This window comes from Podarcis liolepis (genome assembly GCF_965112155.1).
Source record: "Podarcis liolepis genome assembly, chromosome: 6".
Taxonomy (NCBI): domain Eukaryota; kingdom Metazoa; phylum Chordata; class Lepidosauria; order Squamata; family Lacertidae; genus Podarcis; species Podarcis liolepis.
In genome coordinates, this window is record NC_139559.1 from 566,453 (window position 1) to 834,060 (window position 267,608).

At 52.8% G+C, this 267,608-nt stretch overlaps 7 protein-coding genes across 20 annotated transcripts; 3 read left to right on the plus strand and 4 right to left on the minus strand.

The window, feature by feature from the left end:
* Positions 1 to 561: 561 nt before the first annotated feature.
* Positions 562 to 16,029, plus strand: NCOA5 (nuclear receptor coactivator 5). Of its 3 annotated transcripts, none has more exons than XM_083507498.1 (8): positions 562 to 669; positions 7,453 to 7,519; positions 9,696 to 9,929; positions 10,035 to 10,150; positions 10,266 to 10,392; positions 11,171 to 11,370; positions 12,027 to 12,350; positions 14,833 to 16,029. In XM_083507498.1, exons 2-8 carry the CDS (start codon positions 7,482 to 7,484, stop codon positions 15,441 to 15,443), a joined length of 1,650 nt encoding a protein of 549 aa, XP_083363624.1. In that variant the 5' UTR covers positions 562 to 669; positions 7,453 to 7,481; the 3' UTR covers positions 15,444 to 16,029. The 3 variants fall into 3 exon arrangements, with proteins under 3 accessions (XP_083363624.1, XP_083363625.1, XP_083363626.1); XM_083507499.1 differs by lacking the exon at positions 562 to 669 and adding an exon at positions 4,456 to 4,567; XM_083507500.1 differs by lacking the exon at positions 562 to 669 and having other exon boundaries at positions 6,136 to 7,519.
* Positions 16,030 to 18,553: 2,524 nt separating this feature from the next.
* Positions 18,554 to 139,145, minus strand: SLC12A5 (solute carrier family 12 member 5). 2 transcript variants are annotated; one of them, XM_083507358.1, is made up of 26 exons: positions 139,007 to 139,145; positions 63,218 to 63,312; positions 58,916 to 59,047; positions 57,746 to 57,892; positions 55,124 to 55,178; positions 52,027 to 52,157; positions 47,292 to 47,533; positions 45,564 to 45,775; positions 44,113 to 44,280; positions 41,825 to 41,923; positions 40,689 to 40,746; positions 37,393 to 37,567; positions 32,773 to 32,891; positions 32,397 to 32,495; positions 32,087 to 32,206; positions 30,437 to 30,541; positions 29,761 to 29,929; positions 29,464 to 29,659; positions 28,513 to 28,682; positions 26,895 to 27,026; positions 26,678 to 26,785; positions 25,102 to 25,224; positions 23,461 to 23,654; positions 23,204 to 23,218; positions 22,889 to 23,022; positions 18,554 to 21,960 (listed from the first exon to the last, which is right to left on the minus strand). In XM_083507358.1, the coding sequence occupies exons 1-26, from the start codon at positions 139,128 to 139,130 to the stop codon at positions 21,869 to 21,871; spliced, it is 3,414 nt and encodes a 1,137-aa protein (XP_083363484.1). In that variant the 5' UTR covers positions 139,131 to 139,145; the 3' UTR covers positions 18,554 to 21,868. The 2 variants fall into 2 exon arrangements, with proteins under 2 accessions (XP_083363484.1, XP_083363485.1); XM_083507359.1 differs by lacking the exon at positions 139,007 to 139,145 and adding an exon at positions 98,548 to 98,965.
* Positions 139,146 to 148,113: 8,968 nt separating this feature from the next.
* MMP9 (matrix metallopeptidase 9) lies at positions 148,114 to 162,463 on the minus strand. Its single transcript, XM_083507422.1, has 13 exons — positions 162,235 to 162,463; positions 159,810 to 160,048; positions 158,775 to 158,923; positions 158,438 to 158,569; positions 157,516 to 157,689; positions 156,517 to 156,690; positions 155,437 to 155,610; positions 155,044 to 155,199; positions 154,105 to 154,360; positions 153,391 to 153,530; positions 151,574 to 151,724; positions 150,575 to 150,678; positions 148,114 to 148,666 (listed from the first exon to the last, which is right to left on the minus strand). The coding sequence occupies exons 1-13, from the start codon at positions 162,388 to 162,390 to the stop codon at positions 148,557 to 148,559; spliced, it is 2,115 nt and encodes a 704-aa protein (XP_083363548.1). The 5' UTR covers positions 162,391 to 162,463; the 3' UTR covers positions 148,114 to 148,556.
* Positions 162,464 to 189,687: 27,224 nt separating this feature from the next.
* ZNF335 (zinc finger protein 335) lies at positions 189,688 to 212,870 on the plus strand. Of its 6 annotated transcripts, none has more exons than XM_083507338.1 (29): positions 189,688 to 189,801; positions 192,137 to 192,235; positions 192,598 to 192,812; positions 193,191 to 193,464; positions 193,637 to 193,714; positions 194,106 to 194,390; positions 197,033 to 197,173; positions 197,261 to 197,416; positions 198,856 to 199,105; positions 199,222 to 199,399; positions 200,486 to 200,598; positions 201,585 to 201,603; positions 201,921 to 202,037; positions 202,434 to 202,510; positions 203,341 to 203,501; positions 204,111 to 204,343; positions 204,434 to 204,530; positions 206,008 to 206,105; positions 206,208 to 206,431; positions 207,115 to 207,223; positions 207,346 to 207,711; positions 208,500 to 208,642; positions 208,766 to 208,908; positions 209,898 to 210,001; positions 210,150 to 210,230; positions 211,520 to 211,603; positions 211,737 to 211,802; positions 211,953 to 212,034; positions 212,370 to 212,870. In XM_083507338.1, the coding sequence occupies exons 3-29, from the start codon at positions 192,606 to 192,608 to the stop codon at positions 212,486 to 212,488; spliced, it is 4,005 nt and encodes a 1,334-aa protein (XP_083363464.1). In that variant the 5' UTR covers positions 189,688 to 189,801; positions 192,137 to 192,235; positions 192,598 to 192,605; the 3' UTR covers positions 212,489 to 212,870. The 6 variants fall into 6 exon arrangements, with proteins under 6 accessions (XP_083363464.1, XP_083363465.1, XP_083363466.1 ...); XM_083507339.1 differs by having other exon boundaries at positions 204,437 to 204,530; XM_083507340.1 differs by having other exon boundaries at positions 198,856 to 199,090.
* A 7,147-nt stretch (positions 212,871 to 220,017) lies between these two features.
* Positions 220,018 to 234,889, plus strand: LOC310708842 (uncharacterized protein). 4 transcript variants are annotated; one of them, XM_083507721.1, is made up of 7 exons: positions 220,018 to 220,057; positions 220,286 to 220,387; positions 221,177 to 222,977; positions 224,369 to 224,455; positions 225,220 to 225,292; positions 225,414 to 225,503; positions 226,587 to 227,296. In XM_083507721.1, exons 3-7 carry the CDS (start codon positions 222,756 to 222,758, stop codon positions 226,799 to 226,801), a joined length of 687 nt encoding a protein of 228 aa, XP_083363847.1. In that variant the 5' UTR covers positions 220,018 to 220,057; positions 220,286 to 220,387; positions 221,177 to 222,755; the 3' UTR covers positions 226,802 to 227,296. The 4 variants fall into 4 exon arrangements, with proteins under 4 accessions (XP_083363847.1, XP_083363848.1, XP_083363849.1 ...); XM_083507722.1 differs by having other exon boundaries at positions 226,599 to 227,296; XM_083507723.1 differs by having other exon boundaries at positions 221,177 to 222,630.
* Positions 234,890 to 240,227: 5,338 nt separating this feature from the next.
* Positions 240,228 to 245,342, minus strand: LOC310709895 (E3 ubiquitin-protein ligase RNF182-like). Of its 2 annotated transcripts, none has more exons than XM_083509987.1 (2): positions 245,223 to 245,342; positions 240,228 to 242,743 (listed from the first exon to the last, which is right to left on the minus strand). In XM_083509987.1, exon 2 carries the CDS (start codon positions 242,715 to 242,717, stop codon positions 241,950 to 241,952), a length of 768 nt encoding a protein of 255 aa, XP_083366113.1. In that variant the 5' UTR covers positions 242,718 to 242,743; positions 245,223 to 245,342; the 3' UTR covers positions 240,228 to 241,949. The 2 variants fall into 2 exon arrangements, with proteins under 2 accessions (XP_083366113.1, XP_083366112.1); XM_083509986.1 differs by lacking the exon at positions 245,223 to 245,342 and adding an exon at positions 244,424 to 245,162.
* A 6,044-nt stretch (positions 245,343 to 251,386) lies between these two features.
* PCIF1 (phosphorylated CTD interacting factor 1) lies at positions 251,387 to 263,197 on the minus strand. 2 transcript variants are annotated; one of them, XM_083508657.1, is made up of 16 exons: positions 263,068 to 263,197; positions 260,172 to 260,310; positions 258,792 to 258,916; positions 258,444 to 258,638; positions 257,378 to 257,505; positions 257,086 to 257,240; positions 256,831 to 256,978; positions 256,349 to 256,432; positions 255,874 to 255,973; positions 255,608 to 255,770; positions 255,040 to 255,212; positions 254,839 to 254,925; positions 254,412 to 254,596; positions 254,101 to 254,194; positions 253,759 to 253,934; positions 251,387 to 252,428 (listed from the first exon to the last, which is right to left on the minus strand). In XM_083508657.1, the coding sequence occupies exons 2-16, from the start codon at positions 260,293 to 260,295 to the stop codon at positions 252,188 to 252,190; spliced, it is 2,178 nt and encodes a 725-aa protein (XP_083364783.1). In that variant the 5' UTR covers positions 260,296 to 260,310; positions 263,068 to 263,197; the 3' UTR covers positions 251,387 to 252,187. The 2 variants fall into 2 exon arrangements, with proteins under 2 accessions (XP_083364783.1, XP_083364784.1); XM_083508658.1 differs by having other exon boundaries at positions 262,742 to 263,128.
* Between the last annotated feature and the right edge of the window lie 4,411 nt (positions 263,198 to 267,608).

Sequence of the window (267,608 nt, forward strand, 5' to 3'; positions counted from 1 at the left end):
TCTCTGGCCGGTGGCCCTTGGGATGGCCTGGAAACACGCGCTGCGTCAAGAAACGAACTCCCAGTCTTGGAAAAACAAGGAGGGGCAGCATTTTTCAAAAGGAAAAATCAAATTAAACCAGCAAATTACACTACACCCCCTAAAAAATATTTCCCACCCATCCTGGGCGCCTCTGAGGGTCTCAGGCCGAGTGCCGAGGCAGGAGGAGCAGGAGGGCGGCCCGCCAAGGGCTCCCACGCGGCCCCCGCCCAAGGGAGCAGCGCGGCTCGGGCGCCCCCTGGAGGATGAGAGAAGCCGCTGCAGCAGAGCAGGGAAGGGGCAGGAGGCGGGGCGACGCTAGGTCCGTCCATCTGCGGCGCCCGAGAACCTCACTGGCTGGAGGGATGAGGGAAAGGCGGGACTTGCGCTCCCATTGGCTCGCTCGCCGCGAGGCCCGTCCGTCTGCGGCGGCCGAGAACGTCACTGGCTGGAGGGAGGGGGCAAAGGCGGGACCTGCGCTCCCATTGGCAAGCTCGTCGCGAGAGGCCCGCCCCTCCCGCCGTGCTCTGCGTGCTCGATTCTGAAGCGGCCCCGCCCCGCCCGCGCCTGCGCCGTGAGGAGAGCGCCAGAGGCCGTGCGCTGCGCTCGCTTGGCCCGCTCGCCGTCGTCGCGGCCGCCGCGGAATATCCGGTGAGTGGCGGAGGCGGCGACCCCGACACCCCGTCCCCGCTCGGTGCCCCGTCCGCGGCCCACAGAGACCCGCCCTCGTCGCCAGGGAGGGGCCCCGTTGCCTCGGCAACCCCCGCAGGCCCGTCGCTTGTGCGCGTGCGCAGTCCGTCGCGGGGGGGAGGGAGGGAGCCGTGGGGGCGCGCGCCTCTCTCTCCGTCTCTCCCGTGCACGCGCATCTCGCGGGCCCCGCCCTCTTCTCGCGCCGGGGGAGGGGGCCGCTTCTGCGGCTGCGCGGTTTGGCGGGGCCGGGACTTTTATTCTGGGGGGGGGGGCGAGAGGAGGTGGGCGGAGCCAGGAAGGTCACGTGGGAGTGGAGGGGCGAAGGCACCTCGAGGTCATCCAGCCTGACCCGCGGGCGATGCGGGAATGGGCAGCCCGAAAACGGGAAGGGAAGAAGGCGATCAAGGACCGTCAAGTGTTTTCAATAGCCGTAGTCCACGTTTTTCTTTCTTGAAAGGAAATTCCCTTCTTCCGAGTAGGATTCCTTGCAAGAAAAGGGAAACGTTGACAGCTGTGATCGCTGTGAACAAGTGAACAGATTAGCAGGACTTGGATAAATGTAGCAGCATAAGAGGAAGGAGGAGAGAGATAGCAGAGCTTGGGAACTTGGAATAAGCAAAAGAGACCAGAGAAGGAGAGGAATGGAAGCCCCTAGCAGGCACGGCCAAACTCGGCCCGGCATCTGTTTTGGGACTACAATTCCCATCATCCCTGACCACTGGTCCTGCTAGCTAGGGATGATGGGAGTTGTAGTCCCCAAACAGCTGGAGGGCCGAGTTTGGCCATGCCGGCAAGGTGTTCTTGTGTTGAGACCTTGAATTGTTGTGGTTTCATTTTCATTTTTCTCCTTTCCTTCTTCTTCATTTTGAACTGTATGTAAAAATGCAAATGAAAAGTACTTTAAAAAATGGAATTTGGGCTAAAGAATAGTAGATTCCTTGAGTTGGGAGGGCCCCAAGGGTCCTCTAGTCCAGCCCCCTGCAGTGCAGGAATCTCAGTTCAAGCATCCAGGGCAGATGGTATCCAGCCTCTGCTTAAAACCCTCCAAGGAAGGAGAGTCCACCACTTCCCCAGGGAGTCCATTCCACTGTCCAGCAGCTCTTACAGTCAGAATTTTTTCCCATATGTCTATGGTTGGAATGTCCCTTTCTGCAACTTGCCAAGTGTGTTCTCCCAGTGGCCAGCCAGATCCCTGGCAGATACAGGCAGCCACCCCACCTCTCTGCTTAAGAGCCTCCAGCGAAGGAGATTCCACCGCCTTTCGAGGGAGCCCCTTCCACCATAGAAGGCGCTTATCCTCAGGAAGTTCTTCCTGATCTTTAGTTGGCATCTCCTTCCTTGCAGTTGGAGTCTGTTGCATCAGGTCCTCCCCTCTGGAGAAGCAGAAAGCAAGCTGGCTGCATCCTCCATGAGACAACCCATCAGAGATTTCTCCTCTCAGTCTCTCCTCCAGGCTAAACATGCCCAATTCCCTCAACTGTTCCTCACAAGGTTTGGTTTGCAGACCCTTGAGCATCTCACCTTGTCTCTAGGCCTCTTAGACTGGGGTGCCCAGAACTGGACACAGGACTCCAGGTGTCACCAAGGCAAAATAGAATAGTGCTAGATTCAGGTAGGTAGCCATGTTGGTCTGACGCAGTCAAAATAAAAACTATTGTTTTTCCTGCCAGATTCAGAAATACAGGATCTCAAAGCAGCTGTCATTACAAAAGAATTTCAGAAATAGACTTGAAAGAGAAGTTGCTGAATTACAACTTATTACTAAACTGAAAACTATGGAGAGACCTGGTCTGAATAGAGATACGTACTGGATTCTTGTCTCATTACATATGCGAAAGCTATTTTTTGTCGTTGCATACTATCCCATGCTTTTTCCTGTAGGACTAATTGCAGTCATTAACAGTCACTGGTTTACCATATGCATTGAGTCAGTCACTCATCTCCTACTACCCTACTGAGAAAAACCCCACCCCACCCTCCCACTATATATAAGGGTCTGGTGACTTCTGTTTCAGTGTATCTGAAGACGTGACACGAAAGCTTATACCCAGAACAAACTTAGTTGGTCTCTAAGGTGCTACTAGGCAATTTATTATTATTATTATTAGAATAGTGCTGTTAGTTCCTTTGATCGTGACACGAGGCCTCTGAGATTGTAGTTCTTTAGCTGTGATTCCTGCAGTGGGTTTGACTACATGACGCTTGAGGTCCCCCCTAACTCTACAGTGTTAGGATTCCGTGATCTAGCACAGCACATTGCAAATGCTGTGTCTGGCAGAAAAAACAATAGTGGTCTGTCAAGAAGACCCCTAGCAGTTTACAAGGGATCCATAGGAAAAACATTTAGGATCCCCTTTTCTACCTCAGTGAAACACTTTCCATTCTTTGTGATGGAAAGGTCTCTGGTCCCCTGACACGATGCTCCATGTAGCTCTGGAGAATCTTGATGCTTTTTAAAATCCTTCCATCAGGAAGTTTTGCCTGTGATTTTTTGTTAAGATAGCTGAGGAGAGTTCTTCCTGCTTCCTTTGCTGCTGAGGTATAAAAAGGGGCAAATTGCTTCAGGCCTAGCTTGAAAAGTTACATGGTTTTACAGAAATGAAATATTAATCCCACTTTGCAATTAGATGGACTGGTTGGATTTCCCCCCCAAAATCCTTAAATAACAAATCCATGCTGTAGCAATTTTGGAATTAAAAGTCGTAGAAAAAACTAGAGATGTTGGTGTTAGACTTTTTCAAAAGAGAAGGACCGGGACGCAAGGTTGACAAATAGTTCTGCTAATTTCTCAAGCTCTGTGTGTGCGTTTTGCTGGTTGCCGGGCTCCCATGGCAAAGTTCTGCTTCGGATAAGGAATTCCCAGGTTGCGCTTCAGAAGTGTGTTACTTTCTTAGTTCACAATTCTGGACCCAACTAGATGTGACGATGGAGAAGTTTGACTATATCTTGTCTTTCAGCATATGCAAATAGCATCCCGTGAGCCAAGTCAGAACTGCTGGGAGCTTCACATTCCTTGGCACTCCATTTTCCACATCTCTGTCATCATGCCTTGTTGCAGTCTCAGTTGTCGCCTGTATGCAGACATTTTGCAAACTCGATGAAGAGATTTGGCAAAAATGGGCGGCACCGAGAATGGTGTGTCCCAGAGGATGCATATAGTCAGTTGTTACCTGTTGGCAGGAGGCAGCAGAGAAGGCTAGCTAAGAAGCTGTGACTTGGCTAAACTGTTAAACGTTGCAAGTGGAAATGCTGAGCTGCTTCATGGTGGACAGAAGGAAGGGTGCAATATGAAAATTTCAATAAATATTTATTAAAAAAAGAAGAAGGAAGGGTGTGTCACAAATCATAGCTAGACCTCACTATTGTGCAGGGACACCAGATCACCTTTCTGTGGGAAGAAGGTCAAGCTGAGCATCCTAGGAATGTAGGCAGTGGATTGTAAATATTAAGGGCCAGCAGAAAAATGGGGTGTTGGGCTGCCCTCGTGGGGCTTGATTAGGAATAGCATCGTATTTTGTCCTAGTCCTCACTTCACCCACTGAGCTGGGAGCTGTAATTGGTTGTGGAAAGTGTTGTGTCTACAGAATTCAGGAGCTGCTTTGGGCTAATACTGTTGAGTTTCTTGTTTGCCTACCTAAAGAACTACTCTATTGAAATGAGTATTTGGGTTTCATCATTTTAAACATTAACTAGGAACGTATTTAAACATTCTGAAAGAGCCAATATTTCCAGTGTACCCACATTTCCCCTCTGGCCTTTCCCATCTCTTGGACCTGCTGGGGCCCCCACCTCTGGAAGGCTAGTGCCATACTCTGATCCCCTCACAATCTGAAATCACGGCTGGCCTCACTGTAGACAAGTAAGTAGCATGGCTTTTGACACAGAACATTTTGATGCGTCTGCAGACCTTCAGGAGCAGAAGAAACACTCTTCTCATAAGCTGCCTGCCTTTGATTTAAGATGGGAGGCAGCCTATCATCTTGCGTGGGTACCTAAGACCGAATGTGAAAGGGGGGGGGGCTTTGTCTCTCCGGCATGCTACTCAATAAAAGATGCTGTGGACCTTGAGCTCCAAGAGTGTTTTTGGCTCTGCCTTTGTCATCCTTTCAGCTCTCTCTGGGTGTCTTGTCTTCAGTCCCCGTCCCCCCAATACACACCAGCGGTGCTTAAACTTTGTGCCAGTATGTTACACTGAGCTCCCCAGTGTTCAGCCTAAGCTGCTGCCCTATCGTGGACTTTGTTTTTCAAATCCTGCATGTATCCCCCTGCTCATTCCCTGTGGAAAAGGCAGCTTTCAGATCTTCAGTGCCAGTCCTCACAGGTAAGCTGAGGCATGTTGGGGGGGGGTCCTTTGAAGAGCCCTTGAAGAAGTCCCTGGACACCTTGTGCCACTCGAGTTGGGCGAGAGCCAGCCGAGAATGTTGACGGAGCGGAAACCGCTGCCGTGCGATGACTGGCAAACGTGCAGTTTGACCTGGAGGCTGGGTTGCTGCCAGCACCGTCTCAACAGCGCCAGAGGTGGAAGGAAAGGAGGGGAGCAGCGAGCTGGGCCTGGCTGTGGAGCAAAGCAGGTTGCATGGAGGAGCAAGACGTCCGCCAGCGGAAAGGCTGCAGCCCCCTGCATCGGCGCCTTTGCAGTTGCAGATTTGTACAAGCTTCCAGGAAGGCGAGAGGTTCTTCAGCCACACAGTAAAAATGGAAGAGTGAAAGAGAAGATGCCAAGAAGGGTTTCAGATAGTTTTCGCAAGCAAATGTCAGGGTTTCAATTCATGCTGTTTGACAAAACGAGCAGGAAAGAGGTGAGAAGATACAGTTGACTGAGGGTCAGCGTACAAGTGTGGATGCTTGAGATGTTTCAGAGAGATCTCATGATGGGACCGGAGGCAACCTGGTGGCACGTTGAATGCGCAGTAGACATTGTTAGAGCAGAGTGTTAAAGGGCCCACTGAGGACTCGCTCCATAGGGGTGGTTCTTAATCGGATACTGCCATCGTCTTGCCTCGGGGCCCGATCCATCACTTTCTTTTCAGACTCGAGAGTGAACTGGGGCAGTAAACACATTAGGATGACATGGGACCCCAAAGCACAGGATCTCTTCCACCGATTATGTAAAGCAGAAAAGGCAAGGAGGCAAACTTGGAGGCACTTGCAGCCTGAGGGGCATGTAAGAAAAGGGGACTCTTTCCAAAGCAAAGCAGGAGGCTTTTGGTCTGACCCGCAAATGCACGACACATTCAAACTTCACTAAATTTAAGGGCTAGACTTGGCTGTGTGGAAATAGCACCAGCCCTCTGCTATTACTATCCAATGAGAGGTTTGAGAAGGGACAGCCACTTCCATAGCAAAAGATCTACCTGTGAATGAGTGGGAGAAAGAGGCTCAGAAGGACTGGATGCCTGGGCTTCCTTCCCCACAAAAAGGAGGGTTACGTTTTCCTTTTGCTGCAGAAAAGCATCACAGCAGGGCTGGTTCTTCTTAGGCTTTGGGGAAATGGAGCTGGTCAGCTGTTGAAAGGGCTGCACCTCCAAATATTTTATTCTAAATATTTACTACGTTTCCTACGATGGTGCTATGCAAGTGATAGAAAAAATGGTAGGAATTGTTGGCTGTAATATATATCTGATTTTCCCCCAGTTCTTTTTTAGAATTAAGTTTTTTAGAGAATCTCGGTATGCAAGATTATAACACTGATATCTCGCTTTAGCTAATCTAAATAAATCTATAAAACTATCAAGTTCAGATGTGTTTTTTAATTGTACCTTTGAGTGGTTAAAAATACAGAATGCGTTGATAGTCACTCTTTTATACCCAGCTAATCGAAGAAATGGGCTAAAGCATTTCCCTCCCAGTTTTCCAGCTGTGGTGTGTTGTTGTTGTTGTTGTTTTGGGGGGTAAACAAACTGCTCCTTCTCCAGGGCTGTTGTCTTTCTCCCACCCATCTATTTTTTTGGGGGGGTGGTGGAAGAAGGTGGCTTTTGACCCTGTGGACCCGCAGCCTCTCCTGCCCACCTCCTTCCCACGCGCTCTGACTTCTGAGATGCTCCCGCCCCAGGTGAGAGGGAGGCTTGTGCGGTTGGGCCTCTCCTGAGATGCTGCTTGCTGTGACTTCTGGGTGCGTCATCTAAAAGAAAAAGAATGAAAAGGATTTGCTCTTTTCAGAACTATTGCTTCATGCATGTGTAACTTGATTCAGGTCTGGTTGTTTTCAAACTTCTGGTTGACAGCCCTGGGTATTATCACGTTGCAGCCCCGTACTCTGATCTGGAGATGTGGGTGTTCTCTCCCCCCCCTGCCCTCCTTTCCAGCACCTTCATTGGCCTTGTGGCGTAGCTCCAGCACCCTCCTGTCCCTTCGGATCCCTTTCCTCCTCAGCAGTTGCGTGCTGAGCGAACGTGGCTTTGGGAGCCCAGCTTGCTTCACAGCAACCGGGGTGGGGGCTGGTTGGCCGCCTGCCGGGTTTGCCTGGGCTGTGGCCTCTGTTTCCAGCCTGTGCCTTTGGGCCAGTTGGAGCAAAAAGCTGGCTCCTTCCTTCCTGGAGCTTGCAATTGGAGGATGCCGTCGGCCGACAACTTCACTGTACTGTATTCCTGATGTAATAAAGGTTGTTTCAGTGACAGCACCTCGTGGCGTGGTCTTCCTTGCACCCTCTGGCCGCCTTTGAACGTTGATGCTTTCTTTTCAATATGCTGACGATCTTTTCTTTGTTCCATAGCATTGAACAGACGGGTTGATTATTCTTTTCAGATATTAATAAAGCAGCGGGAAGAAGAAATATGAATAAGGCTCCCTCAAGGTCCAGCCCAGCACGAAGGTAAAGTACCGAGAAGCATCAAGTTCCCCTAGGAGTTTGGGCTCAGGGCAGAAATGCACCTTCCTCCGCGGACGGTGGAGCTTCTCCTCCGAAGGGAATCCCACGAGGATTCTGCCATTCTTCCTGGTTGCAGCCTTCCAGGCGGCAAGATCGTTTTGCCGCCAGGCTCCTCCCAGGCTCGGGGCAGGTTGCAGGCAAGGAGAGCTGCAGCCTGTGTGACCCGGGGCGTCCCGGGCGAGCGCCTCGGAGTCAAGAGCGTCCCTCGGGCTGTACCACGAAGGAGAGGGCAGCAAGACTCCTTGCGCCCAGGGGCAGAGGCTGCGTGCCGGGGAGCGCTTCCTCCCCCCTCCCCGTGCTGGCATGCTTTTCCGTTGCAGCGCCATTGCCCCCGAAGAGAGGGGCACAGATAACATCATCTTGGCAAGAGGATCCTCCTGTCCTCTCTTGGCGCTGCGTCACTGTGTGCCCATCGTGCACGGGCACTTCTCTTGGCATCAGTGCAGAGCTGTGCACAAGCCCCAGACCTGGCTGCTGCTTCTGCTAGCTCAGGAGCCGGGACATCGCCAGGGTGCCAGTGGCCAAGGCGCAAGCAGAAGCCGGAGCATCACCCTTGATGTTAGCGGCTAGCGCGCTAGCGTGCACCAGGGCACTGCTTTGCTCTGAGCGCTGTGGGCAGAGCGCACGCGAGGGGCAGGCATGGCATTGCTGTGAGTGTGGGGGGGGGATGAGCGGAGAAGGGGGCACGTGGCCACCACCTGCCTGAGCTCTGGCCCTACCAGGGGTCTGCCTGTACCTCTGGAGCCTAGTGAGGGCGTTCGCAGACCTACGTGGGAGGAGGGTGCTGGCTTTCTCCCCAGGGAGGTGCCCTTTCTGGCTCTGTGGCATTTCTTGGGTTCCCCTGTCAAGAGCGCAGTTCAGCTGAACTTGCTGAAATCCATTTCAAACGCCACTCGTATGAAGCCTGAAGAAAACATGAGAAGTGCTGCCGCCATCCCTGAGCCTGGGGAGAACGAAGCTTGGGAACTGAAATAAAGAACCGTTGCGCAGTGCTTGAGTTCTTGGTAACGTCCAGGGTAAAGGCCCTGAGTAAAGGCCCTGCGTCCAAAGGGTGCTGGTTTATTGCGTACACATCACTGACGGCTCCGCTCGGCTCCAGGCGAGGAGTCCTCTGACTGTCCCACTTCCTTAACTTCTCCAGGCATTCTGCCTGTCCACATTCTCCTACCGTCCACAAGGTTTGTTCCGTAAGATGCGCTGCTCTGCGGTCTGGGACCACCTTCTTTTCCGAAACGTGAGAGCTCCCCTTCTCCTGCTCTACCTCCACAGGCCGTCACTCACTTCTTTTGTTTCCTGGTCTTCTTATACCTCTGTGGTTAGAAAGAAATCCCGAGGGAGCTTTCTCCCCCATTGAGCGCTGAGCCCAGCCCAGGGGCGGATGTGGTGGTGGAGCCCATTGTCACTGCAGGCTCACTTCAGACCAACACAAAGACGTCTTGGGGGGGGGGGAGCCCATCTAGAAGATTAAGCTGAGGGGGTGCTCAATGCTGATAGGCTTGTGCGGGAATTGACCAAGGCCCCGTTGTCCCTGGGGTGATAGAACAATCTGGGCTGCACCACTGCGAACCACCAAGGGGGACTTGGGTGGCTGAAGCCTCCGTCTTAGGAATTCTTCCCTGCACGCAGAAAGCTAGGTGTTGGAAAGGCTCCGGTGCAGGCATCTCCGTGACAGGGTGGTTTTGTATGTGAAGAGAGGGTCTTCTTGTGGAAAGGAGTGTTAGGTCAGGCACCCCCCGCTAGTCTTGGAAGCAGGAGAGCCCAGCTGCAGGTTGGGCACTGGGGTGAGAACTAGGCCAGGATCCCTTTGCCTTCTGAAGCCAGGCTGCGGGTAGTAGTAGTAGTAGTAGTAGTAGTAGTAGTAATAATAAAAAATTTATTACTTATACCCCACCCATCTGGCTGGGCCTTCCCAGCCACTTTGGGCAGCTTCCAACAGAATATTAAAAACACAGTATGACATCAAACATTAAAAGCTTCCCTAAACAGGGCTGTCTGTCCGCTGTTCCTCTCTCAAGTGTTCCTCGACGCTTGTTCCAGGAGGGGCCTTGCCCTGGCAGCTGGGGACGACCCCGCTGACGGCGCCCGCTGTCTAAAGAACTTTCCCCGGTTCTTCTTGCAGAGAGGCCTTGCCCTACGGAGAGAGAGATGGACGACGCGACCGCTCTCCAAACCGCCACAGCCTTCCGAGAGACGCTCAAGAGAGCCGGAATGGCAGAGATTCCCGGGATGCGCGGGTGAGAGATGTGCACAGCAGCGGCAGAGAGCCAAGAGACTTCCGGGACCCCAGAGACCTAAGGGACCCTCGGGACGCCCGAGAGCCCCTCTACGAGCGCTACAGGGAGCCTCCCTACAGGTATGCATATCCTGGGAGCCTCCTGGAGTGGCACAAGGGGGGTGCTGTTGGGAGTGGCGCTTGGCTGCTGCAGTTGGAACATGTCTCCCCGTGTCTGCCTTGCAGGGGAGAGGAGGGCTATGACCGCTATGCGCGCCCGGACGACTATTACCGGAGGAAGGATGACCAGTACTACGACCGCTACCGAGACCAGTTGGACAGACCCACCTTGAGCACTGAAGGTGGCTATCGGATCCGTCCGTCCGAGGCTGGTGGGAGTGGGGTGGGCGGTCCTGCCAGGAAGGGGAGGGGGCCAGGTGAGATTCTCTGCCCTGACCCTGGTGACTCTTCCCTCAGAGCGCATGAAGCGGGAGGAGCGGCGGCGGGAAGATCTGTATCGCCAGTTCTTTGAGGACATCAAGCGGCGCATTGATTCGGAGCGGCCAGTGGACTGCTCAGTGATTGTGGTCAACAAGCAGACCAAGTAAGAGCTTGTCAGGCCACGGCCCTCACTGTCCTCCCAGGTGCTGCTCCTGCATTCTGGCTGTTGTGGGGCTGGTTGTGGGGCTCTTTCTAGGCACGTGTCCCGACCGCTTCGTGGCATGACGCCCTCAGAGCAGGTGCACACAATAAAAGCAGAGCGAAATGCAAAAGCGCAGGCTCTATGAATGGTAAATGAACCCACCAGATTCTGAAAGAATAAAACCATCTCTACAAACGCCGAAAACAAGGGAGCCATTTCATCTTGGCTTTGCTGGCCAGATCCTTGTCAGATTCTAGCCTTGTGAGCCCCATATGATGAGTGCATGGAGCCACCCAATTGTCAATCACCTGACATCACAATGACATTGGGGTGATAAGAGTTCTTTGAAGTCCCAAAATTTGGACTGCAAGGCACCACTCTGAGCTTGCAGAGTACATGAGGTTTCTACTTTCCTGCGCATTGGCTGATGGGCAACTGAGCCGAAAGCTGCTTCTGCAGTTGTTGGCTGTGTGGGTGAGCGAATTCCTCCCCCCCCCAGCCCTCACTTGCCCAGGCACACCTGACGCCACATGGGATGTCAAGTGTGGGGCAGGCAACTGGTTTGGGGGAAAGGATCTTGAAGTCCAAATTTGAACCTCTGGCTGGCATGTTTGCCCCACAAGTGGAAGATTTCTTACTCCTAACTTCTGTGTTCCACCTGGCGTATGATGAGGAAGCAGAGAGCGGTGCCGGCAATTTGAGGCGCAGGCTCAGGTGCAGCGGCTTCTGTTTTGCGCAGGGAGTACGCGGAGTCCGTGGGGCGCAAGGTGCGCGATCTTGGCATGATGGTGGACCTGATCTTCCTCAACTCGGAGATGTCTTTGCAGCAAGCCCTGGACGACGTGAGCAGAGGGGGCTCTGCCTTTGCCATTGTCATCACCCAGCAGCACCAGATTCACCACTCCTGCACCGTCAACATCATGTTTGGCACCCCACAAGGTAGGGGGGCCAGGGAGGGGCTGCAGCTGCGGACAGGGCTTTTCCCAGAGACACTTGTGTAGGTGGCCGAGAGCACAAGGGTGGCGAGCGAGGGGCTGCTGCTTCCCACAAAGGGGGCCTGTGCCCCAGAACCCACAGGATGCCCAAGTCGAGGAGGAGGAGGAGGGTGTCTGCTTTGGGTCTCCTGGCTTGTGAGAGCTGGAACCTGTGTGGGTTTTCAGAAGAATCCTAGAACCGTTGAGTTGGAAGGGACCCCGAGAGGCATCTAGTCTTCCCCTGTCACGCAGGACTCTCAGCTAAAGTATCCTGCATAGATGGCGTTCCAACTTCTGCTTAAAAGCCTCCCAAGGAAGGAAAGCCCACCATTAAGAGGAAAGGGCCCCCCCCCTCAAAGCAGGGTGTCTTTTCACTGTCTGTCTCTCGAACAAATGTGTGCACCCACAGCCCCAGTTAATCAGCAAAATTCAAGCTGAACTGAAACTTCAGAATTCCCTTTGCAAGAGGCAGGCAGACGCCAGAGCCCTCTAGAGTGGCAGGGGAGGCTTCCGGCTGCAGGGAGAGCAGCTCTTGGGAGACCCGGCCGGGAGGAGGGCTGTTCCTGCCGCTGTTTCCCTGGCGCCACGGGGGTTGCTCACGCACGACCTTTCCCGCCGCAGAGCACAGGAACATGCCGCAGGCAGACGCCATGGTGCTGGTGGCGAGGAACTACGAGCGCTACAAGACGGAGATCCGGGAGAAGGAGCGCGAGGTGATCGCCAGGCAGGCCGCCAAGATGGCCGACGAAACCATTCTGCAGGAGCGGGAGCGCCCCCAGCAGGGGGAGGAGGGAATCCGCGGGGGCCACCCCCCGGGCATCCAGACGCTCCTGAACTTGCTGTGCGACAACCGCTACCTGACCTCCGAGGAGACAGACAAGATCATCAACTACCTGAGAGAGCGCAAGGAGCGGCAGCTGAGAGCCACCACGGACTCCCATCCGGGTAAGTTCTCCGCCAGGGAGGTGAGAGGAGCTGGTCAAGGACGCCTACCCTCCCCACCTACTTGAACCAGGCCCACAGCGTTTGGCCCCCCCCAAAAGCACTACGTGGGGCTACCTTTTTTTTTTTAAAAAAAAATCATATTTATTAAAGTTTCCAAAACACAAAAGATAGAAATACAGAAAGAAAAAAAAAAGATACAATACCCTTAAAACCTTACTTTCGTTGCCAACTTTCTGGGACTCCCCCATCCCCCTCCCAATTGTATTCCCCTTTCCTTAATTTGGTTCTACAAGCTCTCACTCCCAATTTAAGACTTAATTTGTTTAACCCATTATTCAATTTAAATTATACAATCATACCATCATCCCTCATCCTTAACAGAAAGAAAAAAATGTTTTTTCCCCAAGGTCCGCCCCAGTTTCCTTCCACGAATTCCCTTTTTTAATAAACACATCCAGTCAGAATAAAATGATATACAAGAAGTTACATAGAAATATAAAAGATAAAAGATATAAAAAGATTCAAAAGATAGTTGCACAGCCTTTGGATTCCAGGTCTCCCCCCCCCCTTCCCCGGTTTGAATTCCCCATATCCATCAATCTATCTATTGTCAGCCTGGAGATCTCAAATCCATGGCCAGATTTTTCCCCAGATCCACTTTGCCGGTTTTTTTAAAATTTATTTATTTTACTAATATTTAACTTCAAACATCCAGTCTAAAAGAGGCCCCAAAGGGCCTTTAATTTCCTTGGTCTTTAACGCTCCCCCCATTGTTCTTTCCATGTCGTAATCAGTCCTTTGTTCTTTTTTCTTACTTTCTCAGGATTCTTGTCCTGTTCCGCTGCTAAAACGTTCTAATTCAGAAATTTGGTACCTCTACAGAGGTTATTGTTGTTCAGGAACAAAAACTTACGTCCAGTCCCTTCCTTTCTTCAATAGAAAAATTCTATTGTCTCCTTTAATGTAAACACCTCTGTAGACGAAATACTGTTTCAGTTTTGCAGCTTTCCCAGGAGATAACAAGTCCTGTACAATTCCAAGAGTATTTTTCCACTTACGACCGTTCTTGTAGTGTCCCGAAACCCCTCTAGGGGGATTGTAGTAACTTTGTTTCCTCTAATCCAAAAGTCAAATTGTTATTCCTTATTTTCAACAGTTTTTATCCAAATTGTAACAAATTGTAACAAAATTAACCAGCAAAGTCCTCATGGCAAAGTCCTCTTTATATTCTCCGAGCTTTGACAGCTACTTTGACAGTTGTCAAAGTCTCCGTCTCTCTTCACCAGGCTCTCACATATCGCCCCGGTTCTCAGGGGGGGGTTACATTTTCCTTCTCACCCTCCACTCTTCTCCTCCAGCACAGTTCTTATAATTTCTCATCGTGGAATTAATAATTTTTATCCAAAATACGATTCTCTCTCGTCCTTGGTTACCCAGTCCTTGTTTTAGAATGTTTACAATAGGGGGGGGGGACTGACTTCCTTTTTTAGATCTCCCCCGCTCGTGCCAAATCCGAAAAAAAATAATTCTTTTTTTCTCCTTTTAAACCCGGTTTCCAAATTGCTCACGGGTTGTTGTTGAAAGTCCGAATTTTCAATAGAAGAAGTCAGCGCTCTCCGTCGAATGGCATGCGGCTTCGCTCGGCAGGGAAAGCAGAGGACTCACAGCACCACGCCACTCCCCGGCACCCGATCCGTAGCCTTTAAAAAGGCTCCTTCACGAGTCGGGAGGGCGCTAATGGTGCCAGCCGAGTCACCCATGTCCATGGGCTCCGTGCCCGTGGTTTTTAAGGGTCCCCGCGTCGCCGGCGCAGTAGGACCCAGCCCCTGCCGAGCAGACTCCCTCCGGAGCTCGGAGGGAGTCCGCCATTCGGCGATGGCGCCAACCCGGAAGTCCACGTGGGGCTACCTTTGAAGGTGACTCGGAAACTGCAGTTAATCCAGAATGCGGCTAGACTGGTGTCTGGGAGTGGCTGCCGGGACCACATAACACCAGTCCTGAAATATCTACATTGGCTCCCAGTACATTTCCGAGCACAATTCAATGTGTTGGTGCTGACCTTTAAAGCCCTAAACGGCCTCAGTCCAGTATACCTGAAGGAGCGTCTCCACCCTCATTGTTCTGCCCGGACACTGAGGTCCAGATCCAAGGGCCTTCTGCGAGAAGTGAAGTTACAGGGAACCAGGCAGAGGGCCTTCTCGGTAGTGGCGCCCGCCCTGTGGAACACCCTCCCATCAGACTATCTGACTTTTAGAAGACAACTGAAGGCAGCCCTGTTTAGGGAAGTTTTTAATGTCTGACGCTGCATTGTTTTTGATATTTGGTTGGAAGCTGCCATGAGTGGCTGGGGAGATCCAGTCAGATGGGTGGGGTATAAATAAATAAATTATTATTATTATTATTATTATTATTATTGCACCAAGCCTGTAGCAGGGGGCAGCTGGGGCTCCAGAGACTTAACCTGGCCTTTCCTTCCCCGCAGCTCCGCACACCCGGCAGCCCCTCGGAGCCTCTTCCGGGTCTTCTCTGGGCACCTCGGCCAGCCTGAGCAGCACCCAGGGCTCACAGGCCCTCTCCTCGGCCCCCTCGGCCCCCGTGGCCTCGACCCCCCAGCAGGAGCTGCAGGCCAAGATCCTCAGCCTCTTCAACAGCGGGGCAGCCATGGCCACGGCCAACAGCAGCTCAGCCACGGGAACCGCCCAGAACCCCGGCTTCTCCACGGGGCCCAGCACACAGAACCGGCCCAGCGCCACCGGCAGCGGATTGGGCCAGTCTCAGCAGCGGGCCCCGGCCCAGGGCCCTCAGTTTTCCAGCCACGGGGGTCCCACCAGGGGGGCAGGCCCTCGGGCCGCAGCTCCCCAGGCCTCGCAGCCGCTGTACCAGAACCGCCCGCCAGCCCCCAGCAACGCTTCCGCCTCCAGGCCGGCGCCGTCTTCCGGGATCAACTTTGACAACCCCAGCGTGCAGAAGGCCCTGGACACGCTGATCCAGAGCGGACCGGCCCTCACACACCTGGTGAACCAGACTGTGGGGCAGGCGCGGGCCGCCCCCTCCTCCCAGCAGCCGCTGGGCTCCTACCATCGGCACTACTGAGGCCAAGGGCAGCTCTCTCCCGCCTCCTCTCCCCAAGGCTCCCCTTTGTGCATGCCCCTTCCTGTGCCCACCCTCCAGGAGGCCCCCCTCCCTCACTGGGGCTCTGCTGCCCCCTCTCCGGCCCAAGGGGGCTGCTGCAGGCGGGGGCAGCCTGCTCCTCCTCTCACGCAGAGCCAGAAGGGCTGAGGCGAGCGGAGTGAGGGTCTTCCTTCTTTGCTCTAGGGCCCCCTTCGTTGAAGGAAGCTGCCTGTGGACTTCATGCCCCCCCCGTTGCTTCTTTTCAGCAACAGCCACAGAAACACAGCTCAGGCCCCTCCCTGCAAGAAAAGGGCCAAGCGATGTTTTCTCTATTGGGTGGTCCTGTTGCCCCCTTGATTTCATGTTGTACAAACTTGAATTTGCGTTGGAAACGGGGGTGTCTGTTCCTTTGCAGCTGGAGAGGCCTATTTGTGGGGGTTATTCCTCACCCCCCCCCTTTCTGAAGCTGTAGATGTTCTGTTCTTGAATGGTTTTGTCATGTAGATTCCTCTGTATTGTTAACTGGAGGATGCCACTTTTTAATTAAAAAAAGGTATATATACACACAGATCTGCATTAAAGGAAATGGTTGTGGGTCTTTGCAGGCTGTTCCTGGTGCCGCAGGAGGCCCTGAGCGCCTCGTGCCTGCCTTGGCCACCCATCCTCCTCATGCCCCCGAGGGAGCACCTGTGCTTTGTGCGAGAAGCACACTTCTTTTTCCAAAACGCTGCAGAGGAGGGTGTGTAGCTCAGGGGGTGTTTGCTCGTAGCTCAGGGGTCCCTCCCCCCCAACCCCCTCTGGGGAAGAATGACAAAAGAGCCATCTGCTGGACCTCAGGCTCCCCACATCCACCTCCAAGACTGAGCTCCTCATCGCTCTGGGGTGGGACACCTGCCTTCCAAGTAAAAGGCCCCAGATTCGGTCCCTGCCAGCGCAGCATCTCCCCAGGAGATCCGTGTGGAACCAAGAGCACCCTCACTGGGCCAAAGGCCAGATTCCATGTCAAGCGCTTCCTAGCTTCCTAACACACACACAAATATTTAACAAGTTTGTCTAAAATTTTCATGAATGCCCTTGGGCGTATTAACGTTCCTCAGTCTTGCTGCCTTTCTCCCAGCGCATGCAAGGCGGATCAGGGGCTCCCAGTTAGTTAATCGCTGAGGAGCCCCTGTTTTCCAAAAGCCAAGCCACGGCCCCCCTGCTTTTGAAAATGTCAATGACTCAATGGTAGAGTTCCCAGTGCAAAGCAATTTTTTGAAGAAAATGTGGGGTGGCCCCTAATAATCAAAGGATTTGGGGTATACTAAAAAACAGACCATAAAATTTGTGATATTGCCACAAATTGCGTATCCCCAAGCAGTAGGAACAACTTGTCTCCATTGCTCCACTACAACTGAATTTTTTAAAAAGGCGATTGTGTCCCTGAGTTGCAAGTGTTCTATATGCCGAGTGTGTTTATGGAAGACAATCTTGGCTACAAGTGATCGAAGAAGAAGATACATGAGAGTATTCAAACAGGGTCTTCCATGCTTGTAATCTGAGTTGGTTCATCTTAGCAAAACTTAGCAGCGTATGGTTTTGTTAACTGAGGGATCTTGCACCTTTAAGACGTAGGCTACGGCTTGATAAAGTATTGGGGAAGACCGAGTAGAAAGCAGCTGGAATTTTGTAATGTTGATGGTTTTGTAATGTTGGCCGTGATAGGAAAGCAGCAAGCAGGATTCCAGCGCCAGAGCACCCTCCTCTGCTTCCAGCAGCCGATATTCAGGAGCACTGCTGCCTCTGATCATAGGCAGAGCATCACCTTGATGGCTAGAAGTCGCCTCCCCCCCCCCATCTCAGGACACCGCCTGGCCCCCTGCCTTGCCGCTATAAGGACAGCTTCCCATATGTAGGCAAGTGGTTGTGCTTTGGGAGGCTGCCCCCCTGCTTGGATATTTTTAAGAAGTATAAAAAACAAATCTCTTGCACAGTGTCTCTCCCTACCCCCCCCCCCGAAATGGGCTCTTCCCCAACAGAGGCTTGTCTTGAGGGGGAAAAGGCGCCTTCAGTTTAGCTCTGCAATCTTGAGATCAAGTCCTTCTGGGAGAACGTGTGCTGAGAGCCTCCCAGCCCAGGATTTCCATTCTCCTTTTCATTTATACGGCTTGCTAAAACGGTTTTCTAAACGTTGGGCAGTAATTGTAAAAGCTCCTTTTTGTGTTGGTTGTAACCCCTGGCATCACCAAGAGGGCCTGGCTGTTTGTCCTTCAGTGCTGGGGCATGTGAGTCCCCCCCCTGCCCCCCCCCCCAGCAGTCTTTAACATCAGCAGTAACATCTAGACCATGGGAGCATTTCAGCCCTGTTCTTGAGTTCATTTAAAATCTAAAACAGCTTAGCTTGTGTTCCTTTCTTTGAATTTGTGCCATTTAGGTTTTCAAACCTTTTTTGTAAACTCAGTTTTAGAAACTGTACCTTTGAGTCCTCAATCCTTTATTACTCCGCTCCTGCTCTCTAGGCTTGTTGCGGCGCCTGAACCCCACTCAAGAGCAGCTCCATGCAGGAGAAACGGAAGCAGGCCCCGGTGGAAGGGAACTGCAGCGTTTGCCCCTCCCTGTGGATGCAATGCAGAAGGGCAAAGACCTCTTCCGCCCTATCCTGCCTCCAGGTCTTCAGCAGCTGTAGGTCAGTCACGGGGTGGCAGAACCCCAAGAGCCTTGTCTCCCCTCCCTGGGCCCTGTGAGCTGGGCAGTGCAAGCTGTCGGGAAGGCAATTCCCGTTTCCTTCCAGCCTGCTCAGCACTGATCGACCGCTTGTAAAAATAAGAACCTAAGGTCCCAGATCAGGCCAGCATCCCGTTCTCTCTGTGGCATGTGGAATACCCCCCAGAAGCGTCCCACCACAAGACTTTCTCCCCTTCCAGCTCTCATGACTGGAAGCCGCAGGGAGTCCCCCTCCTGCAGGAACTCGCCCTCTTCTCAAGTCACCTAGGTAGGGGACCATCAGTGCCTCCAGCAGGGAGTTCCACAGGTTAACTATGTGCCGCTTGAAGGCGGACTCTGCGCACACGCAACATTCTCCTTCAGGACATAAGCAGGCCGCCCGCAGTCAGTGAAGGGTGTAATAAAATCCTTTTTATTGCATTTTGTGCAGACAGGAATCTAAAAAATAAAATACAGTAGAAGCGTCAACACAAGCAGTCAACAGAGGAGGAGCCACGACCCCATGGATATCTATCGGCATAGAGAACTGCGCGGGGGGGGGGGGGGGCGGTAGCCAGGCAGCCCACAGAAACACTCGCACAAAAGTAGAGGCAAGCCTAACGCGCGTTCCTTTGGATCGGCAACCTGGTTTATTTACAGGGAGGAAACTGATCGGCGTTGCTTTGCTCACACAAATCCCTAGAACAACACAAAAGCCTACGATGGAGGAGCTCACGAAAGCTATCGAAATATTGCACTCGAATCAAGAGTCACTTGGATGGACGTAAAACAGGTCAGCTACGGTGATCGGATTATAAAGGTTACTGGATGAGCCGACTGGTGGGAACATTCATTAACAAAGATATTGCACATGGAGCTTTGGGGGGGGGGGAGTGTGTTTTAACCAACACAAATAGGGCCTCCGGGTCCTTCCCTTCTTCTCAGAAGCAGCATCTCTGAAGGACCAGGACTCTCCAAGGAGCGAGCCTTGGCCGGAGACCCCTTCTCAGTGCGCACGTTGGGGATGATTCAAAATTACTTTCTCCTTTTTTGCTGTTTCTGAAGCTGGTCCCGTTTCCGCTGCAACCCCCTCCTCCAGCAGCAGTGCATGTCCTGCCCCTCCCCCCCCCCAATCACAAGAGGACCCTCCCCGGGCGGACGGGGCTGAAGGGGCTCCAGGGGAGAGCGGCACACGGGACACACACACACACGGGGGCCAAACGTGCGGGGTCAGAACGGGGGGTGTAAACTCGCATGCAGTGCCACCTGCTAAGCGTGGCCCTCTCCTGAGGGACTGGGAGATATGGGGGGGAGTGGGGCAGCTGGGAGGGGAAGGAGCCAGCCATGCGGCAGCCAGGAGGCAACCGTGCTCAGGGGAGAAGAAGACACCCCCCAGGCTCTCTGGAGGTGGAGGGGGGTCAGTCACACCCTCTGAACAACCCGCATGGAAAGTGCGCCAGGGGGGCAGATGCAACCCCACCAGGTGGGTGGTGAAGGGGCAGCGAGGGGCAGTCTAGCTGCTAGGGGTGCGGGCGATGGGAAGCTGCAAGCCCTGCCTTGCAGGGGGTGGTCTGGAGGACCTTTGGGAGTCCCTGCCTTGCAGGGGTGTGGACTGGAGGACCCACTGGATCTTCTCCAACGCGGGGGGTGGGGATGGGCTCTCTTTCCTTGGAGGTTTCCCAGCAGTGGCCGGGGGATCATCCAGCAGTGATTCTTGAGCTCTGTTTCCTGCATGGCGGGGTTATCCTAGGTGACCTTGGGGTGTGCCTCCCAGCTCCCCAATTCTATGCTGCTCCAGCCATGGCCTGGCCGTAGGAGAGAAGGTGGGGAGGCCCGGGGGCCAAGCTGCCTGGTGGGGCGCAGGGCGAGGGGGACGCGGAGAGTTTGAAGCTTAGCAGGCCGCACTCGGAAGTGGAAGCTCAGATCTGCTGTGAAATAGGTTCAGGTGGTTCTGGCCCTTTTCCCTGATAAGAACCCTAAGAAGCTAAGAAGAGACAAGTGCACAAAGGAGGAAACAGCCGCCGGCGCCGCCCGGTCTCAGCGGAACTCCCTGCCACTGCACGGCGCCCGTGGAGAAGTGCGCGGCGCCCGTTCACCAAGCTGGTCCAGGCCTGGCTCCTGGCCCCGCCTGGGGGGCGTCTTGGCCAGCCACCCACCCACCCCACCCGCTGGATCTCTCTCTCTTTATGTATAGACTTTCATCTCGTTTCTGTCCCCCCCCCCCCACATAAATACGACCCCTTTAAAAATACATGTCCTGTGCTATTTACAATATATACAGCCCCACATCAGGCAGAGCGACGCCCCTCTGGCTACGGAGGACTATTCACATTGGTTAAAAGCCCCACAGCGGAACTGGGGGGGGAGGGAGGGGCTGCGTCACACATTTCGGGGGGAGGCAAGGGAGGGAGGCTTCGTTGTTGTGATTCCTGCATTGCAGGGGGTTGGACTAGATGACCCGTGGGGTCCCATTTCAAACTGCGATTCTAGGATGGGGGGAACAGAATCCCCCCCAAAGCATCTTAGCCCTTTGTTGAGCCAGATGAGAACCGGGGGATGCAGGAGGGCGGGGGGGGGTCATTAAGTGCATCCGGCTGAGGCAACCTGCCTCCCCCAAGGGAGAGACTGCAGTCCCATACGGGGCATTTGGGGAATGTCAGCGGGCGAGGAAGGGGCCACAGAAGCAGGAGGGTGGCGAGAGGGGCCCCCGCCCCCACTGTGGCCTCTGGGGGGGTGTCACCTGGCAGCCCAGCCCTGCGGGCCGGGAGAGCCAGTCCTAAAGTGCAAAGGGGCTGTGGTCTTGCGGGGGGCCCAGTGGGGTCTGTCCTGTCTCCTCCCATCCCTTTTGGCAGGAAGGAGGGAACGCGGACCCCAAAAGGCGTGGCTTCTCCGTCCGAGACGGGGCAGACAGACCCATCTCTGCGGCCCAGTGCCCCTCTGGGCCGGACGGGAAGAGCAAAGTGCAAAATGGTTGGCGGGTTTGGAGGGGCTTGGCGGGGGGACGGGACACAAGATGACCCCCTTTCCCACTCGACAACTCTGCCATTCTAAGCCCAGGCAGCCTGCAGGGGGTCAGCAGTAGTTGCCAGGCCCTCCTAGGTAAAAAGGGCAAAGCAGGAGGGCAGGGGGTTGGACTGGATGACCCCAGGGGTCCCTTCCAACTACAAGTCTACGATTCTACGAAAGCTGCCCGGCCCCATTGCTTTGGTCCCCAAGAGGGGGCTTGTCTTAGGAGGGCAGGGGGGGAGAGTCCAGCATCGGCAAGGGAAGAAGCATGCTGGTGGCCTTGGCTGGTGCCCTCTCCCCACCGTGGGGGCTGGTTGGGGGGGACGGGGCGGGGGGAGCAAGGAGCACACCTGACAAAATGCAACGATAGAAAAGCAGGCAGGATCAGGGCAAGGGGCTCGGCGCATCCGAGTCTCCGGCCTCCCGGGGAAGTCACTTAGCTGCCGGCGGCCGCCCTCCGTCCCACGGCGAGAGCCGGCCCTAGAGCCGAGGTCGATCTATGGGTCAGCGGTATCAGCCGTGCCGCTGGGTGGGAGCTGGCGGCCGTGGTGCTTGGATGGGTGCGCCTGGCGCTGCAGATCACGTGCGGAGAGACGAGTGGAGCGGCGTTGGGCGGCGGGCCCTCCCTGCTGGCTCTCCGGGAGAGATGGGTGCGGAAAGGGGCAGGCGGGGCTCTCAGGCGGGGCACAAACCTCCGGGCAACGGCCTCGGCCAGCTTCTCAGGAGTAAATGGTGATGACCTCCCGGCCGCCACCGCGCACCAGCAAGACCCGGTCCAGGTGCTCCGTCAAGACTTCCAGGAACTCCATGTCTGGGGGGGCAGTTAAGGAGCGGAGGGGCACCCAGGGCACAGAGGAGAGGCCCCCACCCTGGTCCACCCTCCCCAGAAGAACCAGGGACCTGATTCCTCTCTGGCGTTTTGGGTTCTAAATGCACTTGTCCAGGTAGGACCAACTTGGCCAGTTAGCCCTCCTGATCATCGGGTGTCTACTGACGGGGGTTTGGTTTTTTCTTTTGTTTTCCCCAAAATGACCTCTGAATTTTTGAATTTTATTGATATTGATGCTGCATTTTATGTTGTATTTTATGCTGTTTATGGGACGCGGGTGGCGCTGTGGGTTAAACCACAGAGCCTAGGACTTGCCAATCAGAAGGTTGGCTGTTTGAATCCCCGCGACAGGGTGAGCTCCCGTTGCTCGGTCCCTGCTCCTGCCCACCTAGCAGTTCGAAAGCACGTCAAAGTGCAAGTAGATAAATAGGTACCACTCTGGCAGCAAGGTAAACGGCATTTCCATGCGCTGCTCTGGTTCACCAGAAGCGGCTTAGTCATGCTGGCCACATGACCCAGAAGCTGTACGCCGGCTCCTTCGGCCAGTAAAGCGAGATGAGCGGCACAACCCCAGAGTCGGCCATGACTGGACCTAATGGTCAGGGGTCCCTTTACCTTTTACCTATGCTGTTTTTAAGTCGCATTTCAATTAATGTTTTATATTTGCTGTTAGCCGCCTTAGCCTGGTTTTTAAACTGGGAAGGGCAGAATATAAATAAAATTATTATTATTATTATTATTATTATTATTATTATTATTATTATTATTATTATTAAAAGGCAGAGTATCTGCAGTTTCCCTTCCTGTGTTGCCCTTGCCCCCCCGCAAAAGCCTTGCTCTCGGGACGCCCCACAAATGCCCCCGCTCCCAGGTGCCCCGGGGGGGGGGGGGCTCTGCCCGGGAAGGATACAGTTTTCGTCCCCCTTGCGGTTCCGGGGGGGCCCTGGCATGTTGAGCAGCACCAGCTTGGCGTCCTGGGACTTCTTCACGATGGCCTCGTTGAGGCGGATGGCCGTGTGCATCCGCCGGACGTTGGACTGGTTCCTGCGGAAGACAGCGGGGGCCTGGTCGGTTGGCTCCAGAAGCCTCCTTGGACCCCACCCTGCCCGCCCGAGCCCAGCGTTGCCCTGCCCCACGACAGAGGTGGGGCGGGAGAAAAGCCCAGCCAGAGAGTGTCCCCCCCCCCCCGCAACACAGAGCAGAGCAGCCCCAAGCAAAGACTTACAGGGTCTCCCACTCCCTGGCAGCGTCAGGCAGAGGAAGGAGGAAGAGAGAGAGCTGGTCATTGACTACCTGGTGCCCGCAAGGGATGCCCGGCTGCCTGGCTACCCCCTCCCTTGGCACCAAGCCCCCTCCCCTCTGCCCAGCAGCCCCCCTGGTTCCCTGCACCCTCAGCGCCTCCCCAGCACCTGCCCAAGCGATGCCCCGGCAAGAGTGGGTCCCTCCTGCCTGGGGGGCAGAGGTGCTGGTGCCAGGACTCACGGCTTCATGCTGAAGAAGTCCTTGATGCTCTCGGGGCTGACGGGACTCTTGCCCTTGTTCTTCTCGGCCAGCTTGTCTTTCGTCCAGGTGAGGTGCACCTTCTCCGGGGCGGCCTCTGGCTCCGCCTCTGCCTCCGTTTCGTCGCCCGGAGACGGGGAGCAGCTGGTGGCATTTTTTTCGTGGATGAGCTGCACCTGTGGCAGAGGAGGGGGCGGGAGAGGTTGGGGCCAGGGCACAGACCCTCCGCAGCCCTCAGCCCCGGCCAGGATCGAGGCCATGCCCCACAAGTGTCTGCCTGGGTGGTCAGGGATGCTTCAGTTGAGATTCAGGGGGCTGGACTAGATGCCCCAAGGGGTCCCTTCCCATGATTCCACCAGGTCCCTGCCTACTCTGATCGCTCTCTTTTTCAGGGCTGCAACCATTTGGCGCTTAATCAGGTTAACTGGAAATGGATTCATTGGGCAGATTCTTTATTTGTGGGATGTAACATCACTGAAGCAGAGTGGACACACAGGGAGATGTTGCTCCAGCCAGGAGGACTTCCTGTCACACCTGGTCTGGACTTCCTCCCCTTGCGTCTGACCAGGTAGATGGGCGTGGCCCTGGCAGACCCTATAAAGAATCTTTCTCTTGACTCTCTGGATTCCATTTCTTCTTTTTTAAATTTTCAATTAATAAAATTCCAATTGATATCAAATCAAATCTTGCCACATCATAATACAAACAATAAAGCCAATTGTGCAAAATTTGCAGAGGACGTCCCCTGCTCTGGCTGTTGAGAGAAAGTTCCTTCACTTGTTCCTGCTTTCTTCTCTCTTATTTTCCAGTTTTATCATTCCGACATTAACCCATTGTCTTGATTCCATCTCTTCTTGATGCCTTTTTGCTGTCTGCCGGCTCTCAGCCAGCAGCACCTGGGCTCAACCCTCACAAGAGGATGAATCCCACGCCTTTCTCTGTACCTGGAACTAAAAGCTCAAGCCTGCCTTCAGGATCACACTGTGAACTGTAAATCTCATCATTCGTTTTAAAGAAGACTGTTGTGTCATTATTGTTTTTAAGAGGGAACTAAGGGGGATTTAGCGGGAAGCGGGTGGAGCTTTGGGTTAAACCACAGAGCTTAGGACTTGCTGATCAGAAGCTCGGTGGTTCAAATCCCCATGACGGGGTGAGCACCTGTTGCTCGGTCCCTGCTCCTGCCAACCTAGCAGTTCAAAAACACGTCAAAGTGCAAGTAGATAAATAGGTACCAATCCGGTAGGAAGGTAAACAGCGTTTCCATGCGCTGCTCTGGTTCGCCAGAAGCGGCTTAGTCATGCTGGCCACATGACCCGGAAACTGTACGCTGGCTCCCTCAGCCAATAAAGCGAGATGAGCGCCGCAACCCCAGAGTCGGCCACGACTGGACCTCATGGTCAGGGGTCCCTTTACCTTTACCTTAAGGGGGATTTACCAGGAACAATCCCATCTGGACAAGCCAGACTGGATTGCTTGACGCTAATGATTCTCACGAATCCATCAACTAGCTTCCTGCTATGTATGAGGGAATGTGCTCTGCTTCCAGCTTACTAACCTGAGTGAGGAAGGACAATATTTAATCAATATATCCCGGACCCCCAGCGCCCCCCTGGGCAGCCTCACCTCTTCTTCCGGCTTCTCCTCATTGTCGCCCACCTGCTCGTCGGGGACATTGAGGCGCAAGCGCGTGTTGGTGGGGTTCTTGCGCCGGATGGAGCCGCGCGACTCGTCTGTGATGCTCTGGATCTGGGGGGCAGAAGGGAGAGGAGAGGCCACTGGCAAGGGAGCTGCCCCCAATGGGTGGTGCCAGGCTCTGGCTGTGCGCCAGGTGTTTTATCTGCTAGACATCCAACTCATCCTCTTGCTCCTTGTGGGCAAATGCTGAGGTGCCACTTATAAAGCTCATATAACATGCACAGGTTTTCTTTATATCACCCCCCCCCCGTCTGAACACACCCTTAAAACACCCTGTGTGGCCCCCCCTTGTGAGAGATGCTTTAGGGTGGCACCCATTGCTGGCCAAGAGACGCTGAGATCTCTGTAGTGAGAATTATAGTATATAATTGACGGCCTACAGGGGGAGAGATGTGAAAAAGATTAAAGAGAGGGCAGGGAAAAGTCCTTCTTTACACAGTGCTTCGTTCAACTATGGAACTCCCTCCCACAGGAATCAAGGATGGCCACTAGCTTGGATGCTTTTAAGAGTGGATGAGAGGCATCCATGGAGGATGAGAGGCCAAGGGGGGCGACTAGCCAGGAGGGCTCTGCTTGGCCTCCCCAGCCGGAAGCAGTGATGATTCTAGAAGCCACAGGAGGGGAAGGTGTGTGGGCGATCTGTCTGGAATATAGTTGTATTTCAAGGAGTTAGTGATCTCATCCTCTCTTGAACCCACGCAGCTGAATCCGCTCTCTTCTCTCCCTCTCCCTATATGGGCAATCGATCCAGAAGATCTAGTGATCTGACACGATTACCCTCCCTGCCTCTGTTTGCTCCCCCCCCCCTCTAGCTCTTGTTCAGCTCTTTGATGCCTGAGAACAGCCTTTGGTGCCCTAATCTGTGATAGCGCTGGGTACCTTCACCTTCTTTGACGTCGGACATTGTTTGGAGAAAGTGAGGCCTTGGGAGAGGTGGCTAATGAATAATCTGCATGTAGCCAGTCAAGAAAGGCACGCAGGCTAACAGGCTAGCTATCTATAAATCCGATAGTTTTGGGCATAGCTGCTGATGCACGGACTGATGGCTGTGGGGCTGTGCAAACTGAAGCTACCTGGGGGAGCCACTTTGCCACTTCTTGAGGGCTTCCAAGTGGCAGACTGAGGCGCTTCCTTGGCATGTATATATTGCTTGCTGTTTAGAATACAAACCTTCAATCTTCTCACTCACTCGTGTTTTGTGTTCCTTCTGAATCTCATTTTAAAAGAACCACCTTGCATTTGGCAAGGCAGACGGCGCCCCTGTGATCAAATCCTGCTTGTGGGTTTCCCAGAATGAGCCCCCGGTTGGCCCCTGTGAGACGAGGGCAGGTGCAAGTCTGACCCAGTTCTAAGGTGCACGGAGGAATCGCTGCGAGAGAGCAAGACTCTCTCCTTCTTCAGGCAGGGCAGATTTCTCCCTTTGCCCTTGCACGAGACCTCGCAGCGCTTCCCAGCCCATAAGTGGGAGGGCGTATTGTGGCCCACCAGCCCCACGGCCACTTACCTCGCGCTCCCTCTCCGTCTTGGTGAGGTGCATCTGCTTGAGGATCTGGGAGCGCTGCTCCATCACCAAGGTCTTCTCGTAGGTGTAGGCGGAGATGTCGCTCTCGTGCTGCGGGAGAGGGAGAGGGTGGGACATGGGGACTCCCCAGTGAGAACGCGACGCTGGGCCAGACAGGCTCCTGGCCGGATCCAGTAGCCGGCTGCTCTGACGGTCTTACCATCTCCACGACTTCCACCTCGGCTGTGATGCGCAGGTGGTACAGGAAAGTCGTCAGGTCCTTCTTCATCTGAATGCTGTTGTCGTCCATCTGGGCCACGGTGAAGATCCGCATCTTGCACTTGCGCCAAACCTACGTGGGAGGAAAAGGGGCAATGGAACCACTGAGCCAGCGCACAGCCGGCCCTGCCCAGCTCAGGGGACTCATTCCTGGGACAAGGCCTGGCAGAGGATGGAAGCAACAAGAAATACCAGCGATAAAGACTAGGACTAGCTGCCTGAGAAACAGTTTCTATCTAAATGCAATTTTGGATTTAAACGCAGTGTAAGGTAGTCTCTATGGGAGTATATTGTATTTAATTATGGGGTATCAGAGTTTTTAGGGGGTTAACCAGGCTGGGATAGCTGGGATAGCAGGCTGGTTGGGTTTTGAATGTCTGATGTAGATTTTTTCAGTTTTGTTGTTCTGTATGGGACAATGACAATAAAGATTATCATATCCATAGAAGAGTTGCAGATGAAGATGATGGACTATGCGGAGCTGGAGAAGCTGACTGGGAAAATTTGAAACCAGCATGATCAAGCTTTCCAAAAAGACTGGAGTGAATTTGTACAATATTTGAAGGATCACTGTAAGCAATTGAAAACACGAGCAGGGTTGTAAGAAGTAATGACAATGATTATTACCTTTTTTACATTTACTTAAAAACTGAGATGAGTTGAATGAGAAAAACATAAAATGGAAGATGTATAACTGCTATGATATAAAGATGAGCTTTGAAAGCCATGGGGGGGGGGAGTCAATAGGCTCATATGAGCAAAAAGTAGAGTGGATAATAAGAATGCGTCTATCCTCCCCAGCAGCCGCCAGAAGAGACTGGAGCTCCAATGCAGCCATTTGAGTGGCCCTAAGAGAGTGGGTTGGCTGCTGGGTGTCCCTGCTGAGGAATCTGCCCTTCCTCGTAGAAGCATGGAATGGCAGAATTGGGGGCTCCCAAGGGACCCTCTAGTCCAGCTGTCCTGGACTGGTTGGGCGCAGAGGAACGGTGGGAGGAACCCCCAAGGGGAACCCCAACAGAGCCCGGGGGTGGGGTGGGGGACAACGGCGAGGGGTCAGAGGGAGAAGAAGGAGCAGACCGGGAGGAGGAGGAGGTGTCTGAAGTGGAAGAAGTAACAGGCCTTCGTGAGCAGGAAGAATCAGAGGCAGAGAGGAGTGCAGAATCAGAGGCAGAAGCTGAAGCAGGAGAGGAGGGCCAGACATGAGTCCGGCTGGTGAAGGGTCACAGGTCTCTCCCCCTCCTGCTGCCATGAGCTCCCCTCCCCACTGGTCTCCCAGAAGCAGAAGAGGAATGAAGAGGGCGGAGGAGAGGTTGGCTGCATGCAGGCACAGCCTCAGACTGCACGGGGAAACCCTGGAGAGGAGGGGGAAGGTGGGGGTCTTTGACCTCAACAGCTGATTTCCATGGAGTAAGACCACCGAGAAAAGGCTGTTCTTCTCATTAGGCCTGACACTCAACCAAGTCAAGATCATGTTTTTGCCAATAAGGAGTTTGCAGTGCAGAGTTCCCCCTGCAGTGCAGGGATCTCAGCGCGACACCCCCTGGCGTCTCCCCGAATACCTTGTGTTGACGCAGCAGGAAGGGCAGCAGCATCAGCATCCCTCCGTCGTGCACGATCCACCAGACGTCGATGTGGCCCTCTGAGAAGCGTTCCGAGTTGGCTGGGAACATGGCCAGGTTCTTGGCCACCAGGAGCGCCATGTGCCCAGCGGTGGTCTCTCGCACGAGCTCTGTGGGGCGCAGGAAGGGGAGAGAAGCGTCACCCACAGGAGGAGAGGGTGGACAGGGAACCAGCGCTCGAAATCCACACATTTTGCACCCAGCTAATGGCCACTTGTGACCAAGTGAAGATGCCCGGGTGCCAGGACGGCATCTGATGTCTCCATCATCTGGAGGTGCATGGCTGGGGATCCTTAGACCATTTTCACACGCTAATACCCCATTCTGCAGAATTCTATCTGGACAATCGGAATGAATTTCCGGAACCAAAAAGGTGTGTTGAAAAATACAACTTTAGAACCGCCTGACCACAAAATGGCAACTAGACGTTCCATTTTGGAAGCCGTAACTCTGGTTTAAGGAGCCACTTGGTGCCTCGCTTATATATCTGTGTTTCTAACATGGCAGAGAACCCGAAGGTGAGCAGAGAGCAGATGAAAGGCAATCATTCTGCCTGCAGCACATTGTTAATCTTTGGAACTCCCTCCCACAGGAGACAGCAATGGCCACTGACCTGGGTGGCACTGGAAGAAGATTGGGCCAATTCATGGGGGGGGGGAGGAGAGGGCCATGGCTGGCTTCTAGCCACAAGGGCCACACTCCCCACCCCCAGCAAGAGGCAGCAGTTGCTGGAAAGGAGAGCGCTGCTCTTGTGCGCAGATCCTTCCCTGCGGGTTTCGCACAAGAGGCCCCTGCTTGGCCCCTGTGAGAGCAGGGTGCTGGAGTGGGTGGGCCCCCGTTGGCCTGGCCCTTAGGGCCCCTCTGCCCCCCAGCCCCCCGCCCAGCGTGTACCAATGAAGTTCCTCCAGGTCTGGTGGTCCTCCTTGCTGCGCCAGTTGCGAGGCCAGCCGACCAGGACGCTGTTGTGCTGCAGCCCCCCCAGGCCGCTGGACTGGATCAGATGGGACATCCCGTCGCGCACCGAGGTCGACGTCACCACCTGGCAGAAGCCCTTCACCTTCTCTGCCTCCATCAGCCGCCGGATGGACTGCGAGGGAGCAGGGAGAAGTTGCAGCCCCTTCCCGGCCGAGAGCAGGGATCGGGACCCTGCAACCCCCAGCCCCGGGAGCCCCGCTCTGCCCTGCTCACCTCCTCTGCCCGCTGGACCTGGGCATGGTTGTCCAGGAAGGTGCCCTCCAGCACGGAGCCCACGATGGTCAGCCCCTTGCCGGCCTTCAGCTGGTTGATGAAGGAGAGCAGCTGCGGGTGGGCCACGTTCTGGTCCTGATCCACGCGGACAAGCACCAGCAGCTGGGGCCTGGGAAGGGGGAGGAGGGAGTTGGCGCTGGCCGGGCCCTCCTCAGAGTAGAACCATTGGGATGAAGGGAACCAAGCTCACAACGGCCATCAGTGTCAGGGGGTCTCCTCTTGAGTAGGACTAGCATTGGAGGACTTCTGCCAGCTCTCGCTGCCTCTCCTTCCCAGTCCCAAGTCCCCTTCCTCTCTCCTGCCTTGCCATCTCCCTCTGCTGCCCCATCCCTTAGGGACCATAGAACAGTCGGGTCCCCCAAGAGTCATCTAGTCCAGCCCCCTGCCATGCAGGAATCACGCCCCCTCACATTCACGCCCCCTCTTTGCTCCAGGCCTCGTGCCAGGCACATCTCTGCCCCTCCTGCACTTGTTATGCCTGTTGTGGTGGGCAGCTGATCCAGGGCCCCTGGCACCCCACTGCCCAGCAGCCTTCCCACAGGTGCCCCCCCGGTCTCCCTCCCTCTCCCTCTTGCCACACCCACCTGGTCAGTCTGGCAGAGTCCTGCTCCCTTACCTCCAGTTCTTCGTATGGGGCGGCCCTTCCTCCAGCCGCAAGAGGGCATAACGGGCCGCGCTGAGGGACAGGCCCCGGATCCCATCGCCCCACTCCTTCTCCGCTCTGCAAAGTCAAAGGTCATCCTCTGAGGCCCTTCTGTGCGTTCGTCCTCCACGAAAGGCCCGGAGGGGGGCAACATGAGAACAGGGCCTCTTCTGTGGTGGCTCCCTCTTGGGGAAACGCCCTCCCCAGGGAGGAGAGAGCGCTTTGTCTTTAGGGGCCAGGCAAAAACGTTCCTCTTCCACCAGGCCTTTCGCTGATTCAACTGTTTGTGGCCTCTTAGAGTGTTTTCGTTGGTTACTATGTTGTGTATTTTTGTGCTTTAATATTATTATGTGTTAGGATTTAGCCAGAAGTCTGATTGAACTTTGCCAAAGATGGGGAACCCCCTGGACTTACTTGTGCTAAGGAGCCAAGGCAGCTTGGCAGAACTAGGGGGGAAAGACCAGCGATGACCATCAAGGACAGGACTGCCAGGCAAGGGGGAGAGGGACCCCTTCTTTTGGGGGGTGCTGGTGCACAGATGCCAAGGCCAGGGGTGTGGTTTTTTTTTTGGGGGGGAGCTCCTTGCAGTCGGTTTGCAGCGAAAAGGAGAAGGAGGGCAGAACTGCAAGTGAAGTGGGAGTGACTGGCTGGAGGCCAGAGACGCAAGGATGGCTTTTTGCTGCCCTTAAGGGGGAAGCCAGACCCTCGTAGGAGGCAAATACTCTGCAATCCCTTTAAAGGTTTTGACCTTTAAAGCCCTCTGTGGCCTAGGACCCATGTACCTATGGGGACCGCCTCTCCTGGTCTGCCCCGCGAAGGACCTTAAGGTCCACAAATGACAACACCTTGGAGGTCCCAGGTCGCAAGGTGGTTAGACTGGTCTCAACTAGAGCCAGGGCCTTTTCAGTACTGGCCCCGACTTGGTGGAATGCTCTGTCACAAGAGACCAGGGCCCTGCGGGACTTGACATCTTTCCGCAGGGCCTGCAAGACAGAGCTGTTCCGCCTGGCCTTTGGCTTGGACTCAGTCTGACCCTTATGTTTCCCTCCCCTTATGGTCTTGATCTAAGGGCTACTTTTAAAATGAGGCTGCATTTTAAATTGCATTTTAACCTGTATTTTAAATTGGTTCCCTCCCCCCATTGTGTTTTTGCTGTGATTTTATTGGTGTTAGCCACCCTGAGCACGGCTCTGGCCGGGGAGGGCGGGGTATAGATAAAATAATAATAATAATAATAATAATAATAATAATAATTATCATCATCATCATCTAGGAGCAGTAGGTTGTAGATATGCGTCAATAGAGTGATATATCATAAAGACGCCACAGTCTCTGCTGTGTCTTACTGTCCCGGAAGACAACACAAACTCTGGGGTATATAAATTTAATAATAGGGAGGGGTCAGGAAAGGTGGAGGAGAAACCACCCCCACTACCTCTGCCCTGGAACTCGCAAAGCAGTGGAGTGAAGGAGGCTCCTAAATGTTATTTAGTATTGCAGAGTTGGAAGGGACCCTAAGAGATGTCCAGCCCAGACCTAGCATTGCAGGAGTCACTTGGCCTGGGTTCTCCCCCCCAGAAAAACACCCGGGAGGACCCGCTAGCCCCCGACCCGCCAACTTACCCTCGATATTCAATGTATTTGTAGATGAGTCCTGCAATCAGCATGGCCACCAGGGCATAGTACCAGGAGCAGATGAACATCAGGGCCAGGCAGAGGCTCATGCCCAGGAAGGAGAGGGTCCTGTGGGCACCAGGGGGGAGGAGAGCTGAGCCCAGCCCAGAGGAGCCCTGGCAGCCGCCCAGGCCTCCCCTGCAACAGGAGGCTCCCCTCCATGGAGAACAGGAAGGGGCCACCCAGGGCCATCTAGACCAACCCCCTCGCTGCCCCGCAGGAACAGCGGCTTGAGAGTCCCCGGCCCTTCGCCACTCACCAGTGGTAATACCGAAACCGCGGCCGCCAGTTGGGGGTCCTCAGCAGCGTCTGCACCGCGCAGGCCAGGTTGACGAACATGTAGCACATCAGGAAGAACCTGGGGGGGGGGGGAAGCGAGGGCCTGAATGTGGGGGGAGAAAGAGGGAGGCTCAAAGCCACCCCTTCCCAGCGCCTGGAAGGAACTGCCCCACGTGGGGTGGGAGGGTGGGGCTGGGGAGGGCAGCACTGGCAGACAGGAGGGGCTGCCCTAGCTTGAGGGATGCTCAAGAGCGGGGGGGGGGGGGCTGGGCAGCCTGGCCTCTCCCTGGGTGCTGAAGAGAGACCCCCTGCCCCATGCTCAGAAGGGGCCCCAGAGGTCCCAGGAGGGGGCGTACATGGAGAGGATTGGGGCCACCTCGTCCAGGGAGGCAATGAGGATGCCTATTTCGCAGATGCAGGCGGTGAGCAGGAGGGCCCAGGTGGGTTCCCCGTTGGCCTTGCCGTGCCCAAAGACCTGCGGGAGAGGAAGAGAGAAGGCAGAGAGACCGTCAGCAGGAGGAGAGTCAGGAAAGGGCCCCACACCTGGTCCTGGGAAGAAATGGCCGCAGCGCCTGGGACTTTTTCGGGTTGGAGGAAAGGCGAGAACAAGGCGGCGCGAGAGAAGTTTGCCAAATGATGGCTGGCCTGGAGAAAGTGGAGAGAGAAGGGAAGGCTCTTTGCCCTCCAATGAAGCTGAAGGGAAAGCCTTTCTTGACACAGTGCAGAGTTAAACTGTGGAACTCCTTCCCACAAGAGGCAGCAATGGCCAAAAATGGGTTGGACTTAAAAGAGGGTGAGGCAAATTGATGGAGGAGGAGAGGGCTATGGGTGGCTCTACTCTGCACCTGAATGGCACTTTCTGGAAACCACAGGGCTCTTGGGCTGGGATCCTGCTTGTGGGTTTCCCACTGCGGTTTCCCCACTGCTTGGCCACTGTGAGAACAGGAGGTTGGGCTGGATCCCGCAGGCTCCCCTGATCTTCTCATGAAGGGGACAGCCAGACATGATTATGCACTGACAGCAGCCCAGCGGATGAGGTCCAGATCTGTCCCTGTTTGGCCTCTGCTGCCAGAGCAAAAGATGGTTCCTGCTTCCAGGGTGCAGCCAAGTCTTCCGGGAGTTGATCTGAAGTGCCCTTTCGGGTTATTGTCCAATCCCTCCTGCTCCATAATTTGAGCCTTTTATTTTTTGCAAAATCACACGAGGTTTTTTTTTAATTGCAAATTTTGCCAGGCTCTTCATGGCGACACTTTGCTGATTTTGCCTCCTCGTTCCTTTTAGCAGAAAGGCAGTGCCAAGTTGTTCAGGGTGCTGAAAACAAAAATAGAGCAGAAAGAACTCCAAAAAAGATTTCTCTGAACTGAGAGAACCAGCAGTAAAAATGGCAAATGCAATCCAGTGTGATCAAAAGACATTTATTTCACAAATACACTCATGGAGTTTGAACTTGCAGTGAGTGACCAGGGAGGAGCCTGTGAGGTTGTAGTGAAGAGCACCACGAAAATGTCACCCCAGTGTGTGGCAGCCACGAAAAGGGCAAATTCCATGCTAGGGATTGCCTGTCATGGCTGATTTAGTTGAGAGTCCTGCATCACAGGGGGCTGGACTAGATAGCCCTTGGGGTCCCTTCTAATTCTACGATTCCATGGAAATAAAACTGACACTATCCTAAGGCTGTTACACAAATCTATGGTGCAGCTACACTTGTGTATAATTCTGATTTATGGTTGGGAAATTGAATGAATGGGGAAGTCACGGCTCTACAATGTCCTTGCCGGGTGGGCGCCAGCCGCCCCCTGCACCAGCCCCATTGCCTCCTTGCTCTCCTTTTGCTGTGGGGCCCAGGCAGGAGTCCAGACAGCCCCAGCCCCCCGGCAGCCGAGGAAACAGCTTTGGACGAGAAGCTGCCAGGGGCGAAGGAAGGACCTTGCAGCTTCTGGCTCCAGAGCACCTTGCGGAAAGTGTGGAGCGGCAGACAAGGTGGATGTGGCAGGTGCAGCCGAAGCAGCTGACAACTCTGGCTACTTGAAGGGGACACCTCAAGGGCAGGAGGAGGCGCAGGAGCAAAGGGGGGGCTGCGTCCCTCAAGGCTCAGCGAGGAGGGGGCTGCGGGAACCGTGCACGGGGGCACTGCAAGGGCGGAAGGAGAAGCAAAAGATGAAGGCATGTGGCCAGCCCCCTCCCTCCCTCCCGTCTCAAGGTGGGATCAGATGTTCACTAGGACGAAAAGGCAGCTGAACGGCTCCAGACTTCCTTTGATGCAGAATTGGCAAATCAGCTTACGAACATAAGCAGAGTCTGCTGCTTCAGGCCAAAGGGAGCCCATCTAGTCCAGCCTCCTGTTCTCAGGGTTAGGATTATGATGCTCCGTTCCACCTAAACGGATGTGTGGGGCTGCTGCATGGCACATGTCTGTTTACATTCCAGCACAGCTTGCCGGGAACTTCCGTTTGTGTATTGCTTTTGCTTCGTGCTTTGTGCTTCTGCTTGGACATGAAGGGGAGCAGACATGTTTTTCCTTTGTCCTGATGCTGAATAAAATGCTTGTAAATACGCTTACATGTGCCTCTGTCCGCTCTTCCATTGCAAAGAGTTCTTATCTCTGCTGGCTTGCGTGCTCAGTCTCTAAAGGTTTCTGAGGCTTGAGTCACAGTTTTGATGCTGTTCTGAGAACCGGAGTTCACCCAGCTGCCGGCTGGTGGGCTGGAGCCAGCTGGGGGCTGCCAATTGCCCTCGTCTCCCAGGACGCACCCCAATACTCACAGGGGCCGACCAGATACTTCTTCCGGAGAAGCGCAGGCAGGACCTGAGTGCAAGGGCAACTCTCCCCTCCTGGGCTTTCCAGCAACTGGTACCTCCGACCACGGAGCCTGAGCCCTCTTCTCCTCCATCCATTTGTCCACCCAGCTTGTCACTGTCTTCTCGAGGAAGGAGCTCCATAGCTTGACTATGCCTGGGCTTCTGGCGCACAGCTGGAGACAGGGCACTCGGCTAGACCCAGCCTGGCTCAAACTCAGCGCGATGCTCCCCCTGTTTTTCCTGCACCCGCTCTGACCTTAGCTGGCTTGATGCTTCCGCTCAAGAGGGGCTTCACCATCCAACCAATTTGATTTGAGAGGAGACAAGGGGACAGGTGACCTTGGAGACGCGGGCGCTGAGATTGGCAGGGGAAAGCTGCCTCTTGTCAGGGGCCCTGGGCTTCTTTTGTTTCTGACACCTGGAGATGTTTCTGTCGGAGGAAACCGCTCCCTGCCTGGCCTGGGGGGCAGCCGACCTCTCACAGGGCCCAGGGGGGGACGCAGCCCTGCCCCCGGCCCAGGTGGCTTTTAAAGGGATGAGATACAGGGATGGAGAATTAATTGCTCTTGTTATAATTTGGGAGTATATTGGGAAACTAATAAGAAAGATGACAAAAGAAGAGATACATGGAAGGAGGAGGAGCGAGAACTCTTTCAGGCGCCATCAGCAAAAGGAAAATTCCAGGCTACCTGCCGGGAATTACGGAAATAATCTTTGGGCTCTCCTGGACACCTCTGACTGGCCACAGAGGAAGCAGGAGGACACAAGAAGCGCCTGTTGGATCGGGGCCAAGCTGCTCCACCACCCTGTTCTCCCAGTGGTCAACCTGTGGTAAGCCAGCAAGCGGGATCCGAGCATGAGAGCAACTCGCCCCTCCTGCAGTTTCCAGCCACTGGGATTCAGGAGCCTGTCTGCCCCCGACCGCGCAGGCAGAGAAGAGCCTCTCTGTGGTTTTGGCTAATCCTGGTGAGGAAAACTCCTGGCCGGATCCTGCTGAGGGTGCAAGGAGGGTTGGGACGCACCCTGTCCGACCAGCCTCTTGCTGTGTGCGCACACAGGCGCCTGCATGTGTCTGTGCCCGTTTGTGTGCGAGAGAGGGGGGGCAGGGAGGAGGCACAGGAGTGGGGGTAGGAAAGCCGACGTCTCCTCCTGTTACCCAGCATGGCTCGTCCCTCAAGTGAAGACTGCAAAAGAGGCAGCGGAGGAGGGAGTTTAAAATTAGCCGCAAGTCCCTGTCGGCTGTCGGCTTGGATTTGCGCAGATGTGGCTCACTAAGTGTGCCGAGTGCACTGAGAAACTGGGAGGCCCACAGCCCACACCCAGGCCGGCTTCACCAGCACAGACACACGCACAGCGCATCAGGCCAAGTCAGACAGGGGAGCTGGGCCAGGATCAAAACCAGTTGCATCTCTGTCCCACCTGTTTCTCCAAGGAGCTCAAGGGGGCCTGCAGGATTCTGCCCCACAACAACCCTGAGAGGGGGGCTAGGCTGCGAGGCAGGGACTGGCCCCCAAGGACTGACCCTCCTGGTGAGCTTCATGCCCGGGGGGGGGGGGGGATTTGAGCCTTGGTCTCTCTCCCAGGTGCTGGTCCGACCCTCTAAGCGCTGTGCCCTTCCCCCCTTTTCCTGCTACTAGGAAACAAGACCCCTCTCTGTCGGTTGCAATAAACAATCTGAAGCAGTTATTTAAAAGGCCAATTAGAAATAAACATTAAAGTTACATTATATAGATACACATATATAATAAAGAGTAGAAAACATGCATACTTATTAAAACCACTTCTCAAGATTATGGGTTAAAGTTATGAGCCCGGAAAGTGCGCTGGGACAAAAACATTTCTAGCCCATAATAGGGCAGTGAAAGGGAGTTCCCAAGAGTGTGGAATCAGCATCATGGGACAGTTGCAGAAGTTCCAGCTCTGCAGATCCCAGCCCCTGGGGGGGGGGCACAGAGTGACCTGAGGCCACAAGTGTAGGAAGGAAGAAGACCCCCGATCCTTTCCTCCCATGGGCCCCTTCTATATTCTGCAGGAGGGGGCAGGGTCCTCACCAACGCCCCCGCCAAAGAAACCCTTCACCACAACGCATCCTTGACTGCACCAGGAAGGGTCTTTCAGACTGCCCCCCACCCCGCGCTGTGGCCACGCTCCTCCCTTCCCCCCAGGCAGGCACTTACCCGCAGGAAGGGGACGATGCCGTCGCGAGAGATGGCCTGCAGCAGGCGAGGGGCCCCCGTCAGGCTCTGCAGCCCAGCTCCGCAGGTGGAGAAGAAGGACCCAAAGACAATGACCCAGGGGGAGGGCCAGGCCAGGGTGCCCACCACCAGGTTCCCGCTCACGGCCTCGCCAAACCTGGAGGGGCAAAGGGGCAGGGCTGAATGGACTGGCAAGCTCTGCCTTCTGTAGAGTGGCATCTTCAGTGCTTTGGGTTTCGGTGTTTTGATTCTACGGTTCTGTGCTTCTACGGTTTGCTGAGAGCTGCTTTTGGGCACAGCACCTCGTGGGCAAAGCGGCACGTAAGTCAACGCAATGGATCAGCTGCTCACCTGGCCTGCCCTCTGCTGCTCTGAGCCCCATCCCATCTCACAGAGCAGAACTGCCTCCTCTGGCTTTGTTTTATAAAATTTGCACAGCGCTTGATTGTAAAACAATAACCCTCAAAGCAGTTTACAAAAAAGATAAAGCAATAAAATCATCTGTAAGAAGAATGAATAACAATTTAAGGCTTCTAAAAAGTGAAAATAACAATGGACTAAAAACAGAATGAAGCTGGCACCAACTTTCTAAGCAACTGGACAGGCTTGTCCAAACCAACCTGCTCTGAGCAGGCATCAAAAAGAGAGCAGTGAAGGCACCTGCCTAATATCAAGAGGCAGGGAGTTCCAAGGGTTAGGTGCTGCCACCCTAAAGGATCAATTCCTTAAAAATGCAGAATGGATATTATGTGGCACCTGTAGGAGAGCCACCTCCGCAGATCAAAGAGGTCAAGGGGGCATTTATCGGGGTGACCTCGCAGGTAAACTGGGCCCAAGTTGCAAAGGGCTTTATATACTAACAGTTTCGACTTGGCCTGATAGCAAACGGGCCTGATAGTGCAGATTTCCGGGCAGAGGTCTTGCATGCTGACAAGGCCTCCTTCCTGTCAGCAATTGTGCTGCAGCATTCTGCACTAACTGTAGCTTCTGGATCGGGAGCAAAGAGATCTAGTCTTGATCCCTGCTGGGGACCTTCTGGGCCCAAAGAAGCCAGAGGTTGCCATAACTGATGCCCCCAAAGTACAGCCCTCCCAACTTTTCCATCCCCAAAATCGAGACGTCAGGAGGGGTTCGCCCGCACTTTCTGCTCACTTGCTCCAGAGTGAGCCTCTTTTGGGCCAGGATTCCAGCTCTCGACTTGCGCCAGACCAGAAACAGGACATTATGGGATCCAGACAGAAGCTGGGATTGGCTCCCGTGATCCGGGATGTCCCACTTAAAAGGGGACACTTGTGAGGGTGTGAAGAAAGGCCCCACCTGCTCCGCCCTTTCCCCAGGGGACTGAGGAACGAGCAGGACTGGACCAACTCACTCGGACTCTTCCTGGTCAGACAGAGCCAGGGGTCACCCTCCCAGGGGAAGGGAGGGAGACTTCCACAATCCAAGTGGCCTTGGCATCGGGTTCCCTCCAACTCCAGGGATTGTTGTGGCATGGGCAGGATCAGTCCAGATTTAGAGCACAGTGCTCAGGTGTATTTCCTAGTCTACATGGACCTTCTACTGGTTCCCCACCCACTTTTATTCTGAAAAATATTCTTTAATTTGACTGCTGGCTTGTGTGTGTTTCAGAATGCCCCCTCCCTGTGCCCAGGTGCTTGGCATTTGGGCTACTGGAAGTTTAGGGCTGGAAGTGACTGGCACACTCTCCTGAGGTCTGGGGAGACTCAGCGACAGCCTGGGCTGCCTTTACTCTCTGAGTAACTCACAAGGGATGTCAGTGGGAGGGGGCTGGCAGCAGCTAGCAGAGAGTAAGACCCACTGGCAGCCTTGCAGGGCTGTTGCGTTGCAGTTGGCAAGGAAGTGGGCAGGAGAGCCTTCTCTTTGCTCCCTCTTCGTCTCAGAGGGAAGCAGCCTTGGGAAAGGGCGGGGCTGCTTCTCCCCTTGTGTAAGAGGCCAGCGGGGACCCCCGGACGAGTTCGGCTCAGAGCAAGAAGTCCCTTCTTTCCTGGCAGCCACCTAGCTGTGCCAACCTTGCAAGGCTTATTAGTCCTAATTTTATTTCCATTTTTATTTTATTTTATTGATTTGCTAACAAACCTAAAGTGCAAGCGTGACGAAACAGAAGGAATCAAAGACTTAACCCACAAAGCGTCTCAGCCTGGAAGGACGAAAGCGAAAAGGAAAAGGACACAGCACAGCCGCCAAGCAGGAGAGGAAAGCACAAAGATTCCCTTTGCAAATCATCAAGATTTTTGAAATAAATAAAGAAAAGCATTCTCCAGCTGCGTCTCCCATCCTTGCAAAGCTTCCGTATGGCCCTAAATGAGCTGGTGGCCCTCCGTGACCAGGTGCCTCGGTATTTGTATAGGGAATAAAGCCATTAGTATTATGACCCAAAAATGTCAGTGGCGGCTGCAGCAGCACCTTGGGTGGCCTAGATAGGGGAAGGGCAGCTGAATCCCGGCTGCCAGGAGGGAGCTCAGCGCCACAGGCAGCAGCCGAGGCCGGCATCCTGCCGGGCAAAGAGAGCAGGGAAGCGGGAGGGGTCCCCTGGCAGGGTGGGGGGTTGTCGGGGGGGGCTGCACGGGGCGCAGAGTTTTCTGTCTTCCAAGGGCTTAGCAGGGGGTCCCTCTCACGGCCACTGCCCTGCTTTGCTTATGCTCTTCATGTGGCACATTTTGTGTTTTACACTGCAAACCTTCTCTTCATAGAGGGCGGCATATGCATTTATTCAAGTTATATGCCAAAGACCACAGGGCAGTTTGTAACAAGAGGACGCAAGTTTGAAAATATAACAGTGTTATCTTAAGATCCTTGTGTCTTCCACAACAATAGCAAAAAAACCCATACCCAGCCACAGACATGTTTAAGGAGGCTGCAGAATGTTTAATCAACCCGAGGCCTGGTATTATCATTTTATAAATTATTATTACAGTCATACCTCGGGTTACAGACACTTCAGGTTGCGATTTTTGGGTTACGGGCCTCCGAAACCCGGAAGTACCGGAACAGGTTACTTCCAGGTTTTGGCGGTCACACATGCGCAGAAGCACTAAATTGCACTTTGCACATGCGCAGAAGCACCGAATCGCAACCTGCATGTGTGCAGACGCGCCGCTGTGGGTTGCGAACACTGTGGGTTGCGAACGTGCATCCTGCACGGATCACGTTCGCAACCCGAGCATCCACTGTATTATTATTATTATTATCATCATCATCATTATTATATATGCCAGGAGGCCAGGGGTCCCCCAGCCCAGAGAGAGAAGAATACTCACTTGTCCCGGAGCACAACGCCCTCGATGCAAGCGCCAAAGAGGATGACGGAGCTGATGTCTGCGGGAGTGTTAAGGAAGGAGGCAGCTGGGACGGCTGGAAGCTCTGCCTGGTCCTAAAGGATTACCCCCCCGCCCCCCCCCCCGGGACCAGGCCAGGGGGAATCAGGGCAAGTGCTGGCAGGGGGCAGGGGGGAGACAGAAGGGTGGTTTTTGGTGAGAGGGGTCGCCTGTCCGAGATTATTTAGCTGCGGTTACTGCATTGTGGGGGGTTGGGTTAGATGACCTTTGGGGGTCCCTTCCCACTAGACGACCCCATGATTCTGTGCTGCCATTGGGGCCGCTTGCTGTCTTCCTTCTTGACGTGGGAGCTCTTCCTCCCTTGTCTTTGGGTCGGTGTCCCAAAGAGGCAAAAGAGGAGGGCATCACTGAAGCTGAAGGCAAGGAGGGACTCAAAGGGAACACCTGGAAGGCACCTATTTATTATTTGCTTATTTCATAAAATTTATACGCCGCTTCACTGGAAAAACAGGCACCACCTCAAAGCGGTTTACAAAGAGAAAACAGTAGCGAGAAAAATTAACAGCAACATTTAAAGATTTTTTTTGGAAAGCGAAAATGACAACAGACCAAAAACAGATTAAAACATGCATTAACTTTCTAACTGAGCTTGTCTAAAGAAAAATGCTTTTAGCTGGGCCCCCAATAAAGTGCCTGCCTAGAATCAATAGGCAGGGAGTTCCAAAGGTCGTGTTCTTACACATGCAGAAGGGATATTTACGTGGCAGCTGCAGCAGCGCTGCTTGTGCAGATCAAAAGGGCTCAGGTGGGCTCAGGTGGGGCAAGGCAAACGTCCCGTCCCCATAGATGGAGGCGACCCCCGCAATATGGGCTTAGTGGCTCCTGGCCCAACATGTGCCCAGGTGGAAATATGTGTGTGTGACACAGAGACAGGGTTTTTTTTTGGGGGGGTGTCTTGCTCTGGGGCATCAATCCAGCAGCCCCTGAACTGGCCACACAGGTATGACCTCTGTCACCTGCCTGAGCCCCACCTGGGGCTCAGGACCAGTCAGCCCGGTTCTCCAGGGCCCCCACCTCCCTCTGGGCAGAGGGGCAGGCCGCCCGGAGGCAAAGGATACAGACTGCGGAGGTGGTGGCGATGGCGAGGATGGTGCCCGTGGGGATGGACTTCTGAGCGTCACGCAGGTCTCCAGACCTGTTGGAACCAGCCATGATCCCTGGGGAAGAGGGAGGAAAAGGTCAGTTGGAAGGGACCCCCAGGGTCATCTAGCCCAACCCCCTGAAATGCAGGAAGCACAGCGAAAGACAGATGGCCCCTGAGCCTCTGTTTTGAAACCTCCAAGGAAGGAGAGCCCCCCCCCCACCTTCCCAGGGAGTCTTTCCCCCAGTCAAACAGCTCTGACCACCAGAAAGCTTTCCCTAAGGTTCGGCTGGAATCTCCTTTCTTGTAACTGGAAGCCATGGGTTCGAGTCCTGCCCTCCAGAGCAGGAGAAAACAAGCTTGCTCTCTCTTCCATATGACAGCCCTTCAGGTATGTAAAGATGGGTATCATCTCTCCTCTCAGGCTCCTCTTTGTCAAGCTAAACATTTTTCCAAACTCACCACTGGACACTGTATTCCAGGTGAGAGGAGAAGGTCTCCTCATTGGGGAACTTCTCCTGCATCCTCAAAAAGGATGCTTGAAGAGGAAGAGGCTGATTGGTAGGTCTGATGGGGCAGGGGGGGGGCTTCCGATTCTGGTGCCCAGCTGAGCCCCCCACCAGCGTCCCTCTCGGGTGCAGATGTGAGATCCCTTCCTCTCGTTATTGTGGCCCAATTAGTGCCAGCTGTGGTGGTTAATGAGCTGCACATGAGGGTGCTTGTTTGTAACAAGGTCAGGCCAGGACCGGGGCTGCCGTGGGGGCTCCCTCTGTGGAAGCTTTGCAGGACAGAGCACTGCCCCCAACCCAAATAAAAAGAGGGTTTCGTGAGGGGCACGAGAGGAAGAGGCTGCGAAACTATATGACTCTAGCAGAAATGATATCAGGAGTTATGTATATCTGAAAACTAAGATTTAAGCTTTAAGGTATTTTAGGGTAAGATAAGGTTAAATAAATTAAGGTAATTTGAATAACAGAATATGGGGAAAGATGGTAAGGATTTGCTGAGCTAATTATAAAGTTAAACTGTCAAGATAATTTTTTTAACAAAAATTGAGAAAGATGGAAAGAATTTGCTGAAATAATTAATTAAACTAGAATACAAAAAGGGAGGTGTGAGGAGGTCAATGAAACAAGCAAATGGAAGTTATAGATATGTAATTTGGGATCTATGTTGTTTTCTTTTTTCTTGTGTTTTCCATTTTTCTTTTTCTTTTTGTTGTCGTATTGTTGTTTCCACTTTTTTCTTTCTTTCTATGTATTACAGTGTTGTTTTTAATTTTTCTTTTTTCTTTAAAACTTTGAAACTACTAATAAATATTTTTTTAAAAAAAAAAAAGAGAGAGAGGAAGAGGCTGCAGTGTCTGGGATCTCGGCCCCTTGAGAATGTGGGGGGAGAGGAATTCGGCTCAGTTCAAGTGCTAAAGGGAAGCGGCCTCATCTGCACATTCCAAAACAATCTGCTGACCGAAACTCAGCTCTCCTTTGAGAGCCACCTTTCCCTGAATTTTGCAATGCCCTTCTGCAACCAAATAAGCTGCACAAAATTGTGTCTATTCTGGGAAAGCATATGCACTGCACAGGCTGGCAAATATTTTAGAAATGCATTGTGTCAGAGGAAAAGGCACGCAAAAAAAAATGTGTGTTAGCGAAAGTGTGTACTGAAATGCTAATCAGTTTTCATGGTGGGTTTGTTTTTTTTTTTTTTTTGCTTTTAATAGACCCCCACCCCACAAACTCCTGCAGAAATGTGGAGGATTGGGCCTCATATGGGACAAAAGAGAAGCTGAAATCGACAGGGAGGCCGACCCCTGACCTTTGCCCCAAAGGTCTTGCACTGCTCCTCCCCAGGACTTGAGGAGTGGGCTGTGGGATGAGCCTTTCCCTGCCCCCCCCGGTGTCTGGGGGCTCGTGAAGTGGACCCCCTTCCAGCCTCTGAACTGGGGTTGGGGCTGCTGTGCTTCTCAATCCTCACCTGTCCCTGGGGCAAAGGGGGGCATCATCAAAATGGCCCGAGGTCCAGGGCTTCATTTATTGCATTGGGGGCAGAAAGTAGGGAGGTGGGATCGATGACGCCCAGCCCCAAACTTCCCCAGCCCCCATATGGCCTCCTAAAAGTCATGCCTGGCAGGTGGGGCAACTGAGAGCTGGAGGAAGCGCTCAGCACCCGAGACCCGCTCCGTCCCCAGGCACCCTCCTCACCTGTGCCCCAGAGACTCTGCCCCACCTGCACCCGGGTGCATCCCCCCCCACCAGAGTCCATTACCTGTGACTGAAGGGAAGTAGATGCCCACCAGGAGGGTGAAGTAGGAGGTCATGTCGCTGAAGACGTAGGGCTGGTCCATGTCCAGGAGAGCGTCTGCAGGGGCCGCCGAGGTCAACCCAGACTTCTCAATGATCACCCCTTTGGGCAAGTAGGTGCTCCAGAGGTTTTCTGCGGGGGGAGACGCCATGACGCGGGGCGGGTGAGTGGCTGCCATCCCCAGGGGGTGGCCCCACCCTCTACACCTGTGGAGGAAGGCCCCCCAACCCACCGCACAACTGGCACGGTCCCTCTCCGCCTTCTTGCCAGAAATGCCACTAGTCCTGCCCCCAGACTAGAGCCAGTCTGAGGCCTCTGCCCCCCTCCGTGCCCCCTTGCCCCTCCCCCTCTGGGCAACTCACCTGCCAGCAGGTCAGGGAAGGGCCTCTGTCCCATGGCACTCTAGGGTTTTAGGGGGCACCGCCTTGATAGGTTTTTTTTGTGGGTTTACAGATATTCTTAGAGAGAAGGAAATGAACTGCGCCACCCTCCCCATCCTGGAGACACAGCCGCAGGAAAGCGGAGAGCTGGTGTTGGTGTAGCGGTTAGAGTGATGGATTAGGACTTGGGAGATCAAGGTTCGAATCCTGATCGATGCATGCTGACAGCTCATTTATTTGTCTTGGGTTGGGGCGTTGCTGAGGGGGTTTTGGTTGGAGGGGGTATTGTTGCAGATGATACAATATTTTTGTATCTTTATTTTGGACTTATGTGGAAATTGTTCAATTTGGTTGTGTGCTTTTTGAAGTTTTCTTTATTATTTATAACTGCTTTTGAACAACAATGGTGATAGTGTACATCCTTGTCTAGTTCCTTTTTGTATCTTACATTCGTCCGTTATCACCTGGTTTATGATTAATTTTGCTTTTTTGCTCTGAATAAATTGCTGATATTCCTTTCAGAAATTTAGGCCCGCATTTAATTTCTTCAACTAACTTTGTCATGAATTTCCAAGAGACGTCGTCAAAGGCTTTTTCAGCATCTATAAACATCATTGCTGCTTTCTTTTCATTTTTGACCTCCAGGTATTCTATTATATTCAAAATATCCCTTATATTCTCCTTCTTTTGTCTATGTTATGTGGGGTTTTTAAATACGTTGTAAGCCGCTTTGAGCATAGTTTTCACTTTGGAAAGGCGACATACAAATAAAATGATGGATTGATCGATTGATCCCCGCTTGGCCAGGAAATTCCCTGGGGGTGCCCTTGGGGGCAAGTTGCCACTGCTCAGCTTAGCCTACCCCACAGGGCTGTTGTGAGGATTAAACGAAGAGGGGGAGACAACGCCCCCTTGAGCTTCTGGGAGGAAAAGGGGGGGATATTCAGGCCATAAATGAATAGAGCTGCCCAGGTCCCCCGCGGCTTTTGGGGCTCCCTGTTTGCCCCCCAGTGATGCCCCCGAGAGCCCTCCTACCTTGGATGAGGCCGGAAGCGGCTCCCGGGATGCCCTGGATCTCGGTGACGTTGTTGAGGGCGAAGTACTCGTCGCAGGAGGCGTTGAGGAAGCGGGAGGAGCAGAAGAGACCCCAGAGCTGGGAGCCGATGGTCTCGTTGCCCTCCTGGACCACCTTGGTGCAGGTGTCAAAGCCGTCGCGGGACAGAGTCCGGTTGCCCAGCAGGCAGATCCTGGGAGGGGGGAGAGTAGGGGAGGGGTCACCTCTTTGCCGCCTCCTGGCCAGAGGGGCCGCCCGGCAGGTTCTGCCCCTTCCCCACCCGAAGGGGAGGAGGGACTATTGATGGACTTAGTTATAGAATTGTAGAGAGCCCAGTGGGAAGGAGAGTACAGGGGTACCTCTGGTTGAGAACGGGATCTGTTCCGGAGGCCCGTTCGCAACCTGAAAAGAACGCAACCCACGTCTGCGCATGTGCGAGATGCGATTCACCAGTATACCTGAAGGAGCGTCTCCACCCCCATCGTTCTGCCCGGACACTGAGGTCCAGCTCCGAGGGCCTTCTGGCGGTTCCCTCATTACGAGAAGCCAAGATATAGGGAACCAGACAGAGGGCCTCCTCGGTAGTGGCGCCCGCCCTGTGGAACGCCCTCCCACGAGATGTCAAAGAGATAACGACTACCTGACATTCAGAGGACATCTTAAGGCAGCCCTGTTCAGGGAAGTTTTTAATGTATGACAACTTAGTGTATTTTTGGTCTTTGTGGAAGCCGCCCAGAGTGGCTGGGGAGGCCCAGCCAGATGGGCGGGGTACAAATAATAAATTATTATTATTATTATTATTATTATTATTATTATTACTATTATTATTCTGCGCATGCATGTGACATCATTTTGCACGTCTGCGCATGCGCAAGGGGTGAAACCCGGAAGTAACCCTTTCCGGTACTTCTGGGTCGCCGTGGGACGCAACCTGAAGCAAACGTAACATGAGGTACGACTGTATTGAAATGGAGACACACACCCCTCCCACTTTAAACATCATCATCATCATCATCATCATTATTATTATTATTATTATTATTATTACCCCACCCATCTGGCTGGGTTTCCCCAGTCACTCTGGGCGGCTTCCAACGAAATATTAAAATACAATAGTCCTTCAAGTATTAAAATACTTTTAGGTATTTATACTTTAAAGTGAGGGTTCCCAAGAAACCCGAGGCCTTTCTGCCAGGTATTGTCGGACCAGAGCTTCTAAAGGAATAGTTTCATTTGTTTCTGTATGCTATGACAGCAGCAGAAATAGTTTATGACTGCACAAAAATGAAACGAAGAAGTTCCCACGAAAGAAGGCTGGCTTAGGAAGATGATGGGATATATGCTGGGACTAACTGAGAATCAGGGAACAAAACAGGGGGAAAGAAATTCTTGAAGGATGGAAATATTTTGAAAAAAATAGCATGGTTGTGTTAAAATGCATGCAGGATTTGAAGTATGAGAATTTGCGGTTTAATAATTTAGAATTAACGCATGTAATGGATAAAAGAGAAGTGACACCGCAGCTTTATAAGGGAATGAACACCATGGAAGGTGAATGGGGAGTTAAGGGATAGGAGAGAGAGGTTTGGATGGTGCTTCCGAAGAATTTGTAAAATTTGTAAAAATAATAATAAATTATATTAAAAAAAGAAATGGAAGCCCCCGTTTGGCGTGGGCCGGGCTGGGGGTTCTTCCTCGTTGGCACTTACGGGAAGCTGGGCGGGTCAAAGGCCGACTTGATGACTCCGGCGTAGATGGCCAGGATGGAGAGGATGACGCAGCCCAGGAAAACCAGGGCAAACTTGTTGACGTACTTGACGCCCACAAAGACCACGGTGGCCATGCAGGTGAGCACACACGTCCCGTAGACACGCATGTTGTTGAGCATGGCAGCCGCTTCTCCACTGGCGTCCTCGCCCTTGAAGATGGCCATTGGGGGGAAGATGTAGGCCTGGAGGAGAGGAAGGAAGGGTTAGGACATAGTTCCGTTCTACCTTTAGAACAGATGTGTGGAGCTGTTGTGTGTCACGTGTCTGTTTACATTCCAGCACAGCTTGCCGGGAACTTCCGTTTGTGTATTGCTTTTGCTTCGTGCTTCTGCTTGGACACGAAGGGGAGCAGACATGTTTTTCCTTTGTCCTGATGCTGAATAAAATGCTTGTAAATACGCTTACATGTTCCTCTGTCCGCTACTTCTGTTGCAAAGAGTTCTTATCTCTGCTGGACTGAGTGCTCAGTCTGTAAAGGTCTCTGAGGCTTGAGTCACAGTTTTGATGCTGTTCTGAGAACCGGAGTTCGCCCGGCTGGTGGGCTGGAGCCAGCTGGGGGCTGCCAATTGCCCCCGTCTCCCAGGACGCATCCCAACAGGAAGGAGACCCAACTCAGAGGAAGGCAGGGCCACCCCCCCTCAGAACCACAACCTTGTGGGCTTGGAAATGGCCCCAGGGACATGGAGAGCTGCTGGATCAGGCCAAGGGGGCCCCACCGAGTCCAGCATGCGGTTCTCACAGCAGCCAAACAGACGCCCATCATGGGAAACCAAGGAGCAGGATCCGAGCACCTGAGCAACTCTCCCCTCCTGTGGCTTCCAGCTGCCTCCGACTGTAGAGGCAGAGCAGAGACATCCTGGCTAGGAGCCCTCGGCAACTTTTCCTCCATGAACTTGTTTTGCTGGCCATGACTGCCTCCTGTGGCAGGGAGTTCCACAGTTTATCCACTGCATGACGGACTCCAACATTCAGTTTCATTGGATTCCCATGAGTTGTAGTGTTGGGGGGGGGAGCTTTTCTGTACCGTGCATAATTTTATAAACTTCTATCATGTCACCTCTTACTTGCCTTTTCTCTAAACTATTATTCGTATTATTAACATTAGTGCTTCACCTGTAGATCTTAGCAGGGTTCACAACATTAAAATACAGTGGACGCTCGGGTTGCGAACGTGATCTGTGCGGGATGCACATTCGCAACCTGCCGCGTCCGCAACCTGCAGTGGTGTGTCTGCACATGCGCAGGTTGCAATCCGGCACATCTGTGCATGTGCAAAGTGCGATTTAGTGCTTCTGTGCATGCACGACCGCTGAAACCCGGAAGTAACCCGTTCCGGTACTTCCGGGTTTTGGCGGCCCGCAACCCAAAAAAGTGCAACCTGAAGTGTCTGTAACCCGAGGTATGACTGTACAATATAAAAACAAAAAACACATCATAAAACAAGAACAAACCCATAGCCCCCTGCCCCCCACCAACTACACAGCCCCCAATGCTGCCCCTTTCCTCCTAGGGGAGTTGCTCTAAAGAATAAGAATAAGAATAAGAATTTATCATCGATTTGGTCCAGTCCAACCTCTTACAATGCAGGGATCACAGCTAATGAATCCCTGGCAGACGACCCCCCCCCCAACCTCGGCTTAGAAACCTCCAAGGAAGGAGAGTCGGCCACCTTCCAAGGGAGTCCGTTCCTCTTGCCCCCCAAAGTTCTTCCTGATGTTCAGTTGGAAACATTTTTCTTGCACTTTGAATCTGGAGCAGCAGAAAAACCAAGCTGGGTCCGCCTTCAGTGGGGCAGCCCTCCGGGTGCCTCTCATGCCAGGTCTCAGAAGTGGGCCAAGCAGCTCCCCAGAGGGGCGAGGGGTGGGCCCAGCTGGAGGTGGGGGGGGCAGGAGGGTCTCCTTCACTGAACTGGCACAGGTGCCGTGGGGAAGGCTTCGGAGAGGCTCCCTGGGGCTGGTGGGGGGGTTTCTGTTCTCGCTTGGGTCAAATGAGGGCAGTGCATCTTGCGAAACAGCGGGGAGGGGGGGGACACCCCTATCACAAGCTGCAAAAAGTGTTCTGGGAGCCCAGAGACGCAGATGAGCTTATTGCACCAAAAGGAGATTAAATTACCCCAGCTCATTTTAATGCTTTTAACGTGGATGACAGCTCCCCAATCTCAGGGTGATAATTAATCTGTGAAAGGATATATGCTACGGATTGTCAGTTCACATATCTTCATGGCAGAGGCATAATTCCACACTCGAGCATCTTGGAAACGCAAGTTATTTAATATATGTGATAAGTGCTGAAATGGCCTCTTTAGCAAGAGCTTGGGTGAGAGGGTGACATAAACGATCCCATTTGCGCCTAGAAATTGGGAACAATGAACTCTGGCGCTGAGCAGTGGGACGAGGAAATATGCGAGGGGCTCCTCTTGGAAAAGGATGGGGCAAGGCTGCGGCTTTCTAAAAGGCAGAGGCTGCTGCTCCTTTTGCTGCTAGGATTTTCCATGGTGGTTTAATTTTGATTGCAAGTGTTTCCTGAGAAGAGTGTCATGAAGCCCCGAGATGTGACTGGGGAGTGGGCTTCTCCATCCTCCTCCTCCTCACACAGTCCTCTGCCGGCTGACCCTCCCTCCTTGCCCAGAAAGGGAGGAGGGGGTCTTCCGGGGGGGGGCTGCATCTGCAAAAGTCCTTTGAGCCGACAGGGACAAGCTTTGCATCCAAAACACCCCCAGCTTCATTATATTCTCCCTTTTGCAGGGAGACAAAAGCACAAGCGGAAAAAACAAGCAGGATATTATGCCGGAGAGAGCAAATGAAGGCTACGGAGATGAGATATCAGGTCACTTAAGCTTTTTGCTTACATCTTCTAAAAGAAAAAAAGGGAGACAGGACAGCTATTCTTCCGCCTCAGGATCCAGTGTCATTATTTATGTTTGCTTTTAAAAATATATCTATTTCTAGTTCCTCCAAAGGGAGTCTTTCACGAACTCCTTTTCTCTTCCAAGGCAGGGGTTGCATTGAATTTTCTTAAAGAATCTCTTTTCATGGAATCGCAGAGTCGGAAGGGACCCCAAGAGTCACCGAGTTCCATCCTGACTCTCTGCTTTCTGTGGACCAAAATGAAACCCAGAATCCGCTCTTTGCAAATCCAGCCACCAAGCCACTCAGGTATTCCGAGGTTGTTCTGCTTTGAGAACAAGGCTGCATTGCACAAGAGCTCCTTCGGGCAGCGGCAAAGAGAGTTTATTTTTGGAAAGAATTTGATATTTGAAAAATGGGGAGGGGGGGAGCACTGAAGTCATCATGGGGAAAATCAGAACTTTGTTAGACTTTCTTACCCTCCAAATTCACTCTTCCTGGGCTGGCATGTTGTTGCCGAAGTTGGCTTTTGGTATCTTTATTTTAGATCGTGTGGAAATTGTTCGGTTTGGTTGTGCACTTTCAAATGTTGCATTTATCGTTTATGACTACTTTTGTTGTGTTGCGGTTGTGCATTTTTTCCACGCTGCAAGCCGCCTTGAGAATGATCTGAACTGCAACACAAGGATCTGCCTGTCTGAGAAGCGTTATGGTTTGGCAGCGGGGAAGCCATGCAAATCCCACAGAGGGATAAGAAGGAAGGAAGGCAGGTCAGAAGGACTTGAAAATTGGCCTGGCGGGGGTTAAACAAGACACTTTTAAAATGGATTTCCCCCCACCCAGTGAAGGCCAAAGGGCTTGGGGTCCTGTGCCCACCCTCGCTGATGTCAGTCTGCCTGCCACCACTCACCAGCAGAATCTCTCTCTCTCTCTTTTAAAATTGCTTTATTGAACTTTTAAAAACATAACACAAAATCAAAGTTATCAAAAAATAATAATAATTATCAAAATCTGTTACATTTTTTCACAGTCTTCTTTGGGTTCTAACAACTTCCCAGCAATTCCATATAGATTTAAGTGTGTATTTAACTAGTGCACTACAGTGGTACCTCGGGTTAAGAACTTAATTCGTTCCAAAGGTCCGTTCTTAACCTGAAACTGCTCTTAACCTGAAGTGCCACTTTAGCTAATGGGGCCTCCTGCTGCTGCCTCGCCGCCAGAGTACGATTTCTGTTCTCATCCTGAAGCAAAGTTCTTAACCAGAGGTACTATTTCTGGGTTAGCGGAGTCTGTAACCTGAAGCGTCTGTAACCTGAAGCGTATGTAACCCGAGGTACCACTGTATTCATCTCTGCTTTTAATAATTACTTATTAAAGATAAGATACTTTCTTAAACTTATTCAGCAGACTACAGAAGCTATTCAAAGGCTGCCACAGACTTCATGCTATTACAGTCTTTAATGTAACTTTTAAATAAACCCCATTTATTTAAAAAAAATACTTGGTCTGCATGGTCTCTTATTTTTCCTGAAAGCTTAGCCAGCTCTGCGTATTCCATTCATTTTTGCTGCCACTCCGACTTTTTTCCTCCTTTCCAATTTGTGGCTATTTGTGGCTATTAAAATTCTTGTGGCCACTGTCACGTATAAAAATAGCTCCCTTATATTCTTTGGTATGTCAGGACCTAATATTTGAAGAAGGGAAGAATCTGGGGTTTTTTATATATAAACAAACCCTTAAACATTTTTTAAAGTTCCATATATATTTCATCCCAGAATTCCTTATTTTTTTGGCATGTCCACCACATATGCAGCAGAGGTCCCACTCACCAGCAGAATCTCGATGGTGCCCAGGATGTACATGGCACCTGCAAAAGTGGTGCCCAGGTAGAAGCAGAGCCCCACAGCGCCCCCAAACTCAGGGCCAAGTGAGCGGGAGATCATGTAGTACGACCCGCCAGCTGGAGACAGACGGGGGGGGGGGGGAGAGAGAGAGAGAGAGAGAGAGAGAGAGAGAGTGTTAAGCTTTCATATACGCATAAGACAGCATCTTCAAAAGCAGAGACATCACCTTGCCGACAAAGGTCCGTTAAAGCTCTGGTTTTCCCAGTAGTGATGTATGGAAGTGAGAGCTGGACCATCAAGAAGGCTGATCGCCGAAGAATGGATGCTTTTGAATTCTGGTGCTGGAGGAGACTCTTGAGAGTCCCATGGACTGCAGGAAGATCAAACCTCTCCATTCTGAAGGAAATCAGCCCTGAGTGCTCACTGGAAGGACAGATTGTGAAACTGAGGCTCCAGTACTTGAGAAGAGAAGACTCCCTGGAAAAGACCCTGATGTTGGGAAAGATGGAGGGCACAAGGAGAAGGGGACGACAGAGGACGAGATGGTGGGACAGTGTTCTCAAAGCTACCAGCATGAGTTTGACCAAACTGCGGGAGGCAGTGGAAGACAGGAGTGCCTGGCATGCTCTGGTCCAGGGGGTCACGAAGAGGCGGACACGACTAAACGACTAAACAACAACATACGCATAAGCATAAAGTAGCCCCAAAACTTGTGCAGGAGCAACCTGCTGAGAGTCTGAGTGCCAAGGCAAAATTGCACAAAGTCAGGAAGACCCAATAGAACTGGTTTCTCCTATGTGACCATCCCTCCCTTACTGGGCTTTTTGACGGTCCTGTGAGATCTTGTGGGGCCATCGCAAGATCTCAGATGGTCCCTTTCAATGGTTTTCCCTCCCTCCCTTTATTTATTTTCCTGACAACCACACAGAGCTGCAATCGTGCAAGTAAATCACACATAAATTGCGGTTCTGCTGTGCTTCATCTCTGTGCTGGCGCAAGTCTGGGGCGTGAGTGAGGCTGGTTAGGCACCTGTGGTTGACATGCCCCCCGGGGCTGCCAATTCGGAGGAGCAAGCGTCTAATGAGAGAAATAAAATCACACATGTCAGGGAGTCTCCAGAGCTGGCATTCCCAAATCTGCATTGAAATGAGAACAAGGGCTTGGCAGACGAGCCCTCAGCTGGGTTTTGCTTAGTGGCAGCATATGTGAAGGACTTGAATGGTGCAAACTTGGGCGCTTGGGACAAGAGAGGGTGGCGTGTCGCCCTTATGGGGTGAACTGACCAGCAAATTAGGTCTGGCACAAAGACACCTTTGCGGGAGAACGCGGGAGATTTATTTCATTCACAAATTTGAAACTTCATTTCACTTTGGAACTCCCTGCCTCTTGATATCAGGCAGGAGCCTTCACTGTATCCTTTCTGCCACCAGCTAAAAACATCCTTGCTGCGACAAGCCAGCCCAGCTGCTTAGAAATGCTGGAGTGAATTCTGATCCATTTAATTCTTCATACGTTTTAAAGTATTGTAAATCTTCTTGTTTTTATCTTTTTGTAAACTGCTCTGAAGGCTTTTCTTTTCAGCATCCGAGTGGTGTATAAATTTTATGAAACAGACAAATAAAATAAATAAATGAATCTCCAGAACACCAAAGTCCAAGTCCGAAGGGTTTGTGGATCTCGTCACTTGTGAGTCACGTCATAAGAATATGTCTTACAGATGTTATATGTTATGGTGTGTGTGTGTGGGGGGGGGGGAATACAGGTTTGCATAAAAGAGACTCCCATCCTGCCATCATAAAATCCTTGTAGCCAATGCCAGCATTTGGGCACTGGGGTGAGGGGAAATTGGAGAGCAACTGCAGACCCCCCCCCCAAGTGTCCCTATTTTCCAGGGATGTCCCTGATTTAGAGAAGCTGTCCTGGTTTCTGATCTGACCCCAGAATGTCCTGCTTTTCCTTAGGATGGCCCTATATGTTGGAAGACATGGAATTACCAACCCCTGAGCCGTCTGAAGGCAATCCTGTAGAGGGAAGGCTTCTTTTAAAATGCTTGATGTTTTGTTATGCTTTTATATATGTTGGAAGCCGCCCCAAGTGGCTGGGGCAATCCAGTCAGACGAGTGGGGTATAAAGAGGAAGATTATCATTATGGCATGGGACGTCCCTATTCTCATCGGAGAAATGTTGGAGGGTATGCAACTGAGTGCCCACGCCCTTGGAAAATGTCAGCGGGCATTGCCTGGCCTCCCAGCTGTACCTCCAGCTATGCGCCAACCCTGCGAAGCAGCCCTAGTGTGATGGCCTGGGACTCGGGCTCGAACTCAGAACCAGAAGTCTCAGAACCTCTGCCTCAGGCATTGTCTGGGGCCTGATCCTGAAGAGTCCCAGTCTGCACAGGTTCCCCTGCAACAAGCACCAGCTGGGCTGAGTCAGGGGCCTGAGCCTGCCCTGGCTCCAGATGCAGGGATGACCCCGTTGCCTCCAGCTGGGCCATCACTTACAGCTGCTCCACTACCGGTTGGGTCAGGGGAGGCTGAGGCGGCTTCTGGGTCTAGTAACCCACCGACGTCTCCCGAGCTGCAGAGACTGAGGTCTGAGAGAAGGAGAGACCTGAGTACTCGCAGGAGGAGTGCTCGCCTTCGGGTGAGACAGGGAGGTGAGTCACCGGGGGATCAGAACCGACCATTACCCTGACAGAGATAAAAGGCTGTCAGACCCCGCCCCAGTTTGTGGGAGCAATGTTTGCCAGAACCTGCCTGTCATCCTGTGCCTGCCCTTGCCTGGTTTCCTGCCTTGGCCCTGTCAGGCTGACTCCTAGCAGAACCCTTTGATTCAGGACCGGACCTGGACTGCGTTGCTCAGGTTTACCCCTGGGCCAGCACACCTGGCAGAACAAAGTGGCTGCAGAAGAGGGAGACAGAGGCAAGGTGGCTTGGCAGGGGGAGAGGTGGCACCAAGGCGCTGGCAAGCCGCCAGGGGGAGTGCTGAGGAAGACCCCCCTCCCCTTGGCCTGGGACTCTGCGTTTGCAGGCGGACAGACACACAGACACACAAACACACAGACACACAGGACTCTACCCACCTGGCACGACTCCATTGGTGGCAATGGCACTCATTGAAATGGCTGTCAGCATCGTCTGTGAGGAGGGAGAGGCAGAGAGGTAGGAGACTTGCAATGAAAGAGGGTTTGGTGGGGGGGGATTAGAACTGCAGAATTGGGAGGGACCCCAGAGGCCATCTAGCCCAAACCCTGCGATGCAGGAATCCCAATGAGCACCAGGTCGCCTTCCTGGGTTTACCTCTTCCCAAGGCATGACAAGGCAAGACCCTCCGTTTCCTCCCTAGATTGTTCTGTCCGGCTCCCAGATGATGGAGAGTGGAGACGGCACTTGGGGGAGGGCAGGGGGTCACCAGGAAGCCAAGGGCCAGAGGGAACCCCAAGTAGGACAAGGCACAAGAAGCAAAGTCAGGAAAGTGGCCCCCGGCAGGTGATGGAGGGGGCTGAGAAGCAGGTGAGGGTGAGAACATAAGGACATTTGCATCTGTCAGAAATCAGTCTTTTGGTACGGCAGCACTAGCACTGCGGAACTCCCTGCCTCTTGACATCAAGCAGGCGCATTTGTTGTGTTGAAACAACATTTGCTTGGCAAGCCTACCCAGACATTTAGGATGCTGTTGTATTTTTAGTTTATTGTTGGTTTTAATTTTTTGAAGGTTTGTATTGCTTTTACTAATAATCTTACTGTTCTGTTCTCTTTTTGGTAAACTGTTTTGAGCTTTCTTTACAATCAAGCAGTATATAATTGTTATGAAATAATAAAGTAAAATAAAATAAGAATAAAATAAGAAACGCTTTCTGGATCAGACAAGATTCCCCCAGGGCAAACACACAAGCAGGATCCCAGATCCACTTTCCCCTCCTGAGGATTCCAGCATCTGGGATTCAGAGACATTGCTGTCTCCAGCTGTGGAGGCAGAGCAGAGCCCTCCCGGCTTGTCAGTCATACAGGGAAGTCACTCTGATTTTGAGAAGCTCAGAGGCTCTCAGGGTCTGGGAAGCGGCTTCCCCTTGCCTGTGCTGCTGAGACCCCTCCTCTTGCAGGGTCCCCCTGGAATGAGGGCCACATCTCATCCACCCAGAAACCAGCTCAAAGGGGCCGGGGGGGCCACAGGGCCAGATCCACACTCCCCCCGCCATCAGTCACTGTGTGCAACACAGCACAGCGCTGTTAAAATTTCCCTTTCGTTTATCCTCAAAGGGCATTCGAAAGAAAGCAAAGGCGATGACGCCCATTTTCCAGAACAGGCTTCCATTTGAAAAGTGTTGCAGCTTAGCTGCAGGGCTTGCTACACCGATTTCTATATTCTTCAGCCAAATGTACAGGCTGCTTGATTTGAAAAGCAAAAATCTGTAAGTGGTTTCATAAAACAATACTTATTAAAAAAAAGAAGACCCGCAAAACCAACAGACTCCAAACAAAGAGGCTGCCTTAATGAAGTGGTGCAAAATATAAACGGAAGCAACAGAATTTAAAAACAAGTAAAATTCCATGTCTGGTTAGGCTTGTGAAAACAACTTTTGGGATTCCTGCATTTAAGAGGGTTGGACTAGATGACGAACGGAGCCCCTCAAAATCGACCGCTCTGAGATTCTGTGATTTGTTTCGCTGAATCAGACTTTGCAAAGCCAGCGCCCTGCCCTCCTCCTTCCTGTTGGGGGGCAGGGACTTGAACCCAGGGCTTTAGGGCTGCCCCAACCAGCCAGAAGGGAGGTCCCTTTGGGGGGTTGAGGGCAGGTAATGGGGTGGGGAGAGGTGGGGGCTGAATCAACTTGGCAAGGCTGCTTCCTGGGGACGGCCGGGAGATGGATGGGCTGAGCGGTGCCTTTGGGGCAGGATGCAGCTGGATGAGTCCCTGGGAGGCAGGCGGGGATTAATCAGCTTCGCCGCACCATTGCCCATCCAGGCAGGTGTATCCATCCCCAGCGCCGGCAGCTGCCTTCCTATGCCTGGCCTGGCTGCGTCCACCACTGGCACATAGAATCCTGGAACTGTAGAGGGGGAGGGACCCCCAAGGGCTCTCTAGTCCAGCCCCCGTAATGCAGGAATCGCAGGTGAGGAATCCCTGACAGGTGCTCCTCCAGCCTGCAATCTACCTGCCTGCTGTGCCAACTGGGACAATTTATTGGAGGAAGAAGTAACCTTCTGCTGTATTTATTTCCTGGACTGCAGTTCTGAATTACCTGTGTGTTTGTTAATAGATCTATTTAGTAGCTTTGATTACACACACACACCCCAAATTTAAAAATCATAAAACCGAAGAGCTGGGTGGGAGCTGCAATTCAGACATTGCAGCTCAAGAAGCCCTGACAGGGGCCACCCAACCTCTCGTTAAAAACTTCCAAGCAGGGGGAGCCTGCCACCTTCCCAGATCGCCTGTCCCACTGCCAACCATCCCAAAGGGCAGCCGTGAGCTTCCCACGTGACCCCCCCACCCCCGCCCTGGGGTGAGACCTTAAAGATTGGGGCAGAATGTGGGCATTTCAGGGGCTCCTCATTTTCACCTTCCTTCCCTAAGTTTCTGGCCAGAGCGATGGCCTGAGCTGCTGGCCCTGAGGAATCCTGCCTGCCTGGTGAAAACAGGGGGGGGGGCTTCTCCCCCTCCCCCCTCTGCCCACGGGGTCCCCAAGGAGGGGGCAACTCACGCAGGAGCAGCAGAGGATGACCATGCAGAAGGACTCCATGATGCCCGCAATGCCAACGACCCACGTCAGGCGGAGGAAGAGGATGACGCCGAAGATGTTCTGCAGGCATGGCAGGTAGACGCCCATGAAGGTGCCCATCTGGGGAGCCTGCAAGGGGAGGGAGCAGAGAGGGTGGTGAGGCACCTGGGGGGTGCGGAGCAGGATGGATCCCCCCCACCCTCCTCCCAGGGGAGCAGGCCGGATGAGCGGGTGAGGGGCTTGCTCTCAGAACTACCCTCCGTCGTCCTGGCAGAGAAGCCTCTTCCCCTGGCACCGGGCAGAGGAAAACATCTGCCGACAGTGAAGGATGGAGGTGCCTTGCCAGGCTGTGCCAGGGGAGGGAGAGGGCAAGGAGGGCTCAAAGGTTCCTCAAGACAGTTCAAACAAATCCTTTCTTCCTCGCTCGCGTTTCAACACTTATGCAGAAAGCGGTGCAATAATGCCAGGAAACAAGTGGTGGGGTCACACGGGAGGCTCCAAGTCCCGTCAAGAAGGATTTCTTTGTTTATCCATAGCCCACTTTCTTCTCCACAGGGCAGAAGGTGGGGGACATGGCTGCCTCCCCATCTCGTTTAATCCCCACAAGCAGAATCTCAAGGACAGCCTCTCCCCATATAACCGTCCTGGGCCCTGAGATCATCACCCGAAGCCCCTTCTTTACATGCAGACAACTGAGGCACGTGGTGACTCTGTGCCACCGGGATTTGCAAATGTAAGACTCTGTGGAACCTTTATTCTCAAGAACGGTGGATACTTTGATTTGTATAAATCTGTATTATTTGCAAAGGGAATACTTTACTATCCCTTTGGAGCTGCTCTGTATTTTTACACTCTTGTCCTTTCTGGCTGTGACACTTAATGGTTTGCATGTTTTAATTCCTTGTCCCGTCCCCCGTCCCCCCCCCCCCGCCTATATTTGCACTTCATTTTTTGTTAAAAACCCATTTTGTTTTATTTTTTTAAAAAGAACAACACAGCCGCAGCAGAGCCACAGAGAGTCCACAGGCAGCAGCTCAGCCCCTGACCCTCTGGAAAGGAGGCGCAAACTTGGGGTCCAGAGCCAAGCCCCCCTCCGCCCACAACCCCACAAGGAACCCGCAGAGGCAAAGACCAGTCCCCTGAATGGCTCACCTTGACGGGCTTCTTCTTGGCTCCCTCGTTGTTCTCCGCCTCCTCGTGCTCCCGGCTGCCCTGAGGCAGGTTGGTGTAGTTGGCCAGGCCGCTGAGCATGGACGACACCATGGGGATGGTGTCCATTTCCTCCTGTGGGGCAGAAGGAGGAGCGGGGCTGAAGAGGGGTTCTCCACATCCCCCTTGACCCACAACTGCCTCTCCGCTCCCCCAACCCCCCGCTCTGCACACCCCATTTCTCCCTTGAAACGCAGGAGGTGCTGCTACCTTAAGCTGTTGATCCAACTAGGCCAGTGCTGCCTACTTTGGCTGGCAGCAGCTCCCCAGGGTCTCAGGCAGAGAGGGCAGAGCTCTTTCTTTCTTTCTTTTCTTTCTTTTCTTTCTTTTCTTTCTTTTCTTTCTTTTCTTTCTTTTCTTTCTTTTCTTTCTTTTCTTTCTTTTCTTTCTTTCTTTTTTTGGGGGGGCTGCATTCTGAACTTTATTGGGAAATGACACGGTGTTTAAAAACAGGGTCTTTGCCAGAGGTGGAGGGGCAGCCCCCACCATAAAAGGGGTCTCCTCTCCCTTGGACAAGGCGGATGGAGGGTGCCGCGTTGGACAGCCATGTGCCCCCATCCTGCCCCCCCTGCAGAATCTGGCCCCTCAGGCCTCCTTGGGGCCCCGGCTGGCTGGATTCTCCTCCTTCCTCCCACCTTTGGCTCTGGGGGGCTTGGACCCTTGTCAGCCTTGGCTTTCTCTCCCTTGGCCTCTTTGGTTTTCTTGGCCGCTGCAGGCGCCTTGGCCTCTGCCTGGGGGGGCCCTCGTCCTTGGCCCCCCGTCTTGCTTTCCTTAGACACAGCTTTCCGGGGGGGGGGCACCGGGTGTGTTTGCTGGGAAGGCCCTGGAAGAGCTCCGTTTCTTGAGGATTGGGGCCTCTTTCTCCCCCCCCCGGGGGGGACTTCTTTGCCTTGGGCTTCGCTGGAGGTTTGCCTGGCTGTTTGCTCGCTTTCGCCTTGGTCCTCTGGCTGGAAGCCGCCTCCTCCTCCTTCCCTTCTGCGATTACTCCCTGCCTCGGTTTCTCCACAGGAACCTTTGCCGTGGGATTCTTGGCCGCTTTCTTCGGTCTGGGCACTGTTTTTCCATCCGAATCCGAATGCTTTTCCTGGCTTTCTTTCCCTTGGCTTCTTTGTGCCCAGCTTGAATCTCCCTGTGGCCCCCAGGGTGGAAGACTTTTGTGGCCGGATGAGGCAGCCCCTTTCCAGGCCTTTGGCCAGGGCCACCTTCAGGGCGTACTTCAGGCGGATGGGGTCCACCCCGGGGTAGGTGCCCAGGATGTAGCGCTTTATGGCCACGACAGAAGCCCCCTTGCGCTCATCCAGGGTCTTCACTGCCTCCATCACCATGGACAGCGTGGGCGGGTCCTGCGCCTCGGGGCGGTTCAGGGGGCCGGGGGGCCGGCCAGAGAGGCAGCGGACTTGGCTGCTGACAGTGCCTCCATTGCAAGCAGCTGCCCAACTCTTCCTCCCCTTCCCACCTCAGGGTAGAGGTCTTTCTCATCACCTGAGCCTATTTGGAGAAGCTGGGCCTTGAACTGTACCTCATAGCTGTCAACCGTTCCCTTTTTCTTTTTTTAAATAATTTTTATTAACAGGCCAATCACATCACATTAATTCCAAATCACATTAGTTCCAAATTACACAGCCAAATTTTTAAATTTTTGTTGGGGGTACCCATACTTTGTGCTCCGAAAGGGATCCAAACATCACTCTTGCTGCTGCTTTAATGTACCTTCTCTTTGTTGTTTTCCTCATCTTCTTCTTGTTATCATATATTCCTTTCTTTGTGATCTCTGATAGTCTCCACAAGCGGGTTGAAAACAAACGTTGTTGTATCCTGTGTGGATTTTACACTCCTCCAAGAGCCATATCAAAAAGAAGAAAAACAGGCGCCATTTCCGCACCTCCGTACAAAACATTTCCACAGTCTGTCCGTTGATTTCCACAGGCCTGCCAGTCTCTCATCAATTTTCTCAGGGGGCCCTGCCAGGTCCAGCTCACTTTCCGATATAGTAACAAGCCATGGTCCTCCTCGCCCTCATCCTCCTGTAGGCAGGCCTGCCGTAACAAATCTCTTTTTATTGCTGCGTCACAAAGAACTTTCATTCCTTCCTGATCTTCCCACCAGCCATGTCTTTGATTAATAATTTATTTCCACACATTTCTTAAGCCTCCTGCTTGTGATCAGTAATTGCAACGATTCTTTCTTTCTTTGGGGGGGGGGCGGTTAGTAGGTACTCACATAAGACAAAAAAAGAAAAGTTTCCCCCCTCCCCTTTTCAGTTCCGCTACATACCAATCCTTTGATGACTCTTCTTTTTGATTTATTGTTCCAGCCCATCGCTTCCACTTCACAGAGATCCCTTTAATTAGCAGTCTTTACTCCCGATCTTCACTTGAAGTATGTGCATTTGCTTCTTTCTAATTGTTTATTTCGAGCTGCTGCAGCCAGCGCGCGATCAGAGACAGCGTCCGGGAGAGCCGGACCCACACAAGGGCTTTGTGCCTAGTGCTCTCACCCCCTTCTTTTGAATCCGGGGGTGATTTATGGCCACAGCAGGCAAGGCAGTGTTCCCCATTCCCTTGGGGCAACAAGGGAGGCTGCATACTCCCATATCAGCCTCTTAATTAACTCATGTGGGTCGGAGAGATGGTATTGTCAGCCATCTTCCAATGTGCCCCTAGCGGCCCCCCAACCGTTTCCCCCCCCCCTTGTTTTAAGGGGAATTCCCTTATTCCGAATAGGATTCCTTGCCAGAAAAGGGAAAAGTTGACAGCTATGCTGCACATAAGGACATAATAGCCTGCTGGATCCGGCCAGGGCCCCTCTAGTCCAGCAGCCTCTTCTCACAGTGGCTGAACCCATGGGAAGCCCACAATCTGAGCACAATGGCATTCACAGGTAGGCTGTGCCTGAGCATGGAGGTTCTGCTACCACAATAGACCTCCCTAAGAAGGGCCTGCGGATCAGGCCAGGGGTCCAGCTAGTCCAGCATCCTGCTCTCACAGTGGCCGGCCAGATGCCCAGATGGGAAACCCAGAGGCAGGATCCGAGCCAAGAGCAACTCTCCCCTCCTGCAGCTTCTAGCAACTGGGATTCAGGAGCAGGGCTGCCTCCCACTGTGGAAACCCAGCTTGCGTGTCTGCTCTCTAACTCTCTGTGTTTCCTTCTCTCTTTTTTAATGGTTTTCATTAAGAATTTCAACATAAATTATCAAAAACTTATCTTCATCCCCCCCATTTCCCCCCTCCCCCCACCAAGAAAAACCCTCCCTCCCCCCCACCCCCCAGACTTCCCTCAGCTCCTCTCTCTGATTTTTCAACACAAATTATTCTCTGCATATTATAAAATTGTAAAGATCTTTAAATGATCTATTTATTATGTTAACAATAATAAATCTGTGTGAGTTTATTCAAAACCTGCCAGGGAGTCCAATTCATTTTGGGGGTGTTTTTTTTAATTAATTTGTAAAAAGTTCCCATTCTTCTTTAAAGCCACAGTCGTCCTTGTCTCACAGTTTGTATGTCAAAATAAAAAAATTCCTTCCTGTAGCACCTTAAAGATCAACTAAGTTAGTTCTTGGTATGAGCTTTCATGTGCATGCACACTTCTTCAGATACACTGAAACAGAAGTTGCCAGATCCTTCTATATAGTGAGAAGGTGGGGAGGGGTATTACTCAGAAGGGTGGTGGGAATGGGTGATTGGCAGATAGCTGAGATGAGCCTGTTGACGACTCTTAACGACTGTAATAGGTCTGTAATAGGTCTTACAGGAAAAGGCAAGGGGTGAGAAGGTGAGAAATGGCTTAGTCATGTATAATGAGATAAGAATCCAATGTCTCTGTTCAGACCAGGTCTCTCCGTTGTTTTAAGTTTGGTAATGAGTTGCAATTCAGCAGCTTCTCTTTCCAGTCTATATGTCTGTATTCTCTTTCCAGTCTATATGTCTATATTCCAGTTTGTATGTCAATTTCGCCAGTTCCGCATAGTCCCTCGGTTTTTCTTGCCACTGTTCTTTTGTCGGGATTTCCTCATTCTTCCATCCTTGTGCTATCAAGACTCTTGCCCCCATTGTCCCGTACATAAATAAGTTCTTTCATTTCCTTGGCAGGCCTTTCCCTACAATCCCGAACAAGAATGCTTCTGATTTAACTCTGCGTTTCCCATCTTGAGTCTGCCTACATGCAAGACTCCTGCTCCCCCCGCCAGCTGTGGCTCCTCCATCCCAAATCTTCCCTTCCCGATTCAGGACGCGCCCAGCTCACCTCAAACAAGGCCATGTTTTTCCCGTCATATTCCTTCCCCTTCTCCAGGTCTGTGCTGTTGATGAAAGGGCTGCTCTCCTTGGGGTTCCCATCGCCTGAAGGGGGAGAGAGAGAGATGCATCAGCGCCAGAGGCACGTAGCCATTTCCCTGCCCTTCCCAGCCACCCACGTTGCACAGGATTTGCCCCCTGCCCTTGGCACCCAAATTGCCCCCTGCCCTTGCCTGCTGGAAGCCCATCTTCACGGTCCACCTGCTGTAAAGCTCAAGGTTCTCCGTCCGCAGAGCTCGGACACGAACGGAGCAGGGAGCACTGCCAGCTCTCTGTGGCCTCCCACCAGCAGCACACACAGGCTGGGTTTCCCCTGAGTCGGAAGGGACCCCAAAGGTCCTCTAGTCCAGCCCCTGCAATGCAGGAATCTCAGCTAGAGAATCCTTGGCAGGGGGCCACTTAGGAGAGGCCATGTATCCAGTGAGCTTCATGGCCAAACAGGGATGTGAACCCAGGTCCTCCAGGTCCTAGTCCAACACTCTCACCACTAGGCCACACTGCCTCTTAATTTCACTTACAGGCCCTGTTTTCCAGGGACAGCCCCGGATTTACAGAAGCCATCCCAGTTTCTGATCTGATCCTGGAACGTCCTGCTTTTCCTTAGGCATAGCTGTCAACGTTTCCCTTTTTTAAGGGAAATTCCCTTATTCCGAATAGGATTCCTCGCAAGAAAAGGGAAAAGTTGACAGCTATGTCCTTAGGACATCTCTATTTTCATTGGAGACGGGTGTGGAGTTATGTGACCCCCAAGCCAAGTAGATAAGTGACTATACAACCTTCAAAAGACATCTGAAGGCAGCCCTGTATAGGGAATTTTTTTTTAAAAAAAGTTCAATGTTTTATTATGTTTTTATATATGTTGGAAGCCCCCCAGATGGACAACATACTAATGATAATTTTTTAATCAAAATGTAAACAACAATAAACCATAAAATTATATTTTATTTTTCAAAATAAATCCTCCAGTAAGATGGAAAACAATGATTATTTGGGTATGCTTCCACTTTATTTATCCCCGCCTCCCTTGAGGCCCTCAGCACATGTTTGTTTTGCTTAAGGTTCATCCAGCCCTGATTCAGCCATAAAAAGTGGGTTTCCCCAGGGTGACACTGGGGGTGTGAATGAGCCCTCATCGTGGCAGAGCATGAGCGGAAAAGGAAGAGGAAAAGCCTTTGCACTCAGAGGAGACCTTCCTTTCTGAAGGCCAGGAGTTTGGCTCCTCTAGCTTTCCAGGCCAGAAGGTGGACGTGTATTTTTGGGCTGCTGGGAGCTGCTTGGCAGAAGCAGAAGAGGGAGGGAGAATCCAGAAGGTTTGGCCTTCTCAGCCAAGTTCTGGGTCAAGATTTTTGAGCAGAGCAAGTGCCGCAGAATGAGAAGGAAGATCTCTCCTTCAAGGGCTGGGACACGGAGACCCTCCCTTCTCATTGAAGAGTCTTGCAGATTTATTCATCTCATTGTGCAACAGAACTTGTTTCATTATCCTGTTTAACCTGAATTAACTTTTTGTGTGATCAATAATAATATAATTTTTATAATAATTTCTTATTTATACCCCACCCATCAGAAACAATGGGTTCGACCTTCGCTTTCCTTCCTGGAGCAAACCCAAGGCTCAGATCCGACACTCCCGTTCCACTCATGTAGTCAACTTCCACTTGAGTAATGGAAGCTCCCTTTCCTGCCCCCTGCAGACCCCCCGACGTGTGGGGAGAGGGAGAAAACCCCACTGCACAGCTGGGGTGCTGCCTGAGCACCACTGAAGACAATCCTAAGTGCAGCTCTTCCTCTTTCCCCTGAAGCTAAACGGGCCAGCATCTGGGTCTGGTCAACGTCTGGACGGGAGACGACTGCCTGGGAACCCCACTGTACTTCCACGCTGTGAACTGCCCTGTGGTCTTTGGGTGAAGGGCAGTATACAAGTTTGATAAATAAAATCAAAATAATAAAGTAATAGGCAAATCAATAAATTGAGGCAAAATTGAGGGTAGGGCTCCTCCACGTTCCCACTTGCCCTGTGCTTAGAGATCATGGGCGTTGGGGGGGGGTCTTCTGCTTGATAATGAAATGATGGTGATGGTGATGATGATTTATACCCCGCCCACCTGGCTGGGTTTCCCCAACCAAGCATGGCTCCAAGCAGTCGTGTCCCCCCCATCCACTCCTTTCACAGGGAAAACTTGCTCTCTAGCTCTCAATTGGAGCAAACATCAGTCCAGAGAAAACCCAAATTGCTGTTTGCTCCAACTGAGTGTTAAAGAGCGGTTTTCCCTGGGGGACAGCAGTGGGGCAAGAGGAAGGGTGGGGGAACTCTTAGTTCCATGATGGGGGAAATGGGACGTAAATGGAAAACGACTCATCCTGAGGTTGGGAGACTCTGGGGAACTGGAGAAGAGAAGAACAGAAGACAAGAACAGAGTCCTGCTGGATCAGCCCCAGAGGCCCTTCTAGTCTGGCACCCTCACAGCAGCCGCCCAGAGACGCATTATAGGAAAGCCGCAAGCAGAACCTCCGTGCAAGAACTCTCCCTCTCCCATCTTGCAGCGACTGGGATTCAGAAGCATTGCTGCTTGGAGCTGAGCCACGGAGAGTCCTCTCTGCCATGAATCTTTAGCTCCTTTTTAAAAGCTATTTAGGTTGGGGGCCAACACTGTCTGCTGTGGGAGAGAGTTCCACAGTTCAACCACATCCTAATCTTCCAATGTTCAGCTTTTCTGGATGCCCACAAGTCCTGGTGTTCAGAGAGGGAGAAAATGTTCCCCTCTCCTCTCCCTCCATGCAATGGAAAATTCTTTAAACTTTTATCATGAGGGGGGGAGAGAAGAGCTTTCTCTGTATAATTGGGAGGTGGTGCTTTGCAAGTGTGGTGTGTGAGACAAAACCAGTCCCTTTGCATGAATGGAGGAGCTCAGAACTTCACTATTTGCCTCAGTTTCTCAACCTTCCTTTCTTCCTGAAGAAAATGGGTTTAAATAAAGAGGAGGAGAGAAGCTCAAAAGGGGTGTCAGTCAGAGGACCTCGGGCCTGGCAGAAAATACCAGCATATACCCCACTAGGATACAAACCACTCAATGAACCTGCAGAAATTGGAATGAGGCATCAGGCATAAGCCTGCATTTTATTAATGTTTGATCAGGACTTGTATATTAAAGAGGGCTTAGATTTTCAAAAGTAGATTTTCAAATGTTTCAATGCCAGGCAGAGAAAACCTTGGCCATTCTCCTAAGACAAGGGGCCCCTTTTGATTGATAGCAGAAAGCAATTCTCAAAGTCGTAAAAGCTGAAATTACAGACTAAAAGCAGGACATTGACCCTACATGTTACAGAAGATAAAAAAAACAGAGATAAACATAATTAGGAATGGGCAAATAGTAAAATGATACCATGGGCCTCTCTTAAACCTTGAGCTGTATTTTCTAAGGCCAGAGGCAAATGGGAGAAAAAAAGCATCTAGCTGGGAAGTCTTTTTAAAGCATCTAGCTGGGAAGTCTTTTTAAAGCTGTTTCTTCCTTAAACAGATAATGGGAAAAGCAGCTTGCTGAAGGGGAGGAGGCTTCTTCTGAAACTGTTTTAAACTGAGTCCTTTTCTTTCTTTCTCTCTCTACTTTAAAAAGGCCTTATTCCTTTTAAAAGGTTACCTATGATAATGTATGAAATATATTAGCTTAAATATATTGGCTTAAATGTAATTATGCAAAGGATTTAACAAATGCTAGAAAAGTTGTATTTATCTTGAAATTAAGTCAGCCACCAGTCCAGCCTCTTGCCAGACAAGAAGACGCCATCAAATGCTGTCCTGATATATTAGCTGCCAGACATTTGTTTAGAAACCTTCAAATGAAGGATATCTTTCAATGTTGATGTGAAACTCAAGATCCTTGACATATGTTTAAGATAAAAATTTAAGATTAACCATTTGTTTTAGAAGGCAATAGGGCAGGGAGGGCAAGAGGTGAGCTGGTAATTAAGATTCCTTGTTGAGACACATGTAAGATATATTACTACTTATTTGTCATTTATAGATGTAACAATATATAGCTGTTTGTGTTCCTTATAAGGACAGAAGGATATGGGTGTATCTTTTTGTGATTGGTTATAGCAATCAGCCAATAGGAAATCCAACTAGGCTGATTGGACAGAGGCAGCCACAGGAGGAGCAAAGGGGGCTGGATTAAGGGAATATAAGGGCTGGCCATAATGGCAGGAGCCAGGCCAGAGCTTGGTAACCATATACCACTGTGCCTCTCATTTATTTGTCTGACAAATAAATAATTATTTTAAATTCTCTATTGCTGCGTTGAATATTTCATTCCAGCTAAGCGTTAACCACAAGCAGGGTGCTACATTTTATGGTGCCCTGTGACTCGGATAAGTGGTCTGCTGGAACGCAGCCCCTTCGCTCTACTGAGCAGGGTACAAGAGAGAGGATCTCTAAACTGCTTACCCAAGCGCGCACTGGTAAATTTTTCCAGGGGGAACGCAGAAGTCTCGTCTGTCTGATACCCTGCTCACTGGCGGCGACGGACCGGGGGGAAACGGAACCAACCAGGGGTAAGTGCACTAAGGGGTTTTGGCCCTCCAATTAACTGGGAGGAAGAGAAGTCTTGATCAAACTTCTGCGTCTCAGTAAGTGGGAACTGAGTACGCTAGGTGGTTGGGTACATCAGATGGTGGTCTGGTGGGGGAAAAGGGGAAGTTGGGAGGTAGTGTGTGGTGAAGTATCCAGCGCATTGTATGTGTGAGAAAGTACAGAGCAATCTGTAGCTGACCTGAGTGTGGAGTGGGTAGTACTTCGGTTCCCAGTGAGGCGACTCCATCTGGGCAAGAAACCCCACGAAGCGTGTGTGTGAGTGACTGAGTGGATACTTCACAGGGCCATACAATGGGAGTTGGGGGTTCAAAAGGGGAAAATACACCTCTTGAATGTATGTTAAATAATTTTAAGAAAGCCTTCTCAGGGGCATATGGAGTCAAAATGACGCCAGAGCGCCTGAGAACGTTATGTGAATTAGAGTGGCCGAAGCAAAATACTGAATGGCCATCTCAAGGAACCTTTGATATAAATTTAGTAAGCAAACTTTGGTCCAACATCGCCAAAGAAATTGGAGGGTGCCCAGAACAATTTTCATATATAGATTCCTGGCTGAGCACATTAAATAAAAATCCTCCATGGATAAGGGAATGCAAAGTCCAACGATGCAAATTATTGGCTGTAAAAGCCGAAGCTAGGAAAGGAATTTTGCCAAATAAACTCAAACCCATTTTTGAGGGACCAGAGGAAGAGCTGCTTCCACCTCCACCCTATGCTCCACATCGAAGGGAGCCTAATCCAAACCCTCCACCAGTTGTAACCCCAAGGCAAGAAAGTGGAATGAATAATGGGGCTGGAGTCACAGAACTTGATTCCTTGATAGATTATGATAAATATCTTCAGGAGGCATTGGAGGCCTATAATAAAGCCCAAGCAGAAGTGGTTATTCCATCTGTGAGTCCCAGTAGAACTCCATCTACAGTCTCTTTTAGTGAAACAACTGATTGCCTACCCCAAACTCCTGTACATCCAAGTCCTAGAGAATTATTACAGAAGTTACAGGGAGACCTTAATCGGTCAGCAAGCAATACAGCCAGGCGTATACAGCTGCTAAAAGAACGCCTTGGGACAAATACCATCCCCTATGATTTAAGGCCCCTAGAGCAAAGCGAAGAGAAAGATCACGTAGTAGCCCCTCTCAGAAGAGTATTTGATGCACTTGAGGAGCCTGTGCTGGTTAACGGGCTACCTGGACCAAGGCCACCTCGAACTTCGACCCTGCAATATATTCCATTCACGACTACAGATCTGATGAATTGGAAAACACACACCCCATCTTTCGCAGAAAAACCTCAGGCTATGATGGACTTGGTGACTTCAATAATAAATACTCATAGTCCTACTTGGACAGATTGCCGCCAGCTCCTGAATACTCTGTTCACCACTGAGGAAAGGAGAGACATAATTGAAAAGGCACAGATATATTTGCGTGAGCAGGCCAGAGTGGGAAATATTTTTAATATTGACCGTCATCTCCAAGACAACTTTCCCTTGGAAGATCCTAATTGGGATCCAAACAATGTAATTCACCTGGCCAGACTTACCACCTACCGCCAGACGCTTGTGCAAGGTATCCGCAGGGCATGCCAGAAGCCCACTAATATGTCTAAAGTCTCAGAAGTAGAACAGAAACCAAATGAGAGTCCAGGAGACTTTTTAGAGAGGCTGCAAGAAGCCTATCGTATATGGACTCCTTTTGACCCTGAAGCCCCTGAAAACAGCAGAATGATTACTGCTACATTTGTGGCCCAGTGCGCTTCTGACATTCGTAAGAAAATTCAGAAATCAGAAGGATGGGAAGGGATGCTGATGAGCCAAATTATGGCCATTGCACGCCGAGTTTATCGGAATAGGGATGAGGCTGAGAAACAAGAGAAGAAGAAGTGGCAGAAGGAAAAGATGGTAATGCTAGCCACAGCAGTGAAGCAAGACTACCGCCCCTTAAATGGAGGAAGAGGGCGGGGAAGGAATCCACCACTGGGAAGGAATCAATGCAAATTGCAAGAAGGAGGGTCATTGGAAGCGGGAATGTCCTGAACCCCTGAGGTTGGAAGAAGTACGCCCAGGCCCAGGCCCAGGCCCAGGCCCAGGCTCCGGCCCAAGAAACCAGGGACGGGGACGGGGAATGATCCGAGATGGAAGATATCAGAGACCTGGACAAGGACGGAGTAGGGACAATGTCATTGGACTGGCAGAGGAGGATTTTACCCAAGACTAGGAAAGACCGGACTCCATAAAGTTAGGCTTCCAGGAGCCCACGGTCACGATTCAATTAGGAAGCCATTTAATAGACTTTATGATTGATACTGGGGCTGAATACTCAGTACTCCCAGAACTATTGCAGAAAAAGGCATCCAAAAGTGTAGTCATTAAAAGTGCCACTGGTCAGTCAGCTAAGAGGTCTTTCCTCCAACCTTTGGAATGCCAGATTGGGGGACATCGTTTAACCCATCAGTTTTTGTATATACCTGAGTGTCCAATACCTCTCTTAGGTAGAGATATGCTGTCCAAATTGCAGGCCCAAATCACCTTCACTCCTCGAGGTCCAGAAATGAAATTGCCATCAAAGGCAGCAGGAATAATTTCCCTCTCAGTACCTAAGGAACAATCATGGCGCCTAATGTCAGCCCTGCAAGTCCAACCCACATTGGATACAGAGTTAAACAAGCTCCTCCGAACTCTACAGGTGCCACCAGGAGTATGGGCCGAAAATAGCCCACCAGGAATGGCCAAGAATATAGCTCCAATTGTAGTAACCTTAAAACCTATGGCTACCCCTGTATCTGTAAAGCAATATCCTTTACCCCGGCGAGCAGCAGAGGGCATCCAGAAACATTTGGACCGCCTATTAAAATATGGTCTGCTTAAGCCCTGCCAATCAGAGTGGAACACACCCCTTTTGCCTGTTCGAAAACCTGGGACAGATGAATACAGGCCAGTGCAGGACTTGAGGCTCGTAAACCAGGCTATCGAGACCTTGCACCCAAATGTACCAAACCCATACACCCTGCTGAGTTTGATCCCACCAGAAGCAACATTTTTTACTGTATTGGACTTGAAAGATGCATTCTTCTGTTGCCGGCTGGCACCACAGAGCCAACCTATATTTGCCTTCCAGTGGGAAGACCCTTTAACAGGAACAAAAGGCCAGCTAACTTGGACGAGATTGCCCCAGGGATTCAAAAATTCCCCAACTTTATTTGGCACTGCCTTGGCGAAGGATCTAACAAGTTACCCCTCAATACCTGGAGAAAAGGTGGTTCTGCAATATGTAGATGACCTTATACTAGCAGCAAAGGATTTTGATACCTGTAAAGAAGGTACAGAGGAACTGCTCCACTTGCTCTGGCAAGCTGGCTACCGAGTTTCCCAGAAAAAGGCACAGTTATGTTTAGAAAAGGTCAAATATTTGGGCTTTGACATCTCACACCAACAACGAGCATTGAGGCCAGAGAGGAAAGAAGCTATTTGCCTTATCAAGGAACCTACCACAAGGAAACAACTCAGAGGATTCCTGGGAACAGCAGGGTTTTGTAGACTATGGATACCTGATTTCAGCAGTCTGGCCAAGCCCTTACATGAAAGCACTCGAGGTGCAGAAAAGGACCCATTCGTATGGGGACCTGAGCAGCAACAAGCCTTTTTAGTTATCAAACAACGACTTATGGAGGCCCCAGCCCTTGGACTGCCTAATTCGGAAAAACCCTTTCAGCTGTATGTACATGAACAGAATGGGATTGCAGCGGCAGTCCTGACCCAGAGATTAGGAAGTTGGAACCGTCCAGTAGCTTATTTGTCAAAACAATTGGACTCAGTAGCAAAAGGATGGCCTCCATGCCTAAGGGCAGTAGCGGCCACTGCAAGCCTTGTCAAAGAAGCTGATAAATTTACCTTCGGCCAGACAATGTATGTGAATGTACCTCATGCTGTTCTGACACTCATGGAATATAAGGGTAGTTATTGGCTAACGAACCCAAGGATGGCTAGGTACCAAGGCCTATTGTGTGAAAATCCCAGGATTCATCTACGAGTAGTGAATATGCTCAATCCAGCGACTTTGCTGCCCCTACCAGAGGTAGATGATGAAGAATCACATGATTGTCTCCAAATAATGGATGAAGTTTATTCCAGTAGACCCGATCTGAAAGATGTACCATTGAAAAATCCAGATGTTGTATATTATACTGATGGTAGCAGTTACCTGCATGAAGGTGCCAGACGAGCAGGATATGCTGTGGTCACCAATGAGGAAGTTGTGGAAGCTGAAGCTTTGCCTGCTGGCACCTCGGCACAAAAAGCTGAACTTATAGGTTTAACTAGAGCTCTGCAATTGGCAGCCGGATGTAAGGCAAACATCTATACTGATTCTAAATATGCCTTCTTAACCCTGCATGCACATGGTGCTCTATGGAAAGAAAGAGGTCTAATAGGAGCCCACGGGAAGGCCTTGAAATATGGACCTGAAGTAGAAATCCTGTTAGAAGCAGTATGGGCTCCAGAACAGATTGCTGTAATGCACTGCAAAGGTCATGGACGAGGAAGGGATCCAATAACCAGAGGAAATCATGCTGCTGACAAAGCAGCTCGAGAGGCAGCCCAAAAGCCTGTGGGAGGATTTATAGCAGCCCTCATACCAGAGGTAGCTCCAGAAGAAGTTAAACCTCACTATACCCCAGAAGAGAGGAAGTGGGCTGAACAGGAAGGAGCAGTTGTGAAGGACGGTTGGATGATCCTGCCAGACAATAGGATTTATGTACCTCATCATCTAGCAGGCACAATTGTAAGAAATTATCATGAATCTACTCACCTTGGTGGTACTGCAACCAGAGAGAGTCTCAGTCGGAAGTTGTATATTATTAACCTATCACAATTAGCAACTTGCATTTCACAGAAATGTGTTCTTTGTGCTAAAAACAATCCCAGGCAGGGACCGGTACAACCCCCTGGAATCCAACATGTGGGATATGTCCCCATGGAAAGCCTAATTGTGGACTTCACAGAGCTGGTCCCTTCTAAGGGATTCAAGTATCTCCTTGTGTTTGTAGACACTCTTACCGGATGGGTTGAAGCTTTTCCCACCCGAACTGAAAAGGCACGAGAGGTAACTAAGAGACTCCTCACTGAATTGATCCCGAGGTTTGGATTACCTAGATGCATTGGAAGTGACAATGGGCCAGCGTTCATTGATCAAGTAGTACAAGAAGTATGTCGAGTCTTACAAGTGAAATGGAGACTGCATGCAGCCTATAGGCCTCAGAGTTCAGGGAAAACTGAAAGAATGAATCGGACTCTGAAAACCCAATTGGCAAAATTAACCCAGGAAACGGGATTGGGATGGGTAGATGTGTTACCCATAACACTGTTTCGTGTTCGGTGTGCACCCACAAAAAGACTTAAGTTGTCACCTTTTGAGCTCCTGTATGGGAGACCGCCCTCCTTTGTTCAGGATATTCCAGCTGATCTTAAACAAATAGGAGACCATGTGACACAGGGACAAGTGCAATCTCTCTCCCGTGTTTTTGTTTCTCTTAACAGGTGGGTCCTCGAGCGCACGCCGTGCAGCATTGCCGAGCCGATTCATCAGTTCCAGGCTGGCGATAGCGTATGGGTGAAAGAGTGGAAACGTGATCCACTTGCACCTAAGTGGCGTGGACCTTACACCGTCTTGCTCTCTACTCCAACAGCGGTGAAGGTAGCTGAGGTGACCCCCTGGATTCATCACTCTCGTTTGAAGAAGTCCGAAGGCAGTTGGACGTGCAAAGGTGACCCCTCTAATCCTCTTAAACTGACTCTCTCCAAAAACCCCTGTATCTAGCCCTACCGGGAACGGGCTAGGTCACGGGCAACATTAGACGACCGGCCTGCTGCAGCCACAACCTGGAAGCTGGCTGACCTGCGCACGCCTGAAGCTTGAGGAGCATCTGAACCAGCGATTGTGAAAGGAAAGATTCTCTTATACAATTAATTGACTGCCCACCCCCTTGTGGAACAATTATCAGAGATATTACTCATTGGGGATCCTCGGGATATATGTTTTGGTCTTGGTGGTTCCCCATTTCTGTCACTGGGGGAATTATATTGGGACTAATATTTATTTGCTATCACTATAAGGTAATCTTTTGTGGAAGGAATGCATATGCTAGACATCAACATGATTCTATTATTAATCCTGATCCCTTGGGAAGGGGAAGGGTCCTTGAATCTGGCCAAATTGACTAAATATGGATTCCACCATGACCACAATATGTGGGTAGGTTTAGCTGAAATGGTAGCCAATGTTGCAAATAGGACCAATTGCCTTGTTTGCTCTCTCGGGCCAGATGATTCAGAGGGAGGTATGCCCTTATTACCGATACCATTAGATGCCATTGGTATGGTAAGCGAAATACCACACCAGACAGAAGTACAGAATTTTCCCGGATGGAACTCAACTAAACCATTACGAGTTATACCTGTACAAGGGGAATTCTGTGTACATAAATCATCAGATGCAGCTGATTCTACCATGATAGGCTCTTCTCATTGTCACTATACTTGGGATAATATTAAGAATACCTGGGCACACGATACTACCTATCGAACTCGGGATGCCTTGCCCTGTGCACCTCCTTTTATTCATGCATGGAAAGTGGTATGGAACATAACTGTGACAGAAAAAGGCAATCTAACATACTGCACTGTGAACTCTCTACCTCTTTTGCTATTTCGCCTTCTGTACTCCACGTACCAAAGACCTCAGACACGATGGTTGTGGTGGATATGTGGAGAATGGGCATACAAGAAACTCCCCTCCAAATGGAGTGGGACTTGTTTCCTGGGATGGGTATTACCACCAATGTGGATTATGCCTACTAATTTGCCCAAGCGTACACGAAGAAACGCTGATATTTCTCATATAGCAGGAGGAAGTACCCAAAGTTGGAGCGGTACTGATGATTGGCCACCAGAGCGCATTATAGCCTATTATGATCCTGCCTCCTGGAATCCTGGTGAGCTCATACAAGGGGCACGGGATCCTATTTATAATCTAAACAGAATAATTCGATTGCAAGCAGTAGTGGAACTTGTAACCAATGCAACGGCCCGGAGTTTGAGACTTATTGCACAACAGTTGGATGAAAGTAGAGCCGCCATTTTGCAGCTGAAAATGGGAATGGATTATGTACTTGCCAAGCAGGGAGGCCTATGTGGAGTCTTGAACTTGACAGGGAATGCCTGTTGCTTTAACATTTCAGATAATGGTGAGGCAATCCGTGTGTTGGCCACAAAAATGGAGAATATAGCACATGTCCCAGTACAAACATGGGAAGGATGGGATATGGGATGGCTCACCAATTGGTTACCTAATGTCACAGGACTCAAAGGGATACTATTGTCTTGCTTGTTTTTCTTGACAGTAGTGGTAATGGTTTTATGTATGATGCCATGTATCATTTCATGTTTTAGAAGTACAATTAGCAAGATGGTTTCAAATGAAACTCTACCTCATATCATGGCCCTATACAGAGCTTTACCTCAGGAATATGATGAAGGTCAAGCTATCAAGGACACTTGGGACGAAGGTCCTTGAGCTTGAAAGGGGGGAATGAGGCATCAGGCATAAGCCTGCATTTTATTAATGTTTGATCAGGACTTGTATATTAAAGAGGGCTTAGATTTTCAAAAGTAGATTTTCAAATGTTTCAATGCCAGGCAGAGAAAACCTTGGCCATTCTCCTAAGACAAGGGGCCCCTTTTGATTGATAGCAGAAAGCAATTCTCAAAGTCGTAAAAGCTGAAATTACAGACTAAAAGCAGGACATTGACCCTACATGTTACAGAAGATAAAAAAAACAGAGATAAACATAATTAGGAATGGGCAAATAGTAAAATGATACCATGGGCCTCTCTTAAACCTTGAGCTGTATTTTCTAAGGCCAGAGGCAAATGGGAGAAAAAAAGCATCTAGCTGGGAAGTCTTTTTAAAGCATCTAGCTGGGAAGTCTTTTTAAAGCTGTTTCTTCCTTAAACAGATAATGGGAAAAGCAGCTTGCTGAAGGGGAGGAGGCTTCTTCTGAAACTGTTTTAAACTGAGTCCTTTTCTTTCTTTCTCTCTCTACTTTAAAAAGGCCTTATTCCTTTTAAAAGGTTACCTATGATAATGTATGAAATATATTAGCTTAAATATATTGGCTTAAATGTAATTATGCAAAGGATTTAACAAATGCTAGAAAAGTTGTATTTATCTTGAAATTAAGTCAGCCACCAGTCCAGCCTCTTGCCAGACAAGAAGACGCCATCAAATGCTGTCCTGATATATTAGCTGCCAGACATTTGTTTAGAAACCTTCAAATGAAGGATATCTTTCAATGTTGATGTGAAACTCAAGATCCTTGACATATGTTTAAGATAAAAATTTAAGATTAACCATTTGTTTTAGAAGGCAATAGGGCAGGGAGGGCAAGAGGTGAGCTGGTAATTAAGATTCCTTGTTGAGACACATGTAAGATATATTACTACTTATTTGTCATTTATAGATGTAACAATATATAGCTGTTTGTGTTCCTTATAAGGACAGAAGGATATGGGTGTATCTTTTTGTGATTGGTTATAGCAATCAGCCAATAGGAAATCCAACTAGGCTGATTGGACAGAGGCAGCCACAGGAGGAGCAAAGGGGGCTGGATTAAGGGAATATAAGGGCTGGCCATAATGGCAGGAGCCAGGCCAGAGCTTGGTAACCATATACCACTGTGCCTCTCATTTATTTGTCTGACAAATAAATAATTATTTTAAATTCTCTATTGCTGCGTTGAATATTTCATTCCAGCTAAGCGTTAACCACAAGCAGGGTGCTACAGGAACACATGGAGTTAAGTGAGATCCTCACTGCTCAGAGTCTGGGGGCTTTGCAGCTGCCTCCTTGGGGGCCCTGATCCCCAGGTACTTCCCTCCTGATTGGAAGAAATGTCCCCCCTCCGACAAGCAGTGAGCTGCCAGAGTCATTTGCCACAAGGCCAGGGCATGATCTTGCAATTAAATGGGGTCACTTGTCCTTTCATCGTTCTGTGCCTTGTTGACGGAGGAGACTGCCTGGTTCTCCGTTTCTCCTTGCAAGGACACTGGCCTGGCTGAGGGAGCTCCGGGGCTGGCCTGATAAATAGCTCTGACAGTCCCCCCCTCCTGGGAACGGCAGCTCATTGTTCTCTTGTCCTGGGGCTCAAGACTCTTCCCAGGGTAACAGCCAGCAACTGCCTGTGCCATTATTCACAGCAGCCATCCAGCCTCTCTCCTGCTGCCCTCTCAGCAAAGGAGTAAACTTTCCGGTGAGGACCACTGCTTAAAGGGGGGGGGGGCATTCACAGACCTGCCTTTCCGCCACCCGTCAATTTGGCTTCATTCATTGCCTTGGCCAGGAGCATCTCTGGGCAACTGAATCTGACACAAGAACAGCCTGTCTTCTGGATGAGACCAAAGACCTGCAGAGTCCAGCTTCCCACTTCAGATCATCTAATCAAACCTCAGTACAGCCCAGTGCAGGATAGAAGCATAGCACCTGCGACAGGTGGGCCACCTGGTCTCTGCTGAAATACTACAAGCTGAACAGCAGCAAAAAACCCTAATGCTATTCTAGGCTGCAAAAAACAGAAGTCGAGTGTCCAGATCAAGGGAAGACATAGTCCCGCTCTGTTCTTCCTTGGACAGACCACACCTGGAGTTCTGTGTCCAGTTCTGGGCAGCACAGTTTAAGAAGGATGTTGACAAGCTGGAAGGTGTGCAGAGGAGGGTGTGGAAACTAAGCCTTAGGGGGGCGCTAGAAGGAGCTGGGGGTGTTTAGCCTGGAAAAGAGGAGACTGAGAGGAGATATGATCAGCCTTCTTCAAATATCTTAAGGGACTCGAAGCAATGGCTTGAAGTTACAAGAAAGGAGATTCCAACTGAACATCAGGAAGAGCCGTTATGGAGGCTTGAGTTGAGATTCCTGCACTGCAGAGGGCAGGACTAGATGACCCTCGGGGTCCCTTCCAGCTCTGCAATTCTATGATTCTATGAACTGGGCCCAGGAACAAATTGGCAGCCAGTGCCATTGGGCCAGGATCCATGCAAAATGCTCAAACCTTCTTTCCCCAGTGAGCAACACAGACACTGAATTCTGCACCAGCTGAAGTTTCCGAACCGTCTTCAGAGGCAGCCCTGCGTGATCTAACCAGAGCGCAGACGACATGCCTGAGTCCTCCTGTCCCTGCCTGGCCAAGGGGGTCTCTCCCCCACCCTGCCCCCAGCCGCTCCCTGACTGTCCTTTCCTCCTCCAGGTCCTGATCCTGCTGCCTTCCCTTTCCCAGCTCAGGGTTCCATTCTTGGTGACCCTGAGGCAAGCAGGGCTGTCCAGAGGCTTCTGGCTGCAGCCACACCAGAGATGCCTTCATGCCAGGTTGACAAAGGGTATTTGCAGTCCCTTTCTGAAAATGCTCGTCCTATTAGCCTGTGGGTAGGCAAATTAAGGCCTGTGGGCTGGATCCCGCCCAATCGCCTTCTCAATCTGGCCTGCAGACAGTCTGGGAATCAGCATGTTTTTACATGAGTAGAATGTGTCCTTTTATTAAAAATGCATCTCTGGGTTATTTGTAGGGCATAGGAATATGATCATTTATTTTTTTCAAAATATAGTCCGGCCCCCCACAAGGTCTGAGGGACAGTGGACCGGCCCCCTGCTGAAAAAGTTTGCTGACCCCTGTATTAGCCTTTCCCCCCACCACACAGTGATCTGGTGGATTCACTGATCCTTTCCCCCTGAACGAAGATCTGTTTCCTAGATAAGCCGCTGTCCATTGCAGCCCCCTTTTCTTCTTCTTCTTTTTAACACTTCATTAACATTCATTTCCAGCATCATCTTATTCCTTGTAATCTGCTTTGGCCTTTCATGCTCAGGGAAAACATGACCTCATTTCATTTCATTTCAGGGTTTCTGGAGGGAGGGGCTGAAATTGAGCCTCCCATTCAAGCGATCCGGACACAGCGGAGGCAAATCATTAAGAAAAAGAAACGTTGGCTGCTCAGTTCTACTTAAAAGAACCACTCCTTCAACCGCAATTTCTCAAAATCCAACTAATTGGAATTTGGGGCATTTGAGATAAAAAAAGAAAAGAAGAATGGATATAGTTGCTAAGCGCTACCACGGTGCGTGTTAAATTTAGATTCAAGAATATCCAGACACAAGCTGTGATCCTGCGCACACTTACTATGGGTCTCCCTCCCACGGGAGGCAGTGAGGATTAGATAAATTCACGGAGGAAGAAAGGGCTATCTCACTTTTAGAAGACAGCCCCGTTTAGGGAAAAAATTTTAATGTCTAATGTTTTACAATTTTCTATGTGCTGTAAGCTGCCCAGAGAGGCTGGGGAATAAATAATGTTGTTGTTGTTGTTGCTATAGCAGGGGGGGGGCAGAGGCCCATGGCCCCGGGTGCACGATTTTGAGGTGGCCTGAACCAGGAACCCCCAAACAGGGATCCCCATCCTGCCCTACCTGCCTCTAGGGGTCTCTGGGCCCCGGAGCCCAACCTGCCCCACTGCTGCACCCCCAACCCCCTCGCTGAAGGGCCACCTGGCCAGTGCCCGCTGGCTCCTCGCTCAGATGGTGAGCTGGCACAGATGAGGGCAGGCAGGCAGAATCCCCAACCCACAGGAGCTCTCGCAAGCCCCCCTTCCCAGCCTGTTCACACTCCTGTCTACACTGGCTTGGTCATTGTCCACAGAGCGGAAGAGGGCAGGATCCCCAAGGAAGTGCCCCATGGGGAGCTGGCTACAGGGATCAGGCCCATTGGCAGACCAACTCTGTGTTAAAAAGATGTCTGTAAAGTACAGATGGTACTTAACACCAGTGAAGTTAGCAAAAATGTATCAGACTCATGATAATAAATGCTGGAAATGTAAGGAAAAAGAAGGAACCTTTTACCACATGTGGTGGACATGCCCCAAGGTAAAAGACTTCTGGGAAAGGATTTATAATGAATTGAAAAAAGTGAATTGAAAAACACATTTATTAAGAAACCAGAAGCCTTTTTACTTGGTATAGTGGGGGGTGAAATCCCCCAAAAGGATGGTACTTTTTTTCTGTATGCCACAACAGCTGTGAGAATATTGCTAGTGAAGAATTGGAAGAAACAAGATTTACCAACTATCGAAGAATGGCAGATGAAGATGATGGACTATATGGAACTTGCCAAGCTGACCAAGAGACTCCGAGACCAGAGAGAAGAGAGGGTGGAAGAAGACTGGAAGAAGTTTAAGGAATATTTGAAAAAATATGTTAATATTTAAATTCTAGTATAGCTTTGGAAGTGGATATAGGCTGTAGGGTTAGAAGTAGAAGATAGTGTATTTTAAAATAGTATTATTTGTAAGTGATAAAATGTGAAGATTTTTATGGTAAAAGTAAGTGTGATAAAAAAATGGTTAGAAATTATGTTATATGTAAACTGTTAAAGATGAGGTAAAATGAAAATCAGATAGGGGGGACTTGGGGAAGCCCACCTAACAATGTTTTAAAAAAATAAGGATAAGACAAGAATTTGTTTGTGTTGTTTGTTTTTCTGTTTGTGTGGTAAAGGTAAAGGGACCCCTGACCAATAGGTCCAGTCATGGCTGACTCTGGGGTTGCGGCGCTCATCTCGCTTTATTGGCTGAGGGAGCCGGCGTACAGCTTCCAGGTCATGTGGCCAGCATGACTAAGCCACTTCTGGCGAACCAGAGCAGCACACGAAAATGCCGTTTACCTTCCCGCTGGAGCGGTATCTATTTATCTACTTGCACTTGACGTGCTTTCGAACTGCTAGGTTGGCAGGAGCAGGGACCGAGGAATGGGAGCTCACCCCGTCGCGGGGATTCAAACTGCCAACCTTCTGATCGGCAAGTCCTAAGCTCTGTGGTTTAACCCACAGCGCCACCCGTGTCCCTTGTGTTGTTTAGTGGTGTTATAAAATGTATTTTTAAAAAAATTGGGGGGTGGAAGATGTCTGTAAAGAGGACATGAAGATCGATCCTTCATGCCAGGTGGGAATTCCTTGCCTGGTGGGGGCCCAGTTCCACCCCCCTCCAGGTCTCCCTCTGGCCAGCTCTCTTTAGTTGTGATTCCTGCATTGTAGGGGGTTGGACTAGATGACCTTGGGGATCATGTCCAGCTCTACAGTTCTGTGATTCTAGATTTCACCAACCATTCTCCTGCCCGCATAATCGAGCTGCAACAACTGAAATTGATCCCACCCCCTGTAACTGGATGGTCCCCTCGGGATCTCCCACAAGCCTGAACCACCTGCAGCGTCAGTTCAGCAGAGGCCCCCGCGACTCCCCCTCAAAGTCATTTCTGCAGTTCCATTATGTGGGAGAGCTCTGGAATGAGGGGGGGCGGCAGTTAAGGGTATTGGAAGAGAGACGGAAATGGAGTCAGCATCCACGGTCCCTTTGGACCAAAGATATATAACATTAAAACACTGAATACTCTGCCCGGATATAGCCAGAGGCCAATATTAGAAGAGGAATACGACTGTATTCTGACTAGTAAGAAACGGAGGAAACTGGGGTTGGCTCAGAGGAATCGGCCTCTGTTCACGGACACAAGAGCCAGATTTATGGACCGCCTCAGTCAGCTACAGTTTAGGGACTCAGGTGAGTACAATTCTTTAAACTAGATTTTACATAATGGGTGAAAAAGTTAATAGAAGTATTGCAAGATATATGCTTTCGGTTGTCATATTTTTGTACAAGTGCATATCCAAACAGGATACTGTATTATTTATGTTTCCCTTGTCCTTAGTGTTACAGAATTATAGAATTGCAGAGCCTGAAGGGACCCAAAGTGTCACCCAGTCTAAGCCCCTGCAATGCAGGAAGGAATAACACACGTCTTAGAATAACACACACCTGTCTTAGGGTAACACAGGGCAGGGGTGCTCTGAAACTTGACAGAGCATGTCCTAATCCGGCCTTGATGTGCATGGATGGACCTGGAGCTAGATTATTTCTTAAAACTACTTGGTTCACTTCTCTGACCGGCAGTCGCCAAATATTTCGCATTACAAGATGTGAAGGAAAAGAAACTATTAGAATTACCTTTCTTCCCATCAACAAGAGGTAAAGGTAAAGGGAACCCTGACCATTAGGTCCAGTTGCGGACGACTCTGGGGTTGCGGCGATCATCTCGCTTTATTGGCCAAGGGAACCGGCGTACAGCTTCCAGGTCATGTGGCCAGCAGGACTAAGCCGCTTCTGGGGAACCAGAGCAGCGCACGGAAACGCCATTTACCTTCCCGCCAGAGCAGTACCTATTTATCTACTTGCACTTTGACGTGCTTTTGAACTGCTAGGTTGGCAGAAGCAGGGACCGAGCAACGGGAGCTCACCCCGTCGTGGGGATTCAAACCGCTGACCTTTTGATCAGCAAGTCCTAGGCTTTGTGGTTTAACCCACAGCACCACCCGCGACCCTATATCAACAAAGGGTAGGTTCTATTTATTAAATCGTAAGTCATCTCACACTGAAAAGAACATGTCCCCTTTCTTCAAAATGCTTTATTTTTCAAGGTTTTGCAGCTGGTGAATGTACACAACTATAATTAGATGACTAGTCAAGAAGGCAGAGAAGGAAAGCCAGGCCACCCTTAGCCAAGGTTGGGGTCCTCTAAACACTGAGCTAGGAGGGTCACACTCTGCACTCAGGGGCACCGACCCATCAGAACCAGAGCCTGCTGGATCAGGCCAGTGGCCCGCCCGGTTCAGCATCTCCTCTTCTCACAGTGCTCACCAAGATGCCTGCAGTAAACCCGCCAGCAGGATCCGGGCACAAGAGCAACGGGGATCCAGAAGCATGGCTGCCTCTGACTGTGGAGGCAAAGCAGAGCCAACCTGGTAATAATAATAGTGACAACAACAACAATAAATTTTATTATACCCCGCCCTCCCCAGCCAAGACTGGGCTCAGGGCGGCTAACACCCGATATAAAAACAATTGATTAAAATACAACTTAAGAACAAGATTAAAATACAACATTCAGATGCAGCCTCATTTCAGTAGGAACTCAAATCAAAAACTTTTTTTGGGATGAAAATGTCAAATCTTCACCAAGGCCAACTATCCAGACTGGTCCTACGAGGGCCAGAAAAAAGCCAGGGAAGTTCCCAAATAGGAGTTCCATCACAGAAGGAGAAAGGAAAAAGGAAAGAGGGGAAGGGGATCAAGTTGATTCCAAAAGGCCAGGCGAAACAGCTCTGTCTTACAGGCCCTGCGGGAAGAAATCAGATCCCGCAGGGCCCTGGTCTCATGAGGCAGAGCGTTCCACCAGGCGGAGCCAGTGTTGAGAAGGCCCTAGCCCTGGTTGAGGCTAATCTGACTTCCTTAGGGCCCAGGACCACTAGAGTGCTGCTATTTATGGACCTTAAGGTCCTCTGCGGGGCACACCAGGTTAGAAGCCCTCGCTAGCCCTCGCCTCCTCCATGAATTTGTCCAATCTTCTTTTAAAGCCATCCGGGCTGGCAGCCATCTCTGCCTCCTGGGGCAGCGAGTTCCAGCGATTAACTATGCGCTGCATTAAAAAGTGCTTTTCCCCCTGTCTTTTACTTCTGTGTGAATATGCATAGGCTTGTGCTGCCAGCAAGTTTCATCACATGACGACTTTGCCTCTGAATTAAGCGTGCTCCTCGCCCTCTGCTTGCCAAATGCCTTTTGCTTTGGGAGCCTTTTGCCCCTGCCCAAGTCCCGGGGAACACGACAAGCATCTCTCGCAGAGTGGAAAATGCACCTCGCTTATGAAATTTTGATGCGGAAGTTCTCCTCTGCTCACCATGCATGAGCACACGCAACCCCCCCCCCCGCACCAGTCTAAAAATGCAACATCCAGAGCCCCGGGGGGGGGGCGAGGGGGGAGGCCCAAGTGTAGATAACAAGCCAGCCAGCAGGATCCTTGTCCGCACGATGCTTTGCACAGAGCTCTGAGCCCTGTCATGTTCGCTCCCCCCCCCCGCACCCGCCTGAACATGCAAGCACCCTGGGCCCCCCAGGGGGATCGGAAGAGCACAATATATAACCAGAGCTGCGCAGAGAAACCCAGCCAGAGAGAGAGGGAGTTGAGGAACCAGCCAGCCAGATGTTAATGGGCAAACATCTGAAAAGCAGATTGCGGAGCCAAGGGCAACCAGTTCCAACCTCCCCCCTCCCCTGGTCGCTTGTGGCAGATGCAGGGAGGGAGGCTCCTGGGACCCCACAACCCCAAGAAGCCAGTGGCGGGGGGAGGGAGACTCCCCTGGGGGGCAGTCCAGGGGGACGTCGTCACTCCAGGGCCTCTGCCATCGCCAGGCTTGTCTTCACTGCACAGCCAGAAGAGCTGGAGCTTAGCCAATCACTTGCAGTGGGGCAGCAGTGGGGAGGCAGCCTGTGGCCAAGGGCAGGGGACTCCCAAGGGAGCAGAGGGCCAGGCCCTGACCGTCTCCCGAAGGATGTGGGGAGGGGGACTGAGGGCAGGGAGCTGGTGGGCGAGAGGGTTGGGGAACCAAGAGCACATCAAGAACAGCATCCTGCCCTCACAGGGGCCAACCAGATGCCCCTTGTGGGAGGAGAGCTGCAAGCAGAATCCGAGCCCAAGAGCCCCTCTCCCTCCTGGGGTTCCCAGCAACTGGGATCCGGAAGCATCCCTACGGGACTGCCTCTCCTGGTCTGCCCCACGGAGGAACTTAAGGTCAACAAATGACAACACTTTGGGGGTCCCAAGTCACAAGGTGGTTAGACTGGTCTCAACTAGGGCCTTTTCAGCGCTGGCCCCGACTTGGTGGGACGCTCTGTCACAAGAGACCAGGGCCCTGTGGGACTTGACATCTTTCCGCAGGGCCTGCAAGACAGAGCTGTTCCGCCTGGCCTTTGGTTTGGACTCAGACTGACCCTTATGTTTCCCTCCCCTTATGGTTGACTTTTAAAATGTTAGCTGCCCTGAGCCTGGCTCTGGCCGGGGAGGGCGGGGTATAAATAATAATAATGATAATGATAATGATAATAATAATAATAATAATAATAATAATAATAATAATAATAATTATTGCTGCCTCTGACTATGAAGGCAGAGCAGAGCCATTGTAGCCATCCATAGCCCTCTTCTCCTCCATGAGTAATAAGAATTATTATTATTATTATTATTATTATTATTATTATTATCTGATCCAATACAGAAAGTCAGAATAACTTTAAAAGAAACAACTATCAAATAAAGCAATATTCAGTAATCCATTAGAATCCAATAGCCATCCTCTTTCAAAGTCATCCAAGTTGGTGGCCATCCCTGCCTCATGTGGGAGGGAGTTCCACAGTTTAACTCTGTGCTGTGTGAAAAAGGACAGGGCTTTATTCTCCTTGAATCTTCCAGCTCTCAGCTTCTTCGGACGTCCACAACATTTCTCTGTCCACTTTCTCCATGCCATCCATGATTTTTATCAGCTTCTAAGATCATTATCCTCTGGTGCTGCTGGCCCTCCCAGGGCAGAGAAGCTTCCTCTAATTCCCCTTAAACCCCCCAGGGGCCAAGCCGTCCCTCCTGCATCTGTGTCCCCAGGGAGCCGAAGGGAGCCCACGCTGAGCTTGCAGTCAGGGCAGCTGGACTTTGCAGCACCCGGGAGAGCCAAATGCACTGCTTGCTCACTCGTAGGAGGCCACGGAGCAGGGCCTGTGTGGGACAATGTCTCCAAGGAGCCGGGAGGCAGACGAAAGCCCAGTGGTGGCTGAACTTTGCAAGCAGCCGGAACCAGCCAGGCCCAGGAGAGAGAAGGAAGGGTCTGAGATGGACGCGCATGGCAGCAGGACTGAGGAATGAGGCTGGCAGTGCCCCAGGGGTGCCAGAGCCATCCCTCAACCAGCAGAGAGCCTGGGCAGAGAGGAGCGGCAGCCAGGGCACTGCCAGGCAGCCTGCAACATGCAGAGAAAGGGCAGGCCTGGAAGGTGGAAGGGAGAACCTTTGGGCACCAGCCTCCAAAGGCAGCCTCAGAGCTGAGATGGCACAAATATGTGCACAAGCACAGCTCTCTTCTGCCCTGGTCAGACCCCAGCTGCAGTCCTGGGTCCAGTTCTGGGCAGCCCATTTTAAGAAGGACATTGACAAGCTTTATAACGTTCAGGTTGGTCAACTGAAGCAGGCACAATCTCCAGACCCTCCCAGTGTCCCAACAGTCCCAGTTTCTGATCTGATCCCAGAATGCCCTGCTTTTCCTTGTTGTTTAGTCGTGTCCGCCTCTCCGTGACCCCCTGGACCAGAGCACGCCAGGCACTTCTGTCTTCCACAGCCTCCTGCAGCTTGGTCAGACTCATGCTGGTAGCTTCGAGAACACTGTCCCACCATCTCGCCCTCTGTCGTCCCCTTCTCCTTGTGCCCTCCATCTTTCCCAACATCAGGGTCTTTTCCAGGGAGTCTTCTCTTCTCATGAGGTGGCCAAAGTCTTGGAGCCTCAGCTCCAGGATCTGTCCTTCCAGGGAGCACTTCATGGATCACTGCCTTGCCATGGCGAAGGGGCTTGAATAACTCAGAGAAGCTGTGAGCTATGCCATGCAGGGCCACCCAAGATGGACAGGTCATAGTGGAGAGTTTTGACCAAATGTGATCCACCTGGAGCAGGAACCAGCAAGCCACTCCAGGATCCCTGCCCAGAAAACTCCATGGACAAAGACAACAGGCTTCTTCTTCGGACTTCCCTCTTTTCATCGGAGAAATGTTGGAGGGTATGCAATCTCTGGTCCTGTTAACTTGCCAGCTCCTCTTCTGGAAATGGAGTGCACAGCTGGCTTAAGTGCTCCTTAGAATCACAGAACAGAATCACGGAATTGTGGAGTTGGGACCCCCAAAGTCCTCTATTCCAACCCCCAGCAGCGCAGGAATGCAGCCTGCTCCCTCCTCCATGGGGCAGCCCTTCAGATATTGGAAGAAGGCTCTCCTATCTCTTCTCCAGGCTACACTTCTCCACCTCCTTCAACCGTTCCTCACAAGGCTTGGTTTCCAGCCCCTTCATCATCTTGGTCTCCCTTTTCTGCTCACACTAACTACATTTTTTAAAAAAACAAAAACCAAATCAACTGTTTTGGTGCACATGAATTGGTTTAAATCCCCCAAAATGCACATATTGCAACCCCCCAGCGAAGCTGCCATTTGAGGCTTCTGAAGGAAGCTCCTCTTAACTTACATTTTCAAAAGGTCTGCTGGATTGAGATGCAGGCCAGGGAGGAGTGTGACCCTAAAAGCGCCTGCTCCGTCTCTTGTGGCACCGGGGGGGTGGGGGTGGCTGGCCCTGCCCTGACATCTCCTCAGCCTGCGTGGTGGGGGTGGCCCCTTTAAGACACCTAAATCCCTGAGCGTTTGGCTTATTCGCCCCCACTGATTAATCAGGGGCACATTTAATCTGCAATTAGAGCATTAGTTGGCCAATCATACTGATAAACTGATTAAAGCGCTCAGCCTCGTAAATGGATTTGACTTCTTCTGCAGGCAGCTGTGCTGTGGGGCGGGCAGGCGGGCGGGGGGGTCCCTTCCCTTCTCTTCTCTGGACTTCTCTGGACCCCCCCCCATGAACTTGCTGCCTTTTCCTGCTGAAAGGAATGGGGCGCCTGACTCGGGGTGGGGGGGTCAGATAAGAGCCCCTTCCCCAGTGAGGAAGAATGCTTGGGGAGGCCGGACGCAGGGGCTGCGTGGCGGGGGAGGCTTTTGCAGACCCCCACCCAGCCCGTCCCTCGCGTCTCCATGCGGCCACGCAGGCCACAGTCATCCCCATCACTAGGTCGGTTTCCATGGCAACCCAGAAGAGGAGCCTCAGCTCCCAAGGCTCTTATGTAACAATAAAGCTGGCCAGGCCCCTGGGACGCACCGCTGCCTCCCTCCGAGGGGCGAGGGGCAGGAAGAGGGGGCTGGGGACCCCTTCACCCTCCCTCCTCCCGCATCCGGGTGCCCAAAGGCCAGAGGGAGGAGGAGCAGCTCCTCCCCCCCCCATCAGGCAAATCTCTTGGCTCAATCTGAATCACAGCACTGCAATCGGCGAGGCGGCTGCGTTGGCTGTGCATCACTGCTCTGCCTCAGCTGCTCACAGTTGGTCTGCGGTCACTACAGTCCTGGGGAGCAAAGGGCAGGCGGCCACTGGCCTCTCTTAAGCCAGCGGGAGGAAGGACACACAGGGACAGACAGGCAGACAAGCCCCCACCCCCACCCCTCGTGTCAAGGCAGCCCAGAAGCTAAAGCTGGACTGTCTCCGCTGGGAAGGCTGGACCATGATCCTAAAAGCGGGGAGGATTTCATTTGCTCTCTGCACACGCTCAGAGTTGCTTGGCACCGAAAACAGGTGACTCCAGGCACAAACGAAGCTCTGGATAGGAACTGTGAGGTCTGGGGTTTGCAATGGGCTTTGCGGTGTTTAAAGCATTTTGCATTCGTTATTTCAGGAGCACCGGTTAATAGAATCATTTAAAAAAATTGAAATAAATAAGCATACCACCCTATACCCGTAGATCTCAGGGCAGGCCACAACATAAAATTACAATAAAAACACAAAATATGTAATAAAAATAGGAACGAAAACAAACCCACGACCCCCCCTCCCACAACACATTTAAAAGGGCCTGAGATGTCAATCAGCTAAAGGTCTGGTTGAAGAGAAACGTTTTCCCCTGGTGCCTAAAGATAAATCTATCACAATAAATCTATCACAGAAGTCTGTCAATGGCTCTGCTCTGCCTCCACTGTCAGCGACGCTTCTGAACACCAGTTGCCTCTTTCCACTGGGGCGCCTGGTTGGCCACTGTCAGAATAAGAGGAATAAGAGGAGACAGGGGAGCCAGCTTCACCTGTCTAAAGGGAAGTCATGTGGAAGAAGGAGGAAGCCTGTTTTGTGCTGCTCTGGAGGGCAGGACCCAAAAAAATAGACTGAAGTTGTGAAAAAGAAGATGGTGACGGAACACCAGCAAGGACTTTCCAACAGCAAGAGCCGTTTGACAGTGGAAGTTGGGTGGCCATCCATCATGAATGCTTTAGCTGAGATTCCTGCATTGCAGGGGGTTGGTCTAGATGTCCCCCAGGGACCCTCCCAACTCTCCAATTCTAGGATTCTATGACTAGATTGGCCACTGCACTCTTGTGTTAGGAAATGTTTATAGCAATAGCCTATCACCCCAAACAGTGTTCTGGAAGCTACCAGCATGAGTTTGACCAAACTGTGGGAGGCAGTGGAAGACAGGAGGGCCTGGCATGCTCTGGTCCAGGGGGTCGCGAAGAGGCGGACACGACTAAACAACAAATCACCCCAAAAGCAGCAGCAGAGGAGGCCTCACACCCAGAAATCACAGGCTGCAGAAGTTCTAGGGGCAGAGGAGCTCTTCAGGAGCTGCTCCTCCTTACTCCAACACCACCAACATCTCCCGTTTTGCTAGTTTGACTGTAATCTGTTCCATTTCTTTAAAGGGCACAAATCTGGGACAAACTAGTGACTTGAGTGCCTTTTTGAGATCATTTTGGTGGAGGCCAGATGGCCCTGGATGTTCCCTGGATGAGGAGGTGTCTGCTGGTGTTTATTGGTGTGGTGCTATAGCCCAACTCAGAGAAACAGAATAGCTTCGTTCAATTAAAAGCTTGGAATCTCACCACTTTCTGGCAACTCAGCTCTGAAACTCCAAGCCCAGCCATGGAAGCTGCATTCGTCCCTGCCTATTTGGGGACAGGGTGGGTTTGGGGTGTGGAGGAGGAGGGGAAGGTGTCCATGTGGTCACGGCAAGATCAAAGGAAGTGCCTCAACAAATCATGCACTGCAGGGGGTTGGACTAGATGACCCTTGGTGTCCCTCCCACTTCTACAGTTCTCTGATTCTAAGAGCGCAGCCAACCAGCATGCCATGCCAATGTTCCCCCAGCTCAGCCTCTAGCTCACGGTTAAACTGTGGAACTCCCTCCCACAGAAGACAATGGTAGCCACCACCCTGGATGGCTTTAGAAGAGTATGGGACAAATTCATGGGGGACCAGAGGCCTCTCTGTGGTGCCTTGTTGGCCCTGCAATGCTTCTGAATGCCAGCTGCTGGAAGCCACGGGAGGGGAGAGCTGCTCTCGTGCCCACGTCCTGCGTGTGGGTTTCCCATAAGGGGCATCTGGTTCGCCTCCCTGAGAACAGGACGCTGGGCTGGACGGACCATTGACTGACCCAACAGGTTCTTCTGATGTTCTTACATTCTTAGTCAAACAAGGGGGTCTCACCCCAGTGGGGCTCACACACCTGCAGGACCCTTACTGGCTCCAGAGCCATGAAACCAGCAGCCCCTGTGCCCTGAGGAGACCCCCACACACACACCTGGAAATGCAGGTGAGTTCACCTGAATGGAAGCAAGTGACCCATTGTTCAGTAGCCCTATTGGGAAGACTTCAACATAGTGCTAAGCCTTGTGCTGTTCTGGCTCCCCAGACCCAATATGGGGAAGCCCAAGGTGGGGGGGGGAGCCCCATTGCATCCTTAGCAGATGTTGCCCCCACGGTGATGTGAAGTCCACCCCAGTTCTACAAGAGTAATCCAAAGGTGCAAGCATTCAGCTGACTCACGGCTGAAGACGCTCACACAAGAGACCCTCAGGGAGCATCTACTCCAGACTGCCCCAACCCGGCACCCAGCAGGGGGCTGGACTAGATGACCCTTGGAACCCCATTCAACCTCTATGGTTCTATGATTTGGGATTCTGTGAAATGTGAAAAATAAAACCCCCCAAACTGCTTGCCCTAGAGTGGGATTCCTTCTAGGCAAGGTGCTCCTAGGATCCCTTCCTGTCCTTTCCTTGAAAACTTCCACGCAGGGAGAATGCACAAATTGCTGCAGGCAGCTTGTTCCGGCCGTGAGCCGGCCTGCTCTTCCGAACATCCACCCTAAATCTGCCTTCCTGGGGTTCAAACTGCTGCTTCCCATCCTGTCCTCAGTGGGGAGGACACCAGTCAAGCATGAGGGGAAAGGGGTCGATGCCACCCCCCTGGCGGAGGCAGAAGATTGGGGGGGGTGCAGGATGCCTGAGGCCCCACCTGCACTAGGCGCTCAAAGCAGCAGCATCATGAAAAGGCCACGGCTTCCCTCAAAGAATCCTGGGAGTTGTAGTTTGCCAAGGGTGCAGAAAGCTGTGAGGTGGCCCCTATCTCCCTCTGCCCGCCTGACAGAGCTACAATTCCCAGAGTGGCCTCATGACCAGTCCCTCTTCACAGGGAGGGAAACTGGCTCTTTAAAAGTGGCACGTGGCGACATCAGTTCCGTAATCCTAAAGGAAACCCTCAGGCTCAGCTATGGCCTCTGGGACTTGGTCTCCCCTCCTCGTGCTGCTCTCCCTCCACGGGAAAAGGAAACCAAGCTCTGTCTCTGCCCAGGGACCCCCCCCCCCGCCCCACTCTGCTACTCAGAAGCGTCCAGCTCCTCCTTCTCCAGGCCGGCTAGTGAGGGAGATGCCCCTGGAAGGGCTGAGGCACCACTCAGGCTGCCCACACAGCCGCCTGGAAAGTGTGCCCAAGGCCTCGCATTGGCAGCCAGGAAGGGTCTAGGCACGCAAGCTTCAGGAGCTGAGATCATTCTAAAAAATCTTACGCATAACAGGGAAATGTGCAGACATCTTAAGAGGATTGCTGGCTGTCACAGTGCCTTGCACTCCAAAAAGCACTTGCCTTGTCCCTGTTGGGCACGGATTCTGGCTTCCTTTGGCTCTGCATTCCTGGTGACTCTTTTTCACCGTCCTGTGGGGTGTGGGTTATGCAGCTCCTTCAATTGGGGGCCGGGGTGTTCAAGGAGACAAGAGCACCTTCCCCACGTTGGCAATCGAGAAACTTGGTGCCCTTTCGAAACAGAGGATGGGATTCTCAAGGCTGCGTGCGAGCTGCTAAATTGGGTGCCAGGGAGCAGATTCCTTCCCCCTGTTCCTGAGCGTCACACACACACACACACACACACCCTGTTCCCAAACTGTCTTTCTGAAGGCCCTCCCCCACACTTGTCATCTCTGCTCTGGGAGAGACAGGCAGCACTGCAACTCTGCCTGAAATGGATTCAGAGCCCAGAAAAGCGCAAGCTGCGCTAGGAGCACAGGAACATCAGAGCAGCCTTTGGGAGGGAGCCCAAGGGGCCCCTCCAGTGCGGCAGCCTGGTCTCCCGGTAGCCAAGCAGATGACCCAAGCGCAAGAGCAGCTCTCCCTCCTGCGGTTTCCAGCCAGTGGCGTTCAGAAGCGTCGCTGCTTCCAAGTGTGCAGGCACAGCACAGCCACTGTGGCCGGGAGCCATCGCCAGCCCTCTACTCCTCCGGGGATTTGTCTGTTCCGGTTCCTTGGCTGAATCACCTGCTGCATGGAGGGGCTTGGAGCCCAGGCTCCATGGAGTGGGTCTCCCTGGGGTTGCTTGGGCAGCTGAATGGATCCTGCTCACCACCTCTGCCCCCAGGTGCATGCCCACACATGCCCTGGCACCTTCACATTCCCCCTGCCACACAGTTTGCCCCCCCCCACGGCCACGGGTGCCTGGAGGGGCCCTGCTTTCTCCCCAGGTGGGGGCTTCCAGCACACTGGGCCTCCCCCAGCCCTTGTCCACACATAAACGCCGCATAGCTGTGGAGCAGGGCTATGGAGGAGGAGACAAATCTGGCCTCCTCTCCACGGAGCATTGATCTTCCCGTAAAGGGAGTTTGGGGCATGAAGGGGGCATAGATTGGGATGTGGGGCCTCTGGGTCAGGCTCCGGGAGCCCCCAGTGCATTTCCGGGCCGTAAGGAGTTAAGCGCCGTTCGCAGTGGGGTCCTGAGTGATGGATGGCTTCTGGCTCCGTCCGGAGAGCGTTTTGCCGCAGAGGGGCTGACGCTTTCTCCAACATCCCAGCACCGCACACTGCTTGTGATCTGCAGGGATGGTGGGGGGGGGGAGAGAGCCCATTGGAGAGGAGCAGAAAGGCCCCTTTTCTGGGAGGGCTGGGCTGGGGGGCAGAGTAAGGAGCCTAGCAATGGGGCACGGGGTAGGGGGTGGCACGCAGGTTTGGGCTTCAGCAGGCTCAGTCTTCTCCCCAAGTGGGGCCCTTGGGTCCTTCTCCTGCGTAGCCAGACACTTTCTCTCCCCGCCTGGGGTGAGATCTTCCGATCCAGTGGTCTAGAGGGCAAGGGGGGAGCGTTGGAGCAAGTGAGCAGCCGCTGCAGCCTCCCAAAAACACAAACCTTTCTCCCAATGCCTGGGGTTGTGGGGCCTGTGGATTTGGGCAGCCTGGGACCCTGGAGTGGTGCACATGGGATCCTCACAGGGCTGCACCCCACATTCTGCCATGGGGGGTCAGAGGTGGCTCAGAGCAAGGGCTGCGTGTGATGGGGGAGGAAGGGGTCCAGGCGGAGGGCCCCCCAAGGGATAGGAGTGTTTCCGGAGGGGAAAGCGTTTCACCCAGGTGACTGTGGCAAGGCCCCAGCACAGCCAGCCCTCCTCCTCCTCCTCCTCAGCAAGCAAGCAAGCGCGCCGTCTCTTTGATTCATGCTCAGTGCTGCCTGCCTCCCTCCCACCCTCCCCAGGGATCACTCAACATGAACCGGCCTTTTAATTTTCTGCGGTGGCTGGCAAGGCTGGCGGCTGGATCGCTGGCAGGGAAACAACAGCCCCAGTGCGAAGATCAGATAATCCTCAAGCCAAAGCAGGGAGGGAGGAGGGAGGGAGGAAGTTGCACAGGGAGGCAGCAACAAGAGGCTTCTGCTCACTCCCCCCCCCCCCGAAATGGTCTGGTCTCCCAAATCTTTTGGGAAGGGGTGCGTTCAATGAAGCATACAGGCCCGGCCGCACCATTAGGCAAAGTGAGGCAGCAGCCTCTGGTGGCCTCAGATAAGAGGCGGGCAGCAGAAATTGGGGGCAGAACCGCCTGGCACCCATTCAGCCCACCTGCTGCCCCCGGTGCTGCCCTATCACCAGAATGGAAGGGAGAGCCCACTCCCAGCCTGGCTGACCTCCATCCTTGGCAGGGAGGCCACCGTCTCCTTGGCCTCAGGTGGCAAAATGCCTTGGAGGGGCAAGCGAGAGGGGTGGGAGGTGCAGGCGCTCCCAGCTTGGCCAACGGGAGACTTTCCACGTATAAAACAGGATTAGAAAAGATGGCAGAGGAGGAGAGGGCCATCAGTGGACACTAGGCAGGGTGGATCTGCTCTGCTCCCACAGGTGGAGGCAGGAAATGCAGGGGAGAGCTGCTTGTGGGTCCCCCCGGGCCCCTGGTCGGCCCCTGCGAGAACAGGAGGCTGGACTAGAGGGGCCCCCACTGGCCTGATCCTTCAGGTTCTTCTGGCATCCTTATGCTGTTGTTCTTTTTCTTGTTTAATATAATTTCTTGAATTTGTTAGTCCCTTTATTTTGCCCAGAGCAACTTCAAAGCAGCAAAAGCCCAGCAGGTCAAAAGTGGGGTGGTCAAGCAGCAGCAGCAACACCTAAAGTTAAGGTGAACCCCACTTTTAATCATCACTTTGCCCCTGTTCACTGGACTGCCATCCGGGGGGCGGGGGGGGCCTTCACGGTGTTGGATTTCAATACCAATGAAATGCGCAGCATGCTCTGGCCACCCTCCCCAACTCCTGGTTCAGCCAGTCTAGATGGGGGGGGGGAGTTATTGGCCAAAGCCCCAGCAAGGAGACGGGAACACGTGGTCCCATCGGGCAAAGCCTGGATGCACCTGGTGGCGTCACCCATTAGATTTTGTGCTAGCAGATGGGGGAAAGGCCCACAAAAGCCCTCTGCCAGAAATTCCCCCTCCTCCCCTGGTCAGCCAAAGGACTTTCACTTTCCCCACACTGACCGCCTTCTCAGGTCGCCCTTGCCTCCCTTCTGTGACTCGGAAGAGAAGCAAAGTGAGGTTTCTGGGGAGAGGGGCCGCAGGAGGACCCAGCCACACTCGTTGCTTCCTGCCAGCAGCCAGCAAAGTCCCCAGCAGGGTCCTCATTCCACGCTGCTGCTAGTGCTGCAGACCTCCCCCCCTGCCCCCCCCTGCTCCCTGCCAGGCCCCATGGCAGCTTCCTCCTCCCCCCCTGCACAAGGAGTGGGACATCCTGCCTTTCACTCCACTTCTCATTCCCTCATGCACTTTGCAAAATGCTGCTGCTGCTCAGAAGCATGCATCCATCGTAGAACTGGAAGGGACCCCCGGGGGTCATCTAGTCCAACCCCCTGCAATGCAGGAATCAGAGCCGGAGAATCCCTGGTGAACGCACCTTAAAAGCCTCCAATGAAGGGGAGTCCACCATCTTCCTGGGTCGTCTGTTCCACAGTTGGGAGGCTCTTAGCATCAGAAACATTATTCCTAGAATTTAGGCCCTGGGGAAAGGCTTCGCCTCCCACTTCCAAGAGCCAGCCAAGCTGGGCTTGGAATTGCGGACCCCACCCATTGGGGGCACAGTCCACCTCCTGGGACCCAGTTGAGGCTTGCCTGCTGGTGAGTGAGGGGCCCAAGTGCCAGATCCCTGGCAGTGTTGGCCCTCAGCCCAGAACTCCCCATGAGACCATGTGGTGGATACTGGGGGGACTGGTCTGGGGGCTCCTGCTGGATGGACTGGGCTCTTAATTGCAACTGACCTGCATGCCCCCCCCCCGAGGAACAGGAGGCTCAGCACAAGAAGGCGGCTACTAAGGAAGATGGAGGGGGGTGATGAACTACTTTGCAAAGTGCGTAGGGGGGCCTGCCTGGCTGTGGCTTTCTGGTGGCCCTTTTAATTCATTGGTTCATTCTGAAAATCTGCTCACTGCATCCTTTCAGAACCCCTGAGGAGATGCACAATGTTGGAGGGATGTGAAGAGCGGAGCTCTGGCTCTGACTGCAAGCTCCACATCAGTCATCTGTCGCCCACGAGTGTTTTAGCTGAGCGCTGCCTCCGTACCACCACCCCCTCCCAAAAACCCCCACCGCTTCTTCTGCCCAAGGAGGCCTTTCTGCTTTGTCCATTTGCCCCACCAGCCCACCAAAGGCTCCTTGGAACTTCTCTGCTCCCTCTGTCTACAGCAGGCCTGTGTCCCCAGGGCCCCTGTCCTCTTCAAGGGGGGCCACTTGACCAAGAGCAGAAGGAGAGGCGCAAGGCCCCCTTTGCAGAGAAGCCCTCTCACCAAGCCACACCTCCACCTGAAGCTCAGCAAGCTGTTTGGCACAACACCCCCCCCCCCCGTGGCCCCAGACCCGCTTCCCACTGATCCCTCCCTGCAGGAGTGGGAGAGGTGATGCCATGGGCTAAAGGCTCACAGGAGTTTTCCCACCAGTTCCCCCCCAAATTCTCAAGAAGGAGGCGCCCCTCAATAGCAGCAGCCTATATACTGATTGCACTTCAGGGTGTCCAGCATGGTTCTCTCACTTCCTCTCTGCTGTGATCCTGACAAGAGCCTCGTAAGGCTGATTATTACTGCTCTCTCCATAGTTTAGACTCATCCGTTACTTCTCTTGCCTTTTCCACTGTAGGTACATCTCAAAGTGCTGAGGATACTTTTGCCACCTGCATATTTGGGACCCCCTGACCCCCACAGGGGGAGGGGCAGACCTTTGCAAGAAGAAGGGAAGCAACTGTGTTGTGGGATCCAAGAGATGCGCCCCAAGCTCCACTGCAAAGCTGGAGGCACAGTTTGTGATGTGCACACTGCTTCAGCAATGCTCCTACAAACACACAAGCCCACACCCTGTAAGCCGGCTCTGGGTATCCATGATCTTTGCTAGGCCTTTTGCTACTGGGTTCAGAGTTCAAATCTTGACAGGATTCCCACTGGCCTGCACCTCAAACAGCAACTGTGGGCACAACTTCTCTGGTTCCCCTCCTCCACCTCACACAACTGTCACACACAGGGCTTCCAACTTGCCAACAGCTGACAGCCGCCAGGCGCCTTCTGGGAAAGTCATTACACTTTGCCATTTAGACCGCGCTGGGTCAAGCGCTGGAGCAGAGTGCTGGGATCAGCCCCTGGTGTCACTACGGAAAGGGTCCTGCAGTGAGCCCTTCGTTGGTGCACAGCGGCTGGAGGCCAGCCCATACATGGGGCAGGCCCCTTGTGCAGCCTCCTCCAAGCAGGCACCCGCTTGGCCAAGAGTGGCGATGCCGGCCTGGCTCTGAGATGTGGCCAAAACAGGGCCTCTCAGGGTGGCTGTGCCAGCCTCTCAGAGCTGCCCTTGAAATGGGAGGTCTGCACACCAGCAACGGCCTGGAGCCACGGCCAGCCCAAATGAACAGTGACAGGCAAGGAGGCGTCTGCGCTTTAACCTTCCCCCTCCCTGACACACAGACATGCCACGCAGCAGCAGCTGCCAGGCTCCTGCAGCAGTCTCTGCCCCCTAACCCCTGCTGCAGCCAGCCCTACACTGCAGTCAGCACCTTCCACTCCTTGAGGGATGGGGGGCGGGTTGCAGAGCAGAGTGGGAGGGGGCAGAGGGAGGCAGTGCCCAGAACCTGATTGCAAGGAGGAAAGTGGGACAGAGGGATGGAGGCTCTCCCACCCCCACCCCCACCCCGCCAGTCAGCTGGTATCTGCTTTGGCTTATGCCATCCTGGCACACTCCCATGCAGATACCTGCAGACCATAACTCCGCACTGTGCCCAGGCTCTGCCAATGGGCAGGAAGCTGCGTCTTCATCTCACTCTCAGCCTCACCAGCTTCCTGGTTTGCGAGCAACAACAAAAAAACAACCCCAAAGACCCCATCTGAAGACTCGGGACGCCCTGGGATCCGCATGAGGCCACTGCCCGTGCCAGAGCCAGAGGGTGGGCACAGGGGGTCGCGGGAGGAGGGGTGCGCAGCAGGGGGCTCGGTCCAAACGCTCTGCTTCCAAAGTGGCGCGTCTGTGCTGGCGCTGCATTGAGGCTGCAGTACAGGAGCCTCACCAAAGCGGCAGGCAGGGAATAAACAGCCCCCACCCGCGAACAACGCAGCCCCAGCATCCTCGGGGTCTACAGCGGCGCAGGCTCCTGGCAGGCAGAACCAAGGGCCTGCGAAGTGGGGGCGCTGCTCCCCTCTCCCTCCTTCCCCCACAGTCCCGTCCCTTGCGCAAGAGCGAGTCCCGCGCAGCCCGCAGGGAAACTTCAGTACCGCGGGCAGAGGCGGGCAGGCGGGACGGGGGGGGAGGCGGCGGGACACTTTGCCGAGGGTCTCCTCCTGGCGCCCGGCCCCGGGGGGGAACTCGTTCGCTGGGGCTCGGGCCATGTCAGCCGAGCCGAGCCAAAGGGAGGCTGTCTCGGGGCGCCCAGGCGCTGCATGTGGCCGCGGCATCCTGGGGTGGGGGTGGGAAAGCTGCCTTCGCAGAGAGACAAGACTTGCACCCCCACGGACCTCCGGCTGCCCCCCGCCGCCTGCTTCCCACCTCACCAAAATGTCTCCCGAGAGAGTTGCCATCCCCCCCCCAACCCACACGCACACAGGCGGAGGGTTGGCGGAGCGCGGCGCTCGGCCAGGCTGGACGGCGCCCGCATTCCAGCACCCTGGACAGCGGCGGCGGCGGCGGCGGCGGCGGCGGCGCATTCCTGCGCGCGGCTCGGGCTCCGGGCCCGGCGAGAGCGCGGCGAGAGCGGGCGCAGCGCGGCTGGCGGGGCTCCTCCGCCGAGCGAGCAGGAGAACCGCCGTTCCCCGGCGCAGGCAGCGCACGAGAAGGGGCGCGCGTTCCTGCCGGCCGAGGCGAGGCCTCCGAGGGCTGCCTCCGGGCTTGAGAAGCCAGCCCCCCCCCCCTGGCCCCTTACCTTGGCTGGCGCCCCCGTCGCCGTCCTCGCAGTCCGTCAGGTTGTTCAGCATGGCGCCCGCCGGGGCTGCCTGGTCCGAGCCTCGCTTGCCTCGGCTCCCCTCGCCTGCCTCGCGCGCCGCTGCAGTGCGGAGCAGAGCCTTCCCCTTCTCCGCTGCCGCTCAGCCGCCTTTCAGTTCATCGTGTATTCAAAAGGCATCTTCTCCGTCAGGCGGGCGAGCGGAGGGGGGGCGGTGGATGAGCTGAGGCGGGGGGGGGGGCGCTGAGGTGTAAGCGAGCTGGGAGAGGAGGGGCCAGGAGCGTCCGCCGAACTGCTCGCCACCTCCGAGGGCAGCGCAGATCTGAGTCGGCGGCGGAGGAATTAGGGCATCTCGGGGGCTGGCACTGCGGCTCCCCCCCGCGCAATCCGCCTGCGCGGATGCCGCCTCCTCCTCCTCCTCCTCCTCTTCCTCCGCTCCCACCCCCGCATCAGCAACCCAGCACCGGAGATAAGTTTTTTGGGGGAAGGAAGGTACTGTTTACCCAACTGTACGCCCCACACCTCTCAGCCACGCGCCCGTGTCCGCCTTTCCTAAGAGATGGGGCAGCGACAACCCCTGATTCGCAAGGCATTTAGCTCGTGGGAATGCAGGCAAGCTGTTTGAACCGCAGGTCACGGTGCAAAGCGGGAAGGGCCTAGAAGTGGAAGGGGCTTCAGGGAAGCCACCCACCCACCCACCCACTCACACAGACCTCCCTCGTGCCCCAAATCATTCCTCAGAGGATGAGAAGGTAGAAAGAAGTGTCGCCTGTGCCAAACGTACAGTTAGCCGCAGACCAAACTGATACTCCTAGCCGCCCTTGCCTTGGCCCCAGAAGCATCCTCATGGTGGCCAGTCAAGAATGCCCCCTTCCCATCACAAAGCCCTGGGTGGTGGTGGGTCACACTGTAAGGAGCCCTCGCCGCTGGCAAGAAGAGCAGAGGGAGTTGGCTTGTGGGACCCACGGCCAGCCAGGCACAGCCCAGGACGCCCAGGTCCCGCTGCTCTCTCCTGCCTGGGCCTTGATGGGGACTGAGCCCCAAAGGCGGCACATCATTCATAAGACCATCAGAAACGCCTGCTGGACCAGGCCAGGGGCCCCTGTAGCCCAGCGCTCTGTTCTCACAGTGACCCAACAGATGCCCGTTGTAGGAAACCCCCCAGCAGGATCCAAGCGCCAGAACCCTCTCCCCCCTCCTTTGGTTCAGACGTATTGCTGTCTCCAGCTGTTGAGGGCAAGGCAGAGCCAGAGTAGCTAGGAGCCGCCAACGGCCCTCCATGAATTTGCCCAATCCTCTTAAAGCCACCTCGGTTTTGTGGCTGAAGTGCCAACTACTGGGCATTTTTAACCGCGCTCTTTAACTTGCTGGTGACCGACCGAGAGTTAGGCCTGGGCAGCGAGGGGGCCACGTTTGCCAATGGCACTAAATTGTTCAGGATCACAACAACGACAAAAGGGGATTGGGAGGAGCTCCAAAAGGACCTCCCCAAACGGAGTGAATGGGCAGTCAAATGGCAAGTGCAATTCCATGCAAACCAGAGTAAAGTGAAAAACGTTGCCGTAAAAAAAACCCTCCCCCAGGATCAGTGCCATAGCGGGGGGGGGGCAGTTTTTTTGCCCTGAGTGAAGCCTCCAGAGGGGCACCATTGAGGCGCCCAGCCTGTGCGTGTGCCAAACTGGGTCTTTGGACTCGGCCGGCCTTTGCCGCTGTCCAGGGTGCTGGAGTAGTTCTGGGCCCCCGCCTTGACCCCCCAGGCTCTTCTCCTCTTAGGAGCCCCGGCGGAGCCTACAGGCCAGGCTTGCGGAGATGCCGAAAGGAGAGTTGCGGGTTCGTGTGTGTGTGAACGAGAGGGGGTGGGGCCGAGGCAGGGAGCCGCCTCCCCAGCCAGAGACGCTTCACACCGTGGGCAGCTGGAGTTCATGTGGGTGAGTCCTGGCAGCGGGGGGGGGGGGAGGGAGGGAGGAGGGCGCCTGGATCCCAGCACGGATCATGGCAGACGCTGGCACTCATTACTCCTTGACGGCTGTAATTAATTGTTTGCTTCCTCCTGGGCCTTGGCCAGCTGCTCTGCATTCCCGCCCCCTCCTCTCCCCCTGCGGCACGGCCAGGGCTCCCTATTCCCTGGCTCCAGGGGCTCTGCTGCATCCGTCCAGGGGGCAAAGCGGGCAGGTGCCGGCACTGAGGTCCGGGGACACCCCAGCCTCAAGAGGCACCCCCTTGGAGCTGCAGAGGGTGGCACCGCAACACCGCTGATTCCTTATGCCCGGTGGTTGTTCTCTCTGGGCGCCAGAAAGGGAAGGGAATTCACAATAGGTGAGGGGGCACAGGCTGCTGGGCTTGCACAGGCTGCCCTGCCCATGGGCAAGAGTTCAGGCTGCAAGCAGAGCCCTTCAGAAGCTGGCAGTGCCAGCAGAGAATACAATGCATATTTTTGCAGAGATGCTGTGTGAAAGCTGGTTTCTGAAAACCCAGAGGAATAAAGGAAGTGTTAGAGATCTTCCTGGCCACCACTAGGAGTCTCAGGATTGCTGGAGGGTGTGAGGGGGGGATTCCTATCCCCCTCTCCATTCTGCCCCACCTGGGCATCCATGTGCAATTTACCTGTGGACCTGCAGGAGCCTGCAAAGCCACACAGATGGGGCCTTGGCAAGAGGGGGGTGGAGGAAGGCTGCTGTGAGCCCCCAAAGACCCTTTTGCCCACAGAGCCAAAGGCAGAAGTGGCTCCCTCGCTGTCCCTGAGGAAGGAAGCTGTTAGCTAGCAGTCTATTTATTTCTGGAGGTGGCCCGGGCACAGGCAGCGAAAGTGGAGGCGGTGGGGAGGGGGGAGCACGTGAAAAGCTGCTAATCCTCTAATCCCAGGATTATGGCTCCATTTCAAGAGCCTCCGTCACTGCTGGCACGGAGTGGGCAGCTGGGGGCCTCCTCTGCCCCAGAGTGTGGGGCTCCCAAGGAGGCTGCTCAGTTTCTCCCCACACCCCCTCGGTGCTGAGCCTGGGGCAGCAGGGGGCCTGGAGCTGGGCGAGGACATCATACGGGGTGGGAGAGCCAGAAGCGGGGCGCTACAAGGAAGCAAGGGGGAACCCCTTGGGACTGGGTTCCATGTTCATCTGTGTGCCTTGAAGTCACATTCCAAACGGCCTCAGACCCCACCCCTAAAATATGAGGGTAATTCTAGTGGGCTGCCTTACAGACCAGTTGTATTACGAAGATAATATAGTCAAAGCACAATGAACACAGAAGCGCTAGAATTGTTTATGACTAGTGCTAACTATTATTTATTTTATTTTTATTTAGGCATCCTTGCCCACAATGGCCAAGCAGCCTGGATCTGGCCCACTCCATTCAGCCTGGTAAGTTAAATATGACCAGCTCTCCTCCCAGGCAAACGTTCCAGAAGCAGCAGCTGGCCTGCCCTGTTGCAACCAGCCAGGATCCTGACCCTCCGTTGCTCTGCTCCCCCTCTTTTCCCATGAACACATTTCTCTCTACTATGAGTGCTGACAGGACAGGTTTCTGCATCATCAGCCACCATCTTTCAGACTAACCGCACAAGAGCTGCCCAAAGTCCAGAACCAAAGTCCAACCAGTCCACCATTTTCCAGCAGCTGCCAGCCAGATGCTGTCTGAGTGGCTCAGAACCAGGTGTGTGTGTGTGTGTGTGTGTGTGAGAGAGAGAGAGAGAGAGAGAGAGAGAGAGAGAGAGAGAGAGAGTCCCCAGTCCCTGGTAGTCAGATATCCTGCCTCTGCACATGGTGCCTCTGCTGGATCAGGCCCATCTGCTCCAGCACCCTGTTCTCACAGTGGCCAACCAGATGCGCCAAAGGGACACTCGCAATCAGGATTCGAACACAAGTCTCCCCTCCCCTCCCACCAACTGGTTTTCATGACTGATCACCTGCCCTCCGTAGGCCCCTGAGAGTCACTTAGGCTACTTCCCACCACCACATCTGCTGGATAATCAACCACAATGGGACCACTTTTTTCTGCAGGAGGGAGTGGGGTCTGCCTTGGCCACTGTGGCTGCATGGTTTGGGACACATGTTTCAGCCCCATGTCCTGCTGAGTCACAACCTGTGAGCACCTGCGAAGGCGACTGGCTGCTCTGTGGCTGGGAGTCCAGCAAGCCAGGTCTTCCCTCCACTGTGCGGTTCATCGTGCGGCAGTGAGGACCAGCTCCCCCTCTGGGCTGTCTGCCTAATGAAGAGTTCGGTGACATTCGCTCCTCTCCTCCACCAGCAAGGCAGGCTGCTCTGATAAATGATATCATCACACCTATTTTGCACCTCACAATGCACAGGGCTGCCAGTGTGTGTGTGTGTGTGTGTGTGTGTGTGTGTGTGTGTGCACGCGCATGCCTGGCAGAGAAAGGACAGGGAAGAGTGAGGGCGATATAACTGCAAGATGACTGAGAAGGCACAAGCCCTAGAGATGGGCACCCCAAACAAAACCCCAAGCAGGGATTCAAAGGAGCAGAGGGGCCCTTTCAGGCTGGCAGTGTGTGTGTAAGGGGGAGAGAACTGTGGGGGGGGGAGCCCTTTGTTATGGAGCCAGCCCCCCCCAAAACATAACGCTTGGTACCAGATATAGCTCCAATGGATTTGATCTCTGGGTCAAACAGCAGAGAGATAAGGAGATCAGAGGAGGCTTCGCCTGGTCCAGCCTTCTTTCCCAAGAGCTGCTAGCCAGAGGCTTCTTTGAGCCTCACAAGGTGGAGGCTCCTCCCTGTAGTTTTTTTGGGGGGGCAGTTTCTAGAACTCAGAGATATACTGCACCTGAGCATTGAGGCTCCACATAAGAACATGAGAAGAGCCCAGCAGCCTCTTCTCACAGGGGCCAACCGAATGCCCAAAAGGAAACCCACAAGCAGGATTCAAACACAAGGCGACTCCAGAAGCTGCCATTCGGAAGCACTTACTGCCTCCAACTCTGGAGGCAGAGCAGGGCCATCATGCCTAGCAGACTTATCACCCTCAGTGAATTTGTATAATCCTCTTTAGCCTAAGTTAGTGACCACCGCTGCCTCCTGGAGGAGGGATTTCCGCAGTTTCCGCGCTGCACAAAGGTTCTGTTATCTGTCCTGAATCTCCCACCATTCAGCTTCTTGGTGGGATGTGCAGAAGTTTGAGTGTCAGGCCCACTGTCTCTGTGTATTATGTCCACTGTTTACATGGAATTTCAAAAAGGTTTTGATGAAGGCAATTGACAAAAGCTTCCAAGGAGGTTTCACAGCCGTGACTCAAGCGCAGAGGTTCTCAAGTGCAGTAGTGGCTTTCGAGATAGCAGGGGAGGGGGCTCTGTTGCTCCCCAGCTTCCCAAAACTGTGGGCTGCTGCCCCTTCCCTAGAGGGGGGAGGGATAGGTTGCAGGGAGTTTGGTCCGATGTGGCCACAACAGCTGGAGCAGCTGTGCCCCATTCCTGCCGCCTCACCACCTGCTATGTACAGATCAGGAGCCGGTTAAAAAGCAGAAATGGACCATTCTCCCAATTTGGGGGAGGGTTAGAAAATGGCGTCTCCCACCAAGGATATGTCTTGGGACCTGGGCATTGAAACTCGCTCTTAAATTATCTGGAGACAGATGTTGTTAGTGAGGCGGGAAAGTTCGCTGGGGATGCCAAATTATTGTCCAATGAAGGTGAACGTCAGAAGGTTCAGGACCAGTAACAGAAACGCCTTCTTCACAGAATCATAAAAGTGGGAAGGGGTCCCCAGGGTCATCTAGTCCAACCCCCTGCAATGCAGGAATCTATTCATACAGAGCAAACTATGACATTCACTCCCACAAGAGGAAGCGATGGTTTGGAGAGCTTTAAAGGGGTATTAGACAAATTCATGGTGGGCATCTCTCTCCGTGGCTTCTGCTGTAGGCACAGTGGCTGAGTTCTCCTTCCAGGATGAGAGGCAGGATAGCTCCGAAGGCCGGTTCCTGAAGACCCCAAGAGGGACCAGGCTATGGTGCTCATGTCTTCCTTTTGGGCTTCCCAGGTTGTCCTCCATGGGAGAAGGATGCTGGACTAGATGGCTAATAGCCACGACAGATTCATCCTCCATGGATTACACAAATTCATGGGGGATAATGGATGTCAGCTATGAGAAAGTCAGAGGCAGGAAATGCCTCCTGGAAATCACTGGGGAGGGGGGGCGGAGTGCTCCTGGGCGCGAATCCTGCCGGCTGGCTTCCCAAAAGAGGCACCTGGTTGGCCACTGTGGGAACAGGATACTGGACCAGGTGGGACATTGGCCTGATCCAGCAGTTGCTCTTCTGATGCTCTCAAGAACAACAAAACAGAGCCCTGCTGAAGCGAGTTCTGCAAGCTGCCCGTGGGCTGGGTAGCGGAGAAGTAAATCCTTTTGCCTGCCCTGCATCTTCCGCCAGCCAGTTTCATGGCCTCCCCAGCATGCATAATTTTACCAGTCTCGGTCCTACTCCCCTTTAGTGACCTCTCCCCTGCCCCCCGCAACCTTAAGAGTCCACAACCTTTCCCTGTGGAAGAAGGGTTTCCAATTCCTTCATCATTTCAGCTGCCCTTTTCTGCACCTTTCCCAGCTTCACAGCATCCTTTCTGAGGTGAGGCAACTGGGACCGTCCACCGCATTCCAGATGCAGCCATGCCATAGATTTGCAGAGAGTTCTCACGGCACTGGCCGTCATATTTTCAGTCTGCTTCCTAATAATCCCTGGCACGGAGTGTAACATTTTCCTTGCGCTATCTCTCCATCGGCCCTTGAAAGGCTTATCCTCTGGGCCCACACACCTGGCGGCCCGAGGAAGGTGGCCTCTGAGCAGAGGTTTCGTGTCGTGTCAGGGCTAATAGCCATTGATAAACCTGCCTTTCATGAAGGTAACTGCCTTTCCCCAAACTAGCCAAGCCAGTCAGACTCTGCCAGTTCTTGCGGTCGGGAATTCCACAGATCGATGTACGAGAGCAGCTTCTGTTTGTTGGCGTTGAGCTGACTGCCAAGTGGTCCCAATCGGGGGAGGAATAGATTCAGGGGCTCAGGACTTCACAGAGGGCGCAGTTAAACTATGGAACTCATGCCCACAGGAAGCAAGGATGGCCATAAACCTAGCTGGCTTTAAAAGGGGGTGGACAAATTTGTGGAGAGGCCTGTCAATGACTAAGGGCCACAATGGCTCTGCTCTGCCTCCATGCTCAAAGGCAGTGGCTGGAAACCTCAGGAGGGGAGAGGGCTGCTCTGGTGCTCAGATCCCGCTTGGGGGTTTCCCTTTGGAGTATCTGCTTGGCCCCTGAGAGAACAGGATGCTGGAAGAGATGGGTCCCCACTGACCGGATGCACCAGCTCTTACATCCTTAATGGATTCAAATGACAAGAGACTCCAACAAACATTAGGAAGAACTTTCTGATGCTGAGAGCTGTTCAGCAGTGGAATGCGCTTCCCATCATTCTGCCTTGGACACTGAGGTCCAGCGCCGAGGGCCTTCTGGTGGTTCCCTCAATGCGAGAAGCCAAGTTACAGGGAACCAGGCAGAGGGCCTTCTTGGTAGTGGCACCCGCCCTGTGGAACGCCCTCCCACCAGATCTCAAAGAGAACAACTACTATCAGACTTTTCGAAGACATCTGAAGGCAGCCCTCTTTAGGGAAGCTTTTAATGTTTAAAAACTATTGTATCTTAATATTCTGTTGGAAGCTGCCCAGACTGGCTGGGGAAAACCATCCAGATGGGCGGGGTATAAATAATAAATTATTATGATTCCTAAGGAGGTGTTGGGCTTTCCTTCCCTGGAGGTTTCCAAGCAGAGGTTGGATGGCCATCTATCAGGGATGCTTGAGCCAGGATTCCTGCACTGCAGGGGGCTGGACTAGGTGGCCCTTGGTGTGTGTACCTTCCAAGTCTACAGCTCCATGATTCTGTTATCCTGCTTGATCTCCACAGCACCAGGCCTCTCCTGAGCATCCTGGGGCGCCTCCTGGGAAGCAGCATGAGTCAGTCCCAGAGAGGAGAAAGACCTGAGGAAGCAGCCAGAGTTCCAGGAGGACAGTGTGGGCTGACTTGGGTTCTCCAACAACAAGGAATCGCCAAGGCTCTCTCTCAACATCCGCACAGCTCATGCTTCCAAATCATGATCATGGGGGTGGGGAGAGACCAATGGCCCTGATCCTGGAGGGGAGGGAGAGAAGGAGATGGCAGATGGGCCGGCCTAGCTCTGCCCCAGGGTCAGAATCCAGCGCTTTCCTCTCTTAGGGACAGCCAGAGAAGATACCAGCAGATACCAGTCCCTCCCAACCTCTGCAGTCTCAGCAACAAGAGGTTGGGCAACGTTGGAGAAGGTGGAGAGAGAGAGAGAGAGAGAGAGAGAGAATTCACTCAAGTCGCTTTGTGTGTTCTTCACAGGCTGCCCGAGTCATGGCAAGTGGGCCACCTGAGGACAAGTCACATTTGTTTGTGCGACTGCAGAGAGCGAGCGCCTTGGGCCGGTTTTTGGGGTGGCAGGCTAATTTGCAGCTCGCACTTGAGATGGATGGTCCTGGCATCCTCTGCGCCGCGAGCGCAGGGAGTTTGGGGCAGGAAATGCTGCCACACGGATGAGCAGGAGATTTGACTGCAAGTCCCCTTGGCAAGGGCAACTGCTGTGCCCCCCTCCACACTCCCTCTCTGCACCCCACAGCCTCACTCCTCGGCTGCTGGGGGGGGGTGGCGACAGTTCTCCTGGAGCCAGGCCTGGCCCCAGCTCTCTAGGCCAGGAGGGACCTTGCCAGACTCAGGCTGGCACCCTGGCACCTCTCTTTCACAACAGCCTGACACCTCTGCTCCTTCTTGCCTTGGCACCGGAGGAGACAAGCTGAGCAGGGTGGGGGTGATGCTTGGGGGGGGAGTGGGCAGAATTTGAACACACTGCCCACTCTCAGGGCTTTGGTCACTGCAAGGCAGTCAAGCTCAGGGCCAGATAAGTTAGCCACCAAGCAACAGAGATGGGGGCCTGCTTGTCCCAGGTCAAAACGGAATAGAATCGTAGTGTAGGAAGGGACCAAGAAAGGTCATCCAGTCCAGCCCCCTTTGCCACCTGCTGTCATGCCCCCCTGCCCTTTTATATATTTGTTATTGCTTTACTTACTGCATTCCTATCCCACCTGCCATGCATGGTTCTCCCCTTCACATTTAATCCTCCACAACAACCCTGTGAGGGAGATTAGGCTGAGAGCTGGTGACTGGCCCTTCATGGCCAAGTGGGGGGCTCTGACTCCAGGTCTCCCAGGGGTCCCAGTCTGGCACTCTACCCATTCTGCCCCCTGCCTCTTTCCCATGTTCCATCCTGCTCTCATGGGGAATTTTTGCCAACAGAGCAAGGCTGACTTTCATATTCCCAATTACACGTAGGTAGCCGTGTTCATAGAATCATAGAATCCTAGAGTTGGAAGAGACCCCAAGGGCCATCGAGTCCAACCCCCTGCCAAGCAGGAAACACCATCAGAGCACTCCTGACATATGGTTGTCAAGCCTCTGCTTAAAGACCTCCAAAGAAGGAGACTCCACCACACTCCGTGGCAGCAAATTCCACTGTCGAACAGCTCTTACTGTCAGGAAGTTCTTACTAATGTTTAGGTGGAATCTTCTTTCTTGTAGTTTGGATCCATTGCTCCGTGTCCGCTTCTCTGGAGCAGCAGAAAACAACCTTTCTCTGCCATAGAAGAGAGAGTTGGTCTGCCGTAGTTGCAACAAAATAAAAAAATTCCTTCCAGTAGCACCTTAGAGACCAACTCAGTTTGTTATTGGTATGAGCTTTCATGTGCATGCACACTTCTTCAGATACTTCAGAAAAGAATTTCAGAAATAGACTGGAAAGAGATTTTGCTGAATTGCAACTTATTACCATGGAGAGACCTGGTCTGAATACAGACATTGGATTCTTATCTCATTATACATGATAAAGCTATTTTTAGCCATCTCACCCCTTGCTTTTTCCTGTAAGACCAACTGCAGTCTTAACAGTCAACAGGTTTAACACACCTATCGGCCAATCACCCATTCCCACCACCCTTCTGAGTAATACCCCTCCCCACCCTCCCACTATATATGAGGGTCTGGTGACTTCTGTTTCAGTGTATCTGAAGAAGTGTGCATGCACATGAAAGCTCATACCAAGAACTAACTGAGCTGGTCTCTGGAAGGAATTTTTTTATTTTGTTTCATATTCCCAGTGAGCCACAACAGCACCAGCCTCCTCAGAGAGTCCTCATTGGCACAAATCGTGAGCCCTGGGACACTGGCAGCTGCCAAGGCATAGGAACCTCAGATGAGGTGCTGGATCAGGCCCATGTGGCCCAGCATCCTGTTCTCACAGGGGCCAACCAGATGCCCCAATCCTGAAACCTCTGGGGCTGAGCACAGCCCTCTCCTCCTCCAGGAAGGTGCCCCATCCTGAAATTTCTGGGGCCAGGCAGCGCCAGACCTTTGCTCCTGCTCCTGAGCCAAGCCCAGTGCTGCCACCTCGCTGCTGCTCTCATGCTCCGGATCCCCGGGAAGGGCGGCCTTCCTCCCAGCAGGGAAAAGCATGGCTGGGCTGAGGCAGTTCCTGCTCCAGCAGAGCCAGCCGCCCGCCTGCTTCGGCTCCTTGCCAGGCAGCTGGGCTGGGCAGGCCGAGCTGCCACTCTGTCTCCACTGCCTCCTGCGGGGACACACACACACACACATGCCCATGCCACAGTCAGGCTCCTGCTCACACTTCATCCGAGGTGCCGCCTCACACTTCACAGCTCCGTGAGCCGGAGAGCCAAGCAGGAAGAGGCAGGCCGCCTCCCGGGGGCACAGCAAGGAGCCCAGGCTGCCGCCTGAAGGACAGCTCTGCTGATGGAGACCAGAGTCCCTTGCCCACACGCCAGCCGGTCGGCCAGCCACTCCACCTTCTTGCCTTGGGCCTCTCCTGTGTCCTGCGGGGCTACCAATGTTGAGAGGGCGCATTTATTATTGGCAAGACACTCCGCAGTCGGCTGGGGTTGCCTCCCGGTCACAGAAGTCCAGGGGCACCAGGGCGAGGGAAACAAAGAAAGAGAGTGCTAGATGGCTCCGACCTGGGGGGACGCTCTGTCCCAGGAGACCAGGGCCCTGCAGGATTTAACCTCCTTCCGCAGGGCCTGTAAGACAGAGCTATTCCGCCTGGCTTTCAATTTGAACTTAGCCTGATCTTTTATTCCCCTTCCTTCCCTCCCTCTCCCCTTTTTTGTGAAGATTACCCGCTCTGGGATCCCACAGCTAATTCTCCCCTGGTCTCCTCGCTGGCCCAAATAGGACTCATTTAGCCAGCTAGCCCTGGTGATCATCTCATGTTTATTGGATGGATTTCCCCCCTAAATTGATTTTTGAATTCTGAATTTATTGTTATTCACGTTTGATACCATATTTTATGCTGTTTTTTGTTGCATCAATTAAGTGTTTTAAATTTGTTGTTAGCTGCCCTGAGCCCTGTTCCCAGTTTTCTGAACCGGGAAGGATGGGGTATAAATAAATTATTATTATTATTATTATTATTATTATTATTATTATTGACAAAAGATGAGAAGAAGTCCTTCTTCACGCGATGCATAGTTCAGCTTTGGAACTCACTTCTGCAGGAGGCAGTGACTCTGATGGCTTTAAAAGAGGATTGGACAAATGGAGATGGAGGAAGAGGAAGAGGAGGAGGAGGCGGCGGCGGTGATGGAGGGCTCTGGTACCCGGATTCTGCTGGCTGGCTTCCCACAGGCAACTGTTCAGCCACTGTGAGAACAAGATCCTGGCCTAGATGGGCCACTAGATGGGCCTGATCCAGCAGGCTCACCATATGTCATTAACGCAGGAGCTTTGGGGCTTCCTGGTGAAAGGAGAAGGAGGCAATCTTCTCACGCCCTCCTTATTTATCATTGCTACAACAGGTTTTCGATCACGCCCCTTAGCAAAGCCAGTGTGTGGCCTGACGGAGTGACAGAATGGGGCCCGTTCAGGAAGGTCTTGCTGGAGACGCTGAGCAGGCCCAGTTGAAGGCCCATTATTTCGGCGCTGGAGAAGGGTTTCCAAACAGACATCGTCCTCACCTGGCACCACTCACTGAATAGCACAGAGCGCTGCTCCCATTCCTTGTTTCCCCTGCCCCCCCCCCCCGGCCAGACAGGTCTGCTTTTCATGGCAGTCAGAATTTGCCCCCTGAGCCAGCCAGCCTCCCCGCCTGCAGGACCCTCACTGGGATTTGAAGCCCATGGTAGTTTTCATCTGAATGCAGCCCTCTTCAGGGAAGTTTTCAGTATTTGATATTGTATTGTGTTTTTACTATTTTTGTTGGGAGACCCCCGGAATAATTTTAGATATAAATTACTACTACTTCTTCTACTACTACTATGCATCTTGCCACCTGGCAGCCAAGGGGTTCATTTCTGCACAGGGAGGGTCCCAGGGAGAAACTCTGTTTGTGGGCAGAGGGGCTTCTTGAACTGGGCCTTGCCTGAAATGAGGGATGTTTGCATTGGGCAGGTCACTCGGGGGGGGGGCATTTGGAACTGGGCACCAGAGGCAGGAGGGGCTGGCCTTGCAGCTGTGCCCACCCACATGCCCACAGAACCAAGGGGAGACCGCTTCTCAAGCCAAGCGGGGGCAGGGCCAGGGCTCCGAGGCAGAGCCCCAGGTTCAGTTCCTTCTCCAGGCAAGGTTGCCTGGACTCCTGCTGCCGGCCAGTGCAGGCAGTCCTGGGCACGATGGGCTGATGGTCAGAGTCAGGAGAAGGCAGCTTCCTATACCCACAGGACCTGCCACCCTCAGGAGCAGAGGGAGGGTCCCCCAAACAGACCCCCCGCCCCACACCTCCTGGACTTCAAGCTCTCCTCTCCCTCCTCCTCCTCCTCTCCCCAAAATAAAGCTTGTGAAATCCATCAAGCAGAAGAAGAGAGGGAAGACAGGCAGCATGGTTGCCGTGGAAACTAGAGGGCCTCCTTAAGCAGCTGGTTGCCGTGGAGACGGCAGAGGGATACACACAGCAGCAGCACCGATCTATACTGTGGTCCAGAAATGTCAAGCTACAGCCGCTGGAGCAGCTGTGGGTTGGCATTCAAGGCAGGGGGGGGGAGACGTGCCCCTTGGCCTGCGGCTCTGGGTTCCTCACACTCGCACGCACTGCGCCCCACAGTTAGACTGTGGAACTCACTCCCACAGGAGGCAGATTCACGGACAAATTCACGGAGGAGGAGGAGAGGCCTATTGATGGCCCCTGGCCAGGGTGCCTCCGCTCTGGGAATTGCAGGAAGAGAGAGTTGCTCTGGCGCTCGGATCCTGCGTCTGCTTGGCCCCCGTGAGACCAGGAGGCTGGACCAGACGGCCCCGGGGCTCTTAAGACACCCTTTCCATGCCCCCTCCATCATCCCAGGTGCCTCAGGGCTCCGTTTGTGAATGGCAGCAGGAGGCGCTCGGGGGACCCACTCAGTCTCCCAAAGCCCACTCAGAGGGGCGCTCACACGGGCCGGCAGGGTCCCCCGAGGCGGTGGGTGGCAGGGAATGAGGTGGGCCGGGGCCCCTGAACCTGCCCTGTGGCAGCATCTGCCACCCGGGTGCCTCTCCAGATCCCGCTGCCGCCGCTCAGCCAAGACTGGCGTTGCCATGGCAACTGTGCCGCTCCGAGTGGCGATCTAATTCAGGGTTTATTTTAAGAAACGCGTTGGATCTCGGAGTCTCCCCCGGGCAGGGAGGGGGCGGGGAGAAGTGGGGCACGCGGCTGCCTCCCGCTCTTTCCCCGCGAGCCTCAGCCCCCAGGCAGACGCCCCCTAACTGTGCGTGGGAGGGGAGGGGGGTCCCAGGAAGGAAGGAGGCAGGTGTTGAGGGAGGGTCCCAGCAAAGCCGGGTCCAAGGTGAGAAGGGGGCTTCGGCAAAGCCTGGGGGCTGCTTCTGCCCCCCCCGGTCAGAGCCTCGCAAAGCCCTCTTCTCAGGGGGTGGCGATGGGGAGCCCTGGGCTTCAGTATCTCAACCCCTGCGTTGTGTGGGGGTGGACTAGATGCCTCGGGGGGTCCCTTCCAGTCTCCCGATTCCAGGGCCAGCATGGAGGGCAGAGGGGGCTGCTGTGGGGTCTCTTTGGCCCAGCTTCAAGTTGAAAGAGGGAGGGAAGATCTGCCTGGGCACGCAGACCCGAGTCCACTGGGCAGAGAGTTAAGCAGATGAAGATGGTGGACTATATGGAACTTGCCAAACTGACCGGGAGACTCCAAGACCAGAGAGAAGAGATGGTGGAAGAAGACTGGAAGAAGTTTAAGGAACATTTGAAAAAATGTTAATATTTAAATCTAAGAATAGCTTTGGAAGTGGATATAGGCGGTAGGGTTAGAAGTAGAAGATAGTGTATTTTATAAGTGATAAAATGTGACATTTTTTATGGTTAAGGTAAATGGGGGGGGGGGGAGAAGATGGTTAGAAATTATGATATATGTAAACTGCTAAAGATGAAGTAAAATGAAAATCAGACAGGTGGGACTTGGGGAAACATACACTTAATGTTTAGGAAAATAAGGATAAGACAAGAATTTGTTTGTATTGTTTGTCTTTTCTGTTTGTGTTTTTTATTTGTGTTATAAAATGAATAAAAAATTTTGAGAGAGAGAGAGAGAGTGTGTTAGGTCTGGAGCATCTCCACCCAGCCCCAAACCAAGCAGCACTAATTCTGCGCACGGCTAAGTGCAGTGCGCCAAGTTCAGCCTCTGGGGCCGCAGGCGCTCCAAAAAGCATCACGGGGAAGGAAGACGCAGCGTGTGGACTCAAGAGGGAGCACTTTGCTGGCGCTGCAGGTCAGGGGGTGGAGATGGGGTCAGGATTCAGGAGAGCATGAAACCTGGGAGGAGCTATAAAGTCTGGATCAGGCCAATGGCCCATCCAGCATCTGTACTCACAATGGCCAGCCGGATGCCTGTGGGAATTCAGCAGGCAGGATCCGAGCGCAAGAGACCCCTTCCCTCTTCTAGACATCAACAGCCCCCTCTCTCCTCCTCCACAAATTCCTCTAAACTTCTTTGAAAGCCATTCAGGTTGGCGGCCTCCTGCAGAAGGGAGTTCCACAGTTTAACGAAGCGCTGTGTGGAGAAGGACTTTCTTTCCTCCGTCCAGAGTGTTCCAGCACTCTTTGGACGTCCACACCTTCTAGATTGCCTGAGGACATCAGAAGAGCGGTCCTTCGCCACAAGGACTCCTGTTCTTGACAATTCCAGGGACCCTACAAACCATCGCCCTCCCCAAGCCACACAAAACGTGAAGGGGGCTGCAGTCTCCCATCAGGAAAATCCCAAAACCCGTATTGTGGCAATGCTTGTTTATTGGGCCAACCAAAATGTCAGAAAATAGCACAGGAGGTTTCAAGTTATTCAGGTTAAATGAAGAAGACCACATTAGCTGTGATTCTGGCAAGGCGGGGGGGGGGGGTGTTGGACGAGTTGACCTTTGGGGGAAGAGCGCATTTGTTTTGTAACGGCTGTGGGGAGGCCATGTTCCTTACACCTGGCAAATGAGAATGTTGCATGGGGGGGGCAGATATTCAAACAAGGCTATTAGGGGCTATGTAGGTTTCAAGTGGGACTTGGGTGGTGCTGTGGGTTAAACCACAGAGCCTTGGGCTTGCCAATCAGAAGGTCAGCGGTTCGAATCCCCACGATGGGGTGAGCTCCCATTGCTTGGTCCCTGCTCCTGCCAACCTAGCAGTTCGAAAGCACGTCAAAGTGCAAGTAGATAAATAGGTACTGCTCCGGCGGGAAGGTAAACGGTGTTTCCATGTGCTGTTCTGGTTCGCCAGAAGCGGCTTAGTCATGCTGGCCACATGACCCGGAAGCTGGACGCCGGCTCCCTCTGCCAGTAAAGCGAGATGAGCGCCGCAACCCCGGAGTCAGCCACGACTGGACCTTTACCCCTTTGTCTAGGTTTCAAGTCTGCCCAGGAATTGAGTGCTGATGGGAAGGAGAAACAGTTGATTCTGTATCTCAGGAAGCACAAACAAAAAACCAAAAGCCTAGCTGTAACCCAGATCTGTCTCCATCCTACAATACACATTTAAAAAGCTAAAAAAACCCCAGCCCTCTCCTAACAGCAGCAGCCGCACTCCCATTTTGGCAGCGCAGGATCAGCCACCGAGACCCCCAAGCCAGGCCTGGGGACCAGAGCCCTCCCAACAGCTGCTGCCCATCAGGCTGCCTCTCATCTGGAAGGTCGGCTCTCACCATTGTGACTTGCAAGCACAGCCTGTCTCCTCCTCTTCCTCCTGCTCCTCCTCCGTCACAAATTCATCTCATCCGCTTTCAAATGGCCTGAATTGGCAGAGAGCAACCTGCTCTGGTCGTGGAATCAGAGCTGCAAGGGAACCCCAAGGACATCTGAGGCATCAGGCATAAGCCTGCATTTTATTAATGTTTGATCAGGACTTGTATATTAGAGAGAGCCTAAAAGATTTTCAAATGTTTCAATGCCAGGCAGAGAAAACCTTGGCCATTCTCCTAAGACAAGGGGCCCCCTTTTTGATTGATAGCAGAAAACAATTCTCAAAGTCATAAAAGCTGAAATTACAGACTAAAAGCAGGACATTGACCCTACATGTTACAGAAGATAACAAAGGCAGAGATAAATATAATTAGGAATGGGCAAATAGTAAAATGATACCATGGGCCTCTCTTAAAACCTTGAGCTGTATTTTCTAAGGCCAGAGGTAAATGGGAGAAAAAACATCTAGCTGGGAAGTCTTTTTAAAGCATCTAGCTGGGAAGTCTTTTTAAAGCTGTTTCTTCCTTAAACAGATAATGGGAAAAGCAGCTTGCTGAAGGGGGGGGATGTGAACTGAAGAGCCTTCTTTTGAAACTGTTTTAAACTGAGTCCTTTTCTTTCTTTCTCTCTCTACTTTAAAAAGGCCTTATTCCTTTTAAGAGGCTATCTGTGTTGTGTATTAAATATGTTGGCTTAAATGTAATTATGCAAAGGATTTAACAAATGCTAGAAGAGTTGTATTTATCTTGAAATTAAGTCAGCCACCAGTCCAGCCTCTTGCCAGACAAGAAGACGCCATCAAATGCTGTCCTGATATATTAGCTGCCAGACATTTGTTTAGAAACCTTCAAATGAAGGATATCTTTCAATGTTGATGTGAAACTCAAGATCCTTGACATATGTTTAAGATAAAAATTTAAGATTAACCATTTGTTTTAGAAGGCAATAGGGCAGGGAGGGCAAGAGGTGAGCTGGTAATTAAGATTCCTTGTTGAGACACATGTAAGATATATTACTACTTATTTGTCATTTATAGATGTAACAATATATAGCTGTTTGTGTTCCTTATAAGGACAGAAGGATATGGGTGTATCTTTTTGTGATTGGTTATAGCAATCAGCCAATAGGAAATCCAACCAGGCTGATTGGACAGAGGCAGCCCAAGGAGGAGCAAAGGGGGCTGGATTAAGGGAATATAAGTGCTGGCCATAATGGCAGGAGGCCAGGCCAGAGCTTGGTAACCATATACCACTGTGCCTCTCATTTATTTGCCTGACAAATAAATAATTATTTTAAATTCTCTATTGCTGCGTTGAATATTTCATTCCAGCTAAGCGTTAACCACAAGCAGGGTGCTACATTTTATGGTGCCCTGTGACTCGGATAAGTGGTCTGCTGGAACGCAGCCCCTTCGCTCTACTGAGCAGGGTACAAGAGAGAGGATCTCTAAACTGCTTACCCAAGCGCGCACTGGTAAATTTTTCCAGGGGGAACGCAGAAGTCTCGTCTGTCTGATACCCTGCTCACTGGCGGCGACGGACCGGGGGGAAACGGAACCAACCAGGGGTAAGTGCACAAAGGGATTTTTGGCCCTCCAATTAATTGGGAGGAAGAGAAGTCTTGATCAAACTTCTGCGTCTCAGTAAGTGGGAACTGAGTACGCTAGGTGGTTGGGTATATCAGATGGTGGTCTGGTGGGGGAAAAGGGGAAGTTGGGAGGTAGTGTGTGGTGAAGTATCCAGCGCATTGTATGTGTGAGAAAGTACAGAGCAATCTGTAGCTGACCTGAGTGTGGAGTGGGTAGTACTTCGGTTCCCAGTGAGGCGACTCCATCTGGGCAAGAAACCCCACGAAGCGTGTGTGTGAGTGACTGAGTGGATACTTCACAGGGCCATACAATGGGAGTTGGGGGTTCAAAAGGGGAAAATACACCTCTTGAATGTATGTTAAATAATTTTAAGAAAGCCTTCTCAGGGGCGTATGGAGTCAAAATGACGCCAGAGCGCCTGAGAACGTTATGTGAATTAGAGTGGCCAAAGCAAAATACTGGATGGCCATCTCAGGGAACTTTTGATATAAATTTAGTAAGCAAACTTTGGTCTAACATCGCCAAAGAAATTGGAGGGTGCCCAGAACAATTTTCATATATAGATTCCTGGCTGAGCACATTAAATAAAAATCCTCCATGGATAAGGGAATGCAAAGTCCAACGATGCAAATTATTGGCTGTAAAAGCCGAAGCCAGGAAAGGAATCTTGCCAAATAAACTCAAACCCATTTTTGAGGGACCAGAGGAAGAGCTGCTTCCACCTCCACCCTATGCTCCACATCGAAGGGAGCCTAATCCAAACACTCCACCAGTTGTAACCCCAAGGCAAGAAAGTGGAATGAATAATGGGGCTGGAGTCACAGAACTTGATTCCTTGATAGATTATGATAAATATCTTCAGGAGGCATTGGAGGCCTATAATAAAGCCCAAGCAGAAGTGGTTATTCCATCTGTGAGTCCCAGTAGAACTCCATCTACAGTCTCTTTTAGTGAAACAACTGATTGCCTACCCCAAACTCCTGTACATCCAAGTCCTAGAGAATTATTACAGAAGTTACAGGGAGACCTTAATCGGTCAGCAAGCAATACAGCCAGGCGTATAAAGCTGCTAAAAGAACGCCTTGGGACAAATACCATCCCCTATGATTTGAGGCCCCTAGAGCAAAGCGAAGAGAAAGATCACGTAGTAGCCCCTCTCAGAAGAGTATTTGATGCACTTGAGGAGCCTGTGCTGGTTAACGGGCTACCTGGACCAAGGCCACCTCGAACTTCGACCCTGCAATATATTCCATTCACGACTACAGATCTGATGAATTGGAAAACACACACCCCATCTTTCGCAGAAAAACCTCAGGCTATGATGGACTTGGTGACTTCAATAATAAATACTCATAGTCCTACTTGGACAGATTGCCGCCAGCTCCTGAATACTCTGTTCACCACTGAGGAAAGGAGAGACATAATTGAAAAGGCACAGATATATTTGCGTGAGCAGGCCAGAGTGGGAAATATTTTTAATATTGACCGTCATCTCCAAGACAACTTTCCCTTGGAAGATCCTAATTGGGATCCAAACAATGTAATTCACCTGGCCAGACTTACCACCTACCGCCAGACGCTTGTGCAAGGTATCCGCAGGGCATGCCAGAAGCCCACTAATATGTCTAAAGTCACAGAAGTAGAACAGAAACCAAATGAGAGTCCAGGAGACTTTTTAGAGAGGCTGCAAGAAGCCTATCGTATATGGACTCCTTTTGACCCTGAAGCCCCTGAAAACAGCAGAATGATTACTGCTACATTTGTGGCCCAGTGCGCTTCTGACATTCGTAAGAAAATTCAGAAATCAGAAGGATGGGAAGGGATGCTGATGAGCCAAATTATGGCCATTGCACGCCGAGTTTATCGGAATAGGGATGAGGCTGAGAAACAAGAGAAGAAGAAGTGGCAGAAGGAAAAGATGGTAATGCTAGCCACAGCAGTAAAGCAAGACTACCGCCCCTTAAATGGAGGAAGAGGGCGGGGAAGGAATCCACCACTGGGAAGGAATCAATGTGCAAATTGCAAGAAGGAGGGTCATTGGAAGCGGGAGTGTCCTGAACCCCTGAGGTTGGAAGAAGTACGCCCAGGCCCAGGCCCAGGCCCAGGCCCAGGCTCCGGCCCAAGAAACCAGGGACGGGGACGGGGAATGATTCGAGATGGAAGATATCAGAGACCTGGACAAGGACGGAGTAGGGACAATGTCATTGGACTGGCAGAGGAGGATTTTACCCAAGACTAGGAAAGACCGGACTCCATAAAGTTAGGCTTCCAGGAGCCCACGGTCACGATCCAATTAGGAAGCCATTTAATAGACTTTATGATTGATACTGGGGCTGAATACTCAGTACTCCCAGAACTATTGCAGAAAAAGGCATCCAAAAGTGTAGTCATTAAAAGTGCCACTGGTCAGTCAGCTAAGAGGTCTTTCCTCCAACCTTTGGAATGCCAGATTGGGGGACATCGTTTAACCCATCAGTTTTTGTATATACCTGAGTGTCCAATACCTCTCTTAGGTAGAGATATGCTGTCCAAATTGCAGGCCCAAATCACCTTCACTCCTCGAGGTCCAGAAATGAAACTGCCATCAAAGGCAGCAGGAATAATTTCCCTCTCAGTACCTAAGGAACAATCATGGCGCCTAATGTCAGCCCTGCAAGTCCAACCTACATTGGATACAGAGTTAAACAAGCTCCTCCAAACTCTACAGGTGCCACCAGGAGTATGGGCCGAAAATAGCCCACCAGGAATGGCCAAGAATATAGCTCCAATTGTAGTAACCTTAAAACCTATGGCTACCCCTGTATCTGTAAAGCAATATCCTTTACCCCGGCGAGCAGCAGAGGGCATCCAGAAACATTTGGACCGCCTATTAAAATATGGTCTGCTTAAGCCCTGCCAATCAGAATGGAACACACCCCTTTTGCCTGTTCGAAAACCTGGGACAGATGAATACAGGCCAGTGCAGGACTTGAGGCTCGTAAACCAGGCTATCGAGACCTTGCACCCAAATGTACCAAACCCATACACCCTGCTGAGTTTGATCCCACCAGAAGCAACATTTTTTACTGTATTGGACTTGAAAGATGCATTCTTCTGTTGCCGGCTGGCACCACAGAGCCAACCTATATTTGCCTTCCAGTGGGAAGACCCTTTAACAGGAACAAAAGGCCAGCTAACTTGGACGAGATTGCCCCAGGGATTCAAAAATTCCCCAACTTTATTTGGCACTGCCTTGGCGAAGGATCTAACAAGTTACCCCTCAATACCTGGAGAAAAGGTGGTTCTGCAATATGTAGATGACCTTATACTAGCAGCAAAGGATTTTGATACCTGTAAAGAAGGTACAGAGGAACTGCTCCACTTGCTCTGGCAAGCTGGCTACCGAGTTTCCCAGAAAAAGGCACAGTTATGTTTAGAAAAGGTCAAATATTTGGGCTTTGACATCTCACACCAACAACGAGCATTGAGGCCAGAGAGGAAAGAAGCTATTTGCCTTATCAAGGAACCTACCACAAGGAAACAACTCAGAGGATTCCTGGGAACAGCAGGGTTTTGTAGACTATGGATACCTGATTTCAGCAGTCTGGCCAAACCCTTACATGAAAGCACTCGAGGTGCAGAAAAGGACCCATTTGTATGGGGACCTGAGCAGCAACAAGCCTTTTTAGTTATCAAACAACGACTTATGGAGGCCCCAGCCCTTGGACTGCCTAATTCGGAAAAACCCTTTCAGCTGTATGTACATGAACAGAATGGGATTGCAGCGGCAGTCCTGACCCAGAGATTAGGAAGTTGGAACCGTCCAGTAGCTTATTTGTCAAAACAATTGGACTCAGTAGCAAAAGGATGGCCTCCATGCCTAAGGGCAGTAGCGGCCACTGCAAGCCTTGTCAAAGAAGCTGATAAATTTACCTTCGGCCAGACGATGTATGTGAATGTACCTCATGCTGTTCTGACACTCATGGAATATAAGGGTAGTTATTGGCTAACGAACCCAAGGATGGCTAGGTACCAAGGCCTATTGTGTGAAAATCCCAGGATTCATCTACGAGTAGTGAATATGCTCAATCCAGCGACTTTGCTGCCCCTACCAGAGGTAGATGATGAAGAATCACATGATTGTCTCCAAATAATGGATGAAGTTTATTCCAGTAGACCCGATCTGAAAGATGAACCATTGAAAAATCCAGATGTTGTATATTATACTGATGGTAGCAGTTACCTGCATGAAGGTGCCAGACGAGCAGGATATGCTGTGGTCACCAATGAGGAAGTTGTGGAAGCTGAAGCTTTGCCTGCTGGCACCTCAGCACAAAAAGCTGAACTTATAGGTTTAACTAGAGCTCTGCAATTGGCAGCCGGATGTAAGGCAAACATCTATACTGATTCTAAATATGCCTTCTTAACCCTGCATGCACATGGTGCTCTATGGAAAGAAAGAGGTCTAATAGGAGCCCACGGGAAGGCCTTGAAATATGGACCTGAAGTAGAAATCCTGTTAGAAGCAGTATGGGCTCCAGAACAGATTGCTGTAATGCACTGCAAAGGTCATGGACGAGGAAGGGATCCAATAACCAGAGGAAATCATGCTGCTGACAAAGCAGCCCGAGAGGCAGCCCAAAAGCCTGTGGGAGGATTTATAGCAGCCCTCATACCAGAGGTAGCTCCAGAAGAAGTTAAACCTCACTATACCCCAGAAGAGAGGAAGTGGGCTGAACAGGAAGGAGCAGTTGTGAAGGACGGTTGGATGATCCTGCCAGACAATAGGATTTATGTACCTCATCATCTAGCAGGCACAATTGTAAGAAATTATCATGAATCTACTCACCTTGGCGGTACTGCAACCAGAGAAAGTCTCAGTCGGAAGTTGTATATTATTAACCTATCACAATTAGCAACTTGCATTTCACAGAAATGTGTTCTTTGTGCTAAAAACAATCCCAGGCAGGGACCGGTACAACCTCCTGGAATCCAACATGTGGGATATGTCCCCATGGAAAGCCTAATTGTGGACTTCACAGAGCTGGTCCCTTCTAAGGGATTCAAGTATCTCCTTGTGTTTGTAGATACTCTTACCGGATGGGTTGAAGCTTTTCCCACCCGAACTGAAAAGGCACGAGAGGTAACTAAGAGACTCCTCACTGAATTGATCCCGAGGTTTGGATTACCTAGATGCATTGGAAGTGACAATGGGCCAGCGTTCATTGATCAAGTAGTACAAGAAGTATGTCGAGTCCTACAAGTGAAATGGAGACTGCATGCAGCCTATAGGCCTCAGAGTTCAGGGAAAACTGAAAGAATGAATCGGACTCTGAAAACCCAATTGGCAAAATTAACCCAGGAAACGGGATTGGGATGGGTAGATGTGTTACCCATAACACTGTTTCGTGTTCGGTGTGCACCCACAAAAAGACTTAAGTTGTCACCTTTTGAGCTCCTGTATGGGAGACCGCCCTCCTTTGTTCAGGATATTCCAGCTGATCTTAAACAAATAGGAGACCATGTGACACAGGGACAAGTGCAATCTCTCTCCCGTGTTTTTGTTTCTCTTAACAGGTGGGTCCTCGAGCGCACGCCGTGCAGCATTGCCGAGCCGATTCATCAGTTCCAGGCTGGCGATAGCGTATGGGTGAAAGAGTGGAAACGTGATCCACTTGCACCTAAGTGGCGTGGACCTTACACCGTCTTGCTCTCTACTCCAACAGCGGTGAAGGTAGCTGAGGTGACCCCCTGGATTCATCACTCCCGTTTGAAGAAGTCCGAAGGCAGTTGGACGTGCAAAGGTGACCCCTCTAATCCTCTTAAACTGACTCTCTCCAAAAACCCCTGTATCTAGCCCTACCGGGAACGGGCTAGGTCACGGGCAACATTAGACGACCGGCCTGCTGCAGCCACAACCTGGAAGCTGGCTGACCTGCGCACGCCTGAAGCTTGAGGAGCATCTGAACCAGCGATTGTGAAAGGAAAGATTCTCTTATACAATTAATTGACTGCCCACCCCCTTGTGGAACAATTATCAGAGATATTACTCATTGGGGATCCTCGGGATATATGTTTTGGTCTTGGTGGTTCCCCATTTCTGTCACTGGGGGAATTATATTGGGACTAATATTTATTTGCTATCACTATAAGGTAATCTTTTGTGGAAGGAATGCATATGCTAGACATCAACATGATTCTATTATTAATCCTGATCCCTTGGGAAGGGGAAGGGTCCTTGAATCTGGCCAAATTGACTAAATATGGATTCCACCATGACCACAATATGTGGGTAGGTTTAGCTGAAATGGTAGCCAATGTTGCAAATAGGACCAATTGCCTTGTTTGCTCTCTTGGGCCAGATGATTCAGAGGGAGGTATGCCCTTATTACCGATACCATTAGATGCCATTGGTATGGTAAGCGAAATACCACACCAAACAGAAGTACAGAATTTCCCCGGATGGAACTCAACTAAACCATTACGAGTTATACCTGTACAAGGGGAATTCTGTGTACATAAATCATCAGATGCAGCTGATTCTACCATGATAGGCTCTTCTCATTGTCACTATACTTGGGATAATATTAAGAATACCTGGGCACACGATACTACCTATCGAACTCGGGATGCCTTGCCCTGTGCACCTCCTTTTATTCATGCATGGAAAGTGGTATGGAACATAACTGTGACAGAAAAAGGCAATCTAACATACTGCACTGTGAACTCTCTACCTCTTTTGCTATTTCGCCTTCTGTACTCCACGTACCAAAGACCTCAGACACGATGGTTGTGGTGGATATGTGGAGAATGGGCATACAAGAAACTCCCCTCCAAATGGAGTGGGACTTGTTTCCTGGGATGGGTATTACCACCAATGTGGATTATGCCTACTAATTTGCCCAAGCGTACACGAAGAAACGCTGATATTTCTCATATAGCAGGAGGAAGTACCCAAAGTTGGAGCGGTACTGATGATTGGCCACCAGAGCGCATTATAGCCTATTATGATCCTGCCTCCTGGAATCCTGGTGAGCTCATACAAGGGGCACGGGATCCTATTTATAATCTAAACAGAATAATTCGATTGCAAGCAGTAGTGGAACTTGTAACCAATGCAACGGCCCGGAGTTTGAGACTTATTGCACAACAATTGGATGAAAGTAGAGCCGCCATTTTGCAGCTGAAAATGGGAATGGATTATGTACTTGCCAAGCAGGGAGGCCTATGTGGAGTCTTGAACTTGACAGGGAATGCCTGTTGCTTTAACATTTCAGATAATGGTGAGGCAATCCGTGTGTTGGCCACAAAAATGGAGAATATAGCACATGTCCCAGTACAAACATGGGAAGGATGGGATATGGGATGGCTCACCAATTGGTTACCTAATGTCACAGGACTCAAAGGGATACTATTGTCTTGCTTGTTTTTCTTGACAGTAGTGGTAATGGTTTTATGTATGATGCCATGTATCATTTCATGTTTTAGAAGTACAATTAGCAAGATGGTTTCAAATGAAACTCTACCTCATATCATGGCCCTATACAGAGCTTTACCTCAGGAATATGATGAAGGTCAAGCTATCAAGGACACTTGGGACGAAGGTCCTTGAGCTTGAAAGGGGGGAATGAGGCATCAGGCATAAGCCTGCATTTTATTAATGTTTGATCAGGACTTGTATATTAGAGAGAGCCTAAAAGATTTTCAAATGTTTCAATGCCAGGCAGAGAAAACCTTGGCCATTCTCCTAAGACAAGGGGCCCCCTTTTTGATTGATAGCAGAAAACAATTCTCAAAGTCATAAAAGCTGAAATTACAGACTAAAAGCAGGACATTGACCCTACATGTTACAGAAGATAACAAAGGCAGAGATAAATATAATTAGGAATGGGCAAATAGTAAAATGATACCATGGGCCTCTCTTAAAACCTTGAGCTGTATTTTCTAAGGCCAGAGGTAAATGGGAGAAAAAACATCTAGCTGGGAAGTCTTTTTAAAGCATCTAGCTGGGAAGTCTTTTTAAAGCTGTTTCTTCCTTAAACAGATAATGGGAAAAGCAGCTTGCTGAAGGGGGGGGATGTGAACTGAAGAGCCTTCTTTTGAAACTGTTTTAAACTGAGTCCTTTTCTTTCTTTCTCTCTCTACTTTAAAAAGGCCTTATTCCTTTTAAGAGGCTATCTGTGTTGTGTATTAAATATGTTGGCTTAAATGTAATTATGCAAAGGATTTAACAAATGCTAGAAGAGTTGTATTTATCTTGAAATTAAGTCAGCCACCAGTCCAGCCTCTTGCCAGACAAGAAGACGCCATCAAATGCTGTCCTGATATATTAGCTGCCAGACATTTGTTTAGAAACCTTCAAATGAAGGATATCTTTCAATGTTGATGTGAAACTCAAGATCCTTGACATATGTTTAAGATAAAAATTTAAGATTAACCATTTGTTTTAGAAGGCAATAGGGCAGGGAGGGCAAGAGGTGAGCTGGTAATTAAGATTCCTTGTTGAGACACATGTAAGATATATTACTACTTATTTGTCATTTATAGATGTAACAATATATAGCTGTTTGTGTTCCTTATAAGGACAGAAGGATATGGGTGTATCTTTTTGTGATTGGTTATAGCAATCAGCCAATAGGAAATCCAACCAGGCTGATTGGACAGAGGCAGCCCAAGGAGGAGCAAAGGGGGCTGGATTAAGGGAATATAAGTGCTGGCCATAATGGCAGGAGGCCAGGCCAGAGCTTGGTAACCATATACCACTGTGCCTCTCATTTATTTGTCTGACAAATAAATAATTATTTTAAATTCTCTATTGCTGCGTTGAATATTTCATTCCAGCTAAGCGTTAACCACAAGCAGGGTGCTACACATCTAGTCCAACCCCAGCAATGCCGGGGGTTGCTGCTGGTTCCAGAGGTGCAGAGGCGCCTGGATGCAGGGGGATCTGGGAGACACAACCCACTTTTCTCTGCAACCATGCAAGGGTACCCTAGGGGGACCCCACCCCCAATTGTGCATGGCTAGTGCACTGGCAGCCCCCCAAAATGCCTCCCTCTGCAACAAGACTCATGCAGTCAGCCCCCAGTGAAATGAGGCTCAGGAGTCAAAGAGGAATAATAATAATAATAATAATAATAATTAATAATAATTTATTTATACCCCGTCCTTTCCGGTTCAGAAAACTGGGAACAGGGCTCAGGGCAGCTAACAACAAATTTAAAACACTTAATTGATGCAACAAAAAACAGCATAAAAAGCGGTATAAAACGTGAATAACAATAAATTCAGAATTAAAAAATCAATTTAGGGGGGAAATCCATCCAATAAACATTAGATGATCACCAGGGCTAGCTGGCTAAATTAGTCCTATTTGGGCCAGCGAGGAGACCAGGAGAGAATTAGCTGTGGGATCCCAGAGCGGGTAATCTTCACAAAAAAGGGGAGAGGGAGGGAAGGAAGGGAAATAAAAGATCAGGATAGGTTCAAATTGAAAGCCAGGCGGAATAGCTCTGTCTTACAGGCCCTGCGGAAGGAGGTTAAATCCTGCAGGGCCCTGGTCTCCTGGGACAGAGCATTCCACCAGGTCGGAGCCACCACTGAGAAGGCCCTGGCCCTGGGGGAGGATAGTCTGACTTCCTTAAGAGCACAAAGGGAGCCTCCTGGATCAAGCCATCCGGTCCAAACTCCTGTTCTCACAGGGGCCACCCGGATGCCCCCATGGGAAACCCACAAGCAGGATCCAAGCACCAGAGCCTCGTCCGCTCCCTTCCTGGAGTTTCCAGCAACTGATACTCAGAAGCATCGCTGTCCCCAGCAGTGGCTAGTAACTTATTTGTAACCCTCTGGTCCTCCAGGCATTTGCTTCATCCTCTTTTAAAGCCATCCAAGTTGGCGGCCCTCCCTGTGGGAGGGAGTTCCACAGTTTAACTGTGCTGCATGAAGAAGGACTTTCTTTTCTCCAGCCTGCATCTTCCAGCATTCACCTTCCTTGGATGCCCATGAATTCTAGCGTTCCGAGAAAGCAAGGATCAAGCTCCTGTCTAGCCTCTCTCTCCCTGCCATGCGTAATCCAGTAGAATAGAATAGAAATTATTATTTATACCTCGCCCATCTGACTGGGTTTCCCAGAGCATTTCAACAGAGCATTAAAAACAGAATAAAACTTCAAACGTTAAAAGCTGCCCTAAACAGGGCTGCCTTCAGATGTCTTCTAAAAGTCTGATAGTTGTTTATTTCCTTGACATCTGGTGGGAGGGCGTTCCACAGGGCAGGTGCCACCACCAAGAAGGCCCTCTGCCTGGTTCTCTATAACTTGGCTTCTTACAGCGAGGGAACTGCCAGAAGGCCCTCGGCGCTGGACCTCAGTGTCTGGGCAGAACGATGGAGACGGAGACGCTCCTTCAGGTCTACTGGGCAAGGCCGTTTAGGGCTTTCAAGCACCAACACTTTGAACTGTGCTCAGAAATGTAGTGGGAGCCCCTAGTAAACCTCTTTCATGTCCAAGCTGGTGTGTGTTATGAGGAAGGAGACAAATGCCTTTCTCTTTCTGAAGGAGGTATTGCAGCATCACACACATGGGGGGGGGGGACACTTTGGTTCCCCGGGTGGTCCAGGCAAGGCTTCCTGCCGCTCCCCAAGTGGCAGAAAGGAGCTCCCATTGGCTCCCCCCAGAGCAGCAGCGAGGGAGACACCTGCCACCTGCCACCTGCCCTGGTCTCTGGGAGCAGCTGCCATACCTGTCTGGAACCCACAACTCCCGGGCTCCCCATACAGAGAAGCAACCGCTGCCAAATCCATCCCTCAGGGCTTCCCTGAGCTGCTCCGAGTGTCAAAGCAAATGAGGGGAAATGAGATCTAGGTTAACTAACCAACGATAAGTCAACTTTAATTGACGTCTCCCCACCAGCCTTTGTCTCAAGATCAATCAACTCATCAGACACATTTGCATGTGCGCAGAACCTCGGCATTCATCGTACTAGGGGAAGGGCGAGGCATTTGATGATTCTATTTCACTTTTCAAATACACTGACTTTTCTTAAAGGGGACAAACCACTTCATTCATTTTCAAAAAGCCATCTTAGCCTCCACACACACCCCTTGCCGCATCACAAGAAAACTCCAGAAGAAATCATAAGAATCCAGTGCCTTCAGTCCTTACAGGTGGCAATTGCCCCAGCCCACCAGGCAGACAACAGGCAGAGGAATCCTAACCAGGCAGACGGACCAGTTCAGCAGCATCTGATCTGCTGCAAGGCCAGCTGCCAGGGCTTCCTTAGCTGTGGTTCCTGCACTGCAGGGGGTTGGGCTAGATGACCTTTGAGGGTCCCTTCCCACTCTGCAGCTCTAGGATTCTATGCTCCTGGCCAGTGGCTGCTGGGGGCAGGGCAAACCTTCCCGTCCTGCCATTCCACTGACTCCTGCGGAGCTGATTTTCATGGCACCTGCATTTCTGGCAAGCTCTGTGGGCAGGACCAGGGAATGTAGGGGGCAGGATGCTGCGCCATTCTGTCCCTCCCCTTAGCCCTGACACAGCCCCTTTTTTGCCATTTACACCACCATACCTCAGGCTGGCTTAATTTGTGCCAGCAGGGCTCTTCCTTAGCTGGCATAAGTAGATAAACCAGGTTACAGCCAACTCAGCCGCCGGGTGGGCAAGGAGAATCCCAGCCTCCTCTGGATCTTGCGAGGATTGCACAGGGACAGCGAAGGCTTGGTTCATCTCCAGATCAAGCGAAGCTCTTGCTGCTTAGTCATCAAGCGTCCAAAGGTGCCTGATTTTGAGCAACAGGGAATTGGGGCCAGGAGGAGGAGGAGGGACGAAGCTGCCTCTGGTGAGAACAGCAGAGAAAACACCGTTCCTTAGGAATGAGTGCCTAGGAGGGAGGGATCATAAGAAGACAGCAAGACCCTCCTGGATCCGGCCAGGGGCCCATCTAGCCCAGCATCCTGTTCTCACAGGGGCCAAACAGTTGCCTGTGGGAAACCAGCAGGCAGGATTCGAACACAAGAGACCTTTCCTCCTCCAGGAATTTGCCTAATCTGTTTTAAAAGCCATCCAAGTTGGTGGTTGTCACTGCCTCCTGTGGGAGGGAGTTCCCTGGGTTAACAATGTGCTGCACAAAGGATTTATATATATATATAAAAATCTAGCCTGGGTCTTCCAATATTCAGCTTTATTGGACGACTAGGGCTTCTAGAGGGAAAGGGTGAAAAACTTTTCTTTATGCACTTTCTCCATGCCAAGCACAAGGAAATGTCATGTTGCCTCTGGGTCACCTTTTCTCTAAATTAGACAGTCCCATATGCCGCGACCTTCCTTCACAGGGCAGCAGAATGGCAAATACAGTTCAATATAAAGGAATATAAAGTGATGGCGTACATTGGGGCAGAATGTTTTGTTTCACAGGGAGGCAAATGGGGTCTGAACTGGAGGTGACTGTCAGGAACAAGACTTTATGGTGACTGTGCACAGCGCGATGGAGATGCTGGGGTCACGTGTAGCAGCTGGGGAAAAGGCATGTTCTACAGATCATTAGGCAAGGAATTGAAAATAAAAACTGCAGATCTCATAATGGCTTTATACAAATCTGTGGTGCAGCCACCTTTGAGATACTGTGCAGAGTTTATTGTTGACTCACCTCAAAAAGGATATAGCAGAGTTGGAAATGGTTCAGAAGAGAGCAAGCCAGATGATCAAGGGGGCGGAGAGGTTCCCCTGTGAGGAAAGGACTTTGGGGGACTTTTTAGGGTAGAGAAAAGGGGAGTGATAGGGGACAGGATAGATGTTTATAAATGATGGGGAATGTGGAGAGAGAGTAAAGCTTGTCTCCCTTTCTCACCATGGACTCTCGTGAAAGTTCAGAGAAGTTTTTAATGTGTGACATTTTGATGTATTTTTAATCTTTGTTGGAAGCTGCCCAGAGTGGCTGGGGAAACCCAGTCAGATGGGAAGGGTACAAATAATAAATTATTATTATTATTATTATTATTATTATTATTATTATTATTATTATGGGTAGGATTGAGGGCAGACTCCATCTGCCCATCGACTGTGCTCAGAAGTGAGGCTGAGCCCAATGATATCTCGAGTACCACAGATTCAGCACCTCTGATCGATATTACACCATGCAAAACATCAGGAACATGAACATTTTCCAGACACATTCAACCCCGGCATTCAAAATGTCATTGGGAAGCAACCTATTGTATGGAAAGAAATGGCTGGTTTGAAGAACTGCCCCCCTCGTTCAGCTGCCTGGTACTTATTAATGATTCAAGCTGGAATCTGATAGAGAATTTTCCCGAAGGAATTAGAGACCGCCAGTCAGTCGTGTGAACCCGAGAAAGACGCACACTCGAATTAGTGTGATGTATAGATGCCATTTGCACATAGCTGAGTCTGTTTATTGCGCAGGCTGCTGGGAGATTCCTGCCATGGGCATCTCTATCACAGCCAGACTCAGCCCTCAGGGCCCTGCGCCCTCATGGAGGGGGAAGGAAAATATCTCAGCACCAAGATCTCGTAATTTCTAAGGTCGTCTTTCGATTTGTCCGCCCCATGTTCACATAAGTGCCAACTTTCTCATGCAACCACTGGTCCTTTGGAACAGATATTCAATCCCTCCCAACCCCCCCTGCCCCTCCCGGCATCATGTCAAGTGTGGACTATGCACTTTTGCAAAACGTCCACCTCACAGGCAGAGGCCTGTACTTTCATTCATTGCTTGCCATGCTAGACACATGGTGGCAAAACATGCCCAGGCAGCGCCTTTCCCAAGAGGTGCATCGTGCACCATGTATTTTGGGCCCATGCAAATCACAGTCTGAGAAACTGCTGTCAGGAGCAACCTTTGCAAAACACAGACAAAACCTTTGGCCACCAGAGGGAGCTCCGTGCCCGGCATTCCTTCACTAGGAATTGAAAGCCACCTGTTTGAAGAAAATAAAATAAAATAAACAATAAATAAATTCCTTCCAGTAGCACCTTAGAGAACAACTAAGTTAGTTGTTGGTATGAGCTTTCGTGTGCATGCACACTGTTTGGACCTCTTTGCCCTCCCAGCCAAGCAAAAGTTGTTCCAAAGAAAACCAGGAGGAAGCAGCAGATAGAGGACTGGGGCAGGAGGTTGAGTGACAGTTTAATATTTATATATCACTTTCCCATAATAAACAAATAGTTAAGGATAATAAATAATAATACTTTTATTCTTTAGACCCCACCCATCTGGCTGGGTTTCCACAGCCACCCACAGAAAAATAATAGGGCAAAAACAAACCTAAGAAGAGCAAATATATTAATAAAGTGTTAGCAATTAAAATACGAAGCAGAAACATCCTTGCTCCTAATTTCCAGGCATCTCTTAATGACGTTTTTTACGCCGATAGGCCTATTCGGCAGTTTATAAACTTTTTAGATGAGCCCGTTGTTTTTGATTCTTCTGCATTGTTGATACAATTATTTTTTTCTCTGTATTTGTGGATCTCCCTTTGCAACACCCTGATATTTTATATGAAGAGCAGTCTGTAAATAAATATGTACATATTACAAGCCTGCAGGGATACCTCAGGGTCCTAGTTCTGCAGAGGGCAGAGGTGGAGGAAGGCGCCACCCCCAAGAAGGCTGAGTCTTCAGGGGGCTAAGGGCTCTTGGATCTCCTTCCTGCAAGAGTCTTGCAGGGCTGCTGAAAATGTGCCTTTCAAGTGCCCTCATCATTTGGGCAAGCAGCTATGAGAAAAGCAAATCTCATGGGCTGTATCCAGTCTGACTTCTACTCCAAGTAGACCCATAAGACGTTTAGACCATTCTGTTTTCTGGAGATGAAGACAACATGGCAAGTACTTGCAGTCAGTGTGGACTTGCTGCCACTAGAGGGAGCCGGCCTCACTTCCTCACTTCTTTAGGAGGTAGAATTCTGGTAAAGGTAAAGGGACCCCTGACCATGAGGTCCAGTTGTGGCCGACTCTGGGGTTGCCTCATCTCACTCATCTCACTGAGGGAGCCGGCGTACAGCTTCCGGGTCAGGTGGCCAGCATGACTAAGCCGCTTCTGGCGAACCAGAGCAGCGCACGGAAACGCCGTTTACCTTCCCACCGGAGCGGTACCTATTTATCTACTTGCACTGACATGCTTCCAAACTGCTAGGTTGGCAGGAGCTGGGACCAAACAATGGGAGCTCACCCCGTCACGGGGATTCGAACCGCCGACCTTCTGATCGGCAAGTCCTAGGCTCTGTGGTTTAACCCACAGCGCCACCCGCGTCCCTTAGAATTCTGGTAGCTAAGGAGAATTTAGGAGTGCCTGGCGTGCTCTGGTCCAGGGGGTCATGAAGAGTCGGACACGACTAAACCACTAAACAACAAGGAGAATTTCTCCTGCCCACCTAGCAGTTTGAAAGCACATCAAAGTGCAAGTAGATAAATAGGTACCGCTCCGGCGGGAAGGTAAACAGCGTTTCCGTGCGCTGCTCTGGTTCGCCAGAAGCGGCTTAGTCCTGCTGGCCACATGACCTGGAAGCTGTATGCCGGCTCCCTTGGCCAGTAAAGCAAGATGAGCACCGCAACCCCGGAGTCAGCCATGACTGGACCTAATGGTCAGCGGTCCCTTTACCTTTAAGGAGAATTTAGTAGGATTTCCCCCTGCATATTTTTTGTTTGTTTGTTTTTACTTCCACTTGATTTTTGGCACAATTCTTAATGCCATTCTTAAGGGGGGGGGCTAGTTAATGGAAAAGCCATTCCTAACCAGCAGCAACATTCCTAACCAGCAGAAGTCATTCTGCAGTGGGATCTACTGTGATCTATCAGCACTGCCACGGTTTTTACACATAGGTGAGTCAAAGGAAAACTGGTTACCCAGTAGCTTAGGAAGGTAGATACCCTTTAATCAATCCTGCCAATGGTAAAAGGAATGGGGGGCAGTTAAACGGCTCCCAAACCCCAAGTCCCCACCACAGCCTCTAACTAAGGCCAGGACAATGACCGTTGACACAGGCACCACACAGGCACAACAGCAGAGAGGCTCAGAAAAGCAGTCTATAAAATTGAAGCAAAGTGGATACCATGAATCGTATTGTTTCCTCTGACGATCCAATATAGAATCAAATACGGTAATTGCCAAAATTATACTGTTTGATGGATCTCCTTGGTTCCAACAGCTAGTGATTCCTCTGGAAGAGGGGAATCCAGGGGCCTGACTCCATAATCCCTTAAGGATAAGGCCACATACTCCTTGCCCCTCCACAAGGTGTGAATTTAGCCACACAATAGGAGGCAGGAGGCAATCAAAGGCAGCACTTACCCAGACAGAAGTCCATCGGGATGGGGGATTGAATCCTGATACTTTCAAAGGAGAAGCACAGGAAAGCCTTGCAGCCAGGGGGATGTGTAAATACCCTTATTGTTCTTTGGGGAAGAAGGTAGTTAAAAGATGTCTGGAAGTGGGGTGATTGACAGGGGTGGGTGATGTTTCTACATGCCAAACAATCCCACTTTGTGACATATTTGTGATGTATCGATGATGCTGTTGGAAAATGTATTATGGGAAATGGGGAGAAGTCTTAAAAGTCCACGCAACCCCATGCTTGGGGTTCCTATTCTTTTCTTTGTGTGTTTGAACCTTGTTGCAACAACAAATAAAGATCAGGTCAACTGACTACTGTTTGCTTCTTCTCACTTGGCTGGAGACTCCTTCTTTTGCTGACCAGAGAGACCCGTGGGGAGTGGCACCAAGACAAGCTGGGCAGTGGAGTAAATTCACACACCAGGATTTTTCCTTATCACAATGCAAGAGGAAAAGCAGAGAGGTCATAGTAGGATTTGGGTCCTGCTCCAGATGTCTTTTGCTAAACAAAGGTCCGTATAGTCAAAGCTCTGGTTTTCCCAGTAGTGATGTATGGAAGTGAGAGCTGGACCATAAAGAAGGCTGATCGACAAAGAATGGATGCTTTTGAATTCTGGTGCTGGAGGAGACTCTTGAGAGTCCCATGGACTGCAAGAAGATCAAACCTATCCATTCTTAAGGAAATCAGCCCTGAGTGCTCACTGGAAGGACAGATCCTGAAGCTGAGGCTCCAAGACTTTGGCCACCTCATGAGAAGAGAAGACTTCCTGGAAAAGACCCTGATGTTGGGAAAGATGGAGGGCCCAAGGAGAAGGGGATGGCAGAGGACGAGATGGTGGGACAGTGTTCTCGAAGCTACCAGCCTGAGTTTGACCAAACTGCGGGAGGCAGTGGAAGACAGAAGTGCCTGGCATGCTCTGGCCCAGGGGGTCACGAAGAGGCGGACACGACTAAACGACTAAACAACAACAACAATGTGTTTTGTAACCACATGGAGATCTCTGGATGTTAGGTTTGTGACTGGGAAAAGCAAAATGTCACTTAGAGAAGTATCTTAAACATTTTCCTTGAAGCTCCTGTAGAACTTGGTTGCCTTCGCTGAGTCAGGCCATGATTAGACCACCTAACCCAGCATTTCCAACACTGGCTGGCAGCAGGCCCTGAGAGTATCGGGCAGGGGTCTTGAACCCGGGACCTTCCTCATGGGAAGTAGATGCTCTACCACAAAATTACAGCCCCTCCCCACCTCACTTGCTTTCACACAGAGAGAGGACTGGAAGGGAGAGACCCATCTCTGTGCTGAAATCAAAAGTCTGTGTCTCAAAGTTTCACACATGGGGGGGGGGGAGATGAAAGGTAAATGCGCATCCACAATACCCCCACCTCTTCTCCTCCACATTCTCCCCATACCTCTGTGGGGGGGGGGACTCTCTGCTTCCATCTTCTCTTTATCTCAGGATTGCAACATCTGGAGAAAGGCAGTAACTGGAGCCCTGATCCTAGCCAAGTCATTCAATGGGGCATCCTCTCCATCACACAGCCGGCTGGAAGGCATGAGGCCAGTTGCTAAATTCAGCTCCCTGGGAGATAAGGGCCAAGCGAGGGAGGGAGGGGCCTGGAGATAACCTTCAAAGGCACTCCAGCCCCATCAGTGGAGCCAGGCCCTCCCCTCCTGGAACAGATAAGTCAGCTATTTAACAGCATCACAGAAACAGGAGAAGTGTAGCAACTGAACTGAGATGCCCAAGCAAGTTTGAGTCCACCTGTTCAGGATTCAGTCAAGACTGAGGTTTTTCTTCAAATTTCAGGTGTTTGTTCCAAAGGTAGGAAGGGCTGCACTATCACGCCAATTAGGGACCAATGTCAGGTTCTGCGCTTAGGCAGGAAGAACCAGGTGCACAAAGATAGGATGGGGGACACCTGGCTTACTAGCAGGACATGTGAAAAATCTTGGGATCTTGGTAGACCATAAGCTGAACATGAGTCCACCATGTGACGCAGCAGCAAAAAAAGCTAATGCTATTCTAGGCTGCATCAACAAAAGTCTAGTGTCCAGATCAGGGGAAGTCATAGTCCCACTCTATTCTGCCTTGGTCAGAGCACACCTGGAATACTGTGTCCAATTCTGGGCACCACAATTTAAGAAGGATGTTGGCAAGCTGGAATGTGTGCCAAGAGGGGAAACCAAGATGATCAAGGGTCTGGAAACCAAGCCTTATGAGGAACAGTTGAAGGAGGTGTGTGTGTTTAGCCTGGAAAAGAGGAGACTGAGAGCCATCTTCAAATATCTGAGAGGCAGTAACATGGAAGAGGGAGCAAGCCTGTTTTCCCCTGCTCTGAGGGTTGGACTTTCTGAAAGCTACAAGAAACTAGGAAGAACTTTGGACAGTGGACCTCTCTCCCTCGGGAGAAGGTGGACTCTCCTTCCTTGGAGATTTTGTAGCAGAGGTTGAATGGTCATCAGTCAGGGATGCTTTGGTTGAGATTCTTGCATGGCGGGGGTTGGACTAGATGACCACTGAGGGTTCCTTCCAACTCTATGCTTCTATTATAATTAGTGCTATTTTATTGTGCTATTTTATTTCTGCTCATGGTGGCATTTGGGCAGTAATACACAACCCCTTTTCAACAGTGCCACAAATGTTTTTTGAGGGGTGATACTCCTTCATCTCTAATCGGCAGCTTCCTTCTGAAATGCTGTAAGTTTTCATACTGGAAGTGTTCAGGGAAAGGGGGGCTGCGCTAGAGCGCACGTCTGCCCCTCCATGTGTCAAGAAGGCTGGAATAATGGGGGAGCGTTGCAGAACAATTCCTATAAAGACGAATGATGTGTGGACGGCTTAGATCAGGGGTCAGCAAACTTTTTCAGCAGGGGGGCGGTCTACTGTCCCTCAGACCTTGTGGGGGGCAGGACTATATTTGGGGGGGGAATGAACAAATTCCTATGCCCCACAAATAACCCAGAGATGCATTTTAAATAAAAGAACACATTCTACTCATGTAAAAACACGCTGATTCCTGGACCGGATTTAGAAGGCGATTGGGCCGCATCCGGCCCCTGGGCCTTAGTTTGCCTACCCCTGGTTTAGATACAGTGGTACCTCTGGATGCAAACGGGATCCGTCCCGGAGCACCGTCTGCATCCAGAAGCGAACGCAACCCGCGTCTGCGGGTCACAATTTTCCGCTTCTGGGCATGCGCGTGACGTCATTTTGACCGTTTGCAAATGCACGAGCGGCGAAACCTGGAGTTAACACGATCAATTGCCGCAGCGCGCAACCCAAAAATACTTATCCCATAGTTGCTTCTACCCGAGGTATGACTGTATACCACAAAAGCACCATTGTTGTACCATTGTTGCATCAATGTTGCAGAACATTGTTGCAGAACACACCAAAATAAAACCAAAAACCCACCCCCAGTCTAGAGGGACCCCACACATGTTCTCAAGATGGCCAACCAGGTGCCCATTAGGGGAAACCAGTGAGCGACTCTCTCTGCCTGCATAGTCCAGAAGCATCACTGCCGCCAGCTGTGGAGGACAGAGCAGAGTCATCCTGGCTAGTAGCTCTTGATAGCCCCCTCCTCCTCCTCCTCCATGAATTTGCCTCGCCCTCTTTTCATAAAATCACAGGACTGTAGAGTTGGAAGGGACCCTGAGGGTCATTTAGTCCAACCCCCTGCAATGCAGGAATCACAGCTGGAGAATCCCTGCCCTTTTCTTTAAAACCTCCAGGGAAGAGAGTCCACCACCTTCTGAGTTTGTCCCACCACTGAACAGCTCTTCCCCTCCAAATGCTTTTCCGAATGTTCAAACAGAATCTCCTTCCTTGTAACCTGAAGCCACTGGTTCGAGTCCTGCCCTCTGGAGCAGCAGAAAACAAGCTTGTTCCCTCTTCCATGTGACTATCCTTGAGATATTTGAGGATGGCTCTCACATCTCCTCTTTTCCACGCTGAACATCATCAGCTCCTTCAAGCGCTCCTCATCAGGCTTAGTTCCCAGACCTTCGATCATCTTGGCCATCCTCCTCTGCACACCTTCCAACTTCTCCATAGCCTCCTTAAATTGTGGCCTTTGGACCTGATCCAGCAACTGCAGGTCTCTTCTGATGCTCAGAGGCTGCCTTCACGCACCTTGTTTCCCCCCAGATGTTTCGGACTACATCTCCCAGGGGTCCCGGCATCCCACACCCCAACATCTGGGTTGGCAGTGGTCATCCAGTTGGCAAAGGCTGTTCTGAAGCCATCTCGGCCAAAGGCCAGCCTCACACTTTAGGGCAGCAGATGCCCTAACCCCCCTTCCTGCCCTCGTGACCCGCAGTCAGATACCCCCAACTTGCCTTTGCTCTGGCCAATCTTGCCTTCACGGTGGCTTTCTGTGACTCTTCTCAAGAACAAGGCTTGTGGTGTAATCAGAATATATGTTGCTAAAGCAGAGCTGATCGCTTAAAAGCAGAGAGACCCTTTGCAAGACCTCTGGTCACCCCCTTTTTTTAAGATTTCAAACTTCGCCTCAAGGTGCTAGGTGGCTAGCTCAGATCTATAGCTCAGCGGCAGAAACTCAATTACCTGCCCGCCAGCTGAGGAGAAGAGGGGAATTTGCCAACAAAGGATGCTGCTGAAGAGAGGCAGCGTGGTGCTGTGGGCGGAGCGCTGGTCTTTAGCTGTAGGAAATCTGAGTTCAAAGGGAGCCTTTGCCATAAGTGGTATTGGAAAAGTTGCCCTCTCTGTGTGTTTCCTACCTCATAGGGTTGTTGCGAGGCCAAAGTATGACACCTAGCTCCTCAGGGATAGAATGTAAACTTCAATAAGAAACCTCACTAAACACTTTGGAGCTTCTTGGTGGGTTCCAGAGCTCCCTGAGCCTGAGCAGCCAAGGGCCTCCTCCAGGCAGGTGCTGCTTGTTGGAATCATGGGATCGTGGGGTTGGAAGGGACCCTGAGGGTCATCTAGTCCAACCCCCTGCAATGAAGGAACCTTTCCCCAACCACGACCCTGAGATTAATACCGGAGTATGTCCCAGGTATTCTGCATCCTGCTTCCTCCAGCAGCAGCCGTGAAACCCCTCGCAGGAGTCCCCCTCCCAGCCATCCCAGAAGAGGACAGGTGGGGGAGATGAGGGTGGGAAAAGGGGGTAAATTGAAGCTCACACCCTTCCACAACAAGAGAGCCCAACCCCAGTATGTTCTTGGTCCTACAACACCAACAGCCACACACACACACAACACCTCTCTGAGCAGGTGCAGAGCGCACTCCCCGTCAAAGGCCTGAGCTGGCTAGAGAGGGCCTTGGTGGACACCATCACCGCACCGATTCTAGGAATGAACCCCCAGGTCCTCCGCCTTCCCCAACTTCACCCCTGCATTCCAGGGGGCTGGACTAGATGACCCTGGGGTGCCCTCCCAACCGCGCCCGGCTCCCAGCGCGCGCCTCCCTCCGCCTCGCCCGCCAGCCAAGCAGCCCTTGCCCTTTCCGGGGGAGAGAAGGTCGAGGCGGGGAAGTGCTGAAGCGGCTGCCTGGCTTGGGTTTCCACGATCGATGCGCGCCGGTAACGGGAGCCGGAAGCGCAGCCGGGACGGGCCAGCCAGCGCGGCGCGCAGGGGAGCGGCGGGGGGGGGGGTTATCGGGGACTCCCGGGGGGACAGCAGCAACCCGCCCGCCCACCCGTGAGGGGGTCCGGGCAGCCCCCGCGTCCCGGAGCCTCTCTAAGCTCTGCCAGCCACTACCGGCACCCGGAGCCTCCGCCGCCCGCCCCGTCGGGCTGCCGGGCTCGGCCAGGGGGGCGTGCCGGCCGCGTCCTCGCCGCGCGGCTCCGGGAAAGCGCCCGGGGGGGGGCATGGCGGCGGCGGAGGCAGCAGCCCCCTCTCCCCTCTCGGAGACAAAGCCAGCCGAGATGGATGGAGGAGCCGCTGCCTCGGGGCGCCAAAGCCTCGCTCGACGGGCGACCCACACGGCGCGCCTCCCTCCGTCCCGCCCGGGGTCCAGCCCAGAGACGGACCGGGGTGGGGGGAGAGAAGCACCTGACCTGGCCCAGCCCCCTCCCCACTTTCCCCTCCCCAACTTAGCCCGCCCTGGCGGGGGGCGCACCAGCCCTCGAGACGGGGAGGGCGCAAGCGGCGGCTGTCCCCGCTCTTCTTCCTCCCGCCTTGGGCTTTAGGGGAGGGCACCTGGCCTGGCCCGACCTGGCCCCCTCCCCAACTTGACCCGCCTGGCCGGGGGGCACTAGCCCTTGGGGGGGGGCAGAAGCAACCCCCCCTCCCTCCTCCGTCCTCCCTCCTCTCCCACGGTTTTTTCGCGGGGTCGTCGGCGGCGCGCCCTTACCTTGCCCGCTGTTGCTGCCCAGCGGCGGGGGGGCTTCTGCTCCTCCTCCGTCGCCGCCTCCGGTTGCTGCCGCGGGGCCCGGGCGCGGCTCCTCGCCGGCGGTGACCGTGAAGCGGCGGCTCATGGCCGCGGGCCGGGCCGGGCTGGGGGCTCCGCCACAAGTGGCTGGCTGCCTGCCTGCCTGCCCGCCTGCCTGCCTGCCTGTCCGGGGCGCGGATGCTGCTCCCGCCGAGGGTGCGGAGGCTCCGGCGGGCGGCGGCGGCGGCGGCGGCGAGCGCGGGGCGGCGCGGTCCTAGCGCCTCCTTTCTCCGCGGAGAAAAAGAGAGAAGGGGCGCGCGAGGAGGAGGGATGCTGTTGGGGCGAAGGTCTACGTCACCAAGCACGCTCGTCGCCTACGGAACTCACTGCCACGAGATGCGCCAGGAGGAGGCTCCGGAGAGGGCGAGGCCAATTCTTGGGGTTGGGGAGGGGGCAGACACACCCACCCCTCGGATTGATTGATTGATTGATTGATTGAGTTACAGATAGGTAGCCGTGTTGGTCTGCCATAGTCAAAATAAAAAAATCCCTTCCAGTAGCACCTTAAAGACCAACTAAGTTAGTTCTTGGTATAAGCTTTCGTGTGCATGCACACTTCTTCAGATACCATGCACACCATGCATGCACACGAAAGCTCATACCAAGAACTAACTTAGTTGGTCTTTAAGGTGCTACTGGAAGGAATTTTTTTATATTGATTGATTGATTGCGCTTATATTCCACCTTTTCCTCCGAGGACCTCGTCGTTCTCCCCCTCCCCTTTAATCCCCGCAACGACAACCCTGTGAGGTGGCGGTAGCCTGAGAGAAGGCAGGACCCAAGATGACCAGCGAGCTTCATATGACCCAGGGCAAGGGGGCAGAATTTGAACCCTGCTCTCTCCCAGTCTGACCCTCTAACCCAGGGGTTGTCCACCTGGTCCCTACCGCCCACTAGTGGGCATTTCAAGATTCTAGGTGGGCGGTAGGGGGTTCTATGGCACAAGCTGAATCCTCCTTCCGTCGAGCACTGGGGGGCGGTAAGGAAATGTTACCATCAAGAAAGGTGCATTAGTGGGCGGTAGGTATAGAAAGGTTGACTACCCCTACGCTAACCACTGCACCACACTGATTCTCAGTACCCCTTTTGCCAGGATAGAGAGAGGCTTGTGCTCAAATAGTTGAGTTTAAATAGCTTGCTACTTAGAATTAGAATTGTACCCCTGGATGGGACCCCAAGGGACATCTAGTCCAATTGCAGCTATTTGCAGCTTTCACTGAGGGGTTTGTTCCAAGGGAAATGTGCCTAGGATTGCAGCCAAAAAAGGAGTGCTAAAGTTCTCTGCTGGAAGCTATTCCATTGCCCAGGCCCCACCACCGAGAAGGCCCTGTTCCTCATACTCACCAGAACCAACTAACCACAGGAAGGGGTGGAGCAGAAAGTGGAGTGTTTGATGCCTAACTCTGGGGCCAGGAAGGGTCATGTAGCAGGAGGCACAGAGGGGGCATCTCAAGGGCAACCAGCAGCTCCTCGCTGCTAGAGCTGGCAGGCAGGCGTAGAGCCTCAGGAGGTCCCAGCCTCAGTCCCCAGCAGCCCCACCAGGTTGGGCTGGGAAGGTCCCCTGCCTGAAACCCCCAAAAGCCACTGCTGCCAGTCAGAGCATACTTTACTGAGCTAGACAGACCACAGATTCCTGTGTCCCCCTCCCTGGAAGAGTCTCACAGTCCTACTGGGCTGCTTCATAGCTGAGTTGAGGAATTGGGGGGGGGGGCTGTCCAATTGTGGTGGACACAGGGGCAGACACCCCCTCCACATGCAGCTCTACGCTCTCTGCCTCTGGCATGTCCCAAACACGTGTGTGTGTGTGTGTGTGTGTGTGTGTGTGTGTCCAAGCAGCTGGTCCTGCCTGGGCTCCCTCAGCACCAGAGCCAGGATCAGACCAAGCCTGAAGGTGAAAGGTGCAAGTTCAAATCTAATAGCCAACCTGGATTTTTAAAAATTGGCACAATTGATGGGAAGAAAATCCCTGGGCACAGGCTCTCGTCAGTGGCCAAGCAAGTGCCCCATTGGGAAGCCAGCCAGCAGGATTCGAACACAAGAGCCCTGTGGTTTCCAGCAACTGGCATTCAGAAGCATCACCGCCTCCAACTGCAGCCATCCATCGCCCTCTCCTCCTGCAGGAACTTGTCTATTCTCTTTTAAAGCCACCCAGGTGAGTGGGCATCACTGGCTGCTGTGGGAGGGAGTTCCACAGCTTAACTCTGCATTGGGAAATATTTGCAATTGGACTCAGCTGTGGCGGTGCTGGAAGTGATCTCTCACCGAGTGGAGGCAATCCTGGCACCCGCTCCGTGCCCCACCTGGGCCCTCTGCCCACACTCGAGGGGCAGTCGTGGGGACTGATCCCCTTTGCACAAATTTGCACTGAGTGTTGTCTGGGGCCTCAGGACCCCGGGTGCCACTCCTGGGAATCAGCATGAGAGCCAGAAGCCGAGGGTGCAGAAGGAGGCTTTATCACTGCACTGGCTCCTGGTGGAGTACAGGTCAGGTTTAAGGTGCTGATTTTGACCTTTAAAGCCCTATGCAGCCTAGGACCCTCATACCTACGGGACCGCCTCTCCCGGTCTGCCCCACGAAGGAACTTAAGGTCCACAAATGACAACACCTTGGAGGTCCCAGGTCGCAAGGTGGTTAGATTGGTCTCAACCAGGGCCAGGGCCTTTTCAGTGCTGGCCCCGACTTGGTGGAACGCTCTGTCCCAAGAGACCAGGGCCCTGCGGGACTTGACATCTTTCCGCAGGGCCTGCAAGACAGAGCTGTTCCGTCTGGCCTTTGGTTTGGACTCAGTCTGACCCTTATGTTTCCCTCCCCTTATGGTCTGGATTTTGATTTATGGGCTACTTTTAAAATGAGGCTGCATTTAAAATTGCATTTTAACCTGTATTTTAAATTGGTTTTTTCCCCCTTTCTTTTCCCCCTATTATGTTTTTACTGTAGTTTTATTGGTGTTAGCCGCCCTGAACCCTGCTCTGGCCAGGGAGGGTGAGGTCCTTCGGGACCTTCTGCGCGCCCGGCCGGGGCTCCGCCGCCCAGCCCCGAGGACCCTTCCCCAGCCGGGAGCGGAAGGGTCTCTGGCTGGCGGCTGGCGGGAGCCCCTTCTGGCCTGGCCCGAGCGGGGTCTCCGCTGCAGCTGCCGGATTCTGCCATCTCTCGGCGAGGAGGAGGAAGAGGAGGGGGGGTGTCCTCCGCGTGCGCGCCGCTTTTGTCCTTTTTCTTCTGCAGCCCGGGCTGCCCTCTCTTCTCCCCGCTTCTCCCTTTCCCCCCCAGGACAGTCTCGCACCTCTGGCCTCCAGATAAGGAATCTCTGGACGCCCCTGGGTCTCCGAAGAGGCAGAATCGAGGCCCTCGCGCTCCCTCTGCTAGGTGGGGTTGGGGGACAGGTGAGATGCGAGAAGTCCTATAAGCCCGCAAGGAGCGCCTCTCCATCCTCACCTCCCCACCCGATATCTCCCCATCTGAGCTCTATTTGCCTACTTGTTTAGCGCTTTTAATTCCCACCGTTTTCTCCAAGGTGGCCTGCATGGCCTTCTCCGTTTTAATTCTGTAATAAACAACAACAACAACAACAACAACAACAACAACAACAACAACAACAACAAGAAGAAGAAGAAGAAGAAGAAGAAGAAGAAGAAGAAGAAGAAGAAGAAGAAGAAGAAGAAGATATTATTTATACCCCGCCCATCTGGCTGGGCTTCCTCAGCCATTCTGGGCGGCTTCCAAAAAAATATTAAAATACAGTAATACATCAAACATTAAAAGTTTCCCTAAAGAGGGCTGCCTTCAGATGTCTTCTAAAAGTCTGGTAGTTGTTATTCTCTTTGACATCTGGTGGGAGGGCGTTCCACAGGGCGGGTGCCACCACCGAGAAGGCCCTCTGCCTGGTTCCTTGTAACCTCGCTTCTCGCAGGGAGGGAACCGCCAGAAGGCCCTCGGAGCTGGACCTCAGTGTCCGGGCAGAACGATGGGGGTGGAGACGCTCCTTCAGGTATACTGGGCCTTTGAGGCCGTTTAGGGCTTTAAAGGTCAGCACCAACACTTTGAATTGTGCTCAGAAAAATCTGCCCTTATTCCCTTATGGGGGACACAAGAGACCTTATAGAGTCCTTTAGTAGGTTCTCCATCTGTCGGAGAAAATAAGAGAGGCCAACCAGAGAATATGGAGAAGCAAAGCAGCTAGTAAGCCCTCACACCTCCTCACCCTCAGGAAAGGAGGAGGACCCCAAACAAAGGTGTGCCTGCCCTTATATAGTCATTTTAGATTCCCTGCCCTGGAGCTCAAGACCACCCCTCCATACATCATACCTAAATCACAGAAGAGGCGGTCTACAGCAGAAATCTGAGTGTGTTGTTTACCTCCTGTCTGGCAGGTTACCTGTTAATGGTCACTTGATTGGATACCCTGGGGAGCCTGGCCAGTCTTTTGTAATGATAAATACTTAGTTCCTGAGCCAGGTCACAGGCTCACCCTGTTCATACACAGACATACTCTTAACTCAGGATTTGTGAACAAAAAGACAGTGGGGAGGCTTTTCCATTTTCCTTCGACCTTGCAGAGAAATATTTGAGGTCAATTTGGGAGGGACAAAATGGTTTCAGGACTTTTTCTATGCGGTTTCAGACATGTGGTTTATAAATGCAGTTATGAACATTATATATATATAATATGACCTTAATTTTTTTATTTCAGTTCCCACAACAACCCTGAGAGGTAGGCTCTGCTGAAAGAAGACAATGACTGGCCCCCAATTTCTTACCCCGTGAGCCTCAAGGATTCGAACCCTTGTCTCCCAGGACTCAGTCCAGTGCTCTAAGCGCTGCACTGTTGGGGAGGTCCTGCCTGTGGTGTTGTGGGTGAGGTCTTGGGGGGGGGTGGCACCGAGGAGGTGGGGGGGCTGCTTCTTCTGGGCTCCTCAGAGGCTGTCTCTGGGACTCCCTCCCACTGGAAATTAGCTTTGCCCCCCTCCCGCCCCATGACATCCCATCCTATTTATTTGTTTTGAAATGTTTTTAGATGTTTTTAATCTTTTGGGACATTTTTAGACCACCTCAATCTGTATGAATGTCTTAAATGTTCTTTTATTAATTTTGAGTGGTTTTGCTTTGCTAGCTGTTGTTTGCTGCCCTGGGCTTCTTTAGGACGAGGATAGGCAGGGCAGAAATTTAATAAAATAAAATAAATATGACCAGGCATTTGGTGCTCAGCTGCACTCAGTGGCAAGAACAAGTATATTGTACACTTATTTTGCTGCTGCTGCTGTTGCTGTTTTAAAATGCCCTCCCTGAAACCTCTGGGTACAGGGCGGTATATAAATAATAACAATAATAATAATAATAACAACCAATAACCGACCCTGTTTCATTGTACTTTTAATTCTTCTTTTATGGTATTTGTATTTTGCCTAGATAGTTTTGCATAGTTTCAGTATTGTTGCTATTCAATATTGAGCAGAAGTACAGTCGTACCTTGGAAGTCAAACAGCTTAGTTCTCGTAGTAGATAGGTAGCCGTGTTGGTCTGCCATAGTCAAAATAAAAAAATTCCTTCCAGTAGCACCTTAAAGACCAACTAAGTTAGTTCTTGGTATGAGCTTTCGTGTGCATGCACACTTCTTCAGATACACTGAAACAGAAGTTGCCAGATCCTTCTATATAGTGAGAAGGTGGGGAGGGGTGTTACTCAGAAGGGTGGTGGGAATGGGAGATTGGCAGATAGCTGAGATGAGCCTGTTGATGACTCTTAACGACTGTAATAGGTCTTACAGGAGAAGGCAAGGGGTGAGGAGGTGAGAAATGGTTTAGTCATGTATAGTGAGATAAGAATCCAATGTCTTTGTTCAGCCCAGGTTTTTCCATTGTTTTAAGTTTGGTAATGAGTTGTAATTCAGCAGCTTCTCTTTCCAGTCTGTTTCTGAAATTCCTTTGTAGTAAAACAGCTACTTTGAGATCTTGTATAGAATGTCCTGGGAGATTGAAGTGTTCTCCTACTGGTTTCTCTGTTTTGTGATACTTGATGTCAGATTTATGTCCGTTTATTCTTTGGCGTAAGGTTTGGCCTGTTTGTCCAATATAGAGAGCTGAAGGACACTGTTGGCATTTGATGGCATACACAATGTTAGACGATGAGCAATTAAATAGTCCCGAGATGGTATGTGTGATGTTGTTGGGGCCAGTAATGGTGTTGTCCGGGTGTATGTGGCAGCAAAGTTCTCGAATGTTTTGGCTCCCGTACGCCGCAAACCCGGAAGTGACTGCTCTGGTTTGCGAACTATTTTCAGAAGCCGAACGTCCGGCGTGGCTTCCGCAGCTTCTGATTGGCTGCAGGAGCTTTCTGCAGCCAGTTTGAAGCCACGCTTTGGTTTCTGAACGTTTTGGAAGTCGAACGGACTTCCGGAACAGATTCCAACGGATTCCGTTCGACTTCTGAGGTACGACTGTAAGGTGAAAAAAACATCTCAGTGGCTGAATTATTTGTTCCAACAGAGGATTTGCACACTCACCCCCCCAAGTGTCTCTCTCACCCAAAGTGTCCTCTTGCCTTTGTGGGCTTCTCTTATTTTTGTAGCTGGGAGCCCAGAGGAGCTGAACAAGGCTATGTGAGCCTCACCACAGCACAGGATCACAGGGCTGCCTTGACAGCCGGTTGTCACAAAGCAACCAGGCAGCTGAACATTCCTGTGGCGCCTGAAAGACCACCCAGTTAGTTGGGGCAGAGGCAGGAGCCTGTGGAAGCCGCCTCCAGCTCACAAATCCAGCAGCATGGGCACTGCCACAGGTGCCAGGTAACACCCATTCCACATTTGCAAAAACTTGATTGTTTAGTGCGGCAGCATCTACACTTTGGAACTCCCTGCTTATTGATATTAAGCATCTGTCTTCAAGGTATTCTTTTTGCTGCCTGCTAAAACCATTCTTGTTTAGACAAGCCGATCCAGAGGCTTAGAAAACTGATGTGAACTTTAACCTGTTTTACTACTTTTTTTTATTTTCATACTATTTTGTATACCTGAAGGAGTGTCTCCACCCCTATCTCTCAGCCCGGACATTGAGGTCCTCCTCCGGGGGTCTTCTGCTTGTTCCCTCACTGTGAGAAGCAAAGTTGCAGGGAACCAGGCAGAGGGCCTTCTCAGTGGTGGCGCCCTCCCTGCAGAATGCCCTCCCTTCTGATGTCAAGGAGATAAAGAACTACGTACACAACTTTTAGAAGACATCTGAAGGCAGCCCTGTATTGGGAGGTTTTTAACGCTTGATGTTTTTTGATATATTCTGTAAACCAGAGCGGCTGGGGAAACCCAGCCAGATGGGCAGGATATAAATAATAAAGTAGTTGTTGTTTTCTAAACTATTGTTGTAATTTTTTCTTGCTTTTTTGTGTGTAAACCTCTCTGAGGTTTTGCTTTCGTTTTGCAATCAAGTGGTGTATAACTTTTATCTAATGAAACGAACAAATAAATAAATCTGCTCTGTTTTGCATCCTAATTACTGCCTCACTGCTCACAAAAACACCCCTACCTTTGATTTTGCATGGTTGGGTGATCAAATGTATCCATTCTGAAGGAAATCAGCCCTGAGTGCTCCCTGGAAGGACAGATCCTGAAGCTGAGGCTCTAAGACTTTGGCCACCTCATGAGAAGAGAAGACTCCCTGGAAAAGACCCTGATGTTGGGAAAGATGGAGGGTACAAGGAGAAGGGGACGACCGAGGACAAGATGGTTGGATAGTGTTCTTGAAGCTACCAGCATGAGTCTGACCAAACTGCAGGAGGCAGTGGAAGACAGGAGGGCCTGGCGTGCTCTGGTCCAGGGGGTCACAAAGAGTCGGACACCACTAAATGACTAAACAACAACAACAACAAATGGTTGGGTGAAATGTTGCATGTTTCTTAGGTGAGAAATTGAGGTGAGGCAGCTGCCTTTGCAGGAAAGGCCTCATGCCCTGTGGAGATGGGTTTCTGCAGGATAAAGGACTCGCCTTTGCTCCAGCTGGTCAGAGCGACAGAGCACACCTGAGCCTGCCCTGAGCCTATGGACAGATCAGTTGCAGAATGTCAGCATCTCGCTGTTTCTAAACGATCCGTCCTTTTACAATGCCTGGCATCCATTCATCTCCTGGATGAGATGAGACGATCAATTGAGACAGCCGCCTCCGACCCACGGAAGCATCGGGAGAGACTTATTGGATTAGAGGCTCTAATAGGGATCATAAACTTGTTCTAAGTAATGGTTCTAATTTTAAGCTGGTTACACTTTCCCCCCATAAATGATGGACTGGCTGCTGCCGCTGTTGCTTATTGTATTTTAAATTATGTTTATTATATGTGAAAAAGCGATACGATATATTCTGGAAAGGGTGGGGGCTGCCGGATCCGGCCAAAGACTCCTTTAGTCCTGTTCTCACAGAGGCCAAGTGGATGCTCAGAAGGAAAAGAGGAGACCGAGAGGAGATACGATTGCCGTTTCCAGATATCTGAAGGGCTCCCCCATGGAAGAGGAAGCAAGATGGTTTTCTCCTGACCCAAACTGACAGGTCCAAAGGAAAGGAAGGAGAGTCCGACTAAATATCAGGAAGAACTTTCTTACAGCAAGAGCTGTCCGACAGGGGAGCAGACTCTCCTTCCTTGGGGATTTCGAAGCAGAGGTTGGGGGTCATCTGTCAGGGATGCTTCAGTTGAGATTCCTGCATTGCAGGGGGCTGGAATTAGACAACCCTCAGGGTCCCTTTCAACTCTACCATTCCATGCTTCTATGCTTTATTTAGACACCATGTCGGTGAGCAGAAGGCAGCTCTTTGCTACCAGACCACAGAACTGGAAGCTGAAGCAAGCAAGCAGGGCACCCGCCCTCCTTCTGATAGGAAACGCTCTGAAGGGGGGTTATAAATAAAGGGGGGAGAAAACCAGGAGAGCTGCTGGCTAGCAGCATTTGCAGCACTGAGCTAGTGTTGCTTCCCAGGTGTCCGGAGCCCCTTCCAGCCACATCCCACCCCCCAAATCCCACCCTCTGTGCCACTTCATAAGCAGACAAGAGGCTCCAGGTGGGGCAGGATTTCATTTATTCAGAAAGTGCAAGATGCTGGAGGTCCCACAGGAGGCAGTGTAGGCAGAAGCAGTGGGAGGGTTGAAGGCACCCTCCTTCTCTTCCCCAGGGGGGTCTTTGCCACAAGTCCATGACCAAGCAACACACACACACACGCAAGAGGCAGGGACCCTCTCTGTGCCAGCAGCCCGACTGCCTGCACCCGGCGAGACTTTTGCAAGGCACCTGGCTCAGGCTGGCAGGAGGTCCGCGTGCCCCAGGAGCGGCACAGGGTGGCTGAAGAGCCCTCTTTGGGCGGCAGTCGAGTAGGGCACCAGCATCTCCTGGGCACAGCCTCCCAGGTTGATCTGCTGGTCCAGGCTGGGGCGACAAAGCTGCGTGAGCGACTGCCCTAAAGTCCCACCGCAGGCAGAGGAGGGTCCCAGCAGCCCTCTGGCAAGCTTACTCTTCCGGGCATTTCAGGACTTCGTACTTCAGGTAGCCCACTCTGTCCACCTGGTAGCGTGGGGTCATCCGCCAGCAGAAGGGTCCCCGGCAGAAGTGGTATTTTCCTGGAAGCAGGAAGGAAATTGGGGGGACGGTTATCAAAGGGGTGCCAACGTCTCCACCGGCAAAGGAGGCAATATGCCCGAGGCAACCCAAGGAGGGGCAGCTGGGAAGGGCCTCTGGAGGGGAGGATCCCGAGGAAGAGACAGGAGATCCAGTCTCACACCTGCAGCTTTAAGAAAGCCACGCGTGGCAGGGTCTAAACTTTGGAACTCCTTGCCTACTGACACCAGGCGGGAGCCACCTCTATGCCGTTTTCAGCACCTGCCCAGATGTTGAGAAAGTCAGTGCGAGAGTTAATCTGTCTTTTAGCCTTGCTATTTTAACTTTCCCAAAGTCTTAAATATCACTGTTGGTTTTTCTTATTGACAATGGCATTGCTTTATCTTCATAAACCGCTTTGAGGTTTCTTTTACAATCAAGTGGAGTTTAAATTTTATGAAAAATGAATAAACGGGCAGGGGGTCGAGGGGAAGCTCTGAATCTGACTGGGGTAAAAGGTAAAGAAGGTAAAGGACCCCTGGACGGTTAAGTCCAGTCAAAGGCGACTGTGGGGTTGCAGCACTCATCTCGCTTTCAGGCCAAGGGAGCCAGGGTTTGTCCACAGACAGATTTCCAGGTCATGTGGCCAGCAGGACTAAACAGCTTCTGGTGCAACAGGACACCGTGACGGAAACCAGAGCACACAGAAATGCTGTTTACCTTCCCACTGCAGTGGTACCTGTTTATCTACTTGCACTGGTGTGCTTTCAAACTGCTAGGTTGGCAGGAGCTGGGACAGAGCAACAAGAGCTCACTCCATTGTGCGGATTCGAACTGCCGACCTTCCGATTGGCAAGCCCAAAAGGCTCAGTGGTTTAGAACACAGCACCATCCCACTGGGGACAGAGCGCTTGGAAGGAGAGCTGTACCCTTCCCCCTACCTTCCCCCCAATGTAAATGGCACCGCCCACCCCAGAGCTGATATTAACCTTTCAGGGTCAAACATACAGATATTTGCCATGGGCACCTCTATGCCTTCCATCACAGAACAAATAACACCTGGCGGGGAGCATGAATTTCATCCCCCCCTCCCCCAGTGCCAGGATTCTGTTTCAGTCCAGCCACCCCCACCTGCCCCATGGCTGCCTACAGAAATCCCAGCAGGGAGCCTCCAGCAGCTGGCCTTCTTTAGGCCTAGCAGAAACGTTTGCTCTGAGCGTTGATGGGAAGATAGAGGCTGAACCTTGCGCAGGGGCTCAGGTGAGTGGAGCAATTCCCAGCCCCACCTGAAGAGGGAGCTCCTGCAAGGCCATTAAGGCCAGAGTCTACATAAGGTCAAGAGAGGGGTCAGCAACCTTTTTCAGCCGTGGGCCGGTCCACCATCCCTCAGACCATGTGGGGGCCGGACTATATTTTGGGGGGGGAAATAGGAACGAATTCCTGTGCCCGACAAATTACCCAGAGATGCATTTTAGATAAAAGGACACATTCTACTCACGTAAAAACACCAGGCAGGCCCCACAAATAACCCAGAGATGCATTTTAAATAAAAGCACATATTCTACTCATGTAAAAATACACTGATTCCAGGACTGTGCATGGGCCGAATTGAGAAGGTGATTGGGCCACATCTGGCCCCCGGGCCTTAGGTTGCCCACCCATGGGCTAAGGCGATAGCTTCATTTTGGAGTCTTTAAGATAATATTTCGGTTTCCTGTTAATTATGAATGTATGCTTTATTTTTTACTTTCTTCTGTAGAGAGACAGAGCATCTCAGCCTCTGAGCAGGACACCAAGCAAAGCTCCGCAGAGGACAGTCTGGGAATTGGGGTGGTGGATTAGTCTTGAACCCCCTCCTGGCAGTGCTCTCTCCCCCCCCCCCAGGTCACATGCATTCTAAGCCCACCCCTGCCCCTCTTCACCCTCCTTACCTTTAAAGTGGAAGATATTCTCAGAGTCCAGGGGGACCCCAGGAAAGAGGCTGTCCGTGTAGTGAGGAGAGCCTTTATCCGCTCGCTCAGATTTCACATCCAGCCTGGAGGAGGAAAGCAAGACTGAAGAGGGCTTTCCCCATGGTCCACCCCAGGCCTCCTCCTCCCCCCATGCCCTCTTCGCAGGTCTGGTCAGTGCTGGGGTGGGCACGGTGCCCTTTCAGTCCTGACAACACGGGGGGCCAGGAGGATGCCTGATGTCTCAAGGTTGACCCGTGTTGAGGCCAGAAATGAGCCGTCCCTATTTGTCGCTGGCTTTGGAGATGATTGATTCAACGGCAGGGAGATGGGTGCTGTGGAGGACCGCTTGTAGGGTGGGGCTGCTCATGCCATGGGGGCAGCTAAGGGGCAGGCAGTTTCCCCTTCTCCATGTTCTGGGCCTGGCAGAGAAGCAACCAGCTGTTGTGTCCATCAAGTCAGAGCTGAGAAGGGGCGATTCCTCCTTGGCCAAGTCAAACTGCAGGACTGGTGGTCCTGGAGAAGAGCTGGCCTCTCTCTGATGATCAGGGGTATGGAGACCTTATGATGAACAGTGAGGGGGGGGGGGAGTTGGGGGAGTTAAGCCCCAGGAAGAGGACTCTGAGAGCTGATAGGACAGCCATCTTCAGATGGGCTGTCGCATGGAAGAGGGAGCAAGCTTGTCTTCTCCTGCTCCAGAGGGTACAACTTGAATAAATGGATCCAAATGACAAGAAAGGAAATTCCCACTAAACATTAGGATGGACTTTCTGAGATCAAGAGCTGTGGTTCCTGCAGGGGGCTGAACTAGATGACCTTTGGGGGACCTTCCCCGTTCCATGTTCTCCACCAGCCCCGCTACTCTCTGATCCTGGCCCACTGTGGCCAGGGAGGGAGAGGGGCCTGGAAGCAGAGGTCTGACCAGGTGCCCCCTTCTGCCTTCTCTCCCCTGCCTTCTCTGCCCCCCAAGATCCCTGGTACCTCCAGAAGTGCTCCCCACTGAAGATAAGGATTTTGCCCGGCTTCTCCTGCAGGGCCCCCACAATCTTTGGCACGTCACTCGGGATGCCCAGCTTCTCGATGTTCCGCGGTCCCAAGACTCTCGCCCCCTGGTACACCCAGAAGCGCCGACCTGCGGAGGAGAAACAGCTTTTGCAACTTTCCTTGTTCACCCCCCGGCAGGTGTCCACCCCACGGATCTGTGGGAGGACCTGCAGCCCCGTCACAGAGGGCAGGTTGGCTAGAGAGTCCCAGGTAGGGGACCGTATGAGGCCATCTCCTCTGTGGCAGGAAGGAGAACGAGAGAGAGACTTAATCTCTGCTTCTTCCTGTCACTGCACACTCTTCTTCCGACCTGCAATGAATACATTTCTTTGCTCTCCTCCAGAAAGCAATTTCCATTTTGAACTGGACTGTGGATGTTTACAATGTTTAAGGATTATTGCCAGTCTGATTTTCGTCACTGTATCTGCTGAATCCTGCCAAGGCCTCGATATGCGCAAACCTCACCTTTTTATTGTTTACTTATTTGCCTGAAAGTGATTTCTTTATTAAGAGGGGGAAATAAAAAGGGAGAAGATAACCCGAGTCTGCCTAAAGCATCCTTGGATATTATAATTTTTCCAGAAGATTATGCAACCTTGTCCTAATAGCTTCCAGAGATAAGCTGCGCACGGTGGTGATATTAGAAGAAGAAGAAGAAGAGTTTGGATTTGATATCCCGCCTTTCACTCCCCTTCAGGAGTCTCAAAGCGGCTAACAATCTCCTTTCCCTTCCTCCCCCACAACAAACACTCTGTGAGGTGAGTGGGGCTGAGAGACTTCAGAGAAGCGTGACTGGCCCAAGGTCACCCAGCAGCTGCATGTGGAGGAGTGGAGACGCGAACCCGGTTACCCAGATTACGTGACTACCGCTCTTAACCACTACACCACACTGGCTCTCTTAAATAGATATTTGCATTCTCACACAAGGTGAGAAAGAGGAAGGGTCATTTCTAGATAAAATATCCTCTCCCAGTCATCTAAATCCATCCAACATGACCCTCAGACTTGTCCTGCTAGCAGGAATCTTCAGTCAGGTGAGAAGAGGCCCAGGCACTCTGCCCTGCGGGCACCAACAAGCAAGAGTTTTCGAGGTGTCCCTTGTGGGCTTCAGCAAGTGCTCTGAAGCAGCCACAGGGGTTGTGGGCAGCTTCTGAGCATGGAGCTATGCAGAATAATAATAATAATAATAATAATAATAATAATAATAATAATAATAATAATAATAATAATAATAAATTTATTATTTATACCCTGCCCATCTGGCTGGGTTTCCCTAGCCACTCTGGGGCAGCTCCCAATAGAATATTAAAAACACAATAAATACATCAAACATTAAAAGCTTCCCTAAACAGAGCTGCCTTCAGATGTCTTCTAAAAGTCAGATAGTCTGATGGGAGGGCGTTCCACAGGGCGGGCGCCACCACCGAGAAGGCCCTCTGCCTGGTTCCCTGTAACCTCACTTCTCACAGGGAGGGAACCAGCAAAAGGCCCTTGGAGCTGGACCTCAGTGTCCGGGCAGAACGATGGGGGTGGAGACGCTCCTTCAGGTCTACTGGCCCTTTGAGGCCGTTTAGGGCTTTCAAGGTCAGCACCAACACTTGGAATTGTGCTCAGAAATGTACCGGGAGCTAATGTAGGTCTCTCAGGACCGGTATTTACGGCTAGTGTGGACTCATATCCCACCCCAAAATATCTGCTTTGCCCTGCGTTTTTGCCCCATTTCCATGCGCAGCCACAATGCGGAAGCCACTCACCAGAGAAGAAGTAGGTTTTCTTCGTCTGTGCGTCCTGGATAGCAGCATCAATCACATCTGGGAGGGCCGGCCAGCTGTCCTGGATGCGGAGGGGGCCCACAATGGCCCCCGTGCCTGACACTGGCTTCTTCCAGTATTGCCTGGGAAGGAGGGAAAGGTCTCTGTGAGCAGGGGCTGGAGGAGGGAGGGAGCGAGGGAGGGAAGGAGGGAAGGAAGGAAGGAAGGAAGGAAGGAAGGAAGGAAGGAAGGAAGGAAGGAAGGAAGGAGGGAAGGAAGGAAGGAAGGAAGGAAGGAAGGAAGGAAGGAAGGAAGGAAGGAAGGACTGGCTCTCCATTCTCCACCAGGGTTGACCAGGTGTAGAGGAGGCAGGTGGACTCCGAGGGTCTGGCAGGTAGGTGGGGTTGGCAAGAGAAGAGAGCCGGGGGGGGGGGCAGCCCTAGTCATAAAAGCCTAAGAACAGAAGAGGAGCCCTGCTGGGCCAGACGAAAGGGTCCAGCACCCTCTGCTTTCTTTCTTTTTTCTTTCTTTCAGTGGCCAATCAGAGCTGGAACTCATGAACAGCCCTCTCTCCCTCCCTACCTGGCTGAGTGTGGAGAGGTGCCGAGGGGCACAAAGCCCATGTGTCCCCCTCTGTGGGCTCACACAGCCCTTTGCCCCATTCCTGCCCCTCCACCGCCCTCCTCCCCAGGACACTGCCCTCCTCCTGCCACTCACCCGTCCTTGAAGAGGTACAGCTCCTTCTTGATCTCGCTCACCCCGTCAAATTGAGGGATTTTGCAAGCCTCTCCTGCGCGGCCCGCAGAGGTGGTCTCCACGACCGTGGTGGCCTCTGTGACTGGGGTGGTCTCCGTGACATCCTCGTCTGTGCTGGAGCCGTCATCATCGTATTCCTCGGTGGTTTGGTCAGGGTCCTCGGGGCTTTGAGTAGTGGGGAGGGTGCCCACGGTGGGTTTCACGCCTGACCCTCTGCCTAGGAGTGGGAAGGGCAAAGCATTTTCAAGGGTCTGTATACCCATCAGAAAGACCACGAGAGGCCAGGTGCCAGGGTGATGGGCAGAGGAAGGTCTGGCCACAACAGGCACCCAGGCATCCCTGACAGGTCTTGTATAGTTTATTGATTGCATTATTTAGGGTTGCCATATTCCGAAGAGCAAAGAAGAGGACACTACAACAGACATTCAAAGCAAATAAATGCAATTTGTCTCAAATTTTATCCCTGAAAAAGAGGGTGTGTCCTGGAAAAAGAGGACACATGGCAACCCTACATTTGTTATATACAGTGGACGCTCAGGTCGCTAATGTGATCCGTGCAGGATGCATGTTCGCAACACACAGCGTTTGCAACCCGCTTCTGCGCATGTGTGATTTAGCACTTCTGCGAAACCCAGAAGGAACCCACTCCAGTACTTCTGGGTTTCGGCGGTCCGTAACCTGAAAAAATGCAACCTGAAACGTCTGTAACCCGAGGTATGACTGTATATCTTATTATATGTTTTATTTATTTATCCACCATTCCTCCCAACCTCCAAAAAGAGGAGCTACTAATGGGGAGCTATGGGGCACGGGAAGGCTTTCCCTCTTTACATTCTGGGCCCCCTTCTGGCTGGCTGAGCAGGGGACCCCCAGCGAAAGCTGCCCCAGCACCCCACTCACCATAGAGGGACTGGATCCCAGCCACGTCATCCGAGTGCAGGTGGAAATCAGCCAGGTAGGTGTACATGGGGTACATCAGGGCCTCTCGCACGTCGGAATGCTCCAGGCCCAGCGAATGCCCAAACTCGTGTGCGGCGACCAGGAAGATGCTGTACCCTGGAAGGCAGGAAGGAGATTGTGGGTGGGGGCTGCAGGTTGCAGGGCTCGGCTCTCCCTCCACACCTCCCTGCCCCCACCAGGAGGAGGAGGAGGAGGAGCAGGTCCCATGACCCCCCCCATCAGAACCACCCGCAGCCTCCCACAGGCATCTGGTGGAGCCACCTGAGAACATTAGCCTCCTCTGGTGTTAGGGCGCTCTCCAGGCTGGCTCATGCGCCAGAGGCTCAGGGGTACCTTTGTCAGGGCAGAGGCCCCACTTCCTGTCGGTGTCGTAGTTGCTGGTGGTGGCGCACCAGAGTCGCCCGTCCTCGCGGCCCTCGGAGGTGCAGCTGCTGTAGCTCTTGTCCAGGAAGGTGAAGGGGAAGGCGCAGGGCTCGCCCTGGGAGTTCCCGCCAATCACGGCTGTGTCTGCAGGGAGGCGGCCGGTGAGCGTTCTGCCCAGCAGGGATCCCTTCTCCCCACCCAACTCCCGTGGGGCTTCCCACACAGCACCCCACCCGCCCGGGAGCAGCGCACCAGTCGCTCATGGCAAGAGGGCAGTGGGGCATCGCAGGGGGGCAGGGAGGTACCCTTCTCAGTCTGACATGGTTGCCTTCCTTCCCTATGGCAGGAAGGGACCCATAGGCAGCCCCACAGCTCTGCCCTGAGGGCAGCTGGATTCGGGTTCAAGCCATTTTGCCAGCCCCGCACCCAGAGCTCCAGGACCCATCAGAGCCAAGGTTGTGATTTCTGCCTTCGATAAAATGACCTGTGGGGACCCTGTCCACCTATATGAGCCTGTGGCTCTTTAGCTGCAATTGCTGCAAAAACATTCCTCTTCTTCCAGGCCCTTGGCTAATTAAACAACCTAGTTCAACTGGTGTGTGTGTGTTTTCTTGTTTCTGTTTGTTACAATGTTAGCCATTTCCCTTTTTTTATATTGTAAACTGCCTTGTGATATTCGGATGAAGGGCAGTATAGAAATTTAATAAACAATAATGAATGAATAAATGGCACAATTTAGCCGTGATTCTTGCATTCCAGGGGGGTGGACTAGTTGACCCTCTGGGTCCCTTCCACAACCCTATGAGTCTTATTATTCTTTAGCTGCGATTTCTGCCTTGCAAGGGGCTGGACTAGATGAGCCTAGGGTGTCTCATTCAACTCTACACTTCTGTGATTCTCTGGCTCAGCTCTGCAAGAAAGAGTGCCTCTGAGCACACCCAGAGTGCCTTTCCCTAACCAGTGAGCCCCCCTGCCCTTAGGGACTAGTGACAGGTATATACTGGACAGATCCAGGCCCCAGCACCCTTCTTGAAATGAAACTGCCTGTACCTCTGTTGGGGCAGAATCCATACTTCTTGTCGCGGTCGAAGCTCTCTGTGGTGGCGCACCAGCGGTACCCATCGCTGCGCCCCTCGGTGGTGCAGCTGTCGTAGGTCTTGCCCAGGAAGGTGAAGGGGAAGACGCACTTCTCTCCGTCTGCGTTGCCCCCGTAGGTGAAGAGCACTAGGCGAGCCAGGGAGAAAGGAGCGTCTTGAGCCGGCCAGGCGGGAGGAGGAGGGGCAGACTCACATTTGGGGGGCCCTGAAAGCTTGAACTGTTACGGGGGCCCCTTTGCAAGCAGCAACCAGGTCTGCAGAGCAAGAATTCTCATAGCTAGGAACCGGAAAGGAGATGTAACCCCGACTAAACTGGAGCGGCAGTCGAAACCGTTAAGAGTTTGCAGAATTCGCAAGGATGACGGGGAAATGAAGGGATCGGACTGAACAAACACTTATGAGGGAATGGGACATGTATAGAAAGTATCTCAGGGAGCGCTGCAAAAATCTGAACTTGTTGACAGGCCTGGAGTGACGTATTATCATTGATAAAGATAAGTGTGACAAACCGAAAATACTAAAGACCCATCCTGGGGTGATGGGAAGTCGCCATAGAAGATACCTATTAGGAAACTATTATATCTTTTTGTAACGTGTTAAAAAAATATTGACTGTTTGTTTTCTTTTTGGAATCAATAAAGCAAATATATATATACATAAAAAGAGAACCACCTTCTTCAATGGAATTGTTTACAGCTTTTACAGCCTCTGTGCTACTGACTCCATAAGCATTGGGATTGTTGAAATATATACCACACACAAAATTAATCAAATTGACCTGAGCGACTCAAATTGGGTCTACTACACCCACAATTTTTCAAGCAACATGGAGTGAAGTCTCTCCTGGGGCCCCTCTGGGATTAGGGGCCCTGGAGCTTCATTCGCTTCCTAGTAGATCCGCACTTGGGGGCCTCCAGCCCTCCCCAGCCCCCTCCTTTCCCTGGCCACTCACATTCACTGGGGCAGAATCCGTACTTCTTGTCCTGGTCAAAGTTGGCGGTGGTGGAGCACCAGGGCAAGTTGTCCTCGCGCCCCTCGGTGGTGCAGGTGGAGTAGGACTTGCCCTCAAAGGTGAAGGGGAAGTGGCAGTTGGCGCCGTTGGCATTCCCAAAACGGGTCTTCACCACTGCTCAGGCGAGGGAAGAAGCGGGTCAGGACAGGGCAAGTCACCCAGAGATATAACAGCATATACAAACCCCCACTGCATTCATATATTGGTTATTATCTTGTACAGTATAGAAATTCATGAATTTGTTTTATGCAATCTCAAAGTTGTGGGTTCAAGTCCTGCGTTAAGCAAAAGATTCCTGCATTGCAGGGGGTTGGAGCAGAGGAACCTTGTGGCCCCTTCCCACTCAATTCTGTGATTCCATGATGAAAGGGGGGAAGGTAAAGGGACCCCTGACCATTAGGTCCAGTCGTGGCCGACTCTGGGATTGCGGCGCTCATTTCACTTTACTGGCCGAGGGAGCCGGCATACAGCTTCCGGGTCATGCACCCAGCATGACCAAGCCGCTTCTGGCGAACCAGAGCAGCGCATGGAAACTCCAGGGACTGAGCAACGGGAGTTCACCCTGTTGCAGGGATTCGAACCACAGACCTTCTGATTGGCAAGTCCTAGGCTCTGTGGTTTAGACCACAGCGCCACCCTCATCCCTGATGAAAGGTGGTATACAAGTTTAATAAATGGCTTGAAATGAATAGCCCGGAGGGGACAGCCGCAAGGGCGTTTAAGCAGGCATCCAATGGCCATTGGTCAGGGATCCTTTGACTGGACTCCTGCACTGCAGGGGGTTGGCCTAGATGACCCCGGGGGTCCCCTTCCGGCCCAACAATTCTATGTGGGGACGAAGGGAAAGCAGCGGCCCACTCACCAACGCCCGTGCCCAGGGTCCAGAACTCGTCGTCGTCAAAGTGGGCATCCCCACTGTAGCGGTCCTTGCCAGGAGGGAAGGCGTGGGCCAGGAGACCGTCCTTGCCGTCGAAGGGATAGCCGTCCCCGTGCTCTGCGGGGGGGGGGGGGGAGACAGGCAAATCCATGAGGGGAGGTCCGAGGCTGAGGACAAGCAAGGGGTCCAAGAGGCGACCCTGGGGAGGCAGCTTCTGGGGTTCCCACCACGACCCCCGCAGGCACCGCCCTATGGGGCACTGGTGTCCTTGGCTGCTCCCTGCCCCCCTTCCCCTCCCCAGGGGGACAAGGCCGAGGCTCACCGTCCGTCCCGAACATAATGAGGATGTCGACGTCCCCGCTGTCCCGCCGCGTGAAGGTGAGGGGGGTCACGTCGCTCCACACCTTGAAGGCCCTCGCAAAGGCGTCTTCGATGATGGAGGCGTCCAGGTCGGGCGAGTAGTTCTGCACCCTGGGGAAGGCAGAGCCAAGTCAGGACCCACGGCCGCCAAGGGGGAGCCACGGCATCGCAGGAGGGCTGGGGGTGCCGTCTAGGGCAGCGGCTCCCAAATTCCCACCACCCCCTTCCATAAACTCCTCCCCAGCGCCCCCTACCCTTTTTTCAGAATAGCAGTTTGCATGACTCACGAAGGTGTGAGTGTGTGTTGTTTTGTTTGTTTTATTATGTTGCGTATCTTGCGATTTTATACTGTCAACCGCCCTGTGATCTTCGGAGAAAGGGCGGTTTATAAATTTAATCGATAAACAAATAACACAAACAGATTCCAAACGGTAGCATTTAATTGCACGTTGGTTCAAAACGTTCAAAACATTTGTCCGAAACCAGTTAAAACTTTTGAGCTCCACTGCTGATGAACTTAATCCAGCGATACCAGCTTCCAAGGGTTTCTAACTGGAATAAAATATTGGGGGGGGGGGGAGTAAGCCCCGCCCCACATAACCAAGCACAAGACGCGGCGCATGCACACCCTAGGAATGGCAAATATTTTATTGGGGGGCCGAAGGGACCTCGGCCACTAGAAGTTGACTGCTAGGTCAGCTTCTCGAAGTCGGATCGACATTTGCACCTCCAGCGCCCCCTGTCGCCCCCTTGCCTCTTAGCGACCCCCTGGGGAATCCCCCCCCGGTGGCACCGCCCACTTTGGGAACCGGGGAACGAGGGCGGCCCCCGTCCCTTTCTTGCGCAGGCTGAGCTCTTCCAAACGCCGAGTTCCGGCTCAGATGTGCGCAGAGGCGCAACTGCCCTCGCCAGAGACCACCCTGCTGCTGCCTCTGCTCTGCTTCTGTGCTGAGAAAGCGACCCTGGGGGGGGGGGAGCGGTCCCCTCCGGGACTCACCGGTAGGTGATGTCATTGTGGTCCCACTTGAGGTTTCCCTCGAAAGTCTGGAAGGTGCCCAGATCCGGCACCCCGCAGCGAGGAGCCCGGATGGCTTCCATGGTGGGGGCGTCCAGCCGCCCCGTCTCCGGCAGGCCCAGGCGCTTCTGCATCTTCTTGAGGGCAGAGTCCAGGGTGACCTGGCCGCCGCTGGAGCCCGAGTCGGGGTCTTGCAAGTACCCGAAACGCTGGAGGTAGCGCTGGGGGAGAAGGAGGGAAAGTGAGCTGAGATTGTCTGGGAGCAGAGAGAGAGAGAGAGAGAGAGAGAGAGAGAGAGAGAGAGAGAGAGAGAGAGAGAAGGAGGAGCACACGCAAAAGCAGCTGAGAGTCTGGGGCCACTTCTTAGAATCACAGAATCATAGACTTGTAGGCTTGGGAGGGACCTCCAGGGCTCATCTAGTCCAACCCCCCTGCAATGCAGAAATCACAGCTACTCTGTATCCATTTATATTGAACTCATCCACTTCTAGCAGGCCGTGTGGATCTCTTTCCCACTGGAGATGCTCAATGGGCAGAGCATCCCTAGAAAAATGCTCCCCGCCCTCTTCGTGAGGGAAGAGGCTGCTGCTGCTGCTGCTGCTGCTGAGCTTGTGAATGGGTCACTCAAGGAACAGGATGCGACCAGCATCAAGATTTGTCTTAGTTAATGGCAATTTATTGAAAACATTTCCCACAGCAGTCTGCAAGGTGGCTCACGATGCCTCTGTCCTAGTCTGGACGTTGCAAATTAAAACTGCTCTCTCCCCAGACAGACACTTGCATATCTTGTAAGGATGGCCCTTTGGGCATCTTGAGGGTGATTCAAAGTGGGCTGTGGCCCAGGAAAAGTTTCTTCTGCCACTCCATATCTGTTTGCCTCCTAGGTCCCACAACGCCCTTTGTTGTTTCTGCTGCAGCAAGTCGGCTGGCACAGCGGCTGCCGCTCTGGGATCCCTCGCCTGCCTGCAGGTGTGCATTTGTGTGTGAAGAAGACCCTCCCAGTAAGAAGGAGCTGCCCTTGCTGGGAGCACTGGGGAGGGTGCTCCCCTGCCTCCCTTGCCTAGGTTGCTCACTGACTTGATATCCCACCTTCCACCCCCCTTAAGGAGTCTCAAAGCGGCTCACAATCTCCTTTCCCTTCCTCCCCCACAACAAACACTCTGTGAGGTGAGTGGGGCTGAGAGACTTCATAGAAGTGTGACTGGCCCAAGGTCACCCAGCAGATTCAGGCGGAGGAGCGGGAAAGAGAACCTGGTTCCCCAGATTACGAGTCCACCGCTCTGAACCACTACACCACACTGGCTCTCCACATCACCACCACACTGGAAGAGAACCCGGGGGTCATCCAGCCCAACCCCCTGCAATGCAGGAGTCACAGCTACCTTCACATTTACTCTGAAGCAAGCTGTCCTCTGGAACCCCTAAAAACTCCAGCTGGCGAGCCACTTGCAGGTGACTCAGAAACCCCATTACTGATAAAGAGGAACTGGGTGCAGGTGCATGAAAGGCAAGTTTGCTTAAAACTACCAGGGATTTAAGGCACACGGGTGGCGCTGTGGGTTAAACCACTGAGCCTAGGACTTGCTGATCAGAAGGTTGGCAGTTCGAATCCCCGCGACGGGGTGAGCTCCCGTTGCTCGGTCCCTGCTCCTGCCAACCTAGCAGTTCGAAAGCACGTCAAAGTGCAAGTAGATAAATAGGTACCACTCCAGCGGGAAGGTCAATGGCGTTTCCGTGTGCTGCTCTGGTTCGCCAGAAGCGGCTTAGTCCTGCTGGCCACATGACCCGGAAGCTGTACGCCGGCTCCCTCAGCCAATAAAGCGAGATGAGCGCTGCAACCCCAGAGTCAGCCACGACGGGACCTAATGGTCAGGGGTCCCTTTACCTTTACCTTTACCAGGGATTTATACACACACACACACACACACACACACACGGATCCAGTCTGCCCTCCTCATCTCCTTTCCCCAGCATATTCTCACATGATGCACCCAGACTGATCCTGAACCTCATTTCTCCACATCCCACCAGCCCCATGGTCTCACCAAGACTAGTCCGTCTATCTCTTGGCTGGGGGGGGGGGGCAAGAATGCCTCATAAGGATCAGAGAATTGCAAAGGGGTCCCGAGGGTCATCTATTCCAACCCCCTGCAATGCAGGAATCTTATGCCCGGCGTGGGGCTCAAACCCACAGCCCTGAGATTAAGAGTCTGATGCTCTGCCAACGGAAGTCTCCCACTCTCAGTTTGATCAGGCCGTCTAGTCCAGCATCCCAGGATCTGAGCCCAAGAGCAGAATTCTCCCCTCCTGCAGTTTCCCTGTCTGAATTCCTAATTGCCCCAACCCAGAGCTGAGATCCAGACACTCAGGCTAGGAGACCCCCCTCCCAGGAAGCCTAAGAACTTACAGCTGCCAGCTGCCGGTCCGAAGCGTTCCTGACCACGTCCCCAGGGAAGGAGATGACCAGGGGGCCCTTGTCCTGGAGGGGAGCAGCCCAGCAGCTGCAATGCAGGGACACCCAAGTCAGGAGCCCAAAGAGGGAGGGAGCCAGGAAGGACCCCATGGCGACTCAGCTGGGCAAGGAACTCTCTCTCTCTCTGCCTCTCTGCCCCTCTTCTCTGCCTCTGGCGACTTCTGCAGCAGAGAGCTCTGCCTGGGCCATTTATATTCTGCAATATGTTGGGGGGGGGGAGGCGGAGAGAGGAAGGGGGTGAGTCACCTTCTGCCCCAAGAGTCACTCACTCTTTTCTGGGCAGAGGAGGAAATGCAAAGCCAGGTCCTTGGTGGGGGGGGTGAGGGGGGAGGGAATGTGCCACTTCCTGGGGTGTCTCAACAGTTTGTTTACTAAGCCCACAGGAAATGTGAAATCCATTGAGGAAAAGCAATGTGGTTTCTGGGGTGGGCGAGGAAATGTCTGGAAGGTGCCCATCATTTGGGAGGGGGGGTTGTGTGCCCTCCCTCACCCTGCCCAAGAGTCCTTGAACCCCTTGCCTCCAGTGGATCCTGCCCTTCCTCCCACCACACCCCAAAGGCTTGGACTAAAAGCCAACTAATAACAATAAATGAATCAACATCAGATGTGGGGGGCACCCCATAAGTGGCCTAACAGGAAGGGCTATAGTTCAGTGGTAGAGCGCCTGCTTTGAATGCAGAAGCCCCCAGACGCCATCCCTGGCAGCACCCCCGGGTAGGACTGGGGCATAGCACCACCTTAAACCCTGGAGAACCACTGCTGCCAGCCAGTGCAGGCAGCTCTGAGCCAGATGGAGCGAAGCAGCTTCCTGGATTCCTTACTTAAGCGGGTGGAGGTGTCCTCACCTGCCCTTCCAAGCAGGAAGGTGGAGCCCCCCTCTTTTCAGTCCATGAAATGGCAGGCAGGCCGGGGTGGTGCCTCGCAGCACCTAAGCCATGCTGCTCCTTGCAACCCTGCTGGCAGCCTCCGGCGGCCCCCAGGAGAGCTGCCCTGTCCAGGTGTCATTTCCAGCAAGGCTGCCTCTGCTGTCCTCAGGCGCCCCTGGGCCTCCCTTCGCAGGCAGTCAGACCCATCCTCCATCCAGTTCAGTGTTCTCTCTACTCCTGGGCTTCAGGTAACGGGCAATTGCAGATCTACCGGCAGATATTGGACCACCGGAGATGTCACAGCATCAATAGGCAGAGGCATTAATAATAATAATAATAATAATAATAATAATAATAATAATAATAATAAATCTAATTGCACCTTAGGTATTGAAGCTAATACATCATCCCACTGTCTGGGTAATAATGATAGGTGATGTGATGACAGAAGTAGCCCACCTTCGGGAATCCTGGCTCAAGAACATAAGAACACAAACGTAAGAACAACTCTCCCCTCCTGGGGTTTCCAGCAACTTGCTGCCTCAGGTGTGAAGGCAGAGCGGAGCCATCCTGGCTAGGTGCCAATAATAATAACAACAACAACAATAACAATAATAATATACCCCGCCCATCTGGCTGGGTTTCCCCAGCCACTCTGGGCGGCTTCCAACAGAACACTAAAATACAATAACCTATTAAACATTCAAAGCTTCCCTAAACAGAGCTGCCTTTAGATGTCTTCTAAAAGTCTGGTAATTGTTCTTCTCTTTGACATCTGCTGGAAGGGCGTTCCACAGGGAGGGCGCCACCACTGAGAAGGCCCTCTGCCTGATTCCCTGTAAGTTCGCTTCTCACAGTGAGGGAACCGCCAGAAGGCCCTCAGAGCTGGACCTCAGCGTCTGGGTAGAACGATGGAGGTGGAGATGCTCCTTCAGGTATACTGGGCTGAGGCCGTTTAGGGCTTTCAAGGTCAGCACCAACACTTTGAATTGTGCTCGGAAGTATGCATGGATAGAAACTTCTCTCGCACCCACACAGGACTGGCTTCCTGGCTGTGCCGTAGGTCCTTTGAGCTGCGGATCTGGCCCTGCCCCCCATCCTGGCATCTCCACAAGCAGTCCAGCCACCCTCACAAATCATGAGGAGTCAGGCCTGCCCAGGAGACACACTTCCTCTTGATGGCAAGAACAGTCTCCCCCTTTCCCTCCTCCTCCCTACAGGTATATAAGGAATAGTGACAGAGCAGCACTCTGCACGTGCTCAGAGTCTCTCCCTACTGATGCCATGGAATGCATGCTCTGGAGTGGAAGGTGTTTGCGATACGCGGGCAAAGCTGGTGAGACACGCAGCTGAACTCCTCTCCCATCAGGCCTTCCCTATCATGGAACCACAGAACTGTGGGTTTGGAAGGGACCCCAAAGGTCCTCTAGCCTACCCCCTGCAATGCAAGAATCCCTGGAGGATTCCCACCCAAAACCGGCGAGGAAGGAGAGTCCACCACCTTCCCAGGCCATCTGTCCCACTCTCAGACAGCTCTCAGAAAGCTTTTCCTACCATTCTTCTCTACTAGCCGGAGCCGCCTCGCAGGGGTGATGTGAGGAGACCTCATCTCACCCTGTGGGACCCCATGTGCCAGGGTGAAGCATTGCACTTGGGGGTCCAGCACTGGGCTGGGTCTGTGGGGGGGGGGGGGTTTCTGGCCAAGAGAGCACCATTTTCACCTACGCCAGTCAGCCCACCCAAAAGGTGCTGCGTGTGGCATGGAAGACTATTGCTCGGCTTGTGGTGTCTCTGTCCCTTCAGGAAAGGTTCTCATGGAGCTCCAGGGCGGTTCAGCCGAGGGCTGAGCTCTGAGGACAAGGTGCCATGGCCTGCGCACATGTCTGTTGAGGGCGGGGGCAGCGGGGGGGGGGGTGATCTGTGCTAGGAAACCCTCTGCCTGTTGCTTCACAGCACAAACCTGCAAGAGCAGCAGGAGGACAGAGTGTCCGAGGGAGGGAAGCGGTGCTGATCCTGCACATGGGGAACAAACCAAACAAGCCAGCAGATGCAGGCAGGGGGGCAGGGAGGCAGGGGGCAGGCAGCCCCTAGCCCAGCCTCTCCCTGACGCCCTCTGGACAGCTGGGCCTGCAGCGTCCTCCAGCCCTGGCCAGCATGGGGGGCACAGCAGGGCAAAAGAGAGAGCCAGCCTGGTCTGGTGGTTGGAGTGCCAGAATTGGACCTGGGAGAGACCTGGAGCTCACGGGGGGGAGGGGTGACCTCTTTTGGCCTGACCCACCTCACAGGGCTGTTGTGGGGATTAAATAAGGAGCGGGGGGACCATGTAAGCCACCTCCAGCTGGGATAGAAATGTGATAAGCAAATAAAATAAATAACAGCTGCTGTGATTCCTGCATTGCAGGGGTTGGGCTAGAGGACCTTTATATACCTCTACAACTCTACAATTCTATGCTGCTTCAGCAGCACATATCCCGAAGCTGGAACAATACAGAGAAGGACACGCAAATTCACAAAGCGTTCCGTATTTTTACGTTCTTGGGGCTAGATCTGCAGATCCTATGGCTTTGCAGCCCTGGCCGATTAACATCCTTCACCCTTTTAAATGTGTTTGTGAGTGCGTGTATGTGTGCGTTGTTCTTGTTTTTATTATGAATTTTGTGTTTTTATCTTATATATCTATGTTGTGACCCATCCTGAGAGGATGAAGGGTGCTATACAAATTTAATAACTAAAATAATAGTGATCATCATCTATGGAAACCTCTGGAGCTGACTCGACTTTCCCCTGTGACTTCCAAGAGCAAACTCGTCCCCAGGAATCAGCAAGGGAACCTTTGGATGGCACACCTGGACACTCCTGGTTCTGGCCGAGAGAAGGCAGTGGACTCCCAGAGGGTGCGTCTCTCCGTCAGCAGCGCAGAGGCTCCAGCCCACGACTCTGAGAGCCCAGGCAGCATTCCTTGGCCCTCACAGAGCTGTTTTTGATGGCGATGCTTGTAGCAACAGGCTCCGAGGCCCCAGAAGGACTTCCCCTGCCCTCAGCCCAGACAGCGTGGGTGAGGATCCTCCGTGTGTCAAGGGGGAATTCCCAAGGGGAGGGGAAGGGCCACCTGAGAGAGATACTGCCAGGGGGGTCTTTGCATCAACATTCGGAAACGTCTGAAAATCAATCAGTCCATGAATGCGTGTATTGTAAAGAAACGTCGGGTGTTTTATTTCCGGTTCCTTTCCTTCAGTCGGGACATCCAAGAAAGATTTTTAGAAACTTCACTTATTAGCATTCCTAGGAGAGTTTCTGTGATCTAATTTAGTGCCTTTTAAGCACCTATTTCTCTGCATCCACTCGGCACTTCATGTTCTGCCTGGAGAAAAGAGATTTGGACAAATTCATGGAGGAGAGGAAACAAAATTTAAAAATTCCTTCCAGTAGCACCTTAGAGGCCAACTAAGTTTGCTCTTGGTCTGAGCTTTTGCGTGCATGCAAAGTGTATCTGAATACGCACAGCTTGCAGACGTAACATATAGAATAAGGGAACAAAAAGAACATACATTTAGAGAAGATTGGAAAATGTTTATGGAATATATGGGAAATAGTTGTGTACAGCTGAAAAGACTGGCAGCATTAAGATAAATTCAACGGGGTAGATAAGCTTTGATGGATGCAATAATGGAATTCTGAATGGTCTAGCTTTTGTAAAATATGCAGGGATTATTGAAATGTAAAATGAACCATGGAAAGAGAAGAGCAGAACTCATTGATATTTTAAGGATGTAAAAATGAGTGTTTTAAAATTGTAAAACAGAAAATTTAATAAAAATTATATACAAAGTTCAGCTATGCCCTGCATGAAAAAGTGCCTCCTTTTATCCAGTTTCTTTCCCAGTTTGCCATTAGCAGTGCAGGCACCAAGAACTGCATGTGCACAAAGGTCTGCTGTTTTGTGTTCACTCGGGGGCTTTGCAAAATCTCTCATGTTCTCAAGAGAGGCTGAGCAGCCAGGTCCGACTCTGAGCTGTTGAGACACCCTTTCGAAGGATTTCCACACTCACTTCCCACATGAGATCACCCGCAGCCTCTCAAGATCCTCAGAGTCTATATATGGTCCCAAAACCAAGGCCCATGACCCAAGTCTTCTTCTTTGTCACCCTGAGTCCCCTAGAATTAATCACCCTCCCCTGAGCCCCAGAACCACTTCTCTGTTTGATGGAACAGCAGATGAGGAGAGAGTCCAGGAAGAGAGGGCAGCAGGGTCCCGGTAGGGGGCTCTCTTGCGAATTGGAGGGCCCTTGCTAGCCGGAGGGGTGGACAGCTTGGAGAACCAGGCCAGATTTATCAGAAGCAGGTGATTCCACAAGGTCTCAAGCCACCCTAAGAACGGGCTCAGCTTTTCCTCTCCCCCTGGCCAGGTTGTGCATGAGTCTGCAGATTCCCACAGGCCGAAAAGGGAAGAGGGCTCAAAAAATCAACACCCACTGCCTCTTGAGTCACGGCAGCCAGTCTCTCTGACACATGGGTGTTCTCTGGGAATCCCCACCCGGCGCTGCTCCCTCTCTCTGTGTAGCAGGACCCGTCAAATCCCAGCTGCTCCGGGAGCAGGAGAGGACACAAATGCAGTTGTGCAACAACCCTTCTCTCCAGCACCAGAGGCAGCTCTTGTGCGGCAGGGCTGGCCCATTCTGAAACACCCGGCCATCACCCACAGCTTTGTCCAGGGCTGGAGAAGGACTCTTAGAACCCTCACCCCCCCACACACACCCCACGGCTAGAGAGGTCCAGGCATGGGTCTGAGAGGTTCTGTTTTGGTCCTACCACTTTCCCTGGGAAAACCAGATGTTTTCTGCTGAGTCGGAACAAACATCAATTGGGAGAAAGAAATAACGTCTTGGACCCATGACAAATGAAGTGTGGGTGAGCCCAAGTTTTGGGGCGATACCATTTCGGGGCGGCTCCAGCTTCAGCATGCAGGAGGCAGGGAAGACGCCCCTGGATTGCAAGATCGTCATTGCTGTATGCCGCCTTTCCATAGTTAAAGCCACACTCAAGGCGGCTAACAACACAACAAGATTTGCATAGTTACAAACATAACAAAAGTCAGACGCAATAGAGAAAACACAACAAAAAGCACGCAGCCAAACGGAAACGATTTCCACATAGATAATAAGAAGATACAAACATAAAGATACAAATAAAAATAGCAAGAACAAAACCAACAAATATGATCTCTGTGCAGCTAGTGGAGGGGAGAGATGTCAAGTTGCAAAAACCTTCCCAAGCTATCACAGATTCGTAGCACTGGGGGGGGGGGGCTGGGGTAGTCCAGTCCCTTCCAGGGGGCAGGAGAAGACGAGGGATCCCAGCCAGAAGCGTAGCAAGGTCAGGTGGTACCCAGTGCGAAAATTTTTTTGTCAACCCCCCCCACACACACATTGACGGCTCGGGGTAGGCTTGGGAGTCGCAGGGGAGGCGGCATGCTGAATGTCACCCCCCTCAGCGATGACACCTGAGGCAGTCCGCCCCATCCGCCCCCCCTTCCTACGCCTCTGACCCCAGCATGGCATGTGTGTGTGTGTGTTCACTGTCAGCTCCCATCGGCCCCAGCCACTATGACTGAGGTTAAGAGCCCCCAGAACATGAGACCCAATGGTTGGGGGTGGGGTGTCCATCAGTTAACTGGGAGGGTGTCTCCTCCAACCAGCCATGGAACTGCAGTGGGGGAGGGGAAGGCCTCAGTCCTTCCCATTGTGAGGAGGCCACAGACTCGCAACCTGCAAGCCTGATACTCACTATTCATGCTCTTTCCGATTGATTGATTGATTGGCTCCCAGTATGTTTCTGAGCACCATTCTGTGTTGGTGCAGACCTTTAAAGCCCTAAACGGCCTCTGCCTGAAGGAACGTCTTCACCTCCATCATTCAGCTCAGACACTGAGGTCCTTCTCCAAGGCCTTCTGGCGGTTCCCTCCTTGCAAGAAATGAGGTTGCAGGGAACCAGGCAGGCCTTCTTGGTGTGGCACCTGCCCTGTGGAACGCCCTTCCTACAGGTGGCAAGGAGATGAGCAGCTCTAAAACCTCTGAAGGCAGCCCTTTATAGGGAGGCTTTTAATGTTTGGTGTTTTATTATGTTTTTATATGTGTTGGAATCTGCCCAGAGTGGCTGGGGAAACCTAGTGAGATGCGTGGGGTACAAATCACACAATTACATTTATAGCCCCCATTCCCTGCAAAGAGGTCAAGGTGGTGTGCAAAGTTCTCCTCCCTCCCCCATTTTATTCTCACCACAACCCTGTGAGGTGGGTTAGGCTGGCCCAAGGTCACCCTGTGAGCTTCATGGCTCAGTTTGAACCCTAGCCATTTCTCTCCTCCGCCTGCCCCCAGCACTCATCCTCTGCAAGGCCTGCCTTCACCCCATTGCAAAGTCTGCTCACACACTCTCAAGCCCCCTAAACAGCCTGCAGGAATGGCTGAGACAGGTAAGGTGGTCTGTGTTGGAGGAGAACAGGAGCAGGCAAGGTGAGCCATTCAAGGTGCTGACCTCCAGAAACAGGCCTGGGAGGGACCAGCCCCCAGGAAGGACATGTTTGCCTCCCTCTGCAGAGGTCAGAACAAGAGGGGAATGAGGCCCCCCCCCAGGCCCTCTGGAGCACGGAAGGGCTCACCTACCTGGGGGGGGGGCTGCCTTCCTGGCAGGCAGTGGGGTCCATTTCCCAGCCAGGGCTGGGCTTGAGCCAAGAGCCAGAGGAAGTCAGCAGAATGTGAAAGTGACGCCAGCCCAGGATGAACATAGCTCACGTTGCCACATCAAAGCCGGCCTGGGCCAGGAGCGGGTCGTGGTGAGGAGCCCAGCTGAGGCGCCTGCTCAGCACCAGCCACAAACACCTCGTCCCGAGGGGCACAGAAGAGGCCGGGATCCTTCCTCCAGCATCCCCAAAAGCACCCAATTGATTCCCAGGTCCTGTTTCCGATCTCTAGGAAGAGCTTAAGGAATAGGTTGGGATTGGTGCGCCCACCGTGGGGCTGGTGATGTCAGCCTGGTGGGGAGGAAGGGGCAGCAGTGGACTCCTTCCCCTCACAGAGCAGTGGAGGCACGAGATGCTCACTGCCCACGGCCACAGCAAATCCACCGTCGCTTTTGGGGAGAGAAGGAGGCTTCCTGCTTCCATGCACAGAGCGCATGGATCCTGCCAGGCTTGGCTCTGCTTACAAGGATTCTGAAAGGTGACTTTGCCTCTCACACACCTATTAGGGGGTTCCCTGCAAAAACAGGTCATGGGCTCACGTCCAGAGAGCCTGATATCCCCGATCTGTGCCCTAGCCCAGCCCCCTTACCGTCCCACTGCAGGGATAGTCCTCTTCAGCTCCACTGAATTGTTTCAGCTCCATCAGAGGCCCCTGGAACACCATCTAATCATACCATTTGGGATCAGTTTCAGATGTTGCAGCGTCAGGCTGGCAATCTGCCCCCTTGATCCCTGCCCATCATAGTTTACCAAATGTCCTTTGCCTTGGAAGGGGCAGCAGTGAAGCTCCTCTTGAAGAAGCCCTCTCTGGATCCAGAGGTTTTGAGAAAACTGCTGTCCAGCCTCTAACATCCCCTTCCTGGACGAAGGGAGGTCACGATATGCCTGGAGGAAGCAGAAAAGCGAGAGCCACTGCAGTCTGGTTCCAGGCCCAGCGTTGGCACCAAAAGAGCCTTGGCCACCCTGGTTGATGGCCTTTATTGGGAAACAGGGCGAGTGTGACTCTGCTGGTTCTCCTTGACCACAGACTCCTTCTGGAGCGACTCAGGGAGGTGGGAGCTGAAGGTCCAGTATTCCAGTGGTTCTGTTCCTACCTACACAGTGGTACCTCGGGTTAAGTACTTAATTCATTCTGGAGTTCCGTTCTTAACCTGAAACTGTTCTTAACCTGAAGCACCACTTTAGATAATGGGGCCTCCCGCTGCCGCCGCGCTGCCGGAGCACGATTTCTGTTCTCATCCTGAAGCAAAGTTCTTAACCCGAGGTACTATTTCTGGGTTAGCGGAGTCTGTAACCCGAAGCGTCTGTAACCTGAAGCATATGTAACCCGAGGTACCACTGTGGTTGCTAACAGATAGTGGTAGGAGGCCGCTGCTCAGTCCCATGGCTTTGAGTTGTGGGGTCCCACAAGGGCCGGGCCTGTCTCCTATGGCATTCCGTATGAGACCACAGGGAACTGTCCTCCTTGGATGGGGAGCACAGCACCACCAATGTGCTAAGAGCGAGCAGCTCTCCTTCTCCAGTCCATGAAGATCAGGAGAGGCTGTGAAGATGCTGAGCTGGGGTCTGGGAACAGTGAGGAGCCAGAAGGGGGCTGATAAACTGGCGTTGACTCCTGATAAGACAGAGGTGGGCCCCTGCGGGCTTCCCAGGTCCAGGAGTGAGGTGTCCGACCTGTTCTGGAAGGGGCAGAACTCCTCCTGAAGGAACAGGAGCCCAAGGCTGTTCCTGGATTCCAACTTGTCACTGGAGCCTCAAGTGGTTTCTGTATCCAGGAGAGCTTGTGCCCAGTTTAGGCTGGCTCACCAGCTCTTCCTGGACCTCAGCGGTCTACGCTCTGGTGAGCTCCCAGCTGGACCGCTGTAAAATGCTCTGTATGAGGCTGCCCTTGAAGACGGTCTGGAGGCTGTCGCTATGCAGACAAATGGGGCAGCCTGATGCAAGCATGTGTCACTGGTTCTCAGAGCAAGGGACTGGCTAATTCAAGGCATTAGTAACAAGGCTCACAAGACTCCTTAAATGGCTTGGGACCCAAGGACTTGAAAACACAACTTCCCCAAAACCGACCATCTCAGGAGCAGCAAAAACAGGGGAATGCCCTCCTTAGTGAGGCATGTCTCTTCCTCACTGTGAACTCCTAGGAGAAATTTAAAGGCACACCTGTCTGCCCAGGGATGTGGTGCTTGAAAGTTCTGCCCCTGGCAACCCTGAAATCACCAAGTCTGAGAGCAGGTGACTGCTTTGAGGAGTTCTTGACTGTTTTTAAGCAATTTATTTGGAACTATTTTCCAGAGGTTTTCGTGGCATTGTTCTAGGATCCACAAGTTGGGCACCTGGGCTCTTTGGAGGAAAGGACAGGATCCACGTTCAATGGAAGGGTCATTTGGCTCAAGCCCTTGCAAACTGACAAACTGGAACGTGTCCAGAGGAGGGCAACCAAAATGGTCAAAGGCCTGGAAATGATGCCTTATGAGGAACGGCTAAGGGAGCTGGGCATGTTTAGCCTGGAGAAGAGGAGGTTAAGGGGTGATGTGATAGCCATGTTCAAATATATAAAAGGATGTCACATAGAGGAGGGAGAAAGGTTGTTTTCTGCTGCTCCAGAGAAGCGGACACGGAGCAATGGATCCAAACTACAAGAAAGAAGATTCCACCTAAACATTAGGAAGAACTTCCTGACAGTAAGAGCTGTTTGACAGTGGAATTTGCTGCCAAGGAGTGTGGTGGAGTCTCCTCCTTTGGAGGTCTTTAAGCAGAGGCTTGACAACCATATGTCAGGAGTGCTCTGATGGTGTTTCCTGCTTGGCAGGGGGTTGGACTCGATGGCCCTTGTGGTCTCTTCCAACTCTATGATTCTATGATTCTAGGAGCCACAGCTAAAGAACCCCTGGGACTAGCAAAACCTTGCAGCCCATCACACTGGCAATGCTCTCACACATCGTGAACAAAAAGCATGAGGGGAGCCTCGGGGGCACTTCCCCAGACTCGCAGAACAGTAGGTGGTGGGAACCCCAAAGGTCATCAGGCCCAACCACCTGCAGTGCAGGAATCACAGCTCAAGAATCCTCGACTGGAGGCTTTCCAGTCTCTGCTTAGAAACCTCCAAGGAAGGAGAGTCCACCGCCTCTCCAGGGAGTCTGTTCCACTGTCTCCACATCAGAAAGGCCTCCCTGCACAAACTCGTGCCGCCTTCTACAAGGGCAGGAGCAGGTACAGATGCCTTGGGAAAGGCGTGAGGAGAGAGAGAGCTGCATGGCATGGAAAGAGCAGCACAAGAGCTCAGGGGGCATCGCTGGACCACGGAAGGGAGGCAGTGCTGGGATTGCTGGATCAGCCCCTGGTGGTGAATTGGTTAAGAGTGGACCAGAAGAAGAGTTTGGATTTGATATCCCGCCTTTCACTCCCTTTAAGGAGTCTCAAAGCGGCTCACAATCTCCTTTCCCTTCCTCTCCCACAACAAACACTCTGTGAGGTGAGTGGGGCTGAGAGACTTCAGAGAAGTGTGACTGGCCCAAGGTCACCCAGCAGCCGCATGTGGAGGAGCGGAGACGCGAACCCGGTTCACCAGATTACGAGTCCACCGCTCTTAAGCACTACACCACACTGGCTCTCTGGGATCTGGGAAACGAGGGTCTGCAACCCCACTAGGCCAGCCGCTGCCTCTCACTCTCACCTAACTCACAGGGTTGCTGTGAGGATAAAAGGAGGGGGATAAAAGGTGGGATAGAAATGCAATAACATAAATAAACCCTATGCTCACGAGGTAGAACCTGCTGCAGGCAAGGATTTGCTTGTCTCCAAAGCAGCCGAGGGAGGCAAACTGAATGCTCCTCCGCCAGGAGCCTCCCAAGCTAGCAGCCCCTGTGAGGATGGATAACGCAGATGACGATGTGGTCAGGGGTTGAATGATGGATGGATGAGGTCTCTGCACTGGAGGCCCAAGAGACTCTGCCATCCTTATTTGTAGGGTTGTGCATTTTTTGAAACGGTTTTCAATATCCTTTTTGTATTTTATTATTATTATAGTAATCACTTATATTCCGCCTTTTTCCCTGACGGGAACTCAAGGTGGTTTACAGATAAAAATTGAAACAGCTTACAACATAGGAAAAATAAGAATAAAAACCAATTAAATGTTCAGAATTAAAACTACACATGCATGCGTACGCATTCTATTAAAACATACAAATCATGACAATAAAAATATCACAGCGCCAGCCTTTTCCTTAAAAGCAGTCCGTTCCCAAAGGCCTGTTGGAATAGGAAGTTCTTCACCCATCGGCCAAAGGACAGCAAGGAGGGAGCCAGTAACTTCTCCAGGAATGGAGTTCCAAAGTTGCCTGGGAGCAGCCACAACCAGCTCGCCCCTGACCCTCAGGTCAAGGCTGGGGGAATGACCAGTGCAAGTCTTTGGCAAGCTGGCGTCTCCAAATGTTTCCGCCGCAGCTAATGGGAGCTGCAGGTCAAAATGTCTGCAGGGCCTCAGCTTGGGGAAGGCTGATGGGAGCAAATCGTAGGAACGGGTCCTCAGGGCAGAGGCCAAAGGGCCAGGGGTCAGCCCCAGAGCAGCGTGGTCACCGCCCAGGCCCCTCATTCCCAGCCAGCCCCGCAGCTCACGTGACCCAACCGCCCAGGCTCCGTGTCTCCAGCCCAGCCTTGTTGTTCTCGCTCGTTTTGCCACTCGGCTGGTTTTTCTCCCCCTTTTGTAAACCAACCTGGCTGATGAATCAGCAACCCCTCAGATGTGCTGGAAGCCAGGAAACCTCAACGCTGGGACTGCAGAAGGCCAAGGAGGAGCCTCCGGGGAAATAACAAAACCCCGAGAGCCTCTCGCTGGAGGTCAAGGAGAGGGCTTGGGGCAGGCTCCAGCCTCCAGCAGAAACCGTGGGGTAAGAAGAGCATCTGCTGGGTCATGCCAGTGGCCCACCTAGTCCAGCTTCTTCTTCTCACAGTGGATTCAGCACTCCGGGGACCCCTCCTCCTTCCAGAGCATCTCCTCTGTCCTGCTTCTTGGGCTAAGAGGCCACTTCTGAGCCAGCAGGAGGCAGATTCCCTGGGCCACATCCTGACTGACAAGAAGGACCCCCAACCCAGAGATATGGTGGACATTAAGACTTTACTGCATTGCATCAATTGTTGTGATGAATTTGTAGCAGTACAGTCATACCTCGTGTTACAGACGCTTCAGGTTGTGTTTTTTTCGGGTTACGGACGTGCCAAAACCCAGAAGTACCAGAATGGGTTACTTCCGGGTTTCGGCGGTTGCTCGTCCACAGAAGTGCTAAATCGCGCTTTGCGCATACACAGAAGCGCTGAATCACAACCTGCGCATGCGCAAAGGTGGCCCTGCGGGTTGTGAACACTGCAGGTTGCGAACATGCCTCCTGCACGGATCACGTTCACAACCCGAGCGTCCACTGTAGTAGCTTGCTTTTTCTGCTATTGTGTTTTTGGGTGTTGGGGAAGGGGCGCTACCTCTGGTGGGGAACAGTGTGTGTTTGTAGATTGTCTGCCTTTGATCCCCACCCCGCACCCAGCTCTCACCTGCGGCTCCTAGCAGCTGTCAGCATGCCAGAGCAGCGACAACCCTGGGAACAGCTTCGACTGGCCGGCTAAACAGGCGAGGGGAGCTGGTGGGTCTCACACTCTTGGGGAGTTAGCGACACCCCCTACGTGTGAAGACTGGCTCCAGTGGATCGAGTGGATGAGACCAGCAGTGGGTTCAACAGTCGAGAAGGTGGTTTCTGCACATGCTGCAGAGGGAGCAGGTGAGGCTTGCTGCCTGGAAAGGTAGTGTTATAGGAATTTAAGGTATCAAATATATAAATTAAATGTTCACAAATTTACAAGGCAAACACATACATAAGTACAGTATATAAACCACATGTCTGAAATAGTACAGGAGAACAATCCTGAAACCATTTTGATTCTCCCAAATTGACCTCAAATGTTTCTCTGCAAGGAGGGAGGAAATGGGAAAGCCTCTCCACTGTCTTTTGCTTACCTGTCTTAAGGGCATCTTTGCGTATGAATAGGGTGAGCCTGCGACCTGGATTCAGGAATTCAAGAATTCACAAAAGAATGGCCAGGCTGCCCAGGTAAAGTAATCAGTGACCACTGTCAGGTATCCTGGCAGAAAGGATTTCTGTTGTAGACTGCCTCCTTCTGTGACGTATGTATGATGTTTTGGGGGTGGTCTTGAGCTACAGGGTGGGCAATTTCAAAAGTTTATTTAAGGCCTTGCGCACCATTGTTCTGGGTTCCTCCTGTCTCCTGCGTGTGGTGAGTGAGGACCCTGTTGCAACAGTTGAATAAAGATCAGGCTTACTAGCCGCTTTTCTTCTCAATATTCTCTGGTTGGCCTCTGTTCTTTTCTCCTACCAATAGGGAGCCCACTTAAGGACTTTATAGGGGCTCTTGGAGACCCCCATAAGGGGAAAGGAGCAGGTTTTTTTCTACATCAATAGCCCAGCTAGGAAAAGGAAGTCTCTGAGCCAAACCTCTGTTGCCTTGCAGGACATCTTTGGGAGAAGAAAGGCCCGGGGGGGAAACCCCAATACACGGATCCGTAGCGCAGTCCCTAAGGTGCTTGGATGGCACCTCGGATGCCTCCCTCCAGCAACTCCTGCAGCCCAGCTGGAGCCAAATGTCTTGCTCGGCTTTCCTCTGGACCCCTTCAGTAAGGCCGAGAAAGGGGGTCTTGTCATCTGGGAAGCCCAGGACTTCTCCACACTGCCCAGGCTGGCGCCCCAGAAAGATTACTTTGGTGCTGCTGACAGCAAAAACATCGCAGGTAGCAGTTAAAACAGGGTTAGGCAACCTAAGGCCCATGGGATGGATCCGGCCCCATTGCCTTCTCAATCCGGCCCACAGATAGTCCGGGAATCGGCATGTTTTTACATGAGTAGAATGTGTCCTTTCATTTAAAATGCATCTCTGGGTTATTTGTGGGGCATAGGAATTCATTCATTTTTGTTTTTATTTTCAAAATATAGTCTGGCCCCCCACATGGTCTGAGGGACGGTGGACCGGTCCCCTGCTGACAAAGGTTGCTGACCCCCGAGTTAGAAGCCACCAGTCTCTGCATCCACAGCAGCTGCCGTGATTCCCCAGCAGTTTGACTTAACCCCTGGAGGCACACTCCATTGTCTCTCAAGACAGACAGTTGCCAACAACTAGGTTTTTTTATGTTGTAGCAATTGCAATGCATGTATATTGCTGTTGTGATTCTTGTGAGCTGCTTTGTTGTTGGGAAAGCAGCATGTGAGTATTAAACGGAATGGAATCAATTCCTCAGAGGTGACCTAGCTTAGAGAAGCAAACTCAGGGGTTGGCCACTGCGAGAAGAGGATGGACTAGATGGGCCCAGGGCCTGATCCAGCAGAAGCTCTTCTGATGTTCTTAACACCACCCTAAACTGGTCATTTGAACCAGTCCCAAGCCCAACACTTTCTTCTTTGGACCAGATCAGTCCAGGGCACTTTGGGAACCAGATGAAGAATGGCACCATAAGCCTAGCAAGCCTCGCTCTCTGGTCAACAGATCTGGAACGGCCTGCAAGGGAAGGAAGCCAGCCCCCCCCCCCCGTGACAAATGTCCCCTCTGAGCAATGTGTCCCCTCCCTCCTCTCCGGAAGAGACCAGACAGGGGTGAAGCAAGAGGGGTGAAGTAAGGCCCGTTTCTGGCAGAGGCAGAGGCAGCAGCTTTGCTCAGCCTCTGATGACACAGCTGCTCCTGATGCAAGAGCCGCTTGCCTAGGTGGAAATGAGCCAGCCACAGCCACAGAGCGCATACCCCCCCCTTGCAGGCTCCTAGTAAGGAGGGCATGTTGGTGGGCAGGAGGAAGGCCCACGCCCAAAGAAGCCTGGGCACCAGGCCAGGGAGAGGGGAGCACAACCCCAGGGCTGGCTCTGCTGGCAGCAGCCCTCGGAAGGAGGGGAATTGTAGATTTATGGTTGGAAGGGGGGTTGGACTAGATGACCCTTGTGGGCCCTTCAAACTCTGGAATCACAGCTGAAGAACCCCTGGCAGATTCCCATCCAACCACTGTGTAAAAGCTTCCCTTCTGAGGGGGCCCATGCCATTGTGAAACAGCCCTCACCCTCAGGAAGCTCTTCCCAATTCTTAGTCTGAGACAAGCTTGCTCCATCAGCTAAACATACCCAGCTCCTTCAACCGCTCCTCATCAGGCTAGGTTTCCAGATCCTTGATAATCTCATTCACCCTCCTCTGCACACATCCCAGCTTGTCAGCCTCCAATTCCAGGTGTGGTCTGACCAAGGCAGAATAGAGCAGGACAATTACTTCGCTTGAGGGACGCGGATGACGCTGTGGGTTAAACCAGAGCCTAGGGCTTGCCGATCAGAAGTTCGAATCCCCACGACGGGGTGAGCTCCTGTTGCTCTGTCCCTGCTCCTGCCCACCTAGCAGTTCGAAAGCACGTCAAAGTGCAAGTAGATAAATAGGTACCACTCTGGCGGGAAGGTAAACAGCGTTTCCGTGCGCTGCTCTGGTTCGCCAAAGTGTCTTAGTCATGCTGGCCACATGACCCGGAAGCTGTACGCCAGCTTCCTCGGCCAATAAAGTGAGATGAGCGCCGCAACCCGAGTCGGTCATGACTGGACCTAATGGTCAGGGGTCCCTTGACCTTTATTACTTCCCTTGATCAGGTCTTGCTGCTTCTGTCAAGGCAGCTTTTGATTAGCATTAGCTTTTTTTGGCTGCTGCATCACAAAGTTGACTCAAGCTAAGCTTTGTGGTCCACCAAGACTCCTAGATGTACTGCTAGTAAGCCAGGTGTCCCCCATCTTATATTTGTGCATCTGGTTCTTCCTTCCGGAGTATAGAACCTGGCATTTGTCCCTATTGAAATTCATTTTTTTAGCTTGGGCCCAGTTCCCCAATCTGTTAAGGTCATTTTCAATTCTGATTCTATCAGCAAAAAGAGCCCTGCAAAGCAGTAGGTGGAGAAAGTCTATGTGTTACAAACACACACACAAACATAATCACAGCTCAGGTGAGTTTTTCAATCTATTGGGGTGGGCCTCACCGGACACCCTTGTCTTCAAAAGGATAAATCCTGTGAAAGGGATCTGATGGGAAGGGATCACCTCTCCAAAGACAAGGTTTGGATCCTTGAGGAAGAGGGTCAATGAAGGGCGTATGGGGAACCTTCTAATATCACGGGAGGGAATGAGATCTCAACTGTTTCTCAAAATGCAGAGACATCATCCGGAGAGCAGATTTAAAGGTAAATGAGGACATGTGGGGAACTTTTTAACATTGCTGGGAGTGGAAAGGAAATAGGATGTGACAACAGTTTCTCAAGAACAGAAACATCATTCACTGAGATTCCTGGAAGATCTAAATAAAAAGGGAAGTTCCCCCCCCCCCCCTGAACACCATAAATAATTATCCCAAGGAATTCGACCACAGATGATTTTGCAGTGCCCATTCTCACAAATGGCTTTAAAGATGTGGGGAAGGCATGGAGGATATAGGGGGGTTGTAGTTTTCAGTAATCACTGGCTTTGAGAACAGCATCCTGGTATCTCTTCTTTGACAGCATAGATGTCCCAGCACGACTAACTGGCCCAAATATGGTGAGCATAAGCATCAAATGCCCTTTTCCTGGACCCATGAAGTATCTGGCTGACCCCTGCCTCTATCAGCTGTCCCCAGCCTGGTGCCCCCCAAACCCTGGATTAGACAAATTCATAAAGAGGACAATTGTGACCACATAACACCGGTCTTGAAAGACCTACACTGGCCCCCAGTACGTTTCTGAGCACAATTCAAAGTGTTGGTGCTGACCTTGAAAGCCCTAAACAGCCTCTGGTATACCTGAAGGAGCGTCTCCACCTCCATTGTTCTACCTGGACACTGAGGTCCAGCTCCGAGGGCCTTCTGGCGGTTCCCTCCCTGCGAGAAGCCAAGTTACAGGCAACCAAGCAGAGGGCCTTCTCGGTGGTGGCACCTGCCCTGTGGAACGCCCTCCCACCAGATGTCAAAGAGAAGAACAATACCAGACTTTTAGAAGACATCTGAAGGCAGCCCTGTGTAGGGAAGCTTTTAATGTTTAATAGGTTATTGTATTTTAATATTCCATTGGAAGCTGCCCAGAGTGGCTGGGGAAACCCAGCCAGATGGGCAGGGTATAAATAAACAGCCAGGCTCTTCTCCTTCGTGTTCTCATGTTCTTGAGCCAGGATTCCCGAAGGTGGGCTACTTCTGTCATCACATCACCTATCATTATTACCCAGACAGTGGGATAATGTATTAGCTTCAATACCTAAGGTGCAATTAGATTTAAAATTAAGACTAAAACAACAGAAAATAATATTTAGAATTTGTTGAAGCCCTTTACGGTTGTATAAGGGTTAGCAAAGATAGCTCAGTGTTGGAGATGGACAAGGACAATGTCTCTCTGAAACACGAGTCTTTACTTAACAAGTCTGGGGAGAAAGTCCTGACTGCACAGGAAAAGTTAAATCTTTATAATATATACCTGTAGTATGGAAATGATCAACGGGACAACGGAAACGGATTTTCCAGGAAATTTATATGACATCTGAAAGATTACTCCAAGCAATTAGCATCACTAGCAGGGTTGTTTGAAGACTTGTAATGAGAAACTTTCTACCTTTCTATATTATTTAAATTCTGAGTTATTTTGTAAGGTGTGTAATTAGAATTAGAAAATGTACAAAATGCAGGACCAGAAAGGTAAATTCTGAAGGCCACGAGGTGGGAGGGAAGGAAGTGGACAGGCTCTAAAAGGCCGGGGACGTGAAGTGCAGTGAAATGATGTGAAAGTATATTATTAAATAGAAAATAAATAAAAAAATTATACACACTCACACACACGTATATATGTATATGAAATGGATTTTCCATGCCCTAATGATGGCCAAGAGATTGATATTGAGGAATTGGAAAAATGAAGATATGATACCCTTCAGCCAATTTATGAACACACAGCTTACAGGCGCAGACTCTGTATGGATAAATATGGTAACATTTGGAATAAGTTTATACAAAATGTAGTAGGCTATTAGCATTTACATAAGCACTTGAACAAGAATACTATACCAATTTATACCAGAATGTGTGGGACTATATTGCTTTTTTGGCCTATTTTCCCTTTTATATGTATCTTTGTCGTTGTTTGTCTCCCTCACTTTTCCTTCTATTTTTTCTGGAGCACTTTATTTCTTTAAACTGAAATCACCTTAATAAAATATAAATATATATATTTAAATTCCCTTGCATCATATGATTCTGCCACCGCACCAAGATGGGCTGTGCCGCAAGTCATAGCAGCCTCAGTGCTGCCTCCTGGTGGCCGCCTCCTGCCTGACAACAGCACTCCTTCAGAGTGGCTGGGGAGCACGTTGGTCCGAGATCCCGGGCAACTTTCATCACTGCGGATGCTGCACCCTAAGGCTCAAGGAAGACAAAAACAAGCATCTCTTCACACAACCTTCCAAAGGGGCCCTTCGACCCCCTCAAAAATGCTTACATTCAGAAAATGAGTTTTCAAGCACTCCAGGGGAGCAGGATGAAGTGCTCCTTGCTCATTTTAATATTAGATGCTTTAAGAGCAGGGCTTCTGTTTTGCCCTGTGTAGAACAAAAGGACCGTTTGGGGAGAGGGAGAGAAGAGAGTGGAATCAGCTGCATGGGTTCAAGAGAGGATTAGACAAATCGATGGAGAGGACCGCTGATGGCTCCTACCCACCACAGCTTTGCTCTGCCCTCCACAGTTGAAGACAGGGGTGCTTCTGAACACCACTTGCTGGAAAGCACAGGAGACGGCTTTTGGGCATGAAGGAGCATCTCCACCTCCATCGTTCTGCCCGGACACTGAGATCCAGCGTTGAGGGCCTTCTGGCGGTTCCCTCGCTGCAAGAAGCCAAGTTACAGGGAACCAGGCAGAAGGCCTTCTCGGTAGTGGCACCCGCCCTGTGGAACGCCTCCCACCAGATGTCAAAGAGAACAACAACTACCAGACTTTTAAGAAGACATCTGAAGGCAGCCCTGTTTAGGGAAGCTTTTAACGTTTAATAGGTTATTGTATTTTAGTGTTTTGTTGGAAGCCGCCCAGAGTGACTGGGGGGACCCAGCCAGATGGGCGGGGTATAAATAATAAATTATTATTATTATTATTATTATTACTACCACCCATGCCCAACTGTTCAGCCATTGTGAGAACAGGATCCTGCACTAGATGGGCTACTGGCCTGGCCAGCAGACTCTCCTTATTGTTCATAGTGCTTGTCATGATGCAAAGCATTTTGTTGTTGTTGTTGTTTAGTTGTTCAGTCGTGTCCGACTCTTCGTGACCCCCTGGACCAGAGCACACCAGGCACTTCTGTCTTCCACTGCCTCCCACAGTCTGGTCAAACTCATGATGGTAGCTTCGAGAACACTGTCCAACCATCTCGTCCTCTGTTGTCCCCTTCTCCTTGTGCCCTCCATCTTTCCCAACATCAGGGTCTTTTCCAAGGAGTCTTCTCTTCTCATGAGGCGGCCAAAGTCTTGGAGCCTCAGCTTCAGGATCTGTCCTTCCAGTGAGCACTCAGGGCTGATTTCCTTCAGAATGGATAGGTGTGATCTTCTTGCAGTCCATGGGACTCTCAAGAGTCTCCTCCAGCACCAGAATTCAAAAGCATCAATTCTTCGGCGATCAGCCTTCTTTATGGTCCAGCTCTCACTTCTATACATCACTACTGGGAAAACTATAGCTTTAACTATACGGACCTTTGTCTTTTAACTTCATGACTGCTGTCACCATCTGCAGTGATCATGGAGCTCAAGAAAGTAAAATCTCTCACTGCCTCCATTTCTCCCCCTTCTATTTGCAAGGAAGTAATAGGACCAGTGGCTATGGGCATTACTGGACAGCAATGAGGAAGGAAACTTCATGGACTTTCAGAGGCTACATGAAGACCAGGCCATTCTGCATCACAGCCACAAACTCCCACCTAGGGGCTGAAATATGGCAAACCCAGAAGCCAGGGACCCAGCCCTGCCAGATCCTTCTGCAAGCCCAGGGGCACGGAGCTCGGTCACTGGTTTCTTAATGCTCTGAGCTCAAGGGTCTTTGAGAAACTTTGGTCACTCCTGGCCCTCAGTGGAGAGGTTTCCAGGGCTTATGAACATGAAACGGAGAATTGCGTCCTGAATATGCAAAGCCAACTTTTCATTTCCAAGGCATTATCGCCTTAGGGGAGGCATTTTCCCTCCCCCGTCCCCCTTTGAAAAAACGGGCAAGAGGATTTAGGCAGATATTCAAACTTCAAATGGAGAATTACGCAGCAGATGCAAATATCATCTTCCACTGTGAAACAGGTAGCTGCAGGCGCAAGATTAACAATATTAATAAGAGAGTAGGCAGATAAAATAATAAAATGGCATCAGTGGAACTGGGGCTTGACAGGAATAACAGACCATTGCCTGCCAGAGGTTACAATCTGAAATCCAATGCAGGAGAGGCAGGGAAGAGCGATGGCAGGAAATGCTTGCGGGTCAATTGCTGTTTCTGTAGGGCAGGCCTGTCCAAAGTCCATTTCGGAGGCCTAATCTGGCCTGCCGGTCGGTTTAATTCGGGGCCCTCATGGCAGTTCATTTCCTGGGGTAAAATCCTTTTTAAAAAGCTCAACAACTTTGGTTGGCCCTCACAGCCCTTCACTTCATCAAATCTGGCCCTCTTAGAACAAAGTCTGGACACCCCTGCTGTAGGGATTTGGGGATTATGGGGCTGAGTCAAAGGCACCGAGGGGACTTCTGAGGCAAGATGAGAACTTCTTGCAGGGAGCGGTCCAGCAGGAACTGCCCCTCTCTTCCTTCAGGTGTCCTTTGAAAACTTCTTTGTTCACATAGGCCTTCAAAACATGACTTTAACTAGCCAGCAATTATTGATATTTTAAAATGCTTTTATGCATCTTTTGTTGACTTTGTAAGTTGTACATAATTTTTTTTACATAATCTTTATTGAATTAAAATACAAATACAGATAAACTGTTACAGATAGGTAGCCGTGTTGGTCTGCCATAGTCAAAATAAAAAAATTTCCTTCCAGTAGCACCTTAAAGACCAACTAAGTTTTCTGATTTCCGCTGACATTATTCCTAGGAGGAAGGCTTCTGGTCCTTTTCTGAATGTAAATCAGTATAGCTTTTTGAATTCATTATATAATTTGTCCCAAAATTCCCGGATGACTGTGCAATTCCACCACATGTGTAAGCATGTCCCTGTCTCTTTTTTGTACCTGCAGCAGGTTGGTGATCTACCTTTATACATTTTAGCAAGTTTTGCTGGAGTTTGGTGCCATCTATAAAGCCTATTTGATATATGATAAAGTGAGGGTCCATAAGGGTTTCTTGAATCATGTGGTAAGAAAATCCCTGTATAAGATCTGGGAGAAATATAAAAGGTTGTTAGAGCCAAAGATACCCTTGTGGACCTCTCCTGCAGAAGCCAGAGCAGTCAAAAAAAGGAATATGAAAAAGGAATGGCCCACCTATCAAGTACTGCTAGAATTTGCTGAAGATAAGCCAATGTTGAAAAAATATGACGAAATTAAAAGCCACTTGACAGACTGGCTCCAATACTTTCAAATAAACCAAAGATTGAGTTTAGACAAGAGAAATAGTCTGGCGAAAGAAACATCTAAGTTTGAAAAAGAGCTAACTCACAATAAAGGAAAACATATCTCAGGAATATACAACTATTCATTAGAATGGGAAGTGAAAGAAGAGCAAGTTAAAGTTGTAATGGCGAGATGGGAACAATATCTTGGATATAGTATCTACCGGTATATGGAACAATGGAAAAGATTACGGAAGAAGGATATAAAATTCACGGTGTGCTATAATCTTAGGGAGAACGCAAGCTGTACATAATTAAATAAATGTGATCTGAAAGCAGAGTGGGACAGGGGTGGCTCCCCCCCATGTGATGCTGCGGGTGGGGCTGGCAGGCACCGTCCCACTAGTCCCACTCTACCTCTGTGTGTCTAGTCTTCTGGTGGTAGCAAACCTCTGAGAAGGGCCCCAGAAAGCCGAGACAAAAATATTCCAAGAGTTCGAGGCACCTGGGGCAGAAGCGTTCAAGTGTCCGGGCAACCTCTGCGTGGCAGAGGGTGGAGGAGCAAAGGCCACAGGAAGCAGAGAGGGCAGGGTGGCATAGAAGGCTTCAAAAAGGAGGAGTTCGTGGTGGACCTGACAGCAAACAGAAAGCCAGCACACATATTTAAACTGGGGTGCATGTCACATGGCCTGAAAGGCAAGAGAAGTGAAGGATTTGAGCACCAAACCTTTCTGTGCGCTGGGCAGAGGTGAAGCAACCAAAAGCCAGAGAGGAGGATCAGTGGGGGAGCCTGGCCCATTGGAAGGCTCACCCCAATTCAAAGGCTTTGTCTGCCCTTTGGGGACATCACCCTGCAAGCGAGGCTCTGGCTAGTGTCTCTGGAGCTGCCTGGTGTGCTGTCTGGACCCCTGGCAAAAGAGCAGGGGGTTACATGACCAACTGGAACACTGCTGCAGCATCCACCCTGCTAGCCCTCTTGGCCCAGACTCCCTCCAGCCCCACTGAGACAGACTGTGTCAATACTAAGTCACTTAGCAGAGCCAGAAACCAAATTGTTGGCTCCCTAATCAGAGTGTGAAAGAAGAACCCAAGAGGTGGAAGGCAGAGCAGTGAAACCGGGAGATGGAAAGAGGCAGATGAGGAGGGAGGGTGAGAAACAGAGAGCTGCTCTGGCACCAGCCAAGAGCTCATTTTTAGACAGAGAGGGAAATGTGTCCGGATCTGGGCATTACTGCAGAGCCTACCCCCACTGCCCGTGGGACAGCAAGCTCAATACAAGGAAAGCAGCACCACTCTCAGCAGGACAAGACTGGTCCCAGATTTCCAAACACAATAAATGGACCTATTCACTCCAGACCGCTCCATCACCAATCAAACTAGGTTTATAAAATTATTCACAGCATTGAGAAAAAGTCTCCTCCCTCTCTCCTAACACAAGAAGCTGAATGTTAGAAGATCTGGGACAGATAAAAGGAAAGACTACAATGCACAGCACAGAAATTAAACCGTGGAACTCAATCTGAAAGGAGGCAGTAATGGCCACCAACATAAATGGCAAGGCTTCCGAGCAACAGTTGCTGGAAACCACAGGAGGGGAGAGTTGCTCCTGTGCTCCAAATCCTGCTTGTAGGTTTCTCAGTGGGGCACTTGGGTGGCCACTGTGGGAACACGATGCGGGTCTAGATGGGCCATTGGCCTAATCCAGCAGGCTCCTGTGTTCTTAGGTATCAACTGGTATACAACTAAAAAGAGAGCAAAGAGGAACTCCTTTAGCAGTATTAAAAGTTAATCAGAGTACGCCCATTGCTTTCAACAGGTCTCCTCTGAGCAATACTGTTTGGTATTACTCTGAGTCCTAGCACCTGGGAGTTTGCAGAGCAAGACTTCAGCCCTTCTGGAGGGACCCTCTTCTCACTTCTCTCAGAAAGCACCCAAGGGGGCGTCATGCAATATCTCCCTGCCAGAAGTGCATTGCGTAACCCTTAGGTGTCCAAACTACTGAGGACACACAAAACTTCCAGCACATGACAAGCCTCTGGAGCTCTCACGAGACAGGGAAGAGGCGGGTCTAAAACAGAGACCCTGGCAGAAATGGGGGGGGGGCAGCAGAGACCCAAACTGAACACTCTAGACCAGGCACGTCCAACAGGTAGATTGTGATCTACTGGTAGACTCTGGGGTGTTCCTGGTAGATCTTTGGCCCCTCAGTGATCTCCTCCCCCCCCCAACAACTTTGGTCCATCCAATGACAATGGGTAGATTACTGCCAGTTTTTTAATACAGTGAGTAGATTGCAGTCTATTGGGCGTTGGACGTCCCTGCTCTAGACCTAACAGGTCTGGTGAGATTCTGGCCTTCCCACTGTTTCAAAAAAAGGGTCCGCGGGGGGGGGGGGGGGAGGGAGCAGGAGCACAGCCAGGAAGTCCTGTAAGATGTCACTGCTTTTGCTGCCTTCAACCCCAAATTATTGTACTTCTCTGTGTGTAAGACGAGGTGTTTTTTAATTAAGAAATTAGGTTAAAAATTGGGGGTCATCTTATACATGGATAGTGCATGGGGGAGGTATGTGGGATTGGTTGGTGCTGCGAGCCAGAGATTGTCAGTGTGTTATTGGTGGCTGCTGCAAGGGCTGGTGTTGATATGCTGCTGCTGTGGCAATTGGGCGGGCGACTGGCAGCAAGGGGACCGATGATCCGTGGTTTTTCCTACGTGCACTAGTGGCAGCGTAGGTCAGGCGGGTGATCGATTTTTGGCAATCCCCCCTAAAAAAAAGCTCAACAGCTCACTACTCTGGGCAATCTCCCCCTTTTTTCTTAATTCTGAGTCCCCCCAAATAGGGAGCGTGTTATACACAAGGGTGTGTTATACACGGGAAAATACAGTATGTCAGCAGTACTGGAGATTTTTAAACCTAGAGAGAGGCTGCTGCTTTGCCGGGGTTCTTGAGACTGTTTTCTGGGGATCCCCACATACCTGACACTTTGGGGGGAGGGGTGACAGCGGCACGGATGCCTCAGGGCAGAGCCAGAGAAGCCCCTGCTGCTCCCCGTTGCCCCAGGCCCAATGCCCATAGCTGTCAACCATCCCTTATTTGGTGGGAAACTCCCTTATCCCAGCGCCATGTCCCGCTGCTGTCCCTTATTGATGATGTCCCTTAAATTTCCGGGTTTCAAAGGAAGCAGCTCCTCTCCCTCCCTCCCTGCCGGCCAGGGAGGACGGAGGCTCCAACTGTGTTGCTTGGCTGCCCAGCCCGCCCCCCTCCGGCCTCCTCTCACCAGCCTCGGCCCCCGGGAGCCCCTCCCTGCCGGGACTGGCGGAAGCCTCGGGCCCTTCCACCACCATCCTCCTCGCGGCCACTGAACTGAGCGTCTCTGACTGGGGCCTCCCCTCTGCCTGTTGCCACCGCTCCAGCTAGGCCGTACTGCAGCCGCCGAAGGACCCGGATAAGATGGGCAGCCTGGCATGGCCTATGAATTGCTGAGGAGCTTTGAAAGGAGAGCGAGGGCAAGAATAGAGAAAGCAATTCAGAGAGAGGAGGAGGAGGCAGGTGTTCAAAGGGCTACAAGGGAAGGACCGCAAGCACTTCACCCATAGATTTGTAGTGGTAGACTAGCATAGATGGTCTGATCTGCGGGTTTACTTTGCCCCGCCTGATGGAACTGAGAGCTGCAGACGGAGCACGAGAGAAAAGATACAGAACTGCAGCAGCATCTTCGTAGCTTGGACTTTGTTTTGTGCAAAAAGTGGTTGCTGCTTGTAGTTATTTAATTGCAGTTTCATTGGCTGGTGTCTTGAGCAGCAACCTATGGAAACAAAGGGCTAAAAACCGGCGCTGCTCTCCAAAATTATCTGGTCCCTTTTAATTTCAGCTGGTTGACTAAATTCCCTTATTTTGGCGGCTGATCCCTTATTTTCGAGGCTGCTGGTCCCTTATTTTCAAATCTGTAAGTTGACAGCCAATGACAAACTTGCCAACAAAGGTCTGTATAGTTCAAGCTATGGTTTTCCCAGTACAGTGGTGCCTCGCAAGACGAAAAGAATCCGTTCTGTGATTCTCTTCGTCTAGCAGTTTTTTCATCTTGCGAAGCAAGCCCATTGACGGATTAGCGGATTAGCGCTATTAGCGGCTTATCAGCTTATCGGATCAGCTGATAAGCGGCTTAGTGGTTTAGAAAAGGGGGGGGAACCCGCAGGAACTCGCAAGACATTTTCGTCTTGCGAAGCAAGCCCATAGGAGATTCGTTTTGCGAAGCACCTCCAAAACGGAAAACTCTTTCGTCTAGCGAGTTTTCCGTCTTGTGAGGCATTCGTCTTGTGGGGCACCACTGTAGTGATGTATGGAAGTGAGAGCTGGACCATCAAGAAGGCTGATCGCCGAAGAATGGATGCTTTTGAATTGTGGTGCTGGAGGAGACTCTTGAGAGTCCCATGGACTGCAAGAAGATCAAACCTCTTCATTCTGAAGGAAATCAGCCCTGAGTGCTCACTGGAAGGACAGATCCTGAAGCTGAGGCTCCAAGACTTTGGCCACCTCATGAGAAGAGAAGACTCCCTGGAAAAGGGAAAGATGGAGGGAAAGATGGAGGGCACAAGGAGAAGGGGACGACAGAGGACGAGATGGTGGGACAGTGTTCTCGAAGCTGCCAGCATGAGTCTGACCAAACTGTGGGAGGCAGTGGAAGACAGGAGGGCCTGGCGTGCTCTGGTCCAGGGGGTCACGAAGAGTCGGACATGACTAAACGATTCAACCACAACAAGTTGACAGCTGCGCCAATGCCTGAGCCGAGGCCTGCCCAAGCCGGGGCTCCGTCTCCCCTCGGCCTGGCCCTGCCAGAGTCCCCCCTCGCCCGGCCCAGGACGGTCCCCTGCCAGGCGGCCCGGAGGGAGCCGAGAAGGCCAGAGCCTCTCTTCCGCCCCGGCACGTGATGCTGAGCGATCATGTGACGCACTCCGCACGCCCTTCCTTCACCTCGCGCACTTACGTAACTGACGCCCTCGAAGCCTTCCGCGGAGATAAAGTAGTCCCCCGCGGGCCGCCAGATTTCTCCGAGGACACGGCCGGCTTGACGCTTCCCTCGACGCGTGAGCAAGCGGCCCCCGGGGGGAAGAAGCCGTAGCAGCGCCGCCGCCCCCGCCTCCCGCCCAGCGCCGCCGCCGCGCCCTCGGAAGTAGTCCCGGCGCCGGCGGGGTCCGGCGGAAGAATCCCTCCGCCGGGCGAGGGAAGCGGCGATGGCGACCTGGCGGGTGCCGGGCCGGAGGGAGCGGGCGGCTGAGGGGCCGCGGGGGCGTCCGCGGGAGGCCCCCGGCGGTAAGGAGGCTGCGGCGGCGCGGAGGGTCCCCGGGGCGCTTGGCTGGGTCTCCGGGCGGCGGGCGAGGGGAGGGGGCCTGGCGCAAGATGGCGGCGGGCGGGGGCTCAGGCAGCGCCGAGGGCAGCCCGCCTCGGACAAGGCCCCGCGGGAGGGAAGGCAGAGCGCGGCGCCCCCCCCCCCCCGCACGCACGTCACGCCAGGGCGCTGGGCCAATAGGAAAAGGGGAGGCGGGGAGAGGGAGGCGGGGGCGCCCTGGCCTCTCCAGGTGCATTGTGGGAGAATCCCTCCATCCCTGCCCGGTGGGCGACCCGGGAGCCCGGCTCAGGCAGCGGCTGGGCGGCTGCGCTTGCAGGCCCAGAGCTCGGCTGCCTCCTCGCGGAATCCTAGGGCTGCAAGGGACCCCCAGGGCCATCTAGTCCAACCCCCTGCAATGCAGGCATCGGGGCAGAATCTGGTGTCCATGCCACCACACAACAGGGGGAATGGGTGGCCTCTGTTAACGGAGAAATCTGAGGGCTCCCTTGGACAAAAAACAAGGACACCAGCCAGGAGTACCAGAGCAAAACAGCAGCCAGGAGGCTTGGTCTTGATTGAAGACTGTCGCCACAGGAGTCCCACCTGCCACCAGGTGGAACAAGATGGAAGCCCCCAACAAAAGAGACCCCAAACTTTTATTAGCTGCAAATCCCCATGTTACACACCCCCAAACTACAACACTAATACATCACGGTTACATCATGAAAGTGGAGGTCTGGTGGCAAGAATCGGAGCATCCTGGACCCTGCCCCATGGTTCCCCTTGCCCTCCACCAAACACCCATCAAGTGTTCCCAGCCAAATTAATCACACCCTTTTGTCTTCATCTGGGTTTTTTATTTCTGGAATGGCTACCTCTCTGGCACTCAGGTTTGTTATTTCTGGAATGGCTACCCTCTGGCACTCTCTGGATGCCAGGGATTATCACTCAGGCAGAGGGCCTGCTGAGTAGCTGAGCTCACATGTCTATAGGAATTTCTGAAGTTTTCCCAGTGAGCCAGTACAGAGATACATTGATCAGTGAATTCTTACATTTGGTATCGTGCAGCAAAGGCCCTTTGAATGGATAGGAAGAAACTGTGATGAAGTGTTTTGTGGGGACAAGTCACAAAAGTGATTGTGCTGGTTTTGGTAGTGGGCTGCATGTGCATGATATCTGCTGGAGGGGCAACCCCCCCCCCCCAACCTATACATAAATTCCTGCAACTCCTGCTCAGGGCAAAAACCTTCTCTGCCACAGCCCCCTCCACCCTTGCTCTGCTCCAGCCTCAAAGGCTGCCCTGCACAACTTTGGTCTTTGCAGCCCACAATTCAAGGAGCCCTGCAAGGAGCGCTCTCGGACGCCTGCTTGCCTGGCTTCCTCCCCCACGGGGTGAATTGTGGGTTGCAAACACCGAAGTTGTGCAGGGCAGCCTCCCAGATGCTAGTCTGATACTCTAACCACTATACCACACACCAATATGAGCAACTTAAGCGCTCAGCAATAGGAGCACCACTTTTCTTTCTGCTTAGATCAAACTGTACTCTGGCATTTCTGGACAAGCAATACTCCCTCCGGCAGCTTGTTCAGTTTTCCATTAAATTTTAGTGGTTAAACTGCTGGGCGGCGGGGGGGGGGGGGCGATAAGCAAACCAAGGCACAGGGTCACCTGGACTCCAAACCCAGTGCCTAGCAGGCTAAAGTTTTCCTGCCCAAAAGGACACATGTAGGGCAGACTCTGGAGGTGGCAAAGTAATGAGATTGTCATTCAAACATTAGTTACTTTTCTGCTGCCAATATATCTCATTAGAGATTAGGGGATACACTAGTTGCTTGCTGCTTTCATCTTTGGTTCCCTGATGGAACAAAGAACCTGGAATTTGGAGCACCTCTTGTGTCTTTGGAGCCATCTAGGTTCGGAGATAAGCCCGATTATATGAAGCTGTGTTGTGGAACACAGGGAGGGCCTTGCAGCCGGATCAATCTAGCCTAGCATTTTGCTTTTAAAGTGGCAGCCAGGTGCCCCAGTGAGAATCCCCTCAAGCTCAGCAGCCCCCTCTTATGCCTCAGAACGTCAGAAGAGCCCATCTCACCCAGCATCCTCTTCATGGCCAGGAAGATGCCTCTTCTGGGAGGCCCCACAGGCAGGATCTCTCCCTGCAGCTGGTATTTCGAGTCCTATGAGCTCTGATCCCGGGTCCCTCTGATCCAGCCATCATGACTAGTAGACCTTGGTAGCCTTATTTTCCATAAGTTTCTTTAAGTCCTCTTCTAAAAGCTTTAAGTTTATTGTTTCCTCTCTTCTCTCTCCTTGCCTAGTCTGAGGTGCCCTAGATGTTGGTCGCTTTCTGGCCTCACTCAAGCACAGTTAGAGGAATTGTGTCTGGCTCTGGCTGTAGTTGGGATATCCCCATTCAGGTATGTGCCAGAAATATGTACCATGCAACGGACAAGCAAGATAGTTCCTGGGGTTGTCATGAGGGGGGCAAGATGCTACACCGAAGAGTGTTGAGCTGGCCTGGGTGCTGGGTTTGCAAGAGAGCTTCAGAAATATGACTAGGAAAGACCTGGCATGGATTAGCATTGATTCCATTACTGATTTATTTATTTTTTCCGGGTGGGGAGGTGCTGTTGCATGAACACTCCTCTTTTGCAGTCAGAGGCTTCTGTTTCTCGTTCCACCTTTCACTGACGGGGAGTGTCAAGTGCCACATCCCAGTAGGGGGCAACTGAAGACTGGGGTTTCTTCCCACCATGACAGACACGCTCTGCTTTTCCAGACTCGGCCATGGAAGCAGAAAATGAAGTGGAGAGCAGCAGCGATGCTGCCCCTCGGCTGGGGCAGCAAGAGGAGCCCTCTGAGAGTGGCCTGGGCATGGAGACCTCAGAGACCATGTCTGCAGACAGCAGCGATGCTGCCTCGGTGCCCGTCACCCTCTCGGAGGCAGATGAATCTGGGGTCGGCCAGAGCTCGGACAGCGGAGGGATCTCTTTGGTACGGACCACGTCTCTTTTGCCTCTTTGGGGCCAGGCTTTTTGCCAGGATGGGGGACACAGCAGGCCAGGCCCATTTCACAAGAGCGGAAGATAGCAAGTCTGACCTGGTGGAAGAACGATAGGCTAGTAGGAAGTCTCCTCTTGCCTTTCCTCGTGGAATGGTGGACTTGCCTTTATTTATTTGTGTAGAGTTGGAAAGGGACCCATCTAGTCCAGCCCCCTTGCAATGCAGGAATTGCAACTAAAGAGTCTCTGACAGATGGCCACCTAAATTGTTCTTCAAATCCTCCTGTGAAGGAGCGTCCACCACGTTCCTCTCTCTGCCACCTCTGAGTCGAGTTCCAGCCTCTGCTTCTTCCCCCTCTCTGCCTCGCAGGCCGAAGTACCGGAGAGCAGCTCCAGCACGGACGCCTTGCCCAGGGCCTACCTGCCGGACTCCTCCTCCATTGCGCAGTCCACCCTGGTGTCCAGCGTCTCCACCGTGAGCCAGTCTGTCCTGGTCTCCCAGTCTCCCCAGGGCCTCGTTCACTCCAGCGTCCTCGCGGAAGGAGCTCCCGTCGTCTCCAACTCCACGGCCTCCACCTCCTCGGATCTGAGTGCCGCCATTGACAAGATCATAGAGTCCACCATTGGGCCAGACATCATTCAGCGTGAGCAGGCAGAGGGCTGCGGGGGGGGGGAGTCTCTGGTGGGAGGGTGCAGAGGGAGTTGGGGGAAGCAAATGGACTCTGGAAGTCGCTTCTCACAGCCGTTTTTACGAGGCAGCCCCAAACATGCCATTTGTGAGGAGCTGACGCTGCTTCTCTTTCTTCCCTGGTTCAGGGTGCATTGCTGTGACAAGTGAGGAGGATGGTGGGGCCCAAACCACCCAGTACCTCATCCTGCAGGGACCAGATGATGGTAAGGAAAGGGTCTTATGCACCCATTTCTTTGCCTTTCTCTCCCACCCTCTTCTCCAAGCAGCTCAAGGTGGTGTACGTGATTCTCCCTCTCCTCATGTGATCCCCACAACAACCCTGTGAGGTTGGCCAAGTGGGGGATTCAAACCCTCTCCCAGGTCCTCGCCCGACACTCTTAACCGCTACACCTCACTGGCTCCAGCTGGTTGTGGTCTACCTCCCTCGCTTCCTTCCTGTCCGGCCGGGAGCAGAATGCGGAGGCAGCCTCAGCCTCTGCCGCTCACGGACTGCGCTGGCCTGAGGGCTCCCTCCTGGCCAGCCTAGAGAAGAGGGAGGGTGTTGGGAGGAGCTGTCCCTTGACCTGGTGCCTGCACTCGCTCCCTCTGCCGCAGGGGCCCCCGTGATCTCCCACATGGCCAGCTCTGCCCTGGCCCGCAGCTTGGCCGTCGAAGCCCTTGTGGACGGCCCCACCTCGACGTGCGTGGAGCACCCCGGGCCCCTGGAGCTGCTGGAGCAGCCGGAGCCGCTGGACCAGTCGGAGGAGCCCGACCTGGAGAGCCTGGAGGAGCTGATGGAGGTGGTCGTGGTGCAGCAGTTCAAATGCAAGATGTGTCAGCACAAGAGCGCCTCAAAGAGGGTCCTCATCCAGCACATGAGGGAGCGCCACTTCCAGCCAGGTGCGTCAAGCTCCAGGGGCGGAGTGGAGTTTTGGAGCGGTTCGTAGACTCAGAGAGTTGGAAGGGACCCCGAGGGCAAGGCAGGATTGGTGCACGAGGGCATGGAGTCGGCTCTTGCGCAGGCTTGCCAAGAGAACTCTGGCTCCGCGCCACGAATCTATCAGCTTCTGTAGTTTGTGTGCAGTCAACGTTTGGGAGCCAGGGGGGAGGGAGGGGGAGGGTTAGCAGTAGGGGAGGGAGGGGAGGTTCTGTGGCACAAACAGGGCAGTATAAGAACCTAAGAAGAGCCTGCCTGGATCAGGCCAATGGCCCATCTAGTCCAGCGTCCTGTTTTCACAGTGGCCAAACAGAAGCAGGACTTGAGCACAAGAGCATAACTATCCCTGCTGTGGTTTCCAGTAACTGGCATTCAGAAGCGCCGCTGCCTCTCACCCTGGAGGCAGAGCAGAGTCATCCTGGCTAGGAGCCCTCGGTAGCCCTCTCCTTCTCCTCCATCAATATGTCTAATCCTCCTCCAAGGCGGTGGTCTTCCCTGCCTCCTGCGAGAGGGAGTTCCGTAGTTTTACTCTGCATGAAGAAGGACTTCCATCCATCCAGAGTCTTCCAATGTTCAGCACTATTGGGCATCCACAAGATCCAACGTCATTAGAGAGCGGGGAAAGACCTTTCCCTCTCCAGGCCAGGGATCCTTTTCTCAACTCTGCTGCTTGCAAGTCAAGCTGCTGCACGATGGGAGAGATGGGAGGGGCACAATACATGGACTCAATCCAAATCAAAAATTCAAAAAGGAGTGAAAATGTTTCGATGAATATATGACAAAATATTGCTCAAAAAAAGATATGCTAATATGCCTAGATTAAACTGTGAAGTACTGGGCGGAAGAAAAATTAGTAAGGAGAGAGAATAAGAATATATAGATGATTTGAGAAGACTGTAGAATGCAAAGATTATTGTAAATTGTATAATGTGGAGGAAATCGAGTGGGGGCAGAGGGAAGTGGGAGGAAGGAGAAAAGAATAATATGATGGATTGAGGAGGAAATAGAGATACAAATGTATGGGAGGATGGGGAGGAAATGGTGTTGGCTTTGGTACATTTGTATTGTAATGTAATGTTTGAAAACATATATATATATATATATATATATATATATATGCAGGTTTTGGTGTCCTCGGGTGTCTTCCCGTGTAAAAGTTGGGGTGTCTAGGCGACGTTTCGACGAGGTCTCACTCGTCATCTTCAGGCTGGTGCTTTCGGCTTCTTGTTACTGGAACAGAGCGGGATCTCAGTGTTTGAGTTCCTATAAATACTGTAGAGGGGTGTGGTGTATTGCCTCAAAAGTTCTGGGCAGAGGGGAAGTTCCCAGGCTAGTGTTCTTTTCTTCTTTTGTTCCTTAATTACTTGAGGGATATCTTGAGTGATTTCTTGAGTGATATTCTGAGTGCCACTTAGGTGGGTCATTAGGTGTGGATTAGTTGCTAAAGCCTTCGTGTCTTGACCTCTTGAATTTGTGAAGAGTTTTTCTGGGAAGATGGCTGTACTGCACTTAGTTGTGCTTTGGCTTGGCTTCGTGTATAGGGGCGAGCTGTGGTTTTGTGCCCTGTGCCAGCCAGATCTGTGTAGGGATTGCAGGGGGGTGCAGCATCCGGAGGTGCCACTATGGTTTGGTTACTGGATGGTGTCTGTAATTTATCTGTGGAGAGGGTCTGGGTTTGGGTCTGGTGTGGTTGATTGGTGGTGGCGTTCTGTGTGCCTCATGAAAGAAACAGGACACGAAATTAATTTTGCAGATTCCAAATTGCTCTTTAACATGGAACATCACCACAAGAGAATAATCATGGAAGCCATCGAGATAGAGAAACACCCTCACAACATGAACAAGCGTGACGACACGTCCCGCCTGCCAGACATCTGGAAATTAGCCCTCCCCACAAAAACCGACACCAGATCCAGAGGCACACAGAACGCCACCACCAATCAACCACACCAGACCCAAACCCAGACCCTCTCCACAGATAAATTACAGACACCATCCAGTAACCAAACCATAGTGGCACCTCCGGATGCTGCACCCCCCTGCAATCCCTACACAGATCTGGCTGGCACAGGGCACAAAACCACAGCTCGCCCCTATACACGAAGCCAAGCCAAAGCACAACTAAGTGCAGTACAGCCATCTTCCCAGAAAAACTCTTCACAAATTCAAGAGGTCAAGACACGAAGGCTTTAGCAACTAATCCACACCTAATGACCCACCTAAGTGGCACTCAGAATATCACTCAAGAAATCACTCAAGATATCCCTCAAGTAATTAAGGAACAAAAGAAGAAAAGAACACTAGCCTGGGAACTTCCCCTCTGCCCAGAACTTTTGAGGCAATACACCACACCCCTCTACAGTATTTATAGGAACTCAAACACTGAGATCCCGCTCTGTTCCAGTAACAAGAAGCCGAAAGCACCAGCCTGAAGATGACGAGTGAGACCTCGTCGAAACGTCGCCTAGACACCCCAACTTTTACACGGGAAGACACCCGAGGACACCAAAACCTGCATTCCTGTACCCGTGAAAATCTACGAAAACAAATATATATATATATATATATATATATAGACTGAATCGTGCTGTTTCCTCCCCTCTAGTGTCAGCCTCCGGTGTGAAGAAAGGGCGCCCCCGGAAGGGAGCTTCTGTGCCCAAGGCCCCAGAAAAGAGGAAGGCAGAAGAAGCAGAGGAGGAGGAGGAAGATGACATTGTGGACGCAGGGGCTATCGATGACCCTGAAGGTATTTCTCACGCAACCCCCCAGCTGCAGCCCCTCACCCGGCTCCCCCGCCCCGCTCACCTGGCCTGCCTTTGCCACTCTTCCGCAGGGGACAGCGATTACAACCCAGCGGAGGACGAGCCCCGAGGGCGCCTGCCCAAGACCAGCAGCCGCCCTGTGCCCACGTCCAGCGAGGAGCGGCTGCGCCGGCGGCCGGGACGGCCTCGCAAGTTCCCCTGCCTGGAGGTGGTCCCTCAGCCAGAGGGTAAGCGGCGGTGGCGGAGCAGGGAGCCTGTGCAGAAATGCACACAGAGGTGCACTCCATCAGCCCCACCTGCACGGCATGGCTGATTTTCCGCTTTCCAAGTCATTACCAAATGTAGGGCCAAAGTGAAACACTTCCTGGCTGCAAAGCAGAAATGGAGGTTTTCAGCGCTGACTTCCCTCCTTCCTTCTTCTGGTTTTTTATATCACATATAATTTTATCGCTTAGGAGCAAGTATAAATGTAAAATGCAACACATTATGTGTATGTGGAGTATGTAACTGGAAAACTAATAAAGATTATTTGGAGGGGGAAAGAAAGAAAGAAAGAAAGAAAGAAAGGGAGGGAGGGAGGTTTTCATATTCTCCGGGGGATGCTTTGGCGCCCCGTTGGAGTTCAATGGGACTACTCACAAGCAAATAGGTGTTCTTGCAAATAAGTGTGTTTCACAGTAGGGCGGTTTCTTCTACTCAGCTGCTGGCAGGAGGTTGGCAGGGCTTGCTGCCTTTGAGGGAGCCTCGCTCAGACCCCCCTCTGCCCCCTGTGGGTCGAGTCGCGAGGGGAGCAAGGCAGCGGCACCAAGCAGAGACATGGAGAGGGTCCCCTGGGGCATCAGAGAACAAGTTTGCTCCATCTCCCTGTCAGTTTGCATTTCTTGGAGCAGAAAGTATTGATCTGATGTGTAGAGATCCTTCCTATTCCAGTTAGTTCAAGAAGGTTCTGGAAGCTTCTCTTTGTGAAAGAAACAAGCAGAAGGTTCATGATGTTTGGGTTATTCCTTCAGAGAAGCTGGGAACAGTGGGCTTAAACTGGTTCTCTTTTCTCTTCTGTCAACGTCATGCTGACTATCATACTAAGGCCAGAAGGAGCCGGGGCTTCGCTTTCTCTTTCTCTCTCTTTTCCTTCTGGTGTGCTGTTCTGTACAGCATGTAGCATTAAAGTTTAGACATAGGTTATTGCAAGCTTAAGTTAAGTCTGCTGCAACTGGATTTCTCATGGACAGGGCCAATCCTGAATGTATTGGATTTCTAACCATTGTGCTCATTTGCCTTCAGTAGCAGTAAAGCTCTGCTGGATGAAATATTCATTCCCTCTGGTCTATTTTGGGGGAATCCTGCAACGTGTTTAGGTTTTTCCTCTGCCAACTATACATTGGGAGTTCTGCTCTGGATCAATAGGAGCAGAATTCAATGACACTCCCGTGGGATCACATATTTGAAGATGGCTCCTTTGACACCTGTCAGTCTTCTCTTCTCCAGGCTAAACAGATTTCTTCATGCTAAATAGTTCTCATCCTGTTTTTTCATGCTCTCTTTTCCTTCCCCTTCCCCCCAATTTGCACAATGCTGTTCCTGGATTGGCTTTGCGCTTGCTGTGGCTTCAGGCCACCCCCCCTTCCTTCTCCCCAAACTAAGCTGCCTGGCTCTTTCCCTTGGGCAGGTGGCGACGCAGAGCCCGTGGTCTCGTCCCAGGGCCTCCCCCAGGGCGACCCCCAAGGCCCCGAGGCGGCCAGCTCCTCGGACCAAGTGCCTGTGGGGGGCCAAAGCCACGGGGAGCAGGCCGTGAGCCAGTCCGACTCCGAAAACAGGGACCCCTCCTCCCGCGAGAAACTGGAAGCGCTCCCCCGCCGGCGCGGCCGTCCCTCCCACCGCTTCCTGGGCAAGAAATACCGCAAGTACATCGGGCGAAGGTGATTGGTGGGGACGGCAGGCGGGGCTGGTTCCGTGGGGCTCCCTGCAAGAGACCCTGGGGCCTCCGTGGGGCTGGGCTCTCTGCGCTGAGCGCCCCTGTGATGTCACACCGCAGGTACTGTTACAAGTCGGCCAAGCCCTTGATGCGACCCTACCTGTGCCGGATCTGCGGCTCCCGCTTCCTGACGCCCGAGGACCTGCGCTTCCACGTGAACTCGCACGAGGCCGGAGACCCCCAGCTCTTCCGCTGCCTGCAGTGCAGCTACCGCTCTCGGCGCTGGTCGTCCCTCAAGGTGAGCCGCTGGCCGTCTCCCTTCTCCCGTCTCCTCCTAAACGCCACTGAGCAGGTGGGAGGAAGACAAATAAATGGAGAGCAGGGGACGTTTATGTATTCATTTTCTCTTCCCCACCTGCCTGTAATAAATAATAATACATTTTATTTATACCCTGCTCTCCCTGGCCAGAACCAGGCTCTGGGCAGTTAACACCAGTAAAATTACAGTAAAATCATAATGGGGGGGGGGAATTAAAATACAGGTTAAAATGCAATTTAAAATTCGAGCCTTATTTTAAAAATAGCTCATAGATCAAAACCATAAGGGGAGGGAAACATAAGGGTCAGACTGAGTCCGAACCAAAGGCCAGGCAGAACAGCTCTGTCTTGCAGGCCCTGCGGAAAGATGTCAAGTCCCACAGGGCCCTGGTCTCTTGGGACAGAGCGTCCCACCAAGTTGGGGCCAGTGCTGAAAAGGCCCTGGCCCTAGCCGAGACCAATCTAACCCCCTTGCGACTTGGGACCTCCAAAGTGTTGTCATTTGTGGACCTTAAGGTCCTCCGCGGGGCAGACCAGGAGAGGCCGTAGGTACGTGGGTCCTAGGCTGCAGAGGGCTTTAAAGGTCAAAAACAGCACCTTAAACCTGACCCTGTACTCCATCGGGAGCCAGTGCAGTTGGTAAAGCACTGTGTAAGTTTCTGATCACTTCTGTCAAGCGAGCGTTAAGTTGCAGGTCTGCTGCATACAAAAGATCTATTAAAACATATGAACGATCAGTTTGTCCAATCAAAACATCACAGCGCAGGACCTTTTTTAAAAAGCAATCTGTTCCCCAAAGCCTGCTGGAACAAGAAAGCCTCTGTCTGCCAGTGGGAGGACAGCAAGGAGGGAGCCAGTGTAAGTTCTCTAAAGTTGTTTGTCAGCAGCCAGCGCTGAGGAGGCCCTGTCCTGCACCCCCCACAGATCTGCCTGAGAGGGAATCGGGGCGGAGAGAGGGGCCTGTGGGAATTTGCTCCAGTGAGCCGATGGAGAGAGGCCAAGGAGCCAGAACCAGCCCAGGTTTATTCTTTAATCACTTACAGCCGCCTCCTCCTTCCCCTTGCAGGAGCACATGTTCAACCACGTGGGGAGCAAGCCCTACAAGTGCGAGGAGTGCGACTACACCAGCGTCTACAGGAAGGACGTCATCCGCCACTCGGCCGTCCACAACCGCGACAAGTAGGTGTCCTCGGGGCCCCGGCAGACCCAGGCGGGCAGCAGAGGGGTGGCAGCGGCTGCTGCTGCAGCGCTCAGCGGGGCCTCTCTGCCATGTCCAGGTCACGGGGTGGGTGGCTGCTTGACAGTGATTCCTTCGGCTGACATTCCTGCATTGCAGGGCATTGGGCTAGATGTCCTCTGGGGGTCCCTTCCTACTCTATGATTCTGTGATTTCTCAGTGGCCTCACCTGCTGCTTCTTCCCTTCCTTCCTTTGTTTTTTTAAAAAAAATTATTAAGGATTTCAACACAATAATTTAACAAAAATACATCATCCACATTGTTTTCCCCCCTCCATTTCCCCCCTCCCCCCCCCCCAGAACACCCCCGGACTTCCCTCAGCTCCTTTTTCTGGTTTATCAACACATATTTCTGTCTGCATGTTACAAAATTGTAAAAATCCTCAAATTATTTATCTATATATTGCAGTAAAGAGTTTGTGAATGTTTATTCAAAACCTGCCAAAGAGTCCAATTCATTTTGTTGCTTCTTCAAATATTTCATAAAAGGTTCCCATTCATCTTTGAAACCAGAGTTAGCCTTGTCACATAGTTTGTGTGTCAATATTGCCTGTTCCGCATAGTCCATCAGTTGTTCTTGCCACAGTTCTTTCATCGGGGTTTCTTCGTTCTTCCATCCTTGTGCTATTTAAGACTCTTGCCGCCGTTGCCGCATACATTAAAATATTTTTAAATTTCTTTGGCAGGTCTTTTCCCACAATCCCTAACAAGAAAGCTTCAGGCTTTTTCACAAATGTTGAATGGAACATTTTCTTTAACTCATTATATATCATATCCCAAAACATTTTAATTTTACTGCAGTCCCACCACATATGATAAAAAGTCGCTTCTTTTTCCTTGCATTTCCAACATAGCTTTGAGCCAGTTTTATACATTTCCCCTAATTGTACTGGTGTTATGTACCACCTATCCTTTGTTTTGGTTTTTAGGAAGAAGCGAGCTGATCCGGTGAGTGTCCTCCTTCCCTCCACCTGACTCCTGCGTGCGAATCTTTCTTGGCTCCCCAAGGGGGCGTTCCTTGCTGTGTGTGCCCTCATGAACAACCCTGCAAGGGAGGCTGCTTCTGCCTGGGAACTGAGAGGCTGTGACTTGGCAAAGCCACACACAGAGTCCAGAGCAGGACCAGGAAGGGAGCTTCAGCCCCAGAATAAGGGCCAGCTCTCTGGGCTGAGCATGGCCGGCTGCTCCTCGTGGGGTGGGGTGGGGGGTCTCTGTCTCACCTGAGCCAGGCAGTTCTGACCATACCTTAACCTCTCTCTGGGCAGCCCCCCAAGCGCAGTTCCTTCCCCTGCCCCGTCTGCAGCCGCGTCTACCCCATGCAAAAGAGGCTCACGCAGCACATGAAGACGCACAGCACCGAGAAGCCCCACATGTGTGACAAGGTGGGTGTCAAAGCAGGTGGGCCCCCTCTTTGGCTGATGCATTGTGCCTGGGCATGGGGGGGCAGGTTGTGAGGTCCGCAGCTGCCACCCTGCATCAGCGGCAGAGGAAGCTGCTTGGGCGCCTGGGGTGGCATGCCCATAGGGGCAGGGAATCTGCCTGCCTCCTCCCACTCAGGCCGCCCTACAGCTGGGGGGGGGAGGCAGCAGGGGGACCATTTGGGGCAGCGCGGAGCCTGCGGGCACCCAAACCACCACGTCACTCCCAGGAGAGGCGCGTGGCCCCGCAGTGAGTGCCACCTGGCATTTGTCACTGCCCTCAGTGTTGACACCCGGGTCAGACTGCCCCCCTTCCTCCGCCCCTGCCCCGCATGACCTGAGCCTTCCTCTCTCCTGCAGTGTGGGAAGTCCTTCAAGAAGCGCTACACATTCAAAATGCACCTGCTGACCCACATCCAGCCTGTGGCCAACCGCCGGTGAGCACCCTCTGCATTGCCCTTGCGGGGCGGGGGGAGGAATAATGGGGAGCAACAGCTGTGCACATAGCCCCCCCCCCCATTGGCCCATGGTGACGGCCGTCTCCTCCTCCTCCCTTTTTTTTTGGAATTTGTATTTTATTTATTTGTTAACATTCTCATATTACATCAGTAAACGTCATACTACATTACAGGACTTACTGTAATATAATTTTCAACACGTATACAAAAAATATATACAAATTTTATATACCTAGAAAATGAAACAAAAAGAAAGAAAGAACAAAGAGAAAAAACAAAAACACCCCCCAAAAAAATCATATACATACCAACACACTAGACTTCCTGTCTTTCCCGTTGTATATTCCTTTTTTACAAATGAATGTACTCTTATTATTGTATATATATTTACGTATTATCTAATACATTCCTATATCAATATGTGCTCTTAGTCTTATTTCTCAACTCAGTCTCACTCCAACGTCAATCAAATGCTAGCATAGATAGCGAAGCCTTGCTGTATTTTTGAATGTATGTTCTATATCTGTCCCACTTTCCCATAAATTTTTGTTTTGAATTGCCTCTCAGGGTATTTGTTGACTGCGCCATTTCAGCAAATTCTTGTAGCTTGTAATGCCGGTCCGTTATTGTCGGGGCTTCTTGTTCCTTCCACCCCTTTGCCACCAAAGTCCGAGCTGCAGCCGTTGCATATAAGAATACCTCCCTAAAGGCCTAACAATGCTTTTATGTACTCTTATGTACTCTTATATCCCTGCTAACAATGCTCTTTTGTACTCCCTCCTCCTCCTCCTCCTCGTCCCCCCGGACAGGTTCAAGTGCGAGTTCTGCGACCACGTCTGCGAGGACAAGAAGCTGCTCCTCAAGCACCAGCTGCTGCACATCCACGACAAGCCCTACCGCTGCAGCCTCTGCCCTTACGCCACCGTCCGGGAGGACTTCCTCCTCTCCCACATGGCCGTCAAGCACACAGGTGAGCAGCGCCGTCTCATGCCATCAATTACCCAGGTTCACAAGGAAATGGTTAAACCAGAAGCGACAAGGCAGTAACACAAAGACATTTAAAAGGCTACAGAATCTGAATCCAAGGCCTGGCTGAGGAGGAACATTTTCCCCTGGCGCCTACAGGTGTGTAATGAAGGCACCAGGCGGACCTCCCTGGGGAGAGCATCCCACAGACGGGGAGCCACCGCAGAAAAGCCCCCCCCCCTGGACTTCACTTGGAGAAGGCACACAAAGAAAGGCAGAGGCAGATTTGGGGCAGCGGGACCAGTCCCCCCCCCCCCCTGGCTGGCAGATGGCAGAGAGGACGTTGCAGGCAGAGGGCTGGGGCTCGCTCTCCCCTCTTCCTGGGAGGTTTCCAAGCAGAGGTTGGACGGTGGGACCCGGGGGCCCTCTGCAATTCTGTGTTTAGGACTGTTCAACGGGTGTGAACAGTCCCGCTGGGCTTTTTTGGAATCTTGCCTCCTGCAAAAAGGAAGGGGGGCAGACTCTCTCTCCTCCCCCACTTGCCAAGCTGCCCCCCCCTTCCCACCAGCCAGCCAGGCTCCGTCCTCCCCCCACTGCTGTGTCTCCCCTGCAGGCGGGAAGCCCTTTGCCTGCGAGTTCTGCCACTTCACCACCAAGCACAAGAAGAACCTGCGCCTCCACATCCAGTGCCGCCACGCGGAGAACTTTGAGGAGTGGGTGCAGCGGCACCCGGAGGAGCCCCCCTGCCGCCGCCGCCCCTTCTTCACCCTCCAGCAGATCGAGGAGCTGAAGCAGCAGCACAGCCAGGGCCAGGCGGCCGCGGAGGCAGCACCCGCCAGCTCCCCCGTGAGTGCCCGGGCATTGCCCCCCCCCTCATTTCTGCTGCCCCATCCTTCCCACCAGCTCTGAGCTGCCCTCACCGCTTTCTCCCTCCAGCAGGTCACCTACCAGCCTGCCCAAACCCCGCCTGCTCCAGAGCCCCCCATCCTGACGCAGGAGCCGCTGGAGGCAGCCACCATCATCTACGAGCCAGGTAGGGAGGGGCCCGTCGAGTGCAGCGCCCTCTTCTCACAGGGGCCAGCCAGGTGCCCCACTGAGGAACCCACAAGCAGCAGCCCTCTCCCCTCCTGTGGTTTCCAACACCTGGGATTCAGAGGCCTTTCTGTCTCTGCCTGGGAAGGCAGATCATTGCCATGGTGGCTAGTAGTCAGCAGAGGCCCTCTCCTCCTCCATGAACTTGCCCAGGCCTCTTTTAAAGCCATCTGAGCTGGTGGCCATCAGTTCCACAGTTGAACTGGGCCCTGCATGAGGAAGGACTCTCCTTTTTCTTCCCACATTTGGCTTCACTGGATGTCCACAAGTTCCAGTGTCACGAGAAAGGGAGAGAAACTTTCCTCTATCCACTCTTTCCAAGCCATGCAATAATTTTATAAACTTCTGCCATGTTGCCATTCCTTACTTGCCATTCGCCAAAGCTAAAAGGTCCCAAATGCTGCAACGTTTCTTCATATGGGAGTCGGATTTTATTGGTCAACCAAATACCAGTTACAGTGGCATCTTTGGATGCGAACAGGATCGGTTCCGTAGCCCCGTTCGCAACCTGAAAGGAACGTAAGACGCGACTGTGTGCGTGTGCGGGTCGCGTTTCGCCACTTCCGCGCATGCGCGTGATGTCATTTTGAGCGTCTGCACATGCACGAGCAGCCAAAACGAGAAGTAACGCATTCTGTTACTTTCGGGTTGCCACGGAGCGCAACCCGAAAACGCTCAACCTGAAGCGTATTCATCCCGAGGCATGACTGTATAGCCAAAAAAAATGCAAAAAACAGACAGGTCTCAAAAACATACAACACATAGGGGTCTCACTCCACCCCCTTGATAATGTGGGTGGCCCTTTTCTGAAGGTGGTACCTCGGTTTAAGAACAGTCCGGTTTAAGAACGATTTGGTTTACAAACTCCGCAGAACTGGAAATAGTGTCCCGGTTTGCAAACTTTACCTTGGTCTAAGAACGGAAGCTGAACGGTGGAAGGGCACTGGCAGAGGGAGGCCTCATTAGGGAAAGTGTGCCTCGGTTTAAGAATGGCTTTGGTTTAAGAACGGACTTCCAGAACGGATTAAGTTCGTAAACCGAGGTACCACTGTACAGTCACACCTCGGGATAAATACGCTTCAGGATAAGTATTTTTGGGTTACGCTCCGCAGCGACCCGGAAGTAACGGAGCAAGTTACTTCTGGGTTTTGCCACTTGCACATGTGCAGATGGTCAAAATGACGTCACATACATGCGCGGAAGCAGCGACACGTTCTGTTCAGGATGCGACCAGGGCTCTGGAACAGATCTGGTTCGCATCCCGAGGTACCACTGTATTGTTGAAATCGCACAAGTTGCAGTCGTACTGTACTCTCAAGCAAGCAAGCCCTCCCTCCCTCCCTCCCTCGTGGCTGGCGAAGGGCGTAGAAATGTCGGGAGCAGGAGCCCAGCTGACCTCCCTCTTGCTCTCCCCGCAGACGTAGAAGGCTCTGCTGAGTTGGCCACACAGACGGCGCTGGACCTCTTGCTGAACATGAGCAGCCAGCGGGAACTGCCCGCCAGCAGCACCCTGGAGGTGAGGCCGGGGACGCCTTCGCAAGCCCCAGCTCCCTGGTGGGCCCTTCCAGCTGTGCCGTGCCATGACCCACGGCTGCTTTCTTCCCCCCCCCCCTTACAGGTGGCCGTGGTGAAGGCTGACGGCTTCTCCAAGGCCTCCGAGCCCCAGGGGCAGCCAGAGGAGGAGGAGGAGGAGGCGCAGACCAAGGTGCTGACACTGCACGTCACAGAGGAGGCAGCCCTGGAGGGCACCGAGATCCAGCAAGTCACCATCCCCTTCAGCAGCACCGCGGAGTACAGCATCATCGCCCCAAGTGAGGAGGAGGCCACCAGCACGCTCTACGGGTGAGAGCAGAGAAGCCGGCCGCCTCCAGGCAGAAGGGCTCTGGCCGCAGGGAGTCGCTAGCGAGAGGCAGCGTGGTGCAGTGCTTAGAGTGCCAGACCAGGACCTGGGAGATCAGGGTTTGAATCCCCGCTCAGACACAAAGCTCATGTGCCATCTGGCAACCCAGCCAGTTGGGCAGGGAATAATTAACAACAACAACAACAACAACAACAATAATAATAATGTTTTGTTTATTACTTGGACCAGTCTCTGCCTCACCTACCTCACAGAGTGGTTGTGGAGATTAAATTAGGGAGCTTTGAGCTTCTTGCAGGGAAGGTGAAAGATAAATAAATTGGGGGAGGTAGAAGGTGGGGCTGCCATCTCAGACCAAGGCTCGCTCTGCATTCCTTCTGCCCCCGTGGCTTCAGGGTTTTCTCTGGATCCACGTGATTTAGAAAGGAAGAGATTTGGGGTAGCTGGAAGACCCCCCTCACCGCCCTGGACTCACTCTTCTGCCTCTCTAAGGGCCTGCGGGGTCAGGAAAGTGGCCCACCTGGGCCAGCATCCTGGTCTGGCAGAGGCCAACCAGGCGCCCCCAGTGGGAAACCCAGTAGCAGCCCTCTCCTCTCCTGGGGCCTCCAGCAACTGGCCATCGACAGGCCTCTGTTCCTCCGTGACTTTGTCCAATGTCTCTTGGCAGGGAGGGGGAGAGTGCCAGCGAAGTCGTCCAGGCGGTGGTCAGAAGCTGCACCCTGAAGGATGCCACCACTCCCAGCAGCACGCCAGAGAGCCAGCAGCACACCGTAGAGGTGAGGAGGAGGAGGAGGAGGAGGAGGAAGGGGGCCTGTCTGTCGCCCAGGGAGGAGGGAGGCCAGCCCAGCCCCGGGCCCAGGAAGTGCTGCTCTAACCAGCCTCCCTCCTGTCCCTGCAGATGAGTGGGGAGCGGCCAGAGGCCCAGTGCAGCGTCCCGTGGCCTCTGGTCCAGTGCCTGGCCTGGCCGGCCCACAAGGCCGTTTCGCTGGCCCCCGCCGACCAGGAACCGGCCCCCGGCAAGGGCAGGCCTCCCACCAGGCAGGGGGCGCCCAAGCAGGCCTCCCCCAACGACACTTCCCCCAAGAAGCTGCCGGCAGCCCCGGCGGGCAAGGTGCCCTCGGCCAAGAAGTTCTCCTGCAAGATCTGCATGGCGACGTTTGCGGGCCGAGCGGAGATGGAGAGCCACAAGCGTGCCCACGTCGGCCCCAGCGCCTTCAAGTGCCCCGACTGCCCCTTCACGGCAGCTCTGTGGCCCGACGTCCGGGTAGGTGGAGGGGGCAGGGCGGCTGGGAAGTGCCCACAGCGCTGCGGCCAGAGGAGAGAAGCCTGGCACAACTGCCGCTCTCCCGGGTGGCAGCGGGGAGGCGGAAGGGCAGGCTGCAGTTGGAGAAGCCCCTGGGCTCCCAAGCTGAGAGGAGGGGGGTTGGGGTGTCCCTGGGTCACCCCTCAGTGACACCCCCCGCAAGAGAAGGTCTGAGGGTCCCCACTCTGGGCCACTATGCTCTGTGTGGGGTGTATTAGAAGGTTTTGGGAGGGCTCTGATGGACTCTGCGGAATTGGCGTGATGAACTACGTGAGAAGGACAACTGCGACTTTAAAGAAGAATGGGAACCTTTTACGAAGTACTTAAAGAAACAACAAAACGAACTGGACTCCTTGGCAGGGTTTGAATAAACCTTCACAAACTTTTTATTGGTAACATAGAGATAAATTAAGGATCTTTACATTTTTATAATATGCAGAGAATAACATGTGCTGAAAAAACAGAGAAAGGAGCTGAGGGAAGTCCTTGGGTGGGGGTGGGATTTTCTTGGGGGGGGGGTGAGGATTATGTGTTTTTGGTAAATTGCTATGTTGAAATTCCTAATAAAAACTATTTTAACAAAAAAGATTTGGGGAGGGCTCTTTCCTGGGGGGGGAGGAGGCTGGGCAAGTGACTCATCTGAATTGTGGGAGTTGATTTAGGGAGCTGCCCCAGGGGAGGGTGAGGAGGAGGGGCCCCCACGCCCTGACCTGGTTTCTCCCTTCTCTCCCCCCCCCCCCGCAAACCAGGCCCACATGGAGCAACACGCCAGCCTCCGGCCCCACAAGTGCCAGCACTGCAGCTTTGCCTCTAAGAACAAGAAGGACCTCCGGCGCCACACGCTGACGCACACCAACGAGAAGCCCTTCGCTTGCCACGTCTGCGGGCAGAGGTGGGCAAGGGCCGCTGCTGCCAGCATGGGGGGGGGCATTTCCCTTCACACAGCAGAGCCACCCCAGGGGAGCAGGGAGTCCAGCTCCCCACCTCAGTCTCTCCACTCTTCTCTCCTCCGCAGGTTCAACCGCAACGGGCACCTGAAATTCCACATGCAGAGGCTGCACAGCGCAGAAGGGGGGAAGCAGGCGCCTGAGCTGGCCCCCAGCGCCTCCCAGACCATCATCCTGAACAGCGACGATGAGGCCCTGGCCACGCTGCAGAGTGAGCAGAGCAGAGGCTCCGGCTCCCTTCCTCTCCCCACTGCCCATCGGCCACAGGGCGGGCAAAGGGCACGTCTCTGCTCCTCTCAAGAGCCCCAAATGGGGGGGGAGGCAGAAGTGCAAAATGGCGCTGTGCGCAGCCAAGACCACTGGTTCCCCAATTGGGGTTCCCTAGAGGGGTCTAAGAGGCAAGGGGGCAGCGGGGGGGGGGCATTGGAGGGCATAGCTGTCAACCTTCCCTTTTTTTGCGGGAAATTTCCTTATTCCAGCGCCGTTTCCCGCTGCTTCCCACTGCTATCCCGGATTGTTAGATATCCCAAAGACTGTCCCCGGGACAGGAGAGGCTGCTGATCCCTTATTTTCAAATCTGAAAGTTGACAGCTATGCTGGAGGGGCCCCTCCAAGCCCATCCATTGCCTGCATAAGATTGAGGAAGCCAGAGCCTTGATTAAAACAACTTCCCTGCTTCGTATTTAAAGTCTTGCTGCTCTTTTCACTTTCAAGTCTATTTCCTTTGGTCACAAATGGACACGTTTACAGTTCTGAGTTGTCACAGGATGGCCCATAATTGGCAACACCTATTGCTTTTCTAATAAATTAGTTACCGTACACCTGTGGTAGGTGAGTGATTGCACCTGTTTGGCAAGCAGTTGCGTACGTGTTTCCTTCACCCTTATTTTGCCGTTAGTCAGAATGCATGCAAATAATTTACAATGCAAGATTTTGGGTTTTTTGCATTCCTTCGTGGCTCATGCAAACCACTCTTCTGAATAGTGCTTTCCAGGGGGCACTGGGAGTGAGTTTGTGGAATCAAGGGGACGGTGTCCCCCAAAACATTTGGGGAACTTGCATCCTCTTGCACGTGGGAGACCATTTCTGCCCCTGTGAAGATGGCAGCTGTATGCCTGCCAACCGCACTCACCAGAGCATGCTCTCTCTCTCTCTCTCTCTCTCTCTCTCTCTCCCCCTCCCTCCCTCCCATCCCAACAGCAACCCTTCAGTCCGGCCAGGCTGTCCTGGCTCCAGAGAGGCTCCAGCAGGCCCTGGGGCAGGAGCGCATCCTCATGACGCAGGAGCAGAGCGTCCCTGGCCAGGTGAGGGGGGCAAGCAGGCCAGAGTCCCGGGTCCCCTCCCTCCAGGCTTCTGCGGCCTGCGTCTCCGCCGCATGTGGGGCATCTGGGCGTGGGGCGGCAGTGGTGGGTCTTGGGGCCCAGAGCTGAACCCCCTTGCGTCTCTTCTCAGGAGGATGCTGCCTACATCCAGGAGATCGTGACCACGGCAGACGGGCAGATGGTGCAACACCTGGTGACGGCAGAGAACCAGGTAGGGCAGTGGCAAGGGGGGGCTGGGGGGGCCCAGAGCTGGCCTGGCAGGAAGTCAGAATGCCTCAGGGCAGTCTTCTTCACGCAGCGCACAGTTAAACTGTGGAACTCATTCCTGCAGGACGCAGGGACAGTCACCAGCCTTTGAAAGAGGCTCTCGATGACCCTGCTCTGCCTCCACGGCCAGAGGCAGCAATGCCCGTTTCTGGGCAGCCCAGGAGGAGAGAGGGCTCTTGGGCTCGCATCCTGCTTGCAATCGAAATAAAAATAAAGAAATTCCTTCCAGTAGCACCTTAGAGACCAACTGAGTTTGTTATTGGTATGAGCTATCATGTGCATGCAGGTATCTGAAGAAGTGTACATGCACACGAAAGCTCATACCAAGAACAAACGTAGTTGGTCTCTAAGGGGCTACTGGAAGGAATTTCTTTATTTTGTTTCGACTACAGCAGACCAGCACGGCTCCCTACCAGTATCCTGCTTGCAGGTTTCCCTTCGGAGCGTCCTGTTGGCATCGGCTGTGAGGAGAGGGTGCTGGGCAGGTGGGCCCCCCTTGGCCTGATCCAGCACACTCTCCAGACTCCTCTTTCTGCGCCTTCCTGTTGCGTTCCGAAGGCCAAGGAAGGATTGGACCCTGATTAATAAAATACACACGAGGCTTGGCCAGCAAGACTCTGTGAGGAAGTGCCAATAATCATCTGCCACACCCTGGCCCAGCTCCCTTTTATTAACAAAAGAACTTTTAACATCGCTTGTACAAACCAATCAGATTTCCTCTGAGCATTTTTTTAAAAAACCACGTGGGACAAAGTTAGATCAGAGAAATCCTTTTAACTACAAAGACCTAATTTGAGCATGCATCAAGAAATCAAGGAGGAATGCATTTTGCAAACCCCGGAGGTCATAAACAGGCAGTAAACAGGAAAGGAAGGACAGGCAAGGAAAGATATGTTTACCATCTTCTTATGAGCTCTCTTCCTGGCCCTTAAGATCTACCTAAAGATGAACAAAATCTACATCAAAGTTACCTCCTATCTTTATGGCCCAGGATGCAACTGGGGAAGCAACCGGTCTGTGTTTTAGAATGCTTATATGTGCCTGTCAGGCTTAGAGAAAATGGGCAGCAGAGAAAATGGACAGAGATGCAGAGGCTTCTGGGATTCGATCAGAAATTATCGTCCATGACTCAAGCCCAGTCAAGCAATGCTTTCATCGCTGACACAATGGCTTGCTGCATTTTTCATGATTCCTCATAGCAATCCCATGTGACCCCCACACCTTCCCTCCCAGGTCCAGTACATCATCACCCAGGATGGCGTTCAGCACCTCCTGCCCCAGGAGTACGTGGTTCTGCCCGGGACACATCACATCCAGGTGAGACCAGGGCTGGAGGGGAAGACAGGTAGCAGTTGCCGCCTTCCTTCCTCTCCCTGCCCCCTGCTCACTAGGTCAACCCACCTTTCTCTATCCCACCCCCCCACCCCGCCTCTCCATCTCGCTTTTCCAGGTGCAGGACGGCCAGATCACCCACATCCAGTACGAGCAAAGCGGTCAGTTCATGCAGGAGCCCCAGGTAGGAGAGAGGGGGCGTTTGGCAGGCCCTCTTCCCACTCCGTGTGTTTGTAGCAGGAGGGTTTGGAAGCTCATGGGTGGGGCAAGGGAATGAGGCTGGGGCAATGCCTCCCAGGGCTGCTGCCCACCCTGCCCGCTTCTGCCTCCGCAGATCCAGTATGTCCCCGTGTCGCCAGGACAGCAGCTCCTCACGCAAGCTCAGCTGGAGGCCGCGGCCCATTCTGCAGTGACAGGTGGGTGCAGGGAGGGGGGAAGGGGGGCTGCACATCCTCTGCCTGCGTCTCTCAAACGTGGGTCCCCTGCTGCTGTTAGACTACGACTCCCATCAACCCAAGCTAGCAGGACCAGGGGTCAGAGATGATGGGAGTTGTGGTCCACATTATCCGGAAGGGGCCAGCTTCGTCCAATCAACTCATGGAGCAAGAATGCAAATGGCGCCTGTTTAGTTTGCACAAGTTGCAGAATTTGGGCTGGGAGGGGGCAGCCCCCTCCTGCCCCTGGTTTAACTGACCCCTCCAACGCAGCTGCTTCTTACCTGTTTCCCACCCATCTCTCTCTCTCTCTCTAGCGGTGGCTGATGCCGCCATGGCCCAAGCGCAGGGCCCGTTCAGCACAGACTGCGCAGCGGACCAGATCCACGAGCTCCAGCCGGGGGTCCACTATGACATCATCACGCTGGGAGACTAGCAAGGGGGACCTCGTCCTTCCCCTACCCCCCCCAAGCATGGACCTCTGCTTCCTCTTGGCTCTGCGGGGGATGAGAGGGGGCCTGGCTGCGTTGGCAAGCAGGATCAGCACCCTGTCTGGATTGTGCCTTCGCGCCACGACCAGGAACGCTCAGTGTGCCCTTGCCTCTCGCAAGGAGCTGCTCCCTGGGGCCTGGCAGGCCCAGCTGCCCCCACCTGCCTGCCTGCCAGTGGCTGCCAGTGGCTGAACTTGAAGCTGTGGGTGCTTGAGCCCCAACTGTAGGCCGGGGGGGGCTGGGGGCGCCTTCCCCCATGGTGTGGGGTGTTGCTTTGCTGGCCTTGACGGCGCCTCCCAATAAAGGCGCAGGACTGCCTGGAAGCGAGATCTGTGTTGGCGCTGCCTCCTCCTCCTCCTCTCCCCTCCTTCCTTTGTCTTTGCCACCTGCTCAGGTGACCTTGACTCTGGCCAGCCATCACCCCCCCTTCCCCCCACCCCTGGAATTAACCAACTGGTGAACAGGCTAAATCCCGTGTAACTCTCCCTCCAGTACAACCGCTGTCTCCCTGAGCCCGTCGCTTGGCAGTTGTTTACATGGGATTATAACAGCTAATCTGGGGCTTTAAGGAGGGCCATTTTGCATTATACTGATTATCTTCTGGGGGGGGCAGGGTGGTGACCCACCCAACTTCTGCAGGAGGACACAGGCAGCTTCTCGTTCTCTCTTGCAGGAGGGGTGAGCAGGCTGCCAGTCAGGGTAACAGTCTGTGAGAAAGGTCCCCGTCTTCCTGCAAGCCCACAGCCTGGCCTCTCCTCACTGCGGACTGAATGGGCAAAGGGGTTTCAGATCAGGGAACCAAGGGGGGCGGAGCGTGGCCCATTTCGGAGGCAGGAAGCTGGACAGGGGGCTTCTTGTTGCAGTTGTTCTTCTTGAGCGCCATAGGGAGGGCGCTGGTGCCCCCAGGATCCTGGCAATGTAGGGCACCCCAGCTGTGGTTTCTGCCCGGCCAGTCGGCTCCAGCTGTGCCCTGGCATTATAGCAGGTGCCGTGGGCAGTGGCATTAGGGCCAGCTCCAGCTGTGTTGGGGAAGCGGGGCTTGCGCCTAGATTACAGGCCATTATCTAATAAAGCCGGATTGGCGCACAGCATGCTCCTGATCAGGGCGGTGGCAAAGAGTCCTCTGGGGACAAGGTCACGGCCACCAGATGTGGAGGGTGCAGCTGCCAGGCAAGGCGAGGGCTGGGAGCTGCTGCAGCCCCTTCCCAGGCCCCCTCCGAGACGTTGCTGCCAGGTAGGTAGAGGGCAGAAGGAGGCCGTGTCCCTGCTCAGTGGCCCTTTCCTGTGCCAGGTACACGTGGGCACCTGTACCAGGGTTGTAGAGGAGCGTGTTGTGAGGAAACCCGAGTTGGCTTTTACAGGTACCCTTGAGTTCCATTGTAGATTTAGAAACATAAATGGAAGATGCCAAGGTAGCAAAACAAGCTGCTGATCTCCCTTGGTCTGTTGCAAGAGTCTTTCCCCCTCCCTTGCAAGGAGGTGGTGAGCCCAGAGCAAAGGCAGGCTACAACATCCTGACAAGTCTGTCAATCAAGATGCCTGGCAATACCTGACAATGGCCCTTCCCGGCCTGTCATCCTTTTGAAATAGGGAATACCTTGCCTACGGAATCCATTGTCAACGACCTGCTTCATTCCTACACGGATACCTGCTCTTTTCACTGGTCAGGCAGTTCAACAGCTATTGGTCAAGCTGGTTCAGGGAGGGCGATTTATCAGGAATTTCCAGCTGTGTAACTTGAGGAGGGGGGTCTCTGAGGTTGGCTGGGGCTAAACACGGCTGCTGTGTTGCCCTCAGCACTATTTCAGACGTGGCTGATTAGAAATAATTCCTTATATTTTTATGCTGCTTTTATTTCACATGAATTGCAAAGTGGCTTACAAACAGTAACAATTGATGTTGTTGTTGAGTCGTTTAGTCATGTCCTACTCTCCGTGACCCCCTGGACCAGAGCACGCCAGGCACTTCTGTCTTCCACTGCCTCCCTCATGCTGGTATCTTCGAGAACACTGCCCACCCATCTCGTCACAATTGATAGAACATCACAAATTCACTTATGAGCATGCATTTTATTTATGACACCTTATAATTCTTACAAGAAGTGCATGCACCCTTGTGGCTATTTATGACCTCTTATGCCCCTGCAGAGCTTGTGTGCCTTAAGGACTAGAAACCTGGAGGTGATGCACATTTTCTCCCTGCTGCGTGCTCCAGCTCAGAGATGTGGGTTGAGTCCCTGCTGCCGCCTGATCAAGGGAGAGTCAGTCCCATTCAGAAAGGTTGAAAAAGGAACAGGGGTGGATCAGCCATGTCTGTGAGTGTGAAGGAGCAGTGAATGGGTGCTGGGTGGAGAGGCTATCCCCCAAATCTGCCGGGTGCTGGAGGAGTCTGGGAAAGCCAGCTTGGGCCAGGAGGAAGGGCCTTGGCGTAGCTCTTGCAAAAGGTGGTTAGCTTTGTACGCAGAAGGTGGTCCTGGGTCCCATCCCTGTAGGGAACCCTTGAGCACACACACCCTAAGTAGAGATGGCTCAGTCAGGCCAGTGGCTCATGTATAAGGGACGCGGGTGGCGCTGTGGTCTAAACCACTGAGCCTCTTGGGACTTGCTGATCAGAAGGTAGGCAGTTTCAATCCCCGCGACAGGGTGAGCTCCCGTTGCTCAGTCCCTGCTCCTGCCAACCTAGCCGTTTAAAAGCACACCAGTGCAAGTAGATAAATAGGCACTGCTGCAGCGGGAAAGTAAACGACGCACGCCGTTGCGCCAGAAGCAGTTTAGTCCTGCTGGCCACACGACCCAGAAAGCCGTTTGTGGACGCCAGCTGGCTCCCTTGGCCTGAAAGCGAGAGGAGTGCCGCAACCCCATAGTCGCCTTTGACTGGACTTAACTGCCTGGGGGTCCTTTACCTTTACCTTAAGTGGCTCATGTAGCCCAGCCTGCTGTTGTCACAATGGCCAGCCAGATGCCAGCAGGATCACAAGCACAAGCCCCTCCCCCGCTTGTGCCCTTGACTGTGCAGGCAGAGCAGAGCCATCTCGCTCTCATCCTCTTTGAAAGCTCTCTGCCTCCTGCAGCAGGGAGTTCCTCACTTTATGCACTGCAGGAAGGACTTCTTTTCATCCGCCCTGAATCTTCCACCCTTCAGCTTCACTGAACGCTCCGGAGTTCTAGTGTTAAGAGAGAGGCAAGAAAACTTCTCGATCCTGCCTTGCATAATTTTACAAACTTCGGAGCCTGCAGATCTTGCTGGACCACAGCTCCCATCATTCCTGGCTCATGCCCCCCCTCCCCCCTAGACTAAACGGCACTTAATAGGCCAGCGCTCTAATCTGGGTATCTGGGCAGCTTCCTTTTCCCTTGTGGCATCCCTCCCCTCGCCCAGTGATGCCCGCATTGCCCTCCTCTGTGTAACCCCAGGGCGTGTAGGACTCTGCTTGCATGTCCTAGTCCACCCAAGGCACATGCAACCGGGTGGGGGGGTGAGCTTTCCTTCCGGCTTAGGGTCCCCCCCCGCGTGCGCTTTAGAAGCCCTTCAGGCGCGTTGGCTCTCCTGCGCCGTCCTTCTACTGGGATCTCCTCGGGGCAGCGACACCGGCACTTTCGTAGCCGGACGGTGCGGTCACTTTCTCCTCGTCCCGCCCTTCGCGGGTGGGGTGTGCCGGGGTGTCCCCTCCAGCCCCGTCCCAACCTCTTCGGGCGGGGGAGCCTTTGCGCCCGTCCGAGCGGACGGAAAGGAGACCGGGAACGGAAAGGCCTCTCGCGCGCTCTCGTCCCGCCCTGGAGGCCGTCGGGGGTGGATTCGGGATTTCGCAACCGGCGGCACCGGGAGGAGGAGGAGGAGGCTCCCGGGAGTTTGGAAGCGCCGCCTGCTGGGTCCTGGGGCGGATGCGCCGCTCCGGAGTGACGCTCCTCCGGGAAGCGCCCCGACGGGCGGGGAAAAGGGCCGGGAAGTCGCCGCTGCCGCCGCCACCCCGCCACCCTCCTCGTGCCCCTCGACGGAGGGACCTTCCCGGGAGCCGCCTTCAGCGGGTGCGTTACTCTTCTTCATATCCGGAGAGAAGGCAAATGGATCCGGCAGGGAGCCAAGCGGCGCGCCCCGGGCTCGACGGCGCCGCTGCAGCTGCGGACCCGCTCCTCCTCCGGCGGCGAACAGCTGCCTGCGGAGACTCCGGCCGGAGAGCAGCGCGGCCAGGGGGGCTTGGCGCGCGGAGATGGACGGGGCGAGCGCCCTGCCTGGCTGGCTGGCTGCGTCTTGTGCGCTCCGGCGATGCGCCTCTTGCTGCGCTCTGCCCCAGAGCGGCATTAGGGATGGGGTCCGGGAGCTGCCGGCCTGGGCTGGAGCACGTGGGGTGGGGAAGGGGCTCGCTCCCTCACCCCCCCCCCAGTGCAGGGAAAGGAAACTGGCTGCCTGGTGCCGAGTCCAGAGGGCAGCCCCCACCTCTCCAGAGGGGCCTCTTCGCCAGCCCTGCCTGGAAATGATTGAACCTCCTGCGTGCAAAGCGTTCGGTCTACCCCTGAACTAGGACTCATTCCCCCAAAAGTAGCAAAGACGCTAGTCCTCATTATTCTGAGTAAAGGGGCGAAGCAATGAGAACATAAAACGCTGCCTTGTAGAAAGTCAGTCCTTTGTCTAATGACTGGCAGTGGGGGGTGGCAGGCAGGGGTCTCCCCCCCCCCTCCCCGGAGATGCTGCCATTGGGGACTGAGTCCCAGGCCTCCTGCAAGCAGAGACGGATGCTTTACAACTGAGCTGCGGTGGCCAATGGCCCCTGCCCTCCTCCTCATCCGCTGCTGACAAAAACAGGATGCTGCACTGAGGGAGGCGACTTCCTTCTCTCCCCCCCCCCCCTTCTGATTATCCCATTCACGGTGCTTTATCCATGGCGCCTGATTCACACGTGCACTTGTGAACCCTCTCAGCCTTCTTTCTATATTTTATTTAGCCCGTAAAGTCTGTATAATGCTCAGTTGGAAAAGAAAAGCTCAAAGCAGTTCACAAGAAAATGATAAAATTATCAATTGGGGGGGGGGACAAAAAACAATAATTTAAAACTTTTAGAAAGTTAAAGCAGCCATAGACTAAAAACAGATGAATACCTGCGTCAGCGGTCTAAGGACCTTGAGTTCCCAGGGGCCACATTCTGGCACAATTCGTTTGTTTTGCTTTGTATAACACCCTGATTAGGTAGAAATCCCCATAATCCACAAATGAAGTATTGAAATAAAGGTTTGTCAATACAGGGAAGAGAGCTGGGCATCTTAACTGCATAGCAAATTTGTGCCAGGGGGCAGCTAAGAGGGTCTTGCTAGAAAAGCTGTTTTGTTTTGCAGGAGAAGCGTCTTCCTGTGGCGACTGCTCCAAAGCGGGAGGGGGCACAGAAGACCAGCCCCCAGCGGGACATCTGCTGTCCAGCCGTCCAGTCGCTGTGGGACTCCTGAGAGTCTCGGTGCCGGCGAGACATGTCAGCCCCTCAGATCCTGGTCACTGTCTGCGATGATGGGGCACCGGTAGGTTTCCTGGGGCCTCTGGGGCGGCTAGTGCTCAGGAACTGAAAGCGGGTAGCTGGGGAAGGAGCTGCGGTGGGCTTGCCTCATAACCGTGGGGTGAGGATGGCCGCTTGCTCTGCCAAGACACTAAATCAGAGGTTGCATGTTGCCAAAGGCCCCAAATTATAGAATGGTAGAGTTGGAAGGGACCCCAAGGGTCATCTAGTCCAACCCCCTGCAATGCCGGCATCTCAACTAAAGCATCCATGTTGTGATAAGAAGTTTAAGGTCTTAGATATGTAATAAATGTTCATAAATGGACCAACCAAGCATGTACATAGATCGGCATGGGAAGACTGACCTGAAACCAATTTTGATTCCCAAAATGACCAAATGTTTTCTCTGCAAGGTCAAAGGAAAATGGAAAAGCCTCCCCATTATTTTTTCCTTCACAAATCCCGTCTTAAGGGTATGTCTGTGTATGAATAGGGTGAGCCTGTGACCTGGCTCAGGAACTAAGTATTTATCGTATTTATCGTTTCCTGCTTGGCAGGGGGTTGGACTCGATGGCCCTTGTGGTCTCTTCCAACTCTATGATTCTATGATTCTATGATCATTACAAAGGACTGGCCAGGCTCCCCAGGGTATCCAATCAAGTGAGCATGAACAGGTAACCTGCCAGACAGGAGATAAACAACAACAGGAGATAACACACTCAGATTTCTGCTATAGACCGCCCTTTCTGTGATGTAGGTATGATGTTTGTGGGGGGTGGTCTTGGGTTACACCCCTTCTGTGATGTATGTATGATGTATGGAGGGATGGTCTTGAGCTCCATGGCAGGGAATTAAAAATGTCTATATAAGGGCGGACACACCTGGGTTCTGGGTCCTCCTCCTTTCCTGCGTGTGAGGGGAGCACCCTGTTGCAACAGATCAATAAAGATCAAGCTTACTAGCTGCTTTGCTTCTCAATATTCTCTGGTTGGCCTCTGTTATTTTCTCCTACTGATAGGGAACCTATGTAAGGACTCTATATGGGCTTTTCTGTCCCCCAGAAGGGAAAAAGGGCAGATTACCGTATTTTTCACGCTATAAGATACACTTTTCCCCTCCTAAAAAGCAAGGGGAAATGTGTGTGCGTCTTATGGAGCGAATGCAGGCTGCACAGCTGTCCCAGAAGCCAGGAGAGCTGCGCAGCACCCCTTCAGCGAGCCCCTTCCATTTCTCCTCCGGCTTTGCTGGAGAGGCAGTGAGCAGACAGGAAGAGAACTTTTTTTTTCTTGTTCTCCTCCTCTAAAACTAGGTGCGTCTTATAGAGCGAAAAATACGGTATTTGTTTACAAGAATGCGAGATGGCCCTCCACCTTCTCCAAGGAAGGAGAGTCTGCCGCCTTCCAAAGGAGTCCATTCCACTGTCAAACTGCTCTTGCCATCTTCCTAACGTTTAACCTGAATCTCCGTTCATGCAATTGGAATTGGTGGGTTCGAGTCCTGCCCTCGGGAGCAGGAGAAAACAAGCCGGCTCCATCTTCCATGGGACAAACTCCAGGAGGGGAGAGGGCTGCTCTTTGGCAGGTGACCCTTTGGGTTGGCCACTGTAGGAGAACGGAAGGGCCAAGGTCCTGCTGAGCGGGTGCTGGGCTGCCCCCCAGCCTGGAGAGAGGGAAAGCACCTTGCAGGCAGGCAGGATGGTGCTCAGGACCACGGCTGAGCACCCCCCTGGCCTTCAGCCTGCCTCTTTCCAGCTCAGCCCCTCTCATAAGCTCCTTAGCCACTGGCGGCAATCACTTTCTCGTGTTAATAGGATCATGGCGGATCAGGGAGTCTGCCTCCACGCAGGGAGCGGGCACAGGGCACCCACGTCTGGGGCAGCACCTCTGGGCAGGGGAGCTCTCTTTGGGGTGGGGAGGGGGCAACTCAGCACCTGTGCCCCATTCCCTCCTCTCTTTCCCCATTGCAGCCCCAGTCGGACCGAGACGCCACAGATGACGGGGGTGGCAGTGGCCCGGGGGTCTCCAGCCCAGTGGCGGTGAGTGATGGGGGCTGGTGACAGATGGGGCCAGAAAGGGGTCAGGTGCTTCTGGGGAGAAGACAGGGGACTCTGCGTGGGGCTGGTGGAGATCCTGCAAGAAGGGGGACTATTGGGTTAAGACAACGGCTCACATCACAAATCCATAAAGGCAACACAGTCAAAACATACAGAAAACGTAAGAAATGAGCCTCAGTGGGGAGACTGAGAGGGTCTTTCTTCTTCCAGCTGGAGCCCCTGGAGAAGGAGTGGCTGCAGGCGGCAGCTGGGGGCCACGTGGCCACCCTCAGCCACCTGCTCCAACAGGACCCCACCCTCGCCTCCAAGAAGGTAAGATTGCCCAGCGGCTGGGCCCCTCGGAGCCAGTGCCCGACTTGGCCAGCCCAGGCTGGTTCCAAGGGAGGGAGAGCCCAGCAAGAGAGCAAGACGTGAGGCCGGCTGGTTCTCGCTGCCTGGGAGAGTCCAGAGGCCTGCAAGGAAGGGGCAGAACTGCCCTGGGCATCCAACATCCCCTCCCTCTGCCAAGGAGGGCCTGTTGCTAGATTGGAGGGGGGAATGGGGGTGCCAGAGGCGGATTTAGGGCAGCGCAACCGCTTCCCCTGCGCAGTGGCAGAGTTTCATGCTCTGGCACCAGGGGGTGGAGAGCAGGCGGGGCGGAGCCGGTGCGCATCCTGGGGGCATGGCGTGTGTCCTGGGGGCATGGCCCATAAGGGTGTGGCATGCGTCTTGGGGGTGTGGTTCCCCCCGTAGGGGCATGGCACCCAGCGTGGGCAGGGAAGCAGCAGCAATGGCACACCGCCGGGATCATGCTGCCAGGGGCGGTGCGCTCCCCCCGCACACCTCTTCCTCCGCCAGCGCCCCTGTTCTGGGTGCTGAGTCTGGGGGACACTGCAGGGCGTTGCAACTCTGCTGTAATGAATTGAGCAGAAGGGAAGAGACGGGGGTCGGGGTCAATGGGTTCTGGCCTTGCACAGGGCACTGCTGGAATTGGAAAGGCCCCAGTCTGCCTCTAGGACCGCCCTGCATCTGAAGGGGCTCCCTTGCGCTTGCCACCCTCCTGGCGCTGACTTGAGCCCCTCTTTTCTCTCCCTCCCGTGACACTCCGGCTGCTGCTTCCAGGATTTCACCTCGGTGAGTGTGAACGCTCTCCTTGATCTTGTACTCTGGGGCTGAGACCCCCAAGGGGCGCCTGGCTGGCTGTCTTGCCCAGTGCCAGGCGGTTCTTTTAAAATGAGATTCAGAGAAACACAAGTGAGTGAGAAGATTAAAGATTTTCTTCTAAACAGCAAACATGACATACATTCCCAAGCAAGCACCTCGATCTGCCCCTGGGAAGCCCTCAAGAAGTGGCGAAGGGACCCCCCCAGGGAGCCGCAGTTTGCAGGGCCCTGCGATCGGTCAGTCCGTGCAGGAGCTTCTAAAAACTCTACCCAAACCTTCCGATTTATAGATAGCTAACCTGCCTACATGCTACTAGCTATGTACAGATTATTCATTAGCCACCTCTCTCAGTGCCTTACTTTCTTCAAACAATGTCTAACATCAGAAGCAGGTACCCAGCAATATCACTTCCTTCCCTTCTTGTAGATTAGGGCACTAAAAGGCTGCTCTTCAGCCATCCAAGAGCTGAACAAGAGAGAGAGGGGGGAAGCAAAGAGAGTCAGGAAGGGAACCACCCTAGAGCGCTATCTCCTCCAAATACAATTATCTTCCGGGTAGATTGCCCTGTGGGAAGAGGAAGCTGGACCAGGTGGGCCACTGGTCTGATCCTGCAGCCTCTTCTCATGTTCTTCTTTGGGAGCCCAAGACTTCTCGGGGGGCTGAGCCCACACAAACAGAGCTTTGGAAAGAAGCAGCCGCGGTCCTGGATCAAACCAAGCCCTGCGTTGCAAAGAGAACATCAGCAATGTTATGGTTTGAAGGAATTCTATAAAAGATTGTTTATTGCATATGTACATGGTCATCGTGTTGCCCAGACATTGCTGACAGTCCTGGATCCGCCAGCCAGCCCTCCTCACCTGGAGAGGCAGAATTGGGGGGGTCAGTTGCCCTCCAGCCACCATGTCTCACCTGGTCAGGAAGGGGGCTGGGGCCGTGGGCCTTCTCTCTGCAAAGGGTTCAGCACCAGATTAGCTGCTAGAAAGACCCATGGGGGGGGGGGAGCCTGGCAGACGGGGCCCCATTCAGGCAGGTGCTCCCACCTGGAATGGGGTCTCCATTGCAGACGGAGGGGGGGGCGCTATGTGCTTTAATTCTAAGCCGTGTGGCTCTCGGCAGGGTCATGTTGGGCCTCCACGTCTTCCTCCTCTTGGGGTCCTTTGTGGGAGGGGGGGACCCAAGTCCACTCGCAATGTTTCTGCCCCCCACCCTCCTGGTGCCACCTCCCAGCTATCCGGGGGGCGGATCCCTACTGCAGCCCTGGGTGCGTGAGTGCCAGCTGTGGGTGTGACACTCTGCACATGTTCAGAGGGCTTCAGGATGCACCGCGTGGCTCTAACGCTCCCTTCTCTCTGTTCCCCTCCCCAATTGCCAAATCTGCCGCCTGGCCCTTCTCCTCCCGCTCTGCTCAGGGGGTAAGTCTAGACCCAAGTGGGTCAGGTCGCCTTGGCGTAGCTCTGGGGGGGGGTTTCCTGGGGGGTCCCTTCTGCCTCAGGCTGTCTGTCCTCTTGATGGGCACTGTCTCTGAGACCCAGCGCCAATGCCACCCACCTGCCTGGCACACTGCCCCTCTTTCTGTTTGGGGTGCTCTCTGCTTGTGACCCGCCCACCCCACAGCCTCCCACCGTCTGTGTTTGGGGGGGGGGAGGAAGGTTCTCCCTGGGAACTGGAGTCTCTCCTGGGTGGGGATTTTAATGTCTCTGCTTTTCTTCCACGGTTGTTGTTGCTGCTACTGCTGCTGCTGCCTGACCTGACCCAGTTCGTAAGTATTTGGTCCCAACTACTAATCTCCCCTAAATGCCCCCTTCTCCTCCCCAGAATCCTTCATCTCACATTGCAGAGTTAAACTATGGAACTCCCTCCCACTGGATTAAGTGTAGGCCGCCCACCGATATGCCACAAAGTGACATGCATGCATCATTTTACTTGCATGCTACCTTTCCATAGTTAGAACCGTGCTCAAGATGGCAGGGGACGGGGACGGGGGACGGAAATACAAACATGGCAGAAGTAGTCATGAACAAAAAATAAAATATAAAAAAGTGCACAACCAAATTAAGCAATCTTCACATAAATCGTAATATCTAAAATAAAGATACAAAACAGCAACTGTCCCCCAGCAGAAAACCCCCAAGCCCAGCCCAGCCCAGCTTTTGCAGTTGGAGTCAGTCCAGGCCCCTGAAAAGGCCTGCAAGGCAGGGAGGAACAGAGGGCTTTCAATGGCCCCTAGTGAGGAGAGCTCTGCAGGAGAGGGCACTGCTTGTGGGGTTCCCCTGACGGGCCCCTGTGTTGCGTTCCGAAGGCAAAGGAAGGATTGGACCCTGATTAATAAAATGCACACCAGGCTTGGCCAGCAAGACTCTGGGAGGAAGTGCCAATAGCCACTCCTTCGTCCAAACTGTTTTATTAACTCTTAAAAGAACTCTTACACAGCACTTGTAAGAACCAATCAGATTTCCTCTGAGCATTTAAAAAAAAACCCACGTGGGGACAAAGTTAAAACTACAAAGAGCTAATCTGAGCATGCATACATTCTGGGGGCAATAAAACAGGACTAAAAAGGAGGAATGCATTCAGCAACCCCGGAGGTCATAAACAAGCAGTAAACATGAGGGGAAGGATGGCAAGGAAAGACAGGGATCTTTATCACCTCCTATGTGAAACTCTATTTCTTGGCCCTAAGACTAACAAAACCAAGGAAAGGGGCATCAAAGCTATCTACTCTCTTTATGGCCCAGGATGCAACTGGTGAAGCAACCGGTCTGTGTTTCAGAATGCTTATATGTGCCTGTCAGGCAGAGAAAATGGGCAGTAGAAAAAATGGGCAGAGATGGTGAGGCTTGTGGGGTTTGATCAGAAATTATTGTCAATGACTCAAGCCCAGTCAAGCAATGCTTTCATCGCGGACACCATGGCTTGCTGCATTTTCCATGATTCCTCATAGCAATCCCACCTGAGCCCTGGTTGGCTCCTGTGAGAAGAGGGTCCCGGGGCCTGATCCGGAGGCTCTGCTGATGCATGTGAAGCAAGCCTTTCCTGCTCCTGGGAAGTTCAGGGGTGCACAGAAGGGGGGCTCCCTTTTTCTTGCTGGGTGGGGGGAGGAAAAGAGGAAGGCTCCCCCCCCCCGGTGACCCCCCTGCGCTCTCCCCCCAGACAGCCCTCCACTGGGCAGCAAAGCACGGCAAGGAGGAGCTGGTGCCCCTCCTCCTGGGGGCCGGGGCCGACGTCAACATGCGAGCGGTGAGTCCCTTGCAGGGCTGGGAGAAGGGGGCTGCGCAGCAAGGCGGGATTGCCCCCCCCCGAATCCTGGGGAGAGAGGAGGTGTTGGGGGTTCCCCTAAATGGCCCCTTTTCCTCCTCCCATGCTGACCCCTCTGCACAAAGCATGTGAATAGACCCTTCAAGTAGACAAGGGCACCACCGCAGGTGTTTTGGGGGGGGGGCGTCCCGCACCATCCAGGGCAGGAATTGCAGCTTCAGCATGGAGCTGCTCCCCTTAACATGGGGGCCCAAGTGGGAGCAGGGTGGGGGGCACCACAGTTGCACAACCAGTTGCACAGACCCAGCCAGATGGGCAGGGTGTAATATTATTTCATTAATTATTTTATTTATTTATTTATCTCTATCTATCTATCTATCCTTCCTTCCTTCCTTCCTTCCTTCCTTCCTTCCTTCCTTCTCCACCCTCCTGCCCCTTTTCTCCTGGAACACACACAGGGGGTGAGTATTCAGATGCGCTAGACCTGTGGGTGCATCGCTTTGGGGGTGGGCAAGGCCCCCGAGAGCAGAGCCTGCTGGAGGGTTGCTGGGGACCCCAGGGGTGGGAGGGTTGGGGTGGCAGGTGGGGAGCCCCCCACTCCCCATAAAGTAGCTGCTGTGTGCAGGCATCTTGGTGCCAGAGGGCGAGGGGGCACTGGGCAAAGCGTGTTTTGGGGGGGTGGGGGGGTCTGGTAGTTCCAGTCAGGTGCTTCAAGGCCTGTTCTCCCTCCTTTGCCCCCCAACCAGGGCTACACCCCCCTGCACATTGCTGCCCTACACGGCCACCGGCGGCTGATGGAGTTGCTCATCTGGACCCACGGTGAGGAAGACATGCCCCCCCACACATCATCCACACCCCCCCTCCCTGCCAAAGGGGTCAGCCCTCCTTAGGGGCGGCTTCTTCCTCCCCAATGGCACCTCAGCTCCCTGTCACCCCACAGGTGCCAACCAGGACGTCCGGGATTACAGCGGCCGCCTGGCCAAGCACTACCTCTGCGTGGAGACCCCGGAGGGAGCCCCCACCCCACCCCGTAAGAACAGTGCCCCCCCTCTTGCCTTTGCGTGCGCCTCCACAGGGAGGGCGGCCTGGGAGGGCAGGTTCAGGACGGGCCAAAGGAAGTCCTTCGCCGTGGAGCGCCGGGTTAGACTGCGGAACTCCCTGCCACAGGAAGCAGGGATGGCTTTGAAAGAGGATGGGACAAATTCACAGAGGAGGAGAAGGCAGCGATGCTCCTGCTTCCCCGTTGTAAGAAACTGCAGGAGGGCAGAGTGTGGCTCTTTGAATCCTGATTGTTGGGAGCATCTGACAGCCAGGCTCTGTGAATATTCATTATTATTATTATTATTATTATTATTATTATTATTATTATACCCCACCCTTCCCGGTTCAAAAACCAGGCTCAGGGTAGTTAGCAACAAATTTAAAACACTTTAAAACAATTATAAAAGCAGCATAAAATACAGTATAAAAACATGAATAACAATAAAATTCAAAAATCAATTTAGGGGAAATAAGCATGAGATTATCCCCAGGACTAGCTGGCTGAATTGGTCCTACTTGGGCCAGCGAGGAGACCAGGGGAGAATGAGCTGTGGGGTCTCAGAGCAGGTAATCTTCATAAAAAGGGAGGGAAGGGGAAGAAAAGATCAGGCTGAATTCAGATTAAAGGCCAGGCGGAATAGCTCTGTCTTACAGGGAAGGAAGGAAGTTAAATCCTGCAGGGCCCTGGTCTCCTGGGACAGAGCATTCCACCAGGTCGGAGCCACCACTGAGAAGGCCCTGGCCCTGGTGGAGGATAGTCTGACTTCCTTAGGGCCCGGGACCTCTCAGCTATGGTTGTTCATGGACCTTAAGGTCCTCTGTGGGGCAGAACAGGAGAGGGGGTCCCGTAGATATGTGGGGAGGGGTCCCTTTCTGCTCCCTGTTTGCATGTGGAAGAGGGGAAGGGACCCCAAAGGGGATTTGCTTGCAGCCCCCTTCCCAGAGCTTCGAGGTTGTCTGGCGGAAGGGCCTATGGGGAGAGGGGAGGGACGTGGGGTTGGACTAGATGACCCTTGGTGGTCCCTTCCAACTCTGCCCTCTGTGTGAGCGTGCCCCCCCTGGGGGTCTGCTGGTGTCTCCCCAGAGCTGAGCCCGATCCGGGGGGAGCGCAGCAGGAACCGGAAGCTGGCCTGCCTCCTCCTGCCCAGGACCCTCCACCCAGCGCAGCGCAGATGGGGCTCAGCCAACGACCTGGCGGAAGAGGAGGAGGAAGAGGAGTCCCAGGAGACCCCCCAGCACCTGGCGCCCCCAGGCAGCTACCGGGCCGTGCGCAAGTTCTCTCGCTAGGCAGACAGAGGCCCCCGGACTCGGCCAGCCTCTCTCTCCGGGAGAGGCAGTGGTGGCGCAGTGGTTAGAGCATTGGAGCAGGACGTGGGAGACACCAGGGCTCCAGTCATTCCACGAGTGGCACTGGGGGCCAGTCGCTGCCTCTCAGCCCAGCCCACCTCACAGGGCTGTTGTGAGGGGGAAATGGGGGGGGGGAATGATAGTGGGCCCCTTGAGCTCCGTGCAGAAAATGTTGGGCTATAAATGGAGCAAATGTTTTGAATAACCTTTTATATACATTACAGCCAACAGGTGAAGAATCAGAAGCACTCATTCTCTTTCTCTTTCTCTCTCTCCATCTCTTTCTCTCTCTCTTTCTTCTTCTTCCTTTGTATTTGTTTTTATTTAATCGGTTTTTTTACCTTTTGTATTCTAAAAAGATATTTTATAGTTGGTATTCATCTTTGTATATCTCCTTTCAAGCTTTAATAAAATATACTGGGGGGAAAGAGAAAAGGGTGAAGTATGAATGCAACAGATAAATAAATGAAACCAGCCCCCGCCCCCCTCCTGAGCCAGGGAAGCCTTAGACTTTGCCCCCCCCCCAGCTCCCTTCCTGTGTCTTCTTCCAGGCCTCCCCAGTCCATGAGGGACTCCAGGCCGTGATGCAACATATCCAGGATTTGGTTTCCTCAAAATGAACGTGAGCGGAGACTGGTGTCTTTGAGATATACTTACAGATGGTTTTACTTACACATAGATACAGACTGAGCGTAGGACGGAGGGGTCACAGCATCAACATCCTTCTAGGAGATCTTGCTTTTCAATTATTATTATTATTTACTATTTGTGCCCCGCCCATCTGGCTGGGTCTCCCCAGCCACTCTGGGCAGCTTCCACAAAGACCAAAAATACACTAAGATGTCACACATTTAAAACTTCCCTGAACAGGGCTGCCTTAAGATGTCTTCTGAATGTCGGGTAGTTGTTTAGCATTTTGACATCTGGTGGGAGGGCGTTCCACAGGGCAGGTGCCACTACCGAGAAGGCCCTCTGCCAGCTTCCCTGTAACTTGGCTTCTCGCAGGGAGGGAACCGCCAGAAAGCCCTCAGCGCTGGACCTCAGTGTCTGGACTGAACGATGGGGGTGGAGACGCTCCTTCAGGTCTACTGGGCTGAGGCCGTTTAGGGCTTTAAAGGTCAGCACCAACACTTTGAATTGTGCTCGGAAACATACTGGGAGCTAATGAAGATCTTTCAAGCCAGGTGTTATATGGTCTCGGTGGCCACTCCCAGTCACCAGTCTAGCTGCCGGATTCTGGATTAGTTGTAGTTTCCGAGTCACCTTCAAAGGTAGCCCCACGCAGAGCGCATTGCAGTAGTCCAAGCAGGAGATAACCAGAGCATGCACCACTCTGGCAAGACAGTCTGCGGGCAGGGAGGGTCTCATCCTGCATAGTCTCAGCTTTGGATCCAGCACAGAGCAAGCAGGTCTCTGGGTCTCCAGCTCAGCTCTTGCACAACTCTCAGGGTCTTGTTCTCCTACCTGGCAGCTAGGTGGGAGGCGTGGTGGAGGAAAGGCCCACCCGTTAGCCTGGAGGGTCCCATCCCTTAGTTGCGGCTCCTGCAACCTGGCTCATCCTTTTGGGATGTGGATGAGGACACTTAAGTGGCCAGCCAAGGGCATTGTCTTACCAAAATAAAATTGTCTGACGAGTTTAACGATAGAATCCCCCATTAGATTCTAACCCTCCCTGCGTCCAGGACCCCAAGGACTGGAAGGGACTCGGGGCATCATGCAGACGGACCTGCCCAAACCTCCTTCGAAACTACATCTCATTGGCCTGGAAGTGAATCGCCCCCCCATGACCACCGTGCGACTCAGCTGGGGCCCCAATGCAGCTGTTCCACCAACGAGGGAGTAGCACTCTGCGCATGCTCTTTAGCCAAGACTTAGAAGGGGAACCACAGTCCAAACGAGGTTCTTTGTCCACCTCTCCAGGCCTGGAGCACCCAGAGGTTTCCTAGTACCTAAATTTTTGTACATCTTAGATAGTCTTGAGGGGGTGAGGTACCATCCGTGCTGTATCTTTAACATATTTTCCTTGGCACGCCATACATTTCATATTTGTTCTCCAAAGATTTTCCCATTTGGTCATCATTTTTGGGCAGCCAATATTCTGTGCCCATCTAATCATTTCCTAGTGCTTTGTTGTGGGGAAAGAGAGCAGCCCCCACTCCAGTCCTGCTCTGCTGTAACCAGGCATGAGCTCAGGGAGGGGGCTGCGATGGGGTCCTCAAACCCCTCCAGGACGTGTGCCAAAGGCAGCCACTCCGGCGAGTGAGAATCCAGCTTCTGGCACAAGGCTGGGCTCCTCCAACTGCAGCATCCTGGTGCTGCCCCTTTAAAGTAAGCTGTGCCCGCTGTCGGCTAATGCCCCTAATCAACTGCCCTTCACCCCTCTGCCCCTATAAATCCCCCAAGCGCAGCCTCTCCCGCCCCAGAACCACTCTTGCACAGCATGGCCTCAGCACCCTCCCAAGAGACGCCTGCGGGCAGTGGGGATGCGGAGGGCTTTTGGTGTCCCCTAGGGGCCCCGCCTGCCCCACTGCCCCCCCTGCTGCCCCCCCTGCCCTGCGCCTACCCTGCTCTCCCTTGCTACAGCCTGCTGCAGCCACCGCCCCTGGGGCTCTTCGCCCAGCCGGTAAGTGACTCCAGGCACTAGGAGTGGCGTGGAGGGGGGGCGTTCTGTGTTGCATTGGGGTGAGCGAGGGGGTGGGCCCAGGTGAGCCCCTGGGGGCTTGAAAGGTGGGTGGGACTGGCTGGGCCAAACACCTTCTTCTCTCCCTCTCCCTCTCTCAGTCACATGGGAGAAGGTGCAACTTCTGGTGCTGAAAAGCTTCCAGGACCCCTCAGGTCTTCTGCGCTTTGCTGCTTCCAGCAGCCCTCAGGCTAGTGACACCCTTGCTGGAATCATAAAAGAATTCACTTGCCTTTCTCCTCCTCCTTTAACAGCGCCAGCAACCAAACGGCAGGGAGTCCCGCAGATTAACTGCCCACCAGACTCCTTTTGTTCTTTCAGAATGTGTCAGTCTGACTTTTTTTGTTTCCATGTGTCCATTCTGGACTCCTTTCTTTGGGCCCTTCTGAAATAGATGCAAGGCTCACGAAGGTTTTCAGGCATCGATGGCCTCAGAATAGACGTTTGGGGCAGGGCTGCAACTTCTGAAGGTGGAGCATCTGCCTTGCAGGCAAAGAGTCCTGAGTTCGAATCCCAACAGCATCTCCTAGCAGGGCTGGGAGGCCCCTCTGCCTGAAAAACTAAACAGCTGCTGCCAGCCAGTGCCGACAATACTGGGAAAGCTGGGCCAATGTCTCAGTGTAAAGCAGCATGGGCGTAGCCGGGGGGGCAGGGAGGGACAGCTGCCCCCCCCTAAATCAATAAAAATGCATAGCTAACTGAGGTTCTGCACCCCCTAACAAAACTCCTGGCTACACCCATGTAAGCCAACATCCCATGTCTCTGTGTTCCTACCTGGCAAATCTCTGTGTTCAGTTTCTCCATCAGTTCTGAGGTGGGAGCTCATTGGAGCTGCTTGCCTGTGGCTGGGGGATGCCAAGCGTGAGGAGAAGGAACTTCTGGGGAGAATATTACTCAGGGGAGAAGGTAGCAGGCAGGCAGAGCAGGCCGGGGGGTGAGCAATGAGGCCAGCCATTGGGGGGCAGGTTGTCAAAGGCCAGGCAGCCACTGGCACCAGATCCCAGGTGGGTTGGGGGCAAGGGTGGGGTCAGACTGGCTTGCCGGAGACACCCTCACGAGTTCCCTTCATAGAATCATAGAACGGTAGAGTGGGAAGGGACCCCGAGGGTCATCTAGTCCAACCCCCTGAAATGCAGGAATCACAACTAAAGCATCCAAGACGGATGGACATCTGACCTCTTCTTAGAAACCTCCAAAGAAAGAGTCCACCACATGGGAAGGCAAACTAAGGCCCGGGGGCCAGATCCGGCCCAATCGCCTTCTCAATCCGGCCTGCAGACGGTCCGGGAATCAGCATGTTTTTACATGAGTAGAATGTGTCCTTTTATTTTAAATGCATCTCTGGGTTATTTTTGGTGTATAAGAATTCCTTCATCCCCCCCCAAATATAGTCCAGCCCCCTGACCCCTGGTCCACCACCTTCCAAGGGAGACCGCTCCTCTGTTAAATGGCTCTTTCATGTCATTTGAATCTGTGGTTCCTGGTCCTCAGCAGAAAAAAAATCAAGCTTTCTCTGTCTTCCATGGAACAGCAGCACTTCAGATATTTGGAGATGTTTCTGTGTCTCCAGCTGCCAGCCTGCTTCTTCCTAGCAGCCGGGGGGGGGGGGGAGGCCCAATGGCCATTTGCCCGATGGCACAGAGCAGCTTCTTTGCTTATACTAATTGCAATGCCTAACTGGTCAGCCAAATCCACTACCTAGGCAGCAGTTGGGGAAGCTTGCTCTCATACCCTTTACCCCCCCCCACACACACACAGGGTCCCGAGAGCTGGAAGGGAGTCAGGGCATCATCCAGACTGACCCTCCCACACTTGTGCCATCACCCCCTCCAGAGACCAAGAGGTCTGTCCCAAACCTCCTCCCCACCCCAGGCTCCTCCAGAGATCTTCCTCATGAGCTCTTAGGGGTGGGGAGAGAGGCCTTCTGCATGCAGCACAGGTGTCCCATTCCTGAGTCCTGCCTCTGCCTGGGATTCATGTTCTCTGTCCTAATTCTTTTTGCGCCAAGTCCCCCCCCCCCATTTGAAGCATAGCTGTCAACGTTTCCCTTTTTTTAAGGGAGATTCCCTTATTCCGAATAGAATTCCTTGCAAGAAAAGGGGAAAGTTGACAGCTATGATTTGAGGGGCTGTAGGAGGAGGCAAGCCACCCTCGTGGCAACAAGAAACGCAGGCTGGCAAGCGTTCGCAGCCTGGTGCAATGGGCAGGCTGGCATCGAGGCAGCTCAAGCCTGCTCCTCCCAGCCCTGGGCTGCATGACAGACACTCCTCTCTCTGGTCTGGAGATGTTTAAAAATATCTCCAGAGCGGGAGTCTTTGTGGTGGCTTCTCAACCAGGCAGGGAAGGGGCCTTTTCTGGGAGGCAGGAGAAACGTTGGGATGGGACTAAAAATAGAAGCAGAAAACAAGAGGAGGCAGCAGAGCTGAAGAAGCAAAGCCCCGAGGGGGCACGGTGCCCGCCTCTCGACCTCAGCAAAGGTGGCAGCGCCATCCGCAAAGCTCTGCCCGCCCCACTCAAGCAGGAGGGGGCCAGAGTGTGAATAACCGGAACAAACTCTGTCCTGGTAGAACCAGGGTTGGTGCAGTGGTCAAAGTTGATGAAAGGACCCTGAGGTCCTTGAGGGCAGCTGCAGCCCCAGTGGCAAGGCTGGACCCAAGAGCACCCCACATCCTTTAGGGGGAGAGGGATTCCCTCCGGGACAGATGGACCCCCACTCAGGAGGGCAGAGAAAGCTTCCATTCATTTCCATCATGCCTTTTCTCTAAAATGTCCCAAATGCCGCAACCTTTCTCTGCCTGCCTTTGCTTTCAGGGTGGAGCAGGTTTCCATTGCATGGGCCACATTTCAAGCACACTTCAATTTCTGCTCTCTGACGCTTCTGGCGTTGACTCAGCCGGCATCCAGGCATGCTTCTTTCCTCCAGCAGGGACAAGTGTCCCGTTTTAAGCGGGGCATCCCAGATCACAGAAGCCAATTCTGGCTTCGCCTTGGATCCCGGAATGTTCTGTTTAAGACGGGCACCCTGGCGCGAGTCAGCAGGGTTGTGCTGGCGAGCGCCAGAGAGCTTTCCAGGATCACTTTGGGAATCATCAGGGTGGGACCAAAGCGCCTCCAGGAGGCTGCAGTGGCGGCAGCAGGAGGCAGCGGCGATGGGGGCAGAGGAGGCAGCAGGTGAAGGGGGCAAGGGGCAGGCAGGCAAGGGAGGGGCTGGGTGGGCAGTGGTCTTGGGGCTCAGCAGGCAAGTGACAGGGGTGGCAGGATGGTGCGGGTGTGCCCCAATTTGCCCTCCCGAAATGTGGGGGAGTATGCAGGGAGCCAGAGCAGACTGGAGGAGCCAACATTTCCCTGTTAACGGAGAAATCTGAGGGCTCCCTTGGACAAAAAACAAGGACACCAGCCAGGAAGACCAGAGCAAAACAGCAGCCAGGAGGCTTGGTCTTGGTTGAAGACTGTTGCAACAGGACTCCCACCTGCCACCAGGTAGAACAAGATGGAAGCCCCCAACAAAAGAGAACCCAAACTTTTATTAGCTGCTAATCCCCATGTTGTGGGACGCGGGTGGCGCTGTGGGTTAAACCACAGAGCCTAGGACTTGCCGATCAGAAGGTCAGCGGTTTGAATCCCCAGGACAGGGTGAGCTCCCGTTGCTCGGTCCCTGCTCCTGCCAACCTAGCAGTTCGAAAGCACATCAAAGTGCAAGTAGATCAATAGGTACCACTCCGGCGGGAAGGTAAACGGCATTTCTGTGTGCTGCTCTGGTTCGCCAGAAGCGGCTTAGTCATGCTGGCCACATGACCCGGAAGCTGTACGCCAGCTCCCTGGGCCAATAAAGCGAGATGAGCGCCGCAACCCCAGAGTCGGCCACGACTGGACCTAATGGTCAGGGGTCCCTTGACCTTTTTAATTCCCATGTTACACCCCCCCAAACTACATCACTCACACATCATGGTTACATCATGAAAGGAGAGGTCTGGTGGCAGTAATCTGAGCATCCTGGACCCTGCCCCATGGTTCCCCTTGCCCTCCACCAAACATCTATCAAGTGAAACAAAAGTGACATTTACATTTCCCTGTTTCCCAGCCAAGTTCATCCCACCCTTTTGTCTCCATCTGGGTTTGTTCTTTCTGGAATGGCTACCTGTCTGGCACTGCCAGGGATTATCACTCAGGCAGAGGGGCTGCTGAGGAGCTCACATAGGAATTTCTGAAGTTTTCCCAGTGAGCCAGTACATAGATACATTGATCAGTGAATTCTTACATTCGGTATCGTGCAGCAGAGGCCCTTCGAATAGACAGGAAGAAACTGTGATGAAGTATTTTGTGGGGACAAATCACAAAAGTGATTGTGCTGGTTTTGGTAGTGGGCTGCATGTACATGATATCTGCTGGTGGGGCAACCCCCCCCCCCACCTATACATAAATTCCTGCAACACCCGGAGTTGTTTGGGGGTCCTGCTTCTCACAGCTGCTCTTGCCTTTGTGTGCTCCAGGTCTCTGCCGCCCCCTGCGAGCTGCCTGGCGGACCCCCCCTGCTGTGGCCGGCGCCCTTGCTCTACTCGCCCCTCCTGCGGCCAGGCACCCCCGAGGACCCGTCGCGGGGCAAGGCATCCACCTCCCGGGAGAGCACGGCGGCCCTCAAGGCCTGGCTGGGCCAGCACCCCAAGAACCCCTACCCCAGCAAGGGGGAGAAGGTGCTACTGGCCATCGTCAGCCGGATGAGCCTGACGCAGGTCTCCACCTGGTTCGCCAACGCCCGCCGGCGGCTCAAGAAGGAGAACCGGGCTTGCTGGGCGCCCCGGGCCCCCAAGGCCGAGGGAGAGGTGGAGGAGGAAGAGGAGGACAGCGAGGGAGAGGCCGGCGCAGAAAGAGCAGCCCCCAGCACCCCTCTGCCGAGGACAAAGCTCCCCCAGAGTGGCTCTCTGGCAGAAACAGCAGCCCCTTGGCTGAAGGCCGGGCGGTGGCAAGGCTTGCCTGCGTCTCCTCTGCCAGCCACTGCTGAGGCGCAGGAGCTGCCCGCCAAGCCCAAGATCTGGCGTGTGGCTGAACTGGCCACCAGCTCCCAGCCCGGCAGGGGGGCTCTTTGAGGAGCTGCAGGGCATCGAAATGGGGTGAGAGGAGACCCCTTTGTCCAGCCCTGGAAAGGCTTGTCTGGCTGGTGGGGAAGCGGAAGAGACGAGCTGCTGTTGTTCTTGTTCTTCGCCTGTCCTTCAGCCTCAGGTCCCAGAGGGGCTTACAAGAATTAAAACATCGTGCGAATACAGTTGAAAGTAGCTGGGATAGTCGACTCTCCTTTGTTTTTCAAGCAGAGTTTGGGTGGTCACATGCCAGGGATTTTTTAGTTGTGAGTCCTGCATTGCACAGGATTGGACTGGATGACCCCTGGGATGCCTTCCAAGTTGAAAGAAAAAAATTAAGGTCATATATATATATATATATATATATATATATATATATATATATATATTGTTTTCGTAGATTTTCACGGGTACAGGAATGCAAGTTTTGGTGTCCTCGGGTGTCTTCCCGTGTAAAAGTTGGGGTGTCTAGGCGACGTTTCGACGAGGTCTCACTCGTCATCTTCAGGCTGGTGCTTTCGGCTTCTTGTTACTGGAACAGAGCGGGATCTCAGTGTTTGAGTTCCTATAAATACTGTAGAGGGGTGTGGTGTATTGCCTCAAAAGTTCTGGGTAGAGGGGAAGTTCCCAGGCTAGTGTTCTTTTCTTCTTTTGTTCCTTAATTACTTGAGGGATATCTTGAGTGATTTCTTGAGTGATATTCTGAGTACCACTTAGGTGGGTCATTAGGTGTGGATTAGTTGCTAAAGCCTTCGTGTCTTGACCTCTTGAATTTGTGAAGAGTTTTTCTGGGAAGATGGCTGTACTGCACTTAGTTGTGCTCTGGCTTGGCTTCGTGTATAGGGGCGAGCTGTGGTTTTGTGCCCTGTGCCAGCCAGATCTGTGTAGGGATTGCAGGGGGGTGTAGCATCCGGAGGTGCCACTATGGTTTGGTTACTGGATGGTGTCTGTAATTTATCTGTGGAGAGGGTCTGGGTTTGGGTCTGGTGTGGTTGATTGGTGGTGGCGTTCTGTGTGCCTCTGGATCTGGTGTCGGTTTTTGTGGGGAGGGCTAATTTCCAGATGTCTGGCAGGCGGGACGTGTCGTCACGCTTGTTCATGTTGTGAGGGTGTTTCTCTATCTCGATGGCTTCCATGATTATTCTCTTGTGGTGATGTTCCATGTTAAAGAGCAATTTGGAATCTGCAAAATTAATTTCGTGTCCTGTTTCTTTCATGTGTTGGAAAAGAGAGGAAGATTTTTCTTCTTTTTTGACGGCATTCTTGTGTTCTGCGATACGTGCATTTATTCGTCTGTTTGTTTGTCCAATGTACGTGGCTGGGCAGACTTTGCAGGGTATTTCATAGACCCCTTGGTTTTCCAACTGGATTTTATCTTTGGGGTTTCTGAGGATATTGGCTATTTTTTGGTTGGTGCAAAAGGCTGTTTTGATATTGTGTTTATGGAGGATTTTGCTAATTTTATCTGTAGTGCCCTTGATATAAGGAAGGAGGGCCATGCCATTGTTTTCTTCTGTGTCTTGGTTTTCTCTTTTCCAACACATGAAAGAAACAGGACACGAAATTAATTTTGCAGATTCCAAATTGCTCTTTAACATGGAACATCACCACAAGAGAATAATCATGGAAGCCATCGAGATAGAGAAACACCCTCACAACATGAACAAGCGTGACGACACGTCCCGCCTGCCAGACATCTGGAAATTAGCCCTCCCCACAAAAACCGACACCAGATCCAGAGGCACACAGAACGCCACCACCAATCAACCACACCAGACCCAAACCCAGACCCTCTCCACAGATAAATTACAGACACCATCCAGTAACCAAACCATAGTGGCACCTCCGGATGCTACACCCCCCTGCAATCCCTACACAGATCTGGCTGGCACAGGGCACAAAACCACAGCTCGCCCCTATACACGAAGCCAAGCCAGAGCACAACTAAGTGCAGTACAGCCATCTTCCCAGAAAAACTCTTCACAAATTCAAGAGGTCAAGACACGAAGGCTTTAGCAACTAATCCACACCTAATGACCCACCTAAGTGGTACTCAGAATATCACTCAAGAAATCACTCAAGATATCCCTCAAGTAATTAAGGAACAAAAGAAGAAAAGAACACTAGCCTGGGAACTTCCCCTCTACCCAGAACTTTTGAGGCAATACACCACACCCCTCTACAGTATTTATAGGAACTCAAACACTGAGATCCCGCTCTGTTCCAGTAACAAGAAGCCGAAAGCACCAGCCTGAAGATGACGAGTGAGACCTCGTCGAAACGTCGCCTAGACACCCCAACTTTTACACGGGAAGACACCCGAGGACACCAAAACTTGCATATATATATATATATATATATATGTTCATAAATGTACCAATCAAGCACGTACATAGATGTGGGGACCACATTTCTGGAGCAGCCCAGGAAGACCGCCCTGAAACCATTTTGCCTCCCAAACTGACCCAATGTTTTCTCTGCAAGGAGGGAGGGGGTGAGGGAACCTTCCCATTGTCTCAGGAATTGGGAAATCACCATCTCAAATGAATGGCCAGACTGCCAGGAAAGGCAATCAGATAAGACATTATCAGATAACCTGGCAGACAGGAAAAACAACAACATTCAAATTTCTGTTGTAGACCACCTTTTCTGTGATGTATGTATGATGTATGGAGGGGTGGTCTTGAGCTCTAGGGAAGGCAATTTAAAATGTCTATATAAGGGCAGACACACCTGGGTTCTGGGTCCTCCTCCTTTCCTGAATGTGAAGGGAGCACCCTGTTGCAACAGATAAATAAAGATCAGGCTTACTAGCTGCTTTGCTTCTCAATATTCTCTGCTTGGCCTCTGTTATTTTCTCCTACCAATAGGGAACCCACGCAAGGACTCTATAAGGGCTCTTGTGTCCCCCATAAGGGAGTAAGGGCAGATTTAGTTTACAATGAAATCTACAATCCTAGAATTATAGAAATAGAGGGGATCCCAAAGGTCAACTAGTCCAACCCCTGCAATGCAGGAATGAAACCTTGAGAGATGACTGGCCAAACTCTACTTACAAAGCTGCAACGAAGGAGAACCCACCACCTTCGAAGAGAGTCCATTCCACTGCTGAACAACTTGTACCATCAGAAAGTTATTCCTCATGTTCAGTTGCAATCTCTTTTGTTGCAATTTGGATTCTATTAGTTTGGGACCAAGCCTGCTCCATCTTCCATGGGACAGACCTTGAGATATTTGAAGGTGCCTCTCAGATCTCCTCTCAGTCTCCTCTTCTCCAGGCTAAACACTCCTTCAACTGTTCTTCATCAGGCTCGGTTTCCGGCAAAGGGGGGGGTGTTAGATTCTGGAAGGGGTGCAGATTTAGAGGAACGAGTTGCACACTTTTTCGTCCTGAGGTGTGACGATGGAGGGGATCTGTTTTGACAGTTTGTGTCAGTGCTAAAAAGTGCCCTACACCAGTGTTTCCCAACCTTTTTTGGGCAAAGGCACACTTGTTTCATGAAAAAAATCTCGAGGCACACCACCATTACAGCCCCGTGACATCAGCGCGCAGCGTCACGCCGGAAGGGACATGAATTGCTAGCAAATTACATAATCACCTCCTTGAGGGCTGGCTCATCTTCTCCGAAGGCAGAACCCCATTAATTAACAGCACAGACTCACACCATAGCCAAGACGAGGGGGGAAAACCTCAGTCATGCACAGTCATGCACATGTGGGGGCTAAATGAGGACGAAGACCGGGCAGAGAGCAGGGTTCAAATCACCCCACCTGGCCAGGGCAATCCCTGGGTGCTCCCTTGGGCCACTCGCCTGACCCACCTCGCAGGGCTGTTGTTGCGAGGATAACACGGGGAGAACCACGCGCGCCCCCGGGAGCTCCTTGGAGGAGAAAGCGGGCGATGAATGCAATGCACGAAATATATGAGAGGCGACCAGGTTTTGCAGGTGAGGGGCCCCCGCCAGCCTCCGCTTCCAACACCCGGCGCAATGACACCGAAGTTTCCCCCCCGGGCTCGGCTCGGGGAGCAGCGCTGCTCCCCCCCGGCTCCCCTTCGCCCTCCCGGCTCTCTCTGCCACCCACTGGGGACCCCCCTCACCTGCCAAGTCCGGAGCGCCGGTGGAAGTTGCATGCATGCATGCAGGGCGCTGCATTGCCATTGCATTGCACTGCACTCCATGCAACGCCTGCACGCATGCATTGCCTTGCACGCCCGCCAAGGGGTCTCCCCGCGGTCCGATGCGTCCCCTCCGGCACGGATGCAGCATTGCAAAAATAAACACACACACCCCGACGCAGCCCTACCTGGGGGGCAGCCTCCGCCGCTCCGCCTCCGCGGGGATCCCCGGGCTCCATCCTGCCACCTGATCTCCGCAGGGGCGCAGGCAGGCTGTGCGGGGTCTGCGCGGAAGAGCCCCTGCCCGCCCGGCCGCCGCAGCTGCGCTCATTCCATGGCCGGGAGAAGAGCGCTTCAAACAAAACGCCCGGCCCGCCAGGCCACGCTGGGAAACGTAGTTTGCGCACCCCGCGCGGGCGCAGAGCCCAAGGGCGAGGGGACTACGGATCCCGGCAGCCCCCGCGCCGGGGACGGAGGGGGAGAGGCCGGGTGCAGGGATGGAGGGACGGGTGGGCGAGCGAGTGAGCGAGTGGCAGCCGCCAAGCCTTGGCCGAGAGCCAGGAAGGGCCTCCCCGGAGGAGGAGGAGGAGGGAGGCGCAGAGCGGGAGGGAGGGAGGGAACCCCAGGGGTCATCTAGTGACGGCGCCCCAATCGAAAATTTGACTTTTTTAAAAAAAAAATCTTTCGAATTTTTTAATTTTCCCCGCGGCACACCAGGCAACATCTCGCGGCACACTAGTGTGCCGCGGAACAGTGGTTGGGAAACACTGCCCTACACAGAGCAGCTTGTGGGGATAAACCAAGAGGGACAAGTGGAAATTTGCAAACATCCGTGGGGGAAAAGAAAACTAGCTCTGCATGACCTCTGCTGGATGAAAAGGTCGTGGCAGCTCCAGGTTCCTCTAAGCCACGGGTAGACAAACTAAGGCCCGGGGGCTGGATCCGGCCCAATCGTCTTCTAAATCCAGCCCACGGACAGTCCAGGAATCAGCGTGTTTTTACATGAGTAGAATGTGCCCTTTTATTTAAAATGCATCTCTGGGTTATTTGTGGGGCATAGGAATTCGTTCATTTTTTTCTTCTCCAAAATATAGTCTGGCCCCCCATATGGTCTGAGGGACAGTGGACCAGCCCCCTGCTGAAAAAGTTTGCTGTCCCCTGAAAGCCTATTCTCCAACAGGATATCAGCTCCCTAAATCACCCTCCATTGTCCTGGCAATCCCCATTTAACTCTGGGAAGAAGCCCTTCCTTTTTTATGTCCCAAAACTTTTCTCCATGCAAGGCATCACTGTAGAAACGTGCATCTCTCACTTGCCTTTTAAAGCCCCAAACACCGTCCCTCATAGGAGAGTCTCTCCACCCCCTTGATAATTTTGGCAGACTTTTCCCAAACCTTTCCCAGCCCTTTTGAGGTGAGCAAACGGAACTGCACACTTTTATTCCCCATGCGGTTGCGCCATAGATTTGCAGAATGGCATTACAATACTGGCAGGTTTCGTTTTATTTCGTTTATTTCTGAACCAATGGAGGACACAGACAACAGGAGGTGCTGTTCTGCCAGTTTTCACCAGGCACCGGGACTTGCAAACCAAAACAAGCAGCTTTTCCTTTAACCCTTTGGTGAGTGTAACGAAAGGAGCAGACCAGGACTTGGCACTGAGCACTCAGGGGGAGGAGGATGTGATGAAGGCCAGGGGTCTGACTCCCCTGGGTGGGACACCCTTTCCCCTTTTGCCCCTTCAGGCTTGCCCCTTGAGCCCGCAGGCTGCTAAACATGCTCTGCAGAACTTGCAGGGAAATTCTCTGGCTTTTGAAATGACCTCCTGCCCTGTTTGTAAGAGGTCACCAGTCTCCCTGGACCCACTGGGTGCGGGATGCTCTCCCCCCGGGAAAATTGCCCGTGTGCAAGGGGGTGGACTAGTGGACCTTTTAGGTGCCTTCCAACAACACAAGTCTAGGATTCTATGTCAAGGGGCTGGCAGGCTGCCGCAGTAGGACATGCGATGAGCCAACGTGGTGCAGTGGTTCGAGTGCCGGACGAGAATCCGGTAGAGACCAGAGTTCAAATCCCCCCTCCAGCCCTGAAGCCCACAGGGGGACCTTGGGGGCCAGTCGCACTTCCTCTCAGCTTGGCCTGCCTCGCAGGGTGGTTGTGGGGATTATGTGACAATGGGGGGGGACCATGTATGCCCCCTTGACCCCCTTGGAGGAAAAATGTGGCCCCTAAAGGCAAGAAATAAAATAAAAGAAATATATAAGATTCAGGGTCCAGCAGTAGACGGTTGGCTCAGTGGGGTGGGGGCCGCATCCTGTCCCCCTGCCATTCCCAGTTCCACCAGAGACACGTGGCAAAGGGGGTCCCCCCCCCCACGGTCCCCACCAATGAGGCAGCCTCTAAACAGGGCAGAATCTGTTTTCCCAAAGAGCAGCAGAGACAAAGGCACCCCCCCCCAGCTCAGCATCCTTGAAGCGTGCTCAGGAAGCTGAAAGGGGGAGGCAGGGAGGCAATGGGCTTCTTGCGCCTGCTGTTGACAGGAACGCTGCCCTGGCACATGGAGGTTCTGCTTAGCCGTGTGGCCAACAGCGCCTGAAAGGCCCCTCCCTCCTCTTCCTCCTCCACAGAACTGCCTGCTCCTTCCTGAAGGGCGCCCGGCAATAAATTTGAACAACCTGCCAGCTATAAATCATCGGGCTGCCTCAATGTGGTTGTACTTGAGAACTCCTAATTTTGTCAGAATGAATCGGATTTGAAGATCTTATGATTTGTGGACCGAGATCTCTGACAAACAAACATCTATGTGTGAAATTACGGCATTCTTGCCTTTGCAAATATCTTTGGAGACAAATAAATTTCTCGGACAGCCAGGTTGCTACATAGTTCTCATGAACGCTTGGCCAATCCTTCGCCATCCTAAGAGTCCATCGTCCATGTCTGAAGAAGCACATCATTGCCTTTCCAGCTCTGAAACACGGGAGGGCTCTCTTCCGAGGCTGGCACTGCCCTTGGTTGGTTGGCGACCGGACCGCAACCAGGCCGTTGCAGGGAGAGGAGGGCAATGCTGCTGAAATCTGCTTCCAGGAAGGGCGGTTGGAATGGCACGTGATTTGGGGAGGGCAAGGAGGACGAATTGTCTCTTGGGTGCTGGCGGGAGGCTCCGGGAGGCCTGGCGTTTGCCCCTGCCCTCCGGATCTCCCCCTCTCCCCCACTGCCCGACTCAAGAAGGCAAGTCGAAGATCTCGTGGCAGAAGCACTGGCAGAGGCTGTAGAAGACGCAGAGGATGAGGGTGGAGGGCACAAGGCTCACCAGGACGATGCCCAGGTTGAGACGCTCCACCAGCAGGAGGTAGATGCCAAAGGGCAGAGAGCTGAAGTAGACCAGGCAGAGGACGCCCACCAGGAAGCGCGGGAAGGCGCGCCACGTGGCGCAGGGCTGGCACTTGCCCAGGGGGCCGTAGCAGGGCAGCGAGGCCAGGCTGGGCGGGCGGTAGAGCCGCATGACGTCCAGGACCCCCACCCCCTCGGGGGCCGCCATGTCCTCGGGCACCTCCAGGAGGGTGATGACCAGGCAGTCCGAGGAGGAGCTGTGCCCGCCCTCTGCAAACGGCTCCAGGACGCTGGGGCACAGCAGCACCTCCGGGGAGGGGGCCGCCCCCCCGGCCCTGGCGCCCCCTCCTTGCTTCCGGGCCCTCTCGCGGCAGCTGAGCAAAGCCAGGACCTGCCCGTCGTCCTGCAGGCGTCCCACGTCCCTGTCCGGTGGCAGGGGCATCTCCTGGCGGCAGAAGGGGCAGCTGAGGGTCCCGGGCGGCTCGCCCACCTCCACCATCTTGCGCAGGCAGCGGGCGCAGACGCGGTGGCGGCAGCTCAGCAGTTTGGGGCGGCGGCTGCGGCCGTCAAATCGCTCATAGCAGATCTTGCACTCCATCTCGTGGGCTGCGAAGACCAGTGGCTGGGGGGCCCCCGCTTTGGCCTTGCCAGGGGACATGGCGGCCTTGGAGGAGGGGAGTCTGGCTGCGTGGGGGGCAGAGAGAGCACAACACAAGAAGGTTAGCAGAACCCCGATGGGCCGGGCCAGTGCCCTGCCTCGTCCAGCAACCTGCTCTCACCCCAAGAATCCGGATGAGATTCCCTGCCTTTTCCCCTGGTGAGACGCAGGTAGACTGTCTCTGGGCTTGGAGGTTCTATAAAAGCGTAAGACGAGCTTGCTGTTTGCTGTGCATGCAGAAGGGCACCGGCTCAGCCCCTGGCGGTCCTGGCATCCCCAGGCAGGCATGGGGGTGCCCTCTGCCTGGAAGGCTGCTGCCAGCCTGTGTCTACAATACTACACTAGACTGCACAGTATAAAGCAGCTGCTGCCTGCATCCCTGTAAGACTTGGCAGGTCCCAGATGGTCACCATTAACCCTTAGGTCTAGGAATTTTGCAGCATTATTATATCAAAACATTGCTTTTTTAAAAAATGGAGGGAATGGCAGCATAAGATATTCTTTAAAAAAACAAAAATAATAGTTACAGTGTCAGACTAAGATCAGGGTTCAAATCTCCCATTCGGAAATGAAGCCGACTGGGTGACCTTGGGGGGGGCCAGTCGCTGCCTCAGCCTAACCGACCCCAGAGGGTTGTTGGGGGGATTAGACGGAGGCCGGGGGGGGGGGAGCTGTACGTCACCTTGACCTCCTTGGAGTAAAATGTGGGGTGTCAATACACTACAATAAATAAATAAGAAGGAAAATGTCCCTTTTCTCCCCTTGAAGAAACTCTGGGAAGGTATGCATATTCTGAAGTTGAAATATATTATTCGTTTCCCTGGTTTGTCTCTACTGCTGGGCCTTCCCATCGCTAGTTTGGCTGGGTCACATCCTGGCTCCTGCCTGGGCACCAGGGCGCTGTCTCAGGAGGCCATAAGAAGAGCCTGCAGGATCAGGCCAAAGCGGGGCCCATCTAGTCCCCAACCCTCTTCTCATTGGGGCCAACTAGATGGATTCCAATGCAAGAGCCACATTCTCCCCTCCTGTGGCTTCCAGCAACTGGTATTCTGGCCTCCACTGGGGAGACAAGGCAGAGCCATCCTGACGAGGCGCCATCGAGAGCCCTCTCGTCTTCCTCCTCCTCCTCCTTCTCCCTGAATCCGCCTAACCCCCTTGGAAAGGTTGCTGAGCCCCACGGCCTCCTCCGGCTGGGCGTCCAGCAATGGCCTGAGCCCCCCCCCCGTCCCCCCGTCTTGGCTGGGCTGCTGAGCGGGACGCATCTGGCCTCTGGGCACACGCGCGCAATTGCGCGCAGGCTGGCTGAGAAGCAGAGCGCCTCACCTGCTGCCAAGAACGGGGGCGGGGGGGGCACCTGTGGCCCTCCAGACGTGCCTGGGCTCCAGCTCCCATCCTCAGCCCCAGCCAGCGCGCTCAGGGAGGGCCGAGCGCTGTTCAGAACAGAGGACCCCCCCGCAAAAAAACCCACCATCCATGCAACCTTGTGAGAAGCTTGCTGCCCTTGCTCCCGGGGTTGAGGAGGGGGGATTTTCTCCTGCCTTGCCCAGCTGTTGGCTTCGGGGACCCCCCTCGCCCAGATCGCGCCCCCCCCGCACCGTCGGTACCGCTGCTGGGAGAGGCGGGCCGGGCCCCAGGCAGCCCCGGGTGGAGTCCTTCCTCGCCCCCCTCCTCCGCCGGAGCTCAAGGGAACCCATCCCTCTCCCTACCTGGTGCGCGGAGGGGCGGGCGGGGGTGTCCCGCCGGCCTCCCAGAGAGGCGCTGCCCGCTCCGGCTCCGGCTCCTGCTGCAGCCCCGGGCAGACGCTCGCGCGGGCCGCCGGCAGCCACCGCCTGGCCGTTGCCATGGCAACAGAGCCGGGATGCAGGAGGAGGAGGAGGAGGAGATGGAGAGGATGTTGATGGCTGGGCAGGCTCAGGCGCCCTCCCCGCTTCCCCCACCCCGGATGTACGGCCTGATTCCACCCCCAGCTCCGCGGATATGCGGGGATCAAGGCGCCCCCCACTCAGCAGCACAGCTGGGGGTCCCGCCGACCCAGCGCACCCCATCCTTTCCCCCAGAGGCCCCCAAGTTGCTTGGGGAGGGTAGAGGCGACGCAGAAGATGCGGCCGCGGCCTTGCGCATCCTTCGCAGGGCGCTGCCCCGCTTCGCCGTGGTGACAATGGTGCCATGGTGGCGCTGCCCGCCGTTGTGCTCCTGGGGGGCCTTGGGCCACTCACTGCCTGCCTGCCCTACCTGGTTGGCTGGTGCAGAAAATATTGCAGGTCGGGGGGAGCGAGCCACGGGCGCCCTCCTGTGCGCCTCGGAGGAAAGGTGGGAGACCCACTGAAAGGGGTTGGTTGGTGGAAGAGGACGCCTGAAGACGCCAGAGAAAATACCCCCCCCCCAAAAAAAACCCCAGCACCTTCTCTCATTATTATTCAAGATTGCACCCCCCCCCCCCCAATCTCAGTCTTGGCCTTGCCAATTAAAGGGAGCGTCTAAGGTTGCAAGCCACATGCTACGTACCTGGGATTAGGCCCCATTGAATTCAACAGGACTTGCTTCCTATCAGACCTCTTTCGGATTGCTCCGTCAATCTATTGAAGCCAATAGTCATGGCAACTTACATCCATTGGTTTCGAGGTACAGCGGTACCTCTGGTTACATACTTAATTCGTTCCAGAGGTCCGTTCTTAACCTTAAACTGTTCTTAACCTGAAGCACCGCTTTAGCTAATGAGGTCTCCTGCTGCCGCTGTGCGATTTCTGTTCTCATCCTGAAGCAAAGTTCTTAACCGGAGGTACTATTTCTGGGTTAGCGGAGTCTGTATCCTGAAGCATATGTAACCCGAGGTACCACTGTACAATAGGTGCCACAATCCATTTGTCTGTACCTACAAGCACACACAGAGTAAATCAAAATAGAGATATGTGGGCAATTTGGTCTTGAGAGTTAGTGGGAAGTAGCAGTCAGGATGTGTTGGGTCAGGAAGCCCAGAGTTAAAGTCCTCACTTGGGTGACCTTGGCCCTGTCCCCACCAGTCTCACAGCAGAGCTGGCCCACTGATTAGGCAGGGTGAAGCACCGGTCTCATGCGGCAGGAGTGAAAGAGGCGGCACCCCAGCTCTTGCCGAATGCAAGGGGGCATTCCACCAGTGGCGGAAGGGGGGGGCAAGGGGCAGCACATTTGTTTCACCTCCAGTAGCCAACAGGACAGGCCACCCCTCCTCGCAGGGTTGTCGTGAGGAAAGGAAACAAGGAAGCATGCAAGGAACCTTGGAAGGGAAGCAGAAAATACCGTATTTTTCGCTCCATAAGAAGAACCTGACCATAAGACGCACCTAGTTTTTAGAAGAGGAAAACAAGAAAAAAAATATTCTGAACGAAACAGCAGTGGATGTATGATTTTTGTGGTTCAAGCTGTGGCCACTGACATGTGATTTGACTGTGGGTTTGGGGTAACCCAGTGCAAAAATCCTGAGGATCCATGTGGATCCGTGCTTTGTAACCACATTTTTGCGCCATTGGGGCCCACGAAACAGTGGATGTGTGATTTTTGTGGTGTAGGCTGTAGCCATGGACATGATATGTGATCTGATGGTGAATTTGGGGTGACTCAATGCTGAAATCCTGATCCATGGGCATTTACCTCCTCCCTCTCAGGCAGCCTCCTTTATCACTAGTGTCCCTTATCTCCCTCCTGATCACTTGCCGATCAGCTGCTTCCTTTCAACACCCCCTTCCCGCTTTCTAAAAAAAAAAAGAAAGAGCACGATCTGCTTTTCGCCCCTGGGCAATTCGGCACCAGGGACCACACATTTGCTCCATAAGATGCACAGACATTTCCCCTTACTTTTTAGGGTGGGGTATGCGTCTTATGGAGCGAAAAATACGGTAAATGGAGAATAAAATAACCAAACCAACAAGCCAGGAACTTCTCCACTACAGACTTGTGGGAGTAAATCTGTCCAGAAGTGCCCGAGAGATATAAAATTAAGGAAGGGTGGGTTCAGGGAGTTTTGCTCAAATGAAATTGGGAAGATGGCAACTCAGGCTAGACAAGAGGGAGTCCTTCACATACCCAAGGAATTCGCCAGAGAGACGTAGCAAAGATGACGAGGTGCTTCTGGGCCTCCAGAGAAGGATGGCACAACTGTCAGCCAACCACCATTAGCTTTCTCAGGGAAAATGGGCCAGAGGCAGGTCTTAAGGACCAGGGAGCAAGGGAGCAACCCTATGAAGGCAAACACTGGCTACTTCTCCATCCTCCATGTGCAGCAGCAAACCCATTGATGTTTCATGGAGGGATGCGAGGACCCTTCGCAAAACAAAATAATTCTGCACTTGCGTCATTTCCCGCTTGCGTCATTTCTTATTTTCCATAATTTATTCCAGTTTCTGGCATTTGGTATACTTTGGTTAGTCATAGAGGAAGGATGCTGCACTGCTCACTCCACCACCCCCAGTATTTATTATTCAGGCACGTCTCTGGCTTCTGAAGCTCCCGCAGGTTTCACCACCCAGCTGACATGTTTCTGCAGGCATACTAAGGACTAGTAACCTGCTTTAAAAATAAAATGGAAGCAGAGATGCACATGAACTTACATTTCTGCAGCCTGTGGAATTAGGCCACACATATGCACAATCATGGTTGCATTCTGTTTACACCCTAGAATTCTTAAATATAGGTGATATAAGAAAACAAAATTATTTTTTCCTATGTGGCCTGCAACCTCCACACCAAACAAAACTGGATGGCAGCCCTTGCTTTTTATTTACTTGATTTATACCGAATTACACTTCAGGCACACTCCGTGCTCCTCCCCATACTGAAACCGACTCCCTCAGAAGCCGGTAGATTCCCCATTTCTTGGAGGTTTCTCAGCAGAGGTTGGGGGGCCACTTGATGGCAATTCTTCAGCTGTGACGCCTGCATTGCAAGGGGTTGGGCTAGATGACCCTTGGGTGGCCTCAATCAATCCTAGGGGAAGGGGCAAGGGAGGCACAGGGGATGCGGAAGCTGGGCTCAGGCCCATCAGACACGGCCTTTGGCCAGTCTCTCCCCCTCTACGTTTTCATGAAGTCAGAATAAGCTCAGACTGTTGTGATGTCTCTGGAGAAAGGATGCGATAAGCAATTCAGCGAGACTCCACACGAAGGCACAGCTGGGCAGACCAAGGTTGCGCTAGAACTGCAGCAATCGTGGTCCTTAGCTGTCAACTTTTCCCTTTTCTTGCGAGGAATCTTATTCGGAATAAGGGAATTTCCCTTTAAAAAATGGAAACGTTGACAGCTATGCTGTGGTCTGGACTGCTCTGTTTGAAATTATACCAGCACAAATAGATAAATAGGTACTGCTGCAGCGGGAAGCTAAACGGCATTTCTGTGCGCTCTGGTTTCCGTCACGGTGTCCTGTTGCGCCAGAAGCAGTATAGTCCTGCTGGCCACATGACCCGGAAAGCTGTCTGTGGACAAACGCCGGCTCCCTCGGCCTGAAAGTGAGATGAGCGCCGCAACCCCGTAGTTGCCTTGGACTGGACTTAACCATTTTGCCTTGGTCAGGCCCCCGTCCTCAGAGTTTTGTGCCCACTTAGGATCATAGAATGGTTAAGAGCTGGAAGGGACCCACTTCAGGGCATCACAATCTAACAAGGATATTGACAAGCTGGAATGTGTGAAGAGGAGGGCAAGCAAGATGGTAAAGGGGTCTGGAAAGTATGCTTGATAAGGAGAAGTTGAGGGAGGTGGGCATGTTTAGCCTGGAAGACACTGAGAGGCATGAGGGTCACCTTCAAGTATCTTAAGGGCTGCCACACAGAGGAAGCACCACTGCCATAAACTCAACAGGAAATGACTTCCCGCATCTTCAGAAGACCTCATGGCTCCTTTTCACAACCTCCCCACCATCCCACATGCGGAGCAAGCTTCTTCTCTTCTGCTCCGGAGGGGAGGACATGACCCCGTGGCTTCAACTTACAAGAAAGGAGATGCCGACTCAACTTCAGGAAGAACTTTCCGACAGCAAGAGCTGCTGGACAGTGGAACGGACTCCCTCAGAAGGTGGACTCTCCTTCCTTGGAGGTTTCAAAGCTGAAGTTGGATGGCATGCGTATTTGTGGTATGACAAAGGGGAAGTGCATAAAGGATTTTATAACCATATAGTTAGGAGATCACTTTTAAAGGTTTGGGAAAGATGTAAAGATCTATCGGAACAGAAGACCCCGTGGTGGCGGTGACCAATGGAAGCAACATCAATAAGGAAAGTAAACAGGAAAGAAAAATGGCCTACATATAGAGATATTTTAATAGAAACAGAAGGGAAATTAAAATTGGAAGAGCTTGAGGATATTCAAGAATATGTAAATGATTGTCTGCAGTATTGTCAATTAAATTAGATATTTAAAGAAGATAGTAAGAAAGGGTTTAGCTATACTTTATCCAGATTTCAAAGAGAAATTATAACACAAAAACACTGAAGAAGATGTATAGTCCACTGTTAGAGTGGAAAACCAAAGATGAAGAGGTTAACTGTGTAATGATTAAATGGGCTCAAGATTTAGAACATAACTTGCAAATGGAAGATTGGGGGAAAGTATGGAAACTGAAGTTAAAATTCACTGATTGTATAGCTCTTAAAGAGAATTACATGAAAATGATGTATAGATGGTATATTACTCCTGTAAAAATGGCAAAAATGTATAGAACAAGCTCCAAGAAGTGCTTGAAGTGTAAAGAGAAGGAAGGTGCGTTTATCACAAGTGGTGGACTTGTAATCAAAAGCTATTGGGAAACGATTTACAATGAAATGAAAAAAATGTTTAAGATAACTTTTGTTAAAAGACCAGAAGCTTTCTTGCTAGGCATTACAGGTCAAGACTTGCCAAAAGAGTGGAAGAAACCATTCACGTACGCTACAACGGCTAGGATATTACTAGCCCAAAAATGGAAGGATGACGAGATACCAACAAAAGAAGAATGGCAAGTAAAACTGATGGATTATGCTGAAATGGCGAAGCTTACTGGAAAACAATAGACAAAGACAATAGAGATTTTGAAAAAGACTAGGAACAATTTATGATGTACCTACAAAAACATTGTAAAGAAGTAGACTCACTAGCAGGGTTTGACTAAGCCCTCACAACTAAGAAAACAAGCATAAAAGAGGCAATAATTGGGAAAATAATAAAGCGTAAGATGTAATTTGGGAAATATGGCATAAAAATGATGTGAATGCAATATTTAACTAAAAGATTACAAATTAAAGTAGAACAAAATAAGCAGAAGAAACAAATATTTAGAGAACAAGAAGTTGAGGGAAGACAGTGGTTGGGGGGAGACTGGGATTTGCATATGGTTTTTTGTAATAATGATGATTGTGTTGAATATAAAAATGTAAAGTTTAATAAAAACTATTAAGAAAAATAAAAATAAAGCAGAAGTTGGATGGCCATCTGTCTTGATGCTCGAGTTGAGATTCCTGCATTGCAGGGGGTTGGACTAGATGACCCTCAGAGGCCCAACTCCACCATTCTATGATACTAGGAGTGGTGCCTCGCAAGATGAAATTAATCCGTTCCGCAAGTCTCTTCGTCTAGCGGTTTTTTCGTCTTGTGAAGCAACCCTATTAGCGGATTAGCACTATTAGTGGTTTAGCGGCTATTAAAGGCTTAGCGGATTAGCGGCTAAAAGGCTATTAGCGGATTAGCGGCTTAGAAAAAGGGGGGAAAGCGAAAAAAAATCGGAACACTCGCAAGACGTTTTCGTCTTGCAAAGCAAGCCCATAGGGGAAATCGTCTTGCGAAGCAGCTCAAAAACGGAAAACCCTTTCGTCTAGCGGGTTTTCCGTCTTGCGAGGCATTCGTCTTGCGGGGCACCACTGTACACCAAAGTGACAGGGGTGGGAAGGGAGGCTTGAAACCCCCCCCCTGCCCTGAAGCACTTCTGGGGCAGCCAGGATGCTATTTCCAGCACTTGAGGGTGGGGGGAGAGGCAGGGTTCTTTCATATCCGGGGAGCAGCTGGCTGAAAAGAAGAATTTGCCGCCTTGCAAAAGCAGGCCAAGAGTCAGAGCATGCCTTCAGAGGGAAGCACCCAGCTGCTCAAGACTGTCACAAAGCCCAGAGCTTGACATTTGCTCTTAAAATCATTGCAGGCCTGGATTATGTTTGCAGTCAACAAGTCTTCCGTCTAGCAAGCGCCCAGCAGGGCTTGAGTGGCTGCCCACTAACAGGTTTCAATGGTTCAAACAAAAAACAGAACTAAACAGAACTAAACCTTCCCAAACTTATTGCTGCTGGACGCAGCTGCTGGTGCAGAAGCTGAGCAGAGGAGGAGACAGGAACAACCTTTGCATGTGAAAGAGATCCCGGAGGGATGTTGTGTATTGAGCCACTTAGGGTGTTAGTGTCAGTTACACCAACATCCACACACCCTTCTCTTTTCTGCAGCATCAAAGCAAGTCCTGCACATCAGCTGAGCAGGAGGAGCAGGAAGAACAAGAGGCACCCCCCCCTTTTACACACACACACACACACACACACACACACACACACACAGCTTGTCCTCTGATCTAGCAGGCACAAGATACACCTTTACCTCTTCCAAGCTTCCCATGGTTTCAACCCTACAGGATCAGCACCTTGTGAGCTACCTTTCCCGAACTCAACCTAACACAGGAAAAGCAGCCAAGGCCTGGGGGGGCACCGTAATGCTGGTTTTAATGTTCCTAAGAACTGGGAAACAAAATCAAAAATAGACTTTTCCTTTGCTCTTTTGATAAAAGTAATAAAATGGTTAGCACTGTTAAATTAAAATCCTTTAAAAAACACAAAACCCCTCTGCTGGTCTCCAAGGAAGCCCGGAGCCTCGGATAAAAACTGCGACGACTACAAAAATGGCAGCCAAGACCTCTGTACACACACAAAGGGGGGCGGCCTTGCCCCCCAGGTTACAGTAAAGAGCTTCGGTGAAAACACACAACTGGTACAGCTGGGGAGGAAGGGGGGGGAGGCGGCGGCATGGCCTTTCGGAGTCGCCACACGGACAGGTATTTACAGTATAGACACACGGCTGGAGCAGCGCAAAGGACACCGCAGGGCACGGCGCCACCATCTTCCCTCTGTTCGTGCTCCTTTTCCCTCGCGGAAGACTGTCCACCTCCGGCTGCAGCACTGGGCCACCCCTTGGCCTCCAACAGCCAGACCCTCACCCCGCTGTCCGTCCCACCTGGGATCCGTGGGGGAGCTACGACGTGGGCGGCAGGCACCTCCTCGCCCAGCACACCTCAAGGAGGCCAGGAGCCGGTCCTGTCGCTGCGTGGAGCATATGGGGGCGGGGGAACGCCCCCCAGGGAGGGAGGAGGAAGGGCCTGCGGGGCTGGAGAGGCGGAGGAGCTGATCCCCGCCTCCAGCACTGTGGGGCCAGCCCCCTCGCCCTCCCTTAGGAGCAGAGTCCTCTCCCACCGCCGCTGCCCATCAGCCCAGCCAGGAGTGTGCTAGTTCGGGGTTGTCTCCCGGCTGGTGCTCTGGTCCTGAACTGTCTCTCGCTCCTTCTCTGAAGCTGAAGAGGAAGACGAGGAGGAGGAGGCAGACGAAGCCAGGGTCCGCCCCGAGTGCTTATAGGCCGTGACGAGCTCCTGCAGTCGCTCTGCGTTGGGCTCCCACTTGGCAAAGCCGGAGTTGTTTTGCAGGAAGAGGACAGCGGTGTTGTGCACAGCTTTGTAGTACATCTCCTCCCTGGAAGAGAAGACAGGCGGTCAGAGCTGCCCCTCGGAGGAGTCGAGGGCCCAGCCCAGGTCCCAATGCACAGAACAGGGACACAGAGCTGGACTCCAGCTCCCATCAGCCCCGGCCAACAGCCAGGGAGATGCAGCTTGGCCTCACAGATTCGCTACTCCCCATTTTGCATGGAGAGCATCCAGTTCAGTCCCTCAAACCTGCTGTGAAAGGGATCTCAGGTGACAAGGCTGGAGGAGAGATGGCCAGACTAGACAGGGGCTCCTCCTTCTGTCGGTGGCCATCTGGCGGGGGAGCCAGCGCCTTCACCTCAGGGAAGAGGTGCCGGGTGAAGCACCCCTGAATAGAGCCCACATTTGCTATCGTAGCCTGCAGCTTGGAAGTGCTCAAAATCCCCTGCTCTCTGCTTTCTGTGGGTTAACAAGTTCCTGATCCACAAGCCGACTTTGCCTGGTATTCTATGACTTCTAAGCCCTGTTTAGGGAAGTTTCTAATGCATGATGTTTTACTGTGCTTTTAATTCTGTTGAGAGCCGCCCAGAGTGGCTGGGGAAACCCAGCGAAATAGGCAACAACAACAACTATTAGCAAAGAGGCACTTTGTCAAAAGCTTCCTCAAAGTGCAAGTACACTATGCCAACTGGATCTCCTCTATCTACCGGCCTGCTGACAGTTTTGAACGATTCCAATAGGTTAGTGAGAGAAGCCTTGCCCTTGGAGAAGCCATGCTCATTCTTCTTCAGCCAGGCTTGTTCTTCCGTATGCTTGGCAATTCCACCTTTAACGCTTTCCACCAGATTCTCCAAAACAGATGTAAAGCTAACTAGCACCTAATTTACCAGATTCCCCCTCTTTGCAACCCCTTTAAAAAAGGTGTGGCATTGGTAACTCATTAATCTTAGGGGACACGTTACATAGTTGTTAGAAGAGCAGCGATTTCACTCTTGAGTTAAGAACTCTCTGCCACCTCACCACTCCCTTGCTGTGAAGGTCAGGCTCAGGCGCAGGAGTCAGGCCTGCAGATTCGGCAGGGAAGACAGGTGCAAAGAAGGCTTCTCTGCCACCTACTTCTGCCCCCTTCAGTGGCCTTTCTTCCAAAGGTCTAAACCTTGACGAGCCTCCTGATACTAAGGTCTTTAAAGGATTGTTTTGTTGCTGGTCTTCTACGTTTTTAGCAATGTGCTCCTGGAATTCTTTTCAGATCCTCTACTGCCGGTTTGCATTTCTTCTGCTAAAGAGATTGCATTCCTTTTTGTTCTCTGATCACTCACCGCATCTGGGGGACGGGGGCAGGGGAGAAAGAAGGGGCAGGTTTGGGGCTCTCAGCTTACTTTTTGCAGACATGCTGGGAGCCGCTGCGATACTCGTGGTCGAAGGCGGGCAGAATGAGCTGGTGGCGCTTGAACCGGCTCTGCTCCATGCGCGTGAGGGCTGGCGTGGGAGGATCCCGCCACTCTGGGATGAAGACGATGAAGGAGAGGGGCTCATTGGAGGCCTCCAGCAGCTTCTAAGGCAGCGGAGAAGAACAAGCACCCTCAGCCTCGTGGGCAAGGTGCGAGGGGCGGGGGGAGAAAGGAAGACCCCACCCGACAGTGAAGCCAGAAGGACGGACCAGGGAGGCAATGGGACCTTGCAGCAAAGCAACAGCCCCAAGGGGGGAGGGGGGAGCATACCTCAAAGTGGGACACCATGGCATCCATCAGCTCCTCACAGAACGGAGGGTTTGCCTCAAACGAGCCACTGATGGGGAAGAAATCCAGGCAGGGACTGAAGGAGAAAGATGCAGCAGGGCCCATGAGGGAAGGGGAGGCAGAAAGAACTTGGGGGGAGGTATACCTAACCCCCAAAGCCACGGGTGACCTCAGTCTAACACAGCAGGCAGGGACCCCTGTCTGTCCTTCCTCCTCCTCCTCCTCCTCCTCCTCTCCCCCTTAGGGCACCCCAAGCCTCTTTGGGCTCCCGCCAGCCCCCTCCTGGCACTCACCCCCTCGAGCCGAAGTAGCCGTCTGTGTCCAGAAAAGCCGAGCAATACTGCTTGAAGTAGCAGTTCAAGGGGGAGGCAAAGCACTCAAAGCTCACGCCAAAGAGCTTGTGCAGGGCTTCGAAGATGTGGACCGGGAGCGCCCCCTGCAGGCCGGTCCCCTCGTAGAGCCCGGTGCCAAACATCATCTGGGGGGAGAGCAAAGGAGTGTGTTCATTACTGGATCGCCCTTAAAGTGAAACCCCGAGCCACCTGCTCCGAGCCCCTAAGCCCCGCAAGAGCACAGGGCCTGGTGGTCTCGCCAGGGTCACAGGCATCTGCCCAGGGAAGCTCCTCAGCCGACTGAGGGGACACCTGGCTCACCAGCCTGGAGGGACAGCCAGCCCCCCGCCTGCCCCCGTCAGCCCAAGCTCAGCAGGGCAGGGCATACCTGGTATCTGCGGAGGAGGCACCACACTCTCGGCAGAAAGCGCTCAAAGGCCGAGTCGTCGATGCAGCTGTACCGATAAAGCAGCCACTGAGGAAGAGCAGAGGGGGAGAAGGTGATGCCGGGATGCAAGGGGTGTGGGTGGGTGGCCTGACCCTGACCCTGCCCCCCCCATCTCACTCTCCTCTCCCTGCTGCCACCTACCAGCTTGCTGAAGTAGCTGCGGCTGACTTTCACCATCTCTCCCTTGTAGCGGACGCACACCACGTTGTTCTCCACGTGGATCTCCACGTTTGGCAGCGGGGGGGAAGGGGCGGCCAGCCTCACCGGGTAGCAGTAGACAAGCCGGTCCTGCACCTCTGGAGTCTCTGCCTCCGCTGCAGGTGGAGGGGAGGAGTTAGGGCCACCCAGGCCACGCCCACGCCGGCTGGCGGAAGCAGGGCGAGGGGCAGCTCCCACCCCAGTCCAAGTGCCCCTGACCCCGTTCCCCCCAACACAAAAAGCGGCTGGGAGTCTGCAGCCTCAGCCGATTGATCTAGGACGGATTTGCTGTTCTTGTTTATCCCACCAAGGAGCGCAAGGGGTCACACGTGGCTCTCCCTCTCCTCACTTAATCCTCACAACAGCGCCAGCCCTGCAAGGGAGGACAGGCTAAGGGACTGCGACTGGCTCAAGGTGACCCGGTGAGTTTCAGGGCCAAGGACGGGATTTGAATCCAACGCTCTCGACAACGACACCACCCGGGCTCACGTTTCCTCTTGCTTGCGCCTACCAGAGATGTTGTGCTCCTTGAGGATGGCCAGGTGCTTCTCACGAATGCGCTTGACGTACTCCAGAGAGATGTGGTAGATCTTACTGCAAATGCCCTCCACCGAGTCCTTGGCTGCCGCCGACACGTGGGGCCCACACTGCTTGCGCAGGTGCTCCAGGCGGTCCTGGGGGGGGGGAGGGCTGTTACACATGCTGGAGTGCCCCCAGGTGCAGACAGGGGGACACACATACCCAGAGGGGGCTCTGCCCCTGCAAAAGGCAACTGACCATGTAGTCTTCCTTTGAGGCGGAGTGGTCCCGTCGCAGCCAGCTGAAGGTGTCCTCCACGTTCCACTTCACCACCTTCCTGCTGTCTGGGGAGGCGCTCCTGCAGCACACAGAGGGCAACATGCCTGAACCCCGTGGCCAACAGAGCACCTAACTCTTCTCCCCGCCTTTAAAACTGAACAAGGACTCAGCAACAGCTTTAAACACATCCTGCTCTCTCCCTCTCAGTGCTCCGCCTTTTGGCCACTTCCCTTTTCCTCGCAACCTTCCTCCACCGCACAGTTTCTGGTGAGTGGCCCGACTCTCCTTCCTTTTAATCACGCTGCTTGCTTTCCTTCACACACACACAGAGCCTCGCCCCTTTTGCACTGATTTTTGCAAGCCCGCCAGACCCTGCCCCCCCCCGCCCCCTCTTGCCCTCTTGAGCTTCCTACTCCCCGAGCGACAACAAGGACAGAAATGCCAAAGTTCCCACCTGGACTCAATGAGCCTCTTTGCAGCCTCAGCGTATTTGAAGAGCAGCCGCTTGGCTTCCTCCCGGAACTTGATGCGGGACAATCTGCAGGACAGGTAAGAAGGTGGAATCACAGAACTGGAGAGCTGGAAGGGACCCCAAGGGTCATCTAGCCCAACCCCTGCAACGCAGGAACAACAGCTAAAGAATCCCAGGCAGGGGGCCACCCAACCTCTGCGTGAAGACCTCCGAGGAAGGAGAGTCCATCGGAGTCCAACCCCAGAGAGCCACTGCTGCGAAGACAGGGGTAGGGAACCCCTGAGCACATATGCCCCAAGTAGAGCCGACTGGATCAGGCCAACGGCCCACCTGGCCTAGATGCAGGAGCTGAGCAAAACAGCAACTCTCCCCTCCTTCGATTTTCAGCTACTGGCCTTTGCCTAACGAAGAATGTGGGGGAGACTCCCAGGGACCACCTTAGGAGCACCACCTGCCCGCAGTACCTGATGGGAATGTCATTCATGATTTCTCTGAACATGGAAGGAGACACGACCGGTTCACAGTTGCTCGGCAGCAAAGGATCCGTCCCTCTGTCCACCACCTTCCGCTCCAGCATCCAGCGGTTGAAGGATTCCCGCGGAGGTTCAATCCCTGGGGAGGGGAGGGAGGGAGGCAGGCTGTGGGCTCTGGGAAGAAGCGCCCAGCACGGGGCAGGCGTCTAGGGAAAAGGGGGCGGGAAGCTTGCAGGCAGAACTCACCCTCTCGCTGCTGGCAGAGCTCCCGGTAATGCTGGCGCAGCTTCAGCATCAGCTGGGACCGGAGGAGCTCCACTTCCGGGTGGGGGCTCAGCACCTCCGAGGGCGCCCTCTGCTTGATCACGGCGTTGGTCTGGATGTCCAAGTCCCAGTACACTCTGCGGGGGGGGGGGAGGCAACAGGCTGTGAACTGCCTGGTCGCTGTGGGTGGGGCTCAGCAGCACCCAAGTCCCCTGCCCAGAGCCCACCTCCACGCCAGTGCCCTCCGGGGGCAGAGCAGGCGGACGCGACTCACTCGGTGGGTCGCAAAAGAGCTGCCTGCTTGTCTTCAGGAGAGACACCAAACATCTTCAGCAGAGCTGCCCCAGGGGCGTTGGAGGAGTTGGGTGTTGGCTGAGTAGGGGCGTTTGCCGGGACATCCACCTGGAAGTGAGAAACGCCAGGTCACGTTGGGAGAGGGGGAAGCGCCAAGGCCAGGCTGGCCAAGGCAACACCCATCTCTCCTCTCGTTGCAAGGGACGGAACTGAATCAAAATTGCTACCAGAGATCTCTTGGTTCCTCCCACAAGGAATAAGATAAGGGCAGGACAATAAGGGAGAAGAAGGCACCCGGTCAATTTGGATACCAATAAATATTAAGAAGAGGAGGTGCTCACGCCAGGGATGCCCAGTTGCCCCTGACGACTTCAACCCACAGGGAGACGTGTCTGCAGACAGCTGCTTCCTGCCAAGAAGTTGAACAGCCAGCCAGCCAGCCCCAGTTTCCGGGGAACATGCCACACCCATTTGGCCTGGTTCCCTCTGCTCTGAAAGGCTCTGCAAGTTTCTGCAAGAAAGTTTCTTCAGAAGTTTCTGCAAGAAACAGAAGCAGCCCTGCCTGCCACCTAGGGGAGAAACGCCGTTCAAGCTTCAGTTTGACTGGTGTGGAAATTCTGCCAAACCCATTATCAGGAAGGCAGAAGTGCGGCCTGGCCACAAAACTGGCAGGAACCGGTTTAGGAGGAGCCTAAGGCAGAGCGTTAGAAGCATGAAAAGCAGCTCCAGATAAGATGCAGGGAGGGTTCTGCGTGTACAGCAAAAAGGCTTGGGTTGAGTAAGTGTTTCCATGGACTTGGAAGGTTGCATGGGGGGGGGGAGGTCCTGGGGTGTCAGGAGGGGGCTGCTGGGAGTATCAACAGCCAGGATGATGCCCTTTTCCTTTACGGGCTGTGTGTTAATGGAGGCCCTTGTGGACTCTGCCCGGTGATGCATTTCTGAAGAGAAGTCTGGCCAAGTGGGAATCTGCTTTAAGCCTCTGTACTGACTCCTCAAAGGCAAACTCCTCCCACACCTGGGGAGTTTTCGGTGCCCACCAGGCCTACCTTGGCCTTCTTCACGCTGTTGCCGCTGGGCTGAACCTCCTCAGAGAGTCTCCGCTTTCGCATCTTGTTTTCAGAAGTGGCGGCAGCGGCGGCAGCAGCAGCAGCAGCAGCAGCAGCAGCAGTAGCTGCAGCCGCCGCATCGCCAACTGCCCCTTCTGCAGGCATCGGGGTGGCGTTCAGGCCCAGAGGGTCCGACTAGAAAGCCCAGAAAGAGAAGAGTTAGGCCACCAGGAGCCCTCCACCCCCCATGCCCCATGCAGGCAGCTCTCCTTTTTCGAAAGCCTCCAGGCGGCCAGGCCTCCCGCTGGCTGCGGACTCCCCTCTCCGCCCGCTTGACAGACAACTCACAATGACGTCGTGCTGCCCCAAAAGCGGCATCTCCCAGAGCGACTGGTTGGTGAAGCGGTTGAAGTAGTAGGGGCGGCTCTCCCGCTTGCTCCAGCACTTCTCCCAGCCGGCCTGCACCAGCTCATCTGAGGGACAGCAGAAGAAGAGCTCTTATCACTATTGTTATATATTCATTTATACCCCGGGACTCAAGGCTGCTTACAGATAAAAAACAAGAATCGCTAAAAACCAAAAAAGCAATAAATAAAAAACAATTAAACGTTAATAGAACTATATACAAGCATGAAATCTGTTTAAAACGTACAAATAATTGCGATAAAAACAGCATGGCACCAGGCCTCTCATTAAAAAGAAGGCAGTCCCCCAAAGCCTTTTGGAACAAGGAGGTCTTCACCTTCCAGCAGAGGGACAGCAAAGAGGGAGCTGGTCTAGCTTCTCCCAGGAAGGAGTCCCAGAATCTTGGCTCAGTCGCCACGGAGAAGGCCCCCTCCCGTGTCCCCACCAAGGGGGGGATGGAGAGAAGTGGCCTTTCCTGAAGATCCTGGGTCCCAGGCAGGTTCATATGGGAGAATAAAGTCTCTCAGCCATGCAGGGCTTGATAGGTCATAATGAGCACTTTGAATTGTGCCTGGAAACAGGCCGGTGGTTCTGTCTAGCAAGGGAGGCGCCTGCTCCCTGTAACCAGCCCTGGTCAGCAATCTGGTTGCAGCTCTTGGAGCCAGCTGGAAGTTTCTGAGCCCTTTTCAAAGGCAACCCCAAACGGAGCACGTTATAGCAATCCAAAAGGGACGCCACAAAGGCGTGTCTCACGGTGGCCATTTCAGGCCCCTCAAGGAACGAGGGCAGCTGGCAGCCTGGCTTCACCTGTGCACATGCACTCCTGGCCTCAACACAAACCTGAGGGCTCAATCCTGGAGCCTGCCCAAGAGGAAAACTTGTGTCCTCGCAATGGGGAGTGCGACCCCATCCAGCACAGGCTGCATCCCTAGAGCTATGGGTCAGGAAGGCTTGGCTGGGGGAGCAGGGGGGGCGCCCACATGCAGCTTCCTTCCTGCTTTCTGCCCCCCCCCAACCCTGTGCCACGCGGGGCTCTCCTAACAGCCAACAAGAACCTGGCAAATCAGAGGCCACTGTAAACAGATGGAAACATGGGCAGGATTTTGATTTCACTTGTAGCGTAACAATCATCATGGAAAATATGGTTTCATATAAGAGAGTTTGGAGAAGATGCAGCGTTATATGATCAGAATGGGACTCCAGGGAAGGGGAGGGTGGAAGTCCCAAGATTTGAAGGAATCTCTTGATATGGATATGTAATTGGTGTTTTTTATAATGTTGTATTGTAAAAAGCGAATGGAAATTCAAAAACAAAACAAGTACCTGGCAAATCCTGGACCTGCCGGACAGGTTTGGGGGAGCTGGGCTGGTTCTGGTGGGAGGTGCTGGGAGAGTGGCTCATCAGAGCAGCTTCTTCCCCAGAGCTGCCGTGGTTCTCATGGGCCATTTCTCACCATTTGCACTGCAGGAGACAGAAGGAAACGCTGTCACAAAATGCTCTGTTCACACAGCCACTAGTCCAGACCGGAAGAGCTCTTGCATGCACAGCCCTCTTGGGCCTGCCTGGCAAAACAGGCAGGCACACCTGAGTTTTGGGGGTCCAAAGGCAAACCTCACATGCGCCCCAAAGACAGGGAACACCAAAAAAAAAACCCACAAGAGCATTTATTTGCCCAGACCCTGCAGGCTGAGTTAGCTAAACTCTGGTCCTTTGGATGACACTGGACTTCAGCTCCCATCAGCCCCAGCCAAGATGGCTGTTGGCCAGAGATGATGGGAAGCACACCTGGAGGGCGGCAGAGTCATTCATGACCAATAGGGCAACTAGCACTAAGGGGAGGGGACACCCTAGTTATAGCTTCTGGGCCGCAAACCCCCCTGCCTGTAGGCTGGCTATTTGCGCCCAAGCCAGAATGAGCAACCAAGAGGGTGCCTGTTGGGCACAGAGCCCCACGCAATGAAGTGGTGGAGATCAAGGAGTTGCCAGCCAGCCTTCCCCAGGCCATCTCCCTTGGGAATGCGCCTCCTGCCCATTCGCTCTCTGCTGCCGAATTCTGCTGGAGCAGGAGGTGCAGAGCCCTGCGTGCCACGCCAACCCTGACTCCTTTCCCTATTGTTAAGGCATCACCAAGATACCATCTTCTCCACAGAATCCTTTCTGCTGAGTCCTGGGCTCGGGCCAACCCAATCTGGAGGCACAGGGGAAAAGTTCTCTTGGAAGCCTGGAGAGCTTTTGATCGTTTTAAGCCACGCTCCAGGAACACCATGAGTGTGCACTGCAGGGCACGAGGGCAGGCGGGTGGGCTGTCTGCATCTGCCTTGCCTGTCTGACACTAGGCTCAGTCTGAGAGTCCCTCAAGGGTGCATCCCAGGGAGCCCGGTTTTGCTGTCCAAACAGCATCCAAAAGACTCAGCATGGCTACCAGCTGGGCTTCCCTTTGAACTTGCCTGCTCTTGAAGCCTGGTTGTAGCAGAACAGAGTAGGAAGAAGAGAAGAAGAGTTTGGATTTGATATCCCGCCTTTCACTCCCTTTAAGGAGTCTCATAGCAGCTAACATTCTCCTTTTCCCCTTCCTCCCCCACAACAAACACTCTGTGAGGTGAGTGGGGCTGAGAGACTTCAGAGAGAAGTGTGACCAGCCCAAGGTCACCCAGCAGCTGCAGGTGGAGGAGCGGAGACGCGAACCCGGTTCCCCAGATTATGAGACTACCGCTCTTAACCACTACACCACACTGGCTCTCAGGAGTTCCACTACAGATCTCCAGGCAAGCTCAATAGCTCTGCTTGGTTGCGCAAGACCCCTGCTCAGGCAGTTAGGTGATGATTCAACTTAAGACACAGGCAAGCCCGTGTTGGGCGGGGAGAGGGGGTGGGCAGCTTCACCAGGCTATCTGCACCATTGGTGACCTTATCCTCTCTTGTTTGCCCCCTCCCATCAACTCACTCCACGTTTAACAGTCAGAACAGAGCATTGTGCATGAAGGGTGGCGAACCTGCTGCAGACCCCAACCCCCAGCAGCCTCAGGCAGCAAGGCCAACAGTCAGGAGTGACAGGAGCTGTGGCCAGAGGACACCCTTGGGCTACCTAAGCACATAATAAGGTTTCGTCTGATCACATATCCAACGCCAACCATATTCCGCCAGCCAGGACTCTTTGTGCCCAAGTCTGTTATACCCCTGGGCCCCAGGATACAGAGGGAATTATGCCAATGAACCCCCAGAACCCCCTGCTCCTTTAGCCCCTAAAGGGATTGGCATAACTGTATTTAAGAACTTGCCCGGCAGACATAGGTGAAAAGGAACTGTATGTGGGCAAAGGAGTGTGGCAATTGAAGAGGGGCAAGGCTGGCACTCAGCCCTCCTTTGTGCCCAGCAAAGGAACCACGGGGGCTGCTAAAGGATGAAAGCCTCCCTCTGCCCCCTGCATAGAAACACAGCAGAGAAATGCAGGTCTCAGTCCCTCCTCTGCTACATCCCAGCAAGCCAGAATGTCTTTATTTAGAAACTTTTGAAGGCTTATTCACAAGGCTGAACTGCCACCAGGGCACAGCTACCTGGTATTGTACATGGCCCATAGTATGGTAAGAGTCTGAAATGTTTTGGAAATCCAGGCCGTGCCCCCAAGGAGCTTACAGCTTAGAAGCGGCAATGGCAGAGAAACATTCCTGCTTTCTGCTCTGTTGAGAAGCCTTTTGGAGTGTGGAAATGGGCACTGGGAGCAGCAGCTTGGAGCCCGACCAGTCCAAGGAATTATTTGGGATACAGAAGGATTCCTCCCGGAATCTGAGAAAACTGCTGTTTGGAAAGGGTGCTGGGGCCTTGAACACAGAGATCTCAGCACCCTTCCCAAACCACAGCGCCCAGGATTCCTTGGGAGAAGCAGCAAAGGCACCTTGACTTGTGTGTGGGACGACTCTGTACACCGGGGGAAAATTTGTAAGAGGCTTTAGTTGGGGGCAGCAAATGCCTTTGAACTCTACGGGGAGACCCCCCAAAGTGGGGAGAGTGCTGCTTGTGGTGCTCAGCTGCCCCTTGGGGGGCATCTAAGCCTCCATTCCTTGCGACACCAGCGGAGGGCGGAAAAGCAGAACAGCGGAGGAGCTTCTGGAGGGGGCAGCGCACAGCAGTGCCCGGTTTAATGGGAGGGCGGCCGCCTGGGGGGAGACACCGAGAAGGTCCATGGGCTGCAGAGCAGCAGCAGGAGGAGGAGATACCCACAGGGGGCGGCCTCCGCCAGGAACCAGAAGCTGCGGCGAGGGCGACGATCCTGGGCTGCTGCCGGAGAGTCCCGGGCTGGCGGCTAGCGGCGGCTGGTGCGGCGGGGCGCCGGGGCCAGGTCTCCGTGGGGCTCGTGGGGCCGAGGGCCGGCGGCGGGGCGCTGCGGGGCTGCAAGGCAAGGAAGGAGGCGGCGGTGAGCGAGCGAGGGAGGGAGGGACGGAGGGGCGGGGCGGGGAGAAGCCATTGGCTCGGCGGCCGCGGAGGGAGGATCGGGGGCTGGGCCGCCCAGCGCAGACCGGCCAGCGGCGCAGCAGCCAGAGAGAGGCAGGCGGGCCGGCAGGCGGGCGAGCAGGACGCAGGCAGGGCGGAGGGCGGGCGCGGACGGAGAGGAGGCCGAGGCGGCGGCCCCTGGGCGCTCCCTGCCCGGCCCGGGAGGCGAGAGGAGCCGCAGCCGCGCCGCTCTTCCGCCCGGGGCGCCTCCGCCAGGGGGCGCTGCCGCTCCTGGCCCCGGATACGCAGGGCGGGGGAGCCGCACACAGGGACAGGCGCGCCCCCGCCCCTCTCGGCCGCGCGCGCGCCTCCTTCCAAGATGGCGGCGGCGTCGCCCCGGGCGGCCCCTCCTCCCTCGCCGCCGCGCCCCCGCCCCCTCGCGCGCGCGCCCCCGCCCCCGCCGCCCCGCGCGCCGCCTCCCGGGCCCGCGCCGCGCCGCCCTCACCTGGGGCCGGGGCGCCGGGCTGCTGGGGGCCTCTCCGCTCTGCGCCGCCCTCCCGCCGCCGCCTCGCCCGGGCAGCCGCAGCCGCCATCTTGTCTTCGGGACCCGCGGCCGGCGGCGCGCAGGCGCCGGACACACCCCGGCGGGAGCACTGCGCAGGCGCCGCTCGGGGGGCGCGGCGGGGCGGCGCAGGCGCACTGCCAGGCTGGCGGGGGGGGGGGGGGAGAGAGAGAGAGACGCGCCACTCAAGACGCGCTCGGGGTCGCCGGGGGTGGCGAGTTCGAATCCCGGCCGGGGGGTTGCGCCGCTCAGAAAATAATTTGATTCTAGAATGAGGTCGGAAATCCCTCTCCCCCGCGAAGAGTGCGCCCGTGGAGCTGCGGTGCTGACAGGGCCACAGCACTGCCGGTTGCATCAGCTGCTGGTGCAAGTCTGGGTCAAGTTCAAGGTGTTGCAACCAGAAGCTGAAGCTCGGAGCGGGTTACCTGCGAGGGGCCCTTGAGACCTCCTTCTGTAGAAGGGGCTCCTTAATTCCCCTTACACCTGGGCAAGAACTCGACCTATCAATGTTGATGATATACTTATACCCCGCCCATCTGGCTGGGTTTTCCCAGCTACTCTGGGTGGCTGCCAACAGAATATTAAAAACAGAATAAAACTTCAAACATAAAAAACCTCCTGATACAGGGCTGCCTTCAGATGCCTTCTAAAAGTCAGATAGTTGTTTATTTCCTTGACATCTGGTGGGAGAAGGTGCCACCACCGAGAAGGCCCTCTGCCTGGTTCCCTGTAGCTTTGCTTCTCGCAATGAGGGAACTGCCAGAAGGCCCTCGGCGCTGGATCTCAGTGTCCGGGCAGAACGATGGGGGTGGAGACGCTCCTTCAGGTATACTGGACCGAGGCCATTTAGGGCTTTAAAGGTCAGCACCAACACTTTGAACTGTGCCCAGAAACGTACTGGGAGCCAATGAAGATCTTTCAAGACCGGTGTTACATGGTCTCGGTGGCCGCCCCCAGTCACCAGTCTGGCTGCCGCATTCTGGATTACTTGTAGTTTCCGGGTCACCTTCAAAGGTAGCCCCACGTAGAGCGCGTTGCAGTAGTCCAAGCGGGAGATAACCAGAGCATGCACCACTCTGGAGAGACAGTCTGCGGGCAGGGAGGGTCTCATCCTGCATACCAGATGGAGCTGGTAAACAGCTGCCCTGGACACAGAATTGACCTGCGCCTCCATGGACAGCTGTGAGTCCAGAATGACTCCCAGGCTGCGCACCTGGTCCAGTAGCTGAAGCTCAGAGCAGTTTACCCGCGAGGGGGCCTGACCCACCGAGGGTCCCTTGAGTGCCTCCTTCTGCAGAAGGGGCTCCTTAATTCCCCTTATGCCTGGGCAAGAACTCAACCTTTCATTAATAATAATAATAGTAATTTACTGTAATTTACCCCTAAACAGCAGAAGCAACTCCACTTTGGAACTCCCTGCCTCATGACACCAGACACAACCACACTCCCTTTGAGATCTGCGAAAAGCATTTTTGTATAGACATGCCTGCCCAAATATTTACAAAGCTAATGCGAGTTTTAATCTGTTTTAGTCCAGTGTTATTTTAACTTTTAGTAAGCCTTGCATTAATGTTGTTAGTTTTTCAGGGATCATTTTATGGTGTGTTTTTTTTAATAAACTGCATTGAGGGGGGCTTTTACAAACAAGAGGTGCATAAAGTTGAAGAAATAATAAATAGATGAATATAGCTGAGCTTTTCCCTAGTGTTACCGGAATTTATGGAATGGTGGGGTGTTTTTTTGTTTTGCTTTTTTCAGGGATCATTTTATGGGTCGTCCCCCCCAATAAACTGCTTTGAGGGGGCTTTTTTTTACAATCAAAGAGGTGTATACATTTTATGAAATAATAAATAGATGAAGATGGCTGAGCTTTTTCCTGCATCCAAATGGCAGTTTCATTTCATTGGGGCCCCTGTTGATTTTAAAAAAGAACACCTTATTTTTATATGCTGCAACTCCTTCAGTGTTCAGATGGGGCCATGAACATTTGCTGTGCAAAAGGAAATGGAGGGCAATAGGGCATTTTTATGGAACCCTTTGAAGAAGCTGCTCCTGATACCCAGGAGGGTGAACTGTTTTCCCTCCTCCTCCCTCAGAGGCAGGGCAGTCCCTTCGAAAAAACGGATTTGGAACTTGCTAACTGGAGCAAAAGTCTGGGTGGCTTTTAAATGTTGCAACCCTGGTCGTCCTCGAGGAAAGAACAGCTGCAGGCGGACTGCAAGCTGGCAGAAAAAGCGGAGCTTCCACAGTCTGTTTATATTCGGGCCAGTAAACAGTCCAGGAGTCACTGAGCTCTTGGTTTCCGTTCATTGACGAAAAGAAATCAAGATACGAGATGTGGGCGGGGGTATCACGCAAAGCCTTCCCAGTACCCCGTCCGTTGTCACGATAGCTTAAGGCAGGGGTCAGCAAACTTCTTCAGCAGGGGTCCGGTCCACAGTCCCCCAGACCTTGTGGGGAGCCGGACTATATTTTTTGTTGGGGGGGGGATGAATTCCTATGCCCCACAAATAACCCAGAGATGCATTTTAAATAAAAGGACACATTCTGCTCATGTAAAAACACGCTGATTCCCGGACTGTCCGTGGGCCAGACTGAGAACACAATTGAGCCGCATCCGGCCCCCAGGCCTTAGGTTGTCAATCCATGGCTTCAGGTTACCAGATTTTTTTCAATGAATCCAGGGACACTTTTCAACTTCCTACTAAATAGATAGATTTTGCCAGGGGACTGATTTGTAAATCCAGGGACTGTCCCTGGGAAACGGGGACATCTGGTAACCTTACGATAGTTTGCCCTTGCCCTGCGTTGGTAACCTCATGGTTGAATTCCTGCACTGTGCTCTTTGTGGGGCTACCCTTGGGGTCGATTCGGAGGCTGCAGCTGGTGCAGAACGCAACAGCTAGCATGTTGGGGGGGGAATTACCGCCAGCATATTCTCCTTTGGCGATCCCTCATAGCCGAGTAAGATAGTCTTCTATGAACACGGTCTTAACAGTGAGTCCGTTAGTGACTGTGGAGGCCAATTCTGGAGCCACACGTCCTTCCACAGTGGGGACATTGGTTTCCATGCGGGAGTTGATCACAGTATGGATTTGCCAAGCGTGCCTTCCTCTTAGCACGTTTTTCCCTTGCATCCTGAGTTCGAGTGTCTTCAAAGCCCACGACACCTTTGGTCAAGGCTGTTCTCCAACTGGAGCGCTCGCAGGCAACTGTTTTCCAGTTGTTGGTGTTTATACTACATTTTTTTAGATTTGCCTTGAGAGAGTCTTTAAACCTCTTTTGTTGACCACCAGCATTACGCTTTCCATTTTAAAGTTCGGAATAGAGTAGTTGCTTTGGAAGACGATCATCAGGCATCCGCACAACATCACCAGTCCAACGAAGCTGATGTTGAAGAATCATTGCTTCCACACTGGTGATGTTTGCTTCTTCCAGTACACTGGCATTAATTTGCCTGTCTTCCCAAGTGATGTGTACAATTTTTCGGAGACACCGTTGATGGAATCTTTTGAGGCATATAACTCCCTACTTGCAGGATTTGCAATGGCTGTCAGTGCACTCTACTTGTCAAGTTCAAGTGCCTATGCAGCTCAGGACCTGATTGCTGGGGAGAGAGAGAGAGAGAGAGATACTGCCTTGTCCCTTATACACTCAGTCAATCACTGCAGTCGGTCGGCAGGAGAGGCTTCCCTGCCAAAGATGTCAGAAGCCCAGTCCTTAGCAGGGCTTGTAGTGCAGCTGCCCCTGTTCTGTGGAGCCTCCGGCA

Coding starts and splice junctions, on each gene's coding strand:
- NCOA5 (XM_083507498.1), top strand. CDS start 7,482: ATGAATAAGGCTCCCTCAAGGTCCAGCCCAGCACGAAG. Junction 9,930..10,034: donor TACAGGGAGCCTCCCTACAG/GTATGCATATCC, acceptor TCTGCCTTGCAG/GGGAGAGGAGGGCTATGACC. Junction 10,393..11,170: donor GTGGTCAACAAGCAGACCAA/GTAAGAGCTTGT, acceptor TGTTTTGCGCAG/GGAGTACGCGGAGTCCGTGG.
- SLC12A5 (XM_083507358.1), bottom strand. CDS start 139,130: ATGAGCCGCCGCTTCACGGTCACCGCCGGCGAGGAGCCGCGCCCGGGC. Junction 32,496..32,772: donor GTGGCCCCAATCCTCTCCAT/GTACGCCCCCTC, acceptor CCCCCCCCCCAG/GTTCTTCCTGATGTGCTACA. Junction 21,961..22,888: donor CCGCAAGGGGGACGAAAACT/GTATCCTTCCCG, acceptor CTGCCCCCCCAG/ACATGGAGTTCCTGGAAGTC.
- MMP9 (XM_083507422.1), bottom strand. CDS start 162,390: ATGGGGTCCTTCCTGGCTCCCTCCCTCTTTGGGCTCCTGACTTGGGTG. Junction 157,690..158,437: donor GACCCTGGGCACGGGCGTTG/GTGAGTGGGCCG, acceptor TCGCCTGAGCAG/TGGTGAAGACCCGTTTTGGG. Junction 154,361..155,043: donor TGGGATCCAGTCCCTCTATG/GTGAGTGGGGTG, acceptor TCCCACTCCTAG/GCAGAGGGTCAGGCGTGAAA.
- ZNF335 (XM_083507336.1), top strand. CDS start 192,606: ATGGAAGCAGAAAATGAAGTGGAGAGCAGCAGCGATGCTGCCCCTCGG. Junction 193,715..194,105: donor CCTGCAGGGACCAGATGATG/GTAAGGAAAGGG, acceptor CCTCTGCCGCAG/GGGCCCCCGTGATCTCCCAC. Junction 207,224..207,345: donor GCCAGCAGCACACCGTAGAG/GTGAGGAGGAGG, acceptor CTGTCCCTGCAG/ATGAGTGGGGAGCGGCCAGA.
- LOC310708842 (XM_083507720.1), top strand. CDS start 222,756: ATGCCACCCACCTGCCTGGCACACTGCCCCTCTTTCTGTTTGGGGTGC. Junction 222,978..234,031: donor TGCCTGACCTGACCCAGTTC/GTAAGTATTTGG, acceptor TGTGTGCTCCAG/GTCTCTGCCGCCCCCTGCGA.
- LOC310709895 (XM_083509987.1), bottom strand. CDS start 242,717: ATGTCCCCTGGCAAGGCCAAAGCGGGGGCCCCCCAGCCACTGGTCTTC.
- PCIF1 (XM_083508657.1), bottom strand. CDS start 260,295: ATGGCCCATGAGAACCACGGCAGCTCTGGGGAAGAAGCTGCTCTGATG. Junction 258,917..260,171: donor GCAGGTCCAGGATTTGCCAG/GTACTTGTTTTG, acceptor GCTGTCCCTCAG/ATGAGCTGGTGCAGGCCGGC. Junction 254,195..254,411: donor GGCTACTTCGGCTCGAGGGG/GTGAGTGCCAGG, acceptor TTTCTCCTTCAG/TCCCTGCCTGGATTTCTTCC.